We start from the raw sequence: 243,793 nt of genomic DNA, 5'->3' as shown, positions 1-243,793 counted from the left end.
TCCATGCTGATGATGCTTATTAAAAAAAAATAGTGCGTTAATTAAATTTGTGACTGAGCTCCTTGGGGGAGAACTGTATGTCTCCTGTTCTGTTTTACCCGCATTCTGCATATATTTCATGTTATAGCAGTCTCGGATGATGACTCAGCACATGTTTGTTTTCAGGACACTTTCACAGCAGATTTGACAAAACGCAAAGAAGGTACCAATGTGAGATTTCTAAGGATAGCTACAGCACTGGACTCAAGGTTGAAGAATCTGAAGTGCCTTCCAAAATCTGATCGGGAAGGGGTGTGGAGCATTCTTTAGAAGTCTTAAAAGAGCAGCACTCCAATGCAGAAACTACAGAATCCGAACCACCCAAAAAAAAGAAAATCAACCTTCTGCTGGTGGCGTCTGACTCAGATGATGAAAATGAACATGCATCTGTCCGCTCTACGTTGGATTGTTATTGAGCAAAACCTGTCATCAGCATGGATGCACATCCTCTGGAATGGTGGTTGAAGCATGAAGGGATATATGAATCTTAGCGCATCTATCACATAAATATCGTGTGATGCCAGCTACAACAATGCCATGCGAACGCCTGTTCTCACTTTCAGGTGATGTCGTAAAAAAGAAGCAGGCAGCATTATCTCCTGCAAATTGTAAGCAAGCTTGTTTGTCTGAGCAATTGGCTGAAGTAGGACTGAGTGGACTTGTAGGCGCTGAAGTTTGACATTGTTTTATTTTTGAATGCAGTTATTTTTTGTACATAATTCTACATTTGTAAGTTCAACTTGTATTAGACGAATTGAAAAATACTATTTCTTTTGTTTTTACTGTGAAAATATTTGCAATCAAAATAAAGTGAGCACTGTACACTTTGTAGTCTATGGTGTAATTGAAATCAATATATTTGAAAATGTAGAAAACATCCAAAAATATTTAAATAAATGATATTCTATTATTGTTTAAGAGCACGATTAATCACAATTAATTTTTCTAATCACTTGACAGCCTTAAATATTTCCTTTTGTTTGTTTTAAACCTGCTGCCTATTAATTTCAATTGGTGACCCCCTAGTTCTTGTGTTATGAAGAGTAAATAACACTTATTTCCTTTCTCCACACCAGTCATGATTTTATAGACCTCTATCATATCTCCCCTTAGTCGTCTCTTTTCCAAGCTGAAAAGTCCCAATCTTATTAATTTCTCCTCATATGGAAGCTGTTCCATGCCCCTGATTATTTTTGTTGCCCTTTTCTGTACCTTTTCCAGTTCCAATATATCTTTTTTGAGATGGGGTGACCACATCTGCACTCAGTATTCAAGATGTGGATGTACCATGGATTTATATAGAGGTAATATGATATTTTCTGTCTTATTATCTATCCCTTTCTTAATGATTCCCAACATTCTTGATTCTTTTATTAGAAATTCAGAGCTTGTTTACCCTGAAAGATTCTGTGGACCACCGGAAAACTGTTAGGATTATGACAGCTCAGAACTAAGGTGTGAAATCAGATTAATTGAGAGAGGAGGTAATTTTTAGTCAGGCTCTTTAGAGTTCTTGGGGTTTGATTGCTTCTTGTAAACTCCTGTTTAATGCAGTTGCCCAAACAACTCTTGAAACAAATATCTTTGCTAAAGAATCAACACTTTGCTCCCTTTGGCCAATGGAGCTTTTAATCCACATCTCTGAGCCCACCCCTACTCCCCTCCCAAGTTCTATGACAAAGGGAAGAATAGGCTTGACAGTCTTTATATTGCTAAGGTGAAAAGTATGGCGGGGGGAACCATTAAAGATGTCTCTCATTCCTTCATATGTGATAAAGTAACAATACATAAATAATGTAAATAAAATAGGGGGCATAACCCCCTTTTTTCTCCCCTTTTGCAGATCATTGCTAAAGGAGATAAACTGAATCATACAAATGTATGGCCAGATTTTGAGCTAGTGTAAATCAGTATCGCTATGGCAACTGAAATGGAGCTACACCAATTTACAGCAGCTGAGGATCTCTACCATAATTTTTGTTTAAAAGTTTTTCTTCCGGTGTTACAAGATTTTCCTACAACTCTCAGAAACGTCTGAGGATGTGATGTCAAAACAGTGGTGTCCCACCCTTGTCTGGAGCCACTAACTACAAAGGACTCTAGAATTAGACAGAAACTATTCTCTGCTCTGGTAGCTGTTTGTGTAAACCTTGCTTATCTCTACGATCTGGCCAGCAATGTTAAATTACACTCTGTGTAATGTATAGTTAGGCGCAGACAATTAAATACCGATGAAACTGGTATCCCAGCCAACAGGGCAGAGGAGAAGCAGTCATAATCCACTTGGCAGCTGGGGGAAACGAGCAGAAAATATTAACCTTCCTCTTATGCCTTTTCTCTAACCTCCATTTTATCTCTGTCTGTCTGTCTTGTCTTGCCGGCATTGTCTGCACAGCAAAACTTAAACCCCTACCTAGCACGACTGCCAGTAACTGATTTGGCTGAATTGCTACTGAGCATGCTAAAGATGCAAGTAGAGACAAAGAAACTGTGTTCAGCTATTGTGCTGAAGCCCAAATTCTAAGCATGGTCCTTCCTCATCCTCACTCGAAGTCTGACTGCACTCAGGACCAGTTTATGTAAACCAATGGCTGACAACACGTTTAGTGGCCCCTTAATATTACAGTCCAGACAAGTCCTCTAGCTTTCATCCTCTAGCTTTCATTGATTGGTTTCTAGCATGAAAAGCCCACTGGGCTCCTCAGTCCAGTTCTGCTACCAAGTTCTCATACAAACATCCAGCCCACTTCAGAACATCTCTCACAGAACCAACTCTGCATCTTCTGGAGAGGCCCCTACACCCAGGGTATATCCCACGAGCAGACTTCTAGCTCCCAGTCTGTGGTCACTTTATGCCAGCAAAGCGGATGCAAAGTGGCCACACCACTGGATGCTGTACCTCCATCTGTCACGTGAGGATAATATATGCCTGATCCACTGGATGCTGTGAGACTCAGTGCACTATAAAGTGTTTTGAGATCCTTGGAAGAAAAGGTGCTATAAGTCACTGAAACGTATTTTATTTATTTTTCAATAATAATGTGAGCTCTTTACTAATAACATAATATGAGCCACCACCATGTTTCAGCCACTATGGTGGCCTCTGTAGAGACATCAACCCTGCTACGAAGGTCCGGATCTATAGAACCATGGTTACACATCAATGCTATCGTACAGCAGTGAAAAGTGGGCGTGGAGGAAGGTCAAGAACACCAGACTGTTTTTGTTGTCTTCCTCAGCTGCTTCATATTAAATGGCAGGACAAGATCAGAAATGAGGATTTTTGTAGCTAAACCCACCTACCACCTCCATCAGCACTGTTCCATCAGCACTATAGATGGTTTCAGTGGCTTTCTTTGTACAGGCATATTACTAGGATAAAAGACCAACGAATTCTGAAGCATGTCTGACAAGGAATGCTGCTCCATGGCCAATGAGCATGGATTTGTTCACCAAAAGCTTTGATGACGCAATAAGATTCCCAATGATGGACATTAAATGGTCTGGCTGGATTTTCAGTTTTAAGGACCTACCTAGAGATCGACCTGCATGGCATTTGATCTGCCAGGAGGCTATGTCCCTTTGGGATTTGCCATGATGCCAGATTACTCCATAATCTGAAGTAACCAGACATGAGCAAAATCGTATCCAAACCCTGCTAAACTTTGAGGGTTCTGATTAAATGTACCTCGGATCTGAACTGTCCCTTGTTTCACCCGTCTCTACAAATAACTTCAGCTTGGGTATCATAGAATCCTAGAATATCAGGGTTGGAAGGGACCTCAGGAGGTCATCTAGTCCAACCCCCTGCTCAAAGCAGGACCAATCCCCAACTAAATCATCCAAATTAGATGGTAGATGGGGGCACATTTAAATATCACAGACCTGATCCTGCTATTACTGAAGCTTTGTTTCTTTGCTGTTCCCCAGCAGGTGCTGCTAAATACTTTATCTCCTTTGGGTTTGAAGATGCCACTTGTGTAATGAGAGGAGATCCAATTACAGGGTTATCCAATTTACCTTTCCAAAAGGTAAGTCCTGTTGAAAATGACACAGCAGGGCTGCCTGCTGCTGTGGCCAGTTCCTTGGATAAAGAAAGATCTTGGGAAGATATTTGTGTGGGGTTTGTTTTCTTCATTGTGTATTCCCACAACTTGGACCCCAGTGCTCTCTGAAACAGCAGGGAGCTAGAAATGGGTTCTGTGGCAGGGGGCAGTGTGTCCTCTCTGATCACTAATGAGCAAGGAGTTAATCTCAGCTCAGCAGCCCCTCACAACCACCACCACCTGCACCCAGTACTCAGGAGAAGGACTATATATTAGCTGCTGGGGAGACAGAAAGGAGAGGAACTGCCTAGGTCTGTGCTGAATCCACAACTAGGCCTATCTTGACATTATCCTTTAAAGTGAGTTCTGGTCCCTGTGTTTTGTTTCTGCCACCGCCGTCTACTAGCTTGCAGGGTCAAACCCAGGCCCTGGCTCAGAACATTGTGGAGAAGTGTAGACTCAGATCTGAACCACACAGCTGGCAAATGAGCAGCACACACAGAACTCTCCGCTTCAGGGCTACCACAAGAAACGCTTGTTAAATTGGAGCAGGGTTTTCCGAGGCCAGGTAGGTAAGCACGTATTCCTTTATCTTACCGACACCGTTCTGAGCCTGGAGTTAGGTCAGTTTTGGGGGCAGAGTTCAGTTCCTGTTCCATAAAGAAACAGAAGCTTCCAGACTTATGGCCTGCCAAGCACAGAGCATTTATGTATGACATGAATTAGTCTCTTCCTTGTCCTTCATAACCAGTAACTGTGGAACATCGGGCTGTGAGGTCTATGGCCAGTATATTATCAGGCTTCCCCTAATGTTAACTTCCAGACCTTGATTGTGATGGCTTATTTAGCCATATTATCATTATTATTTGAATTCCCAGAGCATCTAGAGGCCTCCGGTCAGGATCAGGGCCCCACTGTGTTGGATGACATTGAACAAATAACAGTCCCTACCCCAGACAGTTCTCAGTCTCAGAACTCACTGCTGCCGCCTTCATCTTGAAATCTCAAAGGCCTCTGTTGTCTGGAAAGACAGAGGCCATTTTGTGTTTAAAATTGGTGTGTGTTTCACTGCTTTCCCACTTGCACCTGACGTGTAATGTGCCTCACCATTTAGGTCCTTGCTAAGTTAGACCGTTTCCTGTGCTGTCCAGCTGTTGCTCGCGAAATAAGGAGGAGCTACATTTCAAAATTCACTTAAAAGCAATATCAAAAAACCCGGAAAGGCTTTGATCTTTCTAAATATTCCCTTTGTTCTGTCATTCGGCAATTCCTGTGTGCTTCAAAGGTAAGGTAACAATCCACTCTCTGTACTCTTCCCTGAACTGTGGTCATAAACTCACCCCTGAAATACAGTTTAAATAACCCAGAGCCCTACAACCTTCAAATCAAGTAATGAAGATCTTTCCACTGTTCATTTTGTTAGATTAATAAAAGGCTACAATTTTTCTCAAGACTCTCTCCTTGTGGTTCTTCCTCCCTGTGATGTAGCACTGGCTGTTCAAAGAGGTACTGTGACGTTTCCAACAGTAAATAACAAAGTCATGTTGCCGCCTCTAGCCATAGACAGCACTGCCCTGGGCCTTCCTCATGCTGCCCACTTAACGGTAACAGTGCAGCATATGAGAGACAGAGTAACACCTCTGCTTTGGCGTGGAGTCTTCTACCTTTAACAAAATAATGGTGGATTGCTCAGCCTGGAGGCACTCTGGGGAATGCTAGCTAAATCCAATGAGGAAGGAGTGTTGTCTAGTGGCAAATGCAGGGGACTGCAGATCGATGAATCTGCCACATTCCCTGTACGTGAAATTCAGTCATGGGGCAGGGGATCAGCACAAGGCCTATGTTTAAGCCCTCTTTTGAGGACCGAAGTGATGTATGAGCCTTATGGTGGCTCTCAGCACGGGGTGAACGTCTCCCCGTATGACCTTGGGCAAAACACTTTAACCCCTTTTGTGAAATCAGTGTGGGAAGTTGTTTGTGGGATCGCATACTGGAATGTGAACACTAGTAAAGAGATTGGTGATTTCCTTAATCAGGGAGGCAGTGTGGCTTAGCGGATAGGGCATTGAACTAAGCCTCAGGAGCTCTGGGTTTGGTTCCCAGCTCTGTCACTGGGTGAGCGTGGCCAAGTCCCTTTTCTACACCTCATGGTCCCCGTCTGTTACATGGGGATGTGCCTGATGTCCTTTGTAAAGTGCTTTGAGTTCAAGTGCTATAAGAGAGCATAAGCCTTCTTATCTTTCAAACGAAAGATGCCAGAGAAATGTGTGTTGTTTTATTATTATTTGATTGAAATAGAAACTTTTCATTAAATCTTGTATTTCCCATGGCTGTTCTTTCCTCTCTGAGGAAGAAAACAAGCCAAACAAAACAACCTCACCAACGTTAGATAAGAGGGGTTTAGCGGGAAATGCTGGTAGGAAATGAAGAAAATAAATACGCAACAATAATTACACTGTAAAGCTTCCAATTTGTATTTCTATATGTCATTTACATAATAACAAAGCTGAACCATTTGGTAGCTAATGACACAGGCTGATCTCAAGGTTTTGTTTTCTTGTAAGTTCCTTTCAATGGAAGCACTTTGATGTCTGTCAGCAACACATGCTCTTTTTGAGACAGTCTCCTATTTAGTTATTGATACTGTGTCCAAGGCCTGTTTTCCCCCTCCTCATGCTTAGGTATTGACAATGTGTCTAAGAACTCTCTTTCCCGCCCCTCTTCTCCTCTCTTCTCTATTTCCAAGGCCGAACTTGTGAGCCCAAAATGGTAACTGGGCCAGAAATTAAAAAACTGAGTCTAGGTCCCTTCTTTGAGCCTGATCCTGTGTGGTGGTGTTTCTGAGAGCAGAGGATTTCCCAGACCCTTGCCCCTCTGTTGGGCCCTGTGCTGCAATATTGTTTCATGGGTGAATCAGAAAACATGAATGCTGTTCCCAGCTCTGCCACTAACTGATCTGCCACGTGACAAGTAAAAATCACATGACTGCTCTGTGCCTCAGTTTCCCCATCTGTGCAATGGGGATAATGTTTGATTTGGTAAAGCACTTCAGGATCTTTACATAAAAAGTGTTCTGAGCATTAGGTGCTGTTATTATGGGCCCAAATCCTGAGGTCCTTTCTTGCTTTGTATTCAGTGCTTACTCAGACATAGCTCCCTTTGATTTGGATGGGAGTTAGTAATAATGACTGCCTTATTCAGACTATTAATTACTCGCTGTAAAGTCAACAGGGCAAGCACACATCTTAAAGAACAGTTGCACTTTAAAAGGTTTTTTTTAAATGACTAGAGGCTGATGGAAGTGTGGGGAGACAGGTTACTTCCTGCATATTTGGTGGGAATACCCACACTTAGTTCCTGCATCTCCGCAGTAACTCTCTCCCATAGGCTCCTGCAATCTTTCTTATGGGATTAGGCATTGAGGGAATTTATGCTGTTGAAGGAGACAACAGAATTCCCAGCTCAGGATGGCTGCAGTATCCCACTGAATACAGAAAGAACAACTGATGTTGAAACTTGGATGACCAAAATATGGGCTACATGAGTCATGGAAAACCTGACCAACTCAGAAGGTCTACTTGAGGGAGACAATTTCAAACTATTGTTAAAATTAAGGAAACACAAACCATGCCCCCATCATTTTACTGAAGCCTTTACCCCTTGGAAAGTCTTTTAAGTGTTATTTTTTGGTTGGTTGATTTGACGTTTGTCGTGTGTTTATTGGATTCCTACTGACTTTATAAAATCAGCTTACAAAAAAGGTGCAATGCAGAGAGATGGGTAAGCTCTTGGGGGCAGGAACTCTCTGCATGTGTACAGTGCCTAGCACAAAAGGGACTTTGAGCATGGCAGGGGGTTTGTAAGAATTACAGTACCTAAATATGAAATAATACGAATGGATAAATTAGCAGGTGAAGATGCTGTCACATTAAATGTGCTCCTGCTATAAATGCAACCCACCACCAATAAAATCCTGCCACAATTAGAAGAACAAAACACACAGGAACAGCGAGACCGTCTGGATTACTCAAACTATATGGATACAATTTGAGAGGGAAATTTGAGGGTGGTTTTTCTCTTTTGGGGTTTTATTTGTTTGGTTTGCCAGGAGTTCACATGCCCGATTTCAGATTTCTAATGACAACCAATACAACCTGATGGGCGACCCATTCTGATTTTTGTTTGATCAAGCTGGATACAGAGCAAATACAGCGCTTGCAAAGGTTCCAAATAGCATGGCCAGCATGTGCACTAAGGGATGTTTGTATACCCTGCCCAGTGCCAACACATCAATCCAGTTTTCTCCACGATGTTAACAGCAGAGCATTGCTGGAATCTTCTAAGAATATTTTCTTTTGAGATAACTGCTGCCTTTTCTTTCTATAGACTGTTTTTCTTCCCATCATCACTAACTACCTCAGAGAGAGACAAGGTCCAGTCAGCGTTGAATTAGGGATTGAAAGGATGAATGAGTCACTTAAGTCTTATATGTGGATCCTCAATTTATGAGAGGTCAATGTGAAAAGAAATAGCTTGGGCCAAATTCATCACTCATTCAGTGGAGTTACACCAAAGATTAATGTGGCCCCTTGATGCTGACTCCCTCTTTGTCCTGCGGTGAGTTATTTCATGTTTCTGCCTCAGTTTCTCCATCTGTAAATTGGGCAGAATAATAATTCCATACCTCACAAGTTATTGTGAGGATTAGTTACTTAAAGGTTGTAAATGCTTTGAAGGTGAAACATACTGAATAAGAGTGAAAGCATAGTCATTAATACAGTAATTACAAATCCTAATAGTATGCTCTACTCCCTTTTCCCCAGGGATCAGGAAGCATTGTACAAACTCTATTGTACTGTATAAAGGTCCAGGCCTCTAGCTCTTACTCATACGAGTTGTCCCTTTAAAACCACTGTGTGTGTATGTGTGTAAGGAGTGTGGTTTCAGGCCTAGTACTGTACAAAAAAATAGCTGGGTTAATCACTGTAGCAGCAGTTGACACAATGCTGCAGTCACCAGAGCTCCAAGCTCCTCCTTTACAGTCATAAAGGAATCTTGGTTTAATGGGGTTGGCACAGAGTCTCGGTCGTCATGGAACTCCAACCAGAGTCCCTGTATCAAAACACGGGGAGCAGGAGGTGATTTGATATGAAGTCAGTTGGGGTGGTCAAGTAGTCAAAATCAGAAAAGGCTCAGGAAATGATTATCCACCTCTGGGCAGTAAGCCATTCCTTCCACACTTTCCCCTAAACACACCTAATTGTGTTCCAAATGATTTACTTGTGCATTGTAAAGCCTCCAGGAATGCCTCTTTTAATAACCCCTTTGCTATTGGCTCTTCAGTCCACTTATCTGTTGCTGGTGCTCCCTGAGAATCCACTGAAACTGTTTATTTGGATCCATTGTAGCCCATGGAAGGTTAGAGTGAAGCGTGGACCAGTTACACCTTGTACCACTCAGTATCTATATTATATTATATATAGATACTATACTATATGCAAAACCTCAATACATCATGCACAGGATGGTACATAAAGCAGGAAAACTATTCTACATTGCAATAAAAATTCAAAAATCCATTGCAAGAGGTTTCAGGTATTGCTATAGTTTGGAAGAAAGTGTTACTTAAAAATTTATGAATGCCCAACCATATTTTAAGGGGGCAAATTCAGAGCTAACGCTGGCTTATCTTACTCACCCGAGCAGATCCCTTGTCTTCAGTGGGACAGCTCAGATGAGTAAGGCAACTGGACTGGCTCTAAGGTAGTGCTGGGTACAGTGTGTTTTTTTTTCTTTCTTCTCTGCCTGCTAAGGAATGAATTCTGCTCCCATTAGAATTAGTGTGAGTAGTAGGTGTAAATCTGATGGCATAATTTGGCCCTTAGATACATGGATGCCACAGTGATTGGGCTTGATATAAGAACTCAAGTACATTGTGTGCAAAATTGCTTGCTGAAAATAGTCCGGGTTCTTTCTGCACTTATAATGCCAAATGACCTTCTCTTTATCTGCCAGCCTAGACTTGTTTTTAGACAGTGGATCAATCAATGTATTCCTAAGAGTGGTGTAAAATTCACATTTCAGTGGCCAGAGAACTAGACCCTCCATTGGCCCATCCCACCAGGGACATGATCTCAGGACTTTTGATGTGTCATTCCATCTACCTAAAAAGATAGCTGATCCCATCAGAGCCACCCAGACCTGTCTGGAATATCTAGCAGCTAATCTATCCACAGAAAAGATGAACCTCTCCCCTGCTGGTGCATTACAGCATGAGGCTTCAGTTGTGCTTTCCCTTTAAGGATGGAAAGAGGCACATTGTTGTTTATCTATATTTCAGTAGTGCCTATCAACTCCAATCAAGGATCAGGGCTGAAGAGTGCAAAGCATGGCAGGACTAGTAATAAAGATAAAACTGTACCTGAGTCCAGAGAGAGTACAATCTAGGTGTCAGAACAAAAACAAGACAAATGGGGGTGGAGGGGTTAAGTGAATGAGGTGGTCATAAAAATAATTTATCATAAAAGCAGAGGTCAGTTTGCCACATGCTTTACCTGTGCCAGACAGAAGTGGGTTTTGGGGCATCACAACAGAGGTAAGTTTCAAGGAGTGATTTAAAACATACTGAGGTTGCAGCTTTACCAATACTGCAGGGGAGTTTCCCCCATGTGCAGGAGTGTTAGAGGGAGAAGTGGACAGGTGGGCAATTGAAGCTGCCCTCTCTGGCAGAGTGAAGGCAGAGATTGGTATCTCAATAAGCTAGTAGATATAGGTTGGGTGGGGGAAAATGTGGAAGGCTTTGAAAGCAGAACGAATGAGGGAACACACAGTGTGGGGTGAGGTGGTCAGTGCAAAGAGCTGGGAAGCTGAATGTAATAACAACATTTGGAATGGACCTGAGGGGAGGAAAGCAGCTGGTTCCAAGGCTAAATAAGGGATTGCAGTAGTTAAGGGGAACAGGACAAAGGCCTGAACAAGAGCCTTGGCAGTCCATACAGGCAAGGCTAAGTCTGAGAAATGTTACGCAGGACGAAGGGGCAAGACTTGGATGTGTGGGTAAAGGGCCATTTCCAAGATGACACCTGAGTAACTGGGAGGATGGTGGTGTTCTCCATGGAGAGGGAGGGATGGAGAAGGAAAGTCCTGGGGGGATGTGGATCAAAATCTCAGTGTTTGTCTCTGTTGAACTTAAGTTCCCAGCTGGCCATTCACAAAGACGTCAGCTGTATCACGATTTGAGACAACACAGTTTCAGAGTTGACATGACAACCAACATTTGTGGGCTCCTCTTCTGTTTTTTGGAGACAACCCCTGGGTCCAAGTAAGTTTTGAACTGTACACAAATCACACAAACCAAGAACAATTTAAGGTTTCATGTACAACTACAATGGGATGAAAATTCCAGTAATGTAGCCCAGCATCAAATTCATCTGTGCCACAAACAGTATTGGATGGCTGAACGTGTCAGTATGAGGAGGGGGGTACTTTGAAACTATTTCTTAGGGGCAATTATTTCTCATACACCTCGCAATTAAACAGAGGAAAGACTAATTACTCTTGCAGGACAACTCAATTCACTGCAGGTGTGCTACTAACTCAGGCTTGTATGAAACATAATGAAAGCAAACCACTCGGAGTTTCATGTCAATCACCTACCTCGGGCTAGTAGACTCGGCCAGATGCCAGGACTACTCACTCAAGTGAGGACTAATCTCATGAGTAAGGGCTGCAGGAACAGACCCCATCAACATTACAAGCAAAAAATCCAAAAGGCCCATGGGTTTAGGTGAAAAAGACCTGTCCATTCACCTCTGGGGCTGCAGTTCAAGTTCACCCAGCATTGAGAGGATAATCATTTGCATTACATTAACACTCTCCACTGTGTGCATTGTAACAATTTGGAGTATGGGGGTGATCTTTCTCTGCTCTTCAAAATGCCCAGGAATGAGTCATGATGGAGAATGAATTACCTGTCACTCACTGAAAAGAAGTTTCCTCCAGACAATGGGCTGAGGTCAGTGTTGTGGCAGAGTAGAGGACAGCTGATGGATCGTGGGGGGGAAGGCAAACTTAATTTTCCAGGGCTTTATGTGCTTGTAAGTTATTTTTGAAAGCACTGACATTCCTACGGTGAGAGAAGAATGTAAATCACATGCGCTAGAGTGAAATGCTTTTGTGGAAGTTACAGATCGTCTCGTGACATAGGACCAGACAGGGTGTAAAGTTGCGCCCACTTCTGCCCAGGCTGCATTTGCACCAGAGAGAAAAGAAAATGAAAATACTCCTATATCATTTTGAATGAGTCATTGGGAACTGTATCTGATCTAAAGCCCACTGAAATCAACAAAGACTTCATTGAGTTTTGGATCAGGCTGTCAAAACCCATTATTGCATGAAGTTCTAAAAATCCCCCAAATTCCCTTTAAATTCTTTAGTAAAACTTTGCTTTTCTTTTTTAGGTGGAATCAGAAAAAAAGCTTGCAAAAGAAGTTTCCTGATCTCACCAAGTATCCCAGGTGAAGAGACTGATTCACTTTACCCAGAAATGCCCATGAGTGACATTTTGAGCATTAAAGAAAAGAGAAAATAGAATTGATGTGAGCTTGTAGGGTCCTAAAAAAGTAAGGATACAAGAAACCACAAAGGAAAACCATGGTGTGCCAATAAAATAAAGTTTCAGGAGTATCAGGTAACAGAACAGTTGTTCTGTCATCTATAGATGAAATTCACTGCTGTGCAGAGGGCTTATACACCACTTAAGTCATATTTTGAGGGCTTAAGCAGGATTGAATTGGCCTGTGTTGGCCCTCTGTACAGTATTACTCAAGTCTTGCCTACACCGGGAATTTCAGCCACTGATGTAACTGCATGAGGGAAACCCCCAAGTGTCAATAAGGAAACCTGTGATTAGTCCTCGTGAATTTATTCCTGCCTGCTACCAGGATAAATTCCATCAGTGCAAATCCTGCCTTCCTTTGTTGACACTTGTGTGTTGGCACAAGTGGAAATGAGCCACATTAGTGGGTGGCAATCGATTGCTGGATTTGGGGCAAAGTTCCAGTGTAGATAGGGCTTAAGGTGTATGTGTTAATGAGCAACTTTCAATGGCAAATTTCCAAAGGGATCTTTAAAATCCCACAATCTTCTGCCAAATGGCTGCCTGTGCAAAATGTGGGGGTTCAGCTTTAGAGGCCAAGTTGGAAATGTATCTTTAAAGGTTTTGGAAGAAATTGAATACCTTTTAGAAGAAAAGTAAATGATAATAGTGCTGCTCTTTTATGTGTTCCTGACTAGAGGTGGAAAACATTTGGATTTTATCTGTGCTTTTTTGAAAAAAGAGAAGACAGCACTGGTGTAAACTTGTACAAACATTACCTCTCTATACCTTTTATTAACTCTAAATAAATCATAGATTTACTGTTTGTTCCTACCTTATGTTCAGCAGCCTTTCCATATTAACAAGGGAAAGAGCTGATTTAGAATGTCTTTTTTCCATAAGTAAACCACTACAGCAGGGGTAATGTTAGTAGAACAGACAGTGTCATCAAGATTTAATGTGGGCTGCGTTGCACAGACTTAAAGGGCCAGCTTGGTCCTGAGTATCTTGGAAATTCCCACTCTCTCTATGTACCACTATGACTCTAGACATCAGTTGTGGCACTGCTGATAATAATAGTCTCTAGGTTTGAATGCCTGGGGCCCATGGACAGGATGCCCTCCGTGGAAGCCCCTTGACTCTGGAATACATTTCCTCCACTGGTCTGTCAGAGCCCAAGTCTGTTGTCATTTAAGGCACAGTGTAAGTTTCATCTGCTCCTGGTCCCATTATAATCAATAGGCATTTTGCCATCAACTTCACTAGAGTCATGATTTGGCCCTCAATGTCTTGCGGGAAGGGGGGTGATTATTAAGACCCCAATCCGGCAATCCACTCTGTGCTAGTGGATCCCTGCGTCTGTATGGACCCACACTGAGATCAAATGGGACTTCATGTGTGCACAGGGGTCTCCTAAACATGCAGCAACAGGCACGTTAAGGGCCATAGTCTGGAAGTTCTATGAGCCAGAGCATCACTTGACATCCATGTTCAGTACAGGGGTAAGCACAACTGGATGTCAGCAAAAGATGATGCTAACAATGAAGGACGTGGCATGGAGGTTGAGACCCAGATCCTCAAAGGTACTGAGCGGCCTAGCTGCGATGAAATCAATGGGATTTGAGGATCCAGGCCTGAGTTCATTTAGTGTGACATTGCCAATGAACACTGTGTCTAGACAGTAAGTTTTTGTATACATACTCAGAACCTCTTGTTGGAAACAGAAACATAAAATAAATACATTGATCAATTTGGAAATGGAAAGGCAGCAGCTACAGTGTAAACAAGTCCCAGAAAATAAATTATTATCCTGGCTATTGTTCTTAGCAAACAATAACAATGCTTTCAACCTGCCGTAGAGTCAGCGGAGGTCACTTCCCTCCACTTTCTGTACTGAAGTGGTATGGGCCACATATGCAGGGTCTCCTACATGCACAGATCAGTTCTTTGGGGTAGGGAGCATCAGTGGGGTCCTGGTGTATGACTAGATGCTCTTGCAATACACATAATAATGGGAGCATGATCAGGTCATGCACTTAAAGGTCAAGGGAATTTCTGAGCCCTTTAGCAGTCACCACACGTCTGTCACAAATTGATATTGGTAAATCATCAGAGTGATGTTTATTCCAAAATAATAGTAGCAGTAATAATATTCTATCACTATATTAATACTAATTCATAGAAAAACATGGAAATAGATGTCACAGCAACCCAAACCAATTCTTTTTTTCATCTTAATATTATCATTATTGCATGGAGTGAAATGTCTGCCATTGACAGATGGTCATTGTAATTATCACTAGAAAAACAGGTTCATCCTTTCAAAAGGGCAGCAACAGACTTTTAAAGGCAGGTGAAATTTTAAAAAAGGATTAGAATGGGATTATTCCTAAGAGAGAGAGAACAGGTGCATCAAAGATCCTCTGCTGAGAGAAAATCCACAGTCATTTTTAATTACATACTTTAAAATATTCCCTTCAAAATCTGCGATTTGTGTTTCATACCAGCAATTTACACCCAAGATGGCATCAGTGAGGATCAGGAAGTTAGAACAAAGTGAATATTCCTAAATGGAATACTTTGCATGCTTGCTTTCATTCTTTGAATGAAAAATACTACCAAGGTCTGGAAGCTAAGAGTGGGGGGAGCTTTCTACTATTCCAGCTAGAAAACACGCTCATGTCTAGCCCAAGCCTTTCTATTTTTTTACAGAGTTCAGACAGCAGTGCTGCTGCCTGGCCCTCCATGAAGAAATGATTTTAAAAAATACAAATGTTTGTTCTGAATGTTAGTACCCAGTGAACAAATACCACCACATCTATCGCTGCCATTGCACTGAATAGAGCTTTATATGCAGCAATGCACGTATTTGTTGAACTGGATTAAAAACATCTGTGGTACAACTACAGATGCTGGGAAAGATCCTCAGGTGGAGTTAGGACAGTTTACCCCAGCCACTGACCTGGTCCAATATTTTTGCTCAAATTGATGGCTTTGTTTTCAGTCGCTATACATGATTATGCACTAGGATATGAAAAAACAAAATCACAGAACAGTAAAGCATGCCATTCAAAATCAATATAGGCACACAATAATCCTTGGGTTTCTGGATCTCATGGTGTTCGCTAGCAACATATTGTCCTGTACTATTAGACTTTCTAAACTGTCTAGAGTTAGAACAAAGACACTTCATGATGTTGTTTTATTTATTGTGACTCTCCCCTGGAAACTTAACACTTACCTGATATGTTCTGAAAATATTGAGCTTGGTTCTCTTTCCATTTACGCTGCTGAAATTGGGCGCAACCAATTTTAATTGATGTTCAGAGGCGTAAAACTGGCCTCGCTGAGAGGAGAGACAGGCCCTCTGATCTCAGTCTGTGATCTTCAGGAGCACGCTCCCCTCTGTTGCACAACACAGAGGGAAACAGATGGCACAAGTTGTTGCTCAAAGGGACCCGGAACTTCCAGCACAGATAAGTAATGCTGAAGCAATATGCTTTCTGAACAAGATATGTTCCAGTTAGGCAGCAGATCAAATGCTCTGTCAACACAGTATTGCCAGCTCTTGTGATCGTATTGTGGGTCTCACAATATTGGGTGTTTTTCTGAACATACCAGCTGCTGGAGTCAAGAGAAGCAAATTTCAGCTTTCATTTTAGAAAGAAAGAAGTTTCTAGCCCTCATGGCTGTGGAGAAAGACTTGAAAACAGGGTCCTTGTGAAAGCTCAGAAACTAAAAGGCAAATAAAAAGAGCCCAACATTTATTATTTTTTAAAATGTCATGATTTTTAAGTCAATCTTGTGATTTTGGGGTCCTGACTTCTGATTTTTAAATACATGGCATTAGCAATGCTGCAACACTTCATGCCTTAACAATTTTTTGCGTCTGTGTTTAGTGTTTATGTCCTCTCACTACAGTATCTTTTCCCTGGGCTTGTCTCTTTCTGCTTTCTTGCACAGTGCCCCCATGCATGTAACACACTCCTGATGTCAGTGTGCTATATGCCTACTTCTTCCTCCTCCAGATCATTCTCCCCACGTGCTCCTTCTGTGAGACTTCCCAGAATTACTCCAATGGTTCAAACATATATGTATTTTTTTTATTCTTCAGTCCTTCTATGTCAGGGTGCCCCAAAATCTTGACCATTCAGCCCCATTTTTATCAAAGCAGATGGGCTCAGGCCCCACTTCCCCATGTCCTGAGCACACAGTTTTCCTACAGGTCAGCTGTTAATGAAGCACTAGACAACTAAGGTATATCTGGCTGTAGAAGACTTACCTGCACAGGTCCCACAAGGCTGGATGAGCTTGTCTCTATGCTGAGTTTAGCCAGGTGTGGAGAGACTGAGCCAAACTGGAGCTGGAGGGTGACCAAGAAATCCCTCCCCCAGGGGAGCAGGGTTCCGTTGGGGGGCACATGCTGGGGAGGGTGGCTGAATGGGATTATAAGAACAGGCCTTTAAGGGGAGCTGCCTCATCCCCAGCTCATCCCACTATTTGGTCATTTCCCCATGCCCCCAGTCTGTTCCCCTTGAAGACCCCATCCCCACCACTGGGTTTTCTCTGCCTGAGTGGCCATCCCTGCATTCATGGCCCCTGTTGGCAAGGTCCCATGGTTACCCATCGCTACTGCCATTACTCACCCACCACACATGCTGGGTAGTATCAGCACCACAGCGATGCCTCCAATGTCCAGGCAGAGTCCCTGCAGTGGAATCCCTGCTCACTCTCTGCACCCTGGCTGGGTGTCAAGGAGAGACTGCAAGTGGAGCCAGGACAGGTGCACAGGGGGTCCAAAATCCTAAGCAGCCATTGGCACTTTCTTCTTTTCGAGGTAGTAAATACAAAGGACAAAGAAGAGTTCTGGGTCCTTGCAGACACTGCCCACAGTTTGAGAAAAACCTGCTCTATATAATGAATGTGTCTGATCCCCCATGGAGGTCTGGGCCCCTCCGACGGTGGCCTGGGGCCAGCTCGTCCCCCTGCAGAGGCCTGCCCCTCCCCCACAGGGGGGCTGCGTAGGGCCCCAGAATAGCTAGGGACAGCCCTGCCCGGGTGTCATCTTTGACTCAAACCTCTCTCTAGATCCTCACATGCAGACTGGGTCTAAATCTTACGGTTTCTTCCTGCATAGCATGAATGATAATTGGGAATAATTTAAGAGCATCCTATTAGATACCCAAAAAGGCCAAATCCCACAACTGAGGAAGAAGGCCATTCTGGTTAAAAGCTGATCAGGTTTAGAGGGGAAGTGAAGCAGCTACAAAAAATATAACAAAAGGAAGAAGGGAGAAGTTGCTAGTCATGAACATAAATCAGAAATTGCATGAAATTGATAAGGGAAGCAAAGGAACACAAGAAGAAATCTATGGCTAGCAGAGATAAGGACAATAAAAGGGAGGTTTTAAAATACATTAGGAAAAAAAACAATCCTGACAATGGTATTGGTCCACTATTAGATGGAAATGGTAGAATTATTAATAATCCAGAAAATGCAAAAGTGTTCAATAAATATTTCTGTTCTGCACTTGGGGGAAAAACAGATTATTTAGTCTCATCATATAGTGATGGTAATACTCTTTCCATTACATGAGTATCTCTGGAACATGTTAAACAGAAGCTACTAAAGTTAGACATGTTTAAATCAGAGGTCCAGATAACTTGCATCCAACAGTTTTTAAAGAGTTGGTTTAAGAGCTTTGTAGACCATTAATCTTGATTTTCAATAAGTCTTGGAGCACTGGGGAAGCTCCAGAAGACTGGATGAAAGGTAATGTTATGCCAATTTTTAAAAAGGATAAACAGGATGACTCAGCTAATTAGAGGTCTGTCAGCCTGACATTGATCTCAGGGAAGATAATGGAGCAGCTAATAAGGGACTTGATTAGTAAAGAATTAAAGGAGGGTAATTGATGCATCATTGTTTCCTTGTGGCCCCCTGTCTGTCTGTATCCACATTTTTGTCTTACACTTAGATTGGGAAAAAGAAAAGGAGGACTTGTGGCACCTTAGAGACTAACCAATTTATTTGAGCATGAGCTTTCGTGAGCTACAGAGACTGTCTTTTTGTTCTGTGTTTGTACAGCACCTAGCACAATGGGACCCAGGTCCATCCTATTGTAATACAAATAATAAATAGTAGTAACAAAGTTGGGTAAATATTATGCATAAATTTATAGAAATAAGAGATGGGCGAGATCTATGAGATCACAGATCTACTGCCTGCTGCCGTCGCACAACCTTCATTGTATATACTATTCTCTAGTACTTTGTCCACTTGTATATGGCCCTTCAATGACACTGTAGTGTTCTACGTAACCATTACTATGTAGTAATAGCAAATCTTTTAAAAACTAACTCCCTTAGTCTCTCAGCAAGGTACTTAAACATATGTCTAACTTTAAGCACATTACTTCAATGGAACTACTGGCTTGTGTAAAGTTAGGCACGTTCTTAAGTACCTTGCCTAATCAGAGCCTAAATTATCAGGGTACAGATTACGGTTAAACTGGATAGCTCTACAGCTGTCAGTAGTGCCACTGGGTGCATAAGTATTTGAATGATTCTGTCATGGGTTGAGGCTGATCTTGGCTACTGAGCACCTAAAAAGCAGGCCTTAAATTGGACACCCAAAACCAGAGGCACCCAAGATCACTAATCGCTTTGAAAACGTAGGCCAAGCTGTTCTAGTGTGCTTCTGTACAACCCTTTCCCCCAACCCTTTCCCCCACTTAACAAATGTGGTGCTCTCAATTTAGTCTCTAGGTGATGTTTGTCTACACAACCTCACATAAAACAGTGTGAGAGTATCAGAGGTATCAATGGAAGAAAGAAGGGAGCTGCCACATGCACACTGCCTATCTATTCTATACTTTGATCAATTTCACAAACAATTTTTTCAGATTGCCTCAAGATTAAAAATAGTAAAATGGAGAGGGCACACATGGAAACATTGTTCTAAAGCTAAGAATCATTTTGTTTATAACGCACACCCTAACATGCTTCACACTATTCTAACATTCTTCTCGCTATAAATTATTATCACAACATGCTTCTCACTGTAAATTATTATTAATCTTTAGTTTTATTGCAATAGCACGAAGAAGCCACTGACGGATTGGGGCCATATTGTGCTAGTCACCATACAAACACCACTAGAGTGCAGGCAGCTCTGGGATGGAAAATACACAGTTGGTATGTAGCATAGTAACAGGACACTGGAGGTGCCAGCTGAGACCAGAGTACCAGTGTGCTGAACACTGTATGAAGACATAGTAAGAGTCAGTCCCTGCCCCAAAAGACAAGACAAAGGTGGTAACCTTTAGTATCCATACAAAGAGCAGAAGCAACTGGGTGGGTCTGTTTTTTGTAGGTTTCATCAGAATGTATAAAGTGCTGTATATAGCTGGCCCAGTAGGGAAAATATTTCCTCTCTTTATTATAATTGTATGAGATGGTAGCTGAAAATCTCAGAGGTTTATATAGTGAAACTTTTTCACTGGGCAGAAAAAACAACTTTGCAGTTGAAAGGTGAACCCAGAATATGTAGGACTGAGAAAAAGCACGAGGCAGTAGTTTTTAATCTTCCATAGTCAAACTACAAGGTATTCTAAATTCACTCCATCCAACATCTTCCCCCCCCCCCCCCAAGCGTGATTAACATTGTGTAGTCTAGCCTGAATTTACAGGGCCTGATGATGTACTTACTATCTGCCCAAGCAAAATTGCTATGAACTTAAACGGCGAGTGAAGAGCAGTTCAAATTAAAATAAAATCAAGTCACTCTTTTCATTCCCCTTTATTGTTTAGAACTCAACTAGCACTAGGACCACACCGGAGTCTCAAAGTCAGGAGGTCCCTTGATTCATTCAATCTCTCTCTCTCTCTCTCTCTCTCTCTCACACACACACACACACACAAACTGCAACAAGGACAGTGGAACAAGAGAAGTCGGGGAAAGAGCTTTAAATTTTAAAGTTTGAATTTCCAAAAGCAATGGGGAAACGTGGCCGGCCGAGGAAAGAACTGAAATGCGAGGGTGATGTTTTGGATTCTTCTTTAGATCAGCAGCAAGAAATGCCAGCAGCAGCAATGTCCAGGTGCCCATTCAGTGATATTTTCAACAGTAGTGGGGACTCCATGGAAAAGATCAACACTTTCCTGCAGAATGTGCAGATCTTGCTAGAAGCAGCCAGCTACTTGGAGAAAATCGAGAAGGAGAATAAAAGTAAGTTTTGGTTTGGTTCCCTTCCCCCTTCTGTTTTTCCTTAAAGAGGAAAAGAGCAGGAATGTTTGATGACAACAGAAAATGCGTATGAAGATGTAACAAAGAGAGAAAGCTACTTGGGCTCTGACTGCCAGACGAGACTAAACTGTTAGTTTCATGACAACCAGACAGTGATATTCGGAGGGGCCGGGGGCCAGCCATTAAAAAAATGCACCAAGTTTCTTAATTTAAAATCATGTGTTTAGGCTAAAGTTAATTTGTTTGTTTGTTTTTAAGAGACCCAAGAACACTGGCCCTCAATATTTTGTGTATGTGTGTCTATATAGAGGGAGAGAGAGAGACGCATGTTTTCATCCCAACCATAGTCCAATAAATACAAAGACAAGTGTAAAATGCATCAAAAATGGACTAAACTAGGCTTTGAACGGGGGGGGGGGGAGCAGTTTGAAGCAAACTTTATGATCAAGCAGGGAACCAAATTATAAACAGTTCGAGAGCTTAATTAAATATCTTGTGCATATTTCGACTCTCCCCTAAAGCTAAGCGAACGCTTTTATTTTCCTTTTCCAGATTTTTTAAAGCAGTCTGAACCGAATAACAAATTACTGGGGGGGGGGGGGTAATTATATGTAGTAAGGGATTTCCACCGCCACCACCTTGGGTAGTGTACTCGTCAGCAAAAAATAAATAATCCAGAACGATTCATACGTTTGCAACGTCTCTGAGCACAACCAATAGACAATAACAGCAGGAAATAAATAGCCTAGCTGGTGTTTAATCTAGCCTCACAACACTGAAGGTCAGCGAAGGAAGAAAATAAATGATCAGATGCACCGTGTCAGCCTCCGCAATAAAAAACACCCCCCCCCCCAAAGTCCTAATTCAAACCTAGCTCCCTGCCGAATTAAGTTGTTGATCTGTATTTAAGGGGGGGGGATTGTTTGGCTCGAGGAAATGTTCCTTAGATAAAGTATCCCCGTCCCCCCAGAAAAAATTATCTTTGTATGTTTCAATTGCAATTATATCAGCCAAGCCTTTGTTGATCGCAGACTCTTTTATAGGGAGTGGGGGAAGTGTGTGTGTAAATAGAGAATTGTTTCCTAAAGGATGGTGTAATAGGGCTTTTTAAAAAAAGGGGCTAATACCTCGGAATCAATGGAAGCTTGATGCTGGAATCAGTCAATGGAATCAATGTTAACTAATGCCTTGGCATCAATGGAAGTAGTTCGGGGGGGGGGAAGGGGTCCACATACAAAATCAGTTTCGTCTCCCAAAACAAGGGGTCTTATACTGATCCAGGGCCGTTTCCCCAGTTTAGGGGAGTCACCAAAGTGGGGAAGAATAGTGTAGTTAACTGAGTGACACGTCCTTGTTTTTCTTTCTCTCTCCCCTACGCATGGGGACAGTCACGTAGGCAAGAAGCAAAACTAGCCAAGTAGCCAGTAGAAAAATGTGCGAGGTGGATGTCACTATAAAGGACTTGGCTAGAGCGAGGTTAATCACTTTATTGGTCACCTCATTTCATTAGCGCAGGTGGTAGTGCAAGTAACTAGAATAACTGGATCAGACCTGCCTCCCAATCTCTGAATCAGGGCAAATTGCCTGCAGTTCTCTACAACAACACACACTAAATATCCACCCAGACACTTATTTTTGACCCTGTTTTAGTTATTCCTCTTTCTTCATTTTGTTATGACTGTCAGAGAGTAATGGGAGAGGCACAGACTGAAGAAGGATCAATAGATTTGTGTAACTAGGATTCAGAAATATGGACTTGAGACACAATTGAAGCCACAGAATTCCCCTCTGATGATAGTCTTTCTCTGGTCTCTATCTCTCTCTCTGGCATGAGACCATGCAAAATATTGTTACAGCCGCTGTCTGCTGAGAGATCTGGTGCATCTCCTGAAGGGCTATAGGAATTATCTAGTATTATGCATTTGAAATATTAAATGTTAAACTGCAGCCAACAGATCCCACCTCCATCCCTAACACCTCTCTGGAGGGGGAGAAGGTATCTCTGCAGATAAAGCCTGCATTAAAGAATTAAATGTATTCTGCATGCTATGGGGAATTGGCTTGCTTAACATCCTAATATGCAGCTAACAGTTTGCAAAAAGTACTTCTTTTAAAACAGTCAGGAGCCATTCTTTTTAAAGGGAACATTATCAAATTAATATTTTTTAAAAATACACACAAAAATCCTGTCTGTATTTACAACTGCAATCAGTACATATGATTGAAGAAAACCCAAAGCAACTACCCTTTGTGTGTCAATAATGCCTCAGATGATGAAAAGAGAGTGAATTGTTTCCTTTACATTTTTTTCTGCTGCTGTTTCACTCTTTGCGCTGTCTACTTAGTTTGGACAATAAAACGAGGCTGGCCAGTTTCACTGTTTGTTCCTGATGCACTAGTCCAGTGCAGCGAATGTTTGGGGTTGCAGGACTCCCAGGGAAATGTTTACATCTACACCAAAGTCTATGATCATTGAAACATATGTGTATATTTTTTCTAAGTTGGGTGACAATATTTCTATGCAGGAGGCTTTATTATTTTTTAACAAGACATAAATATTGGACCTCAACTACTTGACTGTGTCCCTTCTTGTCCTACCCCTCTTCCAAAGTTTCTTTTGAGGGCGAGGCCACAATCCATTCTACTGCCGCTGCCCCAGGTGCACTCTGTCTCCCAGCCTGAATTACAGCCTGCTCCCATCATCAGTTGATCCTAGGCTCCTCCTTCCAATCGGAGCCACATGGTTTCCACATGGAGACAAACTCCTCATCTGACTGGACTTGACCGAACTTAACAGGCGTGGTTCTGGCGGGCCTCTCTGCCAATGGGAAGCGCCTGTGTCCCCCTTGACGTCACGCGTTGCTGAGCCTGGAGTTTAGTGGGTGGCACCAGCAGCAGAGCAGGGTACTTGCTGGGAGTTGTAGTCAGATGATGTCATAGTCCCTGCTTAAAGTGGCAGGGACAACGCTGGACATTGTATTGCTCGCTAAGTTAAAGTGGGTTTTGTTATAACAAGGGAACGATAGGTGCCTGCCAAGGTGTATCCCAGTCCCATCCTGTTCTGTGCAGCGGATTAGGACCGTCAAGATCTTTATGTTAGTATAAAACAGGTGACGAAATGCTGCCTTTTGTGGTACAGCTGGCCTGCGTCCTTTTATGCCGCTTGTGCAACAGATCATGTTTATGCACCGTGTGCGTGCAAATGGTTCTTCCTCAAATGCACGATGCTCTTGTACTTCCGTTAGATGCATTTTATGGAGAGGGGAGAGTGAACTAGTTAAGATTTTTTGGAGAGAGAGAAAAACAGAGCACCCATCTGGTGGGATTCTTTTCCTGTCTTGTCAAACATGATCAGGAGCGCCATTTAGGGAGGGCGGAGGGGGCAGTTGCCCCACCCTCCCCCTAAATTTCATACATTTGCGTGAAGTTTACTGCAGGAGGGAAGATGCCGCCCCCATGCGCTGTCTGCAGCAGCTGCCCCCTTCAGCTGCTGCTGGCCAAGCTGCTCTGACCAGGAGCCTGCCTCCTGATCCCTGTGTAGAGTCCCCGTCCCCCTCCCCTGTACTTAGTCTCCAATGAGCTGGGCTGGGGGGATAGGGAGCCTGTCTGCGTTGGTCGGTGCCTCGGGCCCAGGAGTGGGTGTTGGGGGGAAGGGGGCTGCTGTACTGAACAAGCTTTCTCCTGCCTGAGAACTCAGCTTAAAGAGACAGTGCGCTGACACATAAACAATCTCCCTCATGCATTCCCCCCCCCCTTCACATACACAGTCTCTCTGACACACCCCCAACACATACACATAGGTGGTGGTGTTGTTACTTGGTACTACCTGTCAAAATGCGCAATGTAATTGTATTCTTTCAAAGTTCGTTAGAGATTACAGTACTGTTATTTTTCTGACTGGTCTGTCCGTTTCATAATTTTATTTCCATCTTATGCTTAAATTTAATTCTTTGAATAGTGAGTTCTAAAATGCCTGACCTGTCCTGGATGGAGTAATTATCATTATTACTTTTATTACCATATTGTGCTTTGTTGCTCATTTATTTAAAATGGTACAGTCAAATAACAGTATCCTTCTAGAATGTAAATTTAGCTTGTACTCACCTTAGCAGTGCCAGTTTTAAAAAAATCATCTAGTAAACATAACTTTAGACACCGTGCAGATGGTTGCTTATTTTCAAATTTGTATATGTAGTTATATCTGTAAAATAACTTAAAATAATTCCACAAAAATAAACGTGGTTCCAAGTCTGATACTAATAGTAATGATGGAATTAAATGTTAGTGAGTCACATACATGGTTGTGATTGGTAAACATACATGCCAAAATAATAAATAAATTTCCGATCTTAATAAAAGAGGAAAAAAACATAATAACTTAATTTTAATATAAGTAAATATGTTTTTAGTGGAATGAAAAACAATTGATTAAAACAGAGTATATAATGGCAGTAACACAGAGTGTGTCTGTTAGAGAAAGTAAGCAGATTTTATTTATCTCTACTAAAGGTAATATACAAAGTATCAAACTTAGGTTTCTGATATCTGCAGCAATGCCCCAAAACTGATACCTCAAGGCTTGGGAATATCTTGCTTTATTATCTCCTGATTGTTCTAAACTTACATATGGATTTAAAATATGGCTTTAATTGGTGTTTGTATATATTTTCCTTTCCTTATATAGGAATTAGATACAATGCTCCTGTCAGTTAATTTCTAAGTTATCATCAGCAAAAAACCTAGTTTTGGGGTGTCTAAGTAGCCCTTGGAATCATGGTTAAAGTTGCCCGTCCCCCCGCAACGGTGCACCTGGACACGATCATCACTTTAAGAATCAAAACTAAAGTGTCCCACCTCTTTACGAAATGCTTGCAGCACTTTGCTGTGCTTTCTGTTTGTTTTAATTTTGTGAAGCCCATTACAATGTTTGTGAATGGCACTATACAAATTAATTACCGTATATCTTCGTTGAGAAGGCTGCTCTTATTAGCAGTCACTGTCATTGAGCAGCTGCACATTTGCCATGCAGTTTTTAATATAGGATGCCATTGTTTAGTAGGCAGAGCTTTATCCATACAAGCTGCAAAAGAAAGTGATCATGTTTCAGAGAAGCTGCCTTTCTGTCAAAGCCACAGAGGGCATTAATTGAAAGCTACAGCTTCTAAGTGCTAAAATATGGTTTTGCTAATAATAAATGAAAGAACAAAGTGCATATTCATATTTTAAATAGCTAAAATCACTTATTTCTTTACGTCAATAATTATTTTGCAATATGTCTCTACAAATGACAAGACATCTGAATATATAAACAATCTAGATATCGAGTAGAGAAAACCTACATAGTACCTTGCAAAAAACTATTTCCTTATGTAAAAAACCCTGACGATGACTATTATGGGAATCAAATCTACTACTGCTGTTTTTTAAAAAATAATAACAAAATCTAGGATCTATCTTAAAGGGACACTGTCAAAATTATATATTTTTAAAACAGAGATTTCCTTACCCTTGTGGCTCATAACACCTAGTGGTTGGGGTGTTTTTTATTTTCCCCTCCTCCCTCCCCCCCCATTTTTATAATTCTTACCAATTTCCTTGTTTAGTTTCTGCATTTCACTCAGCTGGGAACATGAAAATAGACAGGTCAGTTTCACTCTCTCAAGCACCATCTTGACACAAAACTGGAGGACTTAGGTTTGAGGAACCTGATGGGGAATATTTATATCCAGACAAAAAACAAACACAAACCAACCGAAGGAAAAAACCCTCTGTTTTCATTGAAATTTGCCATAATATTAATAATCATGAAAATATTTCTACTACTAGTGGCAGGTTTTGCAAAAACTTTCAATTTTTTATATTTAGACTATCTAAATTTCAGGCCTAAACTCCCTTTCAACAAATGGTTCATTATTCAAAAAACTGCAACAACCCTGTGCTGTATTCTATTTGCAGTTCAAAATACGACTGTCATAAAACAGATGGATTGTGCAGTTAGTGTGTTGCTCTCAAACAAAGAAAAAGGCTATCTGAATTAGGAGACGATCTCTCAGCATTACAGACCCTAGTATACTAACGGTGTAGAGGGAAGAGATGTATCTAAAAGTATATTCTCAGTCTTATTGGACAGAGATTTATGGTCTCAGCTCAGATTATTGTACCAAAATGATCCTATGCCCTTTAGCCGGCCAAAGCAGGAACTATTACTCTGTGTACCCTTTGCTGACCAGATGACAAAGGCATTGGTGATGTCTGCTCATGTATCTTCACAGGCTAAACGCACCAACCAGCAATAGGATAGGTGAAAAGAGCAGAAAGTGTGATGCTAATGATGGCTATTGCAGCAAAATTCAAGGTAATAAACATCAACATGTCTCCCCTTCCCTGCATTGTGCTGATGTCACTGGACCTCTCCCACTCTTTTTGATCAGATTGTTATTATTTAATGGTTATATTATGCTAGCCTTTAAAGGACAACCAGGTACAGCCCTGTTGTGTTAGGTGCTGTATAAACATATAGAGTGACAGTCCCTGCCCCAAAGAGGCTACCCACTAAAAGATAAGGCATAGCAGATAGATGAGACAAACAAACAGACTGGAGTGAGTGAAGGAGATGGGATAACAAAAAATAATAGGAATTCTTAGCCAGCCAGGAGCAGCAATCACAACTCACCTCCTGCCTAGCTGTTATCAAGTGGCAGTTTTCTCTATGCATTACTGCAGAGGTGCATTTTGAGGAGTGCATGAAGGAGGGTAAGGTGGTGGCTTTATGGATTTTGCTGGGAATTTTCCTCATGTGGATGGGAAGAAAGCGTGATGGTGCTTGTGGGAGAGGTGGAGAGGCAGGTGATGGAGGCTGGCATCATGGGCAGAGTGAAGGGCAGGAGTTAACCTCACAATTAAGATTACCGGGCAGATAAGAGAAGACTAAACTGTGAAGGGCTCTGAAAGTAATAAGACAAGGACAAGAAGTTTGTGTCTGCAGTGGAAGAAGGGAAGCCAATGGAGGGAGTTTAATAGAAGGTAGTATAGTCGGAGCACCGAGTCAGGAAGATGACCTCAGCAGTAGCAAGATCAAGTTTGCCAGCTATTCTTCTCTGTCAACATATGTTCCCTGCCTGACATACCAAGCTAATTGATGCTTAACTAATCATTACACAGATTTAAAACACTGTCACAAACTTTCTTCACAGGGGATTAATAATTCAAGGGTATGGAGCCTTTCACCTGTAGGGCAGGTTGGTAGTGTGCTAGCAGTTCACTGGCCTATGAGAAATGAGTTGATGGTTTCTCTGCAGTTCCCCCTAGACATGTTTATAATCGCGGACACCATCACCATGGTGATTAATAGCAGAGGAGTCAAGGATCGAATGGGCCACGTGGAGACTGTACTGCCTGTTTATTCCTATTGATGATCCTTCTAGGTCAGAGATGAGGTGTCCATGGAGCACTATAGAGATGTTGGCATCACCACTACCTGAGTTGCACATGTTCTTGGGCTAACCAGAGAGCTCCACAGTCCAGAACCTGTCACCAGCATTAAAATCCCTTACAGTGGTTAAATTCACTTTACCTTATCAAAGTTCTTAATGCTCCACAAAACAATGTGCACAAGGCAGCCATGTCTGGGTGTGCTATTGCTTCATTAGAAAGATCTGTTTCTCCATTTAATACACTGTATTAGAGCTAGTGAATATAATTGAGCTGTTATTTTTCCAACTGGGCTTCGGGAAATGAGTTGCACTGCTGACTGGCTGTTTGGCATAGTTCTCGCTACACCACCACCAAAACCTCAGGGCCAACACATCTCGGTATGGGTTTCAAGATGACCTGTTCCTATGAAGTGAGCTGTAGCTCACGAAAGCTTATGCTCAAATAAATTGGTTAGTCTCTAAAGTGCCACAAGTACTCCTTTTCTTTTTGTTCCTATCCCAGAAAATTAACCCTGGTTTGAAAGGGGCAAAAACCTCCTGTGAAAAATGCCAATGGCTATTTTTAGAAATCAGAGGTCTCCTGAGGGCAATCCTGTTGGCATACTGTAAACTCTGGAATTCTACGTTAAAGACAGTGACAACTGGAAATAAATTGCAGCATCCAAAAGTGGCTGAAAGACTGAGGCAATAACTCCTCTGGATTGTGGAATAAAAAGACTGTTAGAAGGATGTAGAGTAAATTAAAATGATCTGTGTTAAACAACATGGGCCCAGCTCTGCACTAGCATGTACACATGGGACTCTTCCTGATGTCAATAGGAGCCGCACAAGCATGCAATGACCTCATTTGATGTAATATCCACATATGTAATAGGTACAGAACACAGTATGTACCATGCTTATTACACAAATGGCCACCTGTTGCCCAGCTCCTTTTCAAAGGCTTGAGTGCAAATGAACAATTTCTTGGGACACTAATGTCCTTGTTTGGATGCCTAGCAGAGGTATTCATTCATGAGACAGTTGACTTTATCCTCTGGCAGAAAATAACTACAACTTACTAGAAGCCTGGCTTTCAGTTGCTAGCTATGTTTAGTGACCTTGCATGCTAGGAGTGGCTAACAGGTGACCTCAGAATTGTCCCTAGCTATTGAACAGTAATTTCTAAGGTAGAAGAAAACTGATCCCTGAAGGTGAGTCAACAGCATCCTTTCAATGCAACTTCTTCCATTGGCTGTTACTCTTTTTACCATACAGAGGTAACGATGCAATATGTATTGCCAAGCTGTACTTAGCAAAGATAGAATTTTTAATTTCACTGTGTGCACAACTCCCATTGAATCAATGAGAGCTTTACATATGGATCAACGGCAGTGAATGTGGTCTTAGAGGTTAAAGCAGGAGCGGGCAAACCTTTTGGACTGAGGGCCAAAATTGTATAGAGGGCCGGTTAGGGGAGGCTGTATCTCTCCAAACAGCCAGGAGTGGCCTGGCTCCCCGCCTCCTATCCGACCCCCCTGCTTCTTGCCCCCTGATGGCTCCCCTGGGACTCCTGCCCCATCTACACCCCCTGCTCCCTTACAACCCCCGCATCCCCCTGACTGCCCCCTGCTGCCCCATCCAATCCCCTGTTTCATTCCTGACTGCCCCCCCCCCCGGAACCCCTGCCCCATCCAACCCTCTTGTTCCCCGCCCTCTGACTGCCCCAACCCCTAAACACACCCCCGAACTCCCCTGCCCTCTATCCAATCCTCCCTGCCCCCTGACCACGCTGTCTGGAGCACCGGTGGCTGGCGACGCTTCAGCTGCGCCGCCCAGAGCACCAGGTCAGGCTGCGGCTCTGCAGCCCCGCCGCCCAGAGCATTGTGCCAGCAGCATGGCATGCTGAGGCTGCGGGGGAGGGGCCGGAGGCTAGCCTCCCAGGCCAGGAGCTCAGGAGCCAGGCAGGAGGGTCCCACGAACCAGATGTGGCCCACGGGCTGTAGTTTGCCCACGTCTGACTTAAAGCAATATAGTCAATGGAGTAGTACAGAGCTCTTCTTCCAGCCAGCTAGCAAGGAAGCTCCATCCATTCCTCCCAGATTTTGATCTGGCCACAGTGATTTATGCATTGGTCACCTCCAGGTTGGATTACTGTGCCTCACTCTGTCTGGGCCTCGTAACAAAGCTCACAAGGAGGCTACAGCAGGAGAAATACAATAGGGCACTCAAAGATAAAATCCTAAACCAAGAAGACCACTGCAAATTGATCATACTTCTCAAGGGTAAAGCACTTTGAGAACCTCTGAAGAAATGCCCTATTTACCCATATTCAGAGAGGTTAGCTTTCTTGCATCTTACGTTAGGCTTTCTCTTCTTGGATTTAACATCCTTTTTTAAGCAAGATCCTGCTCTTACCTAGCTTTGCAGTAGGATCAATCAAGGCACAAGACAATCAAGTGACTTGACCGAAGTCATGGATTCATCTTGGATTAGAATAACCTGTGGAGGAGTGCAAGTCTGAAAGCAAAGCAAAGTATCATTCTCCAATCTACTCGAAAGTGGCAGCTGAAAAGTCTATCTGGCTTTCGTTTTTTTCTTGCTGACCTGCTGTGAGATGTCCTATTGACGCTTTGGCCTGGATCCTCAAAGGTATTTCGGCTCCTAACTTCCACAGAAATCAACCTTTGAGGAGCTGAGCCTTTCTGCCTTTTCCAGTCAAGCTGTACAGAATTAGATTTCATGTTTAGGTCCAACAGCGTTATTTTTTAACTCTTTACAACTTTAGCCTGTTGGAGGGACAGTGTATCACAAGTAGTGTAACCCAGAGGAGACTCAATCCTCTTTTGAGATGGGGTTCAAAAAGATCTGGTATAGGTGAAGGTGTTTGTGTCATACCTTGCAAGAGAATGTTCAAGAGTGGAAACACAAATCATATTTTAAGGGCACCGTAAGTCTTTTATTGAATGCACTGCAACAACTAGAGGGATGCAGGTGGCAGGCTGTGCTTGGAAAGTCCTCCAGTCAAGTGAGAGAAATTCTGCCTCATGCAGTGTTTAAAACTATCAATAAAAGAGTGGTGACTTTGTAGTTCCGGTCCTCAGTGGCATGCAGGAGAATTGGATGTTAGTCCTCCTAGCCTCTTGTTCTGCAGGCCACCAAGAGCTGTAAGTGCTACAGAGCTAAGCCCCTCAAACATTCTGTGTTCAAGCCCTACTGATCACTGGTCACCCCTCTGGATCTTGTCCACTCCTCCTTGATCACAAGGGTGGTGGTTCTAATATAATGCTTGAAAGGCAGGATTAAAAATTGCAGAAGATTGTTAGGAGCTTCAAATATTGCTCCTTTGCCCCTGCAGAATATGTATTGTTAAAATACAAAGAAATAGTTGTTGTATGTCAGCTGTGGCAAACGAGATATGTACATATATAATATTGCCATTTCTGTGGTCTTTCTGGAGATTGCAATAACTATTGGGAGAGAAGGGGTTAATAAAATAAAAAAATATTCAGGGCAGGGATGGAACACCAATTGATTTTAACCGAAAAATTATAGCCCATGTTTAAGATTTATTTCAGGTTTGCAAAGTACTGTATTTTCTAGGGCCTGGGGTCTGGTGGTTAGAGCCAGGAATCGGGTATCACGGTTCATGAGTGTGGATGAGTGTGTGACCTTGAGTAAATCATGTAATCCTTCCGTGCCTCAGTTTACCCATCTGTAAAATGGGGAGAAGAAAATCTAAAGCCATGGGATCTTGTGAAGCTTAATTAATTATTTATTGTAAAGCCCTAAGAGATTCCCTCATGAAAGGTTCTAGATTAGTTCAAAGTATTAAGTATTATTACTATAAACCACATCTATTCCACTTAGTTAAAATAGTAAGGCAGCATTTCAGATATAAATATTAACTGATTCCTGCACTGCAGATTTCTTCTTGGATTCAAATTGTTGCTAAGGAGGAGGGAAAGGCCATCAGGGAGAAGAACAAATCCATTATTAAGGCTGGAAATGGAGGGCTGCCGAAGTGCCATTTAATAAAATGTAAAAAGCCCCTTTCTAAAGGGTGAAGCTGCAGAACACAATGAAAATGAATCACAGCTGACAGAGGAGATGCCAAGCAGCAAGCACTTACAACTAGAAAACTGTACTTAGAGATCATCCTGAGCCACTAAATGAAATGATCTCACTGTCCCCTAAAATAACCCTTTCCTCTTCCGCTCCCCAGCTTTGCAAGTTATTGCTTGACTACATTTTAATTTGACTTTGGATTTTTAGTTGGCATCAATGTATATGACATCAAGCAGCCCTAACCCTCTCAAGGAAGCTGCCTCATGTCATTCATTTCCCACCCACATTTGTCTCCATCTCGTACAAATCTGGCATTTTGCAGACTGACCCTACCCACAGTAAGCCTTGAGATGACAGCTGAAATACTCTTCAAATGCTGCTGTAACACAGCTTGCATACTTCTCGAATGCTCCTCATTCTGAAGGATGTCCTGTGTTTTTAGCCCCAAATTTACCTTTACCGTGCACAGACCTTCTGTGGTCTTTCTCTCAGGTTAATTTAAATTATTAGCATTAGAAATACTGACTCATGACACTGAGTCTATAGTCAATGTTCAGGTCCAAGAACTGATCCCACATAGCTCTATGTACAATCTCCCCCGCAATTGTTTGATCACACTACTGCACTCTTTTGTTTCTCTTATTTTGTCTTTGCTCCCACTTTGTGGAATGTGCATTTCAGGTAATTGAGAGAGAAGTTTGTGTCCACACATGCCACAGCACTCTCTTTGCAACCCACTGCTGGCTCCCTCATTTTAATCCAACTGTAAGTCCCACCTTGGGCAAGCTGAAAAGCTGCTCAGAGTGAATAATGATAAAGGCCCAAGTCCTGCAATCAGACCATTGTAGGACAACTCCTGCATTTGTGTGGAACCCTAATGAATTTTGCATGGATATAGGAATTCAGATTAATCGAACAGATTTCAGGATCAGGGCCACAGAAGGTGAAACTGGGCATTATTTGTTTCTTAAGGGTCCTACCAGCAACGAGCTGAAGTGGTGATCAGAGGAGCTCTGAGGGCACTAAACCAATGCAAAATGGTATGGGGAAAATTCTCCTAGAAATGTTTAGACAACCAAGAATCAAGATGCTGAATTATTTGATACAGTGAGACACTTTTTAAAAAAATAGTAATATTGTTTAAAAACTCCTTAATTTGTTTTTAAAATCTTATCTAACCACCCCGCCCCCATTTATATCTTAGCACTATATGCAAATTTGGTCATGCAGTAGAGGGTCATGTAATAAATAGAGTTAGATCATTGAGGTCATAAGCTTGTGAGGTCGACGATGTAATCACCTGATGTAGGGACCCTATAAATATTGAATTAATACTATATTTGACCTGAGGCAAAAGGCTATTTCAAAGTCATTTAACAGTGACACAAAGAGCCTTTTCCCCTTTAGATTTTGCTAGATTTATTTGGAGGTTATAGATTTAGAAAGGAGCAATATAATAAGCAAAAAGTGGCATTCCCTAGCTCAGGAAGGTTGACGGGTGAAAAACATTTTGCTAACTCTCATGATATTCGCTGTTTTTGTTATAGCCCCAGCTCCTGGAGTCAAGCAATGATGTGAGAATCTCAGCTTTCATTTAAAAAATGAAAGGCCTCCCAGTTGTGGAGGAAAGCTTGAAAATGTGACCTCAAAAAGCAGAAGACTAATAAAAAGAATCAAAATTTGTCTTATTTTAAAAATCTGTGAAATGGCAAAAGAGCCAAATGAGGGTAAAGAAACTAAACCCACATTATTTCACATTCTCTCATCTTCATTGTTGACAACTTTTTTTTAATTTTTATTGAGAGTCTTGGGATGTTTTGTTTAAAGAGCCTGCTCCTGGAGATAATTCATTAGGTGACAATCTCAGCTTTCATTTTAAAAAATAAGTTTCTAGCCCCCATGGTTGCGGAGAAATGCTTGAAAATTTAACTTAGATGCATCCTAAATGCTCAGAAATCAGAAAGCAAATAAGCCAAGTTAAAAACAACAACATGATTTTTACGCCATTCTAATGGGGAGGGGGTCAAACTGATGACTTTTGGACATTTGGGGTTGGCAATACTGCATCTGCTCTGTGCCATGTCTTTCATTTTGGGTCTTTGTCCAACTTCTAAGGCTGGCGTTACACATTGTCATTAGCAAGTTTCAAGCTCCCCCACAGTAACCTTAAAAGATGCTGGCAAAGTTTCAAGTCCTGCACACTTACCATGATCGTTTGTCACTGTTTACAAAAAAGGGAACACTAAAATATATATATTTTAAGGGCACTGAGAATAATAGAGAATGGGCTGCAGAGCCTGTGCACCAGTGACTCTCTCCATGGTTTAACACTGCTATTACTTAGCATATGTATAGTGCTTCAAATGAACAAAACACTGTAATAGCATTATGTAGTGCTACTTTGCTCTTCTGTGTCACCTTTTACATGTTGATCTCAAAGCACTTTACACATATCAAAGAACTAAGCCCCTCAGAGTTATATGAGGTAGGTAAGGTCCCTTGCCCCTATTTTGCAAATGGGAATGAGGGACGGAGCAACCAGTTTACCAATGTCATGCAGCAAGCCAGTCATATCAGAGCTGTGGCTAGAACCCTGATATCCTGACACACAGACACGTGTGCTAAACCTGTTCTGTACCTAAGTAGCAGAGAAGCTGAAGAGTATGAAGAAAAGGGCTATTTAAAAAACACCACCACCACAAATGAAAAACAACCCTACAGGGGTCCTGCATTTTTGATTCAACTCTAAGTTCCTCTTATTATAAAATACTAGATCAACCACTCTAGGCCTGATTCTTCACTGTCATGTACCTTGTAGTATTTCAGAGCTGTCCAAAGCAGATGTAAAATGCTACCATTCTGATTTAGTAGCATTCTGAACCCACTTTGTACCCTCTGCTTTAGTGGTGTTATAGCAGTTGGCCTACTAATGTGGAACACTTGGGAGTGTTTTTAAGGGCAGGGACACTGTTGTCTGAAAGTCACCCGTGTCCGGTGTTTGTCATGTGGACTATGTGAAATGAGTTGATGATTCTTAGTCACATTTGCCAACGCACAAGAAGAACTATGTTCAGTTCCTGGCTCTGACAGAGGCTCCCTGTGTGACATGTCGCGTAAACCTCTATCTTGCAAGCTGCTTCGTTTCAGCATAACCCTGTCTGTGTGGATCCCTATTAGGCTCTGCCCATTCAGAGCAGTTTGCAGGATCAGAGCCTTAACTCTCTGAGCCTGGGTTTCCCATCTGTATGTCCCTTCTCCTACTCTGTGGCCCTTTTGTCTATTTAGAATATAAGCTAAAGGGATAGAAGATCTCTTACTTGGTGAATGAACATCACTCATGTACCAGACCCGCCCCCCGCATCATGAGACTTGCTTAAAAATTACAGGATTCAGAGTAACAGCCATGTTAGTCTGTATTCGCAAAAAGAAAAGGAGTACTTGTGGCACCTTAGAGACTAATGGATCCGATGAAGTGAGCTGTAGCTCACGAAAGCTTATGCTTAAATAAATTGGTTAGTCTCTAAGGTGCCACAAGTCCTCCTGTTCTTTTAAAAAATTACAAATGTTTTAAAAAAATAACTTTGGGGGAAATTGTGTTTGCCTTTTAGCTTTGGCGCTTTAAGGGGTGGGGCATTTTCAAACTCTTCTCTTCCTCCTCCTTGAGACGGGCTAGAAGCTTGTGTTTTTTTAAATTAAAAATGCAAGTTGTGATTCTTACATAATCCCAGGACTCCAGGAGCTGATGCTTTAAGAAAACCAGTCAACCCGGCCAGAGTCAGCACCGCCCTTCTGCCTACAGCCCCTAGCGGGCCGGGGCAGCTAAGCAATGCCAGGAAGGTGCAATAAAACCGGTTTAGACCCTGGCTGCTGTCATCCCTGTTGAGGGCCTCAGCAGCGCGCAGGCCCCAGTGGCGGTTACCTTCTCGCCCGCCTCCAAGCGGGACTGCCTGAGGCGCGTCCGCGGGGTGGCCCCTTCCACCGGCACCGGACTAACCTGGGATTAAAGCACGTGACGGCCGGTAAGGGGCAGAGCGCGCCAGCCTCCCCTCAGCGGGCGCGGGAACTCACAGCCCGGCCAACGGCCCCCCCAGGCGCCCGCCTGGCTCTGCCCCGAAAGGCAGGAGAGAGGCGGGAGGAGACGCGCTTCCCACAATGCATCACGGCGCCCGCGAACTACATTTCCCAGGCGGCTGTGGGGCAGCGGCGGCCGTGAGTCCCCTCCCCCTCCCGTGGTCGCTCGCCGGAGGTAAACAAAGTGTGAGAGGCCGACGGACGCCGCCGCAGGGCTCTGCTGTGGGGCGTCGAGGGGAGGGGCCCGGGCCCGGGCCCGGGCTTGGAGCAGAGATGTAGGGGGCAGGACCGAGGCTAGAAAGGGGGGGGGGCGGAGTGTGGGGCAGGGGCAGGGCTCGGGAGGGCAGAGAGTGGGTGTGAGGCAGGGTTAGGGGCGGGGGCAGGGGGCAGCGTGTGGGGCAGGAGCAGGGGTATCTGGCTGTTTGATTCTCTCTTATCACACGTTATTCCTGCCCCAGCGGCTCTCTGGAGGCAGCAGGAGACGGGACTGCACCCCGATCCTGTGGGGCTCCCCCATCCTTCCCTCCCTCCCTCCCTCCCTGAAGGAGACGTATCCTGGGGGCGCTGTCCTTGAGGTGAAGAGTCCAGATCTCGGGGAGAGAAGGAGCTCTGTCACCGCTCCCCTTGGCCGCTCCTGGTGCCTCAGGTGGGGGATTGGAGTGTGGTGGTTCAGGGCTGCAACCCCCCCGCCCCCTCCCCAGCCACCTACCTGGGGGCCATGGAGCGGGTGCAGATGATCAACATCCAGCGGCTGCTGGAGGCGGCAGAGTATCTGGAGCGAAGGGAGAGAGGTAATGGGGGGAGGGATGCTGGGGTGACCACTCCCCAGGGAAGGAGTGGGGCTTGGGGGAGAAGGGGAAGGGCGGGTTGTGGTGAGAGAATCCCGTGTATGGAGGGGAAGCACCCTGCGGGTTGGTGGTGAGAGATTCCCCATAGAGGCAGGGAGATTGAAGAGGTGGGGATAGGGGTGAGGGGCTTCCATGGATGTTGGGGTTGGAGTTGGAGATCCCTGCAGAGGGGGAAGATTGGGGGGAGAGCGCCTGGTATGAACGGTTCTTGGGGATTGGGGTGAGCTCCCCACAGAGAGAGATGGGGAGGTCTGCAGCTACAGAGAGCCTGAAAACACAATGGGAAATGCCTATTTTACACTGTGTCCAGGTCAAACAGCTTGAGCGAGGACCAGGGAACCAAGCTGCCCATGCCATTGTGTCAGCTTTCAGTGTTTTCTGGGATCCTCTCCCCAAGGTTTACAGGGGCTTAAACCTCCTCCCCTGGGACTGGCTTAATAGTCCCTATCTTCCACAATGATATGGCTCTAACCCCTTTCTCACACAGACTTCTGCCTCCCGCCTGGTTATTGCAGGTCACTTGTTCTCTCTCTCCTCCTCTCTTCCTTCCCCCCCCCCCCCGGGTTATTTCATGCTTCTGGCCTTCCTTCCTTAGATCACTGGGTTCAAGTGAATGAACCTTTCTTCACCAGTTTCTCTCATCTGTTGATTTTTGTGCAGAGTGTGAGCATGGCTATGCCTCAACCTTCCCCTTGTTACCAAGCCCTGGACTGCAGGATCCAAAGCCAATGCGGAGGCTGAGCCGGGTGAGGAAACACAGCAGCGGGGGCAGCAGTACAAGCACTGCCAACAGGTACCATGCTGGGAGGCAGGGGCGGGAAGTCGTGGGGTGCAATGAAACCCGGGGCTGGGGGAAAAAGAGGAGACGAGATGAAAGCTCCTGGCTGGAGACCGTTGTGCCTGCTGCTGAGAGATACCTTGCTGGAAAAAAGGGGGGAGTCTCAGCACAGGGGGATCCAGAGCTGAGAGCCGCCATGTTGGGGACTTGACGCTGGGAGCAGAGGAGGCACAGGGGGGCTGTAGGTGGCTTGGCACTGCCACCTGATTCCACACCATGATCTTGAAGCTGGAAAGAGAGGGAGCATAGTGAGATCTTGGGCAGGGACAGCAATACTAGTATGACCAATAGGTGTCCCCTCTCTCTTCTCTTATGTTTTATGCTACCTTCCCATCTCAGAAGTTTGCTGCATTTCAGCAGGTAGACAGCAAGTGTAGCACTTTGGGATTGTAATGATAAATGTCAGGCAAAGGAAGGAAATGACCTCTCCAAAATGGTACTGGATATTTACTAAATCAGCATCTCGTAAAACAACAGAGTGGCGTAACTGGCTTCTATACATGACACGCTAAACTAGATACTAGAAAATCTCTGGCTGTCTTTCACGCAGATTCCTGGCTTTCAGAAAGTTGGGGTTTCAGTCTCCTTTCCATAAGGAGCTCCCTGCTTTCTGACTGCCAGTCACAGAATTTAGGAATTTACTCTTTTATAGGAGACCATGTTGTGTTGGTTGCTGGCCTGGTAAATCTAGGAGAGACAACCAGCTGCAGCCCTAACATGTTGCCTCTGATTCATTTCTGCCATCTTCTCTTCCTTCCAGCTGAGATTTAACTCTTTTTTTCTGTTACTTTCTCTCACCCCTGAGAGAGTGGACCATTCTCACTGGGACCTCTTGGGATGAAGATGCTACAGAAATGTAAAGAATTAGTATTAAAACAGGAAACTTCCAGACTAGCTATATAGTCTTCAAACAGAGCTCAGCCTTACTACAACGAGGCTTACATGATATGTAAAATGAAGGAGGGCTCTTCAAATGATAGAGCTTTCCCAAGGACATGGGGAAGGGGTGGTAGATTGGAGTGCTCATGTGTATTCTCTTCTGTTTTCCACACTCCACTTCCCACATGCTTGGTAATAATGTGGCTGGGAGTAGTGTTGGAACTACTTGCTACAGAGAAGGTTTCCTCATCAGAATCAGCATCATCCTGGACAGTTTCCTCTGGTTGAGAGAGGAGTGTGTTTTAGTTTGCTTCATTGCATAGCTGCACAATCTTTTCCCTGTTCATTTCCGTGCAGTTCTGTTTATATTCCTGCTGCCTTTTGATCCCAATCCCCAATCTACGGTAACTTCTGCCTGTGCTGGAAAATTATTGTGAGTGCAGCATTAAGATCTGTTTTCTACCCTGCATAGAGTGGGTCCATGGAGCCCCAAAGTTTCCCCTCACTTTTTTTCCTCCTGCACCACTTTCCTTCAAAGGCTTTGTCATGTTGACCTTCCCTCTGACGAGGAGTGCTAGAAGCAGATCCCTTGGGAGCTTCTTAGCACCAGTGCCTGCATCTTCTGTAGAGTTGTGAAAAGTACTCCTCTCCTGGGGTCTGATTGCTCTGAATACCCTGTCAGTAGAGAGCCCTGTTATGCAGCCCTCATGTGGGAGCATATGATATTAGACCAGTATGCTTGTGGACAGGACATGGACAAAATAAAAATCTCTGAGGCCACAAGAAAATAGAGACAATGTTTTGTAGCTTTATTTAATGCCTCCTTTGTATGCTTGGTACAGAGGGCAGGGGCTTTTTGCGGGCGGGGGTTGTGGTCTTAACATGAAGTATGTTGCCTCTCTCTTTGATTTTTGTAAAGCTGTTGCATGCATGAGAGCTTGTCATGAACTGGCTGGGGTATGTGTCTAGTAGTGCCCTCTACTGGATGGAATTGGACCTGCTCAACTGTATGTCATAGGCCTTATACTGCTGATGGATAGGCTTGGCAGAATTTGACTCTTTTTTTATAATTAAGATGGATTATATCAATGTTTATTTGTAAGCATTTTTTCAGCGTTTATCTAGTCAGATTTTCACAGTTGCACAAAATTATGGATTTTAAGCATTTTTAAAAATTTTTATCAATTACAGTTTTCATAGTTGCAGGAAATTGTGGAGGTTCAGACAGTGGGGGGAGGGAGGCAGAGGATATTTAATGTCAGCAGATGTACAAATACAAAAAGTTAAAGCTTTATAACCATTAAAACACAAATGTCAACATATGTAAAAATATACAAATAAAATAGCCTTAAATCAAACTCAAGCACCATATTCCTTATTTTGCCTGTAGGTAAATTTCAGTGATCATTGCTGGAAATATTTTTTCATCAGTGTGTCCGTGTATGGGGTAATCCACATTTATTGATTAAAAATCTAATCCTTCCAAGCCTACGTACAGATAATGGGGATTCTCTTTTAGCTCAAGTCATAGCCAGCCAGTGCTTCTGGATTGAGATGATCAGAGTTCCAAATGGCTATGATGTGCAGTATGGTGACAACTGTGCAGTTCTAGGGGATCCCAGATTTTCTGGAATCTGTTTTGCATAGCTTTGTGAATGCAGCATGAGCACTTGTTAAAATAGGGTCCATTGAGTCCCTTTCTGTTAAAATCAAAGGGTCACTTCGGTAGTCTGTGTCGAGTAACTGTCTAGTCAAGTCGTCTAAGGTTTGGTATTCAAAACCTGGTACTAGTTTATGGGTAAAAACTTAAGTTCTGTGGTGGTGGGTTTTTTTTGTTTTGTTTTTTGTTTTTTTTAAAGATTATTTATCTCATGAGATGTGCAATCTATTTATTGTAACAAAAATATGGGAAGTCCTGTAGGTGAATGCCCAGTGTTACATTTTGAAATCTAAAGTACGATTGACAAAAAGTTCTCTCAAGCACATCTAATGAAATACACAGAATTTGTTTTGCTTACTTTGTGTGTCTTTAAATTAGGACGCTTTGGTTCATTTAAAAAAACCATGCAGGGCTAGATGACGGAAAGTTCTACAGAACCTGGATGTTCGTTTTCATTGGAGGAAAAATACATATAGTTAAAATCCAAACATTATCCTGCAGCATCTGCAACCCAGACATTGTAGCTGTTTCTTTCCAGCATGTCCCATCCTGTCATGGCACAGTTACTAGAGAAATACAAAAGAGTGTAGAGCCAGCCTGTAGGAGTGGTGATGGAGTCTCTCTTTTTTAAAAAATGTGCAAGTTCTTCTAAAGTGTGAGAGAGTTTTTTAATATTACACCTCAAATGTAAATAAAATAATGAAGAAAAACATTCTCTCTATATAATGAAACAAAAAAGGGAACAAACAAACAAAGGTGAGGTTCTATGGCCTCTTGAGCCATTTCCGTGCCCTAGTGGCAAATGTGTGGTGACAGTGACATCATTTAGAATGTTTGGGGCACTGCATTGGCATTGCAGCTGTATAGCTGTCTGGCTGTGGTGGAAATGGGAGTTGCTGGACCTGAAAGAAGTGAAGTCCTTTTTTAGATGATAATACATAAACAACCCGATTCAAAGCCCACTTCAGTTAGTGGAGTTCTTCCACTAACTGAAGTGCGTTTTGTTTCCACCCCATTGTGTGGAAAGCCCCTCGTATTCGACATGAAGCAGTGATGTTCCTGGAATTCAGTAGTCTATTTCTGTATTGCCCTGGTCTAAGGTTTGTCTCATGTAATACTGTGTGATCTGCTGAACACCACTTTCAGTGTGTTGCCTCTTTTCCCAACTTTGGCTCTGATCCTGAAGTTGATGGTACACAGCCAGATTACTGTGGCTGTGGGGCAGTCCCTCTACAGTCAATGTTGCTTGCAGGATTGAGGCCTATGTCTATTGTGAATGGGTATTTTAAAGATCATTTTGGATCAGTGACTTGTATTATATAATAACGTCCCTCTACTCAAACATCTAGACACATGATTAGTTTTACTTGCATGGTTAGTCTCACTGAATTTAATAGGAGTATCTTGTGCTTAAAGTTAAGCACCTGTGTAAGTATCTGCAGGTGAGGCTTTCTGTGCTGCACAACCTATAACAAGAGAAGTTTAAAAACAAAGTGCCTTGGTGCTTAACTCTTCCCTTTGCTTTAGTTAAATCCTCAGCATTTTTTAACATGATGGTTTTTTACTCATTCTTAACAAGATTAGGTGATTTCAAGTTCTTTATGTGAAGATGAAAAATAGTAATTTTTCATGTCATTTATATAATTTACCATGTGTTAGGAGGCAGACATTTGTGGGACAACAGTTGATTTCTGAGAACTTGCAAGAGGAGAGTGAAATATACCATTGGAGGTTATATTTATGTTGATATATCAGGAGGTTATTGTCTTTGGTATTACTGGGAGCTACTTTTGTGGATCCTCCACATATCAGTGGAAGGTGCTTAGACCTGATTATGTGAAAGATACATTATATTTAAGGCCTGATATGTCTGACTGTTGTTTATAAATTTTGAATAATAATATCAAAGGTTTTTTTAATCAATTTTAAATTGTTGTATGAACAGGAAATAAAGTAAACATGGATGCCAACTGGGATTTTACCAAAATCAGTTTAATGAAGTTAAGGCTTATAACAGATCAGAAATGAAATTATCATATTTGATTGTCATCATTTATATTTGTTTTGTGATCTGCACACTGCAAAGCCTATGATATCTTGGAGACATTCAGGGGCTGATACTGTGAGGTGCCTCATATCATATATCATATCATATATTGCCTCTATATAAGTCCGTGGTACGCCCACACCTTGAATACTGCGTGCAGATGCGGTCATCACATCTCAAAAAGGATATATTGAAATTGGAAAAGGTTCAGAAAAGGGCAACAAAAATGATTAGGGGTCTGGAACAGCTTCTGTTTGAGGAGAGATTAAAAAGGTTGGGACTTTTCAGCTTGGAAAAAGAGACGAGTAAGGGGGGATATGATAGAGGTGTATAAAATTATGACAGGTGTGGAGAAAGTGAATACTCTGTGATCATGGGAGACTTTAACTTCCCAGATATAGACTGGAGGACAAGTGCAAGTAATAATAATAATAGGGCTCAGATTTTCCTAGATGCGATAGCTGATGGATTTCTTCACCAAGTAGTTGCTGAACCGACTAGAAGGGATGCCATTTTAGATTTGATTTTGGTGAGTAGTGAGGACCTCATAGAAGAAATGGTTGTAGGGACAACCTTGGTTCGAGTGATCATGAGCTAATTCAGTTCAAACTGAACGGAAGGATAAACAAAAATAAATCTGCGACTAGGGTTTTTGATTTCAAAAGGGCTGACTTTCAAAAATTAAGGAAATTAGTTAGGGAAGTGGATTGGTCTGAAGAATTTATGGATCTAAAGCAGGGGAGGCCTGGGATTACTTTAAGTCAAAGCTGCAGAAGCTATCGGAAGCCTGCATCCCAAGAAAGGGGAAAAAATTCATAGGCAGGAGTTGTAGACCAAGCTGGATGAGCAAGCGTCTCCGAGAGGTGTTAAAGAAAAAGCAGAAACCAGGGAGTGGAAGATGGGAGGGATCAGCAAGTAAAGCTACCTTACGAGGTCAGAACATGTAGGGATAAAATGAGAGGCTAAAAGTCAAGAAGAGTTGGACCTTGCAAAGGGAATTAAAACCAATAGTAAAAGGTTCTATAGCCATATAAATAAGAAGAAAACAAAGAAAGAAGAGGTGGGACCGCTAAACACTGAGGATGGAGTGGAGGTTAAGGATAATCTAGGCATGGCCCAATATCTAAACAAATACTTTGCCTCAGCCTTTAATAAGGGATGCATCAGGCGAGGTATTTCCAGTAGGGATAAGGAGGTGTTAGTACCGTTATACAAGGCACTGGTGAGACCTCATCTGGAATACTGTGCGCAGTTCTGGTCTCCCATGTTTAAGAAGGATGAATTCAAACTGGAACAGGTACAGAGAAGGGCTACTAGGATGATCCAAGGAATGGAAAACCTGTCTTATGAAAGGAGACTCAAGGAGCTTGGCTTGTTTAACCTAACCAAAAGAAGGTTGAGGGGAAATATGATTGCTCTCTATAAATATATCAGAGGGATAAATACCAAAGAGGGAGAGGAATTATTTAAGCTCAGTACCAATGTGGACACAAGAACAAATGGATATAAACCGACCATTGGGAAGTTTAGACTTGAAATTAGACGAAGGTTTCTAACAATCAGAGGAGTGAAGTTCTGGAATAGCCTTCCAAGGGAAGCAGTGGGGGCAAAAGACCTATCTGGCTTCGAGATTAAACTCGATAAGTTTATGGAGGAGATGGTATGATGGGATAACATGATTTTGGCAATTAATTGATCTTTAAATATTCATGGTAAATAGGCCCAATGGCCTGTGATGGGATGTTAGATGGGGTGGGATCTGAGTTACCCAGGAAAGAATTCTCTGTAGTATCTGGCTGGTGAATCTTGCCCATATGCTCAGGGTTCAGCTGATCGCTGTATTTGGGGTCAGGAAGGAATTTTCCTCCAGGGCAGATTGGAAGAGACCCTGGGTTTTTTTTGCCTTTCTCTGTAGTATGGGGCACGGGTCACTGGCTGGAGGATTCTCTGCACCTTGAAGTCTTTAAACCATGATTTGAGGACTTCAATAGCTCAGACATAGGTAAGAAATTTATCGCAGGAGTGGGTGGGTGAGATTCTGTGGCCTGCGTTGTGCAGGAGGTCAGACTAGATGATCATAATGGTCCCTTCTGACTTTAATATCTATGAAAATAAGGAAGTGTTATTTACTACCTCTCATAAAACATGAACTAGGTAGGGGTCACCAAATTAAATGAATAGGCAGCAGGTTTAAAACAAACAAAAGGAAGTATTTTTTCACGCAACGCACAGTCAACCTGTGGAACTCCTTGCTAGAGGATGTTGTGAAGGCCAAGACTATAACAGGGGTCATCTGTTCTGCTTATGACCTGGAATGAGTTTGTTGTACTACTTGACTCTGACCATGTACAAGGAGAGGATCTGAGACCACTGTCAAGGGAGGTCACTTTTTCTTTTTGTCTCTCAACTTTAAGAAGGTCCCCTTAATTTCCAAGCTCTGTTAGAAACAAAGAAGCTGATCCTGAAAAGGGGAGCCAGGTGGATATTCTGGTTTTCCACTACAAAGAGATCCCTTTGCAGGATCAGGGAGGTGAATCACGATTTGCCAATTAGAAAAGGACAAAACTGTTAGAGAAAGTAGCCTTCTATTTAAGGCTTCTAAGACAGTATGGTAGGCTCTACATACCAAAGAGCACAGCCAAATGTCTACAAGGGCTTTTCTTTGAGCAAACTGTTTTGAATCTTCTATTCCGAGAATGGTTTGTTGATTTTTTTCCCACCCTCCCCTTTCCCTGATGTAGTTCAACTTGGCCAGACTGATGTAGATTTCACCTCTGATTCCGCCATGATCAAGAAGAGAAGATCTAAGTTTTCAGTGTTGGAGGTGAACTCACTCTCTGGTGGAACAACTGCATGGTAGTACAGCAGGGTGGGTGTCCTCCAGAAAGTGTTTTGCCCTATAATACAGTAATATAGCACCACTAGTGTACATAACTCTGTACAGCAGGTGAACGTGCCAAATGCACAATGGGCCAAATGATTCCTTCCTGTAATACCATTGGCTTTGACAGAGTTACACTAGGGATGTTGGTGGCTGATCTCAATGGACTAACAAGTGTGAATGTCTTCAGAATCTGGTCTTTGAGGCCTTGTCTCCCTGGTGATTTCCCCTCATTTCAGGTGTAGACATTTGCATTGCTAGAGTGCTTGAAACCAGGGTAAGTTCCGCTGATGCAAGTTGTTGCTTTCCTTGTCTCCATTTGGGATTTGCACAAGTGGCTGCAGCCTGATAGCTGACATTGGAGATAATTCCCAGTATAGACAGGGTCTCATGCACAATTTGTTTTGAGCAGAGTTTAGTGTTGTCATTCTATTATCTACAGTTGTCATGTAAGTGGGAAAAATACATAAAATGAGGGAGGGTCCAGTAAAAGTCATTCAGGAATGTAAATCACAGTACAGAAAAAGTAAATAGACCTTTATAGGTGAGATTAGGCTGGATTTAGTAGGGTTTCCAATTGTAAGACCTTTGTGATATCCTATATCATCTTATTCATTTTACAACCCACCATGTGGGAGAATCCTGCAGAGTTTCAACGAGTGCTCTCCTGGTTGTGCTTTATTATTAATATAGCACCATAAGTGTACACAGCCTATACAATAGATGAGCTTTTCCAAACATGCAATGTGCCAAATTCTTCCTTGCTGTAATTCCATTGGTTTCAACAGAGTTACACCAGGAATGAATCTGACTAATTTAGTGCTTTACCCTGCAGTTCTAGGAGCCCTTAGAAGCTGATACACACTGTTAGCAGCACCATAGGAAAAATACTACTGTGCAGTAGCACAGCAGGGATATTGTTGACTCTGGGCCTAATTGTCATTTATATTTATACTAAGGCACTTAAGTGGGTGTAATATCATTTTAAGGCCCATGTACACTGTTGATGTGGTATGAAGGGGCCCTAATGTAAATAAGAATCAGGCTCATACGTTTGGTTTATATATATAATCTATACTGCTGTACCTACGTTCTATAAATTATTCTTCTCTATGGCCAAAGGCCCATTAACCCACTAGGAACTTGGGTATGTTAATCATTTTAGCAAAACCTTCTGTGCTTACTCTAGAAGTGGCAGCAAGCAGCAGGTGCCGCAGCAAAATTGTTAGCAGACAAGACTCAGGCATTCTTAGCACCATGTTCTCTAGCCCTGCTCATGGTTAGAGGAGCATGTTAAAACCACTAGTGGCCAATATACATTGCTTACACTGGGGAAGCTGCAATGGTGCTAGAGCAGGGATGGGCAAACTACGACCCAAGGGCCGCATCCAGCCCTCCAGACATTTTAATCTGGCCCTTGAGCTCCCGGTGGGGAGTAGGATCAGGGGCTTGCCCCACTCCACGCGGTTCCCGGAAGCAGCAGCATGTCCTCCCTCTGGCTTCTATGCACAGGGGCAGCCAGAGGGCTCCGTCTGCTGCCCCCACCCCAAGTGCCGCCCCCGCAGCTCCCAGTGGCTGGGAACCATGGCCAATGGGAGCTGCAAGGGTGGCACCAGCAGACGGGGTAGTGTGCAGAGCCACCTGGCTGTGCCTCCATATAGGAGCTGGAGATGGGACATACGGCTGCTTGAAGTAAGCGCCCCCCAGAGCCTGCACTCCTGACCCCCCTCCCGTGTCCCAACCCCCTGCCCCAGCCCTGATCCCCCTCCTGCCCTCCAAACCCCTCAGTCCTAGCCCGGAGCATCCTCTTGCACCCTCAACCCCTCATCCCCATCCCCACCCCAGAGCCCACACCCCCAGCTGGAGACCTCACCCCCCCTGCACCCCAACCCTCAATTTCGTGAGCATTCATGGCCCGCCATACAATTTCCATACCCAGATGTGGCCCTCGGGCCAAAATGTTTGCCCACCCCTGTGCTAGAGCAATGGCAGATTTCAGTAAATGTTTGTTAGCTTCATAGCTTTTTGATGTCAAGCCCTTGCTGCTGTGAAGAATTAGTGCTCTGGGACAATGGAACTGATATTTTGGCTAGCCTATGTTGTTAGTTTCTGAATTCCTTTTTGTCTGTTTTCTCATGTTTCCACAAATAAGTGTATACAGCACACAGTTGATTCCCTAGTTTTAATTAGTATTCCTTGTTCATCAGTTTTTTGTCTCGCCCTCGTTTCACTTCTGTTATGTCTACTTCTGTCTGGAGTGCTTTGTCCACAGCTCGAGTTTGTGTTAACTCACGGTCGTGCTGCCTCTAAAGTTTAAACCTTTGCTTTAGCAGAGACTTGGTTGATACCTCTAGAGTTGGCGCCACTAGCTGCCCTGACTCTTGGTGATTTTATCCTTTTCCTCATTATTGAAGGCAGTGGAGAGAAGCAAGTGTACTTGCTTTACCTTTGGCTCCTGGTTGAGCTTTAAGATCTGATTCTTTGCTGGCCTGAGCTTCCAGTCCATTTTTTTTTTTTTTTTTTTTTCATATCAAGCTGCTGAGTTAATTGTCTTGTTTTTTGGAGTTGCCACTGTTCATTATCTACCAGGCCCTCCTGACAAACTTGTGCCTGAATTCAAAGACTGGCTTCTCTTTTTCTCTTTCTGGGAAACTTGACTCCTCCTTCTCATCGCCTTTGAACCAACAATGATATGATTTGTATTTTTGTTATTGATTATTTTGGACTCTATCGGAAACTGTGAATCTCCAGAGCTGTGCATTTGGCTGGCCTTTGCCCAGATCTTGAGACACGGTCCTGTTGATATTGTAAGGAACAGTCATGTGTTTTCCATCCCTCTGGATATTTTCCCAACTCTTATTTCTGTGTTTTCTCCTATACATCCATTCTTTGGTCCTAGTTTGATTTTCATAGATATTTTGTTTCAGTACTCTATGTTGTTTTACCAGTCTAGGTTGAATTCATCTGGATGATTTTAAACATGATCTTAATCCATTGTTTGTATCATGCTTTCTTCTTACAAAACTGCAATGGACAGAGCTTTAGAATATTGCTCTTTCTGCTACATTGATTAAAGTTGCTCTGTAAGATTCACCCCCTCCCCCTTTTTTTAATAACGGTAGGCCAGATTCCTCTGTTATGGCATTGTAATTCAGGAGTAAGTGAAAGCAGGATATATCTGTCTGTTTCTTTGCCTTCATTTTCTATAGGTCTCCTAAGGGCATGGCTACACTTGCAGATGTAGAGCGCTTTAAGTGAAATCAGCCTTCGGAGAGCACAGTAGGGAACCACTGCAGTCTGTCCACACTGACCCCTTCAAGCGCACTGGCGTGGCCACATTTGCAGCACTTGCAGCGGCATTGGGAGCAGTGCATTATGGGCAGCTATCCCAGCATGCAAGTGGCTGCAACGTCTTTTTCAAATACGGGGCTGCGTGGAGTGTGACAGGGAGTGTGTTGTGTATATATGGGAAGAGAGTGGGTTTTGGGGGGCTGAAAGCATGTAAGCTTGTAAGTTCAGACAGCAGCAGACCCCCGTCTCCCTGTTACCCCCTGCCTCTCTCTCTCACATACAGCATTCCACACTAATGGTTGCTTTGTCTTGGAGCAGATAAGCAGCTGGCTGTCAGAAACGGAGCTTTCAAAGAGCATTTCCACATTCCTGCAGCCAATTCCAAACAATGACAAGAGTGGCCACTTGATTTAAGGGGATTATGGGACGTTTCTGGAGGCTGATCAGAGTGCAGTAAAGCAACATCTCGTTCACTCTGGCGCCGCGGTGCTCCAGCGAGGGTGCAGCAAACGTTATTCAACTCGTCGAGGTGGAGTACCAGTGGTGCTGTAGCTGCGGAGTCAGAGCGCTCTACGTGCCTTGCCAGTGTGGACGGGTAATGAGCTAGTGTGCCCGGGGCTCCTTTATTGCGCTGTAACTCGAAAGTGTAGCCAAGCCCAGAGTGCTGAGCTACTACACTCCTGTAGATAGTGCTCAGGTCTAGGAATCAGAAGACCTGGGTTCTATTCCTGACTTTGGCATTGGCTTCTGGTGTGACTTTAAGCACTTCTGTGCTTTTGTTTCCCCAACTGTAAAGTGAGGATGATGATAGGTATCTTTCTTTGTGTTGTGCTCTGAGAGCTAGAGTTGTAGATAACATAACTGCTACATTGTTCCAATGAGACAGGCAGCTCACAGTTCTGAGCAGAAATGGAAAAAATCTTGTCTGATTGGAACTGTGTAAGTACAATCATTTTCTCTTCAAACAAAGTTGTTTTTAACCAAGTGGCATTTTGAATCAAATACCCCATTTCCAACTATCTCTCAAGGGAAACCACCCTCATTTGAGGGAACTTCCTAAGGTAAGAAGCCGTTCTCGCAGTTGATCATGGTGAAATATTTTTTTCTCAACAGAGTTTTTCGTTGCAGTGGATATTTCTGAGACTATTTCTGGATGTGACCCTCTTACTAAAAAGTATGTCACGTGGGAGGAAGCATGGTGTAGGGCACAGGACTGGGATTCAAGAGTCTTGAGTTCCATTCCTGACTCTGCCACTAACTTATTGTGAGAACTTAGGCAAGTCATTTAACATCTACAGATCCTGCCATCTGTAAAATGAGGACTATTGGTAAAATTTTCAGAAGTACCAGTCCCATTTTCAGAAGTGACTTATGCACTTGGGAGCCAGAGGGCTCATCTATATAAACATTTAGTTTGCAGCAAAGTGGGGTGTAAATCTACCCTGCATTAGCCTGTTGCGCACTAAGGGTCTGTGTATACCCAGCTGCTATGTATTAAAGTTCCCTAGTGCATTCTGATCCCTGCTTTGAACCTATTGGTTCAGGCCTTATGCTGGTTTCCAGCGTGTTTGAATATTCAACAGCCAAAAGAAAAACTTGGTTGCTATTTCATGACTAATTAGGCTTGAATGGTCCGAATTATTTGGATTATTTGACTAAGGCTGGTAACTACTTTATTTCTGCAAAATCTTGTCTCTGATCTGTTTTCATTTTACTTGGTTTATCCAGGAGTCTTTGACACTAGACACTAGAACTGTTGATCATAAAAATCCTTTGACATTATTTAGCTTCTGTGGTTTTGGCTTTAAGGATGTATCGTGCAAATGATTGAGGTCCATCCTTTCTGCTCATTTGTTTCAGTATGTGAGCAAAATCCTCTTCGGTTGTGATTTAGGAGGGTTCCACTGAGTTCTGTTCTTGGATACTTATTGCTTTTGAACTCACACCCTGTCAGGGATTTTAATAAAGCCGTGAAGATGCTGCTGCCCATGTCATAGATAAACGGAACCTCTTAGCTTCTGGGACTGTCAGTCTGATACCTTTCAGTAGCACTAAATTCACTTAAAAATGAAACCAACCACAGCTAAAGACTTACTTTTGCTACCTACTTCTAGACCTGTTTTGGTTTGTCTGTTTTTAATCTTTCTGATTATCATACAGTGAAATTTGGATGTGTGATTAGTGTACTGTACACTTACACAAGCTGATTTCATCCTTCTGTAGGAGGCTCCTAGGAGAGATCCGGAAAGGGAGTGTGTGACGATGTTAGGAACAGTCTGTGCAGGAGAGATGTTTATCTCTAGTATTGACCATTGGAGTGGAGGGCGACAGAGATGTCTTGACCTCTTCTCAATATATTGTAGGTGGGGCTAGAAGCACTGCCTATTTTAAGGTTGCCTGATACTTTCCATTCTAAGACCTTGTTTTCAATTTCATATAACTTTGCCAAACTTTAACTGTTTGAAATAAAATTGTCGGTATTGGTTGTCTGTGTCAAGCTGAATTTTTCTTGAAAGTTTCAGCTAAACGGTTCAGCGGTTTCCAAGAATAAGACTAAAGAAAAATGTTGTTCTCCCCCCCCCCCTTTTTTTTTTAGTAGGACCATTTTTTGAGAAGCCCTAATACCCCCATGCTTTGCAGCATGGACTTGAAATTAGTCAGGGTATGGCCTTAATGTTGGAGACATCTTTTCCTGTTCCTGTGAAAATCTGTTCAAATTTGGCAAATTTGTAAGACTTAAAAAAGTTTCAGTTCACACATGCTCAGTTGAGACTTGCAAGAGCTTTGCTGCTTAAACTCTGAAGATTGTTTTCATTGAACGTGTTCCAGGCCCTTATTGCTCTTGCGACTCGAGTTCACATGCACCCCCCCACCACAGAACACCAAAGCATTCATCATCCCAGGGGTATGCGATAAATCCAAATTTTTCCTGTAATTGCTGTTATGACTTTAGCCAAGATGGTTAGGGATGCAAACCCCATACGTGGGGTGACCCTAAGCCAACCAGAAGCTGGGAGGGGAAGGTGAGGTAGATCACTCTAACTGCGCTGTTCTGTATACTCCTCCTGATGTTCTGTACTAGCCACTGTCAGAGACAGGGTAGTGAGCTATATGGACCATTGGACTGACCCCGCATGGCAGTTCTTATGATCTTATGTTCTGGTTCTGCTTCTGTATTGCCAAATCCTGCCCTTTCCCCATAGCCCAGGTGAAATGGAGTGGCTCTTCTGCAGATATTGGGGGCAAGATTCTAGGATCAGCACCCTTTATATGGAACCCTGCATCCCAGTATGAAAGCTTGTAATGGATTGGTTATGTTGCCATACATACCATCCTCTCCTGTTAGAGCTGAGTATAAGATGGTGCCAACATCACTGCAGCTTTGGCCTTTGACCCCTTGGGATACCCTGGCTTCTGTGCTAAAAACGGGGCTTGAAAATATCCTTTCATTCTATAAAGCTGGGATCCCATGTTACTACAGGCCTTTAAAATAATGTCAATGGAGTTCCTAGTAGTGATTTGTGGGACACTTTGTCAGATAGGGACACTGCTTAAAGTGTCTATCTGAAGACTTCGCTATCCTGTTCCCTGTTGAGGGTCTCTTCCCCAGCGTCTGTCTTTCCCCTGGTTGGTAGCTGAGACCATCTGCATGGCCATCGCTTCTTTTGCAAGTATGAGTAAACAGTAACAGATGCCAGTGACTCTGTGTCCCCTGCTCTGCTTCCCTGTTGGAGACTGAGAATGTGAACTCTGGAAGGGGACTCATTTGGTCCTGGGAAAAAGGCTTTGATCACAGCCTTGGAAGGAGTCTGATGTCAATCTAAGAGTGACAAAGGAACCAGCCAGAACTTGGGGCCAGATTAATCTGGTGCAACTCCACTGATGTCAGTTGGGATGTGAACCTTAGCCGATTCTGTCTTCTCGGTTTAGTCCCTTGTAGAAAAACATTTTCTTCAGATACCAAGGCCAGCATGTCTGTGGGGATTGGAAGCTAAAGTTGGACGATAATGATGAATAAGAAAAGAACCTATGGCTGTTGCGCTACCCACCAGCAGATGTTTGGGTTCACTGATAAATGAAGTTGAGCTGGGACTGTAGTATGTGGCATTTGTGTCTTTGGGCTGTGATTTTTTTTCCAAAGAACATTTATGCCCCCAAATCTCATAAAAATTCAGTGGGAATTGGGCAGCTAAGTCCCTGAAGCTCCTTTGAAACTCCCAGTCATGAGTCTCTCCAGCTTAACAAAAGATTTGGTTGTTTCATGCACAAGCTGTACTATTACCATGATTTGCATTACTGTAGCACCTAAAGGCCCCAGCCAAGATCAGGGTCCCATTGTGCTAGGCAATGTACAAATCCATGGTAATAGTCCCTGCACCAAGCATTTTATCATCTGATATAAGAGGGCTAACACACTATATTAATGAGCTGCTTCTAATCTAAGACAAACTCACTGAATCTTAGCTGTTGGAAGGAAAGGGGGATGGAAGACAAGGGTAACGTTCATAGGCAGTGCTCAGGGCCTGATCCTGAACCTGCTGAAGTTCATAGGAGCCCTTCTCTTGACTGTAATGGGCTTTGGATCAGGCCCAAGTTTTCATAGACTAGTTATGGGTTTGATCCACTGCCTTTGGAAGCCAATGGAAAGACTCTCATTGACTTCACTGAGCATAAGTTCAGGTCCTGTGTACACAACTAGGTGACTCTGGATCAATTAATTTAAAAAAAAATAGAGACAATAAAATAGCTGTTGAACATTCCAACTTTCCATCTGCCTAGCCACTGTCAGCTGGCACCTTTCCAGCACAAGAAAGTTTGAGGAGTGATCTGAAGGAGAAGGGGTCAGCATTTGATGTACTAGTTCTGGGAGGATGATACATGCTCAAAGAGTGGCATGGCAGGGTGTGTGTTCGAGGAGTAGATGGACAGGTGATCAAAGGTTACAGTAGTTGGCTGAGCCAAGGGGTGGCGCAGTAGAATACCAGAAGGGATAAGCATTTGGGGGGTAAGTTGTGAAGGGCTGTAAAACTAAGAACAAGAATCTTTTATTTGATGTTCGAGAGAAGGGGCAGCTGGTGGAGGGACATAAAGGGGTGAGAGTGATGTGGCCAGAAAGACAGGTCACTGGCAAGACAGATAGGGCACACGGGCAGTTCCAATATCTATTGGTATTATATTATGGGATTTCCTAAACTCAGTCAATGTGACTATATTATGGGCTAGAAAAATATCTTTCATTATAAGCCTCTTCATGGTGAAGGGTGGGATGAATAGATTTTTGTTGGGGTTGCTGGGCAGAGACCATCTTCTGTATTTGTACAGCACCTAGCACATCTGATCCTGGACCATGCCTGTGTTCTTAAGTGCTACAGTAATATTAATAATTACTAATAATACACAATAATTATGCTAAATTTGCAAAGCTGAGCTATATACTTTATTTCTGCTAACAGCCCAAAATTGCTCCCTGAGGATGAAATTCCCTCTCCTGTGAAAGCCCAGCAGAAAGCTAGTTGCATGACCTAAACCTCATGGCAGAGCTGTGTGTGGGGCTTAGAGTAGAGCGGTGGCACAGTGAGCCTTTACACCCCCAGTAAGCTTTGGAGGGAGTCTCCTTGCCACAGCAGAGTGGTCTAGGTTAAAGGTCTGTGCTTATACAGATTCAGAGCCCTAAATTCCCCCACTGGAGAGTTAGCTATTCCATTTGATAAGCTGTATCACAGCTACATAGCCTGCCTGTGGATTGGGTCTGTGGGTAAATTCTATCTTCTCTACCCTTACCTTTCTTTGTTAACTGCATAAAACCCAATTTCTCAGTTTGTGTATTAGAGGTGGCTTTTTGCCCAGAAAGACTAGAATTTTGCATTCATGTATTTTGTTGAAACTATTATACTCAAAGGATTGCAGCCATTACTGTAATTTCTGCTTCTTTGAGAGGTTGGGATGTGATGCTGTTCAAATGGAGATGCAACATGTATAAAGAGATCCCCATGGTTTATAATGAATTCCCAGGAAAACAATAAAGCTGCTATTCTGTCAAGCATTTCTTGCTGTACATCCGTGGGTGTCGAAAGCTTATCTCTTTCACCAAAAGAAGTTGGTCCAATAAAAGATATTACCTCATCCACCTTGTCTCTTGGTGTTAACCTTAGGCATTCATGAGACTGCTGATTTGAAGAGAGTTAATTGGAACTGGGCATTGATTATGGGCATTTATTTTTCCAGGCTAATTTCATATGCCATGGGAAAACATATTTTATTGAAATAAAACAACTGGGCTAAGCAGATGTATTATTTATTGTGTCTCTTTCTTAGAGAGAATTTGGTGTAGACAATTTTAGTTAGGGAAAAAAACCCAAGTTGTTTGTTGTCATGTAGATGGTATCAAAGATGGTAATAACTGTCCTTTTTGGGGAAAAGAGACGTTATAAATCCACTGTCTTGTATTTAACTGTGACACTCTTTGTACTTTTCCCATATCCTGGGACCTGGATGGCCCCAACATGGCTACAACAACACTGGATACATGAAGAGGTTGACATATTGGGGAGCCATCCTAGTGTAGTCATGGCTGTTCCCATGGTTTGGACAAAGCGTTTTTGTTGTATGTAAAATTGTTATGGATGAGTTTGGCGATGTGTTTGGGGTGGATGTCTGTCCACTGTCTTGTCCACTGTCTTGTAAATATTTGAGGCAGGCAGCTATGCTGTCATTGTGAGTGATGTTGGTATATAGGAAGGTGACATCCATAGTGGCAAAGATGGTGGTCTGAGAGAGGTTGTTAGTGTTGTGGAATTTGTTGAGGAAATCACTTGTATCTTGGAGGAAGCTGTCCCTTTGTGTGTTGAGTGGTTTGAGGGTGGTTTCTATGAGACCCTATATTCCTTATGATGAGGCTGCCTGGGTTCCCTTGTTTGCATACCTTGAGAAACATGTAGAAGGTCCCTGGGGTGGGTCCGTAGAGGATGAGTTTGTTGTGTTTCTCTTGGAGTTGTTTGGGGAAGGATTTGATGATATCCTTAAATTCCTGGGTAAATTGTGGGGTAGGGTGTTCGAGTTCTTTATAGTAGGTGGTGTCAGAGAGTTGTCGGTTGGCCCCATTAACGTAGTCATAGTGGATGAGGTCTGCCGTGGCGCTCCCCTTTTGTCTTCTGGTTTGATCACTATCTGGTAGTTAGATTTCAGGGACTGTATAGCTGTCCACTTGGTAGCGGAGAGATTGTCGCGGATGTGATGTTTAAGGATTTCACACTCAGTTTTCTTTCCTGAAGCACTCGGTGTAACGTTCAATAGTGTAGTATTAAAGATGGTAATAACTGTCATCCCAGGTGGTGGCTGGGATTCAGCTGGAGCCAGTAGGGGACCGGGTGCTGATGTCACCTGGGTCACTCTCTCACTCTAGCCCATTTGGGCCACGAGATCTCGAATCAGGAAGATGAAGTCCTGGGGTGCCAGGATATGATGGGCGGTGGCAGCCATGAAGGTAAAGCTCGCTCCAGTAGCGTCTGTCCTTTCAATCTTGGTTTTGTTCTTTCCTTCTTTCCCCACAAAATCTTTCTTTTAAGTACCCAAAAAGGGAGTCATGGGTGGAATAATCTATTATTTTGTCCACCAATTAGGCCTAATACTTGGCATACCAATTTTGGCTTATTAACTTTCAGCTCCATGCCTCCTGTTTTTAACAAGCTTACAACACAGTCCTTGAATCATATCAATGTGGCCTTTTTGTTTAGACTAATTCAGTTATCCTGTCTCCCTTTTGTACCTTTTGCCATTAACATTTGTTGTTACAGGTTATTTTGACATTTTATGAACTTTCACATACTTTTTAGAGTTGAGCTCATAATTAGAGTAAATTTGTAAGTCCAATTATCACAACAGTCCTTCCATTTATGTGACACTTTATTAGATTTAAAGGAACACTGCCAATTTTTTTTTCAATAAATGATTAATGTATAAAACAAATCACCTTTCTGATTGAGCCCACTTTGAATAGGATGTCCTGGATTTTTAAATTTTAATGGGTTTTTTCTCCTCATCTGCTGATGCTTAAAAGGTGTTTTTGAGCAGGGGATATAGGACAGGCTGAGATAAAACAATAGCAAACATGCTTGGGCCCTGCCTCTTCAGTTTCAGCTTTGCTCAGCTACTGGTAAACAGCCTCTGGCATAGCCTGGGTGGCAGCATGTATGTGAGCTCCCTCAGATCAGTGCATGAGAGTGATGTCCTAATGCAGGAGGCACAAAGTACAACAGACCATCAACAGTGAAACTGACTGTATACAAATACTGCCAAATATACAAAATAAAACAAAAAATCAAGAGAAATATGTCTAATCTCATTGGTGTAACTTTAGGATTACTTGCAACCAGTAACAAAATGTTCAGATTTTCAAGTGGATGGTATCTCTTGTTGTTGGATCAGAAAGTTGATGGTGTTCTATAATTCTGAATATTTAACCGTCAAAGTAAAAAGCAATCGATAGCCTGGTTTATGTCCAGATTCTGGTTGATATTAATCAGAAGAGAAATGAAGATTCTTTGTTTAAGTAAAACTCAAGTGTCCGTTTAGACCCAAAAAGAAATGTAGTACTTGTGGCACCTTAGAGACTAACCAATTTATTTGGTCTCTAAGGTGCCACAAGTACTCCTTTTCTTTTTGTGAATACAGACTAACACGGCTGTTACTCTGAAACCAGTTTAGACCCAATATTTTGTGGTTGGTTTTTGTGGTTAATTTTTTTTTAAAGTTGTCATAAAATTTAATATTAACAGACATGGTCATAAATGTTATTTTTTTCCATTTCAATGACAACGGTGTCTTATTTAAATCCAAATGAATCTTTGTAATGTTTGCAACCCAAAGATAGAAAAATCATGCCAGATGCAGAAAGTGAAACTGGCTATAAACAGAAAAGAGGAGAAGAGAAACTGCCTTTTCTATTTTCATTGCCCAGGCTGAGTAAATATAAAAATGCAAGTAAGTCTAAATGATAACGAGGATATCAGACTTTTGACAAATGTTTGTAGTTTCCTTAAACGTAGCTGGTGCTGATAGCACAGGTAACAACTTGGCAGGATCCATTTATGTTTGCTGAGCTTCTTTTGTTCGAATTCAGCTGTGCTGGGAAAGTTTTTGCAGGCAATATGGTTAAAAGTCACAGCATAAATTTCCTGACTTGATGAAAAGACTGTGACCCCCCTCAGAATTGTGGTGTTCATTGGAAAGAAGATAGGTAATAAAGAGTCTCCTGTGTGAGAGGAATAGGAGGAACCTGCTGTTTTAATTTTGTTCACAGCAGTGAGCCAAACTTTGTTCTTTCTGTGCTGGCCTTGATAATTGGCTCAATATAATATAGGAATTTGATTCATTGCATATCTTTGGCTTTATAACTGTTAATGGAATAGCCAGGAAGAGTGCAAAGTCTCCTGCAGAAACATACAGTAAATAAAACTAATAACACATTCCAAAGAATTTGGGGTCAGATTTTAAAGGGGCCTTGACCCAGTCTTTGGGAGGTTCAGTTATTTGCAAATAGTTAATGAGCACTGTCATTTGATGTGTAAACGATAGAATTTATAATCCAGTTGCATGAGCAAATGGGATTTGCTGGTGTAAATTGTCACTTGCATAAAAAAGGGGTGCACGCCACCTCACTCGCACTCACGCAACAAGTAATCAGGCTTTCTGTAGGTAAAGTACAGGGGACTCAAAAGGTGCGAGAGCCCCCTTACCTAGGGCCAGGGCACAGGGTTGCAGTGCAGCTGCTCTATTCTATTAAGTAATTGGCAGATTTATGCCCTCCGTGTCAGTTACAAAAGCTGCTAGGGCCACTGTATCCATGTAATTATGAATCTGTCAGCTCCTCGTCTGTCCTAAATAGTGCTACTCTCTAGGCCAGCCTACATTGGGCTGGCACAGAGACCCCCTCCAAGGCAGAAGTTTAAGAAGTATGGGCAGCTGCACTTAGACTTGCACTAATCATACATATGCAGGTGACTTGCGTATCTACAGTCACACATGGCCAAGCGGAGGCCACATTTTGAAACTTGATCCTCAGCGTTTAGGTTTATCAGCTGTCAGAAGATATATGTAAAAACAAAATGAAAAAGGCACACTCAAGATCCAGCAGTAGTTGCTCATGTAACCAGGAGAATAAAAAGTTGCTTCTTTTTTTTTCACTTTGAGCGTGACCCCTTTTTTAGAGATTTGCATGATGGGAAATTAAAACAGTTACTTTGGGAGCTTGTCTAGCTTTAGCGTCTGTGTAGTATACTGTGCCTTTAAAAGTATGTCTGCACTTTGAGCTGGTGGCACAGGTGCTGGCTTCTGATTTTTCCCCGGAGGTGCTCAGCCCCCACTCTGCCACCCACCCCGTCCTCACTCCACTCCTTCCCCTAAGCACCCACCCCTGCCTCTTCCCACCCCCACTGCACCCCTTCTCCCGAGGCTTTGCCCCCTCCCCCAAGAGTTCCTGTCCCTGCTCCTCTCCCTCCCTCTAAGTGCCTCCTGCACGCTGCGGAACAGCTGTTCCGAGGCATGCAGGAGGCGCTGGGAGGTAGAGGGAGGGGGGCAATCCGGGGCCGCTGGTGGGGGGCGGGAGGGGAGCTGGCTGCCAGTGGGTGCTAAGCACCTGCTAATTTTTTCTTTATGGGTGGCCAGCCCTGGAGCACCCATGGAGTTGGCGCCTATGGCTGGTGGTGTAATTCCCAGCTTGAGAAGACATACCCATGCTAGCATTGAATAAGCGAGCCCACTAAAAATAGAGTGTAGCTGCACCAGTGTAAGTGGGTATGTGCTCATCAGGTTAGTGCAGGTGTATCTCCTCAAGCTGGAATTTACGCCTCCAGATTGAAATGCAGATACAGCCTGAGAGACCCAGTGCCCAATACCAAATCAGATACATTGCACTGACATGCCATAAAGATTTTGTCCGTCTATTTATAGGCCCTGAACCGTGGCTAGTTAAGCTTTAATCTTCAGGGCTTGTTTCTGTAAAATTGTTTTATTTCTCAAATGTCTACAGGTTTAGTTGTGGTCATTATTGAACTCCTAACACCTGTTCAGCACTTTTTCCCCCCTCCTTTTTTGGGAAGCACTTAATTACTAGAGGGTTTCCCTTGGAGCTGTGAACCTTCATCCAGTTCCCTAACTGGAGAATTCTCTGCAGGATTCTCCAGATGGGGGATAGAGGATAATCTTCTCAGAGCTCCGGAAGAAATGTGATGCCAAATTACAGAAAATAGATCCTTTTTATTAAGCTCTTGGCTCATTTACTCCTATTTTAAGATGACCTTATATTAAAGGGACATGTTAGATTAAAATTTGTATATTTTAAAATAAAATTACCTGGGCTGTTAATAACACTGATCATAAATGCTGATGAAAAGACACTAATATGTAAGGCCATGAAAAAAACACGCCCATGAGCAACATAAGTTTCACCAGCATAAGTGGTGGTTTGTACAGCGCTATGTCAGCAGGAGAGATTCTCCCACTGACCTAATTATTGCTGCTTGCTGGGGATGGTTTAATTATATCAACAGGAGACCTCTACAGCTACACGAGAGATCTCACAGCAGCGCAGCGGCATCGGTACAGCTGTGCCTCTGTAAGGTCTCTAGTGTAGACATCACCTAAGTTTGTCTATTCACGTTGTCATCGTGCACACAGACAGTGAAAATAGACTAGTCGATTTCTGTTTTTTGTTTCTAGTCACTTTAATTTTCCAGCTGAGAGTTATTGTTTGAATAGCAGTGGTGTGCTTGATGGTATACAGGTATAAAGGCAAGAACACATGTTTTCAGATATTTCTAGTGATGTAAATATGAGGCTAAGTACCTTTTTAGGGTACAGATGCTCTACTGTGAGTGTTGTGAGGGTGCTGGTATCCCCAGTTGTGAGAGGTGCTGGAGGTGAGCTGGGGAACCATATTTGAATTCCGCGGGCACTGCCTTAACCCTGTAATGCTTGCAAGCATGGTGGAGGAAGCATTCCTCTACCCCTGTCCCTGTATGTACATCCCACCGTCACATACCCAAATGCTGGGCAAATTTTGGGCTCTGGCAGCAAGTGGGATAGATCTTGTTAGTGACCCTGTGGATGGCTTGTCTAATGTTTCTTTTGAGAGCAACTTCCATATGAAGATCTCAAAATATTTTAGGCACATGAATTAAGCCTTATAATAGCCCTGTGTGGTAGGTTGTATCAATATTCCCATTTGACAGATGGGCAAACTGAAGTACAGAGAGGTTAAGTGACTCAACTGTGATCACACATGGAGTCAGTGGCAAAGCCAGGAATTGAATCCAGGACTCCTGACTCCCTGTCCTCTGCTCTCACCATTGTCTTGATTCTCAGTTTTGGACATTTTTAAATATCTGATGTAAATTTACAGTAATGCATCTGCGAACAGCCAGTAAATACAGACCTAGCGTGGGAAATGTCTCTCACAGCAAGAGAGAGTGGAGAGTTATGACTGAATATTTTAATATATACAAATGGTTGAATATATGCTGAGTTGTATTCTTGGAAATGTTTATGGTTTGCAGCAATTGGATTACTGTGCTGTGAGGCTGAAGGTAGCTAATCCAAATTTTTGTTTGTCTTCCAGGTCTACACACAATGAACTAGAGAAGAACCGGTAAGTAGCTGATGAGCTGAGTTCTAAGAAATACAAAGCCCAGTCAATGTAACAACATGCTTTAACATTACACATGCAGGTGTGATTTCATCAGCTCAGACAGCTGTGGATTTCCACCCTGCACCAGGTGGGTTTAAAGTCCAGGCAAAGACTCTAAAAGATTTGAAAAAGAAGCCCTTCTCTGCCCCTCCACACCTCCCCGCCAAAAAAAAGGAAAAAAAAAAAAGGCGAGAAGTGACCCAGTTTTGCAACTAATCTGTATGCAGAGTAAATACTGTTCCTCTTCTCTTGACACTGAAATCTGATTGGGTCATTGTCCCTACATGAGGTTGCTAAGTTATCTGGTTTCTCTGGCACTGGTTAATACATGTTACCGAGAACTGAAGGGCAGTGCTTTCCTTTTATTTTATTTTTTTGCCCTCTCTTGGCAGGACTGTAATATTCTCTACAGCATAGAAGAAAATACCATTCTCTAGAGGATCTGAAGTCTGGCTAACAATGCTCCTGTGGAGTGTCGCTCTCGTAACCTGTTTTAGGACAGAGCCTTTTTATCCTTGAGTTGGAGTTTTAGCAAGCCTTGCAGTTTTGTTACTTGGCTAGCTCTGCTATATGACTCAACCCTTTTGTAACAGGAGTTAAAGTAAGATAAATACCATTGAGACAATGCGAGTTAGTTCACACGCATATCAGATTATAGCATTGCAATCAGGATGGTATAGGTAAGGTTGTGTCAGGGTTCCCGTTATAAATGTGTCTTGGATTTTTTGTCAGTTGGAGCAGAAAGAGTCTTCTATGCTAGCTGCTCTTGTCCTGTGGAAAAACCCACATGGTAGGTTACTTTGAGTGTACAGCTGAGTGCTCGTTGCTACATCTTCCACATGTTTTCCCATTAGTTCATGCGGGTGAGGTATGGGGGAGGGCGTGGGGGTGAGGTATGGTTAATCTGGGAAACTCCAGCCTAAATTTGTATCACTGACCAGACCTACAAAGATGACATCTCCTCACCTTCTTGGGTCCCTGTAGGGCCACCTCACAGTGCATATTGCCCTTGTTTCCTTCCCCTCTGTTTATCTACAGAATTAATTTTCTTTGTTTTGTAAATCACAGGCTGGTTTCCTGTGGTTTTACTCAAACCTCCCTAATTGCCCACTATTCCACCTTTGTAAGGCATAATCTTTATCACCCCTGTTCTGCTATGTCCATAGTTACACTCCGTATTCCCCATTTCCCCTAGGATGAAAGCTACCACCATAACAAAATCAGTTTTTCTGAAAACATGCTAATAGGGTTTAGCTCTGTTTCCTAGTCAGTACAGATCAGGGCTCAGCATGTTAGAAAACCCTGGGGCTTGCAGTTTCTTCTTTTAGGGAAAGAACCACTGAAGAATGGCCTTGTGGCCTAGTGCACATAAGCAAACGCTGAGCAGGCCCTCCTCCTATATGTAGATACCACCATTCTTTGTACGTCTTCCTTCTGTGGTGCTTTGTATGTCTCCGGTATGTAGTACTTTGTACATCTCCTGTCTGTGGTATTTTCAGTTCCTGTGCGAACCTTCTCAACTTGGGTGCTTCATGAGATAGCGTGTTCCTCTAGAAGTTGACACTGAGCTAGCAATGGACCACTTTTTAATATTATCGTAACCTACGGTGGAAGATGCAATGATGAGCAAGTTAAAGGACATATGGATTGAGAACACCTATTTTAATTATCAATGGCATGTAAATTGGCACAAGAGGAATGAAAATTGATGCATGTTTATTTAGAGGCCCCTGGTTTCTCATTCAGGTAGTGTTTTTATTCAATGACATACACATATAACTGGGTATCCTTTAGGTATCTACAACTATAGAAAAACCAATTAGCAATTGTCATTGCTTCCCAGTCTATATTACTGGGAATTAGGACAATGAGTTTCATGCTGGAAATATATATTTCTGGGCTCCAAAGCAATGTTTTCTGAGAGAAGAGGCTCACTTCCAGTGTAGATTTTCATCACATTCTATTTGCTGTGTCTGTTTGTCATGTCACTACCTCCAGACTTCGCTATGGCAAAGGCAAAAGCCCTGGTATTAATAGCTTTGTTGCTGACAGTTGCTACATTTTTCTGTTATTACAAATTATTCCTTTTGAATCTCAGTGTTCTCTCCATTATTGATACACACTATAATTTTCAAAATTGTCTACTATTAGGTCCCTGACTCAGGTTCTCTCCCCCTCACCCTCCTAACAGCAGTCTGTCTTGCGTGTGGTTAAATTTTACTTTAACCCATTCAGCAATTAAACAGAGTTGCTTTCAAGTGCAGGCAGGAATACTGGCTGAAAAAAAGAAAACACTTACTAATCCTTGCATTTAAATACACTGTTTTTCTCTAGCTCAATTTTTGCAGGGCTGAGGAAATTTAGACTATATCTGGATTATAGTCTTGTTCCTCTTTGATGTCTGAAAGCATTTGAATGTTAAAAGCATAATGAAAATATTTGAGCTAGGAACATACGTTACTTTATTCTGGAAGGGTGAACGGACCAAAAATACCAGAGATTCTGATAAGGAGACTGTGGATTTGGTACCCAAATAAATAACTGTGATACTAAGGTGACCTTTACCTTCCTAATGCTCTTTGATTTGGTTTCTTACATAAAGTGATTGCCCTGAAGTTTATATCAGGGTGGGGTTTTTTATTTACAAAAGATTAAAGTCAATTTGTAGTTGCCTGTCTTTAATACTCATGCTGGAAATATTTGTGTTTGTGTGTTTTTATTTAATGAGTGGGTATTTTTGTTTCCCTTTGAGATGAGTCATATCTTGCATATGAAGTGGAAACCAGTTACTGTTCCTTATGTGCAGCAAGGTTCAGCGAATAGAAGAGTACATCTTACCCTCAGATTATTGAGTGGTAAGGTTTAAAAGCTGTAGAGAGCATGCAGTGGTGGTAATCTAATGGTATAGTCGTTTTGGGCTTCTGTAATATATCTGGGTCTTAGGTGGCTAGGAGACATAAGGAATCCCTACCTTTGATTATATGTAGGACTGTCAAGTGATTAAAAAAATTAACTGCGCAATTAAACGATAATAGAATACCATTTGTTTAAATATTTTTGGATGTTTTCTACATTTTCAAATATGTTGATTTCAATTACAACACAGAATACAATGTGTACAGTGCTCACTTTATATTTTTTATTACAAATATATACACTGTAAAAAACAAAAGAAATAGTATATTTCAGTTCACCTAATACAAGTACTGTAGTGCAATCTCTTGATCATGAAAGCTGAATTTACAGATGTAGAATTATGTACAAACAATAACTGCATTGTTTTATTTCTGAATGTAAAACTTTAGAACTTACAAGTCCATTCAGTCCTACTTCAGCCAATTGCTTAGACAAACAAATTTGGTTACAATTTGCAGGAGATAATGCTACCCACATATTGTTTACAATGTCACCTGAAAGTGAGAACAGGTGTTCGCATGGCACTGCTGTAGCCGGCATTGCAAGATATTTACATGCCTGATGTGCTAAATATTTATATGTCCCTTCATGCTTCAACCACCATTCCAGAAGACATACATCCATGCCGATGACTGGTTCTGCTCGATAATGATCCAAAGCAGAGCAGACTGATGCATGTTCATTTTCATCATCTGAGTCAGATGTCAACAGCAGAAGGTGGATTTTTCTCTTTTGGTGGTTTGGGTTCTGTAGTTTCAGCATCGGCGTGTTGCTCTTTTAAGACATCTGAAAGCATGCTCCACACCTCATCCCTCTTGGATTTTGGAAGGCATTTCAGATTTTTAAACCTTGAGTTGAGTGCTGAATCTATCCTTAGAAATCTCATATTGGTACCTTCTTGGAATTTAGGATTTGATCGTGTATTATTCATTTCTTGAATTCCAATTAAGAATGCATTTTCCTAAAGGGAACTCCACACTTCAAATAAATATATGTACTGATGCCAAGTTAAAGGCAATATTCTAAAGGTAAAAGCTAAACAAAACATAATTAGGGCTGTCGATTAATTGCAGTTAACTCACGCAATTAACTAAAAAGATTAATCGCGATTAATCGCACTGTTAAAACAATAGAATACCAATTAAAATTTATTAAATATTTTTGGATGTTTTTCTACATTTTCAAATATATTGATGTTTATTACAACACAGAATACAAAGTGTACAGTGCTCACTTCATATTTATTTTACAAATATTTGCATTGTAAAAATGATAAAAAATAGTATTTTTCAATTCACCTCATACACGTACTGTAGTGCAATCTCTTTATTGTGAAAGTAACAAAAAATCTACATTTTTAAGTTACATAACTGCACTCAAAAACAAAACAATGTAAAACTTTAGAGCCTACAATTCCACTCAGTCCTACATTATTTCCTATAAATGAAAACAAACTTGTTAGTCTTAGCGATTGGACTTGTAGGTTCTGAAGTTTTACATTGTTTTGTTTTTGAATGCAGTTATGTAACAAAAACTACATTGGTAAGTTGCACTTTCATGACAAAGAGATTTCACTACAGTATTTGTATGAGGTGATTTGAAAAATACTATTTTATTTTTACAGTACAAATATTTGTAATAAAATAATACACACTTTGATTTCAATTACAACACAGAATACAATATATATGAAAATGTAGAAAAACATCCAAAATATTTAATAAATTTCAATTGGTATTCTATTGTTTAACAGTGCAATTAAAACTGCAATTAATCCTGATTAATTTTTTAATCACAATTTTTTTTTTGAGTTAATGGCATGTGTTAACTGTGATAATCAACAGCCCTAGGTACAACAAATACCTAGAGAGTGAAACTGAGAAACTGAATGGGGAAGGCATTGTTAACCATACTTCGTTTTTGATACCGCTATTTAACTCAAGCATCTGACAAATGGGGAAGAAAATAAATTTTGGTGAAAGATTCAGTAACTCCATCCCTTTAAATTGAGGCCTTCTGAAAGCTTCTGCACCGTTTCTCTGGTCCTCCAAGGAGACTTCTATTAAAAATGGGGAAGGTGAGATTTGATGTCACTCATGCTTTAAAAGTAAAAAGCAAGCTCTTCCTCTCTCTCTGAGGAATGGTGGTGAGGGGAACCTTTCAGGAATTCATTATACATCATCAGGGAACAAACAAGGCTATTGGCTAGGAGATTCCTGATTTTGGTATCTCTTTCCTGAGCTCCTGCACAGCTGCTTCCATCTCCTTACTGAATAAGTCACATAACTTGTGAGATAGAGATGTAACCTAGAGCAGCTTCCTATGGTTACAGTTCTCCACAATCCTAGATGAAGTCTTTGTGATTAGTCTTCCCGAACAGTAACTATAACTGTAGAGACCCAGCTTAGATTGCTTCAGGTCACCATCCAGAGATACCGAGCCCAGACTATCAAGTCGAGGCAAATATGCAGAAAGAAAAGTGACCACCACTTTAGCACTCCTGTGAGGAATTGGTGAAGAAAATGTATTCATTCCTCTTTTGTGTCCCAAAAGTGAGCCCACACGTTTGGAGGAAACCTGCAGTTCTAAAGTAGGAACCTCCAATGGATTGACTGATTGCATTCAAAGCGCTCTAAATATAATTTCTGCTCCAGTCAATAGAAGCAGTATGAAATGGTGGCTTGCTGTTTGTTTATTGTCTTAAGGGCCCAGGAGAGGCCTGGGAGCTGTATAGGGAAAAGTGGAAGACATAGTTATCTGTACCTAGATAGTATGTAACCTGGAATGCACCACAGCCAGCTCTGGATCAAGAATCTTAAATCTCTGCCGAAACTTTCATCTTCAAGTTTTCATTTCAGCATGTTGCTAAGACTTTATTTTAGGATGACTCCTGTCTTTGTTACATTTATGGATGGGCCTAAAATGAAGACCGGAGCCAAATTTATCAATGGTGAGCCTCCACAGAACCTGGTTGTGTTACACTAGGGAAGTATTTGGCCCTAGGTACACAGATGAGCAATGTACTTTCCAAGTGTAGTTTTGCAAGCACACTAATAATATAGGAAGGCAGGCTTCTCCTCTGGCTCTCCCAAGTCCATCTCCAGAGGCTTCACAGGTTTTGTCTTCTATAGCTTGAAGTGCTGTTTGTTGAAGTGTTGAGAGTCAGAGATTCTGATGCAATGACTTGCCTTGTTCAAGTGACTGACTTTACTCATGGGTTCATAAATGTCACTAGCTAAAACCCACCTGGGGAACTCCTGCCTCAGAGAAGATGAGGTATTGAATATAATTTTTGAAATGGGCTACCAGTTAGGGTGACCGGACAGCAAGTATGAAAAATTGGTACAGGAGTGGGGGGTAATAGGAGCCTATATAAGAGAGACCCAAAAATCGGGACTGTCCCTATAAAATCAGGACATCTGGTCACCCTACTACCTGTTAACTACAATTTTAAGGGCTTTGTACACTCTGACAGGATTTAGGATTGCCTGCTACTGTTTATACTAAGAGCAGAACAGAACAAAAATGCCAAAGGGAATTGTAATATCCCTAATGCAGCTACCCCATATGTATGTGATAACAAGGGAACTTAATTTATAATAGAAAAACTTTCTTGCCTGTAGTTTCTCTCCTTTTGTTTTATTCTATCTGAAGTATTTATATGGCATCCATCACCATGGTGTCTGAGTACCTCACAGTCTTTCTGTTGATCTTCACCGCACCCCTGTGAGATAGGGCAGTGCTATTACCCCCATTGTACAGATAGAGAATGGGAGCACAGAGACACTTAGACTATGTCTATACTTAAAATGCTACAGCTACAGCGCTGCAACTGTGGATTCTTTGTCGCTGTATTAAATCTACCTCCCCAAGAGGTGGTAGCTAGGTCCATGGAACAATTCTTCTGTTGACCTAGCGCTGCCTACGTGGGGACTTAGGTCAGCTTAATTATCTCTCTCAAGTGTGGGTTTCTCACACCTGTGAGTGATGTTGCTGGGTTGATGTAATTTTCCAGTGTAGACCAGCCCTACATGACTAAATCGAGGTTGCACAGGAAGTCTGTGGTGGAGCAGAGGTTGAGCTCTCACATCCCAGGCTAGCACACTTACCATGACTGAACCTTTTCCTTTTCTCTTTGTTACATACTTCTCTCCACCCCCATCCCCCCATCGTCCTTCTTTAAAACATTTCCTCATTATTTTCCCGCTCATCCTCCTCCTGTACGAGGAGAGACTAAAAAGATTAGGGTTGTTCAGCTTAGAAAAGAGATGGTAAGGGGGTGGGAGGGGATATGAGGGAGATCTATACATCATAAATGGTTTGGAAAAAGTGATTACAGAAGTGTTGTTTACCCATTCCCACAATACAAACACCAGGGTTCCCCAGTGAAATTAATAGGCAGCAGGTTTAATACAAACAAGAGGAAGTAGTTTTTCCACACATCCGGTTAACCTGTGGAACTCATTGCCATGGGATGTTATGGTCCAAAGGATAACTGGGTTCAGAAAAGAACTAGATAAGTTCATGGAGGATCAGTCCATCGATGGCTATTAGCCAAGATGGTCAGGGATGCTGCCCATTTCTTGGGGTGACCCTAAACCCCAGCTGTGAGGGGAAGACAGGATGGATCACTCCAACTGCCTTGTTCTGCACACTCTGCTTGAAGCTCTGGTACTGCCCACTGTCAGAGACAGGATAGTGTGCTAGATGGCGGACTAATCTGACCCAGTATGACCGTTCTTATATTTCTCCTATGCCTCTGAATGTCCCCTGAGTCCCCTTTCCGCTTTCACTACCAGGGGCAACAGGGCTACAATTGACCCAAAGACTCCCCCACCCTCGTGTAGAGCAACCACACTCTTTCCTGAGCAGTCCTCCATCCTTTGTGCCCATTTTAGCTGTTCTTGGCCATGAGTGGACACTGCTTCTTTTCCTGGCTGAGAACGAGTGTGAAGCCTCTGGGTCTAGATGCTAGAGCTGAGCTGGTTCTCTTATTAGGGGGCCAAAGAGTTGGGTGGCTTATGCATCCCATGAGCTGTGGTATCTAAGCAAACTCTCCTTGTAATGGAGATTCTTGGAATAGTCCGGGGGAGGGGAGCAACCTCCCCTTAACATTATTTTAGTCTAGTTGAGGTTGTTTGGCTGTGAATAGCTCTGTCCTTCCCTGATCTTTGTCTCTCCGTATCGCCACCTGCAACTCTTTCTTGCACAAAAGCAGTTTGCACAGCTGTGGGCAAACACCCTGCAGGTTGACTCCCAAACAGCACATGTGACTACAGTAAAACAATTAAATGGGCAATGTGCAGCTAGGGGTCAGGAATTCTCCTCCTGTCCCTTAGTGCCAGGGAGACCACCTGCAGCATTAGCAAGGGCGACTATCTGATAACACAGGCCATACCTATATCAGTGCCACATCCCCACCTGGCATTCAGCAGAGTGTGATAGGGAAGCCTGTTGGCTCTGTTGTTGCCTGTCTGAGATTTCATTTGTCCAGAAATATGTATTATCTCTTACACAGTGCTTTTTATCTTCAAAGCACTTAATAAAGCCTCATGATGCCCTTGGGAGGTTGGTATTGTCCTCTTGTTATAGAAGGGAAGCTAAGACACGGATGTTGTGAGAGTTGCCCAAGCCTATGGACAGTCCTATATAAAACTTGGGAAATCCTGGATCCCAGTGTTGTGTGTGACCCATGTGTCTCTTCCAGTGTGTGTTGAGTTTGAAATATTTGGGGCAGCCTTTCAAGTGTGGCCTTGTGGTTTACGCTGCCTGAAGTGCACTAAGATTGTAAGTAAGATTGTTCTTCCCCTGTTAATTATTTATCTTGGAGAGAAAATATATAAAGCAGCATGATTTATTTAAAAAAAAAAAAAGCTCTTGCCAGCATCAGATGACTTTGATGTTATTCTGCCCAGAAGTCTAAGTTGAGGACCTAGCTTCTTAAGAGGGGGACTGTGGTGAATGGGGAAAGTTGCGAGACTAGCTTTAGCATACATGCTTTTCCAGAGGCGGGAGGTTTATACCAGCTCATAACTGACTGTGTAACGCAACCCTGTGGCAGGACACTTGGACTGATAAATCAACAGAAGTAAATTAGATAGCAAACACAGTAAAATCACCAATGGAAACAGGACATAAGCTTGAAATACAGTGTTGCTTTCCTAGAAACAGCTGCTGTGAATTTCGGTTAACACATGTTCCTCTTCTTCTGATAAATGCATTTTCTTGGAATAAGTTGCTGCGCTACTTACAATTATAGTAACTAATAAACATTTGTCTTGAATCTAGATATTAATGTAAAGTCAAATAGAACCTAATGTCTGTGTATTTAGACCTATTATTGATCTAGGGCGGGCTTTTCAAAGCACGTAAGTCACTAAGGATACATCTACACTGCAAAAAAAAAAAACCCAAAAAACCTCCCCAATTGCCTGTGAATCCCAGCCCGGGTCAACTGACTCAGGCTTACAAGGCTCATGCTAGGGGGCTGAAAACAGCAATGTAGATGTTATCACTTGGGTTGGCGCCTAGACTCTGATACCCTCCTCGGGTTTCAGAGCCCAGGTTCTAGCCCAGGCAAGAAGATCTACATTGCTGCTTTTAACCTTGTAGCATGAGCCCTGTGAGCCTGAGTCAGTTGACTGGGCTCTGAGACTTGCTGCTGTGCCTCTTTTTTTTGCAGTGTAGAAGCACCCTTAGGAATACGCATTCCATTGACTTTCACATTGCCTAAATCACGTAGGCACTTCTAAAATCCTCATGCCTGTTATTTATACAGCATCGTAGGTATGCCTGATCCTTCTCAGACAGCAGACGTGATTCCTGCCTCAAAGAGCTTACAAACTAAAATGGACAAGGAAGGACATGACACGAGACAGAACATTGGTGCGGGGCAGGGGTGTAAAAAGGGAATGGGAGTGTCTTGTATTCTGGTGTGTATTTTAAAATGTGCTTCCATTTAAAGTAGTCACGTCATGTACATTCAGGAATACCTTTTTCTGCTGTTCTTTTTCATTGCACAATTCTTCCTAATGGGAATATGCCTTAATTTAAGCCAGTGATTCTCGACCACGGGTATGCATACACCTCAGGGTACACAAATCTTCTAGGGGGTACAGCCACTCATCTAGATCAGAGTTCCTCAACCTGGGGGTCATGGGATGGGTTTGGGGGGTTGCAAGTGCGGGGCCAGAATTAGGGGGTGTCAAGTAGAGCAATTGCCTGGGGCCCGATGCTACAGAGGGTCCTGCAAAGCTAAGTTACACGCTTCAGCCCCAGGCAGTAGGGTTTGGGTTTCAAACTCCTGAAAGGAGTACAGTAGTCTGGATAGGTTGAGAACCACTGATTTAAGCCACTGTCCAGTGAAGTATTGAATTGTTTTCTAGTATAATTTATGTATATAGCACTTTTTTCATCTGTAGATCTCGAAGCATTTTATAGAGGTAGAGATCGTTGCCTCCCAGAAAATGGATACAGATCAGGGGAAAGTGAGGCAGAAAAGGTCCCAACATCACACCGTGACTCAGTGGCAGAAGCTGGGGATTGAACGCGGCTCTACGTGTCTTATCTTATTGCCTTCCCATCCCCAATCGCTGAGCTGGTGGGATGTGGTCATGTTGGGAGAGGACACTGTTGGCAGAAGTAAGGGGGTGTGTTAGTTATAAGGGGGAATGGGACGAGTGTTATGTGGGGGTGAAGAAGAGCAGAAGTGTGTGCCAACCTGACTGGCTGGTTGTGGAGGGGGAGGAGTGCTGATGCCTGTAAGGACTAAGACAGGTCTGATATAAGTTTCTGAAGGTGGGGGAGCGTGTGGGTAGATGTTCAGCCATGTGCTGAGAGGTAGGAATGGGAGAAGACAACAGGAGGCGGTTTGGAAGCTAGCATGCCTCCACAAGGGGAATTTGTAAGTTACTCAGAGCTTGGAACAGCTGTAACTAAGCAACCACTGTTTTGCAGCTCCACCAAGTCCCTAGAACAGTGCTCTTGGAGGCTCTGTAGGCAGCCTGACCTCTCCTTTGATGCATAATTGTATTTACTTTCCCTTCTCCGTGGTCCCAAATACAGATACGTTGTGGTAGGGAGATTGCTTGGCTCTCCCAGCAACATGTCACTTTGGAGACTGATGGATGGTACATTCTGCACTACCTCCTCCCAGGAGAGACATTCCTACGCTGCTTAAATACCCAGTGCATTGAATCCTTTGCTCTGCATAATACACAGGGGTTGGCTCAATAGTGAGTGTGGTTACTAGCCAGTTCCTACATGGGGAGTGCCGAGTCTCTGAATTTCAGGAAGAAGTGAGTTTGAAGAAGGAAAGGTAGGAAATTAATATAGTTCATTGAAAAAAGGTTATCTGGTCTCTTGGGTTATCTAGTGCTTTCTCCTGCTAACTCAGACTTGCTCCCTGCAGAATGTTTACTTGTGCTTTGTCCAGCCTAGTTTTAAATGTCTTTAGTGATGGTGCTGCTTCTGCTTCCCTGCTCTTCCACAATCTAAAAAGATCTCAGAATATATAATTATTTCCCACTGTTTCAGTAGCACCTTGAGGCCCAGGGGCCTCATTACGCTAGGTTTACTGCACATCAGTAAACTACTGGTGGCCTGCAGAACACTTGCTGGTGGTTTGTAGAGAGCTGGCTGGTCACATGGTGCTGGCTCTCCTTTGCTTCCAGCTGTTAAATTACATTAAAAGAAGCTAAAAATACACAAAGAACTTTGATGTAACCAATTTCTCCTCTTCCCATGGGAGCATTGTACATTCCAAGATGGGTGGGGGAGTTGGTCTATGTGATCATGAATAGGAGCAACTGGAGAGGAACATTCAGACACTGATGATGTCATCAGCGTCCAACTGCTTTTTCTAGTTTCTACTCTGGATGTTCTCTCCCCTGTGCTGATTAGGTGTTTGCTCCAACTCAGAGTCTCTTCACTTCAGCTTCACTCTGTCTAGCTCCCCACTCCAGTGTCCGTTCTCTCTTGCTTGGTCTCTCTTTAGCTAAATCCATCCCAGCAAAATCCTACCCAGAAAATTTAAAATCGTGGCACTAATGTGATGTTCACAAACCATCCCAGTGTTCAGTTTGCTTTTGTGTCATATCCCTTCCCCACAAAGCTTTGTCTGCCTTGTCTGTTTAGGTTGTGAACTCTAAAGGGCAGGAATTTTCTCTTCATAAAAAAAGCTGCATCTAGCACAAGGCCTTGAAAATCTCTTCTCCCCAACCCTCCTTACTTCAATCTCCCTCCTCCCATCCATGCATCATTGCTTCCAAGCTGTGGGAGGGTCAGGTGGAACTCCCTTTCCAAAGTAATCATTTGCCTCTCCCTCAATCAATTGGTGGAGTCACAGCTGAGTGATGCAAAACTGCCCTTTACTTTGGAGAGTCTCAGCAGGCTGCCTCTGTAGCACTTGCAGATCCTAGACAGAGAAAGGGAGGCTCTGGATTGAGCTGGACTGTTAAGGTTTGCACAATGGTTCAGTGAGAGAGTGGCTTTAGCACTGCTGGTTATCAGGTTAAAAATCAACCTTCGGTGAGTCTTTGGTACCTTAAGTGGAAAGGCCTGAATGTTCAGCAAATTTAATTACCTTTGAAGGATGAGTGTGAATGTTCATTTAGACACTGAAGATGTTTCACAAAACGCACATCCACCCCTCCCCCTCCCCACACCTCCCTTGATGCCTGAAGAAGTAGGAAACCAGATCAGAAGAACAGTTTGTCCCTGTAGGATATTCTGGGTAATATGACCCTTTTAGGAACCGTTCAGTGACTGTGCTCTCCAGTGTGACCCTTTCTAAACTTTTCTTGGCTTGGAAAAGAAGCTTACAGTCTTGATGTTTGCTGTATAAAGCACATAAGGGGATACATTTCGGCAAAGGGATTTCCGGGAGCTGGGAGGTTGGGCAGCCTCTGTTTGCTGTGATATGATTTCACAAAGCCTTGATCAGGTCCTCTTGAGTCACACACTCAAGTTTGGCTTTGTTGATGGAAAGTTTTTCCTAGTGATCTGTGGGAAAACTTAACCATGGTCTACGCTCTGGGGGCAGATCGATCTAAGTTACCCAACTTCAGCTATCAGAGTAGCAGCTATCAGAGTAGCAGCTATGTTAGTCCATATCGGCAAAAAGAAAAGGAGTACTTGTGGCACCTTAGAGACTAACAAATTTATCTGAGCATAAGCTTTTGTGAGCTACAGCTCACTTCATGGGATGCATGTAGTGGAAAATACAATGGGGAGATTTTATATACACAGAGAACATGAAACAATGGGTGTTACCATACACACTGTCAGGAGAGCGATCAGGTAAGGTGAGCTATTACCAGCAGGAGAGCGGGGTGGGGGGAACCTTTTGTAGTGATAATCAAGGTGGGCCATTTCCAGCAGTTGACAAGAACGTGTGGGGAACAGTAGGGGGGGGAATAGCTATGTGAATAGCGTAGTTGAAGTCGACGTACTTAGATTGACTTACCGTGGTGTCTTCACCGCGGTGAGTTGACTGCTGTCCCTCCCCTGTCGACTCTGCCTGCGCCTCTCGTGGCACTGAAGTACAGGAGACAGATGATGGAAGAGCGCTCGGGGGTTGATTTATCATGTCTAGACTAGACGTGATAAATCAATCCCTGCTGGATCGATTGCTGCCCACCGATCAGGTGGGTAGTGAAGACATATCCTTAGTGTTGTGGGCCTAGGAGGGCTTAAGCTGTGGGTTGAGCAGGGTTGTGAATAATCAGCACTTGCTAAAGCAGCAAGCTTTCTAAAAACGCACAAAGCAGAAGCAGTGGATTTCCATAAACCCTCCACACCAGAGTCATTGGGTGATTAGAATGTGCTATCCAGCGAGTGCTGCCTAGCGACTCATCCCTAAGTCATTCTGGGTAGCCAGATTGGATTTGCCAGTTTTTAAAGAATAAAATAAAGGAGCATTTGTTAAAACAATTCAAGGATTTAAAATGAAGATAATGTCAGTGTTGCCAAGTCTCACATATTTATCTTAAGTCTGATATTTGCTGCTTTTCTTAAAGATCCAGTGCCTGGACTCAAGCATTAAGTGAGAAACTCAGCTTTCATATTTAAAAAAAAAAAAAAAGTTTCTTGCTCTCATGGCTTCAGAGAAAAGCATAAATACATGACCCAAATGTAACTTAAAAATTCAAAACCCAGAAGGAAAATAAAAAGATCCCCACATTTATTATTTTTAAAAACCATGTGACTCTTTAAGCCACTCTGATGACTTGAGGTGGGGATGACTCATAATTTTTTGGACAAGAGGGGTTGGCATTAATGCAGGGAAGACTGGTAGTTTAAAGAAGAAAAGCTCTGTAAATAGTTATGGTTGCTGGGTCAGCAAAATCAGCCTGATTGTGCAGTCCAGGCTGATCCCATGGACTTCAGTATATATTCCACCTAAGTACAGCCTGCAAGAAGAGGTTTTTCAGAAGTTTTATCCATGTGTGAATTTTATAGTGTTAATTGGATTTGATTTATTAAAACTCATGCACACTCAGTGCTGGTTATTAACCTGATGTGTGAATTCTGAATGAAATAATTAACACTTCAAACCATGTATCTCTCTCAGTGCTTTATACATGGCCACCATCACTGTACTGTTTGAGCATCTGACAAACATTAATGGATTAAGCTTCACAACATGGTGGTGAGGTAGGGAATTCGTATTAGCTGCATTTTACAGATGGGGAACTGAAGCACACAAAGGCTAAGTGACTTGTCCAAGGTCCCATAGGCAGTCTGTGGCATAGCTGGGAATTGAACCCAGTGCCCATTCCATTAGATTATGCTTCCTTCCTATCTATGCAGTCAGCTGAAAATTCTGCTCTTTGGAGTTGTCACTTTACATGGCCTAAAAACACATCAGAATGCAGCAAAACGGGTCAGACTTTTGCTGGGAAAGGCTATGAATCTGCACTTGGAGATTAGTTTTTTGTTTTTCATGATAGTAAGGCTCACATCTAACTGAATGAAAAGCCATTCCTGACTGGATGACTTCCAATCAAAATTCCTTAATGGCTTCTTTTATTAAAAAAAAAAGAGAGAGAGAGATTTAGTTGAGATACATGCAGGGAGTGGGTGTAGTGTAAGCAGTGCATGGAAATGATAGTGTATTTTTGTGTTCCAAATTAACAACACTACTGGGAGGTTCCCCTGAGCAGTACAGAAGTATGTAGTGTGCTTTGCCAGTGCTCTACTTTTACAGGGTGTGTGTAATATGTAATGCTTTATTACTGAAGATAGTTCTGTAGTTGTAACTTATGTGGCTTTGTTTGATAAGTTCTACCCCAGAGTTTGATACTGAACAAGTAGAAACAGACTTAAGGACTACATGGTACAGCTCCTTTTTTATTTTTTTTCCTTCCCAAAATCGTTTTCTAATTTATTCCCAGATTGAATCCTGATCCTTCCATTGCAGGATGGGTACTGAGCACGTGGCAGCTAATCCTCCCACAAATGTTAGTGGTGTGGACTACAGCTGTCCTTGTTCTTTGGAAATTAGAACCGTGGCCTTTCACTGTATTGCTTCCTGAGACAAGGGCCTTGAGTAACCTTATACAGCAGATCTAGGGTTCAACTAGCAAGAATCTGTTCTTAATAAAGTGACTCCTTGAATCATATGGGAAGGATTGTGGAGCTTCCAGTTGAGCTGAAAAAACAAAGTCAACACAGCTGATTTTCACTTCCCATCGGTACATTTTCTTTGCTTGTTGCCCAAGAAAATGATTCCCAGATGGTCAGTTTCACGCATTTCCATTGTTCTGAGGCTGGAGCAATAGTAGGAGGCAGACTTAATGCTATTCCCTTGGCAGGTCAAAGGTGCAAGAGAAGATTGGTGTAAAATAAGAGAGAGCTTTACTTAGATCCATATAGTTCCTGACTCTCTTGGTGGCAAATTTAGCTCTTTGGAGTACTGATCCCATTGCACCAGCACCCAGATCTGAAACTGGCCCCACGGAATAACAAGTAATGTGCATTTTTGGATCCACTGGGCCAGATTATGTTCTCAGTCACAGGGGTTTCTATCAAAGGCTTTACACACTTGTACATGAGATCAGAATCTAGTGCCAAAATGGTGCGATGTATACTACTTTGCCACTGTTATGTCTTTTTGTCTGTTTGGCATCCACTGTTGTGTAATATGCACAGTAACTTACATCAGCACTGAACATGGCACCCAGTGTGAGGAATTTTCAGACTTTTTAAATACAGTATCAGTATTATTTTATTGATTTAATTCATCTACAAAAATTTATAGCTAATAGGAGATAATGGTATTAGGGTCTTTTTAAATCCCTTTGCCCAATTACAGTGCTGTTTTTCAACCACACATTTGCTATATTTATGGTGCTTTTCTCTTAATTGGTAACCTTTTTTTTTTTTTTTTTTTTTTTCTGGGATGGCTTACAGCTTCAAGATTAGATTACATGCACTGCTTCGTCTGTTCCAGATGCATGCCCTCTGCAGCTGGATGGTACAGTTGATATTTGATGGCTACCTAAATATTTCTGACAGTGTGAAGAGCTGTTAGATTAAGAGCACATGCTTTCCTTCTGGTATAAAACCCTATATGTAAACCAGGGATTCTCAAACGTCATTACACCTCGACCCCCTTCTGACAACAAAATTTACTACATGATCCCAGGAGCGGGGCTGAAGCATGAGCCTGCCCAAGCCCCCGCCATCACAGGAGGGGGGAAACAAAGCCAAAGTCTGAGCCTCATGCTCCAGGCTGGGGAGTATGTGTCAAAGCCGAAGCCCCACGGCTTCAGCCCCAGGCAGGGGGCCTGTAACCTGAGCCCCACCACCCAGGGCTAAAGCCCTCAGGCTTTGGCCTCGGGCCCCAGCAAGTCTAATGCCAGCCCTGGCAACCCCATTAAAACGGAGTTGCGACCCACTTTGTGGTCCCGACCCACAGTTTGAGAACTACTGGTGTAAACAGACATTCCCAATAGAGTTCAAGAGGGCGTGAAACCATTAAGAGGTAAACGGGTGGGGTCCGTGGACGGTTTGAGGCTGGTAGCGGCCCCTGGTGCGCCAGGACCAGGTCTCCTTGGAGTCAGGTTTCTTGGGAATGCAGCCCAAAGCTGGTGGTAAACTCCATATAAGACTAAATACTGGCACGAGACCGATAGTCAACAAGTACCGTAAGGGAAAGTTGAAAAGAACTTTGAAGAGGAGATTCCCAGTAGAGTTATTTTGATCAAAGAATTGTGATTTTTTTTCACCCCCATTTGAAGATGAACAAATATGGTTTCATAAAAGAAGGGGTAAATCTTGAGTCTCATATTAATGAGCATTAACAACATATTGGCTTTCGAAGTTGTAGATTAGCTTTGTAATTCAGAGAATAGCACAACTTTTTTTGGACATGCTTGTGTATATGACAGACTGACTCTTAATATAAGGGCATTATATAACTGTGATACTCTGCATATTCCTTACCTGTAATTTACAAAACAGGAAATATATTGTCCCAAATAATTGGCTGATGGCCTTTATTCTTTCATCAGCAGTCACATATCTGTTAGAGAGCACGTCCTTGCTGCTTAAATTGATTTTAACAAGAACATTATTTTAAAAGTCTGAAATAATGTCTGTATTGTGTGTGCTTTGCTTCTGGCATGTGTAGAGTGTGTTTTCTGGATGTCTATGCACAAAATGCCAGGATCAATTTGATAATTTTAAGAAAATTAGACTCTAACTACAAATACTGCGTGTGAGAATACTGTGAGAATACAGGACAATAAGTAAGCCGAGAAGTGTTGTGGGTTTTGTAGAAGATTTTACAGTGTTTGGGCTTTTTTAGTATGGCTGAGTAAGCGTGCTCCGGAAAGTGACTAATAGCATTGACTTGAATCAGTTATGATAGACACAGGTGCTGTTCGAGCCTCTCCACAGGTCACCAGTAAAAATGTGTTTCAGTTCTGAGAGGCAACATGCTTACTCCTAGCAGTCCTCGGCCCCTTTCAAAGAGACTGCTGGTTGTACCAAACTGGTGGCCTCTTCCTTACCCAAATTGGCACGTCACTCCACAGAGCTCATCACCCAAGATTTTCAGAAGTAACTAGTGATTCTAGGTGCCTCCATTTTTGGGGCCCCAACTTGAGACACCTTAAAGGAGCCTGATTTGCAGAGGGCTGGGGCTCAGCACTATCTAAAAATCAGGTCTCTTTAAAGGCTCTCCGATCAGGCACCCAAAATCACTAGCTGCTTCTGAAAATCTTGGCCACTGTCACTTTTGAGACCTCATTGAGCAGTAAAGTTGCATGCCCAGAGGTGACAGAATGGTTTGTTAATGAATGTCAGTTGTTCATCTTTGCTGAGATTTGGCAGCGTTCTGTAGACTTGCACAGATGCCTTGCTGGACAGCTGGTGGAACAGAGGTGTAAATTCCTGCCATTTGTCAGTGTCCTGCTTTGCAACTAGGTGCACTGGGTGCATTCTGAGGAGGGTGATTATAATGGGATTAGCAAGAATGAGGGCATAAAACAGAGTTGGATATTTAAAGAGTACTCCTCTATTTTTAACTTAAAGGCAGAATTTTATTAGTCTAATCTTGGCTTTGTAATTAACGTGGTTAGCCTCCACATTGCCTTTTAATGCTTGCTTTCCAAGGTGGTTTGTTTTTTAAGGATAAAGACCTCTACAGCATGTAAACCAGCCAAATACCTGAATATAACTGTATCATAGTCCCAGTACCTCACTGGAAAATGTTTGCATTATCAGAGGAGTGCATGACCAAGGATTAGTGCCACATTGTCTTGTCCAGGATTTACCAATATGTAACCATACCAGCAGGAACTAGACCTTGTTTTCTGGTTAGAAAAAGAATGTGATGTAGTGAGCATTTAGAGCCAATGATTACTATAGGGTTTAGGATACTGTAATGGGTAGTTGAGCCTAAAAGGAATTTGGCATGTAACATCATGTATAGCACAACACCACAGTACACTAAAGTTCAGTTAATCAGAATCAATGATTAAAACACTTTGCGGCTAAAGGCCAAGATCATTATTAGTAGACCCTCAGTATACAATTTTTGGAAAACATTTAGCTATGGTATTAATATACTCCACTCCAAAATGTCCACTATAATGTGCTGTTTCTCTCCAAAGCTTTCCAGGGATGTTCAAATTCCACTGCGTCCAAAGAGAAGAGGAAACGCTCTGTGTGGACGGGGGGAGAGAAACTGAAACCTACAGCTAGGCAAAAATTTTCAGCAAAAAATGTAAGATTTGGTGACCCTGAAACATTTCCAAACTTCATGTCAGTTTCACTGAATTTGGTCAAAAAAAATCATCTAAATGCAAATCAGAAAAAAAAAAATCAGGTTTTGGGGTTTTTTTTATTTGAAACAATATTTTGCTTTCAAAATGTCCTTTTGTTTTTTAATAAAATTAATTAAGGTTTTTAAATGGTCAAAACAAATTTTGTTTTCAATTTTTTTGAATGGTCAGTGAACCTAAAAATCCGTTATTCATACATCTCTAACACAAAGCATTAACAATTTTATATTAGAACTGAATAGAAAAAAGTGCTTTTTTTAAGTCTCTAACTTCTTTGATTCTTCTCTTTCTAGATGCCCACTTGCACTGAGCTATTCACCTTCTGTTTGTGAAATGTGCAAAAATACCTTGCCTTCTCTACTGAGTTGAAACTAAATTTAAGTTTCACATTGTTGTTTCTAAAGAGAAATCAAGTAGGGTAAAAAAGCATCAGTGGTCATATTGCTGCAACTAGAGAGATTTATCCTGGGATAGGGCACCTCACTTTAGGATTGTCCTTTATTACTTATATCATTTTTGCCACATCTTGTGAGTTTATTATGAGTCTTCCAATTTTTTTGGTGTATTTTCTGCAAGCCTCAGCTGCTGGAATCGTGAGATTGCATGAGAATTTCAGCTTTTATTTAAGTGTCAGATCTTCTTGGTTGTGAAGAAAAGCTTGAAATTATGTAGCCAACTTAAAAGCTCAGAATCTACAAGGCAAATAAAAATATCCCTAAATGTGTTTGAAAACAGTCTCATGTTCTTTAAGGTAATATCTTGGCTTTTGGGTCCTGACTCATAATTTTTGAACAGGTGGGATTGTTAGTGCTGTTGTTCTATACTAGAACTGAGAGGCCTCTGCTAAGATCTAGGCACTGCATGAACACATGGTAAGAGTCAAACCTTACCTTGAAGAGTTTCCAGTCAAATGGGCAGGACAGACAAAGTGTGGGATGGAAACAGAAATGCCGGGAGGTGAAGTGACTTGCCCAAATCACCCAGTGGGTCAGTGGTAGAGCTGCAAATGGAAGCCAGGTCTCCTGACGCCTGTCCACTGAAGCGTGCTGCTCCTTGCCCTGGTGCTGTCTCCTCAGCAGAGCTAGGAGGCATGCAGCACAGGCTCAACCCAGAGAGCAAAGCAGACTTTGATCTCAGACATATGGGTGCCATCTGAGATTGGTGTAGTACTGTGTGGACCATGTTTGCAGAAGGTAGCCTGTACGTGTTCATGACTGCGTCCATAGTGGTTTGGCCTTGAATCATGCCACCTGAACAGGGCCCCACATGTGTGTGCCAGCCTGGATCGGGCCTTGGTATATTCACCTGTGCACCCAAACAATAGAACCCGTGTGCAAAATGTATTACTGTGCACAATGGAGGGCAGGCTGAGGAGCCTGTGGGGATATTTTTCCCTGAGTGTCTGATCTCTCCATGTTCGTCCTGGAGCTACCCGTCTGGAGAAAAGGCACATCTGTTTTTCAGTGGCATTCACCATGCAGGGTTGGAGGAATTGTCAGGTCTTCCCCTTCTTCTCTGATTCTGCAGGTGAGGAGTGCATACCCCTAGAAGAACAGGGCATGATAGGAAGTCTCTTCAGGATTGTGATGGGGCATACCAACCCCATGCTGAGCCAGCAAGGGTTAACAGGTTGCTGTGGGCCCACTTGGGTAATGAAGGGGCAGCAGCTGGCTGACCAGGGAGGAGAACAGACTTCCTATCCTTTGCTCCCTGGGAGAAGGACCATTCCAGAACCTTTGCAGAAACTGCCAGAGCCTTCCGGCGGAAGGTAGGCCTGGCACAGGACTATTGAGTTTGGTTTGGGGACTGTTTCTTTGATTTACTCTGTGGAGGATTGCTGGTCTGTCTGGAACAAGCTTAAGGGGGTAACGAGACTGTTGCAGAAAACCCAGGCCCAGGGGCAGTGTAGGGAATTGCCTTGATAAACTTCCTAGACTTTTGTACCCTACTCAAGTCTGCCCTGGGGTTTGTCTTGGACCCTGAAAAGCATGGTCACATGAGTATGAAAACGTAATACCAACCTAGAGTTGCTAACCCTCCAGGATTGTCCTGGAGTCTCTAGGAATTAAAGAAAAAGGAATGAAACCTCCAGAAATACATCCAACCAAAATTGGCAACTGTATACCAGACAGATCTCCGAGTTGAGGAAAGACCTGCATGAGCTATTTTAAAGATAGAGAGAACAAACCTGGATGTATGGTTTGTGACTGCTATTGGTGTGTTTTATTCTATTTCATCTTTTATTTTGTTGTTAATTGAAAACAAAACACACAGCAAGAATATCTGTGTGGTCTGTTCTTGAATCTATCAACTCCTAAGGACTTGTAGATCTTCCCAGACTCAAGTCAGTGAGATGTTTATCTCTGCAGAAGATTGATTAGAGGGCAATAGAAACTGTTCGATTATACAAATTCTTTGCCTGGCCTGATCATGACCCCTTCCCAGCCACTTTGGGGCTGTGTGGGACTCCTTCTGGTACTGAAGTTGAGGCCAGGGGCAGAGTTTCTGCTTCAGGTGCCAAATCCTGAAAGAAGCCCTGCTGGACCAAATACCAAAGGTTTCTGAATCGTCTCTCTGGGGTTTGAATAGTAAGGATTTGTATTAGGTGCTGCTCTCTTCTATAGTAGTTGAATGGACTTTCCTTTTTTCTGGAGGAAACTAATTCTGTTTTTTGAAGCTGTTATGTGTCTGGCATTGTAAACATTCTGTATCAGCTGTGGAATTAAGGAAACTAAACAGCTATGGAATTGACCCTTGTATTGACAGCTTCTATCTTGCTGATCTCAGTGATCTGTCAAATAGTCCCATATGTTTACAATGGATAGAACGTACATTGTTTCCTAAAGTGTACTAAGTATTGTTATTACTGTTGGTATTTCGGTAATATCTAACTGAACTCAGGGCCCTGTACAAATAATAATCTCCCTGGTAGGCTTAACGTTACTTCTAAGAAAGAAGAGGAAAGTCACAAGGCCTGGCTTTCATAGACTGGCCACTTCTTTTGCACTTAGTTTTACCTTGCCCCCTATATGCAGTTACAGTCAGGTACATACTCATCTACATTGATTATTTGTGCATGCAAATGAGGTCTAGTTAAGACCAGGCTGAAAATTTGGCCTATGGAGATGCTTTATTTGTTTCGGGTTTAGTTTTTGTTTTTGTACAACAAAAAGCTTTTATAAAACATTAGACCAGCAGATAAATAGATATCTATATATAGATATAACAATTTGCACACTCCGGTGGAGAGTTTGCAACCCAAACACATAGCACCACTGTTCCTAATGCATGGGAACTGGCAAGTGAAACTGACTTGAAACAGAAGTGAAATTGACTAAGTCTGTCTTCCTCATCCCTGTCTGAGTGAAACACAGAAGATAAACAGTCAGGGTGAATAGTGAGAAGTAGATGAGGGTATTTTTAATCTTTTCTTTTTGTTTAAAAGATCTAGTAACACAAGTGAAGAATTTTTTGTTTTGTTTTTAAGTATATGCTTCTGAACCAGAGTGTCTCTTTAAAAAAAAAAAAAAAAATCAAGTGTAGGGTAAGGTGCCAGCGGCCATCATGTGGAATTGTGTGTGTGGAGTTATTGAAAACTGGCTGTATGCCATGGCAGCTTTACTGTGCATGGCTCAAGGGCTTGGAGCAATTACATAACACTCTGCAGCAAAGAAAATACAGGCCCCAGCACTTGACTGCCTTCAATTTCAGATTTAGTTATTTGGCAAAATCTTAGATTTCTTCTTTCCTCTGCTAAAGGATGAAGCATCCAATAAAGAGGAGCTCTGAAACTGCACCAGCCAATAGGTGTTAGGTTGTTGGGGCTATAGGGGGAGGGATAGTTCTCTTTTGGGTTAGAGGCAAGAGTAGAGGAAAAACATTGTCATGTGATGGCTATAAAAGATAAGTAGACATATGACCTATGAATTGTTTACAGAAAGAAACTCTATTTCCCCCCTTCCCCAGTTTATGCATATGCTTCTCGTTACTTCTTCTCAAAATCATTGTCTTCTGATGAATTATTGATACAGGGTCACTTCCATTTTCCTGGAATTGTTTTCTTTAAACAGTGATCTCCCTCTTGAATTTTTTAAACAAGCTGTTAACAGTGAAATCCAAGCAAAGTTGCTGGTTTCAAATTTCATGGTTAAATTAGACCTTGATAAGACCATCTCCTTGATAAGAGAGGGGATAAAATTATTTTTGCACTTCCACACGGAGATCCTTCTCCTTTTTTTTTTTTTTTTTTAAAGGAGCAGGCTCCTGATTCAGCCTCAAAAAGACTTGAGCATGTGCTTAATGTGAAGAATGAACTAAAGTGCTTTGTTGAAGTAGGGTGGTAGGGATCTGCTGGTAACTGAAAATTGGCTTTTTCACTTATCGCTGTTGTCTAATTCTTATAAAAAGAAAATGCAATCCAACATTTTGGAAATAATTTGCTTTCTAGAAAGTTACTCCTTTGCTGGCTCCTTTCCTTCCATGAGTGAGATGTGGCTTTTCCAAGGAGGTTTGCCTGTAGCCTCTTCCAGGTCTCTCTGTTTATTGAAAGAGTTCAGGCCCTGGTTTAGCAAAGTACAGAAGCATATGCTTAACTTAAAGCATGAGTAGTCCCATTGACTTCAATGATACTGCCTGAGGACTTAGAGTTAAGCATGTCCTTAACTACTTTGCAGGATCAGGGCCTCAATGGAGGGTAATTTTATTTTATCCATTTCTGTCCTGTATAGCCCTCCCTCCCCCCCGTAATGAAAAGGAAAAATGTGCACAAGTAAAGGCGGGTGTATCTACAGTAAGGGCCTGACCTGGCACCCAGAAAATTCAAGGAGAGTCTTTTTGTTGACTTCACTGGGAGTTGAATCAGGCCCAACTCCAGGAGCCCATCGCAGGGATGTAGATGCCTGATATAGCAGATTGCCTTGCTTGTCCATATCACATCTGCACCGGCACTCTGGTTTTGTTGGAACTGTCCACACGTACCAGTGCATTCTGGGGTTTCTAAAGCACCTGCCCTCATAGCGTCCAGTAGCTTTCAGAGTGATTGCCAAATGGGAGGCATGGAGTTAGATATAGCTGACCTGGTGCGTCTGCAGTACTTACAGCTTCCAGGCCACGCCAGGGAGAAGCTATTGCCAGAGGCCTGCTGAAGACCTCACGTAAAAAGTCCAGGCCTGGCTCTTGTGGGTGGAGTTGTACAGGGGCTGCAAGTAAAAGATTTTCTTGCAGCCCATTTTTGACTGGCTTAGACCAGGCTGAAAGCTGCCTCTGCAGGTTCCAAGGTGAAATTCAGGAGCAAGCCTGACCGGTCATCCATCTGCCCCATCCCTGCCAAGTGTCTGCCATGACTAGTCCGTTTGAAATATTCCCTTCTGGCTCCCCGGGAGGGAAGCCCTTGCAGTGGATGCTGCCATTGTGCTTACCCCTATAAGGGCAGGGCCATGGGCCATGTCTCAGCAGACTTGTAGCGCACCTATGGGGAAGGAGGATTGTTTTCTAGTGCCTATGTGCTCTTCTGTGTGCGCGCACAGAGCTGAGGCAGGTGAAGGTGAATAACAGGAGTATTTCCCATCCTGGCTGCCAACTCTCTGGGTATAGGGCGGAATGGGGTGTGCCCTTGTGTTTGGCCCTCAGTCCCCCAGGTGTTTGTGTGGGACAAACTAGTTTCACTGGCCTTCCCTGAGGGGCTTTTCAAGCTGTGGGCAGAACGCCGTCTGTCAAACTGTATCCCCCACCCCTCAGGGTATTAGCAAATACCCCCATCCCCTGAAACCTGGAGATTTGTGCCCCTAAATCTCTCTCCCACACTGTGGTTTGGGTCAGGGAGGAATGGCAGAGCAGTTCTCGTGGCAGGACTTGGACACCTATTGTACAGCAGGATGACTGACGCTATGAAGCAAACACATAAATATATGCTTCCCACCAGAGCTTTATATAATCAGAGACAGTGATGTCATTGGTAACTGCAAAGAGCAGGCTCTGAAATTACAGCCCTCAGCAGACAGGCGAACGCTCTCTTTGCGTCTGGAGGGGGCCGCTTAGAATGCGGGCTGACTCCTCAGCAAAGCAGGGGGTGGGGACTTACCCTGAGGGTTTGGAGCTTGGAGAAGGAGGGGTGAAATACCAATCCAAATCCAATCAGCTTTGAGGGTGAAACTCTCCCTGCCTTTGTGAAAGCCACTTAACGAGGGGGGAAAGGAATGGGAATACGTGCGTATGCACACCACTACCCATTGCAGCCCCTCTGTCGCTAATACTCCCCCCAGTAGGCTCCAGTAACATATATGCAGGGCTTTGGAGCTTTACTGGATTTGTTCCTTGGCCCCTCTTCCTCCTATCCAGAAATCTCTGCACTGGACAGTTCGGGGCTATTGTAGATCTCCCCACTGGCAGTGGGAGGAGAGAATCCTTTCTGTGCCAGTCCCTCTGCAGCCAGGGTGAATTTCACTCTTAATGAGTCTGAGAAAGGCACTATCCTCTGACTCTGGCATTCCCACTCCAGCAGCACATCCCGGCCCAGGGCTGCAGCCTGTCAGGCCAGGCTTTTGATACTTGAGCCCCAGCTATTCCATTATTAGCTTTCTTTACACGTAACAGTTGCACAAGAGGACCACAACGGGCCAGCTTCGGCCCTGATGTAGTCGGGTGCAGCTCCTCTGAATACAGCAACGGTAGAGTTGGTTGAATTTAGTGGAGTTGGCAGGGCTGAATTTGACCCAACATATTGAAAGGGAAAAGGTAAGGCAAACAGCCCCCCTCTGTGGGCTGTAGCTCTAACGAGGCCAGTGTTTCCAGCCTGCAAAGTAAGCTGCAATGTTGCCCTGTGCTTTTTCTGGGCCAAGCAAAGAAGCATTTGAGGCTCCAAGTTCCACAGCCCTCCATCCTCCCAGCACTCAGCTCCTCCTTCCCAGGAGTCATGGTTTGTCCAGCCAGACAAATCCAAACCATCCGCTGGCTGTCCCTGTGTGAGACAAACAATTGCACCCTGTGGGCCTCCCCGTGTCCCCCAGAATAGACCGGAATGAAGGGGAAACAGCCAGCTGGTTAAGGAAGAGTAGAAAGCCCCCGTCTTCACATACTCATGCATTCATCCTGGCACAGGGTCAGGGCTTTGGCATGTCTATTATCACTTTTTATGCTCAGGGAGTAGAAACCTTTGTGGTAGCCCTGTTTTCTGAAGCATCTTTCCTTCCTAGGGATGGGAGTGACTATGAAGATTCTGCCCATCCTGCCCCCACTTCTCCACTTTTACTTGTCACTCCTGCAACAAGTGCACATGTGCTCAGATCTACTTTGAAACTGGCAGTCCCTGAAAGCTGATTTATCTCCGTCTTCTAATGCCCTAAGGATTCGAGGGGGCTGGAATGGGGGCCCCTTTCCCTCTGATTGTAAATTAATTCTCCCTTTATAAAACTGTCGTGCTTCTAGACCTTTTTTTTTTTCCAGTTATTAGCATGATCCAGTGGTCTAGATGTAAAGTCGTGTGGCTTTCTTGTGTGAAGTTTGGACAGTACTGGTATTTTCACTAAGTGCCAGGGAGCCTGAAGCTATGTTAAAGCCACCTTACAGTAAAGCACCAGGTAGATTAAGGGGAAGGAGACGCATAACTTTGTCTAGACTATGGGATTATAACTGCCAAGGTAAAACGCCAGGACTTTTTGTTAAGGGACTGTAGATTGGCCATTGACACCTGTAAACTCTGTTTGCCAAGGAATTTTAGCTCAGCTGGTCAGTTTCCTGCTTTGATAAAAGTTGGGCTTTGATAGAAGTTGATTTCTGTGTGACATTTAGCCTCCCATCAATGAATCAGAGCTGCTTTCACACTTTGTGGCTTAATTAACATCAGTGATCAGCTTGACTTCAGCCCATAGAAGCCAAAAATACTTAAGAGGTTATGCACCTGCCAACATTTGAAAGCTGAAATGCAAGATATTTGGGGAGAAAAAACAGACACGTCCTTTAAACCCCATTAAAATGTGCTGGGCTAGAAGAGGTGGGCTGGAGTGGAAATACTTGGTTGAAAAAAGGGGCCCTCTCCCTCCAGAAGTGGGAACAATTGGTCTGTTGAGACTAAGGGCTTGTCTACATGGGGCAGCTGCACAGTGTAACTTAAATCAGTTTTAAATTGATTGAGGTCTTGTTCACATACACAAACTCTAGTGCTTTAACTGTGCTAGTGTACAATGCAACCGACTCGTGTGATGCAGCAATATCTGTATTTTGGTGCTTTACACCAAGATTACTGTTCCCATAGGAAAGAGGGGAATAAACTATGCTGGTATTAGCACCTCTTACCAGTATACATGCATCTATACTAGGAGTTATACTGGTTTAACTTTCAGTTCTACTGGTACAAAACCTGTGTGTCAACCAGGCCTGAGTTAAATATAAATATAGGAGTTCAGTTAAACCTGTTCCTAACTGACTCAAGTTAAACCAGAAGAAGCCAATTTTAAAAAGACCTATGAACCTTTTGCACCAGTTTGACTCGGTTGCTTTACATTGGCACCCTCTTCATTATCCAAGTGTAACTTTTTTCATGTGGACAGGTCCTCAGACTGCTTTCTCCCACATAAGACTTTGTAAAGGTCTCCAAACAGCAGCTGCTTTCATTTGTGTTCCACCGTTCTTGGGCAGAAAGAAATGAAAAAGTTGACATCTCAATGTCCATGGCTTTGAGATTTTTTTACATTGCTTAATTTTGTGTAATTCTTTTTTCCCCCTACTAACAGCCATGGTATATCATGCCAAGGCCTGTTTGAGAGCTCCTGAAATTCACTGGTTATTAAGAAGCCAAACATTAATATCCTGTTCCCAGCCATTAGAAGTCTCTGGTACTGAGGCAGTTGCCTGGTACATGTTCTAAGTTTGTGTGTCTACGCTCATCACTAGTTCCTAGAACGGTTCTACAGTGTTTTCCTAGGTTCACCCTAGCAATTTAAAAAAAAAAAAAGAAAGTGGGGTTTAGAACACAAACCTCCCCAGGCATGGTAAGGAACGATGCATACCACAAAGTTTGTGTGGCAACCTGGACAGGTCCAGCTGTGCGTGCTAAGCTGTGGTGGGTAAACCATCTAGAACAGGGGTGGGCAAACTTTTTGGCCTGAGGGCTACATCGGGGTTCCAAAACTGTAGGGAGGGTTGTGCCTCTCCAAACCCTAACCCTATCCGCCCCCTCCCACTTCCTGCACCCTGACTGCCCCCCTCAGAACCTCTGACCCATCCAACCCCCCCTACTCCTTGTCCCCTGACTGTCCCCTCCTGGGACCCCCTGCCCCTGACCGCCCCCCCGGGGCTCCAACCCCTATCCACACCCCTGCCCCTTGACAGGACCCCCGGAACCCCACCCCCTATCCAACCCCCCCAAAGCCCCTTTCAGAATGTAGCCCTGCAAACATGGGCAGAGGACTCAGGAGGAGCAGGGGCAGCCGTGCAGCCAGAGAGAAGCGGCGGTTTCCCCTTCAAAGCTCCACTTCTCTCTGGCCGGCAGCAAGGCCGCCTGGTGCTCCTCCTGAGTCCTCCGCCCGCGTTTGCCACACTTCCACCACCCACACCGCCCACCTGCTCCCCTGAGGTTGTAGGTGAGCCTCCCTTCCTGCTCTCCCCTGCCCCTGCAGTGCAGCCCCTTCCCGCGCTGGCGGTGCAGCGTGCTGAGGCTGTGGGGGAAGGGCCAGGGACTAGCCTCCCCGGCCGGGAGATCAAGGGCCGGGCCAGACGGTCCCACGGGCTATAGTTTTCCCACCTCTGATCGAGAATCATCCTTGTTCTGGGACAGTGACCTCAGGTTTCTGTTAGGAATGGAACCAGAGGTGGTAGCAATTGGTGTTACCTCAGTTTTGATAACTCCACATATAATCCCAACCAAGATTGGGGCCCATTTTTGCTAGGCTCTGTACAGAGACATGGGGGAGAGAGGCTGGATATAAACTACCAAGGTTTTCCTGCATAGCTATGTCAGCATGCCCTCCCCCTATACTCCACGTAGCTGCAGTGTATGCCAACAAAGGAGCCATTTTGTTGGTATAGCTTATGTTGTTTGCGGAGGTGGTTTACCTATAATGGCAAAATAACTCCTTTTGCTGGTATAATCTGTATCCCCATGAAGAGCCTTTGTTGGTATAGGTGTACTGAGAAAGGTCTTTGATGTGTAGACTAGCCCATAGTCCCTGCCCAGAAGAGTTTACAATCCAAATAGATAAAGATGAGTAAAAGATGGGAGAAAGGAAGTAGTATTATCCCCGTGGGAAAGCACAGAGAGACCTGTCTTCACTGCCTTGTGGGCTTGAGGTCTAACTTCAGTGTTGCCCCTAACCTGATTCCCATCCACACACGCACATCTCTCACTGGTGCTTTCACCTCAACTTGCCTCGCCCGTTGTGGGGGATGGATTGAAGCTCAGATGCTGCTTATGTTGGAGCTAGTACTGCAGTGGGGACATGGCTACTCTGTATTGCTAATGCAAACCCTCCCTGCTGCTAATCCAATCACCCTGCAGCTCCAGGGCCATTTTGTGGTGGGTTCGTTCTCAGTCGAACTAGGCTCACTCGAGAGGAGTTAATTCAAGTGTAGATAACTCAACCTAACGCTACAGTGGAGACAAGGAGAAATCAACTCTGTCTCCCCTGAGTCCCAGTCCAGTGCCTTAGTTACAAAGCCACCCTTCCTTTCTGGTGCAGTGGTGAAATGCTATGAGGGAGGCCGTTCTGAGCTTTTCCAGCTGTAACAGGAAATGGCAGTGATTGACGACTCCTGAGAGGCTGGTGTCTTGCAAAATGTCCAGCCCAGTTTTGTGGACTCAAACAACGAGCTAGTTTGCAGGAGCTTCAGGTCAGAATTCAGACTTCCGGATGCCAAACTAAACAGAAGTCTATTTCCCAACCTGTTCGTGTCAGGATCCTGGAGAAAGGTAGGCAGGACTAGTGGTGGGAGTGTAGAAGTCCGCAGTCAGGGTCAGGCTTGTAGTCAAGAGTAAAGCTGAGGGTGAGAGCCAGAGACAAGGTCAGGAATCAGGCTGAGGGTCAGTACCTGGTATCAGGGTCAGTGTTGGCATTCCAGGGGTCAGTCGGGAGTCCAGATCCAATTTGGAGCCAAGGTCAATACCGGGAGCTCAGAGGCAGAGATATGGGGCTGTCATGGTCACTATCTGGGGATCCACATTGTTGCCTGAACACTTCCTGGTACACCCCATAGACTTATATAGGTGTCAAGGAGCCAATCGGGGTGTCAAGGTTCCTCCCCCACTCTGAACTCTAGGGTACAGATGTGGGGACCTGCATGAAAAACCTCCTAAGCTTATCTTTACCAGCTTAGGTCAAAACTTCCCCAGGGTACAAAATATTACACCCGTTATCCTTGGACTGGCTGCTACCACCACCAAACTGATACTGGTTACTGGGGAAGAGCTGTTTGGACGCGTCCTTCCCCCCCCAAATACTTCCCAAAACCTTGCACCCCACTTCCTGGACAAGGTTTGGTAAAAAGCCTCACCAATTTGCCTAGGTGACTACAGACCCAGACCCTTGGATCTTAAGAACAATGAACAATCCTCCCAACACTTGCACCCCCCCTTTCCTGGGAAATGTTGGATAAAAAGCCTCACCAATTTGCATAGGTGACCACAGACCCAGACCCTTGGATCTGAGAACAATGAAAAAGCATTCAGTGTTTTACAAGAAGACTTTTAATAAAAAATAGAAGTAAATAGAAATAAAGAAATCCCCCCTGTAAAGTCAGGATGGTAGATATCTTACAGGGTAATTAGATTCAAAAACATAGAGAACCCCTCTAGGCAAAACTTTAAGTTACAAAAAAGATACACAGACAGAAATAGTTATTCTATTCAGCACAATTCTTTTCTCAGCCATTTAAAGAAATCATAATCTAACACATACCTAGCTAGATTACTTACTAAAAGTTCTAAGGCTCCATTCCTGGTCTATCCCTGGCAGAAACCAGCATACAGACAGACACAGACCCTTTGTTTCTCTCCCTCCTCCCAGCTTTTGAAAGTATCTTGTCTCCTCATTGGTCATTTTGGTCAGGTGCCAGCGAGGTTACCTTTAGCTTCTTAACCCTTTACAGGTGAGAGGAGCTTTCCCCTGGCCAGGAGGGATTTCAAAGGGGTTTACCCTTCCCTTTATATTTATGACACGGGGATTGCTAAGACAACTGTCAGTCAGATCGCTCGAGGTGGAACTTCCTGTGGTGGTACAACCTCTGTGGGTTGTGGGTCGCTGGAAACAGTCAAGTCAGGTTACAGACTTGTGCCAGCGTGAGCTGCCTGCAGGCCCAGGTTCAAGTCCCGCTGATCCTTACATTGCAGATTTGCTCAGCGTTGGGTCGAAACGTCCTTGTAATGTGATTAGCAGAGCACCTGTTGCTGACCATGCCCAGAGCTGTTTACCTACACGAAATGGCTGTCAACTGAAATTGGTTTTCCCAAGTAGTGAAAGCTCTTAGTCAGCAATAAGGATTAAATGCTAGCGGGTTTCATTGTAGAAAAAGCTGAGTGGGAGGGTGCCATTGACATGGTTTGGGTTTTTTTTATGTTTGACACTTTAAAAACCAAATCACTTAATAAATATTTCATTAAAAACACAAATTTCTCAGCCAAAGCCCAAATTTCAGCCCTGAGGCAGCTACTGCAGCTGAATTATAGCCCTTTTGTAAGAGGTTTTTATAATGGAAACACTGACAAACCCTGAACTGTAGTGGGTGCTGCTCTTGTACTGACAGTTCATCAGCTAAACCCCTGACCCCTTTACCCTTAATCATCCTTGCTTGTCAGTGACATAATTGCATGATTACAGACTCCTCTCCCCATCCCTTTCAAACCGCAAACAATAGTGAATTTCAAATACAAAATGTAAATGAACCGTCCAAACTAATTTGTTTTTCTGCATTCAGATGGACTGAGTTTAGATTCCGTCCCTTTGTGTCTGAACGGGCCTGGTAAAGGCTTTCAAGAACCTTTTGCGCTGGGATACCTTGAGTATAGGCTGATCGTCTGATGTCATTGTGCTATTGATTGGGATTACAAATTCAGACATAAATCATTAATGTAGAGTCTGGAAAAAAACTTTACTGTGTTCCATAAATCTAATGTTAATTACTGAATACATAATACAGAATGGGCGAAAACAGAACTGGTTTTACTGTGGTGTCTGAGTGGGGTTATATTTCTAGATTGCTCTCTGAGCAGTTTCCCATATTTAAAAAAACAAACCAAACTACAGTGTTCTGTAATAATGGTCCAAAACAAAATAGTCCAGTAGTACTGTGGTGTTTGGGGTTGTTATTGTAGAATATAGTACAAGGAGTGGAAGCACAAATAGGCCATGGTTCTCTGCTCCCAGAGAACCTGTGTTAACACCTCGAGTTCAAACACCGGGCTAGGAAATATGCAGCCCTGCGTTCCTTGCAGTCAGAATGCCCAAAGAGTGCAAATCTGATCCTTTAATGAGTGTGAGGTGTAATTCAGATACTTTGCGGTAAGGAGTTTGCTGCAGTCAGTTAGGCTTCCTTTTTGCCTCATATGGCTGGAAAAAGAGGAAGATGGGCAGTGAATGTTACATAGCACAATATATAATGTTAGGTTTTTCCCTTAACCAGTAATGTGCTAGTGTGTAAACGCCACTGGACACTTGAAAGTGCCTTGATATAAAACTCTACATAGTGTAGTAGGCTGCAAATAGCTGGCAGCTTGAAGTTATGTGAAACCAAACACACAACCATTGCCTCAGTGCATTTTTCCTCCCCAGCGTTCATCCAGCCGAGACAGGTTATCAGGTGTGAGTGCCAGGAAATAAACTGTCTGTCAGAGGTTAGCAATAGAGCTAATGTTGTTGAGTGACTAGTGTTTACAGTGTAAACATTTAATGGCAGGGCATAAAGTATCTGAAGGAAACAGGGTGATGTGTGGAAAATTGAGCCTGCTTGGGGGGGAAATGAGTTTGATTTTTGTCCTTTATAAGGCTGAAACTCCTAATCAGTGTCTCTCTCCTCCTCCAGACGTGCTCATCTACGCCTGTGCTTAGAACGTTTAAAGGTTCTGATACCACTAGGGCCAGACTGCACCCGGCACACAACGCTTGGGCTGCTTAACAAAGCCAAAGCACACATTAAGGTAAGCACTGCTTTTCCCAGGCTTCCCAGATGCTGTTTCTAACTGCACCAGTCACTCACCCACTGTCCAGAGTTAAATCTGCTCTCCCGGAGACTAACACCTCTCAAATGCATTGCTCCTTCTGTTAAATCCTCCATCATTATTACAACATGTGTTATTCGGAGGGTCCATAATAAACTCTGTTAACTCTGGAAATTATTGATTTGGGGAGTGGGAATCCTGTTCTGTATTATGATGGGGGAAGACAGTAGCAGATCTTGCTCTTTTTTTAAAGTAGAAACACATCTAATGTGATTGAGGGGCTGCAATTTGATGGAAAATGTAACTTCTGTCACTCCAGTGCATTCCTCCTGCTGGCAAATCAGTATAGGCCTCTACAGTGAAACAGGGTTGACGTCTTATTGTTTCCATCGTCTTTCATCTGTGGTTCTGCCAACTTCCCAAAGCCCTTCATAGATTGCTTCTGGCAAAGTAAAGTATAAAAAGAAAATCCAGTCTTGTAGGGATCAGGAATATACCTAAATCCTTTGTTGCAGCTCTGGGTTGGTAAGGGAGGGAGCCCTGCTTAAAGGAAAGTGTTAGCCTGAAATGACTCCCATCTTATGCAACGGGTTGGCCATCCGGAAACACAGAACATTGGTCTGTAGATTTCCCAGCTGTGATCAGAGGAGTCTGTAGCAGGTTACATAAATAGTTATTTAAATGGAAAACTGCTTCTGAGAAATACCTACTAAACCAAGCAACAAGAAAGCCAGACATCCCAGGATAAATTTTTGTGTAAACCTGTGTTACGAGTGATCATAACAAATGCAGAATCTGTTTGATTAAGGGAATTGGGGCCCCCTGGTGGATTAACTCAGTGATGCATCTTATTGGTTAATTACACGTTTATAAAACACAATAATTAAAAAAAAAACACACAATCCCGTATAGATATTCATTCATCCCCAAAAATCCTCCTTATACAAATATGAAAAGGTGTAGCAAAGGTGTAAACCAAAAAAGACACAAGTAGACTTCATTTCTACTAGTGACTGAAGGGCAGTCTGGTCCGATACTTGTCTGAGCATAAATCCTTTCAGAACATGGGAAAATCTGAAGCAAAGTATATGGCTGTGCTGTAGAAAACAAGAATTAAAGTCATAATCAAGTCGTATTCTATCATGTCAGAAACTTGAGGAGGCCGAGAGGAGAAGCCAACACCAGCTTGAAAACCTGGAACGAGAACAAAGATTCTTAAAGAGAAGGCTGGAACAACTGCAAGGTCCTCAGGAGATAGAGCGAATACGAATGGACAGCATTGGCTCAACCATTTCCTCTGATCGCTCGGATTCAGAGCGAGGTAGGTGTTCTACATGCGTCCAGCTTAATTAAAATACTTTTTGAAAAGATCTGCTCTAGCTCAAACAGGAATTAATTAGGGAAGTCTTATGGCCTGTGTTGTGCAGGAGGTCAGATGAGATGCCCACAGTGGGCCCTTCTAACCTTAGAATCTGTGAATCTACAAAAAAGGATGGATCAGGATGAAGACTGACCTCCCTTGAAAATTTGAGAGGGTGGCGAATGATTCCTTCCTTCTATTCGCAAAAAGAAAAGGAGTACTTGTGGCACCTTAGAGACTAACCAACTTATTTGAGCATAAGCTTTCGCAAAACCTTATGCTCAGATAAATTGGTTAGTCTCTAAGGTGCCACAAGTACTCCTTTTCTTTTTGCGAATACAGACTAACACGGCTGCTACTCTGAAACCTTCCTTCCTGTTGTGCTCTTTGTGTTACTTTTCTCTTTGCTTTGCCATTGAATGAGTCTCTGTATTTGTCAAGCAAAGGATGTGGGCTTTGTCATGTCTTTCTGCCTCAGTTGTTGGTCAGTCTTGCTTAAGTTGAGGAAAGGGGTTGTGATTGTGGATCCAGGTGATTCTTGTGGCATTTGAACTTGACTGCTGTATTTGAACAGTTGTCTAAAGTCAGAATGCAAAAGCTTTGTTTTAAAAATAATGATCCATGATCCCAACTCAGTAACCAAACACATGCTTAAAAGTATAAATATGGGTTGTGCTCCTCCTCTTTATAATGTAAAAAGAAGGCCCAGAACAGGGATGGGCAAACTTTTTGGCCTAAGGGCCACATTGGGTTTTGGAAATTGTATGGAGGGAAGGTTAGGGGAGGCTGTGCCAAGCTGTTCCCCCCCCCCCCGGGACTCCTGCCCCATCCACTGCTCCTTGTCCCCTAACCGCCCCCAGAACCCCTGCCCCACACAGCCCCATCCAACCCCCCCTCCTTCCTAACTATCCCCCGGGACCCCCATCCCCATTCACACACACCCCCATCCTCCACCCTCTGACCACCCTGACCCCATCCACACCCATGCTCCCTGACCACGACCCTGAACTCCCCTGCCCTCTATCTACCCCCCCGCTCCCTGCCCCCTTACCACGCAGCACAGAGCACCGGTGGCTGGTGGCGCTAAAGTCGCGCCGCCCAGAGCGTTGCACCGGTGTAGTGTAATAAATTGTTCTTGGTAACTGCTACCAGTAGCACGTTCCTTCGCGGAGCAGTTTAAAACACTACACTGGCGGCATGCCATGCCGTGGCTGCGGGGGAGGGGCCGGGGGCTAGTCTCCCAGGCCAGGAGCTCAGGGGCCGAGCAGGAGGGTCCTGCAGGCCATAGTTTGTCCACCTCTGGCCTAAAAGGAAGTTTCAAAAATCAGGGTTCCATTTTCTGCTTGTTCCTGCTATTTCTAAGTTAAAGTCTTGTCTTTCCCATTTTACTGGACAATTCTTCTGGAGGATTTGCATATGAAGCAAGTGCTTTCTCCTCCCTCCACTGAAGAGTGCGGGGAAATGTTGAATCTTTCACAGAGATTTTTTTTTCTCCCAACTGTGTGTCAAGTGTTAGAGTTAAATCTGTTTTCAACAAAACCATTAAGTTTTACTCAGCCACTTGGTTGGTATCTGTGATGATATAATCCTCCTAGTGCTCTAACTAGCCATAAAAGTCTCTCTCAGCGAAACAAAGGGCAGAGAAGATTTGGAGGTGTGATGTTAAGATCAAGCAGAATTATTTAAAAAAAAAAATTCTGGTCTCCTTTATATATCATAAATAAAGCTAAGATTTTTGTCACGGTTATTTTTAGTAAGTCGTGGACAGGTCACAGGCAACAAACAAAAATTCACGGAGCCGGTGATCTGTCCGTGACTTTTACTAAAAATAACCGTACAAGCCGTGTGTCAGAGATGCACAGCCCTGGCTGCAGCCACTGCCACGGGGCAGGAGCGCACTGTCCTGGCTGTGGCCCCCATTGCAGGCTACGTGGGGAGTACAGCCACGGCTCCGGCTCCGGCCCTGGCTTCAGCTGCAGGCAGCTGAAGCTGAAGAAATCACCGAGGTCCGGTAAAGTCACAGAATCTGTGACCTCCATGACTAAATTGTAGCCTTAATCATAAAGAACCAACAAATTGCACAGAGATTGTCCGTCTATTTATTGGTGATCTGTGTGCTTCGCTGTTTTACCGATATTTTTCATTTATTTTTTAGTGTCTTCGTTTTTAAGGTCTTCTGGGTAAAATTTTCAAAAGCATTTCAGTGACTTGGGAGCCTCAGTCTTATTGCCTTTGATAGCCCAAAGTCACCGAAGTGCTGTTCAACATGGTACCCGGTGTCCGTATAGAAACACACTACAGTGCCCTATATATCTCTGTCTCCGCTATCACAACCGTAAAGTGTCCCCCGGCACTGCTGTTTGTCACTGTAGTCTCCGGAAGACCCAGATCTCTGTTACACTAGACACTGTGCAAACTCTGAAAGTGACAGCCCCTGACCTGGAAGAGCTTATTATCATCTTGGTATCTGAGTTGCAGAGGATATTGCAAGCAGCCCACTCTCATGGTGATAAATTCAATCCAAGCTGGAGGGAATGCCCAGGCCCACAGAACCAGGGTGCAATGATGGCAAAGTAGCTAGACGCCACATGGGGGGTCTGAACGCTGTGGTGCTGCTTAACACAGATTCTTCCACAGCCTGCAGAGCAGAGCCGTTGACTAATGATGAATCCAAACTCTGCTGAGTTCTTCATCTTAAGAACATAAGAATGGCCATACTGGATCAGCAATGGTCTATCTCACCCAGTATCCTGTCTTCAGACAGTACCCAGTACCAGATTCTTCAGAGGGACTGAACAGAACAGGGCAATTTATTGAGTGATTCATCCCCTGTCATCCAGTTCCAGCTTCTGGCTGTCAGAGGTTTAGGGACACCCAGAGCATGGGGTTACGTCCCTGGACATCTTTGCTAATAGCCATTCATGGACTTATCCACCATGAACGCGTCTAATTCTCTTTTTGAACCCAGTTCCTAGTTTGGGAGTTTGGGGTTGGCTGACAGCAAAAAAGTTTAGTAATGCCTTTGAAACACATTGAGACAGCATCCTCCTTGCTGAAACAGGCACTCTGCTCCTCCCCCCTTTCAGAAATCATTGCAAATTGTACCATGTGAGGCTTATTTTATACCTGGAGTGTTGATCATTTGTCAATTGTAGAGTTCAAGGCGTAGCTGCCTGCGATAACACTAACCTGCGTGTGTGTCGTTTTCTTTGCAGAAGAGATTGAAGTGGATGTTGAAAGCACAGAGTTCTCCCATGGAGAAGTGGACGATATCAGCACAACCAGCATCAGTGACATTGATGATCACAGCAGCTTGCAGAGTATTGGGAGTGACGAGGGTTATTCCAGCGCCAGCGTCAAACTCTCGTTCGCTTCCTAGAACAAAGTGAGACAACAATGCAAGGCGGATTATTCCACTGGAGTAATCTGAGTTCAGACTGGGTTCTAGATGCAGTATCCTCTTTTAGAAATGACACGTCAACAATGACAGACCTATATATATGTACCCCCTTGGGCAATAGGAGGCCTCCGTAGGAACCCATGTATGTCCATTGGGTCATGTTGCAAAATCTTGGTTTCCCCTAGTGTAGTGAGACTGAACCCTGGTCCTTCTGAAGTCAGTGACGAAACTCCAGTTGGCTTCAGTGAGACCTGGATTTGGCCCTTGCATGATAAATTACTTTGCTTTGACTTTGTTTATTTGAAAGAGGATACTGGAGATTCAGCCCTCTCTCTCTCTCGCTCTCTCTCTCAATTTGTCATGCAATCTGAGAAACGTCCAGTTTTTCTCATACTGCATTCAGATAGAACAACTTGGTTTAGACCCTTCTGGAACTTTCCTGGTCTGGAAATGACTCTGTCCTAATATTTGATCACCATCAGGCATTATAGTAACCTAGCAGGAAGTCACAGCAGCTTGGCCATGAAGACGTGTCCCACAACCTATGAATAATAACAGGTGTTCAGTTCATGCCCAGAGAGAGAGGCAACAGTGAAGATTGTTCAGGAGAAATCATCATTCAGCTCAACGTTCTGTTGGACATCATTTAAAGCAAGTACCTCTACCACATTGCTAGCACTAGGGTACTAAACCGTAATCTACCAGCACGTGGCGGGCTGCGTTGTGGAATGAGGCTGTGAGTCCACACACACACACGCACGCACACACAGAGTTGAGGACAGAAAGAAACCAGCGTGTGGAAAGTCATGCCCAGATACTGAGCCACTATAACCTTTTTATTTAAAGATCTTTTGATAAACGTTTGTAAATGTGTTGGGAGTAAAAACACTCCAAATGTGACACGTCTTTTTAGAGCTTGTCCATATGAAATCTTCAATGTCTTTTATAATGGATTAATGCTACTGAAAAGGTAACTGTTTTGATGCAGCACTTGACCTGATGAAACACAAAAATGCTCTTTGCCGTGCACAACACAAACAAGGTCTGTGCTAGCTTGGAAAGGTCAGGGGTGCTGGGTTTTTTTGGTTTCCTTTTTTGAGAGTCATTCCCTTTGCAAACTTTGAAGGCACCTGATCCCCTATAGTAGTCACAGTTCAATAGTTAAGCTCAGCACTTGTCTCATCTTAATGTAACATTTGGCCTGCGCACATCCCCGTGCGTATCCGCTATCTCACCTATGCAGGTGCTGTTGCTATTGAGAGCTATTGTATTGAATATTTTATAATTTTCTTGGAGGTGAGATTTCTAATGTGCACTTTGAGGGCTTTGCTTTCTTGTGTTTTTTTTTTTTTTAAATGGTGAGAATTATTTTTTTGTTTTCCAAGTTAAAAACCTTCTTACAGAGACCTCACCAATGGCATTGTTTGAAATTTTGTGTACCTTGAAGTAATTTAACTACCCCTCATTACTAAGGAAAAAAATAAAAGGAAAAAATGCTTTATAAAATTTGTAACTTATTGCTGATTTGAATGGGTTGTTAATTTCAGTCCTGTTGATTTTATTGTTTTTAGGTAGGATTGGGCCAAAAACAAAAAAAATGAAGACAACCTTATTTAGCAGTGCAGTGGAATTGTGTTTATATGTTAGAATATGGTCCCATATTAAAGTAGCACTTTAACACCATTAAACGTTTATGGATCTGAAATGAATTGTGTTCCTCCGTCTTGGTTGCTCATATGACTTTAGCATACCCATCTTCTTTCTTGTGCCTGCAGGAAAAAAAGTATATTCCCCTTTAATCCCATGATAAGATCCTGAATAAGTCTAATGTAGATTGTGTCTCATTTCTGTAAATTGCATGTGTTTGAACATTCCTATGTTTCCTATGTTACCAAATCCCCCCTGTGATATGACATCATACATATGAGACACAAAATCCCTGTTCATGGAGTGGAGAAATAATCTTTCCATGCTTTGATGCATTATATCCGGGTTTTTAATTCTTTCCTTTCTTTAAGCCTGAGTCAGGTTGCTACTCTTACTGATCTCCTTACACATGTGCATAGGTAATACTCTGATTTAGCGTGTGTGATCATGTCTCCCTCTAGTGGCTATCCTCAGCAGATACACAAACCGGCCAGTTAATGGAGTTTTTCCATTAGCTGAATTGTTTGGGGCTTCTTTGTTTTCTTTTCAGGCTGCATATCATGGAATTGATCCTTGCTAACAATTCTAGAACCTGTATGTAGGCAGCTGTGGATTGTAACATGTGTTTATCAGCTTAAGTCAATGGGGCTACTCACATTAGTAAGAAGAAATCAAGTGAGTAAAGACTGAAGGATCATACGTGAACTGATAATCATTGACTGAGCCCCCACAACTACCAGTTTTTGCCCATGCTAGAATTATCAACAGCTGGAATTTATATCTGACACTGTTCAAATGAGCTCTGATAGTCACCATTTTGTAGCATCTTGTGCTGTTCAGCTTCTCTGGAGATGAATCCCACCAGTCACGATCACTAGCGAACTCCAGCCATCCTGGGCATCCCCACCTTCTGGTTGTTCCTCTTTGGCTGTGTATTTTTTTTGGATCAAAAAGTACACGACGTGGGCAATGGTAAAAAGGTCGCTTGGCAAAAAAATCATATTTGAGAAATATAAAAGTTAGAGAACTTTAAAAAAATGAAAATGGATAAAGGAAGAAAATCAGTGTTGGGCAATCATGGCAGAGCAGGGCGATCCCAGAGTGTGTTTTTTGGAACCAATTTTTCTGTAAGGCTTTCCAGTAAAGCCACCCATTTGTATGCCTTTGGGATCAATTTGATATTGGCTGTCATCTTTAGGAGTGCAGTCAAGGGTCTGGAAATTTCAATTCCAAATACTGCAGCTGGAAGGGAGGGAAATGTAATCCCCTTGGTAGCTTCCATCTACGCTGTCTTAAGTGACCCACCCAATGGATCGGCAAGTATCAGCGTCCTAGTATAGAGAGCTTTTAGAGAACAAACACAATTTTCCTACAAACCTTTATAGTAGTAGTTAATGACAAAAGTTGGCTGTTTGATTGGGTCCCTTCTATGGATTTCATTGTATCAGTTCCTTTCACACCTCTGGACATTAGTGGAAGATTTGCTATGCGAGAGAAATGTTTCCACAGCTGCTTTGTGGTGTTTGTTCAATCCCTTTTTCATTGCTTTAATACTGTATTGTTAACACTAGCTTTTCTTTATAGATTATTCTAAAAACTAAACTAACATTAGTTATTTTGTTTTGTTGTTAATCTAGCCTTTTGCATCGGAATGTCCAAGACAGCAAATTGGCCCAGAGAAGCCACCATAAATGATTGAGCAGATCATCATAGCTAATTGGCCTATACTATGTAAATCAGATTAGATGATGGTCCCTTCTGGTTATAAAACAAAAAATCATCTACTTCTTCCCATTCTTCAGAACTGAGAAATGCCCCCCAAAGCTTCTGATTTTCGTACATTCTCATGTACTATTCTGCTATTACTGAGATAGCAGTAATTACTTCAGCTGGCTTATGTAATGCAGTTCTTCCTCGAAGTCTCCCATTTGTTGTCTTAAGACATTGTTCATCCAAAGCTGAAACCTTTGAGCCTTTAATATACCCATCTGTGGTGGCACACTTGGATGGAACTCCATGACTGGTTACTGTCCCCGGAGAATTCACTTTGTCAGCATAAGTCTGGGATCAAGGCCTTTATTTGAGTGACATCCTCATTTTTTCCCCCTCTGTCTAGTTTTCTGTACAGATCCAACCCTCAGAAGAGCAGGATTGTTCTTTGTACAAGCAGCTCTTTTTCCCGAAAGAAAAAAAAAAAAAGAGAGAGAGATTGGAGGACATTTCAAATATTGTCTGTACAGTTAGAAGCATAGAGGAAGGTGCAGGAATTTGAAGGGACCATACAGTTTCCATAGATTTGTTAACCAATATGGTTAAGCCCAAGTTGAGAAGCTGCAGAAAATCCATTCCGGAATGAATTTCTGCAACATAAACCCCCTTAAGGCATTGTCTGAACTCTGTCCCAAAGGTACTTTCCACCCCAGAACACCACGTTTCGTTATACCCACTCTCCTTGAGAGTTGGGTAATTAAAGCCCTGAGCCTGGAAAACTCCACAGTTTCAGTGCCCAAGACTGTAACTCTGGTACATGCAGCTCCTTCAAAAGACTTTGTGAATGATGATCCCCAAATGGCAAATTATCAAGGCATTTTGGTCAAGTATAATCTTAGTTTCTAGCAAGAGGTCCTTTCCTCTTTGGAGCATCAGGCGAGGGTGACCTTTGATGTTACTGAGGTATTTGAATTACAGTAAAATCAGCAGGAAAGTCTCATCAGATGAGCTCTTGCCCAACAAAAAGGTTGAGAGTGAAGCTACATTTACTTCCTTCAGACTTACTTCAAAACCTTCTGTATTTTCCGTGCCTTAGAGTTCAAGGATGTGTGTCTCTAGGTGAGGATGCATCTCTGATACGTATAGTTCAGTGTTGCCTTTTGAGCTGGTGGAGTATCCATTTGGGATCAGGAATTCTTACGTTGTAGGTTAGTAGCATAGATTGGGAGTTGTGCAATTTGTTCATTCCTGAGAGGTTTGGCACCAAACGGTTTGGTATGTCTGAAGGGGAATCCATACAGTCCTCCCTGCTGCCAAAATGGAGTCAAGTAAAGGTGCAGCTTTGAACAGAAGATATCAGTTATCCTACAGGCTCCCCTTCCTATGATGCCAATCACATAGTCCCTTATTGTCCCTATAAACAACTGCATCATTATCTCATTTCTTCTAAAGCCTTATCTTATTCCCTTAGAAGCAGAGAGTGAAACTCTCATTAACTTTAGTGGGAACAGAATTGAGTCCTTTTTCCAAAGCACTTTATTCCCACTTTAATCCATTTAGCCCCAATATCTGCTTTCTGCTTCCCACCACATGGCAGACACATTTCCTCATGTTTCCTTTTCCTCTGTCTAAACTTACCTATTCTCATCACATAGCACTTTGCGTCATAAACGATCTCTTTGGTCCTCATAAAATTGACGCGCCGTTCTCCCTGATGTTTTTCCAGGCTTGTTTCCTATGTAAGGTTATTTTTTGTTGTGGCAGTTACTTGGGCTTGTAGATTCCGTGAGCCACACAATCTCTAGTGCAAGCTCTAAATCCATCCTCTACTAAATTTTACAGAAATAAGGTGGCTTTCCTTTAATCATCCCACCTGTATTACCCTCCACATATGCTGCTTCCACCAGAAGCTCATCCTGGTGAGTCTTCTCTGCATAAATTAGGTCTCTAAAAGGTCATTGTGCTACAGAAAAACCTATTCAAAAGGCCATTCAGTATTTTCCTCCTTTTGACACCAGTGTATTACAGCATGTCATTTTGTGTCCAAGAATGAGTTGCGGGGGATGACTGGCTTGCAGCATTTGGTATGGTTACTCTTTGGAGGACTGTCACTCGAAGGTCATTTTAAAGCCCATTCCATTCAAGGTATATTATTGACAGAAGGTAGTCTCAAAGTGATAAATCTTGTGAGACCTGTAGATCGGTAAAAATGGGGTTAACTTACATTTTTTTTTTTAACCAAATTTTTTCCTAGACACTCGTATGCAGAAGAATTTAGTTCTGGCCTTCTTGTTTGGCAAGGTCTGCTTCTGCGCTGCAAACTCCAGAACTTTGTTGTCTTGTCTTTTCTTAGGTTGCTTGCTGCACTCTATGCATAGACCTCATTTATGCTGCTCATTCTTTGAACTACCTTAGGACCTGGGCTGCTCCTACTGAAATGAATGGGAGTTTTCAAAATTAAATTAGTGGGAGCAGGATAGGCTTGTATCAGTTGCTGTCAGTTGAGAATATTTTTTCAGGATCATAACTTTTGTTATGTTTGAGTTCCAGTATTTCCCTGGCACCAGGCCAGAGTGAGGGAAACCCCCTCTCCTTGAAACCTGGGAGTAGCTGCAGTCACCAGGGGTGATCTCCTGACCCCATAGAAGTCAATGGCAAGGGGACCAGGATTTCACCCCAAGAGTAGAGATGTACATGAGAAGCTCACCATTAAAAGAAAAGGTAGGTTGCTTCCTTGAAGCTAATACAATAACTTTGATCCAGATTTCTGAGTGCACCTCCTCTTGAAATATGGGCTTTGCCTTATCTGACTAGTGGGACAGAGAAATTGAGGTTCTGATGTAGCATGGAAGGGTGTCTACACAGCAAAGGAAAACCCACAGTGCCAAGTCTCAGAGCCCAATTCACTTTTCTTGGGCTGTGGAGCTAAAAATAGCAGCGTGAATGTTCTGGCTTAGGCTGGAGCCTGGGCTCCGAGCTCCTCCCCACTCACTGGGTTTCAGAGCCCAGGCTCCAGCCTGAGCGGGAATGTCTACACTGCTGGTTTTAGCCCTGCAGCGTGAGCCCACGTTAGTTGACTTGGGCTCTGAGACAGTGCTGTGGGGTTGGGGTTTTTTTGCTTTTTTTTTTTGCAGTGTAGGGACCGTAGACATAGAGCATATTATGTTTGCTCCCGCAGGTGGAGAGTTCTAGAAATGTTAACCTGGGGATGCACAGTGTGCATCTTGTGTGCTGGAAGGCCGATAACTAGGGCCCTACCAAATTTACAGCCATGAAAAACGCGTCCTGGTCCGTGAAATCTGGTCTTTTATGCACCTTTACCCTATATTGTACAGATTTCACAGGGGAGACCAGCAGTTCTCAAATCGGGAGTCCTGACCCAAAAGGGAGTTGTGGGGGTCGGGTCGCAGTATTGCCACCCTTACTTCTGCGCTGCCTTGAGAGCTGGGTGGCTGGAGAGCGGCGGCTGCTGGCTGGGCACCCAGCTCTGAAGGCAGAACTGCGGCCAGCGGCAGCGCAGAAGTAAGAGCGGCACCAGACCAGGCCACCCTTACTTCTGGGCTGCTGCTGGCGACGGCTCTGCCTTCAGAGCTGGGCTCCCGGCCAGCAGCCGCCGCTCTCCAGCTGCCCGGCGGCGCTGCCAGCAGCAGCCCAGAAGTAAGGATAGCAGTGCTGCAACATCCCCCCACTCACCCCCCGATAACCTTGCAGCCCCCCCCCCAGCTCCTTTTTGGGTCAGGACTCCTACAATTACAACGCCGTGAAATTTCAGATTTAAATAGCTGAAATCATGACATTTACAATTTTAATGACTGTGAAATTGACCAAAATGGACTGTAATTTGATAAAGCCCTACTGATAAATCTCCCAGTGCTCCTCTTTTTTTTTATGGCAGAGTAGAGAGAGCCCAACACACACGCACACCATCAAAAAAAACTCTGCGACACTCAAACAATTCTGTTGAGCAACTTCTGCTAAACTCTGACAAATAGGTTGCTATGGAAAAGCTCCAGCGATCCCGGTGATCTTTGTTCTTGTACATTGCCATGTCTTGCATGCTCTGTGAAATGTAGCTGGTAGGATGAATTTCATGTTTATGAGCCTGTATGTTGTCCTTCGCTGACCACATCTTTCTCAGCTGGCTCCTAGAATTCTACATCCTTCTTATGGGTGGATGGAGCCAGGTGACTGCTGATTCCCTACTGCTGTAGGAAATAGGACTGATGGGATGCGAGAGGGGCCAGCAAACATTGAGCGTTCTGGTTTTGAAAACATTGTTCAATTGAATGATCATTTTACAAGAACCGGATCTTCCTGTTTTAGGGGAGGAAGTTCCTGCATCAGAAATGAATCCTTTCCACCTAGCCTACCCTTTAGTGCTTCCAGTTAGGAGTCTCTCTTTATACTTCTCTTTTGCTGTCATTTAAGAGCACACCTCTTGACTTTCTTGGGATCACATGATGATGGTGGAAAAATTCTGTAATCTGCAAGTTTGTTCCACTGCACATGAACACCATATTTGCTAAAAGGAGGCTGCATGATCTAGTGGTTTGAGCACGTCACTGACTCTTTTGGTCTTGGGTGAATCACTTAATCTCTCTGTGCCTCAGTTTCCTGATCTGTAAATATAGATAATATCACCCTGCATCACAGCCATGTGGTGAGGAGTAAGATAATGTTTGTACGGTGCTTCGAACATATAAAGTACTACACAGGGAGGGGGCAGCGCTAAATGTTACTTTGTTAGTCTGTTCAGCTAGTCAAGTGGTTGGTGTCAACATATTTCTAGGTGATTTAGAATCTATACTAAGAAATATCTGGTAGCTATTACGAGTTTGTGAAGTGTACTCAGAAATGCTGGAACAATACCGTGTAAGTGGATCAAAAATTAAGCAAGCACAGTAGAAGAGAGTAAAAACCTATAAGCCCCATTAATTCAAACTCAATGGGCAGTAGTGGTGTGGAGTTTAAAGCATAAGGTTATATGGAACTTCCCTTCTTCAAGCCCTAGTTTATTGACCTAGAGGACACTTTCACATTTCCCAATACATCTGAACAAGCAAAGGACCCAAGAGGGCAACATAGCTATCTTCAGATCTTGTATTCTTCTCTGTTCTGCCTTTGACTCCAATTGCTGTGAAAACAAATGTTACTGAGACAGAAGATCCATTTTTCTAAATCCGCAAGAAAATAGGCCAAATTCATCCCTTCTATAACACACCCTGGAGATTAACATTACAGCAGGGATGAATTTGGCCCAGTCAGATAATTGTGACCTCCAAGAACATTTGCAAACTATCCCATTCAGCGGTAAAGGAGATGAAAGCCAAAGAATGGACAATAGAAGCTGATCTTCATGGTTGTTTTAACGTCACAATCGTTTCAACTTCCACACAGACTTCAAAGTAATAGATCACATAGAGTACTTGCTTTGGGATACTAATATTCTAGCAAGCAACTCATAGCATTCACTGTAGTTGTGTTTAGAAAAGTTTCCATTTAACCCTCTCCTCAAAACAGTAAGTTTCTGAAGTCCTCCCCCACCCCCAATTTTTTGGCTGTGTGGTCGGTTGGCTGTTTTGGGAGTATTTGTTTTTTGGAAGTTTGAGGAAAAAATCCTTTCAGCTCCTCTGGAGTGATGTGAGGGTGCAAAAATATACACTTATTGCCTTGTAAAAAGAAACATTTGAACCACACTTCAACAGGGTTGCTGCAAAAGCACCTCGAGTTTGAACTGAGCATGGGCATAGTCTCCCTGAGGAGTAGCACCTTTGCTGAGTCTGGGAAGAGGAAGCAATTTTTAGACCAAAGTGTTTGAAAAATTATTTCCAAGCATGTTCCATCAACAACTGTTTTCGTAGAGCTTTGCACCTCCTACGATAAACATTGTCTCTGCCTAACTTGACCAAGTGATTGTCATAAGGTAGGTTAAACATTGAGCTTCAGCTACGTGCTAGTGTCCCCTTATACAATGACACACCAGCCATAAGATTTTGCTTTTTAAACAACATCTCCAGGGGGTTAATTTTGTATTGATGTTTTTACACTACAAATACATTGCTTAAGCAGATTGCTTGTTAACAGCATGATGATAGAAGCATATAATTTAGCATATAACACAAACACTTTCTTTGGAAATGTTGAGTTTAAACTAACCCGTTTAGAGATCAAATAAAAGATTTTGATCAGCAGGTATAAGAACATAAAAATGGCCGTAGCGGGTCAGACCAATGGTCTATCTAGCGCAATATCCTGTCTTCCGACAGTGGCCAATGCCAGATGCTTCAGAGGGAGTGAACAGAACAGGGTAATTTATCGAGTGATCCCCTCCTATCGTCCAAAGCAAGTATAAGAACATAAGAATGGCCGTAGTGGGTCAGACCAATGGTCTCTCTAGTGCAATGTCCTGTCTTCCGCCAGTGGCCAATGCCAGATGCTTCAGAGAGAGTGAACAGAACAGGGTAATTTATCAAGTGATCCATCCCCTGTCGTCCAGTCCCAGCTTCTAGCAGTCAAAGGTATGAAAGAGCAATATGAGCACCAAGTTATCTATATTCTAGCATGACTTGTTTGAAGGGAGAGAAACCCTACTGTTCTATACTTACTATTTCAGTGATCAAGACACACGTGAGTTAGATGGTTAGAAATATCTTGTGAAACTAAGTGCTGAATAAAACTGGTTGAGAAATGTCAATGAACAATAAACATTTGCCATCTTTTTCCTTTTTCCAGCCAGCTCTAGTGCAGAAGTTAATTATAAGATGAACAAGGTCCTTCCTTGTATTTACAGACCTCTAAGTCAAGTGACAATCAAACTTCAGCAGTTAGAAAACAAAGGAATGGATATGTATCCGGACCATGAAATTCACAATAGTCAATATGATTCCCCTAGGCCCTCAGTGCTTTGTTCTCAGTAGTTGAAGCATCTGACAAAAATGCTTATCTGTTTGTTTTATTTTTAAAAACTCAGCTGATGTGAGGATAGTATTGTCCTCCACAGAATTTAAATTTGCTGTTCTTTCTGAAAACCAGCGATGCATTTAGAGCTAATGGGAGTTTTTCCATTAACTTGGGAGAGAAATAAAAGTGGGCTCTTACTAATACAACATAAATATTTCATTTTTCTCCCTATGTACAGAGCCATCTCTCTGATTTGTGAGTCAAGTTTGTGCTGTTATAATTTTCCCAATAGGTTACAATCTGCATGTTAGAATCTGTTTTAGACTGTACTAGATTATGGGTTTCCTGTAGCAGTTTGTGCTTTAAGACGGGAAACATACAGTCCCTCATGTGTCAGCATAATGATATCTTACTATTCTGGAGATGCAGTTTGGAAATTAAATGTGTATCCTTTGACGACAAAAATATTTTTCTAAGGTGTATCTAACTTAATGTGACTTTATTTGTGATTGTTGCAGTGTACATGAGGTTTTTTTCTAAGCTCCCGTGAACATTTTATTTTTTGTGCTGTAACTACACAGGTGCTATAGCCACTTGCTACTCTGAGAAAAAGAACACCACACCATTGAGCGGTGCTGACTCACAAAAGCCAGTCTTTGAAACAATACACAAATGCTGACCCCGTCTCTGTTTATAACATGGGGATGGTGCTGCAAAGATGTTGCATTTTTCATGATTTAAAAATAATTTTGTTTGTGGATATCTGTATTAACTTGTTTAAAACATACAAATAAATTTTATGAAATTTTATGGAGACCACGTAGGTTTTATTACCACTCTGCATATGTCAACCCAAGTTTAAAGTCAAGTCAGCTGACATTTCAGAAATACATTAAAAATTAATGGGTAAGACAGGACTTGCCAAAGTGGTGACTGCTCTGTTATTTACTAGCAGTGCTGTCCTGGTCAGCTCTAGGTCTATTCTGCTTATTTCCATTTCCCCCAGTTTCAGCTTGCTACCATTAATGCCACATCCATCATGCTAGTCCAGAAGTGATTTAGAGCATTCTCCTTGCAGAAGGATCCCATGTAGTTTTTAAAAAAAGGACACTTTTCTGTACTGATACTGACAGCTTGATAACACAACCAAGTGCATTAAGAGCACATTGAAGGGAAAAGGTACATTACCTAAATGCAGAACAAGTAATCAAGTAAATACCACTTTCACATAACTCATGTGGACTTCCACTATGTCAATTAGTTTTACTTTTTTTTTCTTTTTAAATAAAAAAAGGTCCCATGAGACAAGCTAGCTTTAATTGGGGCAGGGGTGTTTCCTACAGTAATGGTGGATCAGCCTGCACGCTTTCGTTTTTGGCAGCCCTCTGCCCTTGACATTCTCTTCAGAGAAAATGGCTAGTGACAAAATGCTTTTATGATGAGACTTTGCCTATACCAAAAGGGAGTGAGTTTTGCCAAAAGAGATTTGCCATTTAAATGTCTGATGCATGATTTTTTAAAAAGGCATTTTCATTCACATCAACCACAGCGCTGTTGAGGAGGGTGGCCTATGCACAGACTATCCTTAAGCTCAGGTCCTGCATGTTTTATAGCAGGAGTTCCAGTCTCTGTTCTTCCTTACACAAAGAAGAGCTGCTGCTTTTGTCAGGAACCATTTCACCCTGGACAAGTGCTGTTTTCTATGGAATGACAGACAGATGCCTCATTACTCAGCCATCTCTCAGTCCAGCAGAACCAATGCCCCCTCTAATGACTGACGGGTGAAGGGGTCTTTGGGTAAAGTGCAGGCTGTTCTGGATCTCTGACATACATGCTGCTTTTTAAAACGGCTGTTTTATGGGGGGGAGTGGGGCTTTCCTCCTTGCACCAGATTACACTTCATTTTAGATTAAAGTCCTTCTGCAAGCAGCAAAATTTATACCCCTGCCACAAGTAGGATACATCTTAAACTAGGCAAAAGTTGCTTAGTTTTGCAATGGAGCATAATGAAATTGAAGCACTTTGTGTGTTTTCCTCTTCACTAATTTGTTTCCTTTTCAGCATTTTGTAGTAGTCCTTAGGCAGGGCCCAAGCATTGTGCATTTTCACTTTTCCAAACATCTCCAAGAGATTTTAACACTTTATTTAATAAAAGTTAAACATACAAAACTGAAATTAACACACTTTGTATTCATAAAAATCACTTTCTCCCATTAATAGGAAGAATCTTTTTCTATGCATGGATTCTACACTATCAGTTGCAGAGTTTAGCTTTAGTTGTGACTCAGGTAACTGATGGACATTTCCACCAATCAGTGCATTATCAATTGCTGACATGACCTGATCTAATTAACAAATTACAAAATGATCTACATTAACATAATATACAAGGGAAACATGGTCAAGATTAATGAACAAGAAATACACTTGAATTATTTAATGGAGGAAATAGCCAAAGTACTCCTGTTCATTAACTCAGCCCTAGATTTTACAAAAATAATATCTACAATGTATACAGGGCTATACATTAACTTTTTTTTTTTTTAAAAAAAAACACTTTACGGATTCAGAGGTGGTACCAGTACCGTAAGTGGGAGACACGTAACAGAGGGAAGCAATCATGTACAAAAGGCAAGAACTTTTACATGTGGTTTCCTGAATAAAATTAAAAGGGCTCACTGACAGCGTAGGGCTGAAATTACAATGAAGACTAGGGCCACAGCCAGGATTATAGCAAGGCAGAAACTTCAGACTAGCCTTTACTCATTTCCAACTAATTAAATAGGATCCAGGCATTCTTATCTAATGTGCTTCAGTTCTGTTCAAATGGATGGGAAAAAAAAAACCCACACAGGCTGCTCAACAAGTTGGAATTTACTGTACAGTTGTCAAGTCCCATAACCAGCCCATGGAACCCAGCAGTGCAAGGTGTAGAAGGGTTGAGAACATGCTTTTCAGATCATATGATTTAAATTTTCCCAACACTTAAATCTTCACTTTTAAAGTGCAGTTTTATTCTGAAATTTGACTCTCTAAAAATGTCATCTTATGGTTCCCTGGTTGTGTCTCAGCGACTTCCAGTTTAAATGTGCTCAGTATACATGTAAGGAGATTCCTCCCTGTAATTTCCAGCCCTGCAAATTCAGTCTGGAATCTCAAAGTGAAGTTGCATTCTTTCTAGCACATGAATCATCACACTACTCATCTATTCTGTGGGCCACATTCTGCCCTCAGTTACACGCTGACTGTCTTCAGTGAGATTGTAAGGGAGTAACTTAGAATTTTATTAACAATTCCATTTTATATACAAGCTAGGATGGAATCCAGCTAACTTTCCCAGAGCTGTACTGGCTCTGTAGTGCTAGTGTAGTTTGTCACTAAAGCAAGGAGATAGGACTGTGAATACAGAGGGAATGAGAAGCTTTTAAAGGGGCCATTTTTACACAGTCATTTTTCTGACCGTACCCTTGCTAAAAATATGAATGGAAGATTCTGGAGACCAGCATTTCAGCATAACTGCTAACAGCAACTCATGAAAACATCTGGCTGCAGAATTTTGCTTTAAGATGACTATATAAAAAGTTTAGTAATGATGAAGGGAGTCAACTGAATAGCTGTAGATTTCTTTAAGGCTCACATCAGCTGAAGCCAAGTGATGGTGACAAAATGAACTATTCACTACATGCCAACAAATAATTTACTTTTAGAAAAATATAATGATAAAAAGATAAGTGTAAAGCCCTGCAGAGATGAAGTTTAGCCTTTCCCCTCTCTTACTGAGGCATCAAATGCCTGACATTATATTTAGAGGTATCTTGATATTGTGTCATGGGTTTGTCTGCAATTCCACATGTTCCAACCCCGACTTTGCCAGTCACGCTCTCAGGGGAAGCAAAAATACTCCTCTTTACCTGAGAAGGAAACAAAAACACCATTCCTGATTAGTCAGTTCAAGACAGTTTGCTACCTGTGAAGACATGAGTACTGATTAGTCAGTTCTCTAATTCTACAATCAATCCTCAACACCCTACTTTACAGACAGGCAAACTGACACATTAATGTACTTACCCAAGGGCACAGGAGGAGTAAGTGGCAGAGACAATGTTAGAACAGAATTTCCTGGCACCCAGCCCTGTGCTCTAATCATGCCTCTTTGTGAGCACTGACAGCCAATGTTCATCAATAAAAGCCACCTTCCCTATCATAAGACTGTTTTCTGGTAAGTGCTCAAAAGGACTGACGTTTTAGCAGTCCTACACTGCCCCTGGGAGAGTGGGAGGAAACCGAGTGGGCAGCAATACAGCAACACTTCAGTCTCCCCACCACCTCCTCTGAAATACGGCTACTCTACCAGACATGGGAAATGGCTCCAAGCTGGCCACACACCAGACTTTCAGGATCTCAGCTCCAGTGGACCCCAATCCTCCCAGTCTGTGCTGCCCTCAACAGTGGGCCCAATGCTCCAGCCTGGCTAAGTGCAAGCTTGGTTTCAAGAGGGAAAACACCTCACCATGCTAAACCAAGGCCAATCAGAAGGCTTTATTATGCACTTGTATTGTATTTTTTAAAATTTCTTGTTATAAGTCATAATAGTGACTAGTAACAGCTTCCAATTCCTGTATACTATTGATGTAAGTCACAGACACAAGTACCTCACCTATAGATAAATCCCAGCACACACCTGTGCATAGGTCGTCTTATAGATCTAGGCTGTGGCAAGAATTCTTTTCCCTGAATAACTTTGACAGAATGTGCATCGCTGTATTTCTATACAATGGCTAACATTACCATTGACAAAGCTAATAGTAGTGAGCTCTCTGTACAATGGCATGAATGTATATTAGTAAAAACCAAAATACACACCATTTGAGGAACAGTGCTGCCACCTTTCACTGGTATTTGTTCTATGCTTTTCCTTATCTCCTGCCCAGTTAGAACAGCCATGAAAAGCTAGGTATGCTGGGTGAATAAGAGATCCAATTACACACTTGCCAGCATTAAGGTCTCACAACAGGTTTCCCAATATATGGCATGATGTGGAGCAGTTTGGCTGCTCCTCCAAATGCAAACTTTTAGTTAATTTATACTAAAAAAATTTTTAAAGGCAACCCCAATTCTTGCATAAAAGTGACCAAGTTTCCCAACCTACACAAGCAAAGACCTAAGACTTACTTTTCATATTTAGGCATGATTACTCAGCCTATCTGCAGCATCAAGCTACCATGATTACTCAGCCTATCTACAGCATCTCACTCGGTTTTGCAGCTGGGCTGCCTCAGATTGTGAAGCATAGTCTGGGCATGGTATTTTTCCTGTAACTTGTAGGTCGGACTACCCCTTTTGCTAACTATTCACACACTGGCAGCATATACAAACCTGGCCTTTTTTGTTTTTAGAATAGGCTCTGTTGTTGAACTGTTGCCACTTGACTTTCTGGTCCTCTCGCTCCTGTTCAAGTTCTTTGATTCTCTGGGCTTTTTTCAAAGCTTTCTTCTTTTTATATTCTCGTTGCTGCGCAATCATCTCTTTTCTGTAGGAAGGAAGGGTAGCCCATGATTATGTTTGTGACTACATTTCCTCTCAATAAAGCACTCTGAGGTACACTAAGTACCAAGAAAGAAACTAAATATAACTATTGTAAGCCATCAGGACTCTCAAATGAATGATTACACAACCAAGTCAGGACTATGTGCGCTTATGAAGAATACTGACAAACCTCCCCAAACAAACTGTACTCCATAAATGCAAAAGCAAAGCTATGAAGTTAGTTATGTGTAACACATGGGTACCATGGTGTGATAAGATCATCTTAAGCCTAGTTTCATCTGTTGCCTGTACAGAACAGATTCATTCTCTGATTCTAGAAAGAACATTAAGTCATTTCTTCTGTAAGACAGTCTATCAATTGAGAGGTTTCAGAGTAGCAGCTGTGTTAGTCTGTATTTGCGAAAAGAAAAGGAGTACTTGTGGCACCTTAGAGATGAACAAATTTATTAGAGCATAAGCTTTTGTGAGCTAAATTTGTTAGTCTCTAAGATGCCACAAGTACTCTTTTTCTTTTAACAATTGAGAATATCATTACAGCATTACACACCTGTAACATTTATCATGCAGAATCAGGAGCAATAAAAATGCTTCAAGCAGGCCATTTCAAATAGAGCAACCCTCAGAGCTGGCACAGATGACAAATTCCCAGTTTCACAAATTCTCAAATGGCCCTTTCAAATATAATCAAATAACATTTCTGAATGTACATGGCTCTTTTCCAACACGGGCCAAATCTCACCATGGTGATCTGCCTGATCTAGGACTCCTGCACTGATCAGGTAATCAGCAGCAACTGTGGTGGGGATTAGGCACAGGGAAAGGGAGAAATGGTCTGAAGCATATCATCCCCTCCACTAGCCTCTTGGAATCTGCAAAGAACTTGATAAAACCCAAATTTGTATGGCCTTTTCTGCAGAAGCTTTATTTAATGCTGTGGAACCCCTTTTGACATGGAAAGGGGGGTTGCAAGAACGGTAGACTGAGGAGAGGAGGGCAAAATGGCTCTAACGAAGCCATAATGCCAGGAACCAAAGGAAGGGACATGAGTGCTGGGGAGCTAGGATAGAGGCACAAGTCCTCCATACCAATGTGGATCAGAGGGGATCTGTATGTGACAGGAACCACATGCCATGCTTCTTCCAAAAGGGGAGGGATTAAGCGCGCGCGCACACACCTGCCACTCCCTCCCCTCAAGGATCATATTAGTGTCCCCAGTTCGGTAAGGCAGAGTGAGTACCCATCCTATGAGTTTCTCCTACAACCTACCGTAGGCTGGAGGAAGGACGCAAGAGCTGCTCCAGTACTTGGGTCTCCAAATAGACTGGTTCCCAAGATGTAACCCCTCTACATTTTGGTTTCTTATCAGGAAGCTGTGAATCAGGAACCTCTTGGTGCTAGCTGGCAGAGGGCACAGAGGGTGCCTAGAGTTTTACAGGGATCTCCTGGGTCAGATACATGCACAATAATTCACTATAAGGTGGCATGCAAAGTCTCTACCAAGAGCCAGTAGCCCACTGGCCATCATAAACACTGCGAAACATGTGTACAGATAATATTTGAAGTGTTGTGTGTCTGTGCTGAGAATTATGTTCTTAAAGCAGGTAATCAGAAGGTGACATGTCTTGGACAGGTTCCTTTCAAGCAGGAAGAAACAGACACTTAACTTTCTGTCTGGTCACATGTGTATTAGGCATTGTATGTCTCACAATGGATGCCTGTTTCAATACTGAGCCAAGTTAATCAAGCGACTGCAAAATCTTGGAGAGGAAATTTACAGGAAGGAATAAACAGCAGGTGTGAGTATATCCTGGGGTATATCTGGGGGTGCAGAGGTACAGCCTGGATCCTTCACTGAGAAAGCAAGCTAGCCGCATGTTTATCTTATGAACAAAGGGTCAGACCCAAACCTGCTGTAAAGTGCTGGAAGGACTTTGGGTGAGCACTGATCTATAAGACAGGAAAGTATCTAGTTATGCCTAGGTTCTAGAATTTTTGTTATGATTGTATGGTATATTTAACCATTTGTTTCCAATACCTTACTTGCTACCACCTGGATCTCTCTACTTTGTTAAATAAACTGTGACTTGTTTTTACTATAAACATATCTAAGTACTGACAGGTTTCAGAGTAGCAGCCGTGTTAGTCTGTATCTGCAAAAAGAACAGGAGTACTTGGGGCACCTTAGAAACTAACAAATTTATTAGAGCATAAGCTTTCGTGGGCTACAGCCCACTTCATCGGATGCATAGAATGGAACATATAGTAAGAAGAAATATATATACATGCAGATAAGCTGGAAGTTGCCATAGAAACTGTGAGAGGCTAATTAGTTAAGATGAGCTACAGCTCACAGTTTGTATGGCAACTTCCAACTTATCTGTATGTATATATATATATATATATATATATATATATATATATATTTCTTCTTATTATGTGTTCCATTCTATGCATCGGATGAAGTGGGCTGTAGCCCACGAAAGCTTATGCTCTAATAAATTTGTATATCTAAGTGCTGTGTTTTAAACAGAACGATAATCTGAGGTGTAGTAAATTGGGGTGCACTGCTTCTTTGGCAGTAGCAAACCTGTGAATACTGTCAGCACCCACTGGAACAGGGACAGGACACTCCAGGGAGATGCTTGAAGGCAGGAATATGCCTAGTACTAACCTGAAGCAAGAGGACCTGCTGAGGTTAAGAGGGGAGTGCTTGTGTTGCCCGTGGCCAGTGAAGTCAGGGAGCTGACCTATGGCAGGCACAGACCAGGCTTCCTCACGCTAAGGGCAGTGAGGTGCCTCACAACCCTGGGTACTCCCACAAAGAGTCAAAGAAGCTTCACCTGTTGAAGATATTTTTTCATTCTCCAAACGAAAACTTGTCTATGCAGCACTTACAATTTCAAGCAGGAGCTCTGAAAAGCTTCTGCTAGATTACAGGCATCTACCACTTCTTTAATCAGTAATTTATAATATACTCACTATTTCACCACACACACAAGTCTCTATCTTCTCCTGAAACATAAACTGTAAGCATCATCTCCATCTTGCGTTACTCTTTACCTGATCATGATTTGGAACCTACATTGTTTAGAACTGGCCTCTTTGCTGGCAATGAAAGTATTCTACTTTTCTCTCTCACATTAATATCCTGGATAAATATGACAGCAGAACTGGTCTAAGAGTGAGATGCTAACAGGCTGTTTTACCAGAGCGCGTTTCCTTAAGCAAATTCCATCCATCCATCCACCACACGAACGCAACATGCTTGGCTGGCCTATGTTCTTTGTTAGAGTACACATCTAAAGTTATACAAGTCACTTACTTGGACATGGGTTTGTTGCCACTGTCCTCTTTTGCCTTTCTTCCCTCTTCTACAGGTTTGAGGTTGAGCAGAGGCGTGACTTCAGCATTGCCATATCCAGCAAATGTGATTGCAGCAGTACCATTCTCCTCATCTATCTCTTCAATCTCAGCTTCATAACACCTGTAAAGATATCATGGCTGTAAGCATGTGAGTAATGGTTTAATACTCAGCCCTACAACACCTACCCTGTTATTCAGCTACTAACATTAAGTTAAGTACTTGCTACCAATCTGCTTAAATTAAGTACTTGCTACCAATCTGCTTCGTTTTTTGGGACAAAATACAAATCAAGCCAAGAAGTTAATGTTCTTTAAGAACCTAAGTACATCAATCCTGCACAAGAGCTTAACCTCACTAGCTGATCAAGGAGCCAGTGACAATTTTAAGGCCCAAGAGCTATTTAGACTAGAAACAAATGTCTCGTGCAACTGCAAAGTTAAGAATCTCACTTTTTTCCCTAGTTGGTAGGTCATGCAGTATTAGATTTTAAAACTATGGCATTCTAGATAACACAGATTAGAGCTAGTCAGGAATTTTCTGACTGAATGCTCTTCCACCAGAAAATGCTGAATTGTTGAAACTAAAACTGTTCACAGGAAAGAGCTAGTTTTGAATTTGACAAATCTTCTGATTCAAATTGAAAAAAGAAAAAGTTTCAAAATTGTTTAAACATCCTGTTTTGTCATTTTCTAGTTCAAAACAACTTTTTCTTTCGAACCTGTAGTTAATTTATACTAAAAATTTTTTAAAAGGCCATACTAATTCTTTTTGGATCACCTGTTTACAAAGGTTTTGAGACTGACTTTTTGTTTCAATTTGGGATGGGGAAAAAACTTGAAGCCTCTAAATCTCCCTCCCAGCTCTGCTACAGAGGCATGAGACTACACTTACAGATATAATTCCAATTAACACCTGCCTACGTCGTTTTGATATAGTCACCATCTTGACAAACACTTGAATTGAGTTAAATACCAATGCTTTATACTGTATGAAAACTGAGGGAAGCCCCAGCTTTTGTGTGGTAGGAAGCATTAATCTCTAGCTAGCACTTCTTGAGACACTGGCTGCTTAAATCATGTTGTAGCTTCAGTGGAAAGAAACAAGATAGTAATCCAAGTGAGTAAGGTCCAATACCACTTGGCGTGCCAGAACTAGAAACATCTAAGTGGACCAGTACAAATACTTTCAGATCCAACAAACTTTTCATTGTGATCACTGGTTTAGGACCAGAGCTTAGGACCCAGTAGTGACCTAAGAATTTAAAAAATGTAACGTTTATGATCTCAGGTGAGAAAATATTTCAGCCATCAATGCCTAGGAACAGAAGAAGTGTTTTCATTTTTGAAAAGTTTATTTTCTATATGAAAATATCAATAATTGTGCATCAGTGCATATATTTGGTTTTCACTACATTAGCAGCTCCATTGTACAAGGATTCAACTCTTTTCTAAGAGAAGGAAACAGGATGTTTACTCAATCTGAACAGTTTGATTAGAAAAAATTCAAAAATGCTTCTATGTTACAAAAGAAAGGATAAACTATCATTTTGAAAATAAATATCTTTGTATTTCAAAGACTACAAGATCAGACTAAATTGAAGCAACCCCAGAAACTCTCAATAGCATTAGCTGAGGGAGTCAAAACCAACTATTTTGGTACAGCATCTCCAGAGCATGGTACAGCCAAGTATCAAGCCCCTAAAGACAGAGTAATCTTGATAGAATAGAACTACAGTTCCTTTACAGCAGGGGTTGGCAACCTATGGCACGCATGTCAAAGACGGCAGGCGAGCCGATTTTTAATGGCATGCTGCTGCCTGCTGAGTCCCAGCCACCGGCCCCACTCAGCCCGCTGCCGAACCCACGCTGGGACCCCAGCAGGCAGCAGCGTGCCATTAAAAATCCTACCCGTCCCGGTCCACTTTTCTCTGCGCCCCCCCAGGCTGCTGCTCCAGAGCAAGCAAGCTCCCCCCCTCTCCTGCCTCTTCCCCCAGTGTCCTCTCCCTCCCCATTGCCGATCAGCTGATGGCCTTTGGAAGGGAGGGGGAGAATCAGAGCAGTGCTCACTGCTCTGGGGAAGAGGTGGAGATGGGGCCTTAGGGAAGGGGGGGTGGAATCAGGGCATATCCCCTCCAGCCCCCTGCCATGAGCCTCTCTGGGCAGGGGGCTGGGAGCACCCCCCATGACCCCAGCCCACAGCCCCAGCCCTCTGCCCTGATCCCTGCACCCCCCACACACACCCAGCCCTCTGCCCCGACCCCTGCACCGCCCACACACACCCAGCCCCCTGCCCCGACCCCTGCACCCCCCACACACACCCAGCCCCCTGCCCCGACCCCTGCACCCCCCCCACACACCCCTGCATCCCCCCACGACCCTAGCCCTGACTCCAGTACCCCCACACATACCCAGCCCCCCAACACCCCATGCCCTGACTTCTGCACCCCCCTCACATGCCTCCAGCCCTGACTCCTGCACCCCACACACATACCCAGCCCCCTCACACCCCATGTCCTGACTCTTGCACCCCCCACATTCCCACCCTCAACCTGAGCACCAAACGGGAGCTCCTGTACGCCCCCACACCCCTCATTCCCACCTGCACCCCTCGCACCAAATGGGAGCTGCCCAGGTAAGCACTCCACACCCAAACCCCAACCCTGAGCCCCCTCCCTCATTCTAGCTCCTACCCAGACCCTACACCCCAACCCCCAGCCTGCTCCTTCACCCACAGGGAGAGCCCTGTGCTCAGTGCACTCCCACCCTCAGCTCAGTCCAGAGAAAGAGGAAGAGAATGGGCTAGAACCAGGGAGAAGGCAGGTACCCACTATGTCAGCAGGGCCGGGATCCCAGACCAGCAGTGGGCTGAGCGGGGCCGGCAGCCGGGACCCTGGCTGGCAGGAGCCGGTGGACTGAACCCCAAACTGGCAGTGGGCTGAACCCCAAACTGGCAGTGGGCTGAGTGGCAGCAGGCTGAGCGGCAGCAGGCTGAGCGGCTCAGCCCACTGCCACTCTGGGGTCCCGGCTGTCAGCCCCGCTCAGCCCACTGCCGGTCTGGGGTTCTGGCTGCCTGCCCCTTGCTAGCCAGGGTCCCGGCCGCAGGCCCCACTCAGCCCGCTGCCGGCCTAGGTGAACGGAACCCCAGGCCGGCAACAGGCTGAGTGGGCCGGCGGCATAAGATCAGCATTTTAATTTAATTTTAAATGAAGCTGCTTAAGCATTTTGAAAATCTTGTTTACCTTACATATGACAATAGTTTAGTTATATAATATACAGACTTATAGAGAGACCTTCTAAAAAATGTTAAAATGTGTTACTGGCATGCGAAACCTTAAATTAAAGTGAATAAATGAAGACTCGGCACACCACTTCTGAAAGGTTGCCGACCCCTGCTTTACAGTCAAATGATGACAGGTTTCAGAGTAACAGCCGTGTTAGTCTGTATTCGCAAAAAGGAGTACTTGTGGCACCTTAGAGACTAACCAATTTATTTGAGCATGAGCTTTCGTGAGCTACAGCTTACTTCATCGGATGCACGGCATGCATCCGATGAAGTGAGCTGTAGCTCACGAAAGCTCATGCTCAAATAAATTGGTTAGTCTCTAAGGTGCCACAAGTACTCCTTTTCTTTTAGTCAAATGATGGTGTTCCAAATTAAATGCACAGACTTAAATCTCTCAGTCATTTTTCATGACAGTGAGTAAATGTAAAATATATTAACAGAATGGCAATTACATACCCCGGGTACATTTGATAGGCACTACACTAAATGATTATAATTAGTTTATGAAAGTGTAAGGTTTTTTAAAAGTTGTATATATTATATTTCTTTTAAGGGCGGTGACAAGAAAAGGTGTTTTCAGAATCACCGAATGTCAAATTCGTTTGGTCTATAATATTGAACTTCACTAAAAGGAAATACAATGGTTACTTAATTTCTCTTAGCTATTTTTTGTTAGAATTACTCAAATGGGGTAGTTCAAGCTGAATGAAAATCTCTTACCATTGTACTGTATTATTTCATGTAACAGTTAGAGAAGTTTGTTTTCTACACTTACTGTCCATCTTCACTCCATATTGCCATACATTTATCCCCAACCTTCCAGGAGTGACTGGGTAGGGCAGAAGCAGAACTATCAGAACTTGCAAGGGCTTCCGAAGGTTGTGTTGAAAGGAGATCTTTGGTTAATTCTATAACTTCCTGGAAAAGGAAGAGGCAAAAAATACACTTTCAAACACCATTACTGTGCTTTATTTTTTCCCCAAGTTGACAGATCTATTTTGTAGTAGTTATTGTATTAAACGTATATCTGATGTAAAGCAGACTGCTGGCTATTTACCACTAATTACAATGTATTAGCCTTCGACATCACAGATGTAGAAGAAAGCGATGTATGACTGTATGCTATATTGAAATGAGGCCACCTCTTCACCCTGGGTCAACTCTGAAAATGCCCCAATGTTTCCTTTTCACAGCAATTCTTTCTAGCTGAACTGCTTTTGCATAGGCTCAGAGACATAGCCAGCTATTCATGTGGAAACAATCCTTGATGCGACTCTTTGCACGTGTGCTGCACATGATTCTCAATTTCTGTCTGAAGAGCACATCGCAGCAACGGGGAGTAAGCCAGTATTACATTCACTGCTCATAAGGAAGACAAGGGCTAAATTGATTCAAATAAACTTTAAGATAGATAACTGTGAATATTTTGCTTTTCCACCTCAACTGCAGTTTATTTTTCATTAGGCGATTATTTTAAAAATGATTGGTTAGCCCAGAAATTACACATTTCTTAGTTTTAGAATACTGCATATAAAATAAGCGTACTAATGATAAGCACCTCTGAATGAGAGGTGCCATTTTTTCAGTTCCTTTGAAAAAGTGGGGACTGGTTGAGCTGAAGTATCCACAGAGATATTTTGGAGAGAGGAGTGACTCCTTTTTGAGATCCCAGTTTAGGAAAGTATCCCATTTCAGGAAAGCACTTAGGAACATGCTTAATTGCCTTCCCGAACAAAGATGGGCTTAATTATGCACTTAAGCACTTTCCTGAATCAGGGCCTCAAAGTGCGGGGCCAGAACCACCTCATTAACCTGACAGAATGACCGGAACAAGACAAATGGCAGAGGAAAATATATCTTTTTTCTATTAATTGATTTTTAGTGCCTTTAGACACTACAGAGTGAAGTCTTATTTATTCATAGAGCAGATACAGCACAGTACACAGCAATGCAAGTCTCCAGCCAATGCCCTGCCACTGTGATTGGACTTGGAGGCACCACTTCTATGGGTAGGTGTTTAGTTCAGTCTCAGTGTTACCTATTTTAAAACAAAATAACTTCCCCAATTAGGTAGACACCATCTTTGTTGACTCGGGAGCCAAAATAGGTAGGCAAATTTCCAGGTTTTCTATCAACTTTGTAAGCCAGTGGAACAAAAAATACTTAGATGGTTTAGAGGGTCAGAATTTGAATGCATATTTTTCACCTTAATTAGGAAGATATTTAGTGTCTACTCCTTTTATTGCAATGTAGCAAATGCCAATTGAATCAGTGCTACTCTCTTACTTGCCAGTGTGAAGATTCTTGATCACTGCAACTGAAAAAATACGTAGTTCAACAGCCAGCAGATAAAAGCAAAACACAAGCACTTCCCTACGTGAGGAAAGGCAACTCCACAATTCATACACAAGAAATGGTGTCAGCCCTTACAATATCACAATATTTTTATCTGATGCAAGTCACAAAATTAAGGGCAAATTTTTCAATTAAGGAGATTACAGACATTCTGCATTTCCCCCCACTATAACCCTCTCCTCTCCACAGATTTGCCCCACAACACGTTAGGTCTATGCTGCTGCTCCCACAAATAACACTGCCCAGAGGCAAGGCCAGCAGCAGGGTGAACTGGGAGCGATTCTAATCAGGTTTGCCGGGGCAGAAACGGAACATGCTGGTCCAGCACAGGCACAGGCGTTCTTTGCAACTGCTGGCTGTGGGGTGATTTGAATAAAGAAACTGTACTGGTGATGAGGAACATCCTTTTTCAAAATGGATGCCCGTGGTAGCTCATGAAACAATACAAAGCATGAAGATTCAACGTTCCTGACGCCACCGTTTTCCTTAGTCAAGATCCAAGATGACAAGTACTATTGGTAAGTGGTACACCCTAAAGAAGATTTGAAAGGCCCCAAAAAGAAAACTCTACAGTCTTGACAGACTCCCCCATCCCACTTTTCTTAATAAATGGAATCAACAAGTATCTAGACAGTGGGACAGGAAGGCTGTGGGACCCAGCAGGGTTCCTCTCTCAGCTCAGCAGAGATGAGAGAGAACAGCTGGAGCCTGATTCATTAAACCTCATTGATAAAGTAAGGGCCTATAAAGAGAAGGAAAGCTCAAGGCAGAGGGAAGGCTACTCTTCATTCCTCCAGAAGTTTGAGGATTCTACTCAGGTAATTCCCAGAGACCAACCCCATAAAGCATATGTTTAGTTTTCTTATATGTACTTTTGTTTGAGTACCTAGCACAGAGGCACAAAGGGCCTGACAACTGGATTCTCTTTTGTTTGTTGATATCTGAACCAATCAATCAGACCTCCCTAACAAGGAGGTTTGGGGTTTGTTTTTGCTTTAGAAAACCCTCTGATGATTTTGTGGCAGGGACTGGAACAGAGGATATGGCCACAGTCTACCTTTACTATAATCTTTATTTTGCAGAATATTGCATATGGGTCAACACTGATTTTGATATTTAGAATATTTCATTTGAGGGAGCTCCTTAGAGTACATACCATTAATTACTTTTCCTTCCCCAGGTCTGAGTTCTAACACTGCTCCTTCACTCACAGAGCGGGTGGTAGTAGCAGTAATCTGCAAATCCAGGAAGCATCATGGCTTGTGATATGTGTATCAGCAGGTCAAATAGAGTACAGCTGTGCACTGATTACCTGAAGGTAAGCGTTTCAGATATACAGAAACCACTGTAATTTTGAGACAGTTGACTTACTCCTGCCTCCTTCATAAGTCGTTTATCTATTAAAATAGTTTATTGTAGAACTAGAGTGAATATGCACCCAGATTACTCAATCAACAATTCACTGACTTTACCAGTTGTTTAAAGGGTAGGCTATAAACAAACTTGTAGTAAAAATCTTATTTTGCCTACGTATCTTAATACTAGACACAGATAGTGGACAGAAATTTGAACCATACACACCATATCTTGAATTGGTTAGGGATCCAATACATCTGTTTTGTTGTTCTAACATACAGTATACTATAGAGCTAGTGAGAACACAACTGGGGTATTGCACATAGTAGGAGGGCATCACATTACAGTAACAGCTGAGGAACTGGAAGGTGCAGAAAAGCGCCATTAGGTTTATGCAGAGTTTCACGGATTAGGGAAACTAGATTTGTAGAAATAAGGGAATGGGAGAAAAAGAAAACTATCCCATAAAACTCTTAAAGCAGTAAGTTGAAAAAACATGAGGGCACCAACTGAAACTAACAGAACAGGCATTGAAGGAGATTGAAAACAAGAAGTTTATTTAAGCAGAAAATAACGTGGTACACACTACCAAAGCAGGAAGAGAAGCTGCAACTGTCTCATGTATTCAGACATCACACTGCATTTATGGGGGATGAGGGGGTGGCTCTGCACTCTAGATAGACTAGCTCATGAACTACAGTAAAATAACACTACAGAAATCTTTAAAGGCTGAATGGCTCATGTTTAAAGCAAGATTTGTGGGGAAGAGTTAGAATGTGTTCTTAATGCCTACCATAGCAAAACTGCTAATTAAGGTAGCCACATGCAGCCAAATAAGCTATACAGTGTGACTTGCTGCCACCTTCCTATGACATGGAGATGCAACCTGTGGAGACTACAGGTCCCAGCATGCAAAGATCCATCCTTATGAGAGTGGCTTTTCACACAAGTCAAGATGGAGCTCTGTATTGTGGAGTGCATAGTTACACCATGTTAAAGAGGAGGCTGGCTGCAATCCACTCTAGTTCATGCAAGTTAGATTTGATCCTTGGTTGCATAGGTACCTTGCTAGAAGTCCCTCAGTAAAGTAAAAGATGGGGAGCCCATTTTATATATGAAAATATCTTGGTCAAAGCTGAGCATGCTGTGTATGGTAATGATGGATGCAATACTGAGATAAAGGATTGTTTAAGATAATCTTTAGAATAAACAGGAAACAATTTAATTGACACAAAAAAAATAAAGTTGGATTTATTTTCCATTTTTAAAGGTGGAATGTATGAGTAGCAAACTTTTTGGAGCTGGGAATGCAAACATCTTCCCTGTTCTATGCAGAGAGCTTTTATTTAATTTTTTTTCCAAGTTGTCCTTTCACATCAGTGATTTCCACACATCAAAGCAGACCTTGTATTGGTATTAGAAATATGAGTTTTGCTCTGCATTTTAAAAATATACACATGCTTTTAAGAATGTGCAATTAAGTATATTCTGATTATACTACAACGTTCCCTGTGGACAAAAGACCTTTACATTTAAAAGAAAATCTAAAGCTTATTGATAGAAGACATTGATTTAGCTTGTTTTTGAGTTGTATTTTTATTGTTACCATTTCTTCAAGCAGCAGCAGCTACTGAATGCTGCAGTGGGTAATTTTATCTACTTAAGTTTTGTGAATAACAACTTGGCTGCTATAGTGCTCACTCGCTTGTGCGCTCTCTCTCTAGCAATAACATAGTAGTTTGCACCCATACCCTAACATTTAAGAAAACATTAAATACAGGCACAATTATGTGCCAATTTTGTTGCCTGAAGTGATAAAGGCCTTTTTAATCAAGTTGAAGGTGTTCATGTCATTGTCCAAAGTGGGTCTAATGAGGACTTTGAGTAGCTTTTATCTATCAACAAAAAGTAACTTATGAGATTAAGTCTAAACATATTCCAGGTGGTGGCACATTTAACACTGCATAACAAATCTGGCATTCCTTACATACCCAGAACTTCTATTAAAAAGTCAGTGAGAGGCTAAGGTGTGCCAGGATTTCAGACTTACGCTGTAAAAGTATTTCAGCTATCTTTATGGATGTGAAAACAACAAGGAGTCTGTTGGCACCATAAGACTAACAGATTTATTTGAGCATAAGCTTTCATGGGTAAAAAACCCATTTCTTCAGATGCTTATGCCCAAATAAATCTGTTAGTCTTTAAGGTGCCACCGGACTCCTCGTTGTTTTTGTGGATACAGACTACCACTGCTACCCCTCTGATACTTGATTTATAGATGTGATTGAACGTGTACATAATGAGTAAACCAAATCGGCATCAAATTAATTTCTCCATGTACATTTGTGTTGACTCAGTGCTCAGGATAGCCCAAATGCTGTGACAAATGGAAATAGCTACATAGTTTAAATGGAGCATGCAATGGCTTTATTTAAAAAATGCAGATGACATGAGTGGAGATTAGATTCAATTACAAGGTGATAAAATTTGATGCCTACAATTTACTGGTATTATTCTAATGCCACAAAAAGGCCAATGAAGAAGATTGGGAAAGGCTGTCTTTGCACAAATTTTTATAAAAAGTATAAAAATGTGTATAGTAAAAAAAGACTGTTTGCATATTTTTTTCATAGTTCTCTCTCCAACCCTTTGGAAGTTAAAACGGTTCTTTACACAAATTTTGTTCTTCCTTCAGCCTGCATGTGCAATGCAACAGTGTGGTCACTATCAACTTGAGCTAAGATATGAATTTTTCTTTAGCTGCTTTTTTTTTTTTTAAATGGAGGCAATATTTAAGTGTTTCAGCCAAAGACTTGCACATCTCAGATAAGAAGAACTCCTTTTTCTTCTTGATGGTGAGGTACTAACATCTTCTTTTAAAAACAAATCAAATAGCAGTGACTTTTTTTTTAAAAGCATATAAAACAACATGACTGTTTAATAAACTTAAAAAGACAGGCCAAACTTTGGCACTGCCTGCTATACCACTGTCCCTTCAAACAATCTGAGATCATAGAGCAAACCTTTAACTTACATTTTGCAATAACCCTGACAAGCATTTATTATTTTTTGAAGTGCAAATGCCCAGCAACAAGCTATGTCTCTGCTTGAGAGAAAGTGATGGCATTTTTGCTGACATTACTCAGGATAGAAAGATCTCAGTTTCTAATTCCCTCCATCCTCACCTGTAAGTCTTTTTTTAATTTTAGTAAGTCTTCATTTTCTCCATTCCCAGAAAGAGCGGCCTCAACTTGCTGGAGCTGAGCTTTGTAGCTAGCTAGTTGTTTTGCAAGATCTTCTGACATCTGTAAAAGAAGTAAATCTTAGAACAGAAAGTAGCAAAACTGCTTTGATAAACTGTTTTGTAGTGAAAATAAAATAGAACTTGTAACTGGTTAAAAAGATGTTACAGCTATCATAGATGACATCTAACATACTAATTTTTAGTATTCTGCTATTTCAGTGGATAACCACTCCTCCACTGTCATACTAATTCTGATCAACTCTGATCAAAACCAACAACAACAAAAAAAGCCTTGAAATAAGTAACTTACAAGTTGTGTGTATACAATAGTGGACACTATACAAATGAATAACACTATCTTTAACACTTAGCACATAAAGATTCATATCTTCAAAATATTCTGAGGTCCCAGACATTATAATTTTGCCTTTCCCCTTATAAACAGCATTATCTTCACATTCTCAGTTAGTCTCTTTAGATGTGTATACACCACTCTCACGTGACAATGAAATCAGCCTCACTCAATGTTCTATCATCTTGTTTTAAGCCACTTTTTAGATAATAAAACACACACTTCTTTTAAAGTTAATGTAATTTTAGCCTTTCCTTCTAATGTCTTCTGCATAGGGCATCACCTAATGGAGACAAAATTAGCCTTTTGTTAGGGATGGATTGGTGAAGCCTGTAAGCTCTTTGGGTCAGGGACAGTCTATTTGTTGTGTGCTTGTACAGCGTTCTATGACTAGAACTCCTAGGTGTCAGAATACAAAAAAATAAAATGGAGAGATGACTTACTAATTCATAAATTCAGAGCAGTGCAACTGTAATAGAAGGTGCCTTTCTCTACTTTCACAAGTAATAGTCATGCAGGACAGTTTACAGCATGCACCCCCTTCCCAACCCAGGGACTGGGCTTAGGGGCTGGGGGAAGAGGAAGTAAAGGGGAACTCCGAGCACAGGCAGTGGAGGGGGTGCGGGGGAAAGTTAAAGCTAGGCTCTGAGGAGAGGGGCGAAAGATGCGGGGGAGGGAGGGCTGGTGGGGCACAAGATGGGCGGGCTCGTCTATGGAAGGTGAATGGAGCAGACAGGAGCACGGAGGAGGAGGAGCTAGAGCCTTTGCAGGCGGGCAGGAGCACGCGGGGTGGGGCTAAGACCTGTGGGGGGGGGGAGAACAGGACGCGGGGGGGGGACTAGGGCCTGTGGGGGCTGACAGGACCGGGTGGAGGTGGGGCTAGGGCCTGTTGGGGCGGGTGGGGGAGAGAAAAGACAGGGCCGGGAGCTAAGGCCTATGGGGAATGGGGGCTGACAAGACCGGGGGTGTGTGTGGAGGTGGGGCTAGGGCCTGTTGGGGGGGGGGGGGGGAGAAACGACAGGACCGGGAGCTAAGGCCTATGGGGGCTGACAAGACCGAGGGGGGGGGTGGAGGTGGGGCTAGGGTCTGTTGGGGGAGGGGGGGAAGAAACGACAGGGCCGGGAGCTAAGGCCTATGGGGGCTGACAAGACCGAGGGGGGGGGGGTGGAGGTGGGGCTAGGGCCTGTTGGGGGGGGGGGGAAGAAACGACAGGGACGGGAGCTAAGGCCTATGGGGGCTGACAAGACCGAGGGGGGGGGTGGAGGTGGGGCTAGGGTCTGTTGGGGGAGGGGGGGAAGAAACGACAGGGCCGGGAGCTAAGGCCTAGGGGGGCTGACAAGACCGAGGGGGGGGGGGGTGGAGGTGGGGCTAGGGTCTGTTGGGGGAGGGGGGGAAGAAACGACAGGGCCGGGAGCTAAGGCCTAGGGGGGCTGACAAGACCGGGGGGGCGGTGGAGGTGGGGCTAGGGTCTGTTGGGGGGGCGGGGCTGAGGGAGAAGGAGGTGGTGGGCCTAGGCCAGAGGAATTCCGCGCCTGAGCGGGGGAGGGGGCCCCCGACCCAGCCTGCCAGGCGGGAGGAGAAGGGGTCGGGCCGGGGAGCCTCGGAGCAGCCTCCGGTGGGAGACGGGGCGGTGCCGGGGCTCGGCTCGGCCCCCCCGCCTGCGCGGGAAGGGTTAATAGCCGCTTCCTCTCACCTTGGTCGCGGGGGGGGATCCGCGCCGCGCTCGGTCCCGTCAGGCCTGGGCCGCTTCCTCCTCCCCGCGACACACGGAGCCAGGAGCCGCGGGCACCAACAATCGCGAGACTTGCGGGGGAGGGGGCGCGGAACGAGTCAGTCACGTGCCCGCCGCTGGTCAAAGGGCACGAGGCCGGGAGGGATGCGCTCTGGGTGGCCACGTGACGGTAGCGGGAGGGCAGCGGAGAGCGCGCGCGCGAGCTGGCTCATCCGGGTACCTTCAGGGCGTCGGCGGGTGAGGTGGAACGCCCCGCCCTCCGCTCCAGTGCAGCCCGGTGCGGGGAGGTGCCTCAGGGGCGCGTCCCCTCCGCGCTGTGGGGACTGAGGGAGAGACATGACGCCTGAGGGGCGCGTTGCGGGGCGGGTCTGTGCACGCCCTGGGCAGAGCTACGGTGTTGCAGCCATTAACTGCTGCCCCGCCCCTCTGCAAGGCAAGGGGAGCTGTTAACGTCTCTGCTTCCCAGCTGGGGAAACTGAGGCACGGAGCGGTTACGGCTAAGGTGGCCGCTCCTCTGTTTACCACCCTCGTGGACGTGCTGGGTCTTTCGGGAACGGCGTGACCCTGCCTTCGCCGGTGGGACCTGGGACTCACGGGTGCCTGGAAGGTCAGGCTGGGAGGAGGGCGGGGGGAACCCATTTTTAAGCGTGTGCGCCGCCCCCCCCCCCCCGTCCAAGGCTCAGTATGACGTTGCCTGCACGGTCACGCTGCTGGGGGTGGGGCGCTCTTCAAAAGGTCAGCCCCCGCCTGAGGCCGCCCAAAACCACGTCTGGTTTTGCCTGAGGAGGGACAAACCCGAGAAAAGCAGGATTGTCTAGGGGTTTAATAGCGAACAAGTGGTCTGCTTAGTTAAGGCCTAGGCTTTCCAAGCCACACACCCTAAATCTCTCCCTTCCCCACAACTTGAGGGGCTTTAGGTACCCCCGTTTGGAAAAAGAAAATGTTGGCTGAGGCGAGCCTGAAGAACAGCTCTGTGTAAGCTTGTCTCTTTCCCCAGCAGAATTTGGCTCAGTAAAAGATATGACCTAAGCAGCTCTTTTCAAACATTTAAAACTTTCTCCTCAATTGCCCGTGGGGCTGATGTTTATCATACAAGCAGAAACATTTTTTAAAACAAAGTTCCATAATATTCCATTCAGCTGTTACAGAGAGCGCCAAACCTGTGAAATTTTGCTAGATATTTTTTCATAGACAGCTTTGCTCACACAGCTCAGACTTTATTTTGTAAATTACGTTATCAAGTTTGAAGCATGTTACTACAGTGAAATGCATAAAGGAATTCGCTGTGTAAACTGTAACAGACCATTAGCTTTCAGAAGGAGAAAGCTAATCATATGTGGCTGCTTTTAAAAACATCATGGGTATGGTTCTCAGTGATATGTGCCTATATGTTTGCCTGCACACACCTACACAGATGGTCTAATAGCTGCATAACGTGCATGTGTACACATATTCAAAGCGCTATATACCTGATGCCATCACAGTGAAATATAATTATATATGGAAACTGAGGCACAGTTATGATTATTATTCCTGGGGCATCTATATATTTGACAAGAGCCATAATAGATAACTAAAGACAATCACTTTAGCAACAAGTTTACACTCTTATGCTCCTAACCATGCAATTTGATCTGAGCAGATTGATGTTTACACTGGCATGAAGTTCTGTTAAAGGCATTGGCTCCATATGGGCAGATTAAATTGCTGTTTTAGGGGAACTTTATTGTTGATAACTTGTACAAGACCACACAACAAATCAGTCTTAGAGCCAGGATTAAAATTTTTACAAAACACTGGCTCCTAACCCTCTGCCCACTTCTCTATAGCAGGCTACTTCTCTAAATATTGAGTCCTTGTACTTAACAACTCTCCCCCACTCAGTCCCTAACCAAATGGAAGAAAAAGTCAAACAACTTGCATACTTGAATATTATAAACCCCTATTCCTTCCCTCCATCCTTATGGTGGCCTTGTTTTGTTGCAACTGCAGTTCCTTGGCACAGGGAGTGGGATCTTCCTGGCTCAAAGTCTGTTACAGGCTTTAATTGTCATCAAGCATCACCAGTGTGGTGTTCTGCTCTATCCAATGTTGATAGCAGTCGGCTACGTGCGTGTGTTCCCTCTGCATGTTGCCCTGGCTCTATGCAGATAGCTGGCGTAGCAGACCCCGAGAGAAACCCCAAGAATCACAGACTCCAGTAAGGTACAAAGGTGCCCAATCAGGTTTATTCGCATGGAACACAGTTTCTAGCTCCTTGGATCAGATATCTACAGTTCTGCTAGTACATATGTGCTCCCTGACAATCGAACGGCTCAGTCAGTGGCGGGATTTACCACTGCCTCCTACGCCAGACAAAGAAACCCCTCAGGGGTGCATTCTTATACATAGGTACAAACAAGTTACGCCTCACTCCTGAAGTATTGAGGTACAATCCCTTTGCATAGTAAGGTGCCGCTTATCACCTTGTACATTGGAGTGTTCTGGTACCATCCTGGAATATGTTTATATCTCTAGTGTTCAGTACCTTTTAGGTATGTGTGTTTTTGCAACATCAGCCCTCTCCTTGCAAGTATCTGAGCAGGGCTTGCCTCTTGTTCACAGGTTAACTTTGCTTTATGTTAACAAAGTCTTTACCATTACTTTAGTTCAGGGCTTAGGTCTCATACCAGGCCTCTGATACAAGGGTTTATGTTTCAGGACTTCATCTAACTACCACACGGGGAATCTTGAAGGATTAACATCAATTGAAAAGTATTAGCTTCAGCAGAATCTGCCTGCTTAGAGTAAGGCTCAGCTGTTCCTTTGTGGAGGAGTGATTTGAAATTCCAGGTGTCTGACTTCCAGTTAATTATAAGAGACAGCAGGGGCACCTGGACATGGTGTGCACATAAACTATAGCTCTACTAATTTTTCTTCATACTCAGACATACATTATTAAAAACATGTAATTTCACAATACTTAATCAATAATTATACAGTCTTTCATACCAGTGTGCTTTGGTGCCTTTTAATCATGCAGGAGTGCAGTCTGATTTAGTGATTTAAAAACACTATATAAGAATCAAACCATCCCCACCCACCCACCAAAATTAAGGATCAAACAGCAGTTTACAACAGGAAGTGGGGAGGAGGGGGGATCATATTTGTTTTTGTGACTCTAGCTCTTCATTTCCTTTGGTTTTATTTAAAAAGATTTAAAATGCTCCAAATCAAAACATTTAATTTTGAGTTAAATGAAATATTTTATTCAACCCAAAACAAAATTTTCCAGCTTATTCTGATTCACCAAAAATTCCTGTTCAGTTCAACCTGCACTGATTTTCTTTTCTTTAAATTTATTTTTTTGGAACTAAAAAATCACTTATCCATGCAGTTCTACTCCTTAGTCACTAAGATGACTTTCTACCGCTTGCTGATTATACAAACACACATACCTCTCAACTGTCCTACATATCAAGAGGCATTGCTCTCATTTTGGTCCCAAAGTTACGTCCATTTCATACAAATTTAGTGTCCCCTCATTTTTATTTTTTAAAATTGTTTCCATAAGAAAGAATCGTAAAGATAGGCTCTTGCAAAGTTATTTTTAATCACACTAATGGAATGAAGCCCACAGCATTTTTAGTTTCCTGCATGAATCACTTTTCTGTGTCTCAGAGTAACAGCCGTGTTAGTCTGTATTCGCAAAAAGAAAAAGGTGCCACAAGTACTCCTTTTCTTTTTCTGTGTCTGTATCCCCCATTTAGACCCTGGTAGATTCAAATATATGGAAAACGCCTAAATGATTCTCACTAAATCAACTGATTGAACTTGCAAGTTGTAAGGGTACAAAACAGTCTGCCAAACCTGGGCATTTTCTAAAGATCATTCATTTCTTTAGTCTATTTCTGTTGCTGCTGACTTTTTGAGGTCTGTTAGTATAGGATTTGGCCTCATGGATAGTATTTACCCCGACTCTTGTTTAAAATGGGAAGGCTGACCATCAGGATTTGCATATTACTACCGGGGACAATGAACAGAGAATTTCTTATCCTCTATCACTATCCACAGGACAATGTACAGATACAGCAGACACCTCCCAGTGGAACTCTGCACACAGATGTATTTTAGTGCCCCTAAAACATAACTCGAGTCAGAGACCTATGCTCACCATACTGTGCTTCCAGTGCCAGTAGCAGATTTACATGTAGGCCCAGAGACTTAGTGGAGCTACTTAGAAGTTGTCCCAAAAATAAAAGAGTGATGTGAGAAATGTAATTAGAACAGCCACAGAGGGGGTTTGCAGGAGACAGGAACACCACTCTAGTCTGGTGCTCAAAAGATGGGCATGTTCCCCTGAAAGACACACACGCATCTTTGTAGCACTGCAGGTGTTTACTTGTGTTCAGGATTCTGTTGTAGAATATTAAATTCACATCCTCAGTTGGTCTCTATGTGAGGATGATACACATAGGCTTACCCCACTGGGGACTGTCACCCTAGAAAATAACATAAGGATGGCCATACTGAGTTAGACCAAAGATCCATCTAGCCCAATATCCTGTCTTCTGACAGTAGCCAATGCCAGGTGCCCCAGAGGGAATGAACAGAACAGGTAATCATCAAGTGATCCATCCCCTGTCGCCCATTCTCAGCTTCTGGCAAACAGAGAGGCTAGGGACACCATCCATGGCCATCCTGGCTAACAGCCATTTTGTGGACCTTTCCTCCATGAATTTATCTAGTTCTTTTTTGAACCCTGTTATAGTCTTGGCCTTCTCAAAATCCTCTGGCAAGGAGTTCCACAGGTTGTGCGTTGTGTGGGAAAAAAATACTTCCTTTTGTTTGTTTTAAACCTGCTGCCTATTAATTTCATTTGGTGGCCCCTAGTTCTTGCATTATGAGACGGAGTAAATAACACTTCCTTATTTACTTAAATAGAATAATAGAATATCAGGGTTGGAAGGGACCTCAGGAGGTCATCTAGTCCAACCCCCTGCTCAAAGCAGGACCAATCCCCAATTAAATCATCCCAGCCAGGGCTTTGTCAAGCCTGACCTTAAAAACTTCAAAGGAAGGTGATTCTACCACCTCCCTAGGTAACGCATTCCAGTGTTTCACCACCCTCCTAGTGAAAAAGTTTTTCCTAATATCCAACCTAAACCTCCCCCACTGCAACTTGAGACCATTACTCCTTGTCCTGTCCTCTTCTACCACTGAGAATAGTCTAGAAGCATCCTCTCTGGAACCAACTCTCAGGTAGTTGAAAGCAGCTATCAAATTCCCCCTCATTCTTCTCTTCTGCAGATTAAACAATCCCAGTTCCCTCAGCCTCTCCTCATAAGTCATGTGTTCCAGACCCCTAATCATTTTTGTTGCCCTTCGCTGGACTCTCTCCAATTTATCCACATCCTTCTTGTAGTGTGGGGCCCAAAACTGGACACAGTACTCCAGATGAGACCTCACCAATGTCGAATAGAGGGGAATGATCACGTCCCTCGATCTGCTCGCTATGCCCCTACTTATACATCCCAAAATGCCATTGGCCTTCTTGGCAACAAGGGCACACTGCTGACTCATCCAGCTTCTTGTCCACTGTCACCCCTAGGTCCTTTTCCGCAGAACTGCTGCCTAGCCATTCGGTCCCTAGTCTGTAGCTGTGCATTGGGTTCTTCCATCCTAAGTGCAGGACCCTGCACTTATCCTTATTGAACCTCATCAGATTTCTTTTGGCCCAATCCTCCAATTGGTCTAGGTCCCTCTGTATCCTATCCCTGCCCTCCAGCGTATCTACCACTCCTCCCAGTTTAGTATCATCCGCAAATTTGCTGAGAGTGCAATCCACACCATCTTCCAGATCATTTATGAAGATATTGAACAAAACCGGCCCCAGGACCGACCCCTGGGGCACTCCACTTGACACTGGCTGCCAGCTAGACATGGAGCCATTGATCACTACCCGTTGAGCCCGACAATCTAGCCAACTTTCTACCCACCTTATAGTGCATTCATCCAGCCCATACTTCTTTAACTTGCTGACAAGAATACTGTGGGAGACCATGTCAAAAGCTTTGCTAAAGTCAAGAAACAATACATCCACTGCTTTCCCTTCATCCACAGAACCAGTAATCTCATCATAGAAGACGATTAGATTAGTCAGGCATGACCTTCCCTTGGTGAATCCATGCTGACTGTTCCTGATCACTTTCTTCTCATGTAAGTGCTTCAGGATTGATTCCTTGAGGACCTGCTCCATGATTTTTCCAGGGACTGAGGTGAGGCTGACTGGCCTGTAGTTCCCAGGATCCTCCTTCTTCCCTTTTTTAAAGATTGGCACTACATTAGCCTTTTTCCAGTCATCTGGGACTTCCCCCATTCGCCACAAGTTTTCAAAGATAATGGCCAATGGCTCTGCAATCACAGCCGCCAATTCCTTTAGCACTCTCGGATGCAACTCGTCCGGCCCCATGGACTTGTGCACGTCCAGCTTTTCTAAATAGTCCCTAACCTCTTTCTCTACAGAGGGCTGGCCATCTACTCCCCATGTTGTGATACCCAGGGCAGCAGTCTGGGAGCTGTCCTTGTTAGTGAAGACCGAGGCAAAAAAAGCATTGAGCACATTAGCTTTTTCCACATCCTCTGTCAGTAGGTTGCCTCCCTCATTCAGTAAGGGGCCCACACTTTCCTTGGCTTTCTTCTTGTTGCCAACATACCTGAAGAAACCCTTCTTGTTACTCTTGACATCTCTTGCTAGCTGCAGCTCTAGGTGCGATTTGGCCCTCCTGATTTCATTCCTACATGCCCGAGCAATATTTTTATACTCTTCCCTGGTCATATGTCCAACCTTCCACTTCTTGTGAGCTTCTTTTTTATGTTTAAGATCCGTTAGGATTTCACCATTAAGCCAAGCTGGTCGCCTGCCATATTTACTATTCTTTCGACTCATCGGGATGATTTGTCCCTGTAACCTCAACAGGGATTCCTTGAAATACAGCCAGCTCTCCTGGACTCCTTTCCCCTTCATGTTAGTCCCCCAGGGGATCCTACCCATCCGTTCCCTGAGGGAGTCGAAGTCTGCTTTCCTGAAGTCCAGGGTCCATATCTTGCTGCTTACCTTTCTTCCCTGTAAGAAAAGGAGTACTTGTGGCACCTTAGAGACTAACCAATTTATTTGAGCATAAGCTTTCATGAGCTACAGCTCACTCCATTGGATGCATACTGTGGAAACTGCAGAAGACATTATATACACAGAGACCATGAAACAATACCTCCTCCCACCCCACTCTCCTGCTGGTAATAGCCCATCCAAAGTGACCACTCTCCTTACAATGTGTATGATAATCAAGTTGGGCCATTTCCAGCATAAATCCAAGTTTAACCAGAACGTCTGTGGGGAGATTTCCGACTGGTTTATGAATGTTATAATTCTTGACATCTGATTTGTGTCCATTTATTCTTTAACCAGTCGGAGAACACTTCAATCTCTCTGGTCATGCAATTACAGACATGAAGGTCGCTATCTTACAACAAAAAAACTTCAAATCCAGACTCCAGCGAGAAACTGCTGAATTGGAATTCATTTGCAAATTGGATACTATTACTTTAGGCTTAAATAGAGACTGGGAATGGCTAAGTCATTATGCAAGGTAGCCTATTTCCCCTTGTTTTTTCCTACCCCCCAACCCCCGACATTCTGGTTAAACTTGGATTTATGCTGGAAATGGCCCACCTTGATTATCATACACATTGTAAGGAGAGTGATCACTTTGGATGAACTATTACCAGCAGGAGAGTGAGTTTGTGTGGAGGGGGTGTGAGAAAAGCTGGATTAGTGCTGGAAATGGCCCACCTTCATTATCATGCACATTGTAAGGAGAGTGGTCACTTTAGATAAGCTATTACCAGCAGGAGAGTGGGGTGGGAGGAGGTATTGTTTCATGGTCTCTGTGTATATAATGTCTTCCACAGTTTCCACAGTATGCATCCGATGAAGTGAGCTGTAGCTCACGAAAGCTTATGCTCAAATAAATTGGTTAGTCTCTAAGGTGCCACAAGTACTCCTTTTCTTTTTGCGAATACAGACTAACACGGCTGTTACTCTGAATCCAGTCATTATGCAAGGCACTGCATTTAGCCGTATGGAGTGGAAATCTATCAACTGCATGAAAAAACTTGTACAGATACAGACAGACATCATCTTCCTTTCCAAATGCAAGCAGATGGACATCGTACCAAAAGCACTGAAGGTAAAAAATCCATTACAATCTACATATCCCCCAGACTATGCTGACAGCTTGTGCCACACGCTCTCAAAGAAACTGCGGAATCACCTGATCAACATCCTCTACAGCAAACAGGGAAAGATTAAGAATGAGCTCTCAGAACTGGATACTCTCATAAAAAACCAACCTTCCACACAAACTTCCTCGTGGCTGGAATTTACTAAAACTAGACAAGCCATTTACAACGCACACTTTGCTTCTCTACAAAAGAAAAAGGACACTAAACTTTCTAAACTACTACATGCTACAAGGGGCCACAGCAATGGTTCCCTCAACCCACCCAGCAATATTGTTAACCTATCCAACTGTACTCTCAGCCCAGCAGAAGAAGCTGTCCTATCTCGGGGCTTCTCCTTCTGCCCCTCCACCCCCACGAACATGATACAGTTCTGTGGTGACCTAGAATCCTATTTTAGACATCTCCGACTCAAGGAATATTTCCAAAATACCTCTGAACAACATACTAATCCACAGAGGCCTCCCTACCAACATTACAAAAAGAAGGATTCTAGGTGGACTCCTCCTGAAGGTCGAAACAGCAGACTGGACTTCTACATAGAGTGCTTCCGCCGACGTGCACGGGCTGAAATTGTGGAAAAGCAGCATCACTTGCCCCATAACCTCAGCCGTGCAGAACACAATGCCATCCACAGCCTCAGAAACAACTCTGACATCATAATAAAAAAGGCTGACAAAGGAGGTGCTGTTGTCATCATGAATAGGTCGGAATATGAACAAGAGGCTGCTCGGCAGCTCTCCAACACCACTTTCTACAAGCCATTACCCTCTGATCCCCCTGAGAGTTACCAAAAGCATCTACAGCATTTGCTCAAGAAACTTCCTGAAAAAGCACAAGATCAAATCCACACAGACGCACCCCTGGAACCCCGACCTGGGATATTCTATCTACTACCTAAGATCCATAAAGCTGGAAATCCTGGGCGCCCCATCATCTCAGGCATTGGCACCCTGACAGCAGGATTGTCCGGCTATGTAGACTCCCTCCTCAGGCTCTACACTACCAGCACTCCCAGCTACCTTCGGGACACCACTGACTTCCTGAGGAAACTACAATCCATCGGTGATCTTTCTGATAACACCATCCTGGCCACTATGTAGAAGCCCTCTACACCAATATTGGACTACAAACAGTCAAGAACACTATCCCCGATAATGTCACGGCTAACCTGGTGGCTGAACTTTGTGACTTTGTCCTTACCCATAACTATTTTACATTTGGGGACAATGTATACCTTCAGATCAGCGGCACTGCTATGGGTACCCGCATGGCCCCACAGTATGCCAACATTTTTATGGCTGATTTAGAACAACGCTTCCTCAGCTCTCGTCCCCTAACTGCCCCTACTCTACTAGCGCTATATTGATGACATCTTCATCATCTGGACCCATGGAAAAGAAGCCCTTGAGGAATTCCACCATGATTTCAACAATTTCCATCCCACCATCAACCTCAGCCTGGTCCAGTCCACACAAGAGATCCACTTCCTGGACACTACAGTGCTAATAAACAATGGTCACATAAACACCACCCTATACCGGAAACCTACTGACCGCTATTCCTACCTACATGCCTCCAGCTTTCACCCTGACCACACCACACAATCCATCGTCTACAGCCAAGCTCTGCGATATAACCACATTTGCTCCAACCCCTCAGACAGAGACAAACACCTACAAGATCTCTGTCAAGCTTTCTTACAACTACAATACCCACCTGCAGAAGTAAAGAAACAGATTGATAGAGCCAGAAGAGTTCCCAGAAGTTACCTACTACAGGACAGGCCTAACAAAGAAAATAACAGAACGCCACTAGCCGTCACCTTCAGCCCCCAACTAAAACCCCTCCAACGCATTATTAAGGATCTACAACATATCCTGAAGGATGACCCAACACTCTCACAAATCTTGGGAGCCAGGCCAGTCCTTGCCTACAGACAGCCCTCCAACCTGAAGCAAATACTCACCAACAACCACATACTACACAACAGAACCACTAACCCAGGAACTTATCCTTGCAACAAAGCCCGTTGCCAATTGTGCCCACATATCTATTCAGGGGACACCATCACAGGGCCTAATAACATCAGCCACACTAGCAGAGGCTCGTTCATCTGCACATCCACCAATGTGATCTATGCCATCATGTGCCACCAATGCCCCTCTGCCATGTACATTGGTCAAACTGGACAGTCTCTACGTAAAAGAATAAATGGACAGAAATCAGATGTCAAGAATTATAACATTCATAAACCAGTCGGAGAACACTTCAGTCTCTCTGGTCACGCAATTACAGAATTCATTTGCAAATTGGATACTATTAATTTAGGCTTAAATAGAGACTGGGAATGGCTAAGTCATTATGCAAGGTAGCCTATTTCCCCTTGTTTTTTCCTAACCGCCCCTCCCCCCAGACGTTCTGGTTAAACTTGGATTTGTGCTGGAAATGCCCACCTTGATTATCATACACATTGTAAGGAGAGTGGTCACTTTGGATGGGCTATTACCAGCAGGAGAGTGAGTTTGTGGGGGGCGGAGGGGGGCGGAGGGTGAGAAAACCTGGATTTGTGCTGGAAATGGCCCAACTTGATTATCATACACATTGTAAGGAGAGTGATCACTTTAGATAAGCTATTACCAGCAGGAGAGTGGGGTGGGAGGAGGTATTTTTTCATGGTCTCTGTGTATATAATGTCTTCTGCAGTTTCCACAGTATGCATCCGATGAAGTGAGCTGTAGCTCACGAAAGCTTATGCTCAAATAAATTGGTTAGTCTCTAAGGTGCCACAAGTACTCCTTTTCTTTTTGCGAATACAGACTAACACGGCTGTTACTCTGAAACCTTTCTTCCCTGTGTCAGGATCCTGAACTCAACCAACTCATGGTCACTGCCTCCCAGATTTCCGTCCACTTTTGCTCCCCCCCTAGTTGGCTCCTCTAGCACTTGCACCAGGAAATTGTCCCCTACGCTTTCCAAAAACTTCCTGGATTGTCTATGCACTGCTGTATTGCTCTCCCAGCAGATATCAGGAAAATTAAAGTCACCCATGAGAACCAGGGCGTGCGATCTAGTAGCTTCTGCAAGTTGCCAGAAGAAAGTCTCATCCACCTCATCCCCCTGGTCCGGTGGTCTATAGCAGACTCCCACTACTACATCACTCTTGTTGCTCACACTTCTAAACTTAATCCAGAGACACTCAGGTTTTTCTGCAGTTTCGTACTGGAGCTCTGAGCAGTCATACTGCTCCCTTACATACAGTGCTACTCCCCCACCTTTTCTGCCCTGCTTGTCCTTCCTGAACAGTTTATAACCATCCATGACAGTACTCCAGTCATGTGAGTTATCCCACCAAGTCTCTGTTATTCCAATCACGTCATAATTCCTTGACATCACCAGGACCTCCAGTTCTCCCTGCTTGTTTCCAAGGCTTTGTGCATTCGTATATAAACACTTGAGATAACCTGCTGATCGCCCCTCATACTCAGTATGAGGCAGGAGCCCTCCCCTCACAGACGTTCCTGCCTGTGCTTCCACCCGGTATCCCGCTTTCCCACTTACCTCAGGGCTTTGGTCTCCTTCCCCCGGTGAACCTAGTTTAAAGCCCTCCTCACTAGGTTAGCCAGCCTGCTTGCAAAGATGCTCTTCCCTCTCTTTGTAAGATGGAGCCCGTCTCTGCCCAGCACTCCTCCTTCATGGAACACCATCCTTTCTCCATACCAGTCATGATTTTATAAACCTCTATCATATCTGCCGTTAGTTGTCTCTTTTCTAAGCTGAAAAGTCGTTTTATTAATCTCATACGCAGCTGTTCCATACCCCAATCATTTTTATTGCCCTTTTCCGAACTTTTTCCAAGTCCAATATATCTTTTTTGAGATGGGGTGACCACATCTGCACGCAGTATTCAAGATGTGGGCATACCATGGATTTATATAGAGGCAATATGATATTTTCTGTTTTATTATCCATCCCTTTCTTAATGATTCCCAACATTCTGTTAGTTTTTTTGACTGTCACTGCACATTGAGTGGATGTTTTCAGAGAACTATCCACAATGACTCCAAGATCTCTTTCTTGAGTGGTAACAGCTAATTTATACCCCATCATTTTATATGTATAGTTGGGATTATGTTTTCCAGTGTGCATTACTTTGCATTTATCAACATTGAATTTCACCTGATATTGTGTTGCCCAGTCACCCAGTTTTGAGAGATCCTTTTGTAGCTGTTTGCCGTCTGCTTGAGACTTAGCTATCCTGAGTAGTTTTGTATCATCTGCAGATTTTGCCACCTCACTGTTTACCCCTTTTTCCAGGTCATTTATGAATGTGTTAAATAGGACTGGGACCAGTACAGACCCCTGGGGGACACCACTATTTACCTTTCTCCATTCTGAAAACTGACCATTTATTCCTACCCTTTGTTTCCTATCTTTTAACCAGTTACCAATCCATGAGAGAAACCAATCCCCCTTATCCCATGACTGCTTACTTTCTTTAAGAGCCTTTGGTGAGGGACCTTGTCAAAGGCTTTCTGAAAATTTAAATACACTATATCCACTGGATCATCCTTGTCCACATGCTTGTTGACCCCCTCAAAGAATTCTAGTAGATTGGTGAGGCATGATTTCCCTTTACAAAAACCATGTTGACTGTTTCCCAACAAATTATGTTCATCTATGTGTCTGACCATTTTGTTTTTTACAATAGTTTCAACCAGTTTGCCCGGTACTGAAGTCAGGCTTACCAGCCTGTAATTGCCAGGATCACCTCTGGAGCCCTTTTTAAAAATTGGCATCACATTAGCTATCCTCCAGTCATTTGGTACAGAAGCTGATTTAAATGATAGGTTACAGACTACAGTTAGTAGTTCTGCAATTTCACATTTGAGTCCCTTCAGAACTCTTGGGTGCAGGGCTGATACGCAGCCTACATGGTTGCATAAAACACCTGAAAATTTGGGGCACCATTGAGTCTTAGTGTCCACCCTCCCGGCTCTTCCTATCCCTGTTCTGAATCTTCCTGAAGCCTCCCACAGCTAGCTCCAGAGAGGATCTAGTATCAGGGGGTAGCCGTGTTAGTCTGTATCTACAAAAACAACAAGGAGTCTGGTGGCACCTTAAAGACTAGCAGATTTATTTGAGCATAAGCTTTTGTGGGTAAAAACCCCACTTCTTCAGATGCAAGATCTAGTAACTTAAGTGAAAAAGCCTTTAAGACTGCCAGACTATTGGCACAACATTGAACCTGTTAAAGAGCCATTCAAGTGGTAATGAAGCCATTTAATAGACATTTGCCAACCCCCAGATATATACTGTCAGTTTCTGAATTTTACTGACAAAAACAGTTGTGCATTACTATAATATTTACTCAGAACATGTTAGTCTCCAGGACCTCAGTTTAAAATTTGCTTTAAAAATATTTTATTTGTGAAGTTGATGAAGATTATAAAATCACGTCTCTAAAAAATTCTTGCATAGATTTTTAGATGTACAATCATCTTTAGCCTTAAATGATTGGATCTTCAGACATACAGTTTTTTAAATAAATCCTTCAAAAGACCACCCTTCTCTAAAATACACATTTTAATTTTAATTACTATAGTTAAAAAAATTTGTTTCCAAAGTCTTCCTGTCCTTTCTGTCCATCCCTTTCTCCCTTTACCCCCCTCTCCCCTCGTTGAAGAGAGCCTGTAAAGGGACAACACCCCTTTTCTTCCAGTTAGTTGGACAAAGAGTTTCCCTCTCTTTACTTCTGTCTGATGAACTAGTTTTAAGAGAACCCTCCAGCAAAATCAGTACCTAGTAAGATATAAAATCCTTTGTTATGCCTAAAATCTTTGGAAACATATTTTTTTAAAGTTGGTGAAATATCATCACACAAAGTAAGTTAGTGTTCCCTTTTTCTAAAAGTAACGAATGTTGTTAGGAACACACTAAACCTCTGTGACTAATTAATTTAAAATAATGTCCTTGCTTCAGTGAGTTAAATATGTAGTAGTCTGGAATGATTACTTTATGAAGGCTTAAGCGTACATTTAAAATATAAAATGAGCTTAGAAATACTGATTAAAAAAATGTAAAACAGAGAAGAGCTGCATCATGTATTCCATAACATTTAATGTTGTATTCAGCAAGACAACTGACTCATCCTTACTACAGAGTTTTTGCAAATAGATCTCTGACAAACTTCAGGGCATATCAAAACCCCATGACTGACATTTTTTATTCCCAAATTTAGTGCTTTTAATTAGGTACCTCCTGCATGTCCAGTCTTAACCATCTGGCATGCAGTGGAAAACATGCTTCATTTTCTTTAGAAAGAAATTGCAGAAGAGTGTTTTTTGTTCAAATGCCATTTGCTTCATTAGGGTTCAGGGATTTGGCTGGAAGTGGGTGAGCAGGGTGTGGGAGGGAAGAGAGGAGGGAGTTTGCATAGGTGCACCAGTTTAATAATACTGCGTAGGGCCCCATAAATCCCAAGGACGGCCCTGTGTGGATGAATAATATCTGGTCCTGGTGGCTTGTTAGTGTTTAGTTTATCAATTTGTTCCAAAACCTCCTCTAATGACACATCAGTCTGGGACAGTTCCTCAGATTTGTCACCTAAAAAGAATGGCTGAGGTTTGGGAATCTCCCTCACATTCTCAACCATGAAGACCAATGCAAAGAATTCTCAGCAATGGCCTTATCGTTCTTGAGTGCTCCTTTATCATCTCGATCGTCCAATGGCCCAACTGGTTGTTTAACAGGCTTCCTGCTTCTGATGTACTTAAAAATTTTTTTGCTATTACTTTTTGAGTCTTTGGGTAGCTGTTCTTCAAATTGTTTTTTGGCCTTCCTAATTATATTTTTACACTTCATTTGCCAAAGTTTATGCTCCTTTCCATTTTCCTCATTAGGATTTAACTTTCACTTTTTAAAGGATACTTTTGCCTCTCACTGCTTCTTTTACTTTGTTGTTTAGCCACAGTGACTCTTTTTTAGTTCTCTTACTATGTTTTTTAATTTTGAGTATACATTTAAATTGAGCCTCTATTATGGTGTCTTTAAAAGGTTCCTATGCAGCTTGCAGCGATTTTACTTTTGGTGCTGTACCTTTTAATTTCTGTTTAATTAACCTCCTCATTTTTGTGTAGTTCCCCTTTCTGAAATTAAATGCTACAGTGTTGGGCCGCTGTGGTGTTTTCCCCGCCACAGGGATGTTAAATTTAATTATATTATGGTCACTATTACCAAGCAGTCCAGCTATACTCACCTCTTGTACCTGATCCTGTGCTCCACTTAGAACTAAATCAAGAATTGCCTCTCCTTTTGTGGGTTCCAGGACTAGCTGCTCCAAGAAGCAGTCATTTAAGGTGTCAAGAAAATTATCTCTGCATCCCTTCCTGTGGTGATATGTACCCAGTCAATATGGGGATAATTGAAATCCCCCATTATCGAGGTTTTTTTAGTAGCAGGAAATTGTCTGATAAATGGCAGAATAGTTGGTGGGAACCGCTAGAGAAAAGACCAAGGAAAATGGAGAACTTTGATCAATAACTAAAAGCTTTTTTCTTGAAATTCCTGTGTTGTACATTAGGCGGCAGTGCTGCTGCACAAAACTTCCTTATTTTCCGATGCCTTGAGAGCTTTTCCTGCAAGCTTGTTGTAACACAAAGCAGACTTTTGTAAGATGTTTGATCTTTGTGTCTACAAATTATTGTGAGATATAAAGCTGACGAGTATAAATTTTTGCAGCTGCCCTAGGAAACAGCCGAGACTCGGCAAATCTTTTAAAAGCTGTTATCTCCTTTGCTTAGGTGCAGGCAAACAAGCAGTTTTCTCTGTCCCTCTATGTTAACTACTGAGGCTGGTCAGGAGCTGCTGTGAGAGACAAGATAGGTGAGGTAATATCTCTCTCACATATCCTGTGCCCAACATGGCTACAACACCCCCACAAGCTAGGAGTTGCTGTGTTGTATGACAGGGGACTGAAATCTCTATGACAATACATCGGCTTAATAGCAAATACTGCCCTAGAGATAACTATATCTGAATAGCCTTAAGCCCCAATCCTGCAACATCTTGCACATGGTAGGACTGCTGTGGCAGCACTGAGCCCCTGTCACTGAAGATGGTGGGTCTCTACATGGACACAGTAGTCTGTTCCCATGCAAGAAGTTGCATGAGTGAGGCCTTTGTGGTCAAAGTGTGATGCAAGGATTTTGGGGCTTTATTAGTGGGGCTTACTCCTTGCCTAGGCTGTCCTGGCTCTGTGGCAGCATATCAGGCTTGAAGACTGTTGATAGATTTGGTTGGCTTGGACCTTCAATTAAATCGTTTTAGGTTATCACAGACTTCACTTTCAGATCTTGTAGGTTTTCTTGAGGCTAGATTTTCTTTTTCTCCTGCAGGTGGTGCAGTCTCAGACAAAGTCAAACAGTTGTTTTTATCATTTGTTTATTCATATTATAGGTGGAGCTGGCAGTGCTGCCTACAGTTAAGATTGCCAAGTGTTATCTTGTTTTCAAGTTGCTTAAAACTTAGCCAAATTTTAACGGTTTAGACTGATATTTTCCATGCTGAGTCTCTGCCCCAGACTGAATGTTTCTGGAAAGCTTCAGCAAAAATGGTTTGGCCATTATCAAGAACAAGGTTAGAGAAAAATGTATTTTCCCCACGATAAAATAATTCTTACAACTATTTCACTGGGAAGCTGTAACACCTCCATGTTTTGGAGCAGGGGCGTAACATGTGGTGTGGGGTTGTCCTGCTGTCAAGGATGTGTGTTTTGCTGTTCCTGGGGGGGGAGGTGGGAGACACCTTAATTTGGCCAAGTTATAAGCCTTTGAAATATCTCTATTGGGACATGCTCAGTAGAGGTTAGTATAGCTTGGCAGCTAAATTTTCCAAAGATTCCAGCCTGGTCTACACTTACGAAAAATTCATACCCTTGAATCCTGTAGCTATGCTGCGCTAACCCCCCAGTGTAGATGCAGCTACTTCCGCCTTGCTCAGGGAGTTGGTGTCGTTATGGCGATGGAAAAACCCCTTCCATTGCTACAGTTTGCATCTACACTACAGAGTTACGGCGGCATAGCTATGGTGCCGAAATTATGCTGCTGTAGCACTTGTAGTGTAGACATGGCCTCCATCTGCAGTGGGCATACTCCAGCCTAGGGTTGTGGGGGCTGAGCAGGTCAGTCTCGGTAGCCAAGTACCACTGTGGTGTTGGGCAAGGAAACCAAGAGTGATCAGAGTCTGTGCTCTACACTCTTCCCCTGCTGGTGCTCAGGCAGTGTGGAGAAGGAGGAACAGCCTGCCTAGAATGACAAAAGCTGGATAAGAAGTCTAGAAATGCAAGAGATTGGGAGGAAGAGCTGGTAGGGGAGGCTTGGGACAGGAACAGGTTGGAGGGGATTGGGACAGGAGGGCTCATGCTTTGGAGGAGATGGGCAGAAGGGGCTATGTCCACAGAACACACTCTTCTCTAGAGCCTGGAATGAAAACCAAGTTTTGTGAGTTTCACCATTCCTCTGCTGTCAGCAAATATCTGTGAAACCCTCTTGCGAGTTGTCTTCTTCCCTTCTAGTGCTGGTCCACATACAAAATGACAACTTACCACTGCTATTGGCTACTCTGTTAGCTCAAATAACAGAGGTCTGTGTGGTGAACCTAAAGGTTCAAACCCTGTAGATGCTAATATGGTCCACATGATGGAAGTTGTCTCTTTCAGTTTCAGAAGACTATTAAGGTCAGGGGTGAAAGTAAGGGGGTACGGGCCGGTATGGCGTACTGGTAAAAGGTAGCTGCCAGTACCGGCCCATACCACTGACTTTAACTCCCTGCCACAGCAGCACTTTAACGTTGCTGCCCCTTTTGCGCCCCCGACTGGCGGCCCTGCCGGGTCCCTGCCAGCAGGGTTGCCAATGGGGGGGCGCAAAAGGGGCAGTGATGACCCGATGGGGGGTGCAAAAAGGGCAGTGCTGTAATATCGCTGCCCCTTTTGCCCCTCCGCTCACAACCGCTGAGAGGGGGCCGGGCGGGAGAAGTAGCTGCCCCAGGACCACGATTTAAAAGGGCCCGGGGCTCCGGCTGCTGCTACTGTGGCTGCGTCTGCCGGAGTCCCTGGCCCTTTAAATGGCTGCTGGAGCCCTGGGCTAGGGAGCAAAGATGGACTGGCTGGGGGATGCTGACTCCCAGCCCAACCCCTTCTGCCCGAGGCCACGCCCCTTCCGGGGGGGCCAGAGCACCCCTTACCGGTAAGATCTGCATTTTCCTTTCACCCCTGATTAAGGTTGCCAAGTCAAGCACTCAAATTAGGAAATGCTAGAATTAAGGTTGCCAGGACAGTGAATGCACATGACAGAGTCTTTAATAACATGATCACTTAACTTTTTTTCCACAGGACTCCTACGTCATTCAGTGCAAAGAATGACTGAGGTTTATCTAGTGAAAGGCTGTGGTCTGTGGGGCTCTTGCCCCATTTATTGCAGAAGTTGAAAGGTTTGGATTGAATGAAGCAGAGAGAAGTCTCGTGGTTAAAACAGTTGAATACTGCCCCAAGGAATTAGATTCTATCTCTGCCTCTGTCACAGTTGCTATGTTATGCTAGGTGAGTCGCTTCCATTACTGGCTGTGTTCTTGATTTTCTGGGTGCCCAATTTGAGATTATGGCATCTGATTTGCAGATGTGCAGAGTACTTACGTCTGCACTTGAAGACAACGGGAGTTGTACTTTAAAAATATGGAGTGCTGTATACTACTAAGTACTCTGGAAAATTGGCCTTAAATGATCTCAAAATGGGCACCCAAAATTAGTGGAAACTTTTTACTTTAATCTCTCTGTGCCCCAATTTCCCATTTATAAAATGGGGATAATCCCCCACCAGCTTAGAGAGGACTTGTGAAAATAAATGAAAGTTTGTGAAGCACTTGGATACTAAAGTGATGAGTGCCGTAGAAAAGCCCAGAAGGAACTATTAAATTCTGTTTTCATTTAAGGGTTTGAATAGTGCACTGCAACCGAGGTATTGGGTGGGGGGATGTCACACATTGAACAATGAGGATAAAGCAAAATATTGAATAGTTGCTCAATAGTGAGTATCGTCCATACTGTGCACTGAAGGAGGCCTGGGTCCTATGGAAAAAATCATATGTGATCATTGTAATTAAAGACTGTAATATAATGCATTGGTGGAAGGGGGCTGAATTAAGGTTGCTCAGGCAACCCTTATTTCTGGCATTTCCAAACTCTTGAGTGATTGACTATGGAACTTTAATATTCTTTTAATATAGTTTTTTATATTTAATATAAAATCACATTTTTTGGGGTGTCCTGGTGAGTCGTGCTGACACCAAATCTGTAGGCTGGGTGTCTAACACCAGAGCAATATCCAAAGGCTAATTAAGTGTGGCTTTGTTTTGCACAGTTTTCCTTTCATCCTGTATAGAAATTACACAACAGAATTACTTTAATGCTGTATTATGAATATTGTGGGTTTTGTTTATTAGTTAACTAATCACAATTAAATTAGCTTTTAAGAGTTGAGTCAATTGTTGACTGCAGAATCTACATATGATAGTAATACTTTCTTTGCAAACATGTATGTAAGAAGTGCATGCACAGCCTACACAAATACCCACAACATGAGTATACCTGTGTCAAACCTTTAGATCCTTTATTTCTCAGAGCAGCTTTGGCACAGAATTCCTCTGAAATGAGAGAATTCCTATAGTGTGTAAGAAGTGGGGAGATACAGCAACCACCCATCCTGTTACATGAATAAACCTGTTAAATCATCTCCCCTGGATCATATTAGTCACCACTGTTTGTGGGGTGAGACTGGCTTCATGTGGTTTAGCATCCTGATGCTGGTAACCGGCATACTATCTCTTATTTTTTTTCAGCTGATGGTCTCTTAAGGAAACAGTTTAAAGAAGAGACTCCAGTATTTTTTGTACAAACAAAATAGATTTCTCATACAGCGATACATTCTTAAATGCCTTTGCAGGTGTTTCCAAATGAAGATGTTTTGGTGGCTTTACAGCTGCTGATGTCAATGGAGATGTTGACATAGAGGGCATTTACAATTTTTTGCCATGTCGCCTTATATTTCAGGTCAGATGGAAGAAAAAAATTACATGCAGCTACAGGAACATGTTGATATGCCTTTAAATGCTCTTTTTTTTTTTTTTTTCAAAGTGGGAGCTAGAGGTACTGCAGTATCTACCATACTAGGATGGGAGAGAAAAAGATGGATAGCTATGTGGCTACTAAGGTTATGTCTACACTACGAAATTAGGTCGAATTTATAGAAGTTGGTTTTTTAGAAATCGGTTTTATATATTCGAGTGTGTGTGTCCCCACAGAAAACGCTCTAAGTGCATTAACTCGGCGGAGCGCTTCCACAGTACCGAGGCTAGAGTCGACTTCGGGAGTGTTGCACTGTGGGTAGCTATCCCACAGTTCCCGCAGTCTCCGCTGCCCATTGGAATTCTGGCTTGAGATCCCAATGCCTGATGGGGCTAAAACATTGTCACGGGTGGTTCTGGGTACATACTGTCAGGCCCCCGTTCCCTCCCTCTCCCCGTGAAAGCAAGGGCAGACAATCATTTCGCGCCTTTTTTCCTGAGTTACCTGTGCAGACGCCATACCACGGCAAGCATGGAGCCCGCTCAGGTAACCGTCACCCTATGTCTCCTGGGTGCTGGCAGACGCGGTACGGCATTGCTACACAGTAGCAGCAACCCCTTGCCTTGTGGCAGCAGACGGTACAGTACGACTGGTAGCCGTCATCGTCATGTCTGAGGTGCTCCTGGTCGCCTCTGTGAGGTCGATCAGGAGCGCCGGGGCAGACATGGGCTCAGGGACTAAATTTGGAGTGACTTGAGCAGATCATTCTCTTTAGTCCTGCAGTCAGTCCTATTGAACCGTCTTATGGTGAGCGGGCAGGCGATACGGACTGCTAGCAGTCGTACTGTACCATCTTCTGCCGAGCAGCCATGAGATGTGGATGGCATGCAGTCCTTCTGCACCGTCTGCTGCCAGCCAAAGATGTAAAAGATAGATGGAGTGGATCAAAACAAGAAATAGACCAGATTTGTTTTGTACTCATTTGCTTCCCCCCCTCCCCTGTCTAGGGGACTCATTCTTCTAGATCACACTGCAGTCACTTACAGAGAAGGTGCAGCGAGGTAAATCTAGCCATGTATCAATCAGAGGCCAGGCTAACCTTCTTGTTCCAATAAGGACAATAACTTAGGTGCACCATTTCTTATTGGAACCCTCTGTGAAGTCCTGCCTGAAATACTCCTTGATGTAAAGCCACCCCCTTTGTTGATTTTAGCTCCCTGAAGCCAACCCTGTAAGCGCCCCTCCCAGCGTCAGAGCAATGGCAAACAATCGGGCATCTGAGAGTGCTGTCCAGAGCAGTCACAATGGAGCACTCTGATGGGGCTAAAACATTGTCGCGGGTGGTTCTGGGTACATGTCGTCAGGCCCCCGTTCCCTCCCTCCCTCCATGAAAGCAAGGGCAGACAATCATTTCGCGCCTTTTTTCATGAGTTACCTGTGCAGACGCCATACCACGGCAAGCATGGAGCCCGCTCAGGTAACCGTCACCCTATGTCTCCTGGGTGCTGGCAGATGCGGTACGGCTTTGCTGCACAGTAGCAGCAACCCATTGCCTTCTGGCAGCAGACGGTGCAATACGACTGGTAGTCGTCCTCGTCGTGTCCGAGGTGCTCCTGGCCACGTCGGCTGGGAGCGCCTGGGCAGACATGGGCTCAGGGACTAAATGTGGAGTGACTTGACCAGGTCATTCTCTTTAGTCCTGCAGTCAGTCCTATTGAACCGTCTTATGGTGAGCGGGCAGGCGATACGGACTGCTAGCAGTCGTACTGTACCATCTTCTGCCAGGCAGGCAAGAGATGAGGATTGCTAGCAGTCGTATTGTACCATCTTATGCCAGGCAGGCAAGAGATGAAGATGGCTAGCAGTCGTACTGTACCATCTTCTGCCGAGCAGCCATGAGATGTGGATGGCATGCAGTCCTTCTGCACCGTCTGCTGCCAGCCAAAGATGTAAAAGATAGATGGAGTGGGTCAGAACAAGAAATAGACCAGATTTGTTTTGTACTCATTTGCCTCCTCCCCTGTCTAGATCACACTGCAGTCACTCACAGAGAAGGTGCAGCGAGGTAAATCTAGCCATGTATCAATCAGAGGCCAGGCTAACCTCCTTGTTCCAATAACAACGATAACTTAGGTGCACCATTTCTTATTGGAACCCTCCGTGCAGTCCTGCCTGAAATACTCCTTGATGTACAGGCACACCCTTTGTTGATTTTAGCTCCCTGAAGCCAACCCTGTAAGCCGTGTCGTCAGTCGCCCCTCCCTCCATCAGAGCAACGGCAGACAATCGTTCCGCGCCTTTTTTCTGTGCGGACGCCATACCAAGGCAAGCATGGAGGCCGCTCAGCTCACTTTGGCAATTAGGAGCACATTAACCACCACACGCATTATCCAGCAGTATATGCAGCACCAGAACATGGCAACGCGATACCGGGCGAGGAGGCGACGTCAGCGCAGTCCCGTGAGTGATCAGGACATGGACACAGATTTCTCTGAAAGCATGGGCCCTGACAATGCATGCATCATGGTGCTAATGGGGCAGGTTCATGCTGTGGAACGCCGATTCTGGGCTCGGGAAACAAGCACAGATGGGTGGGACCGCATAGTGTTGCAGGTCTGGGACGATTCCCAGTGGCTGCGAAACTTTCGCATGCATAGGGGCACTTTCATGGAACTTTGTGACTTGCTTTCCTCTGCCTTGAAGCGCATGAATACCAAGATGAGAGCAGCCCTCACAGTTGAGAAGCGAGTGGTGATAGCCCTGTGGAAGCTTGCAACGCCAGACAGCTACCGGTCAGTTGGGAATCAATTTGGAGTGGGCAAATCTACTGTGGGGGCTGCTGTGATGCAAGTAGCTCACGCAATCAAAGATCTGCTGATATCAAGGGTAGTGACCCTGGGAAATGTGCAGGTCATAGTGGATGGCTTTGCTGCAATGGGATTCCCTAACTGTGGTGGGGCTATAGACGGAACCCATATCCCTATCTTGGCACCGGAGCACCAAGCCGCCGAGTACATAAACCGCAAGGGGTACTTTTCGATAGTGCTGCAAGCTCTGGTGGATCACAAGGGACGTTTCACCAACATCAATGTGGGATGGCCGGGAAAGGTGCATGATGCTCGCATCTTCAGGAACTCTGGTCTGTTTCAAAAGCTGCAGGAAGGGACTTTATTCCCAGACCAGAAAATAACTGTTGGGGATGTTGAAATGCCTATATGTATCCTTGGGGACCCAGCCTACCCCTTAATGCCATGGCTGATGAAGCCGTACACAGGCAGCCTGGACAGTAGTCAGGAGCTGTTCAACTACAGGCTGAGCAAGTGCAGAATGGTGGTAGAATGTGCATTTGGACGTTTAAAGGCGCGCTGGCGCAGTTTACTGACTCGCTTAGACCTCAGCGAAACCCATATTCCCACTGTTATTACTGCTTGCTGTGTGCTCCACAATATCTGTGAGAGTAAGGGGGAGACGTTTATGGCGGGGTGGGAGGTTGAGGCAAATCGCCTAGCTGCTGGTTACGCGCAGCCAGACACCAGAGCGGTTAGAAGAGCACAGGAGGGCGCGGTACGCATCAGAGAAGCTTTGAAAACCAGTTTCATGACTGGCCAGGCTACGGTGTGAAAGTTCTGTTTGTTTCTCCTTGATGAAACCCCCCGCCCCTTGGTTCACTCTACTTCCCTGTAAGCTAACCACCCGCCCCTCCTCCCTTTAATCATTGCTTGCAGAGGCAATAAAGTCATTGCTGCTTCACAGTCATGCATTCGTTATTCATTCATCACACAAATAGGGAGATGACTACCAAGGTAGCCCAGGAGGGGTGGTGGAGGAGGGAAGGAAAATGCCACACAGCACTTTAAGCACAGCACTTTAAAAGTTTACAACTTTTAAAATTTATTGAATGACAGCCTTCTTTTTTTTGGGCAATCCTCTGTGGTGGAGTGGCTGGTTGGCCGGAGGCCCCCCCACTGCGTTCTTGGGCGTCTGGGTGTGGAGGCTATGGAACTTGGGGAGGAGGGCGGTTGGTTACAGAGGGGCAGCAGTGGCAGTCTGTGCTCCAGCTGCCTTTGCTGCAGCTCAACCATACAATGGAGCATACTGGTTTGGTCCTGCAGCAGCCTCAGCATTGAATCCTGCCTCCTCTCATCACGCTGCCGCCACATTTGAGCTTCAGCCCTCTCTTCAGCCCGCCACTTACTCTCTTCAGCCCGCCACTTACTCTCTTCAGCCCGCCACTTACTCTCTTCAGCTCTCCACCTCTCCTCCCGGTCATTTTGTGCTTTCCTGCACTCTGACATTATTTGCCTCCATGCATTCATCTGTGCTCTGTCAGTGCGGGAGGACAGCATGAGCTCGGAGAACATTTCATCGCGAGTGCGTTTTTTTTTCTTTCTAAGCTTCACTAGCCTCTGGGAAGGAGAAGATCCCGTGATCATTGAAACACATGCAGCTGGTGGAGAAAAAAAAAGGGACAGCGGTATTTAAAAAGACACATTTTATAAAACAGTCGCTACACTCTTTCAGGGTAAACCTTGCTGTTAACATTACATACATAGCACATGTGCTTTCGTTACAAGGTCGCATTTTGCCTCCTCCCACCGCGTGACTACCCTCTCAACCTTCCCCCCTCCCTGTGGCTAACAGCGGGGAACATTTCTGTTTAGCCACAGGCAAACAGCCCAGCAGGAATGGGCTCCTCTGAGTGTCCCCTGAAGAAAAGCACTCTATTTCAACCAGGTGACCATGAAGTATATCTCACTCTCCTGAGGATAACACAGAGAGATAAAGAACGGATTTTGGTTGAATGCCAGCAAACATACACTACAATGCTTTGTTCTACAGTGATTCCCGAGTACGTGTTACTGGCCTGGAGTGGTAAAGTGTCCTACCATGAAGGACGCAATAAGGCTGCCCTCCCCAGAAACCTTTTGCAAAGGCTTTAGGACTACATCTAGGAGAACCGCAAATGCCAGGGCAAAGTAATCCTTTCACATGCTTGCTTTTAAACCATGTATAGCATTTTAAAAGGTACACTCACCAGAGGTCCCTTCTCCGCCTGCTGGGTCCAGGAGGCAGCCTTGGGTGGGTTCAGGGGGTACTGGCTCCAGGTCTAGGGTGAGAAACAGTTCCTGGCTGTCGGGAAAACCGGTTTCTCCGCTTGCTTGCTGTGAGCTATCTACAACCTCCTCCTCCTCCTCCTCCTCCTCATCATCTTCTTCGTCCCCAAAACCTACTTCTGTATTGCCTCCATCTCCATTGAAGGAGTCAAACAACATGGCTGGGGTAGTGGTGGCTGAACCCCCTAAAATGGCATGCAGCTCATCATAGAAGCGGCATGTTTGGGGCTCTGACCCAGAGCGGCTGTTCGCCTCTCTGGTTTTCTGGTAGGCTTGCCTCAGCTCCTTCAGTTTCACGCGGCACTGCTTCGGGTCCCTGTTATGGCCTCTGTCCTTCATGCCCTGGGAGATTTTCACAAAGGTTTTGGCATTTCGAAAACTGGAACGGAGTTCTGATAGCACGGATTCCTCTCCCCATACAGCGATCAGATCCCGTACCTCCCGTTCGGTCCATGCTGGAGCTCTTTTGCGATTCTGGGACTCCATCATGGTCATCTGTGCTGATGAGCTCTGCATGGTCACCTGCAGCTTGCCACACTGGCCAAACAGGAAATGAGATTCAAAAGTTCGCGGTTCTTTTCCTGTCTACCTGGCCAGTGCATCTGAGTTGAGAGTGCTGTCCAGAACGGTCAGAATGGAGCACTCTGGGATAGCTCCCGGAGGCCAATACCATCAAATTGTGTCCACAGTACCCCAAATTTGAGCCGGCAACGTCGATTTAAGCGCTAATCCACTTGTCAGGGGTGGAGTAAGGAAATCGATTTTAAGAGCCCTTTAAGTCGAAATAAAGGGCTTCATTGTGTGGACGGGTGCAGGTTTAAATCGATTTAACGCTGCTAAATTCGACCTAAAGTCCTAGTGTAGACCAGGGCTAAGGGTTTCCTGAGATCTTGAGAAGAATTAAGGTATGTCTACACAGCCAGTGGCAGGGAGCCTCCAAACCTGGGTCAACAGACTTGGGTTTGCTGGACTCATGCTAAAAATAGCATCTTCTTCCCAGACTTGAGAGCCCGAGCCACAACATCGACACAGTTATTTTTAGTATGGTAGCGCAAGCGAGAGCCTGTCAACCTGGGCTCCGATGCTTGTTGCCACAGGCTGTAGACCTATACCGTGATGCTTAGCTACAGCGATTCTTGCCTGCACAAGGTGGGATCACCATGTGCACTATAGAATATTTTTGCTTACGGCTAAGAACTCTGAACATCTTTCAGAGCATTCAGTGGTGATCTGATCTTAGTCTCTAAGTGCACGTCTATGTCCACATCTGGAAGCGAGTCTCCCAGCCCAGATCCACAGATTTGTGCTGGCAAGGCTTGTGCTCTAGATATAGCTGTGTAGATGTTATGGCTCAGGCAGGAGTTCGGGCTCCGAAGCCTGGGGGAAGTTGAGTGGGCTTGAGTGCCAGAGCTCCAGCCTGAGCCGCAGTGTCAAAGCTGTGTCTTCACAACTGTTTTTGGAGCACCGGCACAAGCCCTGCAAGCACCGATCTGTGGACCTGGGCTGGGAGACTTGCTCCCTGATGCAGTGTAGACATGCCCTGAGGCATATTGCAGATGATCAACTTCCTCTGCTTTGAGGGATGATTGATGCTGTGCTACTGTACTCCACCCTGTATTGGAATTTTGAGAACCTTGATGCCAAAATCTCAACCCCATCCTTTGCATTATTGTGAGCAGGTCTCGGTTCTTCATTAGATCTTGGGCCTGAGCTGCAAAGTTTGGCTCCAGTTCCAAACTTGCCTCCAAAGTTTTAGAGATCTGATAGGAGTCCGTTTTGCTTTGTCCAATTAGAGGTAGGATAGGGCAGCAGTGATGTGGTCAGAATTAGATCCAGACTTCTCAAGTTTGTATGACTGGATGTGGGACCATTTCTACTACTCGTCTCCTCCTGTGCAAGAGGAGGGAGAGGAAGTTGTTGATAACATTGAACCTTTGGCTGCTATGTACAGGCCAGAGCTCAACATAAAAACCACCCATTTTTGAAAATGAAATTGGGCATTCCACCAATAAATGGCATAAATGACCTTTAGAATAGCTCATATTAAAGCTAATATGTCACGTTAAGTTCTATTGATTTGATTTACCAAGAAAAATGAAATAGAAATGGCTCAGTTGACAAGGTAGAGCTTACTGTGTTCAGTAGTAAGTTGAGTGCTGGCCCTGACCCTCAGTAGGTTACCAGTGAACAGCCTCAGCCTCTCAACTGTTGTCCCTCCCTCTACCATTGCCTACACGTCAGCGACTGCCCCAAACCCCCCTCCTAAAAGGAGTTAAAATTCTATTTGCGATGACCTATTGAACTAATGCGGTCTTCATATCTTTTTGGATGAGGCAGAAGGGCATACGGTGTAATACTGGTTATACAGACACAGTCTGCTTTTGGGCAGGCTTCTAGTTTTGTACTAGGCCAGTAACATGCTATACCGATAAAGGACAAAGCTGAGCAGCAGTGTTTCTGCTTGGTTACTCTTGCTGCCTGTTGTACACAATATAACGTGATCTATTGCTTTTAATTATATAATGTGCCAGATCATGTTGTGAAGGGCACATAATGAATTGCTGTATAAATAGTGAAGATGGCTAAATAATGAGATGGCACAGCTGAAAGTTGGGCCTCCCAGATGTTAAGGATTTTTCTTTCGGCGTTATCCCCTGTATCCCCTGGGGATTTGTGTGATGTGCAAATCTACAGGCTGCTAGAAACGTTTTGTGGGGTGTTCTGGCTGTGGGATTTGTTTAGAGACTATCATGCAGATGTCTCATGTATTTGAAACTCTGATACCCATTAAACTACTCTAAAATGTGGGATGGCCACATACCAGAAGCTGGTGTGTTAACTAGCCCACTGTTGCCTCAGGTATTAATTTTGTGTATCTAGATATGACTAATAAGGGAGTTGCTTCCTTTAGTGGTAGCAGATGACCAATTTGTACTGTGAGGAGGAACAAAGCGAGAGGAGGTTGTGTTACCCAGAAAGCAAGTGCAATCCCCAGAGTGAGTCATGAAGCTTATACATTAAGCCACAAGGTGCTAAACTGGTAGCAAAATTCAAACATAGCCATGCCAGCTTTATTTCTTCTGCCCTTTGTTAGAGATGGTTCCAGGCAGCAAAGTTTTGTTGTGGGTTTCCAACACTCACAAAGGTAAGGGGGTGTTTGGAATTAGCATCTGAAGTATGAAAACCTAAGGGAACTGAGGAAAGTGACTGCCTTGTGCAAATCATAAAGGATATCAGGCAGAAGGGAGTTTGCGTTTTCCCCTGCTCAGTTTTCATAATGTTATTTTTTTATTTCTATAGGTGCCCTGTGGATCACAGTGGTGCTTTGGACTGGGCGATCCACATATTAAAATATCAGCGTTCCAGGAGTGGAGAGGGGAGGTCCAGCAGGAGAAGGGCATGAAAAAAATCTGAATTATGAATAAAATTAGTGATACCTAATGCTGGTGAAAGGCATCTGACAGACCTCCTTCCCCTGCTAAATGGACTTTAATCTATGCTACCACTGTGGCTTTAAAAAGCCATATGGGTGCTATTTTAATAATTTTCTCAATTTTCAGCCTCTGTTTGTCCCTCCCCTGCTGACAATTCCCTTACAAACAGATGGTGTCTCTTCTCAAATCATTAAACCTTCTTCAAAATGCTTAACCTGGGTAAAATATAAAAAAACAGGGATTGGGACTCCAGTTCCAATAAAATATAAATGAGCCTCCAAATCCAGATGAGATTTAAGATGAGGTTCAGATTCAAGACCAAATTAAGGTTTGGGATCCTATTAACAGGCATAAACCTAGTGAGCCATTGTTATGAAATGACAGGTTTCAGAGTAGCAGCCATGTTAGTCTGTATTCGCAAAAAGAAAGGGAGTACTTGTGGCACCTTAGAGACTAACAAATTTATTTGAGCATAAGCTTTCGTGAGCTACAGCTCACTTCATCGGATGCATGAAATGCTGGCCTCAAATGGCTAAAATCTCATTAGATCAGCTGTTTTTAAATGAAAATTTTTGACATGTTGGAATTAAATTTCTCAGACTTCAGCAGCATCAGAAAAGGGTAGATCTGAACAGGGAACCAGAACTGTATTGAGTGGGTTTAGATCTGAGTATTAACATGTGACAGCTGTATCTGGCTGTCTGAATATCTGCTGTATGAACATTGGTGATTTTAATAATTAGTGATCTGTAGCTTTTCTTCAGAAGAGATGTATATCTAGTAACACCTTTACACGTCCCTATCTGCATTAACATGGTAATGAGGCGAGTTCAAAAAGCATTGAAGACAATCAGTTTGCTTAATGAGATTATATGCAAACCTCCTAAAACAACTTGCCTAAGTAATCACTGAAAGGGAGGAGGAAAACCTTTTTATTAATTGCAAAGCAGTATCTATCTTAACACTGAAATAGGAACAGAGGAGAGATTTAACATAATCCAATAAAAGGCAGGAAATTAGCTTTTGTTTCTATGCAGCTCCCCTCCCCCCCAACCCCCAATGTAATCAAGTTGAGTTGCGTGGGAGAAGGAAGAAGTGAATTGTATTATATATTGACTCAAATATGCACCCCACGATGTATTGAGCTGAGTAAACACCTTACATCCACTTTATAAGAATCAGAACTGTAGTCTGGGGCTCTCTGCTATGCCCTTAGTAAATAAATATGCCCCAGTGTAACCACATCAGGGCAGTTCAAACGACTGCAAACATCTAGTGAAGATGTGCTACACCAGTAGAGTTCTGGTTTTGACTTTCCACGCCATCTTTGCATAAAGCTCAATCGCTTCCGATTTGGGGTGATCTGATGCCTTAATAAGGACTGTAAGTGGGGCCTTTGCGACTCCCATACTTTGCTGCTGTGGCCAGTTAGAGGTAGACTACATACTTGCAGGCTACACCCATGGGCAAGGGCTGCCTGGTTCCCTCATGGACTTGCACAATGCTTCCCTTAGTTATTGAATGGTTAAAATGCTTAATTGACGTGCTTGACTTGATTAGACTCTTAAGACAACACTTAGGGAAGGGAAGGGGATTGTGATGGATGAGGTTGTATAATGAAGCATAATGACCAATTCTCTAAGAATATGGAGCAGCTGAGAGTCACAGGAAAGGCTTACTAAGGTTACATGATTCTTCGAGAATTGGATTGAGCCTGTTATGGGGCTCTTTCTGCGGTACTCTGCTATTCAAGTACAGTTTTGTATTATCAGCCTCTACTTCATACTTTTTTCTTGTTCTATACTTTGCCATTAAGGTAGGCATGTATTTGAGATTACCTTAATTGTGTCCTAGTCCTCTTGGTTGAGGAAGATCACTGGTATACATCTTGGAGAGAAACTGAGCTCTGAACTTTAGGGAAACAGGATTAGAATCCATGGATAACATAAGGGCATGGGCAACAATGGTTGGGATTTCCATCCCTAAACAGTGTCATGGGGCTGAGTTGGTGCAATACAGAACGGGAAAGAGCTAAATGACCTAAGGATTCAAGGTTCTGGTGCAGAATCCAGACAGTTTTGTACCATCTTTAATAAAGTAATATTTGATAGTGCACTTTCATCCAACATCAAGCCTTTGAGATTCAGTGACAGTCAGCTAGCTTGTGCATGCCAGTGCCTCAAAGAAGAGTTCTTTGTGTGGCAAAACCAGTCCAGCTGGAACCAGCCAGTGCTGAAAACCTCGCAGGAGAGCCTGATTTTTCAAGATCACAGTCCGGCTTCCACACTGAAGAGTTTTAAGCCACGAATCCAAATTTTGGGAGGCCTATCCCAGGGAAAGCATGGGACTGGGGTTCATGGGGTTCAAAATGATCTGGACAAACTGGAGAAATGGGCTGAAGTAAATAGGATGAAATTCAATAAGGAGAAATGCAAAGTACTCCACTTAGAAAGGAACAATCAGTTGCACACATACAAAATAGGAAATGACTGCCTAGGAAGGAGTACTGCAGAAAGGGATCTGGGGGTCATAGAGCATCAAAAACTAAATATGAGTCAACACTGTAACACTGTTGCAAAAAAAGCAAACATCATTCTGGGATGTATTAGCAGGGGTATTATAAGCAAGGCATGAGAAGTAATTCTTCCGTTCTACTCCAGGCTGATTAGGCCTCAACTGCAGTATTGTGTCCAGTTCTGGGCTCCACATTTCCGGAAAGATTTGGACAAATTGGAGAAAGTCCAGAGAAGAGCAACAAAAATGATTAAAGGTCTAGAACACATGACCTATGAGGGAAGATTGGGTTTGTTTAGTTTGGAGAAGAGAAGACTGAGAAAGGACACATTAACAGTTTTCAAGTACATTAAAGGTTGTTACAAGGAGGAGGGAGAAAAATTGTTGTTCTTAACCTCTGAGGTTAGGACAAGAAGCAATGGGCTTAAATTGCAGCAAGGGCGGTTTAGGTTGGACATTAGGAAAAACTTCCTAACTGTCAGGGTGGTTAAGCACTGGAATAAATTGCCTAGGGAGGTTGTGGAATCTCCATCATTGGGGATTTTTAAGAGCAGGTTGGACAAACACCTGTTAGGGATGGTCTAAATTCTAGATCAGTGGTTCCCAAACTGGGGGCGCCACTTGTTCAGGGAAAGCCCCTGGTGGGTTGGGCTGGTTTGTTTACCATCTGAGTCCGCAGGTTCAGCCGATCGCAGCTCCCAGTGGCTGCGGTTTGCATCTCCAGGCCAATGGGGGTTGCAGGAAGCGGCATGGGCCAAGGGATGTGCTGGCCGCCCTTCCCACAGCCCCCATTGGCCAAGAATGGCGAACCGCGGCCAGTGGGAGCTGCAGTCAGCCGAACCTGCGGACGCGTCAGGTAAGCAAACTGGCCCAGCCTGCCAGAGGCTTTCCCTGAAAAAGCAGCGCCCCTAGTTTGGGAACCACTGTTCTAGATAATACTTAGTCCTGGCTTAAGTGCAGGGGACTGGACTAGATGACCTCTCAATGTCCCTTCCAGTTTTATGATTCTGTGAGGTCGAGGTTCTATTCTTGGCTCTGTCAGTGATTTGCTATGTGATGTTGGACAAATCACTTAGCTTCTCTGTACCTCAGTTTCCCTATCTATAAAATGCGGATATTTACCTATTCACAGGGTGCGGGTTAAGGCTTCATTCATGAAAGTTCATAATGTTCATGAACTTGTCAGCCAGAAAATGTTATTGAATGAAAAAGTATGGTTGTTTATCCAATTCTAACTGAAATGTGTGTGGGTATCCCATTGCTGCTTAAAACAGTGTCAAACCAGCACCAGGCACACTGTGCTCTTTTGTGGCATATGTAACATATGACAAGAATCAAGCTGTGATCCGTGTCCTTTTCTGTAATGTGGCCAGCAGATGTTTCTCTTCATGTACACTATCACAGTCTGATCATTGTCTAAATGCTGCAGGTGAAATGTATGTGACTGAAATTCTGAGGTGAGCCATGCGGTGTGACACTTAGCGTATGCACAACATGCCCCAGGTGGCAGGTGACCAGGATTTATCACTGAATTTGGTCCACAGGTTGGATCATTAGCTTCCGGTACGGGCTGGGTACTGATGGGGAGTGCAACATGAACGCTGATCCATGTCCCCCTGTGTGACACTGAAGAAATAACAAACTCAGAAGGCTTTGATGTACATGATTTCAGATAATTTTAATGACCAAAAAAAATTAGGATAGAGCAGGTAAGCCTGTCAGTGTGAATGAAACTGTGGGATGCGTATCCCACAGCCATGACTAATTTAGTACACTGTGACTCAGCCAGTGATGCATTATCAAGAATCTCTGAGACCTTCTGGACTCCCAGTTAACAAAACAATAATAAAAACATTCTATTCTATGTGACTAATTGAATCCTTGAATCTAATTTTATTGCCCCCAAACTACCATATGACTAAAGCTGTGCGAAACAGCGGGTCTGATCCACAGAGGCTTCTGTGAATGCTTTCTTGGGTTTAAATTCCCATGGGCTTGTGCCTCTTGAGTATTCATCTGAGTTGTGTTCAAATCCAAAGCAAAACTAATACGTTTCACTTGGTTTAATCACAAACCATATGTTCGGCTCAGGTTAGCTAAAAAGGGGAGCAAATCAGGGATCCTTGATGAATCTGGGCTGAACTTCAAGTTTGTACTAAGACGAATAGGGAAATGTTCCATGGTTTGGGAGCTTGAAGCAAAAGTTTTGCAAAATTCTAGACTTAAATCCACATTTGGCTTTGTATTTTTTTTATTTTTATTTTTTTAAATCATGGGCCTTAGCCATTTGGTTAAGGCCCCTTCTGTATTTTTTTGAACTGCATTTTTTTTCAACAAATTATTTATTCTGTTTGTTTTTTAATCACTTCAACTGCACGACAGAAATGACATGTTGACAAAGTCTAACCAAAACATGGTCATGGAAGGGTGGTCAGCAACCAAGGCACTAGACTGGGTCTCTGGAAATCTGGATTCCTCTGTTGGCCCTGCCTCTGATTTTTAAGTTAAAAGAACTGTCTTTTGCTTTTTGAGCTCTCCCTGCCCATCCCCAAAACGTATGCAACATTTAGCGTTGCCCAGGCTCCCGAATAGATAGAGCAAGGTGACCCTTGCCCCTGCTGCAGGAGCTCTCACTGACTGCCTTACAGTGCGGAGTTTCACCCCAAAGCCAAAAATTCTAATTATGTCCCTCCTCCCCCACAACCCTACATCTGCTTATCTCCTAGTCCAGCAATTATTTATGCACCCCCACGTCTTTCTGGTCCCTCAGCCCAACCTGTCTCCTGTAGCTGCAGGGGTTCTTCACCTCCCTCCTCCAGGTCTGGGGTGGGAGGGTGGGGGTGCTGGGTCTTCCCTCTTCCCAGAACTGGGGAGGGGGAAGCTCCAAGGATTCATCACATCCCCTCCCTTTCCTGTGTCTAGTGTTGCAGGGATGGAGGAGCAGATTGACCCATGGTTCACAGAAAGGATGGAGGAAGTGGCTGGATCCATTCTGCTCCCCTTTCTCCTCTTGTGAGGGTGGTGTGTCAGCTGCTCCTTCTCTACCCTTCCCTCTCCAAAACCTCCTCTCAGCTCCCGAGGGGTGGGGGAGAATTTTGCCTGCCTTCAGCGTCCTTGACTAGCTGCTCTTCCCCAAAAGAGGGGACTTTCCCCCTGCACAGGATTAGAAATTTCAACGGCTGGAACTTCTCATCAGTGTGAGGTAGGATTTTGTTTCCTGTTGGAACCAGTTATTGGGCTTGAAATTGCATGCATCAGCAACTCTGTGCCTCTGTTTGGTAGGGATAATCCTTCCTCCCACCCTTTGTCTCTCTTGTCTATACAGGTTGTAAAAGCTTCAGGGCAGTGATGGTCTTTTACTTTGTGTTTGTACAGCGCCTAGCACAATGGGGATCTGATAGCAGTTGGGGCTCATTGTCCTTCAGATTGTTCTGTAACATTCTCCTCTGCCACGATGCCTACAATAAACTTGACAAGGGTTAGGCACCTGCTGTGCTGAGACCACTGCCTATCATCAAGCTGACCAGCATGGTCTCATTGCTTTGTTTGCTTCCTCCCGCCTCTCTCTAACCATCTGTTCTCTTGTAAGTTCTTTGGGGCAGGGACTGTCTTGTTGTGTGTTTTGTACTGTGCCTAGCATCATGAGGTTCTGGTCCATATGCTATGGTAATATAAATAATAAAACATGCCAGATTTTAAACTTTCAGCTGCCTCTGAGAAAACTGATCTTCTGGCCAAATTTGAAGTCTTGAATTTCAAAATTTGACACTATGGACATCTTGAGAATTTTGTTTGGAAACAGAATCACTTCTTGAATTCTGAGTTGTTAAACTTATCAGGTGTTTTTTTGCCAGAAACTGGGAATGGGCAACGGGATAGATCACTTGATTATCTGTTCTGTTCATTTCCTCTGGAGCACCTGCCACTGGCCACTGTCAGAAGACAGGATACTGGGCTAGATGGACCTGTGGTCTGACCAAGTATGGCTGTTCTTCTGTCTTTGCACATGTGTAATAAAATGCAAACTGATATTACTTTTGAGGCTTTTAAGTTGGCTGTAGAGCTCGTCAAAATGTTTTCACTGAAACATTTTTAGGGGGGAAATGGCTTTTCAATCAAAACAATTCTTACAGAGAATGTTCATTTTGCTTGAACTTTGTGTTTCTGATGGAAAACTAGAAATTAGGTGGGGGGCAAATAGCTTTTTGGGTTTTTTATTGAATCATTTGAGAAATTTTGGGGGGAAAAAGCAAAAAAAAATTGAAATTTCCCATGAAAAATTATTAGCATTTTTCAACCAGCTGTACTTGGCTGTGATCACTTTGTGCAGGTCCACCACCTATTAACACATTTCCTTGGTAGACATAACTCTTGAATTTGAAAATACATATATAGGGTTTTCGTACATCAAGGGTTGTCAGTTGACATTGTAGCCTAGTTTTTATCTTCTGAATCCCTTTTATAAAGAGGGATGACATGAATGACTGTTCTCTGCTAGTTTCACCTAAAAGTACCTGTTTCCTTGTTTGTTGACATGAATTAAATGTCCCTTTCACTTACTGTTTTGAGTCCATGACAAGCACTAGTGTTGTCCATAGGTTGAGTTTGCTCATTGATCACTGCTTCATATACAGCATTTTGCAGGTTCTGTATTTATCTCCCCTAGTTCTTTCCTACAAAAGGACATATGGGTGGAAATAGAACTTTTGCATTGGCATGAGTCCTGCTCAGGAGTTGAAGTGCAAGTTTTACTCTGAGGGGTCTTCAGTGGTACATGTGAAAGAAGTAAATGGGTCTCAGTCCGCATCACAAGAAACCCATTGTCGTAAGAGACTTTCTTATTGGCAATCTCAGTAGAGAGGCCAAGGAATTGTCATGTAGACTGAATAACTCATACTATGTGCCGCGGTATTCCTTATGAACATTCTTGGTGTATCTGATCATGTCTCCTTCTAGTGGCTGGCCCCAGAAATTAATAACCTGCTACTTCAGCAAAACTACTGACATTCTCCTTTCGCTGAAATGGTATAGTTTTGTGCTTTTGATGTGCTGATGATCCCATTCCTGAACAAATTCCATTGCCGAACATTCTGTCTACATGTCTGTGGTTATGGTTTGTGGGATAGGGATGTACTAGAAACCCCAAAATATAGCTGCAAATCCATTTGTAAGGAAGCTAAAACACCTTACTGTTAAAGCTGACAAACTTTCATTGAATTCCACACTCATGAAAGTCAATGAAATATGACTGCTGCTATTCAAACATTTCAGACCTCAAAAGGCTCTTGTGATGTTTCATTTGAGATAGGATCCCAACAAGATGGATTACAGAAGAATGGTGCCATTTCAATACCATTTAATATTGCTCAGAGCCTGAGAGAGAGAGAGAGACACACACACACACAAACACCCCCCCCCCCCCCAGCTGTTACTTGAATTGCTTGGATTCACAACTCTTCATTTTTCAGGTACACTTCAGTGCCACCAGACTAACCAGCAAGACTTGGCAGATCATGGAATTCTAATGGGTAGTTAAGGTAGGGGCTAGCCACAAATTAACAGCTTTGCTGCCCAGCTGGAAGTGGGGGACAATGCATGTCTTGCTTGTTTGCTGCTCTGTCCCTGAATATTGTTTCATGTGAGAGTGGCATCCACCAAATACTGAGGCAGCATTTTGATTTTACTGGATGTCTGTTTTTCTCTATGGAATAAATGGGAGGTTTTCCCTGCACACTTTCATTTGGAGTCTTTATGCAGTAGCCTGCCACTTTGTAAAGCAGCTGGGAATTTAACGAGTACAAATTAGAAGCTGTGGATAATTAGGCTTCTGGGTGTTTGAGCATTATTAATTTTTTAAAATCAATTAGCTAATCAAGAAAGTGCTATTGCAACACTTTTTTTTTTTCCTTCAAGCAAAGTTCCAGATCCTGGTAGGAACCCTGTATCTGACAGGACTCCGAAGACAACCCTACTGGGCAATGAAGGGAAGCAGATTCTGATGGACGAGGCTGTATAACGAAGCATGATATTGATCTGTGGTTCATGCTGACCACAGAGCCTAGCTGAAATCATTCTTTAGCTCTCTGCCCTAAACTCTGCCAGCTGGAACATACAAACTTCCTACCGGCATGGACAACCTTTGAATACAGCAAGAATTTATCTCCAGAGTTAGGGGTGTCAGTCTGTCTGACCCTGGAGATAACATACATAGTTCATTCTATTAACTTATCAATAATATCATTTGATAAATACAGCCAAGGATTTACAAGATGACTAGTGATTTTAGGTGCCTTTGTTTTGTGGATAACTAACTGAGACCTCTTAAAGGAGCCTGATTTACAGAAAGTGTTGAAAATCAGGTCCTTTTAATGTGTCTCAAGGTGGGTACCCCAAAACTGAGCCACTTAAAATCACTAGCACTTCTGAATGTTTGTGGTATGTTCAAGTGCCTATGTGGCTTAGGAACATGAACCCCATTGAGGGCAAGGGCTTGTGCTCCCGAGTCCCCTATGTGTTTTTGAGAATCCCACCCTTGTTCTGTATCTCTTGCTGAATACATAGGAAACTAAATACATACTAACTACAACTTTCATGATGATATTGCTTTGGACTATGAGATTGTAACATGCAGTGATGGAAGGCGTATTGGAGCCTACTGTTCCCTCGCTGTGTGGGCAATTATTCACCTGCCACAACTCCTCCATGCAGTGAAGAGAAGAATAGACCTCTCCATATGAGTCAAGCTGTAATACATATGGTACAAAGCTGGGGTGAGAACTGTAACCCAAGAAGGAGGATCTGATGTTGACATATGTGATAGTAAAAGAAAATAATCCTTTAAACTTTGCTGTCCTCTTACATTTCACGAATTAATTTATGTATTTTTTGTATTTAAAATGAGTGAATTTAGTGCTCATGAAAACGTGGTTTGAGGCAGTGTGGCATGTACAAATAATTCCTGTGGAGATCTGGTCAATGCCCTTTAATCCTGACTCTCAAGCACTGAGCTGTTCTTCTCCCAGGCCTTGCCTGAACAAAGTTTACCTTGTCATGCAATGTGTTTGATCTGCCCAAATACAGGATAGCCCACCAAACTTCATTCCATGGGTGATCTAAACTGGGATTTGTAGTCAAGTCTCTAGGGTAACAGGCTACTGCACCAAACCACTGTGCCACCAAACTGATTTCCCCCATTAAGCAACCTCTGCTGACATGGTCAGGGGTTAGTGTTCACTCCTCAAAAGTACAACGTTCCAAATAGTGCTTTACCTGTCTGACGCCCGCCACTCAAGAATTGTAACTCTTCACAACACCCCCATTTAATTGTGGGTGGGTGGGCGGGGGCTGGAAGTAGTCTTATATTAGACCTGAACATGCTGGATTAGATAATTTCTGACCTGGTGCCTGCATATCCCTTCTGCTCCAAAGTGACAGTCATTCCACCCTGGAGGCCATGAAACACAAAGACAGTGATCAGGTTTCAGAGTAACAGCCGTGTTAGTCTGTATTCGCAAAAAGAAAAGGAGTACTTGTGGCACCTTAGAGACTAACCAATTTATTTGAGCATGAGCTTTCGTGAGCTACAGCTCACTTCATCGGATGCATACCGTGGAAACTGCAGCAGACTTTATATACACACAAAGAATATGAAACAATACCTCCTCCCACCCCACTGTCCTGCTGGTAATAGCTTATCTAAAGTGATCATCAAGTTGGGCCATTTCCAGCACAAATCTAGGTTTTCTCACCCTCCACCCCCCCACACACAAATTCACTCTCAGTGAAGTGCATTTACTGCCAATGAGGGGGAAAAGCTAGCATCCTGCTAGACCAGAAGTGAATGCTTCCTAGGGTGACTACGTTTACCGCTTAATAAAATGAGGCCTTTATGGTTTAGAGACTTTTCTGCCCCCTCCTTTTGTGCAGCCCCATAGGCTTCCACTGTGCTTCAAGGGTGATGCCCTCGATACTTGAGGCATTTGTTCCACGGCCTGGAATGTAGCGGTGCCATCTCAACTGCCAACTTGGGAACATTCATTATACAATGTCTGACATAAGAAGAACATACAAAAATGGACAGAGCTCCTTTGAGCTTTGCCTTGACTCTGCTGTGCAGTATAACGTGGGTACACACATATACCTGTCTGTGGATTTGTCTATCTCTTTGGCATGTAAGTGTCCAGCTGCGTGACAGCTGTGTATGAAACACTGTCCAGATGGTGGGTGCTTGTCAGGTTTGGCTTTAATTTCTCCTTGGTTTATTGTTCTTAGATCATTTGCATCTGTTTGTTTTATGTGACACACAAGCAGGTGATCGTGCACAGGAGATGGGAGGTCTCCATGCATTGGAAGTGGGAGGCCGTTCCCGACGAGGAGTTGGCATGAAGAGAGACCCTGCGTCATGAATGGATGAAGGGCAGGGCGAAGGACAGAAGTGGGCGGCATGTAGAGTCGGAGGAGTGGAAGGAAATAAAAGTTTGAGAGAGAGGCAGCAATAGAGCTTTGGAGGAGAAGATGAGACAGTGGGACAGAAGATGGAGGGAAGTACCTCTGTCTGCAGCTGGCCAGGAGACCCATCCTCTAACGCAAACATTACCTCCGTTATGCCATCATCACCTTTTAACTGGGCTGCTGCCCGTTACCTGGGTCTGCCAGATATGTGGGGCTACGTTTTGAACACCTGTTGGAAGCTTCTGCAAGTGCATAATGCTAATAGGCAAGGATGATCTCATAACATCAGTGTTCTGTGCCTTCCCCTCCGCTTAGGACCAAGATAGTCACAGGATCATATTCCTTTGTGGTCTAGGACCTGTGAAAACTGCCTCTCTCTCTCTGTCCCATCTTTGTGTGGAGCATCCGAGAACTGGTGGGGAGAGATCGCTGAGCTGTGCCCATAGCGTTTTCTTGTCTTTGATCATCTTAGAGACTAAGTCCTCCTTTTCTTTTTGCGAATACAGACTAACACGGCTGCTACTGAAACTTGTCTTTGATGTTCTCCCAGATCCTGAGGTGGGAGAAGAATGGTCGTGTGGCCAAATCACAGCACTGGGAGTCAGGAGCTCTAAGTCCTACAGTATTCACAGCTCTACCACAACTTTTCTGTGTGACTTTAGACCAGTCTTGTCACCTCTTTTGTGCCTCAGTTTCACCCGTTGTACATTGGGCATGACACCATTCTATTGAAATATCAATATTTTCCAACAGTTGTTTGTTAGTACCCAAAGTATAGAAGAAAACTGGTGTGTCTGGTACCATTCAGTGGCAACTTGGCAAATGCTGTCATTTTAATGGCAACAATCATGCCATGTAGAGTTGGTGTGCAGTTTAATTCAGTAGGTATATAAAGAACTTAGTCCCTTTGCTGAAAGTACAAAGTGCTATATTGCAAGTATGTTACTTGCTTGTTTGTCTTTTAACTAACAATCGCTACATCAGAGAAAGGAAAATGCATGGCAGATGAAAGGCAGTAATTTTACTGAGCCATCCGTGTGGGTGACTCATGTATTTTTGTATTTGCTTGTTTTCAGTTACATTTATTGGATGAGACCAGATGCTATGTTTAGATGCCAAAGAGATAAAAACAGTTACACAAAGCAAAGTCTACACTTGAGTTTATTTAAAACAATTTTTAAACAAAGTGCTCCTGTTAAAGTGCTACTTACATAGTTGGCTTCTTCCCTCTGGCCCTATAACTGTATTTCCAGCATCTGAGGTGCAAGACCATAGACTTCTCCATCTCTGTAACTTGTTATGCTCAGCGCGTGTCTCCAATTCAGTGTTTCTGTGGTTAATTAAAGTTTACTGCAGAAGGAGCAGGGAGTGGGTTGAGAGCACTGATGAAGAGATGACTAACAAAGTAATCGGCATGTGATTATAGCGTGGGCTGCCAGGCACCGATTAGCCCTCCTTGGACTCTGCTTTTATCTAAGCTCTACATTTTGAATTAATTCTGTGTTAAAGATACCTAGGACTTCTATCCCATCTAGCTCATCGCATTAGAGCAAACTGAACAAAAGGTCCCTGAATTTCAAAAGCCTCTGATTCAACTCAGGTTGCAACTGCTCAGATGAAATATGGCAGTGGGTGGTTGGCTCCTTTCTGACTCTCTGAACTCCTTGCCCGGTGGGAAGGACAGTGTGGGAAATTAAGGTGACATTACAAATTCTTGTCACACTCATTATATGCATCATAGAGGGTTGTCTCAGAACTCCAGTGGCTGATAGCTCATGTGAAGAGGAGTGGAGAATGGGGTTGTGGGATAAGTCACCGAAAAGACTTTCCACAAGTAGAGAGAATGTCAAAGAATATAGGGATAGGAAGGTTGTTGTTTTTCAATTTTTGAAGAACACAGGCTTAAATGAGCTTTTATGGAAGCCCGCTGATGCGTACCTGATACAAACGAAGAGAAAAGCCATCTTTAGACATCCTGTGTTAATGCTACTTGTAGATATTTTTATCTGTCTCTGTCCATGTGGGTAGTACCAATATACCCAGCATCCTCTTGCCTAGGTAATAGCTTGATGGGTTCCCAGAGCTCAGAAACCAACTTAGCTGCTCTGCAATAGCAGTGAGCTGGAAGTACTGGGGACTGGCATGTGAGCATCCCACTCCCCTACAGAACCAGCGTAATGGCCACAGCAGGTCATATTTGGCAATTGGATCAAAGTTCACACCAGCCAAGTATGTAGCTGAGGACATATATGCCCCATTAAGAGTTGAGCTGACGGATATATCTATGACTTGAGGATATGGAGGTAGACATTTATCATATTTGAGGTAGAAGCGAAACTCAAACAGCTTAATGGGACTAAATCAGGGGGCCCAGATAATCTTCATCCAAGAATATTAAAGGAATTGGCACATGAAATTGCAAGTCCATTAGCAAGAATTTTTAATGAATCTGTAAACTCAGGGGTTGTACCATATGATTGGAGAATTGCTAACGTAGTTCCTATTTTTAAGAAAGGGAAAAAAAGTGATCCGGGTAATTATAGGCCTGTTAGTTTGACATCTGTAGTATGCAAGGTCTTGGAAAAACTTTTGAAGGAGAAAGTAGTTCAGGACATTGAGCTCAATGGTAAATGGGACAAAATACAACCTGGTTTTACAAAAGGTAGATCTTGCCAAACCAGCCTGATCTCCTTCTTTGAGAAAGTAACAGATTTTTTAGAAAAGGAAACACAGTGGATCTAATTTACCTAGATTTTAGTAAGGCGTTTGATACCATGCCACATGGGGAATTATTAGTTAAATTGGATAAGATGGGGATCAATAGGAAAACTGAAAGGTGGATAAGGAATTGGTTAAAGGGGAGACTACAATGGGTCCTACTGAAAGGTGAACTGTCAGGCTGGAGGGAGGTTACCGGTGGAGTTCCTCAAGGATCGTTTTTGGGACCAATCTTATTTAATCTTTTTATTACTGACCTTGGCACAAAAAGTGGGAGTGTGCTAATAAAGTTTGCGGATGATACAAAGCTGGGAGGTATTGCCAATTTAGAGAAGGACAGGGATATCCTACAGGAGGATCTGGATGACCTTGTAAACTGGAGTAATAGTAATAGGATGAAATTTAATAGTGAGAAGTGTAAGGTCATGCATTTAGGGATTAATAACAAGAATTTTAGTTATAAGCTAGGAATGCATCAATTAGAAGTAACGGAGGAGGAAAAGGACCTTGGAGTATTGGTTGATCATAGGATGACTATGAGCTGCCAATGTGATCTGGCCGTGAAAAAAGCTAAGGCGGTCTTGGGATGCATCAGGAGAGGTATTTCCAGTAGGGATAAGGAGGTTTTAGTACCGTTATACAAGGCACTGGTGAGACCTCACCTGGAATACTGTGTGCAGTTCTGGTCTCCCATGTTTAAGAAGGATGAATTCAAACTGGAACAGTTACAGAGAAGGGCTACTAGGATGATCCGAGGAATGGAAAACTTGTCTTATGAAAGGAGACTCAAGGAGCTTGGCTTGTTTAGCCTAACTAAAAGAAGTTTGAGGGGAGATATGATTGCTCTCTATAAATATGTCAGAGAGATAAATACCGGAGAGGGAGAGGAATTATTTAAGCTCAGTACCAATGTGGACACAAGAACAAATGGGTACAAACTGGCCACCAGGAAATTTAGACTAGAAATTAGACAAAGGTTTCTAACCATCAGAGGAGTGAAGTTTTGGAATAGCCTTCCAAGGGAAGCAGTGGGGGCAAAAGATCTATCTGGCTTTAAGATTAAACTCGATAAGTTTATGGAGGAGATGGTATGATGGGATAACATGGTTCTGGTAATTAAATATTCATGGTAAATAGGCCCAATGGCCTGTGATGGGATGTTAGATAGGGTGGGATCCGAGTTACCCAGGAAAGAATTCTCTGTAGTATCTGGCTGGTGAATCTTGCCCATATGCTCAGGGTTTAGCTGATTGCCATATTTGGGGTCGGGAAGGAATTTTCCTCCAGTGCAGATTGGAAGAGACCCTGGAGGTTTTTCGCCTTCCTCTGTGGCATGGGGCACGGGTCACTGGCTGGAGGATTCTCTGCTCCTTGAAGTCTTTAAACTACGATTTGAGGACTTCAATAGCACAGATGTAGGTGAGAGGTTTTTCGCAGGAGTGGGTGGGTGAAATTCTGTGGCCTGCGTTGTGCAGGAGGTCAGACTAGATGATTATAATGGTCCCTTCTGAGCTAAATATCTACGAATCTATGACTTAAGGGTTTGCCCAGAGCCATAACATTTAGGGACTGTATATGATGACCGAGCCAGCACCTGGCTTGGTGGTGGTACTGCACAGCAAGACTTGTACCTGAGGCCGGGGAAGAACTTGTGAATTTGGCAAACAGCCTCCGGATTTTGACAGACACAATGAGGGAGGAAGTAATTCTGCATAAGCCCGAACATTCAATAGGTCCTGCTCCTCCAGCACAATCCAGACTGAATTGGCAGGTGGTCATCCTGATTTTAATAGTCCTAGTGGGTTATAAGGCAGTTAGGGTACTTGCAGAACCACTCCAAGGCTATTAAAGGCTGTATATGTAGAACAATACAATTTGATTTCCCACAGCTATCACTGTAAATTGGTACATGCTGTCTTTTCAACCCTGTTCAAGTCCCCCTAGAGCAATGGGATTTTACTGACAGAAGTATGCACAGAAAATGAACATCAGTTTCTTGTGCGAGTATTCAGGGAACCAGGCTTTAGATTTGCTCAGGCAAGTATGTGTTCCAGAAGTGCTTATGAGCTCATCCAATCAGAGAACAGAAATAATACTGTCTGAATTGCTTGACCACTCTCAGCTAAGCAACACTGAATTTTGAACATTGGCAATTAAGCCACAGAATAAAAATTAAAAGGATATGAAATCTGAGGAACTCACAGTTTGCCTAGGATATAACAGGAGCAGGAAAGGAGTCTGATGTCACTGAATACATTATTTCACGTGTATTATTTACTCAGCTCTTAAAAAATAAAATATGAACTTGATCTGGTTGGGTTAGAACAGTGCAGTTCCTGGAGGCCATGTGCTGTTGATTCCCATGCACAGATATTCATTTGCAACAGCTGTAGTTTTCAGATAGTCTTAAAGAAAGCCCAGGCAGGTGCATGTTACAATTATCTTACCTGGTGGTGGGAAAAACCTGAATAGCTGTAGCAGGAAATGGATGGTCTGTCTTAATAACACAATGACAATTAGGGTGATCAGATAACAAGTGTGAAAAATCAGGACCCTTTTTTGGGGGTGGGGGAAGGAAGAGGTGTAGTTGCTTTGCATATATAAGACAAAGCCCCTAATATCAGGACATCTGGTCACCCTACTGGCAATAGCTATTCAAGCCCACTATAATAACATGGTCCTCTGTGCTGAGCATAATTTACCTAACTTTATTTCAAATGGATTCTTACTGAATCAATACAATTTCCCACCAATGTGATAGTTCATTCCTGGGCAACCTAATCTCGTCAAGTGAATGCTCATTCTACAAGCACTTGTCAGTTGAAATAGTCTCTTAATCATATTCTTCAGCAAAGCAAATAGTGGTGTTAAAAGAAACAGATTCACTCTTTCCATTTCAAAGCAGAGAAGAGATTAGGTGCTCCATACCTAAATGGTGCGTGGGCAGGCTTGCAGCTGAGCCAAACAATATATAGATCTTGTCAAACATGCTATTGTCTTTCCAGATCAAGACAACTTTGTACTTTTAAAGAAGAAAATGAGGGAAGCCACAAAAACACAGCCTTTGAAAGAGCCAGTAATGAGATGCAAATGACCTACATTCAGAGACCAGGCGTGACTGTTGATAGTGGGAGGGGGCAAAATTTTTTGAGCTGAGCCTCCCCATGAGTTACAATTTTTCGTTGTGCACCTCCCACCCCAACCCAGACAAAAAGAGGTGAGTCAGGGTGGAAATGGTGCTCTCTTCCCCAAACCCCCTCCCCTCCGTGCGGGACTGAAGCCTGAGCCCCCCTGAATGTTCCTCTGCTCCCCACTGGGGGGGGGACAATGTGCCCCCTGTTTGAAAACCTCTGATTTAAAGGTTCTGATAGTATGCAACATGGTTCAGGGTAGAGCATATAAACCCTGAAAGAAACCTGGAAGGGCACATGACCCTGCATGCCCTTCCCAGGTCACCTCTGCCTACAAACACTCTAGGAAGCAAATAGTGATCTGATGAGCAGGCCGTTCACAAATCAATTTCATGGGCTTCACAGTGAGTTAAATGCATCCGATGAAGTGAGCTGTAGCTTACGAAAACTCATGCTCAAATAAATTGGTTAGTCTCTAAGGTGCCACAAGTACTCCTTTTCTTTTAGTGAGTTAAAGGTAGCCCATGTTTTCTCCCTCCTGCCCAACTCTTGTGCTTCTTTACCCAAATAAAGAACTCCAAAGCAATGTCCAGTTCAGCTAGATGCTAAACATGCTGACACCGATCTGTGCTTTACTGTGATATATATCATAACCAGGATAGGTTTTCCCTCCCCCATTCCTTCTCCAGATGAAGGAGAGAGCAACTTTGGGTTTTGTCGCTGGAGCTGGGTGTCTCTGGGGATTGCAATGGGCTATCAAGTCTTTCACTTCTATGGTCCTGTTTTATACTGAAGAAATTTTTATAAATGGTTATAAAATTGGTTAAAGACAGCCAGGCCTATTCTTGGTTTCAAGACATCGATCTCCCATCTTGATCTTGACACCAGCTTGGTAAAAACAGGTCAGATCACCTCAGACTGGGTTTGCATTGTAACTCAAACCATTCTGAAAAACAGTTATTTTTTTCCCCCCAGCATAGACAGGCCCAAAGATTCTGGTGTTGCTCAAAGCCAGAGTGACTCAAAGAAGTTGCTGTCTGGTAGCTGGTTGTTTCCTGTAGGCCAAAGCATAGCATGTTGTTTCCAACTCAAGTGGGACACTAGAAAGGGACAGTGGCAAACAGACCCTAAGCGGAACCCTGGAGCTGGGCAGGTAAAATGTTACCTGAATTGAAATGTGCCCTTTTCTTTTCTATTCAGGTTCTTACACTACAACTACTTAGTATATGAGCACCTAATCATTAATAGGAGCTAAAAGGACAGCCTTTGGCATGCCAGGCCAATCACTTACCCATTAGGCTACATAGTTCGGCAATTTTCTGAAAAGTGCAATGGAATCTAGTGTCCCCAGCTGATTACCACTCTATTTAAACATGGCACCTTCAGCAGAATACCAACTTAACCCTGTGCTACTGTATCCTTTTAGTCCTGATGCTGTAAAGAAAAGATGGCTTTCCTAATTACATGAAATGGTCTGCCTCCTCCATTCGTCCCACCTTTCTGTACATTTGTTTTAATTGCAGTTTTGTTTTTTCTAAAGTAGGTTGAATGGGAAATTTTTAACCCGCCTGGCACCTGCATAATATGATTGAAGCTCTATGAATCTGGAAGGTAGATATTTTAAACTAGCTGCTTAGTTTTTTGACAACTGAGTTTGAGATAATGAGAACGGTGGAGAAGGCATACTGCCAAAGCAGAAAGCAGGGCTAATGGTTAGGACAAGAAAGACTCCGAATAAAGGAATTTGAATCTTCAGACTACAGGTTTCAATTTGCCTGGTTTGCAGTAGAGCAGGAACAAAGTAACATTTCTGCAGCTGATAGCATATGAGTCACCAGCTAATAGGATCTTAATGCCTAGCAAAAACCAATGTTATTGCCCATCACGAATCTGTGAGATGAACATGCCTTGTCCAGCATCTAACACATTTCTACACACTGATTCAGCTGATAGCTGAGCTCCTCTCCCATTCTCCATGCACACATCAAACATTGCCTGTGATCAGCTCTGATTTATTGTTATGGGCAACTGACTTATTTGATGGTAAAGTGCTCTTATCCTTTTGTGATGAGTAAGAGCTGTTCTTTGCTTATTAATAGTGACATAAGAGGGAAACTGTTGGTTAATCAGCAGGCATTATATGCAAGTTGTTTTTTTTAAATCCCCTTCATGTAGAATACATCCAAGGTAACATGAGAAATCATTACAGTAGTCACTTCACCAGGAATTCTAAGAATCTTGGGTTGAGAATTACATAACACTTAGTGCAGTCAGAGTTACTTAGCCCTTTGCTGCAAACTGATATATTCTTTAGGTGCTTAAGTGTTCCAGGGCTCAGGTAGTGCAGGGGTTCTCAAACTTCTTTGCACCGTGACCCCCTTCTGACAACAAAAATTACTACACGACCCCAGGATGAGGGATTGAAACCCGAGCCTGCCTGAGTCCTGCTGACCTGGGTGCAGGGGACCAAAGCCAAAGCCCAAGAGCTTCAGTCCCAGGCAGAGGGTCTGTAACCCTGCTACCCAGGGCTGAAGCCCTCGGGCTTCAGCTTTGGTCCCAGATAGTGGGGCTTTGGCTTTGGCCCCAACCCTGGACCCCAGCAAGTTTAAATCAGCCTTGACAACCCCATTAAAATGTTTGAGAACCGCTGAGCTAGTGCATACAGAAAGAGGAATATTTCTTAATTCTTCATGCTAAACTTAACACACAATTATATACTATGGAGTTTCACATTGTTTAATTGGTATCACTCTTGCCTCTGAACAAAAACAGGAGGATCTAGGCCAATGCGCACTGTTGAGGCGGTGGTGCAGTATGAAAGGATGTAGTGAGCTTTTAGAGGGACTAGTCCAATTGTCACCTTATTTACAACCCCAATCAGACCCCATTTAACTCCAAATGAAGTCACACAAGGGGGAGGGGCTGTACATCAAGAATGAATCTGACTGCTTTTCAGGAAAGTTTTATTTAAAAGAAAGGTGCGAAGTTGGTCATTGCCCAGTAATTGTTGTGCCATATTGGTCCAAGGATATAAGAGAGACAAGGTAAGTGAGGTGATCTTTTATTGGACCAACTTCTGTTGATGGAAGGGACAAACTTTTGAGTGTCACATAACTCTTCTTCAGGTCAGGGGAAGGTAACCAGAATGTCTGAGCTAAATACATGTTGGGACAGATTAAGTTTAAGAAGATCACACATCCTGTAGGAGACTACTTAAAATGAAATGGCCAGTGAAGGGTTAGCAGGTAGTAGGGTGTGTTACAAATTGTTGTAATGAGCCATAAATCTCTGTTTAGTTCCATGGTTTTTGGTGTCTAGCAGAGTTATGAATGTAAGTTCCTATGCTCGTCTTTTGAAGGGGTTGTGCAGATGTCCTCTGAGGAATGAGAGGTCAAATATAGGGTGTTTGCTTTGTGAAAAGTGTTCACCCCTGGCTGATGTGATGTTTTTGACTTTTATCATTTTTCTGTGTGAGTTTATTCTAAGGCTAGGCCTACACTTAAAATACTACAGTACACCTCCCTGAGAGGGAGTAGCAAGGTTGAAGGAAGAATTTTTCTGTTGACCTAGTGCAGGCTTGGTGGATGCAGATACACACCTCAGGGATTTTCCACACCCCTAAGAGATGTAGCTATGCCAGGGTCAGTTTTCAGTTAGACCAGGCATTACTCTTACTGAAGAAATACTGGGACTCCTAGAAACCATCTTCAAACCAATCACCACACAAAGGGCCGGCTTCCGACTTCCTCCAGAAATTCCGCAACATCAGTACTCTCCCCCAGTACTCTCCCCCTGTCACCTCCCTGTATACCAACATCCCTCTCCATGATGGCATCACTACTAGTCATCAACCTGTTCTCAATGCCAATACCTCTGTGCCTCTCAGACATGTTGGACAATCATGTGATATTCTGCAGTTACTTCCCCAGAATGGGGAGACAGTGGTGGAAGGCTGTGGGTATTCCGTAAGTGTGAAGGAAGGGGTTAGATTTTGGCACAGTCTGATAACTTTTTTTTTAATGCGATTTTTGCAAACCTGCATTTTGCTAGTAGCTGTGTCCTAACAGTTCTGCCTCAGCCCTGGATGTCGTGCTGTGTGCCAACTTACGTAGCTCACTTTTGACAGTTAATTTTTTGCAAATCTTTGTTTTTACTGTACTTTTTTAACTGTCAGTGGGAGAATGTGGCCAACTGCCCTGAGGTACCATGTGGGGGCTAGGAGCTATATAAAGCTCAGATCTAGTCTCTCTCGCTCTATCTCTCTGGCAAGTTTCTCTCCCTTGCTAGTGCATAGAATAAAAGAACTCTATGATTAACGGAGGAAAAAATAAAGTAGAACAAGTTGCAATAGGTGTTAAATAACAACAGGTATTGCTTGTAAATTGTGTCTGTGGCATCTCAAGGGTTATTATAGCTGCTGTTTGATTTCCATCTGTTTTTATTAGTGATGTGTAATCTGGCAACATTATGTTGTGTATGTCCTACGCTAGATTTGCCAGTAAAGCTACCCTGTGGGAAATTCTGAGGTGTAGATGTGTCTGTTAATTTATTTGCTGTTATAATGTTCAATTGAAATGTACAGCAGGGAACACAGAGCTGCCTGGGAATACATATTTTCCTTTTTTTTTAAAGACTGATACATTTTGAACTGATACAGTGCTGCAGTATGAGACTGCATATGAGAGTAACTAGGACACCATGGATGTCCAGAGTTACAAGCTGTCTAACACAGATAAGGCTGGAATACTTTGCAGGGCTCCTGTAATGCCAGCATTTGACATTTTGTGATAAATAATTCTTCAATACATCCTCTGGAGGATTTGTACTAATAGGAGAGGAAACTCTGAATTAAAAAATACAACTAATCATCTTCCAGAAATGCAACATCTTGTCAAGCAGACTACTCAACTGATGAGGATAACATGCAATAATTATTTAGTCAATCAGCACCTATAATGTTTAAGGATCATTTGTACTGTGTCTTTAAAAATAGAAAAGTACTGGTGTGTTTCCTTCTCATTGAATATACCAATTAAGTGATTATAAAAGAAGTCTACTGAGCAAATTGGCTTATCCATAATACTGCTGCTTAGTGCTTTGTCTATAAAGCATTTAACAAACTTTATCTAATTATCCCAACATCCCTGAGAGGTAGGGCATTAACCTCCCCATTTCACACATGGGCTAATAGACAGGTGTTAAGTGACTTGGCCCAGGCAACAGTGTGATTCAGGGGCAGAGCTGGAATTAGAACTGGAAATCATGGCTCCTTCTCCTTCATTCTTTAGACCAAGCTGCCTCTGCCTCTTTGTTTCTGGTATGTATCTGGAACAACTCTAGGAACGTGAGCCTGGGCTGTTCTTCTCACCATTCCAGCAGAGAGCAAGTGAAAGGGGCCAGCAACAAAAAGGCTGGCTCAGAAGGATGGGAGAAGTTACCACATGCCTTGCCATCACCCAGTCCAAGCTAGCCAGGGGAAAGCTACTGCATTGCAGGCACTGAGCCAGAGATGTCGGAAGTGTGTGGGTGGAGGTGATAGAATATCAGGCTGTCACTCTCCTCCCGCTCTGGTCCAAGAGTGAACTGCTAAGTCAGCAGCCTGGTGCCTTTTAAGAGCAAATATTCAGTGCTGGGCAGAAGTACACTTGCAGACAGGGGCACCACCTAGTTTTCTGTCATCCTCAGGCACCTTCCAACTACATGGGAATGGGGAGCAGAAAAGGGGAAAATATCAGGTGTTGGTTGAGTGCAGTATATGCACACAAAGCCTGGAATCTGAGCAAGGCCCCTCCCCTGTTACCCAAAGCTAGTCACCCAACATGCTGAGTATGTGTAATGCACCAGTCATAAAGCAGTGGGTGTATATTAAAAATCAAGGAAGAAACGGAATGGAAGTGCAAGATGTGTGGGGAAAGCCTTGGAAATGAATAACTGTCTCCAACTCAGCAAACCAGCTCCCTTATCTGTGTTAGTCTTTAAAAAAAAAAAAAAAGCCCACCCACTGCAAGAAGTGAACTAAATCTCTCCTTATGTACCAGAAAAATCTGAGAATGATTGCTTACATCTGACAGAACCCCAAGTGCATCTGTATAGGGTATGTGAGTAGGTGGTGAAAACTCAGCAGTTGAAGTGATGACCCCTATTTTATTTATTTATTTAATCTGTAACTGTTTTTTAACCTGTTTTTTAAACCCAAATAGCAGCCTGTTATTATCAGTAGCAAATCTGGCTAATTGCATTTGCACTGTGATTGACAGCCGTTGATTAGACACTCTTGCTTCCCTCTCGTGGGAAAGGAGATCCTCTTCAGGTCAAAGACGGTCATTGCTAAATAGATGATTATTTCCTGGTGTGTTATTGCAGCACATAGCTGGACTAAGGATTGCCACTACCTCAATTCCTCCCCCTCCTGTAATCTTGCCAAGAGGGGATGGGCCCAAATCCTGGATCTGAGCATCTCCTAGCTTTGGGAAGGTTTGGAACAACACTGACAACTAAATTCTCCAGCTCAGGCCCATCTCTGCTGGGAACTGAATACAAACTTCAGTGAGTTTATTCTATGAGCTCAGTGTTAGCGCTGTCATAAGACTTTGACTCACATACCTGTCCCTGCATCAGATTAGAGCTGTGTACGGGTAGGAGCTTCAAGACGTAGGAGTTTTAGTGCTGGGCAAAACTCAAGAGGCTTTGAAACTTGGTTGGGTTCAAATAAGCCTCCAGAAATTGAGCAGACATTATGAAAAATGCCCATGCACACAGTGGCTTCTCCATATAGTAACGAAAAAGGTCCCTGTGAGTTTTCAAAATTCTGCATGGTATCTGGCCACACACATCCATCAGATCCCATTCTATCCTTGGATCCACATGCAGGACTTCCACTGATTTCAATCTGAGGCCCATGCCTGCATTCATTAGCTGTTTGGCTCCCTGACTGTCATAAACAAGCCTTCACAATGCTTTGAAGTCACTGAGGACCTGTGACTCTCCTTGCATTTGCAATCACGTGTTCACACAGAATTGCATTGCTTATGTTATGCAGTACTCACTTATGAAGCAGGTTCTAAGCACTGGCTGCAGTGTTCATGAGTGCCCTCTTAGACTGTTTGCACTGGCATCTTTCATAACTCCCACAGTGCACTAGCACCAGTGTGAAACAATAGTGCAGACTGCCCCACCTAGGATGATTTGTTTGGCTCCCAAGATGGCTGGGCTGTCCCAGCTAAGGCCTGGTCTACACTGGGGGGCGGAATCAATCTAAGTTACTCAACTTCAGCTGTATGAATAATGTAGCTGAAGTCGATGCACTTAGATCTACTTACTGCAATGTCTTCACTGTGATAAGTCAAGAGGTAATGCTCCCCTGTCGACTCTGCTTGCGTCTCTTGCTCTGGTGGAGTACCGGACTCGACAGGAGAGCGCTAGGCGGTTGATTTATCGCTACTAGATTAGATGTGATAAATTGACCCCCCCCACTGGATCGATCGCTGCCCATCAATCCAGCGGGTAATGTAGACAAGCCCTGAATGTAACACTCAAAATGAAGAAGTCCTTGGAGGAATCCCTGTTGTATTGAACAGCTGCCCTTCTGACCTCAAACTATCACTTCCCTTATCTTGGGGAAAAACTAGCAATGCCTCCATAATCAAGCAAAGGTCATGTCCCTGCTGTAATAACAGGAAAATCTTCAATTCTTAAGTAAAACTTCCTCAAAATAACTACTTCAAACCACAGCACACTGTGTGTAAGGTTCCAAGTAAATCTCAATAGTACAATGGTAGAAACACCTACTGCTGGTTTTACTCTAGAACTACCATAAGCGGAACTGTGCTGGAATTAGTGCAATGGTAAGGGGTTACGAGAAGTGTCAGTGTATAAACAGCAAGCTAGAGATTCCCTTCTTACTATTCCAAGAAAATCATAAAATCATAGGACCGGAATGGACCTCGAGAGGTCATCTAGTCCAGTCCCCTGCACTCAAGCAGGACTAAGTATTATCTAGTCTATCCCTGACAGGTGTTTTTCTAACCTGATCTTAAAAATCTCCACTGGCGGAGATTCCACAGCCTCACTAGGCAATTTATTCCAGTGCTTAACCACCCTGACAGGAAGTTTTTCCTCATATTCAACCTATTCTCAGAGGTTATGGAGAACAATTTTTCTTCCTCCTCCTTGTAACAACCTTTTATGTACTTGAAAATGTCCCCTCTCAATCTTCTCTTCTCCAGACTTAAACCAACCCAATTTTTTCATTCTTCCCTCATAGGTAGTTTTCTAGACCTTTAAAAAAAATTGGTTACTCTTCTTCTCTGGACTTTCTCCAGTTTGTTCACATCTTTCCTGAAATGTAGTGTCCAGAACTGGACCAGATAATCCAGTTGAGGCCTAATTGGCGCAGCGTAGAACAGAAGAATTACTTCTCATGTCTTGCTTACAACACTCTTACTAATACATCCCAGAATGCTATTTGCTTTTTAGCAACAGTATTACACTTTTGTTGGCTCATATTTAGCTTGTGATCCCCAATGACCCCCAGATCCCTTTCCGCAGTACTCCTTCCTAGGTAGTCATTTCCCATTTTTTACGTGTGCAGTTGATTGTCCCATTTTGTATGTGTGCATTTGTCCTTATTGAATGTCATCTTATTTACTTCAGACCATTTCTCCAGTTTGTACAGATCATTTTGAATTTTAATTCTATCCTTCAAAGCACTCACAACCCCTCCCAGTTTGGTATCGTCTGCAAACTTTATAAGTGTACTCTGTATGCCATTATATAAATCATTGATAAAGATATTGAACAGAATCGCACCCAGAACTGATCCCTGCAGGACCCCACTCATTATGCTCTTCCAGCTTGACTGTGAACTACTGATAACTTCTTCTCTGGGAACTGTTTTCCAACCAGTTGTGCACCCACCTTACAGTAGCTCCATCTAGGTTGTATGTCCCTAATTGCCTATCAAAATCCTTACTAAAGTCAAGATATACCACATCTACCGCTTCCCCCATCTACAAGGCTTATTACCCTGTTAAAGAAAGCTATTAGGTTGGTTTGACACGATTTGTTCTTGACAAATCCATGCTGCCTGTTACTTATTGCCTTATTATCTTCTAGGTGTTTGCAAATGACCCTGACTTCATTACTCAGGAATTGTGACATTTCCCTTACATAAGGGAAAGTGATACTTTGAGGTCAGTAGCTGCACTGGCTTGTCTCAGTGGATTGTGCCTAACCCTTCCTCTTTTGGGTATCATGTTTAGCAGAAACAGCCCAGCTGTTCTATAAAGCCAAGTGAGACATCTCTCACTTTCTGGGGAGGAACCAACTGGACTTTTAATTCCTTTTCTTATTTGTTTGAAATAGTTATAGTGCTCACAAAAAGTCCTCTTTTTAGTTTTTGAAACTGAAGTGCTCTAGCAACTGGACAGGCTCTCATGCACTGTGAGCAATGTACATTTTCCTCACACTGAGCTTCATCCCTGTTCTGTGGGGACCATCTTTAAGGATGAGAGGGTAGTTAGGACTCCACCCCCTTCCTCCTTTAGATGGTCTGTCTGCCTGACTCTCACAGTTCTCTAGTGATCATCTAAATGCTGTTTGGCAGCTTTAGTTAAGTTTATAGTAGGAAGGTGTCCAGTTACCAACCCCCCTCCCTCATTAGTTGGTAGTCTCCGGACAGAGAACGAATGACTGTTTCATCAACCCTAAAGGGGATCCACAGAGTTAAGGTATATTGTGTAGGAGGGAAGTTGACTGCCATTGTCCATGGATAAACAGGTTTTGGTTTACTGAGGTGTCACTCAGTTTTGCTACCTTTCACTAGCACAAAACTCACTTCACCTTCCTCATAGGAGTGTGGGAAATACATGTGCTTAAAACAGCAACTGGGAAATCTGCAAAATGCTTTATGAAGCTATGAACTCTGCTTCCCACACACCTGATGCACCATGTAGCGTTTTGCTATTCAACTGTATGATGCATCAGCAAGGAACTCTCTAAAGATGTATTCACAAAAATATGCAACACAGTCAAGAGATTTCTTGGGCAACTCCCACATAGTTCTAGTTTATTTGCAATGATTCATCTGTCTTTACCTGTTGTTGCGGTACCGTCAGATTCCTCCTCCATGACAGGTTCCCTTCTACCTCGTTGATAATGATAATGCTTCCAGATGACTCATATCACCAGGCACCCAGCTTTTGCAGATGCCTAAACAACGTAAGCTAGGTGACTTTGTATGAGACCAATATGCCTACAGGCAATACAGGTAAAAATGGTGGTATATGCTTCAACACTGCCTTCTTTGTGTGCCAATCTACATTCAAGATCGTGGTCTCTAGACAATGATTTTTTTAACAATGCCATGTTAGCCAGGCCCTGATACAATCATTTGGTCCTTTCTAATAATTCTTATATAATTCTATGAGAGAAATAAAACTAGAGATGGGGTTCAAACCAAGACTCTGGATCTAAGCATCCCAGAATTTTGAGGGTGTCGGAAATCAAAATTCAGATCTCAGTTTGCACATTGCCCATATCTTTGTAATATGCAAATACCAAAACCCCAGATATAACCAACTCTGAACTCTGGTGGTGGTTGACATTTGGGTCCACATTTTGTGACTTGAGCTCATCTTTAAATAAAGAAATTAGGTGAACTTCAAAATGTTGAGGTTTGACATATTTATTTATAGAGACCTCTATGGTGCACATCACATCATATCTGGATCTGAGCATCCTCACAAGCACCAGTTAAGTCCAACAATACCCCTGTGTGGTTGGTAAGAATTTTTATTCCCATTTTACAGATGTGGTAATTGAGAAATTTAAGTGCCCATGGTCACAGAGGACATGGCGGAGCTAGGAATAGAATCTGAGTTTAATTCTTCTGCCTTAAGTACAAATCATCTTTCCTCTCAAACTGAAATCGAGTTCAGAAAAGCACATGAAAGTTTGGAGGCTTATCTAAACTGCCCGATTCAGCAAAACCGGGCTGGAAATCTTACCAGAACAGTGGTATTTTTATCCTTTAATTTCCAGTCCTGGCCAGAGTCCAGAAGTTCAGAGTTGTGAAAAAAAAATTATAACCTCAATTTATCAAACTTCTTTAAAAAAAAGTTGTGCAGGACTTCTTTACCCATCCTGCTGGTTTAAACTTCCGTGGGCCAAATGTATCCCTGGTACAAGTAGGTAAAACTCCATGGATTTCAATGGGAGTTGTGCCCAGGTACACTGGAGTTGAATACAGCCTTACATGATGAGATGAGAGAATTTTGTTTATAATCAAATTCCATATTGATAGAACTTGGATTAGACATGGTCAAGCTTTGAGCATCGACAGCTGGCTGCAGCCAGTTCCTTTCGTTTTACAGTTGTCCACCAAAGAACGCAATTACAGCAGAAAGATTCTCAGGTTCTTATTTGTGTGTGAAGAGATGAGTGCTGTGCCTTCCTCTGAGTATGGTGCTGGTTGTTGTTAGAGATAAGGGGTGACATTTTGGCCCCATTGAAGTCAGTGACACAACTTCCAGTGACTTGAATAGGGTCAGGATTTCACCCAGAGTGCCTATATCTGTTGGACAAGACTGCTCTAAGCCAGCAATTCTTGTGTTCCTACTGGTTTCTCAAGCATACCAGCTGCCAGTGTTCAGCGCAATTTTAGATCAATGTTGTGGATGGATAGTAAAAGCAAAATTGGGTTAAACCCAGAGGTAAGTAATGCCATTGACTTTCAGGTGCCTGGCCTACAGTATATTACACAGAATCAAACATACTAAGGGAGATTCACATCAAGGATGGGGGAGAGCCAGGTCTTGTGAGAGCGCTACTTTTGAAAAATCTTATTAACATTCCATTAAAATTTCCAAAATCGACTGCACACAGGTGCAAGTGTCACATGAGGAATCAGTAGCATTTCTCTAGAGAGAATTTTCCAAAAGAAGTACCCTTGCATGGGGATTGCCAAGTCTTGACAGGGATTTTCATAAAATCACATTGTAGTTGAAGTTTGGCATGAGCACTTTTGTTTGTTCGTTTTGTTTGTGTTAGATAACACTACTCTTCCAGCAGGTGTAATCTAGCTTGTCGAAAACTTGAATTCCGGGACAGAAGAGAGCAAATGAACAGTAAAGATTTAATTAAATGCCAGTTGCTCATTTTATATCCATATTTCTCACTTGATACTTTTTTGTGGCACCTTCTCCTAAATTTATTGTAATTGGGAACAGAACAGACTAGAATAAACTAAATTGGGAACTCTCATGCTTCAGTTGCTCTTGTTTTAAATGATTGATTTTTTTTTTCCATTTGAAAATGGCTTACTTGGGCAAATCATAAGCAAAATCCAGTGTTTTTCAGTTTCACGTCAGTGGAAACTTTATTCTCTCTGTATTTAAAAATGTGATGAAAATGAGATGCAACGCTTTAGTGGTAGAGGCCTTGGTTTGCCTTTTCCTTCACTTTGAAACTAATGTGCTTTCTTTCACTTCCTTTTCCCTGTCAAATCTACTTCACAAGAAATCAAGAATACATTTCACATCAAATTCAACAGAACTATCGCCATCTCTGAATTTAGAGAAGCAGAAGTCTGTACATAGTATTATTTCTTCTCGTTCTCTATTGAATATTTTCTACTTTCTGGGGGTAGATTCTCTTTCCTGTGTATCTGCTTTACCTTTTACAGCACCAGTCCTTTCCCCTACTGTTGAAGCTTCTTTTGGCAAGCAGGGTACTGGCTACAATCTCTTAGGAGTCTAAGAACGGCTGTACTGGGTCAGACTGATGGTCCATCTAGCCCAGGATCCTGTCTTCTGACAGTGGGTGGTGTCAGATACTTCAGAAGCAATGAACAGAACAAGGCAACTTCAAATGATCATTCCCATGTTGTCCAGTCCCAGCTTCTCGCAGTCAGTGGTTTAGGGACACCCAGAGCAAGGGGTTGTCCCTGACCGTCTTGGCTAATAGCCATTGATAGAGTATCCTCCATGAATTTATCTAATTCTTGTTTGAATCCAGTTATATTTTGACCCTCAACATCCCCTGTCAATGAGTTCTACGGATTGATTGTGAATTGTGTGAAAATTTACATCCTTATGTTTGTTTTAAACCTGCGTCCTATTAATTTCATTGGATGAGCCCTGGGTCTTGTGTTATCTGAAGGGGTAAACACTTCCTTATTCACTTTACCTACACCATTCATGATTTTATAGACCTGTATCATGTCCCTTGTTAGTTGTGTCTTTTCTAAGCTGAGCAGTCCTAGTCTTTTAATCTCTCCTCATATGGAGCCCTAATAATTTTTGTTGCCCTTTTTTCTACCTTTTCCAATTCTAATATATCTTTTTTGAGCTGGGGCAACCAGAATTGCATGCAGTATTCCAGGTATGGGGATACCATGGCTTTATACAGTGGCATTATGATAATAGGAAAAGGGTAGATAATAAAACAGAAGATGTTACCTAACATTCTGCTAACATTTTTGACTGCTGCTGTTTTGAGAGATGACTCCAATATCTTTATAGAGTGGTAACTGCTAATTTAGACACATCATTTTGTATGTATACTTTGGATTATGTTTTTCAATGTACATTACTTTGCATTTATCAACACTGAATTTCACCTGCCATTTTGTTGCCCAGATAACCAGTTTATTGAGATCCCTTTGTAACTCTTCACAGTCAGTTTTGGACTTAATTATCTTACGTAATTTTGTATCATCTGCAAATTTTGCCACATTATCATTCACTGCCTTTCGCAGATCACTTATGAATATGCTGAACAACAAATGTTCCAGCATAGCTCCTTGGGGGAACCTATTATTTACCTCTCTCCATTGTGACAAATGAGCATTTATTTCTTTGTTTCCTATCTTTTAACCAGTTACTGATCCATGAGAGGACCTTCCCTCTTATCCCATGACTGCTTACTTTGCTTAAGAGCCTTTGGGGAGGGACCTTGTCAAAAGTTTCTGAGAGACCAACTACATATGCTTGTTGACCCCCTCAAAAATTCTAATAGATTGGTGAGGCATGATTTCCCTTTACAAAAGCCATGCTGACTCTTCCCCAACATATCCTGTTCATGTATGGTATCTGATAATTTTGTTATTCACTATAGTTTCAACCAATTTGCTTGGTACCGAAGTTTGGCTTATCAGCCTGTCTGTGCCAGGTTTGCCTCTGGAGCCTTTTAAAAAAAAATTTAGTGATTTGTTCTAAAACCTCTTCTATTGACACTTCAGTCTGGAACCGTTCCTCAAATTTGTCACCTAAAAAGAATGTCTCAGGTGTGAGTATCTACCCCACATCCTCTGCAGTGAATACTGCTGGAAAATATTCATTTAGTTTCTCGGCAATGGTCTTGTCTTCCTTAAGTGCTCTTTAGCACCTCGATTGTCCAGCAGCTCCAGTGATTATTTGGCAGATTTCCTGCTTCAGATGTAATTTTAAAAAATTGTTGTTAGTTTTCGTGTCTAGCTAATTGCTCTTCAGATTCTTTCTTGGCCTGCCTTATTATACTTTTACATTTGATTTGCCAGTTTTTCTTTCTATTTTGCTCAGTCAGATTTGATTTCCAAGTATAAACAGATGCCTTTTTTATTGCTAATGGCCACCATTAGTTTCCCATTTAGCCATAATGGCATATTTTTGTCCCCTTTTTTATAATTATTATTTTTTTTATTTGGGGTATACATTTAGTTTGAGCCTCTTATGGAGTTTTTAAATAGTCTCCATGTAATTTGTGAGCACTTCACCCTTTTGACTGGTCCTTTTAATTTCTGTTTAACTAACTTCCTCATTTTTGTGTATTTCCTCTTTTGAAGTTAAATGCACTGTGGTGGGTTTCTTTGGCATTTTCCTTCCACAAGGATGTTAAATTTAATTATATTTTAGTTGCTCTTCAGCAGTTCTCAACTACATTCACCTCTTGGGAAAGACCCTGAGCTCCACTTGGGATTAAATCAAGAATTTTTTCTTGTGGGTTCCAAAGCTGCTCCAAGAAGTAGTCTTTTATGGTGTTTAGAGATTTTATCTCTGTGTCCCTTCCTGAGGTGACATACCCATCAATAAGAGGATAACTGAAATCACCGATTATATTTTCTGCCTTTGTAGTCTCTCTCATATCCTTGAGCATTTCACAATTGCTGTCACCATCCTGGTCAGGTAAGCAGTAGTATATTCCTACTGCTATAATCTTACTGAGTAGAATCATAGAATATCAGGGTTGGAAGGGACCTCAGGAGGTCATCTAGTCCAACCCCCTGCTCAAAGCAGGACCGATCCCCAATTAAATCATCCCAACCAGGGCTTGGTCAAGCCTGACCTTAAAAACTTCTAAGGAAGGAGATTCCACCACCTCCCTAGGTAACACATTCCAGTGTTTCACCACCCTCCTAGTGAAAAAGTTTTTCCTAATATCCAACCTAAATCTCCTCCACTGCAACTTGAGACCATTACTCCTTGTCCTGTCATCCGCTACCACTGAGAATAGTCTAGATACACTGGAGGGTAGGGATAGAATACAGAGGGCCCTAGACAAATTAGAGGATTGGGCCAAAAGAAATCTGATGAAGTTCAACAAGGACAAGTGCAGAGTCCTGCACTTAGGATGGAAGAATCCCATGCACTGCTACAGACTAGGGACCGAATGGCTCAGCAGCAGTTCTGCAGAAAAGGACTTAGGGGTTACAGTGGACGAGAAGCTGGATATGACTCAACAGTGTGCCCTTGTTGCCAAGAAGGCCAATGGCATTTTGGGATGTATAAGTAGGGGCATTGCCAGCAGATCGAGGGACGTGATCATTCCCCTCTATTCGACATTGGTGAGGCCTCATCTGGATTACTGTGTCCAGTTTTGGGCCCCACACTACAAGAAGGATGTGGAAAAATTGGAAAGAGTCCAGTGGAGGGCAAAAAAATGATTAGGGGACTGGAACACATGACTTATGAGGAGAGGCTGAGGGAACTGGGATTGTTTAGTCTGCGGAAGAGAAGAATGAGGGGGGATTTGATAGCTGCTTTCAACTACCTGAAAGGGGGTTGCAAAGAGGATGGATCTAGACTGTTCTCAGTGGTAGTTGATGACAGAACAAGGAGTAATGGTATCCCTAGGGTATATTATGCAGTACGTTGTCTAGGCTAGTTTTAAATGTGACCTGTAAAAAAAATAAAAATTTGGGCCATGCATTCTTTTACTTGAGCAAGGAAAGCCTGAAAGGTTTGAACTGAAATTGTGTTTTGCCCCATGAGTGTTGTTTATGTTAGGAATAAAGATCTTACCTGCCCCATTTTTCACCTGTTAACCTGTTGTGCCTCCCATCAGTTTTTAACCTATAAGTATTGGTAACCACTGATATCTTCCTCCATTTAAAAAAAAAAACAATAGGAAAAGGCTGGTTTCTGTGAGTGCCAGTGGTGTATTTGACACTGTACCATGCACGAAAGTAGAGTTCTGCTTCAAAGAGCCACCATAACTGAAATGTATAGAGAAAGCAACGTTATTTTTAATGTATTTTGTGCTGGGGACTCTAGCAAATACTTCAGTGATTCATGAGGCTTAAAAATGAAATATGATAAACAGTCTCCTTCCTAATTGCTCAGCAAAGAGTCCACACACCATGTGAAGTCCATACTCAACCTCTGCATGGGGCTTGGCTTCATTAACCAAGATAACAACAAGGGAATATAAAGATGGAGAGGAGGAAGGAAAGGCAATGTGGTCCAGTAGATAATGCATTGGACTGGGACTTGGGAAGGTTTTGAGTCCATTCCTGTCGCTACCACAGGCTCATTATGAGACTTAGGCTACAGTCACTTAACCTTTCTGTGCCTCACCTCCCCCAGTTGCACAATGGTGACTGTGCCCAAAATTTTCAGAAATAGATGCACCAAAGCACCTGAATGGATTAGGAGAGGTGGGATTTAGGAGCAAGTCAATGGGACTTTTGCTCTTAAGCCATATGGAAAAATCCCACCTCTAGGCACCTAAATATGAACGTAGGAAATATTACTGGCCACAATTTAAAAAATAGAAGCCTTTCTCCCACTGTTCGTCAGTCTTGTCTATGTAGACTGTAAGAAGTTTGGGAGAGGCGCTGTTTCTTACTATGTCTGTACAGTGCCTTGCTCAATGGAGTCATGATCTCAGTTGGTCTTTTAGATGCTAAAGTACTATTAATAAAAATAAAGATCAGCTGAAATTTTTCTTCAAGTTTGACTGCGCTTACAGTTCCTCCCTCAGGATGGCTTTGCCTATACACTACAACTTCCACTCCCACCTCTGACATCCCAACAGAGTAACCAGATAGGCCTCAATGAGCCAGCAAAGTCCACTGAATCCTTTCCCAGCCATATCAACACCTAACCAGGTGGGGTGTTTCAGGAACACATTGCCAACTGATTACAGCATCTCCGCTTCTATGTCAATGTATTTTGAATAAATTACTCTTAGTATTAGAGGTTTTTATACATTCTCTGCAGGTGGAAAAATTTAAATTGATGCGAACCCTTCGGAATTATCTATTGCCATTCATATATAAAAGAAATTCTTTCAAATCCAGGCTTAGTCACATTTCGTGACAAACTTTAGAAATGTGCTGAGCTCAATATGAGATTCAATTTGGAAAAATGTTAAATGTTCATGAATCAGGAATAATCATTGCACAAATATAATGTATGGGAAACATGAGGCAGTAATACTCCCAGAAAAAGGTCTGGGGATGATGATTGAATGACTCACTCTGACACTGTGTTGTGAAGACAGCAACTGTCAATGGGAGACTCAAATGTAAAACAAGATAATTATTTCATTGTACTAGGCTGTGGTTAGACATCAGCTGTATACCTACATTTAGTTATAAGTTCCAGATTTTTAAAAGCATACACGAAGTAGAGAATGTTCAGAGAACTAGGCATGTGTTGTACATAGCTGGAAACTGTTAAGCCTCTGTCTTGTGCATGTTGCTCCTTCAAGTATTTAAGAACTCTGCCAGCCTGCAGCAGAGATGACAGCCATTTTGTACTAAGAGCTGTGACAGCTTGTTACATAGGAGATGTGTAATCTCAGTGCTCAAATACTTTTTTCTTCTGTTTTTGTTCTACAAGAGTTTCTAGTAGGGTGTGTGTGTATGTGTGTTCAGTCTAAGAAAACAATGGCAGGGGAGAACAAGTAAATACTTAGAGATGTTAGAGTCCTGTGATCAGTTATTCTCACTAGTTTGCAAAACCAGAGCAAACAGTAATATCCTAAAGTTTCAAAAGCAATTAGAAACTGTGGATCCCTGGGGGACGGTGGGAAGGAAGAGGGGCAACCTGTAGAACTGGTCAGGAGTTTTCCATGAGAATGACTTTTTGCTGGAAAATGCAGTTTATGATGGACCATTGAAATTTTCTATATGGGGAAGCTCTCAACTGTGCTAAATTTTTATTTTTGTTCCATCAGGAAAACTGAAATGAAATATTTCATTTTGGGTTGGGTTGACCTGAACTGGAAAATTTTTAATTTTAATTGCGCAGAAAGTCCTTGTTTTGAATCGGTTTAATAAAACACTAAACTGCATTGCCTTATGGGAATTGTAGTTTGGCCTCTATTATCTCCTATGGGCTGAGCTTCCTTGAGGACTCGCATTATGGATTTCCCTGTGTCCGAGCTCTGCAAGGTGCACTGTGGGAGTTTGTAAAGGGGTTAGGCCGGGGCGCGACCGGCCCGCTACACAGCGTTGACTTTGGGGAATTTGTCCGGCCACTGGAGTCTCCCTCAGCAGCCCTTGCGGTAACTGGAACGAGCACCGTAGGCCCGGGCCCTGAATCAGGGCGGGGCATCAAAATAGTCAGTAGCTCGGGCTCTCAGGCAGGGGCTGAGCAAATAGCCCAATGTTAGCAGGCCAGGGCGGGGTCAGGGCGGGGCAACAAACAGTCAGTAGCTCACAGCATGTGTGAATTAGCCCAGGCCTCCAAGGCCTGGGAGAGGGGGAGACAGCCACCCACGAGTTGGGTGGCAGGGGGGACGCAGGCCCACCCACTCCACTGCGTCCCAGCCCGGGGCCCTAGCAGCGGCAAATGACCCGCTGCTGGGTCAGTGGGGATCTGACCTGGGCTCTGGCAGAGTTACTGCCAGAATAGGGTCGGCTGTCCCCGAGCTACTTCCTAACTCCCCTCCTTCTGGTACCTGGGTCACGGCGGTGTTCTCCGGGGGGTCCAGCACCATGGGTTCCTCGGGGCAGTGGACAACCAGCAGGCCTGGCCACTCCCCTGGAAAGCGGGCATGGGGCAGGTCCGCCCACTTTGGTGTTTGGAGGGGCTCGACCCTCTCTCCGGCGCGGCGGGGAGTCACACCGCCTCGCTACAGAGTTGCATGACTCTTGCCGCATCATGAGAGAGATTTACCCTTGCCGTGGAGCCTGGCCTATGCAAAGGGCAGTGGGTAGATAAATGCTTCTTTTCAACACCAAAGCATCTGTGATCTGAACTAGTATATCCTGTCCCCTCTTCATCCTTACCAGTGAGAAGCAACACATCTAACAAGATATAAGATATGGTCCATGGTAATAAACTTCTTCTAAGGAATTCCGGGAAAAAAAATCTGTTATCAACACTGCTTTTTCTTTATCTGTGGCAAACATAAGTACAGTGTTCCTTAGTCATCGTGTAACTTCTGAGAAGCTTTCTGATCATCTTTCCTGTTTTTAACTGTGTATCAAAAATAGCCGCATGAAGGGAGACAGTCAAACAAAAGCCTTATTGTAATCACTCTAATTTATTACTGTAAACAGATTATCTGTACTTTTCTAGTTAATCTGAAGAAAGGGTGCTCTGAAAATGCACATACACAGGATGTAGGGGCATGGGCATCCATGAGATGGGGGAAGGTATGGCAAAGGGGTTCCTACTATTGCTTGGCTTCGTACTATTGATAGTAATCTAGGAGAATAAATTAGAAGACAAAAGTGCAGTTTGTCATGAGGCTGGATATGGCAAAAGTATCACTTCGAGGGAGTGGATGCAGAAGCTATCAGAAGCCTGCATCCCAAGAAAGGGGAAAAAATTCATAGGCAGGAGTTGTAGACCAAGCTGGATGAGCAAGTATCTCAGAGAGGTGATTAAGAAAAAGCAGAAAGCATAGAGGGAGGGAAGATGGGAGGGATCAGCAAGGAAAGCTACCTTATTGAGGTCAGAACATGTAGGGATAAAGTGAGAAAGGCTAAAAGTCAAGAAGAGTTGGACCTTGCAAAGGGAATTAAAACCAATAGTAAAAGGTTCTATAGCCATATAAATAAGAAGAAAACAAAGAAAGAAGAAGTGGGACCGCTAAACACTGAGGATGGAGTGGAGTTTAAGGATAATCTAGGCATGGCCCAATATCTAAACAAATGCTTTGCCTCAGCCTTTAATAAGGCTAAAGAGGATCTTAGGGATAATGGTAGCATATCAAATGGGAATGAGGATATGGAGGTAGATATTACCATATCTGAGGTAGAAGCAAAACTCGAACAGCTTAATGGGACTAAATCGTGGGGCCCAGATAATCTTCATCCAAGAATATTAAAGGAATTGGCACATGAAATTGCAAGTCCATTAGCAAGAATTTTTAATGAATCTGTAAACTCAGGGGTTTTGTACCGTATGATTGGAGAATTGCTAACATAGTTCCTATTTTTAAGAAAGGGAAAAAAAAGTGATCCGGGTAACTACAGGCCTGTTAGTTTGACATCTGTAGTATGCAAGGTCTTGGAAAAAATTTTGAAGGAGAAAGTAGTTCAGGACATTGAGCTCAATGGTAAATGGGACAAAATACAACCTGGTTTTACAAAAGGTAGATCTTGCCAAACCAACGTGATCTCCTTCTTTGAGAAAGTAACAGATTTTTTAGACAAAGGAAACACAGTGGATCTAATTTACCTAGATTTCAGTAAGGCGTTTGATACGGTGCCACATGGGGAATTATTAGTTAAATTGGAAAAGATGGGGATCAATATGAAAATTGAAAGGTGGATAAGGAATTGGTTAAAGGGGAGACTACAGCGGGTCCTACTGAAAGGTGAACTGTCAGGCTGGAGAGAGGTTACCGGTGGAGTTCCTCAGGGATCGGTTTTGGGACCAGTTTTATTTAATCTTTTTATTACTGACCTCGGCACAAAAAGTGGGAGTGTGCTAATAAAGTCTGAGGATGATACAAAGCTGGGAGGTATTGCCAATTTAGAGAAGGACCGGGATATCATACAGGAGGATCTGGATGACCTTGTAAACTGGAGTAATAATAATAGGATGAAATTTAATAGTGAGAAGTGTAAGGTCATGCATTTAGGGATTAATAACAAGAATTTTAGTTATAAGCTGGGGACGCATCAATTGGAAGTAGCGGAGGAGGAGAAGGACCTTGGAGTATTGGTTGATCATAGGATGACTATGAGCCACCAATGTGATATGGCTGTGAAAAAAGCTCATGCGGTCTTGGGATGCATCAGGAGAGGTATTTCCAGTAGAGATAAGGAGGTGTTAGTACCGTTATACAAGGCACTGGTGAGACCTCACCTGGAATACTGTGCATAGTTCTGGTCTCCCCTGTTTAAGAAGGATGAATTCAAACTGGAACAGGTACAGAGAAAGGCTGCTTGGATGATCCGAGGAATGGAAAACCTGTCTTATGAAAGGAGACTCAAGGAGCTTGGCTTGTTTAGCCTAACTAAAAGAAGGTTGAGGGGAGATATGATTGTTCTCTATAGACATATCAGAGGAATAAATACTGGAGAGGGAGAGGAATTATTTAAACTCAGTACCAATGTGGACACAAGAACAAATGGATATAAACTGGCCATCGGGAAGTTTAGACTTGAAATTAGGCGAAGGTTTCTAACCATCAGAGGAGTGAAGTTCTGGAATAGCCTTCCAAGGGAAGCAGTGGGGGCAAAAGACCTATCTGGCTTCGAGATTAAACTCGATAAGTTTATGGAGGAGAAGGTATGATGGGATAACATGATTTTGGCAATTAACTGATCTTTAAATATTCATGGTAAATAGGCCCAATGGCCCGTGATGGGATGTTAGATGGGGTGGGATCTGAGTTACTACAGAGAATTCTTTCCTGGGTATCTGGCTGGTGAATCTTGCCCATATGCTCAGGGTTCAGCTGATTGCTGTATTTGGGGTCGGGAAGGAATTTTCCTCCAGGGCAGATTGGAAGAGGCCCTCAGGGTTTTTCGCCTTCCTCTGTAGCATGGGGCATGGGTCATTTGCTGGAGGATTCTCTGCACCTTGAAGTCTTTAAACCATGATTTGAGGACTTCAATAGCTCAGACATAGGTGAGAGGTTTATCGCAGGAGTGGGTGGGTGAGATTCTGTGGCCTGCATTGTGCAGGAGGTAAGACTAGATGATCATAATGGTCCCTTCTGACCTTAATATCTAAAAAGTTATGAATTATGCTCTCCCCTAAATATGATAGTCACAATTCCAGGACCAGCTGCACCTTTGATCCATCCTGTTCTCTGGCTGCACCATCCACTGATGTTTGTCCTCTTGCCTTCCCCAGTTCTGGGGTGGAATCCTGTAATTTTCACACTCAGAGACCATGTGTACCAGGTAGGATTGCTCAGCAGGTCTGGCTGGGTTTGGCTACTTGTGGTGGTTCCCTTCAGGAGCTGTGACCCCCTCCCCATGACATCAGCACTATGCTTTGTATTTAAATGGGGGGCCACCGGAAGCTATTGTCCTCTTTACTGTCTACATGCAGCTGCCCCGTGCTTGAATTAACGCATTGTAAACACATAGCAAATGACACAATGACAATCAACGAAACAGATGAAACATAGAATAGTCAAAATACTACAAGTAGCCTCATCTCCTTCATTGTGATGATGCCTCTGGTTCAGGGCTGACATTGATAGGTCAGCATGAGAAGACTTGCTCTGTCGCTGCCTGTATTGTATTTAGTTTGTGACTAAAGAGAAGGCTTCTGTGTCCATGGCTATCATTTTAGTACCTTTCCGTTAGGGCCGAGATGTCCCTTTCATTACCTTCGGTTACATTAGATAGGACTTAAAAGGGATATAGGTGATCCTTCATGCTTCAGAGTGACAAGCCAACCACTAATTTGCCCCTAAAGGTACATTGTTCCTAGTTGTTGCAAGTTATTCTGCAGGTGGCCTCTATGGTGTTTCTTGCACCTTCCTCTGAAGACTGTGATGCTGTCTGCTGTCAGAGATAGGATACTGGCCTCGGGGTTCCCAGACTGTTTTTTAAAAAATGGAGATCGCTGCCTGTCTTGTGTTGAAAGAAAAGAACATACAATCCAGAGCAGCTTCAGTAATGAAAATCCATCAATATATAATCCACACAATATTGTAGAGATCCGAATGAGGCCTCTCCATATGGTGTGTTGATACTGACAGCCAAAAACACAAGATGCCATTTCAAAAGCTTGACTAGGTGAACTTTAAAAAATGCGCAAAAATAACTGACGACAGCTTTGTTCACCACAAATGCCTTTCTATTCTCTCAGAGAAATAGCTGTGCTCCTGCAGTTTTTTCACCACCTCCTTCCTTTCTGCTCCCTTCCTCAGTTCTGCTTTCTCCCACTCACATGAATAACCTCCATGCCCGTCTCTAAATTCCTGGGTAAAGGGCAGGAACAGGATGCATTACAGAGGAAAGAGAAAGCTGCAGCAAGCTGTAATGCAGTGTTTCCTGGACTGGGCTCCTTTGTGCTGGAGTCTGGGCCCCAGCTATGTTCAGGAAGGGGCAAATGGCAACAGTGAAGTGGGGGGAAAGCTGAAGGACCACATAGAACCTCTCCCACCACGCATGCTTTGCAAATATGATGTTATTTCTGGAGGTCAAACAGAAGGTGCTTCCTTGAAAGCCACCCACTGTCCCTCCCCTGCTCTTGTGTGGCCTTAAATGTAGCTGCTTGCAGGAACTATTCATAGGTACAGGTCTGCAGGCTCAAGAAGCTGCCCACCAGCCCAGGCTTCTCACTCTTGCTACTGTCATCTCCTCCACCACCACCACATCAAAACACAATAAAATGTTTGCACAAAACCTGGTGAGGCAAAGCCACTGAGGTTCCCACACCCAGATGGGAAGGAGGTGCTACTGAATCACTATATCATCGTCCTCGTGCCTACTAGAGTTTATAACATGGTAAGGAAAGCTGAAACCAATTCCTATGGGTACGCTCTTCTTTCCTTTAAACAAACACTTCTCAAAGCTAAGTGAACCGAGGAGGCCAGCTGACCCCTCAGTCCCATGAGTGTGCCACTCTTGTTCCCATGATAGGCTAGTGGACATGAAGGGTACAGTGAGAGGTTATCCAAGTGGAGCACTCTCCTGGAGTATTCCTGGTCCCCAAGGGTGGAAGAGCCCTCTTCACTGACTCTGTGGCTCACTGGGTGTTCTGAGTTCTCTGTGTACTTTCCCTTTGACAGGGGTTGCATCTACTCCTACTGTTGCTGGAAGAAGATTCCTTGCAGTCAAATTCCCTTCACCGAAACCTTGTTTGTCCAGGCTCAGTTCACACGTCTGGGCAATCCCAGACAAGGGCAAGCTAGCCCCAGCATGTCAATCAGGCCCCTTGCCATGCTCCCACAGTTCTGTTCGTGTCACAGATTCTTCTCTGAAGCTTCCATAATAGCATGGGGCTACAGAAGTCTAGGGCGAGCTGTGAGTATGCAGCCACAACCTTAATCTTGCTACGGCTAAGAGGGAAGACTAAGCTCTATGTAGCACTGATCAGTGCCAAATGACACAGTGGATCAGCAATTTCTATCCAACCAGAGACCTGCCTGCAAAGATCTTCCACTACACTCTAGACTCATCTTGCAGAAAACCTGTAGATGTAACGAACTGTAGGGCTCCAGGGTTTTGCTTGTTTTCTTCCAGAAGATACTTAGCTTTTGGTTCTCTCTCTGATCCACACCTAGCACTAGAGACTCTAACGCTGGTGATTTCATCTGAACAAGAAGTTATGCCTCGATCCCAAATACAAAAGATAGTTGTTAGGAAGCAGGATGCTGTGATAGCAGCAACGTTACTGGTAGACGTACAAATCAGACTGTAATAAAACCACTGGTAATAGCAATATGAGGCCATAAAGACATTGCAGGAATAACAATAGGAACAACACTTTATGCTACCACCTATTGCTATTCCTGCAATGTCTCTATGGCCTCATATTACTGTTGCCAGTGGTTTGATTAGTCTCATGCATCTCGAAACACTACTCCTATTGTAGCATCCTATTCTCCAACTACCCACTTCTCATGCAACAAGTGCTGCATATTATCCACTGATCTCTTTCGGATAAAGGCACTTGAATCAGGATGTATTATTGTTCCTTCAGATAAAACCTCAGAGTTGTGCCTGTTTTCAGGTAGAAACCAAACAAACACAGACATTCACACAATTTCCACCTGAAATCATAAAGCCACCAAGGATGACAACCTAATCATGTGGATATTTTCAAACACCTCTGTGTTGATGGTGCCCAGTTCCTAGAGAGCCAAAATGTGCTTTCCAGCTCAGCACATCCTTTTTATCCTGTACCATTCCTATAAATGGTGGGATTTTAAAAAGTCAGAGAGAGAAATTCATTCTATATTATGTCCCTCTGTTTCCTCTGAGGAATTGGTAAAGGAGCTCTTTAGGAAGTACTCTGATTTCAGGACTGGTTAATATGGCAGAGGACAATGCATGGAAAAAAGTATGCGGGGCAAAATCTGTTGACACTGTGACAGATAAGGCAATTTCATGCAATATCTTTGGGAGATCTTACTATTATTAAGTATATGTATTATTGTGGGCCAGGGATTGTATGCCATTCCATGGGAGAGGGTGACCACAGCCCACCAGGAGCTAAGAACAATGGGGGGTGACTAGGCAAATTCCCTCAGACTGTAGCACCTCCAGAGAGGTACCACAACCTGGATTTGTGCTGGAAATGGCCCACCTGTTGATCACTTTAGATAAGCTATTACCAGCAGGACAGTGGGGTGGGAGGAGGTATTGTTTCATGATTTCTGTGTGTATATAAAGTCTGCTGCAGTTTCCACGGTAAACATCTGATGAAGTGAGCTGTAACTCACGAAAGCTCATGCTCAAATAAATTGGTTAGTCTCTAAGGTGCCACAAGTACTCCTTTTCTTTTTGCGAATACAGACTAACACGGCTGTTCCTCTGAAACCTGTCATTATGCAAGGCACTGCATTTAGCCGTATGGAGTGGAAATCTATCAACTGCATGAAGAAACTTGTACAGATACAGACAGACATCATCTTCCTTTCCAAATGCAAACAGATGGACATCGTACCAAAAGGACTGAAGGTCAAAAATCCATTACAATCTACATACCACACAGACTATGCTGACAGCTTGTGCCTCACGCTCTCAAAGAAACTGCGGAATCACCTGATCAAGATCCTCTACAGCAAACAGGGAAAGATTAAGAATGAGCTCTCAAAAATGGATACTCTCATAAAGAACCAACCTTCCACACAAACTTCCTCGTGGCTGGATTTTACTAAAACTAGACAAGCCATTTACAACGCACACTTTGCTTCTCTACAAAAGAAAAAAGACACTAAACTTTCTAAACTACTACATGCTACAAGGGGCCACAGCAATGGTTCCCTCACCCCACCTAGCAATATTGTTAACCTATCCAACTATACTCTCAGCCCAGCAGAAGCAGCTGTTCTATCTCGGGGCCTCTCCTTCTGCCCCTCCACCCCCACGAACATGATACAGTTCTGTGGTGACCTAGAATCCTATTTTCGACGTCTCCGTCTCAAGGAATATTTCCAAAATACCTCTGAACAACATACTAATCCACAGAGGTCTCCCTGCCAACACTACAGAAAGAGGGATTCTAGATGGACTCCTCCTGAAGGTCGAAACAGCAGACTGGACTTCTACATAGAGTGCTTCCGCCGACGTGCACGGGCTGAAATTGTGGAAAAGCAGCATCACTTGCCCCATAACCTCAGCCATGCGGAACGCAATGCCATCCACAGCCTCAGAAACAACTCTGACATCATAATCAAAAAGGCTGACAAAGGAGGTGCTGTTGTCATCATGAATAGGTCGGAATATGAACAAGAGGCTGCTCGGCAGCTCTCCAACACGAGTTTCTACAAGCCATTACCCTATGATCCCACTGAGAGTTACCAAAAGCAACTACAGCATTTGCTCAAGAAACTTCCTGAAAAAGCACAAGATCAAATCCGCACAGACACACCCCTGGAACCCCGACCTGGGATATTCTATCTACTACCCAAGATCCATAAACCTGGAAATCCTGGGCGCCCCATCATCTCAGGCATTGGCACCCTGACAGCAGGATTGTCTGGCTATGTAGACTCCCTCCTCAGGCCCTACGCTACCAGCACTCCCAGCTACCTTCGAGACACCACTGACTTCCTGAGGAAACTTCAATCCATCGGTGATCTTCCTGATAACACCATCCTGGCCACTATGGATGTAGAAGCCCTCTACACCAACATTCCACACAAAGATGGACTACAAGCCATCAAGAACACTATCCCCGATAATGTCACGGCTAACCTGGTGGCTGAACTTTGTGACTTTGTCCTTACCCATAACTATTTCACATTTGGGGACAATGTATACCTTCAGATCAGCGGCACTGCTATGGGTACCCGCATGGCCCCACAGTATGCCAACATTTTTATGGCTGATTTAGAACAACGCTTCCTCAGCTCTCGTCCCCTAAAGCCCCTACTCTACTTGCGCTATATTGATGACATCTTCATCATCTGGACCCATGGAAAAGAAGCCCTTGAGGAATTCCACCATGATTTCAACAATTTCCATCCCACCACCAACCTCAGCCTGGTCCAGTCCACACAAGAGATCCACTTCCTGGACACTACAGTGCTAATAAACAATGGCCACATAAACACCACCCTATACCGTAAACCTACTGACCGCTATTCCTACCTGCATGCCTCCAGCTTTCACCCTGACCACACCACACGATCCATCGTCTACAGCCAAGCTCTGCGATACAACCGCATTTGCTCCAACCCCTCAGACAGAGACAAACACCTACAAGATCTCTGTCAAGCTTTCTTACAACTACAATACCCACCTGCAGAAGTAAAGAAACAGATTGATAGAGCCAGAAGAGTTCCCAGAAGTTACCTACTACAGGACAGGCCTAACAAAGAAAATAACAGAACGCCACTAGCCGTCACCTTCAGCCCCCAACTAAAACCCCTCCAACGCATTATTAAGGATCTACAACCTATCCTAAAGGATGACCCAACACTCTCACAAGTCTTGGGAGACAGGCCAGTCCTTGCCTACAGACAGCCCCGCAACCTGAAGCAAATACTCACCAACAACCACATACCACACAACAGAACCACTAACCCAGGAACTTATCCTTGCAACAAAGCCCGTTGCCAATTGTGCCCACATATCTATTCAGGGGACACCATCACAGGGCCTAATAACATCAGCCACACTATCAGAGGCTCGTTCACCTGCACATCCACCAATGTGATCTATGCCATCATGTGCCAGCAATGCCCCTCTGCCATGTACATTGGTCAAACTGGACAGTCTCTACGTAAAAGAATAAATGGACACAAATCAGATGTCAAGAATTATAACATTCATAAACCAGTCGGAGAACACTTCAATCTCTCTGGTCACGCAATCACAGACATGAAGGTCACTATCTTAAAACAAAAAAACTTCAAATCCAGACTCCAGCGAGAAACTGCTGAATTGGAATTCATTTGCAAATTGGATACTATTAATTTAGGCTTAAATAGAGACTGGGAGTGGCTAAGTCATTATGCAAGGTAGCCTGTTTCCTCTTGTTTTTTCCTACCCCCCCCCCCCAGATGTTCTGGTTTAACTTGGATTTAAACCTGGAGAATGGTCAGTTTAGATGAGCTATTACCAGCAGGAGAGTGAGTTTGTGTGTGTATGGGGGTGGGGGGGATGTGAGAAAACCTTGATCTATGCAGGAAATAGCCCGACTTGATTATGTAAAGAGTTGTCACTTTGGATGGGCTAGCACCAGCAGGAGAGTGAATTTGTGTGGGGGGGTGGAGGGTGAGAAAACCTGGATTTGTGCTGGAAATGGCCCACCTGTTGATCACTTTAGATAAGCTATTACCAGCAGGACAGTGGGGTGGGAGGAGGTATTGTTTCATGATTTCTGTGTGTATATAAAGTCTGCTGCAGTTTCCACGGTAAACATCTGATGAAGTGAGCTGTAGCTCACGAAAGCTCATGCTCAAATAAATTGGTTAGTCTCTAAGGTGCCACAAGTACTCCTTTTCTTTTTACAACTTGGAGAGGCTCTTATATACTGCTTCAGCGGGATTCTCCAGGGACCAACTGACAAAGAAATGACTGTTGGATAAATAGCCTGAGTTTAAACTGATTCAGGGCCTACCTCCAGCAGATGGACACAACCATCTCCCACCGATGTAACTTCTGCCACTTGTGGAGGTGGGTTTTTTTATGCCAGCGGAAGAGCTCTCTCCCATCGACGTAGCGCGTCTTCATCAGGTGCGCTGCGGCGCTCTACGGATAGACCACCCTTAGTTGAAGCAGCGCCACCTATGTAGTATGGATGCAGTCAGATGGGTATAAAGTTTCTGATATCCGTATACCTTATTCCTGTAATATAAGCACCTTTATAGCTGTATCGCGGCAGCCCTGGTAGCGGGTTGTACTGTTTTATATTAGTTTTTAGACATCTATAGTTATATTGGTGGCAAAACTACGTTGAGGACAGCTGAGAATGATAGTGAGTGAGATTAATTGTTGATGTGAAAATGTGGTAATTATCGAACCATGGGATGCCCACACGAAAGAAGGTGGATCCCATTCAGGATCAAAGGCCCCTGCGGTTCCAATGGGTGTGGTATTAGATGTCAGAAAGCAGGAGCCCACCTGACATAAGGGCAAAGAGAAAATCTTTCCATGCCCCCAGCCTCTTTCTTAAACCACACCCCCTGCCCCCCAACCTGGGTGGGGAAATCCAGTGCAACACCATAAGGGGTAATGTAACAATTACTGGACAGACATTGCCAATGGATTCCATACTGATTCAATACTGGAGAGGATGGGCAAACAATACGAACAGCAGATAGCACCCAGGCTATTAGTGTCAAAAAGAATAATTTATATGTGAAGGAGAATGAGGAACCAGGGGCAGAAAAGTGGATTAGAACATGATTGTACTGGGTGAAAGCCAGATGTAAAATGCAATTCAGGAAACTATGAGAGTGCATGGACATCTTTTCTTGATCAAGCAAAAATTCAAGAAGAAGAGAGTTCTTGTTCAAACAGCTTGAGTTGATCAGAAAGTGTAAGTTAGATTAATAGATGTTTGTAATATTGCTTTGGCATTCATAACTGGGGCCAAATCCTGTTCCCACTGAAGTCAATGGGATTTTTGCTACTGACTTAAGTAGGAGATGGGTTAGGTGGTCATAGCCTAGTCCAGGGGTCGGCAACCTTTTAGAAGTGGTGTACCGAGTCTTCATTTATTCACTTTAATTTAAGGTTTCGTGTGCCAATAAAACATTTTAACGGTTTTTAGAAGGTCTCTCTCTATAAGTCTATATATTATGTAACTAAACTATTGTTGTATGTAAACAAGGTTTTCAAAATGTTTAAGAAGCTTCATTTAAAATTAAATTAAAATGCTGGTCTTATGCCGCCGGCCCACTCAGCCCGTTGCCGGCCTGAGGTTCCGTTCACCGAGGCCGGCAGCAGGCTGAGTGGGGCCTGCAGCCGGGACCCCGGCTGGCAAGGGGCAGGCAGCCAGAACCCCAGACTGGCAGTGGGCTGCGTGGGGCTGGCGGCTGAGACTGGCAGTGGGCTGAGTGGCTCAGCCCGCTGCCGTTCAGCCCACTGCCGATCTGGGATTCAGTCCGCCAGCTCCTGCCAGCCAGGGTCCCGACTGCTGGCCCCACTCAGCCTGCTGCCGGTCTGGGGTCCCAGCCCTGTCCACATAGAATAGGTACCTACCTTCTCCCTGGTTCTAGCCATTCTCTTCTTCTCTCTGCACTGAGATGAGGGTGGGAGTGTGCTGAGCACAGGGCTGGGGGTGAAGGAGCAGGCTGGGGGTTGGGATGCAGGGTCTGGCCAGGAGCTAGAAAGAGGGAGGGGGCTCAGGGTTGGGGCAGGAGGTTTGGGTGTGGAGCGCTTACCAGGGCAGCTCCCATTTGGTGCGAGGGGTGCAGGTGGGAATGTGTGTGTGTGTGTGGGGAGGGGGGGTGCAGGAGCTCCTGTTTGGTGCTCAGGGTGGGACTAGGGATGTGGGGGGTGCAAGAGTAGGGCATGGGGTGTGGGGGGCTGGGTATTTTTGGGGGGTGCAGGAGTCAGAGCAGGGGGCTCGGGGTGTGTGAGGAGGGTGCAGGGGTCAGAGCACGGGGCTGGGGTGTGTGGGTTGTGCAGGGGTCAGGGCAGAGGGCTGGAGTGTGGGGGGGTGCAGAGGTCAGGGGCAGAGGGCTGGAGGGTGTGTGTGGGGGTGCGGGGGTTGGGACAGAGGGCTGGGGGGGTGCAGGGGTCAGGGCAGAGGGCTGGGTGTGTGTGAGGGGGGTGTAGGGGTGAGGGCAGAGGGCTGGGTGTGTGTGAGGGAGGTGCAGGGGTCGGGGCAGAGGGCTGGGGGGGTGCAGGGGTCAGGGCAGAGGGCTGGGGGTGTAGGCTGGGGTCGTGGGGGTGCTCCCAGCCCCCTGCCCTGAGCGGCTCACAGCAGGGGGCTGGAGGGGATATGCTCTGATTCCACCCCCCGTTCCCCAAGGTCCCCGAAGCAGAGAGCGCGCTGCGGCTCCACTTTTCCCTCTCCGCCTCCATAGCAAGGGCTGTCAGCTGATCGGCCCCAGGGAGGGAGCGGAGGATGGGCAGAAACCCAGCATGCTGGGGGAAGAGGCGGGGGGAGAGGGAAGCTTGCCTGCCCTGCAAGGAGAGAGCGGGGGGCGGAAAAGAGCGGGCTGGGCCGGGCAGGATTTTTAGTGGCACGCTGCTGTCTGCCCGGGTCCCGCAGGCAGCAGCGTGCCATCAAAAATTGGCTCACGTGCCGTGTTTGGCATGCGTGCCATAGGTTGCCGACCCCTGGCCTAGTCTGTATGTCTTATTTTATGAAAATCTTTTATACTAGGCAAGACAGAAGAATGTCTATGTTCTAGGTGGGGTTTTATTTCCTTCGTTTATCAATTGGTTACATAAAGAGTACATATATGTTAAAAGGAGCTGTTGCGTTTCTTACCCGTGATATTTGCAGTGTATCAGATTTATGGTACTGTGTAGGTGGTGGAAACTTGGCTGTGATGTACAGCTTTCAGTATCATTCAATGGTGCTGTCAATCACTTCAGTTTCACTAAAATGTAGCCTTAGTTAATAGTTTGTGAATGTTCTATTAGTTATAGAACACTTGTGTGTGGTTGTGAGAGCCAGGAATTATTTGCCTTTTTCCTCTGTGTTAAAACTTTTTTAGGTATTAATGGTTTAGAAAACATTTCATGGCAGTTTAAGTTTGAAAGAAACAAAGCAGAAAGTCAATGAGAGGACTAGAACGATAACTAGAGGAGAATTACTTAAGAGCAAATCTACATCACCAACCCAAAGTCCCTTCATTTGCATCAGAGGGTATAAAGCATCCAGGGTTTTGGGCTCAGAGAGAAGTGGAGAATTTCGCAACTATATAATCTTAAAAAAACCACATCCAAACTTCCGTGCAGTTTTGGAAAGCTCAGATTCAAACCTGAACTCTGCAGCTCCAGCTTATTGCTCACAGCACTAAATAGAGGGTGCTGGGATATGGAAGGTGAGAAGTATTGAAATGAAGGGGAGGGGCCAAATGTATCTATGGGATGGGATGAGAAAAATCTTGGACCGATCTGATTGTGATGGGAGAGAAGTACATGCTAGCAGTTTCTTTCCCAGTCTGAGCACTGCTGGCAACACCAGTGGGAAGAGAAGGGAGGGCTTGTCTCTATAGGTCAGAGACAGCCTGAGTCATCAGTGAGGACTCCCCACTGAATTGTGGGCAGATATTTATACAGTAAATCCACTTCCATGGAAGGTACTGGGGATGGGAATTGTGTGCTCTGCCCAACCCTGCCCCCAGCTCTGTTAATCAAGTCATGCCAGAAACTGTCCCGAATAGACGATTAGTGAAAGATTCAGTGTACTGGACTCTCCAATTACTGCACTGTATCATTCAAATTATTTGCTTTCAAAGCCTTCTCCGGTTTCTGAAAATCATGTGTTTAAGAAAAGAAAAGAAATCAGATCAAGTGGCAGGATTTCCAACCCAATTTTATTTGATTAACTATTTCTCAAGCAGCTCTTCAATCATGTTTACTTTGCTTCATGCCATATTAGACTGTGTCAGCGATGACACAAAAATGTAATGCTGTATGAAAGGATGTAACATAAATTGACAAGATAGGAATTCTAACGGCATTGTTGCATACCCATTACCCTTGGTCTCCTTAGGCAGAGAGGGAGTATCCAATCCACAGTGGTTCACTGAAGTCCTTTTGGATGGTATTAGTAAAGATATACCACTGCTTGGTGGCGCCTAGCTAGAGTCCAATCCTGCACCCTGTCCTTGGCTATGAAATTGCCAAATTGCAGAAGAAGCCAAAGATACAAGGTGGTAGTGTTGGAATTTCTGGAGTTTGCCTTAAGGGGTCTGCACTCCTGCTGCATGCCACAGAGCCCAACTTCATGAGGGCTCACCCAGCATCCCTGTCTAGTAGGGTCTGTGAGGGGCAGGCTGTGGAGCAGCATGGGCAGAGTTTATTGGATCCATTGTTATTGCCCCCCCACCCCCCGCACCGGGGCAGAGAAGTGGGAGGGATGGCTCCTGTACAACAGAGCCTTCATTACTGAAGGTATGTCGAACACTGCCGTATGAGGTGTGACTGCTGCATGTGTCACCGTGTGCTAGCTTTGATCTAGCTAGCACAGCTAAAAATAGCAGGGAAGACAAAGATGGTGTGGACACACCCTAAGCATAGCTGTTCAGATTTGGTGCGTGGGGGGTAGATTTGGGCCACCGAGTTTCAGGCATTCTAACATCTACCGACTCTTTAGAAAGCATGTTACTGCAAGCAAACTGCTATAGTGAAGCTCAAATAAAGCCAAGCATCCTGTATTTCTGTGCTTATGTTCTGTGCTATCAATTTTAATATATCATTGTGATGCTCTCATCTCTCCCATTCTTGGCTTTTGTAGAGCATGTTTAATTTTCAGTCTCCTTCTAGTTCCCAGGGTTCTCTACTGCAGAAGCCACCATCATGGTTGGCATTAACTGGTGCCTTGCTGGCAGTGCCAGTAGAGAGGCCAAGGATGAAATGAGTCAAGGAAACGGAAACAGCCTGTTGCCCTTAGAAATGTTGTCTCCAGATCAGATTTGTAAGCACATTAGCAAGGGAAGCTGGCAGCGCATGCTGTTCCTTTCTTGTGGCTTTGGGCAAGGAAATCTCTTCCCATTGATTTGTCCAGGATTTAGGCAAGTAATTCCTGTTACATTTGATGACTGCTGTGTACCCAAATCCTTTGTGAATCAGTGTGCAAATAGAGAGTCATATGTAACGTGCAGTCTTCCACTATGGCTTTTCTGCCTACCACTGGTTATCATTAATCGGAGTAAAGAAATACATCTTCTTGCGTGTATGTGGATTTCCTGTAGAACTCTCCCACCTTCCACGGTGCTGAGTTCTTACACTTTGCTTGGCTAAGTGTGTATATAAAAAAACATACCTAATCAGTCTTGATCAAAAAGATGAATAACCTTGCAGCTGGTGATTGCAAGATAGGAAGGTTTGTGAACACTAGTAGGGGCAAAAGTAATACAAAGTGACTTAAGGAGATTAAAAACATGGGCAGAAAATAACAAAATGAGATTCAGCTTGGAAAAGTCTCTGAAACTGTGGGAGAAATAATCCAAATCTCACACTAAGTGGGAGGGAGAAATCGGGAAAGTAGTGATTTTAAAAAGAAATCTAGAGGTTATACTGGAGAGCAAATTAGACATGAGATTGCAAAGATTGCAATGGAAAAAACAGTGCTATCTTTCTGTATAAGAAAAGACATCCCATCACAAAGTAGACCCACTCTAAATAACTCTGGGGTGAACTGCAATAGTGTGTTCATTTCTGGACACAGATTCATAGATTTCAGGGCCAGGAGGGACCATTGTGATCATCTAGTTTAACCCCTGTATAACACAGGCCATAGAACTTCCCCAAATAATTCCTAGAGCAGATATTGTAGAAAAACATCCAGTCTTGATTTAAAAATGGTCAGTGATGGAGAATCCACCACAACCCTTGGTAAGTTTCAGAGTAACAGCCGTGTTAGTCTGTATTCGCAAAAAGAAAAGGAGTACTTGTGGCACCTTAGAGACTAACCAGTTTATCTGAGCATGAGCTTTCGTGAGCTACAGCTCACTTCATCGGATGCATACTGTGGAAACTGCAGAAGACATTATATACACAGAGACCATGAAACAGAGAGTGGGGTGGGAGGAGGTATGGTTTCATGGTCTCTGTGTATATAACCCTTGGTAAGTTGCTCCAATGGTTAATTAATTTCACTGTTAAAAATCTGTGCCTTATTTTGGTCTGAATTTGTGTAGATTCACCTTCCAGCCATTAAATCAGGTTATACCTTTCTATGGTAGACTGAAGTGCCCATTATTAAATATTTGTTCCCAATATAGGTACTTATAGACTGTAATCAAGTCACCCCTTAACCTTCTCTTTGTTAAGCTAAATAGATCGATGAGCTCCTTGAGTCTATCACTATAAGGCAGGGGTGGCTAAACTCACTGGCCCTCCGAGCTGCATGCAACAATCTTCAGAAGTTCACGAGCCGGAGCACACCTGCCGGGAGCCGGGGCTCCAGGCTTCAGCCCCACTCCTGCTGAAGCCCCAACCCCCAGCAGGTGTACCCCGCAGGTCTGAAGCCCCGAGACCTTCCTCCCCACTGGACAGAAGCTCCTACCCCACCACCCCACTGCAAGGCAGAAGTCCCGAGCTCCCTCCCCCGTCCCCAGTCTGGTAGGCAGAGAAGGGGGGCAGAGGGGGCTTGTGACCTGCACTTTAATGGTAAAATAGCCACACGAGCTACAGTTTGGCCACCCCTGCGATAGGGCATGTTTTCTAATCCTTTAATTCTTCTTTGAACCCTTGGCAATTTATCAACATTGCTCTTGAATAGTGGGCGTCAGAACTGGACACAGGATTCCAGCAGCGGTTGCACCAGTGCCAAATATAGAGGAAAAATAACCTCTGTACTCCCACTCGAGATTCCCCTGTCTATGCATCTGAGGATTGTTTTAGCCCTTTTGGCCACAGCATTGCACTGGGAGCTCAGGTTCTGAAAGATCATGACAAATTGGAAGCGGGGTGCTGGAATGTGGGGGCCAGGGAGCCATGGCCCTCCCACTTTTTCCCCTAATGCCCCATCTCTGCCCCTTCTATTCTCCCTTCCTCCCAGCCAGGCCAGCAGCTGGAGCCTGGGGAGCTGCGGACCCTCCACCTGCCCAGGGTGGGGGGCCTGAAAGCAGCCCCCAGCCCATGTTGCTGCCCCCCAGGCCTGCCATCCCAGGGCAGGAGGAGGTGCTGCTGCTCCCCACAGGTGCTTGGACGGCTCTTACCATGGCCTGGCTGCAGCTCCGAGGCAGGTCGAGGAGCCCAGACTTCCCGGCCCGGCTCCAGTGGCTGCAGGGCTGTCCCTACCCATACGCAAAGTACACAGCTGCGTAGGGCACCGGGAAATTTGGGGCACCACATTTCCTGGTGCCCTGTGCAGCTGCGTGCTGCTCCAGCCCTTGCCCTGCCTCTTCCCCAGGGCCCCCGTCCCTGCTCTGCCCCAGCCCCGCCTCTTCCCACCCCTGCACTCCAAGCCAGCCCCCACCCAACGGAGGCCTGGCCCCTTCACCCCCCCTGCGGGGGGGCTGCGTAGGCCCCAGAATAGCTAGGGACGGCCCTGAGTGGCTGGGTTGGCTGGCGGCAGGGCCTTGAGAGGGAAGAGGTGGGTAGGCCTCCTCACCCCCCCCCCACTTTTGGGAAGGCTCTGCCCCCCAGTTGGAAGGGGCTCTAAAGAGCAATAAAGGTTTTGTCTTGACTGGGAAGTGGTCAAGTTTAGGTCAGGCTTGGCTAACACACGTTAGCTAAGCCCAACCTAAATTCAACCCCTTTCCCTAGTCATGACATAGCCAAAATGACTGGGAGAATATAGGGACTCGCTCATGGGCAAAGATTAAAGGCTCATCTATGCACAAAACTCTTACTGGTTTAATGAGAGGTGGGGCTTTTAAATGGATTTCAGTTAAATCTGTGCAAATCTGTATGTGGACAAACAAATCACTTTATACCTGATTTATATTCATTTATCTTAAACTGATTCCTTACTGGTTTATGCTAAATTGGTGTAAGCCAGTTGTAAACCAATGTAAGTGTGTTCAGACAGGGATTTGCAATGGTTTAACTAAATCTATTTTTATACACAGCTAGAAAAACTGGTAATAGAGACAAGGCCTAATATAAGTAAGAATATAAGGAATTAATCCTTCATTGGCAGGACTAGATGACCTAATCTGTAGGTTTTTTCCATCTCTATCATCAGTAATTGATTCTTTCACTTTATGGGTCCATTTCTATGAAGCAGGTTCCAATTTTGTACCTGAAATCAACTGTGGTCACAACAATTGCTATCTGGAGACTTTAGCCACCCAATGCTGTCCACAAAATAGGTAGATAACTAAGAGCCATTGTTTGTCACTGCAGTTACTTATGCATGCAAGGGATTGCAGGTGCAATTACAGAGGAGACTCTGAGGCCCTTTAAAAATGTGACCTGTCGAGTGTGAGCATTTATATTGCTCATTCTTATGGTGCACCTGAAACAAACTTAAATTGAAAATCTAAAATTAGCTCACTGGGTCAATTAAGCTGATTGGTCCATCATAGATTGATTAAAATGTACTCTCCAGGAAGAGAGAGGAAATTGCATTGCATTGAACAACAGAAAGAAATGTCCCTGAGGTTTCTCGGATAGACACAATCAAGAAGGCAGGCTCAATAAAAGGTAATGAATAAAAAGCACTTCCTACAACTGCCATTTACCTTGTCCTGTGCTGGGGAGATTGTGGTGACCACAGGCTTCTTGAAAGGTCAGGTACAGCCCTAGTCACCTTGTGATGCCTTTGATTCCAGCTGAGTGGGTTTTTTAGCTTTGAAACGCCCACACAGGTGAGTGTGTGTAGTCATGAACAACCAAATGGAGTGGGAAAAGAGCCTCTTTTTGTCAGTGTCTCTCTCTCTCTCTCACACTCACACACACACAATTTAAACTTATCTCCTGAGCACACTAAGGAAATCTTTTTCTCTCTTCAAAGTTATGCTCCTGCTTTTTGCTCACTCTATATTCGGCAAGTTGTTTTCTATTTCTATCCATTTCTGAATGCATTCCCCCTTCCCCCTCCCCCCTTGGTAGAATGGACTCCTATTTTCCCCCTTCTAACAATGCGGCCATGTGGTTCTATTATTCAGAGCTCCCTAAACATGTCATAGTGTGAGCCTGAAAAAATAAATAATTAGGTGCCACTGTGGGGTATGGACTCATGCAATGAAAGGCTTTTGCTGGAGGCTGTGGGATGAAAGTGTCATGAATAATTTGCCCCTCCCCACCCACAAAAAAGTGGTATCACAACACTGAACAAAAGTCTGCCGCAACAGACATTTGCACTTGCTTTGAGAAAGAAATGCACAGCACGGTTAGTGTTTTGAGAGGTGGTTAGAGAAAAATCTCTCTGGAGAAATAAAGTCTATATTTAGACCCTGCACATGTAGAATAGACCTTAATTCTATGTTGATAACCAATGATTTACACCCTGTAATCCAAAAACCCTTCTGTGCCCTGTGGGGAATGCAACATATGTCCAGCAAATTGGTAACCATATGCTTCTGTGGACACACAGTCCCTCAGACTTTCTTCCATTCTATTCCAATTAATGGCTCCTTGTTAAAGCCACTTGGCCTCGGAATGCACTCTGTATTTGCTTCTTCCACACCTGAAGGTGGTGTCAGGACAAAACCAAACTCATGTGGTACTGAATAGCTGAAGAGAAGTCAGGGGGTATTTTCAGATTCTTTTATCATTAGAACTTCTAAGTCTTGATGTCTTGTTTTTTGCCTGGAGGTTTCCTTGGAGGGCAGATAATATAAAGGGGTGGCTTTTTCAGCCCCTGAAGGAAAGAGGCAGAGGTGTTTTCCACAGAGAGCTTTTCTCCCAAATGTAAATTGAATGTTAGTTGAATTAAATAGGTGTTAGCAAAACCAAAAGAAGTGCTGCATGGTGGTGGTTGGTTTCTGCTTTTTTTTTTTTTTTTGAACAAAAAAATTTTGAAGGTAAAAATTCCTTCTCATTGATTGATTGGGCTTCAGTCTCTCGTAATGTCATAATCTCCTGGTTCTTTAGCAGAAATTGGGACTATGCGATATTTCTAATGAAATAAACAAGCTTTCTTTTAAATATTTTATGTATGCGAACAGGCTTCTCTTTTTTACGTTATAAAGTAGTGGTAAAAAGAGCACACATGCTTTTTTCCCCCTCTTCACAGATGCTGTGGTGATGAGCGTGTTATGAATCTATTTAGAAAAGAACAGAATAACATAAAGGGAAGTGCCTTATTACGACAAAGCACTTGCTAGAGGATAACAGTTATCCTTCCTAAGAGGGACCAATTGATGTAGCTACAGTTACCCTCCTCAGTAGGAAAGGTTATCCCAGATAAGCAAGACAAGGGTAATGTTAGACAAATTACCTTGACTAGTGAGCCCTGAACTCTTGTCAACCTCCGTGCTCGCTGAGCGAAGCAGACCCAAGCATTTTTTCCAAGGATTTATCCCCAAAGGGCACATGTAACGCAGTGTATTTTGATTCTGTTCGATAGACCTCAGCCTGGAGGAGATGCTGGCCTTTTCCCTGGCTCACAGCCAGGTGTCTTTGATGCTTCAAAGACCAGCTTGTCCCAAGAGATGACTACGTGGGGACTCATTTTTAACCTGAATAAGTTGGTGTAGTTTCCTGAGTGCAACCCCCTAAGGTAGCCATGTTGCACTGTAACTTACCAAGGTAAGTGGCATCAGCAGAGTGTGCCTGTAAGTGGGTTGCACAAGTGTGAATTTTGCTGAGCTGTTTCGGACAGAGCGCGTGTGTACAGCTCCTAGCACATTGAAGTCCTGGTCCAGAATTTTCTGTACAGATCGTATTCTCTGTGTATGATTTGAGTCCCCTGATCACTTTTGTTTCAGACACAAGGACACTGAGCACCTTTAAAATAAGTCGTATACAAGAATCCATGCTGTCTTCTTCTAACAAAGAGAAAAGGAGTACTAGTGGCACCTTAGAGACTAACCAATTTATTTGAGCATAAGCTTTCGTGAGCTACAGCTCACTTCATCGGATAATCTCTTCCCCAGTTATAGCACTGAATTTTGGGGGGACACTGTGGCTACATGGAGTCCATTTATTTTTAGTGGTAATAGCAACTCACTGAGCATCTTAGATAGAAGTTGAGTCAGGTGGACATGTAAAGTCTGTTGTAGAGGTACTGTGAGGCTTCCATGAACCATTTGATTTAAGACAGGAAGTCCCTTTTCTGCCCAAAGGGTGTCTATTGTAAAGAGAGTCTTCATCATTAGAACTGGTTTGTATCTCAGCGAGTTATGCTGGCTGCTGTGTGAACAAAATTGGAACAAAAAGAAGTGAGTGTGAGAAGCATGCCTCAGCCTCCTAGATAAAATGGTATAGGATCTTTGGGCTGTCTGTGCCAGCATTGTAACTGACAGATGTGAAGCTCTCAGTGCACACTGCCCTATAGTTAAAGCCTGGAATCTAGTTTTACTTCAACCAGTTCTAATGTGTGTAGAAATGTTTCCCAATTAAAATTATGCAAAGATTTTATACCCCCTTCTGGCTTTCCCTGGTGGATTTCCTTTCTCTTCCAATTAGTTAATAGGCATTTCTTCAAACACTAGAGAAAAGCAGTTTGTAAAAAGGAAACATGCACTGTAAGTATCTGCAGATACATATTTGAAAACCACCCACAGTGAGTAATTAATTTTGGATGTGAACCTTCCAGGGACCATAGCAAAGGGGGATGGGAAATGCAGGTGTCTTGGTCTCACTTCCTGTCTGTGCATGTTTTGCACTTCTGACACAAAAAAGAACAAAGGCAAAACTTGCCCTTAAACTCCAGCAGGCTGCTGGAAGGCGCTCCAGAGACACAGCTCCCTCTGTGATTTTTTTTGCAGGATTTAAGTATCTACATCACCATGATACCTCAGTGGATGTAAACTAGTATGTTCAGCTGGTTAAAGGACAGGCCTGAGAGTCAAAAGACCAGGATTCTACCCTTGCCTCTCCCAAGGACTTCCTATGTAACTTTGGCCAAGTCACTTCACATGAGTCTTCTGTACAATGAGGATAGCCCTTCCCTATTGCACTGCAGTGTTCAGGTCTGATTTATTAAGAGATGGAGCTGAGCTGCAAGGTTCAGGTCTGATCTGAGCTTGCCCAGAGTTTTATGGGTATTTGGACATGAGGTTTGAGTGTGAGCCAATTAATATTTTTAGGTGCTTTTGAGATCCTTGGATGGAAGGTGCTGTACAAGTGCAGAGGGAATCAGTGTTGGTGTGGAGCCAGAATAGCATTTCTGCTCCACTACACCACTGTGCCCCCACCCCTTGTAGCATCGGGGCAGGGTTAGAAAGCAGCGTGAGGGCATGATTAGAAGGCCAGGCTGGTGAGGGGATGCTGCAGTTTAGGACTACACTGGATATCCAGTTAAAAATATATATCCAGGCAAGACTATTCCATCCTCCGAGTCCAGCTCCTATTAGAGCTGGAGGAACAATGTAAATAAAATGTTCTACAGAAATTCCTGGGATTTAGCATTAGTAACTTTTAACAAAAAAGATGATTTTCAGTATAAAAATAACCCTGGGAAGAGTTCTGTTGTGTTCATCCATTGTATATTACTACGTGTCTTTGCTTTTCATCTGCTAGCTGTAGAGAGGCACCAAACAAAAGATTCTTTGTTATGAAAATCACCCACCAACCTCTGCCAACTCTCAGTCAGACAAACAATGAGATGTAGAGCCAGATGCGCCACCCACCAAAAGTGTGTGTGTATGAGGGGTAGGATTAAAGGAAGGAGAGAGAAATCTGCTCTCAATAAGACCCTCTTTCTGCTGCAAAAACAACCCTGCCAGAGAACTGGATTACAACTGGGTTCCATTTTATAGTGCTGGTTGGACTGTCAGCCTTCAATTGGGCTAAAGTTTTGGGCTGTCCTTTGTTTTAACCTGATTATAGGGACTTTCTTTCCAACAACATGGAAATCGTTTGTCCTCTGACTTGGTTGCAACACACAACTGAGTCCTTGCCTGTCAGAATAGTAGTGTAGATGAGGCCTAAGAGCTAATTCAGGATGAATTGGGAACCTGGAGGCGAACAAAACAAGATTGGAGTGGGAATGAACTTTGCTACAAGTTTTGAATCCAGAATCGAAGTGGTGGGAGGCTGAGGCATTTCCAGAGGCAATCTCTGTTTGGTTAAAACAATCTGGGAGCACTTTCCTTCCTAATGTCACCCTGTAGCTCTGGGGCTTGATAAGCCCTCATTGACACTGCATGCTACAGAGCACAAAACATTTGTGGTGAGCAACTTCCATCAAGTAAGTGGGAAGTTGAAAGGTGGCTGGCTATAGGGATTCAGTTGGGAGCAGGAGTGCAAGTAGGGTGGTACCCGCCAGTACGCAGTACCGGCAAGAGATTTTTAGCAGGTAAGGGGTACCGGAAAGACCCGGGCGGGGACTGCTCTCTGCTCCTTAAAGGAGCAGAATGTGGCTAGGGAGGGCATTCATTCTTTAAATGGCTTTAACAGCACAATACATGTGCTAACAAACTTAAACAAAGGCTTTGTTTAAGTTTGTTAGCATACATATTGTGCTGTTAGGTTGGTCAGGAGTCCTCGAGAGGATGGAAGGTGTTTAAACAGTGTTTTTTTATTCTGTTTCTCCCCATTGGTCTGAATTATCCATTACATCCATACTGCATCACATCAAGTCCAAATCATTAGAGGAATGCCTCTGCTTGCACTGACCAGAGGATGTTTGGATTCTGATGTCAGCCCAGTTCTGCAGCCTTACAAGAATCAGGTCTTGTCCCCAGTGTACCTAGAATTCTTCTTTGCAGCCAAACCAGTCTAACATGCATTTTGTTAGCTGGAACTGGAGCAGTAAAACAAAGAAAACAAATGCCTCATTTTCCAGCTTGGTGGGTGAGAGAACTATAAGTGAAGATTATAATGCCAGTCACTGACAGCCTTAAACCAGCTGCCTCAGGAATCTGCCAAGAACTTTGCTGAAAATATGTTCCTCATCTTAACAATGGAGCTAAGACTTATCACACATCTGCCCACCTTTATTCGGATGAATCTCCTTCTGATCTGTCAGCTCAGGCATTGTCAGTTTCATCCAGAACAATTTGCAAACTTGGAATCTAATCCTGTAAACCCTTAATCATTTGATCAATCCCATTGAAGACAATGGGACTATTTGCACGACTATGGACCACTTTTGTGGACTGGTAAGAGTTTCAGGAGTGTGTTCCTATAAAGGAAGTTGAATCCCCTATTGAAATGACTGGACGCTTGTCTCAGGGTGGACTCCCCCCGGCCTTCCATTCAGGTGGCTTTAGCAGTCTTTCTTCCTGGGCAGACAGACTGTGGAGAAGAGGAGTCCTGTTTGCCTTCCTCCCCACCCTTAATAAGATTTACATAAGGTGGGAATCCTTTGTTTCCCAAACTTGACCCCCCCCCCTTCCCTTTCAGTGGAAAGTTACAAGAAGTCCCAGATAATGTTTAGTATCAGGTGACAAGACCACCTGACCGAGTAGCGTCACAGTGACGTCCCAGAGGCCTCCTAGCGGGGAGAGAGATTAGTTTCTTCCTGGTTTTGTTGTTCCTTCCTGAGGGCTCATCAAATCTGATGGCCTGTTGTCTGTTGGGTGTCTTCCCAATACACACCCAGTTGTAATTGTTACATAGTCCATATGCCTAACTTTAGATACAGAAATGATACATGCATACAAATTGGATAATCACATTCAGTAAAAAGTGAAGTGTCGAGCAGGCTAAAGATTCACAAGTTAAGCCACACAACACCCTGTGAAGTGGCTGGTTATCTGACCAAGCCTATCTACACATTTTTTTCCTTTTTTATGTCAGTTAGGGATGTGGTTTTTTTAACTGATGGTGTGCATGCTTATAGTGTAGCTTATTCTCCTTCCCACATGGGAATAGTATCCCACAGAGATACTAGTACAGGTATAGCTATGTCCATACTGGGAGGTTATATCACTTTGTCCTGGTATGGTTGAAGTGGTACAACTTCTGTGTGTAGACAAGGGCTAGGGCATTTTATAGGATGCTTATCAGCCTAGTGTCTCAGTTGTCATATTATCATCACCATTCACAGTGAGGAAAACTAAAGCACAGTGACTTTCCTGAGGGCTGTGGCATGGCCAAGAGTTAGAACCCACCTCTCTAACTGGAAGTTCATCTTTCCTCCCCTATTGGTAGATGCAAGGCCAGTGCTTAATTTGTGCCTGGGCTTGGCAGTTCATAGCCCCGGCATCTCTGGGCTTGGCAGTTTATCGCCCTGGCACCTCTGGGCTTGCTGCATCAGTTTTGAAAATAAAAATAAATTCTTGAGCCCCAGCACCTAACTGCTTGAGCCCTGGCACCTCTTTCATTAGAAATTAAGCACTGTGAAAGGCACATTCAAATCCTCTCTTTGTTGCCTGATTTAGGGTGTTAATAATATTAATTTTGGATAATATGGGTTTTGGGCTCACCAATTTGTTTGATTAGAAGATAAAAGTTCTTGTCCCAAATCAGGATACACAGAATTTACAAAGGACCCTCGGGGGCATGACCGGAAGCTCACACTGAGACAGATCTAGCCGTAAGGACTTTTTATTAAAATAAATGTAGTAATTACATGGTAAAATAATTAAAGTTACAAAGTTACAATTGCATTACTGCTATTCAAAAGATACATATGGTATTATGGTATTATATTCTATAAAGCGTTGGTTAATATACTTACACCCTTTTTTGATAACCTGCTGGTGAGACACACAGGGCCAGCCTTGCCTCTGGCAGTGCAGGTTTCTCAATTTTTGAGTCAGAGGTGTAGTGCTTAGCTTTGATAGTTCTTAGCATTAACTTCTTCTAACTTAGAGTTTACTTAACTAACTTAAACTTAAAATCAAACCTAATAAAACTAAGAATAAAAGCTTAAGAAAAACCAAGCTTAGCCTAGTTACCTTGGAACTCAGCCCTGGTCTACACTACAAGTTTAGGTCAAATTTAGCAGAATTAGATCAATTTATCCCTGCACCCGTCCACACAACAAAGCCATTTTTGTCGACTTAATGGGCTCTTAAAAAATCGATTTCTGTACTCCTCCCCGACGAGGGGATTAGCGCTGAAATCGACATCGCCGGGTCGTATTTGGGGTAGTGTGGACGCAATTCAACAGTATTGGCCTCTGGGAGCTATCCCAAAGTGCTCCATTGTGGCCACTTTGGACAGCACTCTCAACTCAGATGCACTGGCCAGGTAGACAGGAAAAGCCCCACAAACTTTTGAATTTAATTTCCTGTTTGGCCACCTTGGCAAGTTGATCAGCACAGGTGACCACGCAGAGCTCATCAGCAGAGGTGACCATGGAGTCCCAGAATCGCAAAAGAGCTCCAGCATGGACCGAACGGGAGGTACTGGATCTGGTCGCTGTATGGGGAGAGGAATCCGTGCTATCAGAACTCCGTTCCAAAAGACGAAATGCCAAAATATTTGAAAAAATCTCCAAGGGCATGAAGGACAGAGGCTATAACAGGGACCGGCAGCAGTGCCGCGTGAAACTGAAGGAGCTGAGGCAAGCCTACCAAAAAAACACCGAGGCAAACGTCCGCTCGGGGTTAGAGCCCCAGACATGCCGCTTCTATGATGAGCTGCATGCAATTCTAGGGGGTGCCCTTACAGCTACAATGGACGCACTCCATTGACTTAGTGCGCTTAGTGGGGACAGACACAATTGACTCTATAAAATCGCTTTCTAAAAAATCGACTTCTATAAATTCAACCTAATTTTGTAGTGTAGACATACCCTTAGAAAGTTAAGGAAAACAAGTACAGCCTACTCATAGTAGTAGTTGTCGTAGATAGAACGTCCCTCTAGCAAGCTGGGTCACCTCTTTTATAGGGCACAAGTGCCTGAAATCCTTCCTCCGATGCCCAAAGTTTGTTTCCTCACCCACAAAAATGTTAGGGTACACTTATTCCAAAGGCTAGTATGTTTGTACGTATTGGTGACGTACATACAAACATATGTTATTTTTGTTCTCTGGTTCTTTCCTTGTGGTGTACCTGTTAAGTTTGTGGGTACAAGCTTGGAAATCCCCTATGCCATTATCTATCTATCTATCTGAGTGAAAGGTCTCAGACATATGCATGAGTGTTGACTTGCTATCTAGGTGAAAGGTCTCAGACATATGTAGGCCAACTTTGCTATCTGGGTAAAAGGTCCCAGATATAGATATGCTAACTTTGCCTTAGCTTAACACACCGTATATGGCCTGTAGGTCCCTTGCATTACAGCCAAACTTATTTTAATATAAATCTATAAACCTATTACAATAAACCAAATACTTAAACTACAAAAAAAATATATGCAAGCAAGCAGGTTAATCCTATAGGCTACATCTTATTGTCTTAAAACATGGTCTAAAGCAATTACATGCAGAGGAACTGGCTGTTGGCCAGCAATATTATGTAAGGGCTGTACAACTACTGACAGAATCATCAGACCATCTCTCTCTCTCTCTCTCAAGCCCGTTACAAACCACAGACTTGTGCTTCCTCCCTCTGCTGCATTCCCCCACCCCCCAATGAAATATCTCCATTTTCCTTGATGCCTTTGCGGAATGAGCACAGTAATTGGTGGATGGTGATGACAGAGCAATAATGTGCCATTGCTTAAAGAGCCAGGGAACATACTCCTGTTCCACTGTAGCACAAAAAGCTGCAAGCTAGCCTTTCTAAACCTAATAATGCTTTAGTCGTAGCTACATACCAGCCCAAAATTTTCTGAGATGAGCGAGATGCCAGAATTAGAAATTCAGTGCAGAAAGCAGGCTGCATTTAAGGCCACTGTGATATTACAATATGGAAAATGGTGCTGCCAAGCTAACTATCCCTCTGCAAAATAAAGAATATATCTGAACGCTAGCCCTTCTGCCTATCCAGGCATAGCTTCATTCAGCTACCTTCTTCTGAAATTCCAACTAACTATTCCCAGCTCTGTTGCTGTACGATCAGTTACTTGCCAATAGCTACCTTATTCGTACCTGCATGTGCAATACAGATTTCACTGATATGTGCACCAGTGTTCAGTCACTTGTAGCTTTTTCACTCATGTTGCTAGCATGGGACGATAAGTGGTGTCCATTTGAGACCTATAATAGTGAGACAAATTAGTGGCTGTCAAAGATTTCCTGGCTGTTCTGTTGAAGATTGTGGCCACTCAAAACTTCATGGCAGCTCAGACCTCCTGCTCCTAGAGCACAGGCTTTTATCACTTGAGCCACCAGAAAATCTCCTTTTAGGTGTTTACAGTATCAGGGTTATAATATACAATTGATCAGTTTGGATTCTCTGCACTAGTGGGCAACGGTGCACTTTGAACTAGCCTGTTTATTATATTATAATACAATAGATTTTCTTGCTGCTACAGTCAACTTGAAACATGTTCTTAAATTCATAGATTTATGGATTATTATTTTTTAAGGCCAAAAGGGACCATTAGTTCATTTCTGACCTCCTGTGTAATGCAGACCATAGAATTTCACCCAGTTGCCTCTGCATTGAGCCCAATAACTTCTGTTTGGCTTAAGCATACTTTCCGTAAAGACCAGTCTTAATGGGAAGACTTCAAGAAGTGGAGAATACATCATTTTCCTTCGTATTTGTTCCAATGATTAATCACCCTCACTGTTTAAATATGTGTTGTTCCATTATTATCTTTAATCATGCAGGGATAACCCCTCAAATAGAATAAATTAGACTGAGGATAGAGGTAACACAGAAAGCCTTTCCTATTATATATAGACCTGCATTTTAAATCTCAGCTTAATTATACCCCATTCAGCCACTTTGCCTTCCCAATTGAAGAAGTCAGAAGACCTGAATCAGCAAAAGTCCATGTAACAAGTGCACAGCCCCAAAAATGTTCCATTTGGCAAAGTTCACTCCATTGTCAAAGTTATAAGCCTGAGGAATTGGACCTACTGGACCTTGTCAACTGTCCCTTGTAAGAGTGGGTCAGAGCTAGACATGGACCTGAACCAAAACTCTGGATCCAAACACCCTTCAACTTGTGAGAAAGCTTCAATCCAGATCCCAAATTTTTGACTTGGGTCAATCACCAGTGTAAAAAAAAATTGCTGATAACCTACCAAAATATAAAAATCTCAGGTGTGCAACTGATGGTGACCCAAAGTGAACAATCTAAAGCTATTGCTTCCTGTCAGTCCAGTGATTTTTCTGGATAGACACAATGTGTACAATGGGTGAGAGTTTAAGTTTTACTTTGTTTCTTGGGGGTGAGAGAGATTTAGTAGCAGCAAAATCTTGCCTGCATGCCATAGTTAAGAAATTGTTTTTTTGGTGGCAGGCCGGGATTGGAATTCATTACCATCTGATGGCTTAATAATGCCCTATGGTATGTGGAATAAGCTAATGTCCTCAGCTCTGTTCCTGGGGGACAAGTGTCAACATCACAATAAACAGCCATCACTCTTAGCACTGGTGGGCATCCTTGTTGGCAGTTGTAGCTGGGAGATTGAATGAACCATAGCCTGACCTATGCTCCTTGCTAGTGGTTGTCTCTCAGTCAGGTTTGAGGTATGTTGGTAGCACAGCAGTGAGTGAAGGTTGCTTGGGCCTCGTCCATGACCTGTACTGTAGGTAGAGGATGTCAGCATTATACCTTCACAGCTGGGCACTTTTCATACGTAATTCCCTTTTTTTGCATTTTTTGATCCTCTGTTTTCAGAGGATAGAGGACATAAGCAGATTTTCCTCTCAGCTGTCCCTCCTTAAGAAGGACCACCCTTCCTTTCAGAGGCAAACTTACCCCTCTCTCCCATGCAGGATTAGGCCAAGATTTTCAAAAGTAGTGATTTTCTGATTTTGAGTGCCGAACTTGAGCCACCTACAGTTTGGTTTTTTATTAGTGCGGAGCACTCACAGCTCCAGGGGAAGTCACTGGGAGTTCAGCAGATCTGAAAATCATTAGACCCAAGATGTCCAAAGCTGAGTGTCCAAAAACTGGTACCCCCAAAATCAGGTCACTTTTGAAAGCTTTGAGCTTAGTGTCAGCTCAGCTTTACTGCAGTCAGAGCCATCCCTTGGTTAGGGCGACTGCTCTAGGCCTTGCGCTTTGAGGGGCCCCGCGAGCTGGTGTGATTGGCCAGCACAGTCGGTCCCGGAACAGACGAATCCATCACTTCTGCCCCAGGCTCCGCACCCGCCTAGAGATGGCCCTGACTGTAATGCTTGTATAGAAGTGACTAACGGTAATACTAAGAATGCAGACTGCATCGTTTATGCTAAATAACTCAGTCTCTCACCACTTCCTCCACTAAACTTTGTGTAGCCTTCATTCAGGGTCACTGTCCCACGTGAGGGACATGGCTGGCTGTGAAATTTTTTGGTTTGATTTTTTTCCAGTGTATATTTTGTGCTATAAAGAGAAATTGGCTAAGTCAGGTCCTTCACAAGAAAGTAAACCACCCTGCCTTAGATTTTTAGTTGCATCCCCATGCCTGAGTATTCCCCCACTGTCAGGCACTATCGGCTACATTCATGCTGGGCTGTCTTAGTATAAGTGAATGCTGGTATGTCTTAGTATAAGCAGTACTGATTGGCTATGTGCAGAGATGGCAAAATGCCCATTGTTAGTTTCTTGTGTGGTGTGAGCAGCACGACTTTTAGCACAGAATGTACAGAGTACCAGTGCTCAGGACTGTTTCCACATGTCTTTTAGAGATGCAGCCAAGCTCGATCCATAACTTTATTAATATATATAATACACAAATATGTTTGGCCCATTATAGCGCTTCTAGCAGATTTCAGATCCTGATCAGAATTTTCTGAAAATGTGAGGGCAAGCCATTCCATAGTGGTTATTATTAAAATGTGTTTTCCTGGAAAGTTTGCTCAATGTGGGAGGACAGTCAGAATCAGTATAAGCATAATGTATTCCTCACTACTCAGCTATTATGAATCAGATAATGCTTGCAAAGCACTTTGATATAAGGTGCAATTACTATATAAGTACCAAATATTACATTAATTTCAAGGTTATCCTAGTACCAAGCCCACAGATAGATTGGCCTGTTTGGAGTGATTTGTGATGTCTGGCTTCCATTGCACCCTGCCTCGAATGTTCTGACTGTGGAGTATGCCAAAGGGAAGGGGCCATCTCTGATTCTGATGAACAGACGTAACCATAACCCTGGTGTCACTTTGCAGGAATTTTCCTTTTGACTTTGATCTTTTCAGGGTTTTTATATATACACACACACACTTTTTATTGCTAGTTTCAAATGAAAAGAAACTCAAAAACTTGAAGTGAAAGCCAGTTCAAACCACTGGGTTTCACGTATTTTTGTAGCATAAGAAACTGCACCCTTCACTACGTCTGACACCCAAACCATTATTGTACGCAATGTAGTTGTACCCATGTCAGTCTCAGGATACCTTTCCCAGACCTTAAGAAGAACTGTGTGTGGCTTTGAAAGCTTGTCTCTCTCACCCACAGAAGTTTGTCCAATAAAAGATATTCCCTCACCCACTTTGTCTCACCAAAACCATTAGGCAGCCCGGCTTGGCTCAAGAGGCCCTTCCCCTTTAACAAAGCTCTCAACACACTAGGGGTCTGTTTCAAGTCTGTAGCAAAGCCAGGTGAGTTTCCTGTTTTGGGACAGGCATTGCTAGTTTTGTGCAGCTTTAGTGGAGAGCTTTTCTGAGCATGATTTTCTATTTCAGGTGTGCTGATGTGCATTACCTTGGGAGTTAGCTAGATGGTGCTGGAGCATACTTGGGTTGCTGTATAAATGTGACTGGACTGAGGGAAGAGACATGGTTTCAGCGTGATCTAGAAAAAGGCATATTTCCTAACAAGGCCCCATGCAGAGCCAGAGAGGCCATCGCAGGGTATGTCTACACTAGAAACGGTACAGTGGCACAGATACAGCGCTGCAGCTGCATTGCTGTAGTATAGACACTTGCTGCAGAGACGAAAGGGATTTTCCGTCCCCGTAGTAAATCCACCTCTCCAAGAGGCAGTAGTTAGGTCAACAGAAGAATTCTTTCATCACCGAGAGGTGTCTGCACCAGGGCTTAAGTCATCTTAACTACACTGAAATTTTTCACAGCCCGGAGCAATCTAGTTAAACTAACCTAACTTTGTAGTGTAGACCAGCCCACAGTTATTTTCTGTATTGGACCAAGCCCCAGCTGCCGAGATGATGGAATGAGCTCAACCACAATATTGCTTACTCAAGCTACTGTCCCTGCCATTGAGAAGGGATCCATTTCTGTCTCCTTAGAGGAAAACTCCAGTGACACTCTCAAATTTCACCATATGGAATTGGCTTTGCTTTTATTGTTACTTCTGTATTAGGCAGCAACAAAAACAGATAGAACTTACTCCCACTCAGGCTGCTGTCTTCCCTGAACAGACAGGAAGTGCGGTTTAGGGTATTTATTATTAAATTGCCATTGGTGTGAGAGGTATTTTTATGAGCAAGGTGACTGTCCCTGCCCCACAATACTTACACACTCCATTTAACTGATGGGAAGAGCACTGTGGGAACTAGTTAATTAGTTAAGATGAGCTATTATCAGCAGGAGGAAAAAAAAAAACTTTTGTAGTGATAATCAAGATGGCCCGTTTCAGACAGTTGACAAGAAGGTGTGAGGATACTGAACTTAAGGAAATAGATTCAATATGTGTAATGACCCAGCCACTCCCAGTCTCTATTCAAACCCAAGTTAATGGTATCTAGTTTGCATATTAATTCAAGCTCAGCAGTTTCTCTTTGGAGTCTGTTTTTGAAGCTTTTCTGTTGCAAAATTGCCACCCTTAAATCTTTTACTGAGTGGCCAGAGAGGTTGAAGTGTTCTCCTACCGGTTTTTGAATGTTAGGATTCCTGATGTCAGATTTGTGTCCATTTATTCTTTTGCATAGAGACTGTCCAGTTTGGCCAATGTACATGGCAGAGGGGCATTGCTGGCACATGATGGCATATGTCACATTGGTAGATGTGCAGGTGAATGAGCCCCTGATGGCGTGGCTAATATGATTCGGTCCTATGATGGTGTCCCCTGAATAGATATGTGGACAGAGTTTGCAACGGGCCTTGTTGCAAGGATAGGTTCCTGGGTTAGTGTTTTTGTTGTGTGGTTGCTAGTGAGTATTTGCTTCAGGTTGGGGGGCTGTCTGTAAGCGAGGACTGGCCTGTCTCCCAAGACCTGTGAGAGTGAGGGATCTTTTTTCAGGATAGGTTGTAGATCCTTGATGATGAACTGGAGAGGTTTTAGTTGGGGGCTGAAGGTGACAGCTAGTGGCATTCTGTTATTTTCTTTGTTGGGCCTGTCCTGTAGTAGGTAACTTCTGGGTACTCTTCTGGCTCTGTCAATCTGTTTTTTCACTTCAGCAGGTGGGTATTGTAGTTTTAAAAATGCTTGATAGAGATCTTGTAGGTGTTTGTCTCTGTCTGAGGGATTAGAGCAAATGCGTTTTTTGCAACAGAAAGTCTGCAAAAACAGACTCCAATGAGAAACTGCTGAGCTTGAATTAATATGTAAACAAGATGCCATTAACTTGGGTTTGAATAGAGACTGGGAGTGGCTGGGTCATTACACATATTGAATCTATTTCCTTAAGTTAAGTATCCTCACACCTCCTTGTCAACTGTCTGAAATGGGCCATCTTGATTATCACTGCAAAAGTTTTTTTTTCCTGCTGATAATAGCTCATCTTAACTAATTAGCCTCTCACAGTTTGTTAAATAAATTTGTTAGTCTCTAAGGTGCCACAAGTACTCCTTTTCTTTTTGCAAATACAGACTAACACGGCTGCTACTTTGAAACAGTTTGTATGGTAACTTCCAATTTATCTGTATATATATATCTATATATATATATCTTGCTATATGTTCCATGCTATGCATCTGATGAAGTGGGCTGTAGCCCACGAAAGCTTATGCTCTAATAAATTTGTTAGTCTCTAAGGTGCCACAAGTACTCCTTTTGTTTTTGCGAATACAGACTAACACGGCTGCTACTCTGAAACGTGGATAGCAAGGCTTCCGTGCTATTGGTCACTAACCTCCACAGTCTGAAGGTCAAAGAGCGAGTTACAGAACATTTTGTATTAAAACTTCCATTGCTCTCAGAGGGAAACACTTGGCACAAGTGTTGATGGCAGGGAGAGGGTTGGGGGGAGTCCTCTTCTCTGGCCCACGGTCCTAGCCCCAGGACAGTCTGCTTGCTTCACCCCAAACTCCTCATCCCTGGCGCAGCCCCATGCCCCACAGCCCCTCCTGCACCCCAAATCTCTGTCCCAGCCCAGAGCCTGCACCCAGCACCCAAACCCCCTCTCAGAGCCCGCACCCAGCATCCAACCCCCTCCCACAACCCCTCCAGCACCCAAGCTCGCTCTCAGAGCCTGCACCCCAAACCCCTCCTGCACCCCAACTTCCTCCCAGAGCCTGCACCCCCTCCTCCATCCCAGCCGCCGTCCCAGCCCAGAGCCTGCACCCAGCACCCAAACTCCATCCCAGAGCCCACACCCCTTCCGTACCCAAATATCCTCCCAGAGCCTGTACCCCAAACCCCATCCTGCACCTAAACTCCCTCCCAGAGTCTTAGGCAGGTGTGTGTGTGGGGGGGGGGGCGGGGGGAAGACTTGGACCCATTCTGGGCACCACCAAAAATTATACAAACCTGACACCCCTGTCTATGCCAACTAGGGTGACCAGAGGTCCCGATTTTATAGGGACAGTCCCAATATTTTGGGCTCCTATTACCCCCAGTCCCGATTTTTCACACTTGCTGTGTGGTCACCCTAATGCCAACGGTGGGAGAGCTCTCCCGTCAACATAATAAAACCACCTCCATGAGCAGCAGTATCTATGGTCGGTAGGAGAGCTTCTCCTGCTGACATAGCACTGGGCACACTGCCCCTTATGCCAGCAACACTTATGTCGCCCGGGGGGGGGGGGGTGTTTTTTCCCACTCCTGAGCGAAGTAAGGTTTGCTGACATAAGTGGTAGCATAGACATGGCTTTAGTCGCCTTGCCCACCATACCGCTTCTTCCAAAGCTCCATGGCAATATGGCCTTTTTGTAACCCTCTGCCCTATGATTATAAACTGACTCCGGTAGAAAGGTCACCCAGCCTGTGTGCTGGCTTCTTTTGGTCTGTGGGCCTGCGATTGCACCTAAACTTGGTGTCTACAATGAACTAGGCAGGCTTTTCCTTAGGGCTTGTCAACATGGGGAAAGGTACTGGTACAATTAAACCGCTGTAGTTATATTGCTTTAAGTCCTGTCTTGACACTCTGTTCTAGAATCTGAGTGTCCACATGGGGAGTTATACCTGTATAACTATAGAACTGTCATTATACTGGTAAATTTCTCCATGCAGACACACGCTTAGATACCAGTGTTTGTTTTAAGGTGAATAAGCATCATCAGCTGTAAACTATTATTTTCCCCACTGTGCCACAGACAAGCCAGTGTTGATAGGTTCCAAGCCAGTGTGATCTCTTTTTAGAACATACCAGCCTTTCACAATCACTCCAAGGATTTAAACATCTGCAACGGTTTGCTGACTCTGAGGCCTGGCTGGGTTCTTTTAACGTGAATTTGGTGACCCTCACAAATATGAAGTCTGAAATTTCTCCCTTCTGAGAAGCAAACGTGGAAGTTTGTCATATATGTTGAGCCTCAGCTGCTGGCCTTTAAAACGTGCAGCCCAGCAGTAGCACTTAAACATTTAGTATTGTCAATATTTCATGCAGACGGCAACAGCTTGTTCCACGTATGGGGAGGAAATTTCCTAGTAGGCTGTCTGCGTGTGCAGGCTTCATTGAGACCATTCAGCAGGACTCTGTCATTAATTACTGTTCCAGTTCCCTCTGGATGCTGATGTGGCTGTTGTGGTTTTTTTTTCATGTGTGCAAAAACATTACTCTCAGAAATGTCTGTTTGGCAGGGCAAACAAGAGGCACGAGGCACTATGAAATTCTCCACCTGAGGGGAAAATTAATGTTGCTCTTCTGAAGGGTTTATAAATCTCAGCACTCATTGCCTAGGAGAGGGTTACTGAAGAAAACAGCCATGATTAAATAGATTACTATTATTTGTATTAATTAGTACCTAGGGGCTCAACTGTGGTCAGCAATGTACCTATGTACCTTACCATGGTAAGAGATGACCCCTGCTCCACAGAGCTTGCAGTCAAAGTAGACAAGACGAAAGGGTGGATTGGTATTTCCATTTTAAAGAAAGATTATGTAACTTGCCCAAGGTCACATGGAAGTCTGTGACAGAACTGGGATTTGGACCTAGATCTCCTGAGTCTTCATCTAATGCCTTGACTGCCAAACTAGTCTTCCTCTCTGTAGAAAGCACTAGCCAAATAAAATATAGTAACTCAAGGTCCTAGCAATATGTAAGAAATCTTTACTAAAGAGATGGGCCAAAGGTACAACATTTAGATCCAGATTTGGATCTTCACTCCTAGTTCGCAAGTATTCATATCCCAGGCTTTTGTTACGTTGGCAGCTGCAAAATTCAGACCCAAATCCAGGTTCACATTCAAAATTCCCTCAAAGTTCCAGAGACTTAGATCTGTGGCTTTGGTTTGATTCCCTCTCTGTGCTCTCGACTACAAAACGAAAGGCAAGGATAGATGGGGGTGGGAGGGGAACCACCACTTCAGGCGTAGTAATAATAATAAACAATAGCTATTTCTTCCCTGGTGCAGGTTTTGCAGGATTTCCTGATTACCTTGACATTATTCCTACGGAAGCCATGCTCCATCCACCCACTAAGTACAGGAAATATGCTGAGTGTGTAATCCTGTCCTTCACCTTGTGTGCCTCCTATAGGATGGGGTCTAAAAGGAAACGGAATAGCTGCTGAAAGGTTCACCAGAGAGAGAAATTAACCCTGTAATTTTCATTTCCTTCCTGTTATTTTTGGAAGGTGGAGTTGGAGAGACTAAGGTTGTGCAATGTGGAAGAGACAAAAGTAGCTTCCAAACCTAGAGGTCTTTTCTGAGTATTAAACCACTGGGATTGGCATAGCCATGAATGATACCACAGTACAGTTTCTTACAGTAGTATATAGTCTTCAAGTGTGTGGTACCTGACAAATATATGGAAATGTGGTGTGGTATGGTTTATTATTAGTACTATACCTTTTGTATTCCAGAATCACATACAGACCCCAGTTAGGAGTGTTGGAGCATCTGTTTGCTGGGTACTGCACAAACCCAGAGGTAGAGACAGTCCATGTAGCTAGGTAGGGTGACCAGATGTCCTGATTTAATAGGGCCAGTCCCGATATTTGGGGCTTTTTCCTATATAGGGGCCTATTACCACCCACCTCCTTTCCCGATTTTTGACACTTGCTATCTGGTCAGCCTATAGTTAAGAGGGTCCAGTCTGAAGTACAAGATGCAACATGCTAGTGTAAAAAGTGAATGAAGGGAGAGGGTGGATGAAAGAAACAGGGACAGGAACACACAATTGCAGGCTTGAATCGTCCTTTTTTTTTTTTAAAGATATGAATAAGCAGTAAGTAGAGATCAGAGATCCCCTACTGGCTTCTGGCCTAGCCAAGGCTGTTTTCCTTGTGCAGCATGGTTGACGTGGGTCTCTCAAGAAGAAATTTAGAGAAGCACGGTGGCATTATAATTTGAATGGTGGTTTGGGAGTTTTGCCATTGGTTTCACTGGGAGTAGGATCAGACATTACATCAGGGAGGGTGTTCTATGCAGGAGGTGTTGCATGGGAGAAACTGCAAAGGTGCTTCTTGGGAGAAGCGAACGATACGGTGATGGCGATTGGTGTACTTGGCGGAGGAAGAGGAACACGTAAGATACAAGAGCCGATAAGTAATGATGGGCTATCTTGTGAAGGGCCATAGAGGGGCCAACGAGAAGCTTGACCTTGATACGGGGCTGTAGGGGGAGCTAATGGAGAGACACAAAGGGGAAGTGGTGACACAGAGAAGGGAAGTTGACCTTAGCAACAATGGTTTGAATGGACGTGAATGTTAAATTCTGTTCTAGTTTGTGTTTATAGGACAATAAGGATTAATTATAAATCCCCTTAATAATGGTTTAATTAGTACATATGCAATCGAGATCCTATTGAATCACAAGTGAGGAAATAATTGTTTACTAAGGATGTCCTGACTGGAGGCACCATAGCTAAAGGACAGGAAGAAACATTGAGAAGGGCAAGGTTTAGAGGTGTACTAAGACCTCAGCCCTAGAATTCCCTGTTAAGAACTGCAGATAGAAATGTTCTTCATCCAACATTTCTTTACCTGAGTGCTAGGAATGCCTGTTAGAGCAGTTCAGTAAAAGATGAAATGTCGATCAGTGACTATGTCCCACTACATTATATTGACACCAATAATCTATGTGTAGTTACACGAAACAGCAGGGAAATGAAAAAAATCAAACAATTTTATACTAGAGTGCAATATATTGCACATACAGTTTCCACACTATACAGTATGTCATTTCTATAGTAGGTATATGAAGGAATAGGTTGTGGTTTATATTTGTGGTGTATTTACCTATGTGACATGTTTTCTGTGTATTGAACCTCTAAATCTCTAAAGATTTAGGAATCCGTTTTGTGTTTAGTTCAATGAAGACTGTGTGGGGAGACATACATACTACAGGAGATTTTCCTTTTGCTCCTAATTGTCAGTGTTTCTCAGTCTAAAATAAAGGTCATTCTCACTGAAAGGATCTGTCTGGGTTTGCGAAAACCCAGTGGTTCTTAGTACATTTTCACCATTTAATATTGTAAACTTTAAAATTACTGTAGCATGTTTGTAATGTAGTGCAACTTCAACACCTCCAACATTATGGAAATAAAATGCATTGCAAAATATACTTTGCAGATCTGGCCAGATGATTGTTTTACTCCTGGAAACTGATTCATGTATTTGTATTTTTGTAATAAAATGCAGTGTCATTCCAAAAGTAACTCAAGATATAAAAATAACTTCTGTCCTTGTGACTATTTGTTCAGTTGTTGTAAAGTTAGTGGCAGAGGTGACATTTTCTCAAGTTAAACTTTGTAAATAAGGTGTCATTTTTATTCAGCCCTGTTACGTTTTTGTTTTCGTTCTGGGAGGTGCTTTTGCCATTGTTGCAAAAGCAAAAACATCCACAATTCAACCACAGCCTTGCTCCGCCTAAATGTAACTTGGTACCTACAGTACTAAATTGACCTCTGTAAACAAGGGTCTCTTCACCACATTTACCACTTGATCTTGGGTGTTTTCCTTCAAACTAAAGTTCTGTCGCACAGCATATGTTAAAGACTGTTTTAGTCATGCATATGTACTCGTGTATGTTTACAATACACTCACCTTTTAAAAATGTTTTATGTTAGTATAAAAATCTAAACAGATCTCTTCTTGCTATTTATTGAAAGGGACACTGCCTAATATTTTGGGTTCTAGTATTAGGCTTTCTGTTCAAAAACAGTCGTACAAAATCTAATACTAAAAATGTTTTTGTAAGCTTTTAAAATATGACTGAACACATTTTTGTTCGGGTTTCAGCATTCCCTGAAATATGTGCATCCCAGACATTAAACCCTTTTCCCATGAAAATGGGGAAATGAATCTGATTAATCTATTTTCACTGTCCACATTGGAGGAAAATACAAAATGTCAACAAATAACATATATGGGGAGGAACTTTTATTTTAAAAGTTTGGTCTAATCATAGAGTTAATAATTTTTCTTGTTTTGGGCAATTTTGTAAACTGGAAATAGTTTTCATGAAAGTTTCACATTGGAAACTATGCACATTGTATGTATTTTCAGTGCAAACTGGTTTGTTTGGAAAGAAATGTAAAATTTAGAAACATGCTTTCTTTTTGACCAGTTGAAAAAGGAATCATTTTGGAAAATTTGCAACCAAATTAAAACAAACAAACAATTTTTTTCTGAGCATTTTGAATTTCACCTGTTTTGCACACCTCTGTTGGTAATACGGGTAAGAAAATTGGAGCGGGAGGAGCATGGGGAGAAAAGGGCTTTGTACGTATTATTTTAAACTTGATAGTAACCCTCTAATCCTTCAGCCCTGAGTAGTGTATTCTGGGAAATATGCAAGCTAAGCATCTAAGTATAATGCAGCTCATGGGCTTATGTTTGTTTCAGAATTTGTTACTAAGAAAAAAGGGTTTTCAGCCAAAAAGCTGGATTTTTTTCATTTCTAAGACAACTATTTCAGTTTGTAATGTGGTGTTTGGGTTTTGTTTGCATTTGTGATCACTTGGTTTCTCTCTTTTTTTCCATTGAAGAACTTGCAGAACTGGGAGAACAGGCTCCGTCCTGCCAGTTCCTTTTTCTGACTCAACAGAATGTGCCGGCCGCAAATGTGTGCCGGGTGAGCATGACCCAGATTATTTTTCTCATTCTCCTACTCCAGTGAAACAGGAAAAGACAAATTTAGTAGAATCTCTAAAAGAAGTTTCGTGAGGAAGTGACGCTGCATGTCACACAATGTCAACTTGATGGAAGCATTTAAATTAACTAAGGGTGATTCTCAAATTGACCTTGGTGGGCTATTGGAGTCTACTGGACAGGTACAGATACAGACATATGTTTAAATGCAGAATCTACTCTAGAAGGATCTGAAGGCTGTTGTTTTTCCATGGAGAATGTGGTGAGCAAAAGAAATAGGCTTCCAATTGATAGTCAGGTTATAATGTTTTAAAGCAAAAATGGGATGGCTGTGTGTCGAGTTTGGCAAATTAAACGGCTTATGAGCAGAGCCAAGTGACCTATGAATCTGCTCTGAGATTAAATGAAGCTGAGGTTTTCTGACTCTTTGACTAGAGAGTGGTTCAAATCAAAACACCAGATACCAACTCCGCTCCCCAGAATTTTTGTAGTGAGCTTTTGGGGTTCCTCATAGTGGGCTGAATTTGAAACCCCAGAGTTGGGCACACACGTTAGTCAGGATGTTCAGATCTAGATCTGGACTTCATCTCTTAGGTCTGTCTTGGCTATGGCTGGAACCTTGGCAAATCTCTTTATTCCCCACGAGCTCCAACGTGGAATTTAGGGTTTTGATGGAAAACGTGTAGTTTGCGCTGAGTTTCCCTTTGATTTTTCTGGAAACTCAGCAAGGGGAGAGAGGGAAGTGAAAATCACTTTACATGGTAATGAATCATTGTGACTTTCTTGTAAAGCTACAGTTTCTGTCAGACCCACCATTCTTGTTGTCATTAGTCACCCTGAGGCTTGGGAGAGGCTGGTGGCCATTATGGGGAATCAGGAGGGAACTTTTGCAAGTCATGCTTTGTCCAATGGTGTTTAGTTCAGCCCTTTCTAATGCCCCCAGCTATTCCATTGGGCCCTCAACGCTGCTTCAGCTTGTCTCTGGGACTCTCCATAGAGCAAAACTTTAATTAACCCTCTCCCACAAGCCTCTAGAACTTTCGCTAAATCCCAAACAAGACTGAATCCTCCCATCCCACCCTACTCACAGCTACGAAGAACTCTGAAAGATATCAAAGACAAGCCTTGACCTCATGTGTGATTTAGTTAATTTACCACCTATTGCTCCCAGGACAAACATTGTCTGTATGCAGGAAGGCTCTGTCTTGCCCCCTAATTGAAGAGAATTCTCCAAAGTTCAGTTGTCTGGTTTTATATACTGTTTCAGTGGTGCTCTGTATGTGCATCCTGCCTCACCAAACAGTCTATGTAAAGGCCTGATCCTGCAAAGGGATCCGGTCATGCTGGTGTGGAGTCCTGTTGACTCGGCAGTGGTGCTCTAGTGGAGAGGAAGGATGTCCAGTGGTTAGGGCACTAGCCTAGGACTTGGGAGAGCTGGGTTCAATATCCTGCTCCACCACAGACTTCTTGAGTGACTTTGGGCAGGTCACTTAGCTTCTCTCTGTCTCAATTCCCCAGTAAAAAGGGAATCGTAGCACTGCAGTACCTCCCAGGGGTGTTGTTAGGATAAGTGCATTAGACTGTAGGTGCTCAGATAGTTATATGGCCCTCTGTCATCATAGTACCTAAGATGTCTCAATAGATAGATGCCTTTCTGTGATCGGGTCCTTGGTTAGAACAAAGGACAGTAGGTACAACATGGGCAGTGACTAGGGCTATCTTCTCTCATGCTATCCTGACAGGCTGCCTTGAACCCCTGGCGATTACTGGGGCTGCAAAGGGAGTTGTGTTTCCATAGCCCATTCAGTCCTGGGCACCTCTGCTGAGCTATGGGTCTTTGTTAGCATTAGCATTAAACCGCGGCTGTGCTCTGATACAGGCATACCAGCTCACTGAGCTGGACCTCAGACTGCCAATTCACTCCACATAGGCTACCAAACAGCTGTCAGGTAATAAGTGCTGGGTTAGTACCAACCTGATCTGGATTAGAACTGGCAATTTAGAGATGGAAAAGCTCTAGATCCCATTACTTATACCCTGAGCTCTCCAGTCCCCCATCTGTCACAGCTCATTACGGTGGCAATAAATATGAACTCACCCACTGTACAACTGCCTTGTCTCATTCTCCAGGCTGGGTTCGCATCCTTCAAATACTTGCGGACAGTTATGTTCCCTTGCCTACAGTTATCCGGCCAAGTTGCACGTATTTCTAATCTTTCCACATTAGTCTGTCTCTGTTGTTTTTGTTGCCTGTCCCTCCAGCTTGTCAATTTCTTTCTGGTATTAGGGTGCCCAGCATTGTATACAGTATTCTAGGTGTGGTCTCACTAGGGCTGCAGGGAATATTTTCCCACATTCCCTCTCCTTTATTACTCATAACGTGCGTTGCGGAGAGCTTAATTTACTGCCCTCCGTTCCCTTTAGGCTGTAAACAAACAAATCATCTTTCTATTCTCTGGAGCCAGTCTGGAGCATTCACTGCACAGTGCTGGGGTGGCAGGCAGATAATTTTTCACCATGCTATGACCAGTCTCCTTTTTCTTGGCTTGTAGAAAGGCTTTATTTAGTTTGACAGTGATGGTAATGGTAGCTAACAGCAGATTCTCATATACTGTGCAGGGTCTCTGGAGTGAATCAGACCTCTTAAATCAGCCTCAGCCAGGCAGCCTGGCTACCTAAATTGGTCCTGAAGCAGGAAGCAAGAAATAATTGTATTTGTACTAACATGTCACATTTTATTGGCTGCCTTAAAGACTGTCTAATCCCTCAAAGCTGAGGATGAATGGGGGCATGGGAGGCCTTTGATAAAGTGATCAGTAGTTTTTTAAAATTATTTATTTATTTATGCCCTATTTTAAAGGGTTGCTCTGAAAACAAAAAGCATATGTAGATTCTTTTCTCATGCTACTACTGACACCTGAGACTTATTAAAACAGAAATTGATTTTTAAAACCGAGCGTGTGGTGCCTTTCATCACTGAATGCCATTCCGTTGTGCTTTGCGTTTCGCTCACAGTCAACAGTGAAACTTTCTTTTTCTAGTGAGCTTTGCTTTCTGGTTCTCACGCTATTTAGATTTCCCGCAGTTGCTGGGGAATGTTTAAACGGGTTTAGTTACAAAAACACCTACGTCTTCAGCCTCAGCTATTCAACAGTGTCGCTTCAATCAGTGTGAGTGGCCGGTGGGGTTGGAGAAGGTGCTTAGGGGTTTTTCCCTCCCACCATTGGATGAAATCTCAGGTGCAGCCTACACTTTTGATGGCTCTGCCTTTTCGGCATATTTTCCTGGCTCATTCATCTTCCTGCCCAGGCCACCACACCGTGCTTTCATACTCGGGGCTTGTACAGATTAGGGTATTTCATACAACTGGTCAAATATTCTCTGACAGCTGTTCTTTGCTGAAAGATTGCTCTTCAGCTAAACGGAAATTGTGTTGGGAAAATTCCGTTTTTGTTTACAATTTTCTGTTTGTTTTTTTTGTGTGGCGTTTTTTGGTTAAAAACATAAGAACGGCCAGACTGGGTCAGGCCAAAGGTCCATCTAGCCCAGCATCCTGTCTTCCGACAGTGGCCAGTGCCAGGTGCCCCAGAGGGAGTGAACAGAACAGGGAATCATCAAGTGATCCATCCCCTGTCGCCCATTCCCAGCTTCTGGCAAACAGAGGCTGGGGACACCATCCCTGCCTATCCTGGCTAATAGCCGTTGGTGGACCTATCCTCCAAGAACTTATCTAGTTCTTTTTTAAACCCTCTTATAGTCTTGGCCTTCACAACATCCTCTAGCAAAGAGTTCCACAGGTTGTACTTGTTGTACTATCTTGTACTGGTCAAAAGCTTGACCAATATATGTCCACCCCTCCCTCAATGTGGAGAAGACGATGCACCAGTTTTTGTTCCTGAGCAGATTCCCCAAGGACTTCTAGAAAAACACACTGTTTTAGGTAAAAAATATACAACAAATTTATTAACTACAGAAGGATAGATTTTAAGAGCTTATACGTAACAGTGTACAGATCAAAGTAGATTACCATAAAAATAAACAAAAACACAATCTAAATTCTCTAAACTGGATAGGATTTGAATCAAACAGTGTCTCACCCTGTTAGATAGTACAAACAGTCCACCAAGCTTCCATACACAGGCAGGCTTTCCTCTTTCCCTCCTGGGACTCCCCTTCAGTTCAGTCTTTGTTCCTTAGGTGTTTTCAGGTGCTGTGTTGTAGGAGGAGTGAGGCCAAGTGATGATGTCACTTCCCCCTTTTATATCTTCTTCCAGCTTTCTGGAAAGATCTTTTGCCGTGACATGAGTTAGGTGTATGCTATCTCAGAGAGGTTTCCATTGTACACAGTTCCTGGGGTAATCCTTGTGAGAGTTTGTATTCGCCTCAATGAGCCATCAACGTTATTTGGCCTTTTTATTGTTGTACCTGAAAGGCTGCTTATGGGTGTTCCCAACCTCACAACATGTTTCAGTGGCACACACATAGCAAAACTTCATACACAATGATAACACATACAACTTAACAGGATATTAATAGTCAACAGATTGACTTTTAAAATACCTCACAAGGCATGCTTTGTACAAAACATATCATAATTATATCACTATGGTGAATGTGGAGTGCAGTGTCACAGTACTCACCCATCATCCATCAAAATTAGACAGATCTCACGTCACAAAATCATAGGACCTGATTCTCCATTCCTTTTACCTTTTATTGCATTTTGCACCAATGCGAACTGTGTGCAATGCACAACCATTCTGATCTGGTAGCAATTAGCATTCAGCCCTCACAGGTGTAAATGCCTACCCAAGATGCGAGGCAATGGAGAACCAGACCCACAGAATCTAAGAGAAAATACCCAGTGGGTCATCTAGTCTATCTCCCAGGTGGCAGAGGACTGGTCTCTGTTTTACATTTCCTGCTGTTTTGCCAAGTCTAGTTTTAAATGTGGCAAAAGATGGGGCCTCCGTTCCATCCCTTCCTTATGAAAGGACTGCATAGAGCTCGCTATTGGGAAGGTTTTTCTGATATTCAGCCTAAATCTTCATCCCAATGCTCCTAAACATACCCCCTTTTATTATGATAGATCAATCCTCTTCCTGTTTGACACAGCCACCCTTCCTGTAGGTCTGTACACTTGCCGTGACCCTGCTCAGAGTCATGGTGCTAAGATACACACATCAGACTCTTTTAGTCTTTCCTCCTACGTCAATCACTTCAGCCCTCTGGCTGTTTTTGTCACTCCTCTCTGAATTCCTTTGGCCTAATTCTCCACTGCAATGTGCCTCGTGGTAATCTACAGCTCTGCAAAGTGGGCCTATGATGCTAGCAAATTAGATTTTTCCACTCACCCCCTGGTAGCATTTATACCTGTGCAGAGTTGGTATAAAACTGCTATAAAAGGTACAAGGCAGTGGACAAACAGGCCTCATGAGTCTGTCACTTGATTCATGGCATGGATGCTCGAGGGGTGTGTGTTATTTATGAAGCTGGCAGGTTGTGCAGCCAAGCGGGGTGAAAAATTAACCAGAGTATATTATGACTTATTGACCTTCTGTTGAGTCTGGCAGTTTTGGTGCACTCTTTAAAATTGAGTTGAAGAGGGGGGTGGAAATTGGAGGTCAGACCTTTATGATATCCGCTGGTCTTAAAAGGGGTAGTGTGTGTTTCTGTTAAAAAAAAAAAAAAAAAGGCAGGGGATGGTTGGCTAGCTCTTCAGCTGGTGGACATTAATACAACTCCACTGACTTCAGAGCAGAACAGTGTATATTACAACCACTATGCTGAGGATCTGGCCTTTTATTTCTACCTACTTTTAACCTAGCAGCTCTTTCATCGCTGAACTGAACAGTTGGGACATTTGACTCCTTTGTCTATTTGTCAGGTGTTTAATGCCCAACAGATGTTAACAAAAACAAATGGAGATGCCAGAGATTTAAATGTAAAATTCACTTCCTTGGTCCAGGGACCCCTTGATGCCAACTGGCAGAGGGCCCAGGGGTCCATAGGATTTTACAGTGATCCCCTGGGTCAGCTATGTGAATAATAGGGTAGCCGGTGAGGTCTCTGAGAACCAGTTGCCAGCTGGTTGTCATAATCATTGTGAGATGTATGGAGGGATAATATTTAAGCAGTTATGTATCTATTAAAATTACGTTCTTAAGGTCTTGGAGTTAAGACAGATCACCAGGAGGTGCCATACCTCAAAAATGTCCCTTTCAAGTAGGAGGTAACTGACACCTATCTCTCTGTCTGACCATTTGTGTATTGGACACCTCAAAATGTCTGTCTATTTGTATACTGAGCCTGGTACGAATTGAAAGATTGCAAAATCTCCAAGACAGGTAACCTACAGGAAGAAACCAAGAGTATTGTTTATGGATAAAGACAAAGGATTGTTCTGGTGTATCTTGGAATGCAAAGGAACACATTGGATCCTTCATCTAGTAGGCAAGCTGCTCACATACATATCTTACGAAAGAAGGGTCATAGCCTGCCTGCCTGTAAAATGCTGCAAGGATTTCCGGTGACTTTGTTAGACATGGGAGTATTTTGTTAATTAAGTCTAGGCTCTGGAATGCGTGTTATGATTTTATATGCAACCATTTGTTTCCAATACTCCTACTTGCTACTACTTGAATCTCTGTGCTTTATTAAATAAACTTGGCCTGTATTTCTCTAATCTAAGTGCTGAGAGTTAAGTGAAACAGAGATCACACATGAAACTGGTAAGATGGGGTGTAGTGTTTCTTTGCAAGCAGCAGAGCAGTGAACACTGAGAGCATCCAGTGGATCACTGGGGACTACAAGGCCTAGAGGGAGTGCTTGTGTTCCCCACAGCTGGCGGAGTTGGGGAGCTGACCCCCAGCAGGCACAGACGAGCCTCCCTCACGCTACGGGCAGATGATGGAGAGTTGCCTCACAATCCTATGTACCCCCGAGAAGCGTTGCTCTTCCC

General features: G+C 43.4%; 2 protein-coding genes across 5 annotated transcripts; one reads left to right on the top strand and one right to left on the bottom strand.

Annotated features, from left to right (window-relative positions):
• Window positions 1-20,610: 20,610 nt before the first annotated feature.
• MXI1 (MAX interactor 1, dimerization protein) lies at window positions 20,611-110,781 on the top strand. 2 transcript variants are annotated; one of them, XM_073354398.1, is made up of 6 exons: window positions 20,611-20,911; window positions 37,989-38,121; window positions 61,538-61,567; window positions 94,819-94,933; window positions 96,104-96,275; window positions 99,530-110,781. In XM_073354398.1, the coding sequence occupies exons 1-6, from the start codon at window positions 20,680-20,682 to the stop codon at window positions 99,691-99,693; spliced, it is 846 nt and encodes a 281-aa protein (XP_073210499.1). In that variant the 5' UTR covers window positions 20,611-20,679; the 3' UTR covers window positions 99,694-110,781. The 2 variants fall into 2 exon arrangements, with proteins under 2 accessions (XP_073210499.1, XP_073210500.1); XM_073354399.1 differs by lacking the exon at window positions 20,611-20,911 and adding an exon at window positions 36,862-37,271.
• Window positions 110,782-112,098: 1,317 nt separating this feature from the next.
• On the bottom strand, window positions 112,099-131,294 carry SMNDC1 (survival motor neuron domain containing 1). Of its 3 annotated transcripts, none has more exons than XM_073354400.1 (6): window positions 131,165-131,294; window positions 129,061-129,180; window positions 122,940-123,082; window positions 118,841-119,002; window positions 115,348-115,501; window positions 112,099-113,882 (listed from the first exon to the last, which is right to left on the bottom strand). In XM_073354400.1, the coding sequence occupies exons 2-6, from the start codon at window positions 129,178-129,180 to the stop codon at window positions 113,745-113,747; spliced, it is 717 nt and encodes a 238-aa protein (XP_073210501.1). In that variant the 5' UTR covers window positions 131,165-131,294; the 3' UTR covers window positions 112,099-113,744. The 3 variants fall into 3 exon arrangements, with proteins under 3 accessions (XP_073210501.1, XP_073210502.1, XP_073210503.1); XM_073354401.1 differs by lacking the exon at window positions 131,165-131,294 and adding an exon at window positions 125,676-125,754 and having other exon boundaries at window positions 129,061-129,148; XM_073354402.1 differs by lacking the exon at window positions 112,099-113,882 and adding an exon at window positions 114,704-114,930 and having other exon boundaries at window positions 131,165-131,293.
• Between the last annotated feature and the right edge of the window lie 112,499 nt (window positions 131,295-243,793).

Source organism: Lepidochelys kempii, chromosome 7 (assembly GCF_965140265.1).
Source record: "Lepidochelys kempii isolate rLepKem1 chromosome 7, rLepKem1.hap2, whole genome shotgun sequence".
NCBI lineage: Eukaryota > Metazoa > Chordata > Testudines > Cheloniidae > Lepidochelys > Lepidochelys kempii.
The sequence above is the reverse complement of the archived record's forward strand: the minus strand, read 5'-3'. Positions and strand labels throughout refer to the sequence as shown.

What these genes read in the sequence shown, in the direction of transcription:
- MXI1 (XM_073354398.1), top strand. Translation starts at nt 20,680, where the DNA reads ATGGGGAAACGTGGCCGGCCGAGGAAAGAACTGAAATGCGAGGGTGAT. An exon ending in AATCGAGAAGGAGAATAAAA is followed by an intron (nt 20,912 to 37,988) that starts GTAAGTTTTGGT and finishes ATTTTTGTGCAG; the next exon opens with AGTGTGAGCATGGCTATGCC. An exon ending in AATGAACTAGAGAAGAACCG is followed by an intron (nt 61,568 to 94,818) that starts GTAAGTAGCTGA and finishes CTCCTCCTCCAG; the next exon opens with ACGTGCTCATCTACGCCTGT.
- SMNDC1 (XM_073354400.1), bottom strand. Translation starts at nt 129,180, where the DNA reads ATGTCAGAAGATCTTGCAAAACAACTAGCTAGCTACAAAGCTCAGCTC. An exon ending in ATATGGAGTGAAGATGGACA is followed by an intron (nt 119,003 to 122,939) that starts GTAAGTGTAGAA and finishes ATATCTTTACAG; the next exon opens with GTGTTATGAAGCTGAGATTG. An exon ending in GGCAACAAACCCATGTCCAA is followed by an intron (nt 115,502 to 118,840) that starts GTAAGTGACTTG and finishes TCCTTCCTACAG; the next exon opens with AAAAGAGATGATTGCGCAGC.